This window comes from Somniosus microcephalus, chromosome 12, assembly GCF_052327205.1.
Source record: "Somniosus microcephalus isolate GS21.2 chromosome 12, FLI_Smic_1.0, whole genome shotgun sequence".
In the NCBI taxonomy this organism is placed as follows: Eukaryota; Metazoa; Chordata; class Chondrichthyes; order Squaliformes; family Somniosidae; genus Somniosus; species Somniosus microcephalus.
The window spans coordinates 75372698-75661055 of record NC_140998.1 but is presented as its reverse complement, the minus strand read 5'-3'; the positions used below and the strand labels follow the sequence as shown (position 1 = coordinate 75661055).

Sequence of the window (288358 nt, the reverse complement as noted above, 5' to 3'; positions counted from 1 at the left end):
CCTGGATTCCAAGGGTTAAATTACGAAGGGAGATTGCACAAACTAGGATTGTATTCCCTGGAATTTTAGAAGGGCAAGAGGTGATTTGGTTGAAGTTTTCAAGATATTCAGGGGTAGATAGAGAGAAAGTATTTCTGCTGGTTGGTGAGTCTAGGACTAGGGGGCATGGTCTAAAAGTTAGAGCCAGACCCTTCAAGAGTGAAATTAGGAAACACTCCTACACACAAAGGGTGGTAGACGTTTGGAACTCTCTTCCACAAACGGCAATTGATGCTAGATCAATTTTAAATTTTAAATCTGAAATTGATAGATTTTTGATAACCAAAGGTAATAAGAGATATGGGGCAATGGCTGGTATATGGAGTTAGGTTGCAGATTAGCCATGATCTCATTGAATGGTGGAACAGGTTGAATAGGGGCTAAGTGGCCTACTCTTGTTCCTATGTCTATGTGAAGCATTCCATGTCCTAATGTCCCTCTGTATGAACATGTTTCTTCTAACGTTCCCCTTCTAGTGATAATTTTCATTCTATACCTCTTTGTTTCCATTGGTTGGAAAATTGGTAACAATCTCTTTGTTTATCCGTCAAAACCATTCATAAATTTTAAAATGTCTATTCGGTCCCCCCTTAACCTCATCTGTTCCAGGAAGAAAAGCTCTAATTTTTCAAGCCTTCATAACTATAACCTCTCCTTCAAGCTATCAAACTAGTGAATCTTGGCTGTATCCTTTTCATCGCTCTAATATTTTTCCTATAATGGGAATATCCTTCCTATAATGGGGTGCTCAGAACTGCATGCAATACTCCAAGTGTGTCCGACTCGATGATCTATCTGCTCAATCTGTTAACTTGTCTATGTCCTCCTGCATTGTTCCTCACAGTTTACAATGCCCCCTAATTTGTGTGTCAGCTGTGGCTCAGTGGGTAGCACTCTTGCCTCTTGAGTCAGAAGGTTGAGGGTCCAAGGCCCACTCCAGAGACTTGAACACAAAAATCTAGGCTGACACTCCAGTGCTGTACTGTTGGAGGTGCCGTCTTTCGGACGAGACGTTAAACTGAGGCCCCGTCTGCTCTCTCAGGTGGACGTAAAAGATCCCATGTCTCTATTTTGAAGAAGAGCTGGGGAGTTATTCTCGGTGTCCTGGCCAATATTTATCCCTCAATCAACATAACAAAAACAGATTATCTGGTCGTTATCACATTGTTGTTTGTGGGAGCTTGCTGTGTGCAACTTGGCTGCCGCGTTTCCTACATTACAACAATGACTACACTTCAAAAGTATTTCATTGGTTGTAAAGTGCTTTGGGACGTCTGGTGGTCGTGAAAGGCGCTGTATAAATGCAAGTCTTTCTTTAATTTGTAATCATCAGCAAACTTTGATATAATTCATCTTGTGCCTGTGCCCAAATCTTTACTTTCTGTTCCCTAGCTAGATTTCTATCCATTTGGCCACATTCCCTTTGATATCAGGTTTCTTAGTTTTTGATGAGTCTTTGTTGTGGCAGTTTATAAAATACCTTCTCGAAATCTATGTATACAATCTCCACCGCATTTCCTTTATACACTCTTAACTTCTTCAAAAGATTCAATTCAGTTGGTCAAGCACAACTGTTGACAAAGCCATGCTGACTGTCCCTGATTAACCCATGCCTTTCTAAGTGTTCATGTATTACGGACTCTAAGGGGGAAAAATTCGGTATCGCCCCATTTGGGGCGCCATTATTGGCGGTGCACAAAGTTTAGCGCCTGGCGCTAATTATCGCCTCCGACAGCAAACTTGGCTTTTATCGCCCCTGGAGGTGATTGGAGCGCTAAATCAGGCGCTTCACACCTGTCTTAAGGTGCAAAGGCCAAGGAGCGAGGCGCTACTTCAGAGCGTTGGTGAAGCAAAGAAGGGCAAATCCAAATAAACCTGCAAAGTGCTGCTCAGTACTCAAAACTCCTTCACACAGCGTTGAACCTCTCTCTCTCTCTCTCTCTCTCTCTCTCAGAATGCGTGGTGCAAAAATGTCACCGACAAAAAAAGGCAGGAAGCAGTCGCCTTTAAATAGCGCTCCCCTATTTCCTTTCTGACAGCATAACGCTCCTCTCAACCTGTCGTTGCTAGCGGCAGGCGGTAAGGCAGGGGGCGCCACTCAATATCCGGTCCGGGGCGCTACCGGGGCGTTGCACACTCGACTGACATCCCAATCTGCCGGCGCAGGAGATCGTGGCGGTAGTGTTTAGCGCCGCCGCAAAATGTCTAGTTAATTTCGCGAGCGGCACAAACATCGCCACGCCCGGCCTCTACTTGCTTTGCGCCCCGCTTGGCACCCTCTTAAGGCGCTAATGGGAGGCGCAACCAACTGAATTTTTCCCCCTAGAAGTTTATCCACAACCAAAATTTTCTTTTTTATTCGTTTTTACGGGATATGGGCATTGCTGGCAAGGCCAACATTTATTGCCCATCCCTAATTGCCCTTGAGAAGGTGGTAGTGAGCCGCCTTCTTGAACCGCTGCAGTCCGTGTGATGAAGTTACTCCCACAGTGCTGTTAGGGAGGGAGTTCCAGGATTTTGACCCAGCGATGATGAAGGAACGGTGATATACTTCTAAGTCAGGATGGTGTGTGACTTGGAGGGGAACTTGGAGGTGGTGGCGTTCACATGCACCTGCTGCCCTTGTCCTTCTAGGTGGAAGAAGTCGCGGGTTTGGGAGGTGCTATCGAAGAAGCCTTGATGAGTTGCTGCAGTGCATCTTGTAGATGGTACACACTGCAGCCACGGTAGGCCGGTGGTGGTGGGAGTGAATGTTTAAGGTAGTGGATGGGGTGCCAAACAAGCGGGCTGCTTTGTCCTGGATGGTGTCGAGCTTCTTGAGTGTTGTTGGAGCTGCACTCATCCAGGCAAGTGGAGAGTATTCTATCATACTGCTTAATTGTGCCTTGTAGATGGTGGTGTCAGGAGGTGAGACACTCGCCGCAGAATACCTAACCTCTGACCTGCTCTTGTTGCCACAGTATTTATGTGGCAGGTTCAGTTTCTAGTCAATGGTGACCCCCCAGGATGTTGATGGTGGGGGATTCGGCGATGGTAATACCGTTGAATGTCAAGGGGAGGTGGTTAGACTCTCGCTTGTTGGAGATAGTCATTACCTGGCACTTCTGTGGCGAGAATGTTACCTGCCACTTATCAGCCCAAGCCTGAACGTCGTCCAGGTCTTGTTGCATGCGGGCATGGACTGCTTCATTATCTGAGGAGTTGCGAATGGCACTGAACACTGTGCAGTCATCAGCGAACATCCCCATTTCTGAACTTATGTTGGAGGGAAGGTCATTGATGAAGCAGCTGAAGATGGTTGGGCCTAGGACACTGCCCTGAGGAACTCCTGCAGCGATGTCCTGGGGCTGTGATGATTGACCTTCAACCACCACAACCATCTTCCTCTGTGCTAGGTATGACTCCAGCCAGTGGAGTGTTTTCCCCCCGATTCCCATTGACTTCAGTTTTACTAGGGCTCCTTGATGCCACACTTGGTCAAATGCTGCCTTGATGTCAAGGGTAGTCACTCTCACCTCACCTCTGGAATTCAGCTCCTTTTTCCATGTTTGGACCACGGCTGTAATGACTGGTCTTGGCGGAACCCAAACTGGGCATCAGTGAGCAGGTTATTGGTGAGTAAGTGCTGCTTGATAGCTCTTTCGATGACGCCTTCCATCACTTTGCTGATGATTGAGAGTAGACTGATGGGGCGGTAATTGGCCGGGTTGGATTTGTCCTGCTTTTTGTGGACAGGACATACCTGGGCAGTTTTCCACATTGTCGGATAGATGCCAGTGTTGTAGCTGTATTGGAACAGCTTGGCTAGAGGCGCGGCTAGTTCTGGAGCACAAGTCTTCAGCACGATAGCCAGGATGTTGTCGGGGCCCATAGGCTTCTGTGATGGTGAGGATCTCAGGAGTAGGCCGATATGGATCATCCACTCGGTACTTCTGGCTGAAGATGGTTGCAAACGCTTCAGCCTTGTCTTTTGCACTCACGCGCGGGCTCCACCATCATTGAGGGATGGGGATATCCATGGAGCCTCCTCCTCCCGTTAGCTGTTTAATGGTCCACCATCATTCACGACTGGATGTGGCAGGACTGCAGATCTTTGATCTGATCCGTTGATTGTGGGATCGCTTAGCCCAGTCTATAGCATGCTGCTTCCGCTTTTTAGCGTGCATGTAGTCCTATGTTGCAGCTTCCCCAGGTTGGCACCTCATTTTTAGGTACGCCTGGTGCTGCTCCTGGCATGCTCTTCAACACTCCTTATTGAACCAGGGTTGGTCCCCTGGCTTGGTGGTAGAGTGAGGGATATGCCGGGCCATGAGGTTACAGATTGTGGTGGAATACAATTCTGCTGCAGCTGATGGCCCACAGCGCCTCATGGATGCCCAGTTTTGAGCTGCTAGATCTGTTCTGAATCTATCCCATTTAGTACGGTGGTCGTGCCACACAACACGATGGAGAGTGTCCTCCATGTGAAGACGGGACTTTGTCTCCACAATGTGCGGTGGTCACTGCTACCAATACTGTCATGAACAGATGCATCTGTGACAGGTAGATTGGTGAGGATGAGGTCAAGGAGGTTTTTCCCTCGTGTTGGTTCTCTCACCACCTATCGCAGGCCCAGACTGGCAGTTATATCCTTCAGGACTTGGCCAGCTCGGTCATTAGTGGTGCTACTGAGCCACTCTTGGTGATGGACATTGAAGTCCCCCACCCAGAGAACATTCTGTGCCCTTGCTACTCTCGGTGCTTCTTCAAAGTGGTGTTCAACATGGAGGCATACTGATTCATCAGCTGAGGGAGGGCGGTAGGTGATAATCAGCAGGAGGTTTCCTTGCCCATGCTTGACCTGAAGCCATGAGACTTCATGGGGTCCGGAGTTAATATTGAGGACTCCGAGGGCCACTCCCTCCCGAATGTACACCACCGTGCCGCCACCTCTGGTGGGCCTGTCCTGCAGGTGGGACAGGACATACCCAGGGATGGTGATGGAGGAGTTTGAGACTTTGGCTGAAAGGTATGATTCTGTGAGTATGACTATGTCAGGCTGTTGCTTGACTAGTCTGTGGGACAGCTCTCCCAATTTTGGCACAAGTCCCCAGATGTTGGTGAGGAGGACTTTGCAGGGTTGACTGGGCTGGGTGTGCCGTTGCTGTGTCCGTAGCTGGTGCCGAGTTCAATGCCAGGTGGTCGGTCTGGTTTCATTCTCTTTATTGTTTCTTGTAGCGATTTGTTACAACTGAGTGGCTTGCTAGGCCATTTCAGAGGACAGTTAAGAGTCAACCACATTGCTGTGGGTCTAGAGCCACATATAGGCCAGACCGGGTAAGGACGGCAGATTTCCTTCCCAAATGGATAGGAGTGAACCAGATGGGTTTTTACGACAATCCGATAGTTTCATGGTTACCATTACTGACACTAGTAATTATTCCAGATTTATTTAAGTAACTGAATTTAAATTCCCCAGCTGCCGTGGTGATCATTAGTCCAGGCCTCTGGATTACTAGCCCAGTGACATTACCACTACGCTACCGTTCCTCAGAAATAAGACTAATTGGCCTATATTTCTTGGGTAATTCCTTTCCCTTTAACAGGAGTGCAGCATTTTCCACACTCCAGTCCTTTGACATTATTCCTGTTTCCAAAGATTTTTGGAAAATTATAGTTGTTGCCTCCACGATCTCCTTCCTAACTTTATCTCCTTCCTAACTTCCCTCTGTATTCCATGATATATACCAGCTGGGTGACTTTTCTAGTTTTAGTCCCATTCACTTTTGATAGTTTCCTTTTGAATATTTACTTTTACCTTCCACTGCAAATGCTAAGGACAAAAACTTGTTAACAATCTCCACAATTCCTGCACTTTCAAGTACATGATGGCCTTACAGTGTCTTATGTATATTTAAATATTTCCCATTGCTGCTTCATTGTTCAATCTTTTATAGAGTTTGGGGATAGTCTGAAGACTTATCAACCCAGAAATTATACTCCAACAAGTGAGAGTCTAACCACCGCCCTTTGACATTCAACGGCATTACCATCGCCGAATCCCCCACCATCAACATCCTGGGGGGTTTACCATTGACCAGAAACTTAACTGGACCAGCTACATAAATACTGTGGCAACAAAATGGAAACTGTTGGAAATACAGCAAATCTGTCAATATCTGTACAGGGAAAAGATTAACATTTTGCTAAAGGTTAACATTCTAGATGCAAGAACCTTTCTCAGAATTGAAAACTGTATGGTAATCAAGCTCCTTTGTAGGATGGAAGAGAGGATGTGGGGCGGGGGGGGAAAGAAAAAAAAAAGGAGAGGAAGATAATAAATACTCTAATCACAGAGAGGAAGCGAATGCATTGAATAACCTGCAAAACGCTTAATAGATCAGCAGAAACCTGTATGAAGATATGAAAGATCATCTACTGAGGCAATTAAAAGACATTAGAAGAATAAAAGTGTAAATAGCAAAGACGCTGAGAACATGGCGGAAGTCCATACAAGTAACAATCGCGCCACATAAGTGCCAGGCAATGACCATTTCCAACAAGAGAATGCCTAACCACCTCCCCTTGACATTCAATGGCATTACTATCGTCGAATCCCTCAGCATCAGCATCCGGGGGAGTCATGACAGACCAGAAACTTAACTGGACCAGCCACATAAATACTGTGGCAACAAGAGCAGGTCAGAGGCTAGGTATTCTGCGCCAAGTGTCTCACCTCCTGACTCCCCAAAGCCTTTCCACCATCTACAAGGCACAAGTAAGGAGTGTGATGGATGAGTGCAGCTCCAACAACACTCAAGAAGCTCGACACCATCCAAGACAAAGCAGCCCGCTTGATTGGCACTCCATCCACCACCTTAAACATTCACTCCTTCCACCACCGGCGTACAGTGGCTGCAGTGTGTACCATCTACAAGATGCACTGCAGCAACTCACCAAGGCTTCTTCAGCAGCACCTCCCAAACCTGCGACCTCTTCCACCTAGAAGGACACGGGCAAGAGGTGCATGGGAACACCACCACCTCCAAGTTCCCCTCCAAGTCACACACCATCCTGACTTGGAAGTATATCGCCGTTCCTTCATTGTCGCTGGGTCAAAATCCTGGAACTCCCTCCCTAACAGCACTGTGGGAGTACCTTCACCACACAGACTGCAGCGATTCAAGAAGCAGGCACACCACCACCTTCTCGAGGGTAATTAGGGATGGGCAATAAATGCTGGCCTTGCTAGCGACGCCCACATCCCATGAACGAATTTTTTAAAATTATACGCATTATTAGGCATGATAAATTCTGGCTTCTGACAAAGTCTTTGTGGCTGTGACAAAGGTAAACTATCTCTCCTCATCCTTCTTCACTTGTCTGCAGCCTTTGACACGGCTGACCACTCCATCCTTCTCCAACGCCTCTCCACCGTCGTCCAGCTGGGTGGGTCTGCACTCGACTGGTTCCATTCTTATCTATCTAATCATAACCAGAGAATCACCTGCAACAGCTTCTCTTCCCGCTCCCGCATCATTACCTCTGGTGTCCCCCAAGGATCTATCCTTGGCCCCCTCCTAGTTTTCATCTACATGTTGCCCCTTGGCGACATCATCCGAAAACACAGCGTCAGTTTCCACATGTACGCTGACGATACCCAGCTCTACCTCACTACCACTTCTCTCGACCCCTCCGCGGTCTCTAAATTGTCAGACTGCTTGTCCGACATCCAGTTCTGGATGAGCAAAAAGTTTCTCCAATTAAATTATCATCTTCTCAGGCAGTCCCTCGGAACCGAGGATGACTTGCTTCCACATTAAAAATTAGTTTTCAGGTGACTGATGAATCCAATGTGGGACCTACAGTCTCTGTCACAGGTGGGGCAGACGGTGGTTGAAGGGGCAAGCGGATGGGTCGGGTGCTTGGGTTGACGTGCGCTCCTTCCGCTGTTTGCGCTTGGCTTCTGCTTGCTTCCGGCGAAGAGACTCGAGGTGTTCAGCGCCTTCCCGGATGCTTCTCCTCCACTTTGTGCGATCTTGGACCAGGAATTCCCAGGTGTCGGTGGGGATGTTGCACTTTTTCAAGATGGCTTTGAGGATGCCCTTGAAGCGTTTCCTCTGCCCACCTGAGGCTCTCTTGCCGTGTCGGAGCTCCGAGTAGAGCGCTTCTTTTGGGAGTCTCGTATCAGGCACGTGGACGATGTGATCCATCCATCGGAGCTGATCGAGCATGGTCAAAGCTTCAATGCTGGGGATATTGGCCAGAGCGAGAACACTGACATTGGTGCGCCTATCCTGCCAATGGATTTGCAGGATCTTGTGGAGGCAGCGTTGGTGGTACCTCTCCAGTGCTTTGAGGTGCCTGCAATACATGGTCCATGTCTCTGAGGCATACAGGAGGGCGGGTATCACTACTGCTCTGTAGACCATGAGCTTGGTGCCGGGTTTGAGGTCCTGGCCTTCAAACACTCTTCCTCAGGCTACCAAAAGCTGCACTGGCACACTGAAGGCGGTGTTGGACTTCGTCATCGATGTCTGCCCTTGTTGACAGTAGGCCCCCGAGGTATGGACAGTGGTCCACGTTGTCCAAGGCCTCGTTGTGGATTTTGATAATCGGGGGGCAGTACTGTGTGGCAGCGGCAGGTTGGTAGAGGACCTTTGTCTTACGGATGTTTAGTGTAAGGCCCATGCTCTCGTAAGCTTCGGTGAAGGTGTTGACGATGGTTTGTACTTCGACCTCAGAGTGTGTGCAGACGCAAACGTCATCTGCATACTGTAATTCTACGACAGAGGATGGGACGACTTGGATCTGGACTGGAAGCGACGGAGGTTGAACAGTTTCCCATTTGTTCTGTAAATTAGCTCCACTCCAGCGGGGAGCTTGCTGAGGGTGAGATTGAGCATTGCAGCAAGGAAGATCGAGAAGAGCGATGAGACAGCCTTGCTTGACCCTGGTCCGTATGTGAATTGGGTCAGTGGTGGAACCGTTGGTCAGGATCACGGCTTGCAAGTCATCCTGAAGCAGGCGGAGGATGGTGACAAACTTTTGAGGGCAGCCGAATTTGAGGAGGACACTCCATAATCCCGCACAGTTGACCATGTCGAAAGCCTTTGTGAGGTCAAAGAAGGCCATGTACAGCGGTTGGTGCTGTTCCCTGCATCTCTCTTATAATTGACATGTGATGAAGATCATGGCAATGGGAAGACCGAAGGCATTGTTTTTGGTCCCTGCCACAAACTCCGTTCCCTAGCCACTGACTCCATCCCTCTCCCTAACATCTGTTTGAGGCTGAACCACACTGTTCGCAACCTTGGTGTCATATTTCACCCTGAAATTGCTCCCGACCACATTTCTGCGGCATAACAAAGACCGCCTACGTCCACCTCCATAACATCGCCCATCTCCGTCCTTGCCTCAGCTCATCCGCGGCTGAAACCCTCATCCATGTCTTTGTTACCTCTAGACTTGACTATCCCAACGCACTCCTGGCTGGCCTCCCATATTCCACTCTACATAAACTTGAGGTCATCCAAACCTCGGCTGCCTGTGTCCTCTCATACTGGGCAGAAGCATGGCAGATGCAATATAACGTGGATAAATGCGAGGTTATCCACTTTGGTGTCAAAAACAGGAAGGCAGATTATTATCTCAATGGCAATAGATTGGGAGAAGGGGAAGTGCAACGAGACCTGGGTGTCCTTGTGCACCAGTCACTGAAGGTAAGCATGCAGGTGCAGCAGGCGGTTAAGAAGGCAAATGATATGTTGGTCTTCGTAGCGAGAGGATTTGAGTACAGGAACAAGAATGTCTTGCTGCAGTTATACAGGGCCTTGGTGAGACCACCCACATCTTGAGTATTGTGTGCAGTTTTGGTCGCCTTATCTGAGGAAGGATGTTCTTGCCATGGAAGGAGTTCAGCGAAGATTCACCAGGCTGATACCTGGGATGGCAGGAATGACGCATGAGGAGAGATTGGGTCGATTGGGCTTATACTCGCTGGAGTTTAGAAGAATGAGAGGGGATCTCATTGAAACTTATAAAATTCTAGCAGGACTAGACAGACTAGATGCAGGAAGGATGTTCCCGATGGTCGGGGAGTCCAGAACCAGGGGTCACAGTCTAAGGATAAGGGGTAAGCCATTTAGGACAGAGATGAGGAGGAATTTCTTCACCCAGAGAGTGGTGAACCTGTGGAATTCTCGACCACAGAAGGCAGTAGAGGCCAATTCATTAAATATATTCAAGAAGGAGTTGGATATATTTCTTAAGGCTAAAGGGATCAAGGGATATGGAGAGAAGGCAGGAACGGGGTACTGAATTTGGATGATCAGCCACGATCTCGTTGAATGGCAGAGCAGGCTCGAGGGGCCGAATGGCCTACTCCTGCTCCTATCTTCTATGTTTCTGTGCCCTAACTTGCACCAAGTCCCGTTCGCCCATCACCCCTGTGTTCGCTGACCTACATTGGCTCCCGGTTAAGCAGCGCCTCGATTTCAAAATTCTCATCCTTGTTTTCAAATCTCTCTATGGCCTTGCCCCTCCCTATCTCTGTAATCTCCTCCAGCTCCACAACACCCCCCCCCTCCCCCGAGATATCTGCGCTCCTCTAATTCTGCCCTCTTGAACATCCCTGATTATAATCGCACAACCTTTGGTAGCCATGCCTTCTGTTGCCTAGGCCTTAAGCTCTGGACTTCCCTGCCTAAACCTCTCTGCCTCGCTACCTCTCTTTCCTCCTTTAAGATGCTCCTTAAAGCCTACCTGTTTGACCAAGATTTTGGTCACCTGCCCTAATTTATCCTTATGTGGATCGGTGTCAAATTTTTTGTCTTAAAATACTCCTGTGCAGCGCCTTGGGACGTTTTACTATGTTAAAGGCGCTATATAAATACACATCGTTGTTGTTATTGTAATGTAACAAACCAAAATTTACCTCAACATAAGTTGAACGATATTTATAGCAGGGGTGAGTGTGGGGCTGGAGAGAGATAATTTTGTGTCAAGGCTTGCATTATTCTTTGCAGCTGAGGTCTGTGTATGTCTATCTGTGTGATTTGTTTGTATTTCTCCTACTCTGGGCTCTCTGAGCAATTTACTAGATGAGGTAAGAAGATGCTCTGCTCCTTTAGACCCTGATAGAAGATGCACGAGTGTCCCCCAGGTGACTTGCTTTCCCTTCTCTTTTCCCCTGCCTTCCCAATAGCTTCAACTCAGCACTTTCCCCCATTGACATGACTGAGATCAATACCTCATCATTTTGGGGCACAACATGTTGCTTCTACCAAATACCATGATATTACTTCATTTAATATTTTAACATCTTGGTCTGCCTGCATGTCACTGTATAAAAATAAAACACTGATTTTAACCTCTTACTGACTGAATGCAATTCCTCTGTGCAGCAACAGCTTGCCTCAGGTGTGTTGCTAGGTGGTGCCTGGTAATTAAACAATAGCTTGTGGGAATAGTCATTAAAACATGTAACACATTTGTATTTGTAATCGCCAGTCCTAGGCTTTGTTGCCTTTCTTTTCCTGTGTATTTAATGTACATTAAAATATAACAAGCCAGATAATTTACTTTAGTTCCCAATAGTTACATGTTTGTTATACCTAACCCATTGGTCCAAGTGAGACTCACTAAATAATGTTAATGTATGAATGTACGCATTTGACGCCATGGCATACTCTGAAATTCTGCATACCAGTGTTCATGTACAGACATGGTGCAGCATATAAATTGTTAATTTTTCAGTAATGGTTTGGAGGTCGAATACAGTTGGAGTAGAATAGATCAGAACTGACTTTTGACCAGTTACCAAGGCACTCCAGTATAGTAAGAAGTTTGACTCTGTTCTGTGGTTCTATAAGTGTACTTTTATAAACTAGCATTTACTTCCTGAGAAGTAGCCATGGAAGCAAAGAGATTGTCCCATATATAAAATGAATACTAACTTAAAACATTCTTTATTCATTGTACTACACTAATCAGAAGTTGTAGTGAGTCTGACCACAATGGTTATGATTTATTGACCCCAGTAATTTTGTTTACAAAACACTTAGTTCATTGGCTATAATAAAGTTAATTAATCTGTAAGCTATGTTTTTAGGCTTTCATCAGATATTTCTCTTGTCAAGGAGCACTTCCATAGCGAGCCCTCCCTATGCACTGAAGTGTGACCTTGCACCACATTATCTGGTATTGTAGTATTGCCAAAAAGTTGGACCAAAGCTCTTGTTAATGTATTTAGCGCACTGCATATAATATGAGCCCTCTTGTAATCTCCTGGAATTTAGATAGGAGAAAAATAAATACTTTCAAACTGGTGTAGACCATAAATTACATAATCAGTTCATTCAAAGTAATGGATATGCAGTAATAATACAACAGCTTGCACTAATTTTACAAAACTGTACCTAACATAGAAGCATAGAAGATAGGAGCAGGAGTAGGCTATTCGGCCCCTCGAGCCTGCTCCACCATTCAATGAGATCATGGCTGATCATCCAAATTCAGTACCCTGTCCCTGCCTTCTCCCCATATCCCTTGATCCCTTTAGCCTTAAGAAATATATCTAACTCCTTCTTGAATATATTTAATGAATTGGCCTCAACTGCCTTCTGTGGTAGAGAATTCCACAGGTTCACCACTCTCTGGGTGAAGAAATTCCTCCTCATTTCAGTCCTAAATGGCTTACCCCTTATCCTTAGACTGTGACCCCTGGTTCTGGACTCCCCGACCGTCGGGAACATCCTTCCTGCATCTAGTCTGTCTAGTCCTGTTAGAATTTTATAAGTTTCAATGAGATCTCCTCTCATTCTTCTAAACTCCAGTGAGTATAAGCCCAATCTCTCCTCATGCATCATTCCTGCCATCCCAGGTATCAGTCTGGTGAATCTTCGCTGCACTCCCTCCATGGCAAGAACATCCTTCCTCCGATAAGGCGACCAAAACTGCACACAATACTCAAGGTGTGGTCTCACCAAGGCCCTGTACAACTGATGCAAGACACCCTTGTTCCTGTACTCAAACCCTCTCGCTACGAAGGCCAACATACCATTTGCCTTCTTAACCGCCTGCTGCACCTGCATGCTTACCTTCAGCGACTGGTGCACAAGGACACCCAGGTCTCGTCGCACTTCCCCTTCTCCCAATCTATTGCCATTCAGATAATAATCTGCCTTCCTGTTTTTGCCACCAAAGTGGATAACCTCGCATTTCTCCACATTATACTGCATCTGCCATGCATCTGCCCAATCACCCAACCTGTCCAAATCATACTGGAATTTCTCGGCATCCTCCTCACAGCACACACGCCCACCCAGCTTTGTGTTGTCTGCAAACTTGGAGATCTTGCATCTAGTTCCCTTGTCTAGATCATTAATATATATTGTAAATAGCTGGGGTCCTAGGACCGATCCCTGCGGTACCCCACTAGTCACTGCCTGCCACTCGGAAAAAGACCCGTTTATTCCAACTCTTTGTTTCCTGTCTGCCAACCAGTTCTCTATCCAAGTCAATACCTTGCCCCCAATCCCATGTGCTTTAACTTTGCACGCCAATCTCTTATGCGGGACCTTATCGAAAGCCTTCTGAAAGTCCAATACACCACATCCACTGGTTCTCCCTTATCTATTTTACCAGTTACATCCTCAAAATTCCAGTAGATTAGTTAAGCACGATTTACCTTTTGTAAATCCATGTTGACTTTGTCCGGTCCTGTCACTGTTTCCCAAGTGCTCTGCTATTACATCTTTTATAATGGACTCACTTTGGGTACAAAAACAAAAGATACAACACTTGCTAACTCTACTGATAATACTAAAGCTGGACCAGTGTCTATTCGTTAACTCTTATATGTGGAGTTTGTAAAGTTCACAGAGCTCCACAAGATCACACACGCTGCAATACAGTGTAACAAGAGAAAGTGATGAGTTAAGAGACATGACCCAAGATATCTCTCTGCCTGAGCACGGAGCTGTCATTCAACCCCCACCCTTTTTGCCCCAGCCATCCTTCTCTTGCCCTCTCCCCAGGATAACAATTCACAGGAATTTTAATCTTTTACACTTGTACAAGGTTGTCCAGTTTCCCTGGAACTTAAAACACAGGGCCACACACCTGTTAGTGTATCAGCAGATTCAAGTCATTAGTGCAGTTGCATTGTAGGATGGAGTAGATGGTTTAAGTGGGATTACTTGACTACCACCATCACATGACCAAGGTATGCAAACAACCTGATCACAGGAAATGAAGAGATCCATTTATTAGGTTTATTTTGGTTAAATATATGAAAGAGAATGTGAGTTGACCAAGGTTTGCTGTGGATATAGATGTCCTCTTGAGATACCCAAGGACAGACTTGTCTCATTCTCCTGAACAAAGAGAATATATGAGGTGATATTCAGGCTAATTTGCAAAATAAAATTATTGAAAAATGTTTTAAAGTAACACTCAGTACAAACAGAACCAACACATTTGTATCCTGTTTTCAAGATCACTAGGTGGTTATTCTCAGAATTACAATGAATCCTCTTAAACAGCATTCTTCTACATCACAAGATAGATATGGAGAAGGAAAACCATTTGGCCCATCTTAACCTATTCATCCAAAAAGACACTTTAGATCCCCCTACCCCTCTAATCGCAACATCTAACTGTTTCTTAAATTATTCAATAGTTTTGCTTTTGTTACCCTATCCGGAAATCTGTTCCATGTGTTGATCACTTTTTTATATGAAGAAGAACTGCCTGATATCAGTCCTAAACTTGCCTTTATCTAGTTGGAATCTGTGCCCCTTGTCACACTGTCATGGATTATCTTGAACTAGCGTTTTACCATTCCTACACTGTTTACTATCTTTCATACCTCTAAGTCACACCGTAGTTGCCTTCTCTCAAGGCTGTAAAGGCAGGTTTCTCCACTGCTCAAAACGCAGTCCTTTGATGTAACAGGTCAGTGTTTTGGTTCCTTTCTGAACCACCTCTAGGGCAATCACAGGAATACTTCGATAATTCAGCTTGAACCTGTTTTAGACCATAATGTCAGCCCCAAGCGAGGATGTTTCACCACAGATAAAGCTGGATCCTGCTAACGTGTCTCACTCAATATAAGTATGGAAATCATAGGAGAGAGTCCAAATTTCAGCTTGGAGCAAATTCTTTGATCATGCATTTATCCAGAATCCACTTTATTAATAGATACCTAATTAACTTTTAATAAAGAATATTGGAGGGTATAGAAACGATATTGGAGCCACGGATAAGGTGCAATGTAGATTTACTAGGATGACAGCAAGGCTGAGAAAATGTAATTAGGATGAGAGACTTGAAAAACTAGGGATGCATTCACTGGAGCAGTGGAATTTAAGAGAAGATCAAATGAAAATATTTGAAATTAAGAAGGGATTTGAGAGGGTAATGGTTATATTCACTGCCAAGGGGGCATACATTTAGCATTATTGCTAGAAGCATGAAGGGGGAGGTTAAAAATATTTATTTGCTGTCTTCATACATGAATGGCATTGTATGGGACAGCCTTGGAAGCAGTTCTGAAAATATTGCAGTACTCCTTTTCATTGATATTGTGTTACTGGCAGAATCAACTCAGGATCTAGTGTGCTCTTCGCAACATCTTGAACAATGGGATATGGTGATGGGTGGCTCCCAAGTACCATATTACAGTCTTGCATGGCTCAAGAGGGGTCCTTGTCGGTATTGAGTGGAAACTATAAGGGGTGCCTGACTCAGTTATAGATTCATGTCAGTAACTGGGGTCCAGGCGGATGCCAATTTCTGCATGAGCACAATCCTCCAGGATCGTACTGAGCAAAGGAGAAAGGTACTTTGGTCTTATCGTCTGTCTTCAATGACTCCAAAATCCCAATATAAGTAAAGGTTGTGGCATATACAACGCTTCCAAATAGTCCTTCTTTGTGGTTCAGAATTCCTAGGCATGTAACTGAAGAGTTCCTCCATCCCACGTGCAAGGTTCAGGAGCAAGCTGTTAGTTGGATTAGTGGCAAAAAGGGGAAGTGGCTGCAAGGAGAGAGGGCTCTGGCATACAGAAACCTGTCACTGAGTACTCTGCAGAGGAAATCATCCTCACAATGAATACTCCTCTTTGCTAAAGCCCCTTGCATGAGGATCTGGATTCATCAATTGGTATGGGGTAAGCCTGGTAGATGACATGGGACATGGATGTCTAGAATATCAAGGGGGCTGGCACAAATCAAGCTTCCCTGTGTAGCTCCTTCATGACATGGAAAGCAGATTCCTGTTATAATAATGAGGAAACTCTGAGATTTGGTACAACAGCTGCTGGAAAACATTACCTAGGGCCTGAAAATGAAACACATGCCCATATCCAGGGCTCGGTGACTATTATGGTTGGGTTCAAGAAAGACAAAATGCTGCTGGATCTCCAACTAGTGACAGATGGTCTATGCTGTAATCAGGAAGAATGAGGACAATGCTTAAGCTGAGTTGTTTTTTATTCATTCACGGGATGTGGGCATCGCTGGCAATGGCAGCATTTATTGCCCATGAGAAGGTGATGAGTCACTTTCTTGACAACTATGACAACTAATGCTAGGCCATTTCAGAGGGCAATTAAGAGTCACATATATAGTCTGGAGTCACATATAGGCCAGACCGGGTAAGGATGGCAGGTTTCCTTCTCTAAAGGACATTGGTGAACCAGATGGGTTTTTACAACAATCTGGTAGTTACATGGTCACTATTACTGATAACAAGCTTTTTATTCCAGATTTATCTAACTGAATTTAAATTCCACCGTGGTGGAATCCACCTGGATCATTAGTCCAGGCCTCTGGATTATTAATCCAGTAACATTACCACTATGCTACCGTTCCCCTGTGTTGCCCATCATGCTACTTGTAAGAAACTCTTGCTATCTGCTCTCTACCTAGTGAGGGCTCAAACCTGATCACCAACTAGTGACTATTAGCCTGGGAGAGGGAGAGAAAAGTGGGGTCTCTTTGAGGTTAAGATGATACCAAGATGACATCCCTGACAACAGAAGCTCAGAACCAAGTGAACCTTCATGGTAAATTTGGTCATATGAACCGGATAGTTCCTCTGTAATCTAGGGCACCATTATTGACTGACCAACTAGCCTAGCTGACTAATGGGATTTGAATGGACAGCTGTCACTGAGGGCTGGGAGTCTTCCCACTGGGCTCCAGATAAACCTGTGAGCAAATGTCACAAAGGTTAGGACAAGCAACGGGGAAGCTTATCAGTGCCTGTACTACTAAGCTGCATAGTATTAGCTGGTTAAACTCAAGTAGTACCCCTGTTTATGCCTGGGGACTCCAAAGCCTTCGCAATGCCAGCCTACACCTACGAGCGTCTAACCACTGCCCCTTGACATTCAACGGCATTACCATCGCCGCATCCCCCACCATCAATATCCTGGGCGTCACCATTGACCAGAAACTTAACAGGACCTGCCACATAAATACTGTGGCAACAAGAGCAGGTCAGAGGCTGGGTGTTCTGCGGTGAGTGTCTCACCTCCTGACTCCCCAAAGCCTTTCCACCATCTACAAGGCACAAGACAGGAGTGTGATGGAATACTCTCCACTTGCCTGGATGAGTGCAGCTCCAACAACACTCAAGAAGCTCGACACCATCCAGGACAAAGCAGCCCGCTTGATTGGCACTCCATCCATCACCTTAAACATTCACTCCCTCCACAACTGGCGTACCGTGGCTGCAGTATGTACCATCTACAAGATGCACTGCAGCAACTCGCCAAGGCTTCTTCGGCAGCACCTCCCAAACCCGCGACCTCTTCCACCTAGAAGCACAAGGGCAGTAGGCGCATAGGAACACCACCACATCCAAGTTCCCCTCCAAGTCGCACACCATCCTGACTTGGAAATATATCGCCGTTCCTTCATCGCCGCTGGGTCAAAATCCTGGAACTCCCTCCCTAACAGCACTGTGGGAGTGCCTTCACCACACGGACTGCAACGGTTCAAGAAGGCAACTCACCACCACCTTCTCGAGGGCAATTAGGGATGGGCAATAAATGTTGGCCTTGCGAGCGACGCCCAAATCCCGTGAACAAATATTTAAAAAAACACCTTAGCTCTCTGAATTGGGTAAGAGAGATGTGTCCTATGGGGAAGAGAGTGTAATCTCAAATTGGGCAATCAGACACCCCACAAATGGGTCTAAATTTCTTATTCGCTTGAATGGGAGACTCATAAATGTGGTGATGGGTTTCCACACTGACCTAAAAAAAACCGAGTCAATCATTACGTTTAGGGGAGAATTTGATAAATACTTGAAAAAAAATTCACGGCAATTAGGAAGGAGCAGGGAATTGAGATTATAATTTTGCTTGCCCAACAGTCTTAATGATCTGAGATGAAAATCATACTGATTGTTCTGAATGGAAACAAGATCTTTCATGTTAAACTTCATAACTACTTTTTAAATTGAAATATGTCACTTAGTTCAACAATGTTGTGTTGTCCCATTTGTTAACAGCGTCACAGAAATTCTCTTTATGCTGACTCATTTGGATAAAGCATAACAGTTATTGCATAAAGCATAACGATAACTAGATGACACTTACAAGTAGTCTATTTCTGCAATTCTTTATTATTCACAGTTTCTTACAAGGCTTCCTCTTTTCTAAGGAAGCTGTCTTTTTGTTTCTTGTCAGAAACCTTTGCAGTATATAAGATTATACTTTCTTGGTTTCTATTTGCAGCAATGTCTTTCATGCTACATGAAGGCCCAGGGCTCCTCTAATAAAGATCACAGTGTAGTATTATGAGACAGTTCATTGTTGTACCAATGCATTGTACAATGGAGCAGTGGAACGTGAGTTCCCTTCTGTTGCCACACACAGCATGTTCTTCAACTTAGCTTTTGTTCAGAATCAATCGCCAGACACCATAGCTGTGCTTTACCCGCAAAAATAATGAACAAACAAGACCAAGAGGTAAGTCACTCCAGAGCACTCTTACACACCATGAAGAGGCTGGTTGAAGAGTAGTTATCTCCAGAGGCTTGGGAGCAGGTCACTTGCTTGGGAATGGTCAGTGCATGTAAGTCTGGACTGGAGAGCACTGCACTTTAGGGACGGGGTGGAAATTACTATTTCATTCCACAATCAATTATTGCCTGTCTATTAGTTTTAAGTTACAACAACTTGCATTTATATTGCACCTGTAATGTAGGAAAACGTCCCATGCTGGAATTGGCTACGGCCACAGAAAACCCAGTGCATTCTTGGAGTGCTCCATCTTATTAACTTACTGGATATCGTAGAAATTTAATGCATTGCTTTGCACTCCAATGAAAGGATCAGCAAATATGAACATAATGACTTGGGCATCCAATGCCCAAGGTATTATTTATGAGGGAGATTTTAAGAAAAATACAATTCTTAAAAGTTTTGGAAAAGTCATGGAATGGAAAAATAAGTAATATATCTCTACACCAGCAGGAAAACGAGGATGTTGGGGAAGGAGAGATGGAGGACTATTGGACTACCTTTTAAGACAAGGCTAAAGGTTGTCATGACCTTCCCCAATGAAACCTTGAATTTATCCAATGGGTAGCTAAGCTATTAACACCGAAAAGGTTCCAGGTTACCTTATCTCATCCTGCAGCAGTCGGAACACTAAATTAGCCTCTGCGCCCCAGGCTGGGGAGGGGAAAATTGGCTAGGGTTCCTGCTACTGATCTCTATACTGTGTCACCTGTTGAAAGTCTGCAAGTGTGAATGTCTGGTAAGGAGAGGATCAGGTTCCGCTGTAATGGCACCATAATTGAATAGCCAGCTAATTGCATTCTGGCCACCTGGGCAATGCTCCAATGGGTGACCCAGCAAGGGGATAACTGCAAGTGAAATTGAATTCAATGTGCCGTATATTCCGATCCCTACGGGTGTGTCTGCGCTGTGTACACACCCATATTGACATTGGAAATGCCGGTTTTAGGCATGCCAAACGCATGCGCTGAAAACCAGCATTTCCGATCTGTCAAGATCTGCTTTCTGGAGAACCTCCGCCCGCAGAAAACCCGAAGAAATCTAACGCCTGGTAAAAGCAGGAGTAAGGCCTGCTTTTACCAGCATAAAAGTTGAAAAAAGTTTTTTTTTAAATTTCACTCATATATCATTTAAAAATACTTCAAAAAAATTAAGTTTATTTTTAGCCCTGTAAAAAACTTACATTTCTTTTCAAAAAATTAAATTTTTGTTTGAAATATTTAATTTATTGCAATTTCAACTCATTTTAAAAATGTGATTTAATGTTTTACAGTGTTTTTGGGGTGATCTCCATTCATATATTTGACAGGTCTATCTGTCAAGTGTATGAAGGGAGATTCCCTTCTCCTATTGGCTCCCCATGGCCCACGTGATCCCAGGGACGCTTGCGAATCGCATGCGCCTCTGGGATACGTGGGCCCTGCGCATTTCGAGTTGGAGAGGCCCAGGAACAGGAGTATACGCACCTCGGGACCCCTCAGATAAGCCCGTAGATTTTTTCCAGATCGAAGGCCTACGCACGCAGGAAGCCTCCAATCGGAAAATGCAGCCCAATAAATTTAGTGATTTGTGGGCTAGCATCAGAAAAATTACCATGAAACCTGCTGGATTGTTGTAAAAGAAAACATCTGGTTCACTGATGTCCTTCAGGGAGGGACCTACCAGGTCTGGCCTACAGCTGACTCCAGTCTGACACTATGGGGGGAATTGGGTTAAAATCTGAAAAATCTAAAACCTGACCACAACTCGCCACAAACATGCCTATTTCCGGTTTAACTGAGATGGGTCAGTAATATAAATATGTTAATGAGGCAGTTTGCTCCTGATTTTAACAGACTTTTACATTTAACAACTGCGGGCCGGGTTTCTCAGGACTCTGGAAACCCGGCAACTGAAGGGAGGTGAGAGCGGCATCCCCTACTTGGTTTTCTTCTTCCTCAAAAAAAGGAAGGAGGATTTCCTTGGAACGTCTAATGACACAATATTGTGGATAAGAGATGAGTTTCCAATATATATCAGCGTCATCGCTAAGACCACCTACTTCCATCTCCGTAACATTGCCCGACTCTGCCCCTGCCTCAGCTCATCTGCTGCTGAAACCCTCATCCATGCCTTTGTTACCTTTAGACTTGACTATTCCAACGTACTCCTGGCCGCCTCCCATCTTCCACCCTCCATAAACTTAAGCTCATCCAAAACTCTGCTGCCCATTTCCTAACTCGCACCAAGTCCCGTTCACCCATCACCCCTGGTGCTCCCTGACCTACATTGGCTCCCAGTTGAGCAACGCCTCAACTTTAAAATTCTCATCCTTGTTTTCAAATCCCTCCATGGCCTCGCCCCTCCCTATCTCTGTAACCTCCCCCAGCCCTACAACCTTCCAAGATATCTGTGCTCTTCCAATTCTGGCCTTTTGCGCAACCCGATTTTAATCGCTCCACCATTGGTGGCCGTGTCTTCAGCTGCCGAGGCCTTAAGCTCTGGAATTCCCTCTCTGAACCTCTCTGCCTAGCTACCTCTCTCTCCTCCTTTTAAGGTGCTCCTTAAAACCTACATCTTTGACCAAGCTTTTGGTCATCTGCCCTAATATCTCCTTACGTGGCTTGATGACAGATTTTGTTTTATAACGCTCCTGTGAAGCGCCTTGGGACGTTTTACTACGTTGAAGGTGCTATATAAGTGCAAGTTGTTGTTGTTCATATACCCCAAAAAAACACACGGTATCCTGCTGAACTAAGTAGAAAGCCTATCAGGCTGGTAGGCCAATAAAATGTGGAGAGAAGTCTTGAGTAATGGATAACTCTTGGCAATGATTCCATATTCATCACAGATTATTTCTTTTAAAAATTTACTGTAATACTCCAGTTATTAAATGGAGTTCCATCACAACCAGAGCTGGTTTCACTCCTCCCCCTTATTCCAAGCCATTAGAATTACAATCTGTCCTCACCCAAAGTTTACACGAGCACTTCCAGTAGGAGACACTCCATAGTGATCAGGAGTGACAACCCTGGCCAATTGTAGCATTCTTATGGTTGCACTGATTAGCATTAGCTAAATCAGCACAGACAGAAATTTGAACTTGGGACTCAGAAATTCACTGGATAAACTCGTTGAGCTATTGTGAAAGCCTCTGAAGCTAACTGTTATGTGACTTAAGATGATTAGGCTGATTACAATGTATTGTATGCCTGCAGATTCTACAGAGGTACAGCCAAAATATGTCAAAGATGGGAAACGATACGGGCGAAGAACAGCACCAGAATTTCAGGATTCGATGGAAGAATTTATGGAGGTCAAAGTCACAGAACCTATAGCTGATGGAACACAGCCTGAAGATGCTCCTTCTGGGGATAATATTGAGGTGGGCTGAAATTATTTGTTTATGTTGTTAATTAAGTTATTTTGGAGGCCAATTCCAATTAATTGAAGCTCTGTTTGTGGATGCGACCGAATTTCTAGGCCAAGATTTTTAATTGATTACTAGTCTATCGTCCATGGCACTGCACATGGGGAGTCAAGATCAAATGTGGTCTTCAAGTGGAGTTAGACGGCAGGAGATATTTGACCAGGAATGCACATTTAATTTAGTTCCAACTGTTAAAGCATACATTCTGTTGTTTATTTATGGGGGCAGGGGTAAAAGGCAGAAATCTGCCTCAGCTGTTTGGCAAAGGTTGGAAATGTGCCTCAGCTGAGGAGGGCAGCCAACCTGTGGCAATTTCAAATTTAAAAAACTCACTTTTTAAAATCTTAGTTTTAACCTTCTATTCACTTTAATTTCCTTTCTTATTTGCACTGTCACACTCTCTCACACGCTCTCTCTCAGAAAATTGAATGCCTCTGTCAAAATTTATGGTGTTAAAAATGATTCCAAACTTTGCAAACGGTTTATGAACAGTGATACTAACTGCCGACAACTTCTTTGGGAACAAAAGAATTTTCAACTAAATAAAAAGCAGAACTGTTCAGGCTTCAACATAGAACTGCCTCAGCAGATACACCTTCAATCAGGTCACATATGGCCACTGGGCCTGTGAGATTTCAGCAGGACACCTGAAAAGGGGCTAAAGTCATGGGTGGGCCTCGCCATCACAGCAGGAGAGCAAGGCGCTGTGAATAAATTTCAGTGAAAGAGATTTGCGTTGAATTGAAGCATCTGTAATATTTTATTAGGGGTAGCGGGATCTCTACCATAACGGCTGCCAAGGGAACCAGGGCCATGATTACAGCAAACACTAGGAGCAGCTGCATGAGTGGGGAGGAGTGAGGGGGGAAGATCTTGGCTGAACTGCGAGACAGCTGGGGGGCTGCGGGGGAGATGTTGTATATTTAATTTCATAGGGACCATGCCTAGAGCCCCAGGAGTGGGTAAAGAAGACATGAAAAGAGCAGAGGGCAGCACAATTTTTATTATTAATTTGTGAGTGAAATTCGGAGGCCGAATGACAGCAAGAGCCTCAAACGGGCAGAAAATAAAAATAAGGTTTAATTTTGGGAGAAGATGGGGGGGGGGACAAAAGGGTAAAATTTACAAGCTGGCAGACAACACGGAAACTTTCTCCAGAGCCACCCAATTGTGCAATAATTGTGACAAAGGCAAAATTCATTATAAAGGTGGACGCAGGAATTTATAATGGGGTTGGGGAAAGTTGTTTCATAATGTGACCAGTATGACAGTAGGAAGTGCATACAGATGTAGATTTGTAATAAAATCTAGATAGATACATGTGGAGTGTTTTACACTGGAAAATGGGCTTGAACCCAAAATTGCTTTATCCAAATGTATGTTTTAAGCAAACTTTTTTTGCAGAGACCAGAGACATGCTGTCTATAAGGTTTCACTGCTACAATATGTCTGTAATAAAGACCAATAACAGCTAGAAGGTCTACTTACTTGGATGAAATTTGCTAAGAGCGTTTGACTGTTGCAGAACTAGTTGTTTAAGCAATGAGCAACAGTAGCTGTTTAAACGATTAGCTGCTGTAATGTGCAGTGACAATACTGTATGCAGACTGTGTAGAGACTATTGTACACTATCTGTGTAGAGATTATTTGTTTCATGCAGTCTGATTATGTTCTGCCACTGGTCCAACTGGTTTAGCTATTCTTTTCCCAGGAGTTGTGCATCTCCAGATTTGCATCTAAGTTGCATAAGCAGCTGGCAGCAAATATGCTTACACAGTTATGCTGAAATATGAAATTCATTCTGTAGCCAAATAGCTCCCCATACACTACATGCACTCTGACGTTGGAGCGTATGCTGCATTTCTTTTGGTCTCATCCTGGACATGTTCCCATTTGTAAAGTTCTGCTGGGCTGCCTCTACAATGCACAATGCCCTTGGCTACATTTTAATTAGATAGTAGAGTCCTGGGAGATGAAGTGCTGAGTCTGTCTGACTGAGATTGAAGTAAAAAGATGAGGTGATATTCTTACAGTATAATTATGGCGAGCAAAATAATCTAAAGTATTATTGGAGTATAAGTTTTTCTTGGGCGGTGGCACAAAATGGCGATAGCAAATCGACAGTGAAGTCAATGGAAAAGGAAGTCGGGCGGAATGCCGATTCACTACAGCAACATTTCACAAACAGTAGTGGCATGAATGTCGGACCGTTTTTTCGTGATATTTTTTGAACGGAGGATATGTTGGCCAGAACTCCCTGCTCTTCTTTAAACAGTGCCATGGAATCTTTTGTACCCACCGAACACACAGGTGGGATGTTAGTTTAACATCTCATCCAAAGGGGAGCATCTCTGACAATGCAGTGCTCCTTGAGGACTGCGCTTAAGAGTTAGCCTTGAGAATTATCTGCTCAAGTCCTGGCTTTTTTCAGAAGTGAGAGAGCTACAAACTGAGCCAAGTTGACAATAGTCTGATCTATCGGGTTATGGCAGCTTTCTTCTCCTGGAAGGTTAACGTTTCTTTTTTGGCTTGATCTTGGCCTGTTATTTCATCTGTAAAATTTCCCTTTTCACAGTGTGAATATGGCCCTCGTGCCTGCTCCTACATTCCCCATCTTCCATGGAGGTTGCATTGATCCTTTCTATTTGTGTACTGTTGTACACTGAAATTTCCAGATCCTCCAGTAAATTGGAGCATTATTCTTCAGCACTAAAAATGATAATTATACTAATCTTGGGGCGTTTTCCTTCCCCCTTCCCCTCCCCCCTCATCTCATCTATCGCTCAGGTAAGATTCCTTATATGATAGCAAAATACTGCGGATGTTGGAAATCCGAAATTACAACAGAAAATGCTGGAAAAACTCAGCAAGTCAGGCAACATCCGTGGACAGAAATTTGAGTTGATGTTTCGGGTCGAACCCTTCTTCAAAACTGGAAAGAAAAGATGGATCGGAGGCAGGGCTGCGATCGGACAAAACTTAATAAAAGAAACAAAAGAAGTAAAAAAGAGACAATGAAAGGTGTTAGAAGCTAGACGAGATGGTAATAGGCTGAGATTGGGTGTAAAGCGTACTGGCAGGGCAAGGGATAGCACTCTGCAGCCTTCCGGACTCAATATCGAGTTCAACAATTTCAGATCATAACCTCGGCCCCTATTTCATTTTTTCTTGTAATTTTTCCACTCCTTTCCCCCCCACCCCTTTCCTTTTGTTTCGCTCTCACACCTGGCAGCTATCCCTTGCCCTGCCAGTACACTTTACACCCAATCTCAGCCTATTACCATCTCGTCTAGCTTCTAACACCTTTCATTGTCTCTTTTTTACTTCTTTTGTTTCTTTTATTAAGTTTTGTCCGATCGCAGCCCTGCCTCCGATCCATCTTTTCTTTCCAGTTTTGAAGAAGGGTTCGACCCGAAACGTTAACTCAAATTTCTGTCCACGGATGTTGCCTGACCTGCTGAGTTTTTCCAGCATTTTCTGTTGTAATTTAAGATTCCTTATATCTTCAATATGGAGTCATTCCTTTTAAGGCAACCTGTTATTTTAAGACTCCTTTCCACATTTTACGATTGGGCATCTCCATAACTTATGCAGGCAATCAGTCTGTACACCCTTCATCCGCACCTGCGATGTTGGTCTGTTTTATTTTTCCTGTTTTTGGGACTGGTGGACTTGCTGTGTGTTTCCAACTTTTCCTGTATTTATTTTGGACTTTGTACATCGTTTCTCTCTTTCTCCCTTAATCTCTGTTATGTTGCCTTTTTTCTTGTCTTTTTAAAAATTAATTCACGGGATGTGGGCGTCGCTGGCAAGGCCCGTATTTATTGCCCATCCCTAATTGCCCTTGATAAGGTGGTGGTTAGCCGCCTTCTTGAACCGTTGCTGTCCGTGTGGTGAAGGTACTCCCATAATGCTGTGAGGGAGTTCCAGGATTTTGATCCAGCGACGATGAAGGAATGGCGATATATTTCCAAGTCATGATGGTGTGTGACTTGGAGGAGAACCTGGAGGTGGTGGTGTTCCCATGTGCCTGCTGCCCTTGTCCTTCTAGGTGGTAGTGGTTGCGGGTTTGGAAGGTGCTGTCTAAGAAGCCTTAGCGAGTTGCTGCAGTGCATCTTGTAGATGGTACACACTGCAGACACGGTGCGCCGGTGGTGGAGGGAGTGAATGTTTAAGGTAGTGGATGGGGTGCCAGTTAACCGGGCTGCTTTGCCCTGGATGGTGTCGAGCTTCTTGAGTGTTGTTAGAGCTGCGCTCATCCAGGCAAGTGGAGAATATTCCATCACACTTTCGACTTGTGCCCTGTAGATGGTGGAAAGGCTTTGGGGAGTCAGGAGGTGAGACACTCTCTGCAGAATACCTAGCCTCTGACCTGCTCTTGTAGCCACAGTATTTATGTGGCTGGTCCAGTTCAGTTTCTGGTCTATGGTGACTCCCCAGGATGATGATGTTGATGGTGGGGGATTGGATGATGGTAATGCCGTTGAATATCGGGACATCGACAGGCTAAGTAAGTGGGCAGAGATTTGGCAGATGGAATACAATACTGGAAAGTGTGAGGTTATGCACTTTGGCAGGAAAAATCGTAGAGCAAGTTATTATCTTAATGGCAAGAAACTGGAAAGTACTGTAGTACAAAGGGATCTGGGGGTCCTGGTGCACGAAACTCAAAAGGTTTGTATGCAGGTGCAGCAAGTGATTAAGAAGGCCAATGGAATGTTGGCTTTCATTGCTAGGGGGATAGAATATAAAAATAGGGAGGTATTGCTTCAGTTGTACAAGGTATTGGTGAGACCGCACCTGGAATACTGCGTACAGTTTTGGTGTCCATACTTAAGAAAGGACATACTTGCTCTCGAGTCAGTACAAAGAAGGTTCACTCGGTTAATCCCGGGGATGAGGGGATGGACATATGAGGAGAGGTTGAGTAGATTGGGACTCTACTCATTGGAGTTCAGAAGAATGAGAGGCAATCTTATTGAAACATATAAGATTGTGAAGGGGTTAGATCGGGTGGATGCGGGGAAGATGTTCCCGATGATGGGTGAAACTAGAACTAGGGGGCATAGTCTTAGAATAAGGGGCTGCTCTTTCAAAACTGAGATGAGGAGGAATTACTTCACTCAGAGGGTGGTAGGTCCATGGAATATGCTGCCCCAAAAAGCTGTAGAAGCTACATCATTACATAAATTTAAAACAGAAATAGACAGTTTCCTAGAAGTAAAGGGAATTAAGGGTTACGGGGAGCGGGCAGGAATTTGGACATGAGTCTAGGTTCGGATCGGTCATGGCCCTGTGGGTAGCGGAGCGGGCCCAGGGGCCGTGTAGCCTGATCCTGCTCCTATTTCGTGTGTCTAATTCTGTTAGATTCAGGAGATGGTTCTGTGATAGTGGATTGGCGGTTAGGATCAGATCAGCCATGATCTTATTGAATGGCGGAGCAGGCTCGAGGGGCCGATTGGCCTACTCCTGCTCCTATTTCTTATGTTCTTATGTTCTTATGAATGTCATGGGAGGTGGTTAGACTTTCTCTTATTGGAAATGGTCATTGTCTGGCGCTTATGTGGCGCGATTGTTACTTGTATGGACTTCCACCATGTTTTCAGCATCTTAGCTATTTATACTTTTAGTCTTCTCATGTCTTTTAATTGCCTCAGTAGATGATCTTTCATATCTTCATACAGGTTTCTGCTGTCCTATTAAGTGTTTTGCAGGTTATTCAATGCATTCACTTCCTCTCTGTGATTAGAGTATTTATTATCTTCCTCTCTTTTTCTTTCCCCCACACCCCCCGCGCCCCCACCCCACAACATCCTCTCTTCCATCCTACAAAGGAGTTTGATTATCTTACAGTTTTCAATTCTGAGAAAGGTTCTTGCACCTAGAATGTTAACCTTTAGCAAAATGTTAATCTTTTCCCTGTACTGATATTGACAGATTTTCTGTATTTCCAGCAGTTTCCATTTTTACTTTGCTTGTGCCAGGTTGGTTGTAATGCAAAGAATCTCTGCAAAAGCTGAAATTTTAACAATAAAAATATTAGCAGCCTTGTAGTTGTTGCTAAAAAATGTTATTTTTGAAGAAGAGCAGAGTCCTGGCCAACAACCCTCCTTCAGCCAAAAAGCACCAAGAAAAGAATATAGGTTAATTTGTCATTCACCACGTCGTTGTTTGTGGGATCTTGCTGTGCACAAAATAGTTGCTACAGTTGCCCATGTAACAGTAATGCTTCAAAGTAATTCACTCTGTGTGAAGTGCTTTAATGCATTTCTAAGGACTTTGAGAGCTTCAGATTGAGAGGAAACATAAGGAAAGAACGAACTTGCATTTGTATAGCGCCTTTCACAACCTCAGGACACCCCAAAGCGCTTCACAGCCAATGAAGTACTTTTTTGAAGTGAAGTCATGGTTGCAATGACTTTCCAATTTGCACTACCAATTCAGCCAAGCTGAATGACCCAATTAGTTCTGTTCATATGCATACTCTGGCATGCTGCTAATCACAGGGAACATCTTCGGTGGTGGGGGGGGGGGGGGGGGGGGGGGTCATGTGTGATTAGTAGTATTCTATAGTACATTCAAGAGACTTGTAGCTAAGTGACTGCCATATTCCTTAGAGCCATACAGGGAATGAGGGTATTCTGTACAATGAAACAAGTGGAGCTGTGAGAGGAACCTACCACAAACAAGATGAAATATCTGTTGCAGTGCTTAGTTTGCAAAAGTACCTGGAGATTTGATAAATGAAATATTGATATTCACCACTGGGAAAGGCTTGAATATTTGCTCAATGTCTTGGAAGATATAAAGCTGCTTTGATTCTTTGGCCATCTTTCTACTTTATAATTTTATTGAATATTTGGAAGCAACTGTGAACTAATTGGAGTTCCTTCTCAACAATGATATTTAACTGAGCAAAAGCAAAGATGGGAACAAATCTGATTATTCAGCCATAAATTGTGTATAGGCACAAACTGAAACAGGAGAGTGCCAAGTGTACACAAAATTACTTCTGGTCGACGAGCTCATTCAGATTATGGTCATGTTGCACGCACTCCAAAATTACTTAAAGTAACTCAAAGGGAAACCTTTCAAATCTTTAGTGTTTACTCAGTGTGTGATTAACACAGCACTGGAAGCAACAGAGGTTCTTGATGGTGGAATTCCAGCTTCCTTGATGCTAACAAAGCTTGTTCTGTGACTACAGAGTGTAGAAATGTACTTCCATACTCTGAAGTATAATTTGAGTCAGTGCTGGACAAAGGGACGGTTTCTGGGTGTATTAATAAAAGTGACATAAACAGACATTGAACATGTATTAGCCTCAAACTGTATAGTTTTTCCCCCTATTTTTTTAACGCGTATGTGGCATCGACTAACAGTAGCACTCTTGTATAGCTGGTTTATAAATCACGCTGGTGTATAAGTCATATACTTAGATTGTTTGGAAGTGAACTTTAAAAAAAAAATACACTTGTTTTAGTGTGTTGCCCTTTTTTCTTGATTGAAGTAATTTATTTTAAAATTTGGACCTATTGAGCTTGAAAACTTACATTCAAATCTTTTGAAAAGTGGTCTCAGTCTGATGAGACTGTCGTATCCTCCTACACTTCACTCTGTTATCTTCTTGATGTATGGCATATGTCCCATCTGATGCTGCTTGTTTTTTTTCAGTTGTCTAGCTGTGTCACCTGTCCCTAAAATTGACCATCATTATCAAACTTGCTTAGACCGTTATATATTTCTATGGAGTAGCTCAGTTTTAATGCCGCACAGAATATTCCGTCTACACGTAAGCTTTGAATCAAATCTTCAGAAATCGGGATTACACTTTGCACCTTTTTACATTTCTTCAAAAATATATAATTTTCCTCCAGTGGTTTTCTGGTTCTTGTTTTTATTTTCTTCTCCTCACTCCTGTAGTGTTTCCAATTTGAATGGGACATAACCTCTAAGTTCCATTTCTTTTTCAGTACTCTTTGAGTGGACCAACACACTTTTTTTGCATGTTTTCTAATCAAAGCCTTTAAAAATATGAGTTTTATTTGATGCCAACTTTCAGCACAAATAATCCCCTGATTTCGCTGTTTTGTTTTGGCACTTCACATATTTATGTGCTGTTTAATAGTTTGTACCTTGTTTTAGAGAAGCAGTGTTTATGCAGAATTTGAACTAGATATAATAATACAATAAGCTCAAACCATTCTAACGATGGCACTTTATTAGTCCAGTGTGCTTTTATTCATTGTTATTAGGATTACAGGGTTAGTTGGTCTGAATAGTTCACTAGTAACAGTGAATTTCTGTAGGAAATTGGTTAGGCTTCCTGCTTCTGATCATTACTCAGTAAAGGGGCAAACATCGGGTGAGGGGTGAATCAAATTTAGCTGTGGTGTCCCTGTAGTAGAATAGTCTGCTGACATTCAGTTTCAAGGCTCACGTGAATAGTGGCAACTTGAGAGAAGTACAGGAGGGCGTCGCACAGCTGTTGAATAGTGCTCAACAAAGAGCCAATGTGTTCAAGAGAGAAAGAACAGAAGAAAATCGGTAAGGGAAACAGTCAGGGGGAAAAAAACTTGTACAATACAAAGGACCTAGGCCTTGTTACTGCAGAGGTAGGATTTCCACTGATCCTTTCATCCATACGGTAACATTCAAATTAAGAATTTTTGCTGGGAATTCATACTTTAACACGATGAGCTGAACAGTTCTGGATGTCGACAGTTCCATAGATACAGACCATGATTGTCTCTCTGGACTGCTATACACTAAATACGTTACTTTTAAAAGCATTCTAGCTTTATTACTGTCATTCCACAAGCACACACACAATCCACTGTATTCTGGAGAACATTGCAACAGGATAATTTGTCAAATTGGGTCAAAGCAAAGTATTCTGTGTATTAACTTAAACTCACCAAGTTCAGGTTTGGAATCTAATGTGGCATTATCCCTATGGTCGGTGCTGTTTGCCACCATTTTATATAATGCCATTGCTAAGATAATGGTATTGCTGTTGAAAGCAGTTAATATAATTGCCTGATCATCCTGTAGCATTGCCTGTAAGTATAATTTGCTTTAAGAATAAGACTATAACAGAAATTCATCCAGTATAATAACCATAAACTCTTGCCAGTGCAACTAAAGTCAGAAGAGCTTAAGACTTCATACATATAATTGAATCTTTTATCTAATGATGCCAAGAATATTAATTTATTGGTTTCCAAATGTTTGCAGTACATAGTTTTGATAGTCCTAGAATTACATGGCCCATTAAAGCTTACAGAATATTATGCAGTATTGGTCTGTAAGTTGGGAGATTGATTTAATGTTTTATGAAGTATGTTTTATATATGTGGTACTTGAAAGTTGAAACGTGAATCTGAATGCATTACCAGAAAGCAATAGCTCAACTTTCACATTCAGTTAATAGTTGTTGTAGTGATATCTGAATCCCACCACAAAGAAACAATTAGACTATAACCTGTCATTGTTTTTATTCTTTTGGTCAGCTGGGTGTGTGACACATCAGAAACCCATCACCATGTTTAAGAGTCTCTAATTCAAACTACTGACAAATGCAAACCCATCGGCAAGGTTTCTGTTTGCCCAATGTGGACTGCGCCTGGGGACATATCCCAAGCACCCAAGTCCAGAGAGCTTGAGCACTGGTTGGCAGAGCCAAGGCTTAGGGACTGCCATGTGTGCAAAGGGGTGCTGCTGGAGTGTAACCAGACAAACTCCACAGCATCCTCTGACCTACTATGAGCAATTCCACTCGTTGATTGTAGTTCTGAAGGAGTTGTCCTAATAATCCTAATAATGTCCTGATGTGAAGTGTAATATTTTTTATATACAAAACCAAAATCCTCTGAAAGAGAAGCAAATCATGGCCTGTTATCTTAGAACTGAGCCAACTTCTCCCCATGTCCCCTGAAAACATGTACTTACCAATTCTGCTTTTCTGGAAATAATTGTAGAAGAATGGCCGTCATAGACTCTCGAATAAATCTAACCTCATTCTTGACTCTGAAGGAATATAAATGGCAGCGAGACTAGCCCTCTTCTATAATAGAAAACAAAATGGAACTGCTCACAGGTCCCGCGGGTACCAATTAGAACTATTTTGAAATGCTGTTTAAAGATTCGGGCACATATCTAAGCATAGGATAGTTGTTTTCAAGGGTTTACTGTATACTTAGATTTCCATCTTTACCACCTGGGTGTAAAGCATCACCTGGGAGGAGCACGGAGAGGAAAATCAGGCAGAGATACCTGTAACAGAGCCCACCCTATTTTCCTTCTATTAATGTAGGAGGAAGGGAACTCATGCTGGCTCTAACGGATGTACGACCTCTGATCTCCAATGGATGCTTGTAGCCAAAGTGGTAAAGATGAAAATCTACTCCAGGTCAAACTGCAGAAGTGAATTAAATTAAGTCTGATATCACAACAGAACCATTCAACTGTCATACTCCTTTGCTTTCTAATATGAAAGTAAAAGTAAATAAGGAAAGGAACATTCTAAGTGTTACAGATGCTACTCTCCAAAAAAATAAGGATATAGCACTCTTGTACCTTTTACTCGAAAGGTGTTTTCCTAAAAAAAAAACTAAAATTCCAGTATAATGTTGCAGAAGGTAATTTTATTTCTAAAACTGCGGGCTCGATTTTACCAGGCCCGAGGAGGCGTGTGAGTTGTCAAAATCGCAAAAAATGGCAGCCGGACCCGATCCCGCCTCCAAGCAATTTTCCCACATTCGTGTTTTCAGACCCGTTTCCATCCCGCCTCCAAGAGGCGGGATAGGCTCTTAAGGCCCTTAACAACCACTTAATTGCCTCTATAATCCCATTTTGAGAGGCCTTTCTGATTTTTAGACATTTTTAGCCATCCTACATGCCTCCTCTGGAACACACCAGGTAATCCTAGTGGCCTCACAATTGGATTGCTTACTAACAGCTGCAGCTCCACTATTAAAAATGAGTTTTCACCAGTGATCACTTGCAGGTGGCAGAACTTTGTTGTCTCAGGTCTGGGGGAGCTTTTAGCAGGTATACTCATTGTTGTGGAAGTTTGGAACCTGACACCCATCTCCAGTGTGACCTGCTGGGAAACCCCTCTCCCCACCTTGACTGAGTGCTTCCTCAACTGAGGCATATACCAGAAGCATGGCGAATATTTATTTCCTTTCCTCCTGGACATCAGATTCGGACGAAGACCAGCCGCGGCAGCAGCAGACCCATAAGCAACAGCAACAACAGGCCCGAGGAGGCGGGTTTCGAGGCGTGTGAGTTGTCAAAATCGCAAAAACTGGCGGCCGGACCCAATCCCACCTCCGAGCCAAGCTGCTAATCACCCACCTGAAGCTGCACAGGCCAGACGGTGCCAGCGCGCGACTACATTGCTGCCTGGGATGCAAGGGGCGCATGCATCTTGGCCAGATTTGCTTAGCCTGAACAATCAAACACTTTTGCCTCGCACCTCCTTACCAGACCATCGACAATGGACAAGAACCTACGGAATCCTATCACTCTGACCACCATACTGACAATCGCAAGTTGCCCTAAGCCCTCCATGTGGAAGTCCCATTTGCGAAATGACACAGGCCACAACTTCAATAGTTTGCCATCAAATCTGTTTATGATACCATGACAAGGATGGCTGGTCAAAAAAAATATATCACAACACCCAACTGACTACCCTTGTGACTACTTGTGCTTTATCTTCCTCTTACATGTGCTCCTACGTGGTGCTTCCCCTGTGGCTTCAGCAGATGTGGTGGCCCCTTGCTCACTTTCTTGCTGCTCCTGTCTCGACACCTTTGGCGGGCGTCCTCTGGGGTTGCGAACCTGTGAGGGCTCGGCATCAGTCTGCTGCTCCTGTGGCTGTGCAGGGGCTGAGACGCCGATCTCAGTTGGGTGAGGACTCTGGTGGGGCTCTGACCGAGGGCTTTGCAGTGGCAAGGTCGTGTGAGCGCTTGGAGAGGAACCCCCACTCCCTTGTTGTCTGCCACCAACATCCCTCTCATGGGTCAGCCCCACTTCAGAGCTAGTAAGTGGCTTGATAGCACCTTGCTGCACTGCAGGGGGGCCAGGAGGACCCGTTTCTGCACTGGAAGTCCTACTCCAGAGGACTTCCATGAAGGTCTGGTTTGTATGCTCAATAGCTGACCATCGCTCCTCAAGAGATGTCATTCCATTCTGAACAATGACCATGTTTTCAATACCCTGGCGACTAAGCGCCTCCATGGCTGTAGCCATCCTCTCCTCTACGGTAGCCATTCTCTCCTCTACGGTAGCCAGCCTTACCACGGAGGTAGCCATCCTTTCCACGGAGGTTGCCATCTTTCCCGCGGTGATGCATTCATGCGCCAATGCCTCCACAAAGGCTCTGCTCATGTTCGCGATGGACTCCTCCATTCGCTCCACACTCGCAGCGACCCTGGAGACAAAACCTGCCAGAGACTCCTGCACCTGTTCCTGGAGTTCCAGCACCGCTCTCCTTCTGAATGTACCCAGAGGCACAGTGTCGACATGCAGCTGAGCCGAGCTGGCAGAGTCCTTCGCCCTCCGACGAGGACTCTCCACTGCTGTCCCTGTCTCCACCATCTGCTGATGCTCACTTGTGAGCTGTGATACACCAGGTGACAACACTACTCTATCTCGCAAAGGTCCCACCGATGTGTGAGTGTCTGCGCTGGTGATGGGTGCGCTGAATTCTACTGACGCTGCGCCCTCAGAGGTTGCAGCTTCCTCTGAGGAGTCTGGAGGCTCAGGCTGTTCCTCCTGGACAGTGGGAACAGGGGCTGTCGATGGTCCTGTGGGTGAGTAAAGGAAAGAGTCAGAGATGTGAGGTCAAGGTTACATGCACATTGAATAGTGCAGATGATCATAAGTCAATCCGTTAGAGCATCAGAATCATTATCAGTCACTCGTGCAATGTCAGTGAGAGAGATGCCAAACTATTCTGTCACCAGCTTGCTGTGATGCGCCCATCTGTCCATCCCCCACTTGGGAATCGTCCTCGATCCCGACGATTTCCAGAGCCGCCGCCTCCCAGGCGGTGAGCTGGGCTACTGAGGGTGGCTCTCCTCCTGTCATTGCTCTTTTCCTCTTATTGTGGGCTCTCTTTTCCTGCAATGAGGGACACAAGTGGAGTTTGAGTGAGAATGAAGGAGTGAGTGTAGAGAATCCATAGCATAGATGCTTAGAAGGAGACAAAGGGCCCTCCCTGTGTGTTGTAAGTTGTTGTTGTCATGGCATCACAGTGATAGGGAGTGTGAGGGCTGCATGGTCGAATAGTTAAGTGAATGTGACCATAGAGAGAGAGGGAATGGGTAAGGGTGCAGGGATGTAAGTGTCAAGTATGATGTGGAGGAAGAGGTTGGCAAAGCAGAGTGCTGGTGAGGAGAGGCAATGGGGATCAGATTGAGGGTGATGGGAAAGTCATACTCACTTTTCCTGTGCGGAGAAAGTCATGAAACCTCTTCCTGCATTGCAGCCAGGTTCTGCGGCTCATCGAGATGGAGTTGACCTCCTCGGCCACTTGCAGCCACACAGCTTTAGTCTGCTGGAGTGGCTTTTTTCTCCCTGAGGAAGGGAAGAGCACCTCCTTATTAGATCTTGCTCCCTCCACCAGAGCTTGGAGGGAGGGCTCATCGAAGCGTGGAGCACACTTTGGCCTACTGGTGGATACATTCGATCAATGAAGTGCTTACTACAATGGCCATAAAGTTTGCAGTCTCCAAAAGAAGCAAGGCTGCTTGGAGGCCTTAAATCCAGCAGCATTGATGACGTCATCGGAGGCGACTTTCTGGATGAAAAGACTCATTGGGCCAGGAGTTCCCACACGCTGGAAATCAATTGCCCAATTAGGAGAAAATCGCACTTTTTCCCCACTTCACTTCGGAATCGGGGTCCTGATGCAAATGCCACCTGACACGCCCCAGCCCACCCACAGTGGCAAAATCGAGCCCTACATCTTCGCCTACAAATGATATCGCAGCACTAGTAATACAATTATATTCCTATGAAATGATTGCTTGTGAAAATTTTGTTGTCTGTCACATCAAAACTTCTTGGTGAATCCAAATTAAAGTGAGTGACGTAAGAAAACTACTAGGCACTTGGTCAGAGTATTAAACAAGGCTTTAATCGACTGTTTCACAACATGGAAGTCTAGTTATCCTTCACTAGTTCCTGTTTACAAAATGTCCCTGAGCAAACTGGGCCCGTGCCCGAGTATTTATACTCTCCCTGGACAGCGCCCGAGTATTTATACTCTCCCTGGACAGCGCCACCAGCAGGCCGCCCAGTATATTTCATAAGTCATTTCTACATGAATGGCACGATTTATGACAGTGAGTTTGAGAGTTTTTTTCACTAAGGTGAATAGAGGACATTGCATCTTATGTTGGCAGTCAGAAGCTGCATTTCCCCTTTTAAATTTAAAAAGGGAAAAAAGATGCTTTGGAAGGGGTTGCCAGCTATGAATGTATTTGGTACTTAGTTGGCACCTGCTGCATGCCAGGCACAGCCAACGAGGCAACTTTTTATTGTTTTTTTTGGCTTTGGCTGAGGATGGCGGATAAGTCAGCAGAAACATTTTTTCACGTACACACCCAATAAATGTGGAAGAAAATGATTGTTAACTTTTACAATTTAAGGTAAGAAATTGTAAAATTGCGTTTTCTGGGTCTCACAGTGTTTATAAAGTTACCTAACGGGTAGCATAGCAACAGTGGTATAACGTGGTTTCCATGTATAGATGAAATAAATCAAGCCATAGTGTCACAGTCAAATTAGTAAAAATCATGTGATTGAATATCCGTTCTTTTTTCTAATTCTGTCAGCATCATACACTTATTGGAGGTAGGGGAGGAGGAGAGCAGCATCTTTATTGAGTGTCTGTTAGGCCATGCCTGTCCATTTTAAAGGTGCTGAGCATATTTTGATAGTGATTCAAACCTCCCCCAAAGAATAATTATGTTCCATATGACTAAGAAAATTATAAGTATTAGATCTAACACCATCTCTAATAGCAAGAATAAAATTCTGCTCCTGAAAATTGCTTTTGAAGCCATGGATTTAGGGTGCATCAAACGTGTCACAAATTGTGCCTTAAAGCATTCAGTTGTGGCCACTTAATTCCTCTATTTCAGGATAGTTTAGCGTAGTGGTGGTTCATTTCTACGCCAGACCCATAAACTTATTCTGCACCACTCAAATATTATAAAATGCCATTGTTTTCAATGAAACGGCAACTGTTTCTCTCTCAAAGTAATAGAAATTTCTCTAAATTCATACATTTATGGTGTACCTAACTATGATTTGATGTTCATACTTCCATTAGATGGAGAAATGCTCTTAAGCGCTGTACATTTGGGAATACTCTTTTTGACCTTTTGAGATGATCTCTTACCAACTAAATGCTAAAATGTTTACAATTTCCAGATAGGCTGACCTGAGATTGATGTGGTAACTTTCTAGTTCATGAAATAGCCACAGTGCGCCACTGGTCCGCTACAAATAAGCAGCAGCAAAACTGTACGATCAGCATGATATTCCCTTACATAGGAATCCAGAGAGGATCTTAACACTACAATCCTAAATTCATCGTAGATTCAAAAAGTGCAGGCCTGGATTTACATAAGAAAATACGAAGTTAATGGTTCCAAATATTTAGTTTATTTTCTTATCTCCAAACATCGATGTGATTATGCTGCATGCATTGATCTTTTTGCCTCTTTAGTGTTATGTTAATGAGATGCTGACAAAGGCTGGGTTTTTGTAACAATTATTTGGGTATCCTTAATTTATCAATAAGGGTCTGGTTCTATGAAACAGATGGTGAAGTGCAAAAGGTTGGTCGGTTTATGCATAAAGGGTGAAAGGGGCTATGACAAGTAAACAATAGCAAGTGTAGCGTGTGCTTTTTTTCAGTGCAAAGGATATGGTCTAGAATACTAAACTGTGCCATCTGTTCTTTGGTTCAGCTGTGCATGTATCCATCTGAATAATGTATTTGCAGTGCTCTGCCTTCCACACAGGCTTCAATAAATACTGACCTGTATCAAACCATGCTGTCCTCTTGATCATTCACAAAACATACTACATGACATTAAAATACATAGTTCCCACTGCCAGTAATAGTTCATTCCTGACGTTTCGAGGCCAGAGCCATTTTGTTCCATGCCCTGTGAATTTTTTAACCCACCATTATATCATTAAATAGTTGTGAGCTGTTCTTCAATGTGTTATTTAAGGTACAGGATACCTGAATGCTTCTTGCCAAATACCCAACAGCAATAGTGATCTTGAGTAGCATTGATATGTTATTTGAGTTCCTGCAAGTACAAAATTCTAGTTCAGTCACTGTGCAGCTATCGTTCTAGTTGTTTATTGAACAGACCTTTTTGAATGACGATAGTAAGCCAATTTAGGTCAATTATGAATTTTATAACTTTTTGGGGAGAAATTTCGCCAGCGGGCTTTTTAGAAAACCAATGGTCCCACCATTAAGATTTTAAGTTTACTGGCAAAAGAAATACTGAAAGCTTGTTTGATTTTTTTTTCACTCTTGGGGACAACTCCATTGTTCCTCCTCCTTTTAACATTTGGTGCAAGAAATCACAGGGGTGGGGGGGAATAAATAAATAACCACACCAACTAAGCAACTCTCGCGATCTCTCTGGGTGCAAAGTAACGGCTTTGGTTTCCTCTGCAGTGCTGTCTATATTTCAGTTCCCCACCACAACCCACCTTTAAAAGTAAAAATTAAAAGTGCAAATCAAGTTTCTGGCCTCATTCTTTCTGTCCTCTATTTCCCCCTAAATAAGATGAGATCCTGGCCCACTGAGGCTCAGACTATCTGATCTGACACCATTTGCATATCCCCTCTCTGCACCTGTCTGCAAGGTAGCTGTGTCCGAGGAAGCAAATAAAGGCAGTGTTTGTGCTTTTTTTTTAAAAGTGGAACTTGGACTGGATAAGAAGTATATAAGTGTGAGATCTGATGTCAAACAGAGTGAAGGTATTGAGTGGAGAACTGCATGATCTCAGTCCTTGTATCCCTGTTGTTTCTCTAGTTATATAAATGACCTGCATGCCAAAACTAATTGCAAGATTGTCAAATTTACAGAGGACGCTAAAACAGGAAGAGTGGTAGAAATAGACTATGCAGTTAACAATTTACAGAAAAATTTAAATCAGTTGTACATTCAGTGAGACAAATGGCAAATTAAATTTAATACAAACAAATTGCATATTAACATGCAACATGATGTACAATGAATGGAAAAGAAACAAGTTATGGTAGTGTAGGGTTATGACAATTGATTCGCAACACAAGGTCGTGAGTTCAAATCATGGCCACTTGTGGAATTGAATTCAATAAATCTGGTCATTTATGGTTAGTGCCAAAATTGTGTTTTTTTTCATGAAAGCTGCTGGTTTGTCATAAAATCCCACCTGCCACCTCTGTCCAACCTGCTCTGCAAGTGACTCCAGTCCCACTTTGAGCTCAATTTTAATGAAGGAGGCGGGTTGACGGCGGGCCCGCTGCTCAGCGTCTTCCAGACTCGCTCCCGGTTGCCGCCGCCCCGCAGATCGGATTTTAGGTTGATTGGCCTCGTTACGGCCGACGTGCGGGTCCCTCCAGGCAATTGCTTGCAGAGTGTCAGATTCTCGTCGCCGATGATGCGTTGTTTCAGTAAAGATTTAAAGGGGCCATGTCCCCTTTGCAGAAGCATTAGCTTTTTTCTGTTAAAGGTGCTGGCTGCTGCAGGAATGGCAACCCCAAAAACTAAGGCTCCACCCAGGTTCAATGAGGGCTCCCTCCATGCTCTTGTGGAGGGAGTTCTAGGACGTCAGTAGGTCCTCTTCCCTGGAAACGGAAGGAGGAGGCCTCCTCAGCAAAGCAAGGCAGCTTGGCTGCAAATTGCTGAGGTGGTGTGTTCGAGGTCTGTGTGCAGACACACATGGGTTCAGTGTCGAAAAAGGTTTAATAATCTGCTGAGATCATCTACTAAAGTGTGGCCTCTGTGTTCTGGGAAATGGAAGTTCAAGAGTGAGGGCTCAGGGCAAATTCCATTTAGAATGTTGGTGGTGACACTGAACGCAAACCACCGTTTATTGGACAGATGATGCCTGGGGTTTTGAAAATGTTGGACTTATATTCATCTCCATGTGCCAGCCACCTGTGGTTGAAGCGTAAGCTTACATGAATCTGGCATGGATGAGTGCATCGCTTGCCTGACGGCCAGCAATGTGGTCGCATGCTGCTGGATCGGCCCCGCAAGGCGTCGTTCCCCATCCTCCTCCTCGTCTTCTTCCGAGGAGGCCATGTGCTAAGCCACTTGTTCATCCGCCAGCACTAAGCCGCGCTGCTGTGCGATGTTGTGCAGGGCACAGCAGACCACAACGATTCTGGACACCCTGACCGGTGCATACTGCAAGGCTCCACCAGATCTGTCCAGGCATTGGAAGCGCATTTTGAGCAAGCCGATGTTTTGCTCGATGATATTTCTGGTGGAAATATGGCTGACATTGTACCGCTCCTCAGCTTCGTTTGATAGCCTCCTCATCGGTGTCATGAGCCACTTTTTCAGGGGATAGCCATCCGCAAAGTTGGGTTGGCAGATGGAAGAGCTGAGACACAGTAGACTGGCGCAGGATGAAGGAGTCATGACAACTGCCAGGGTACTTTGCGCAAACATACATGGTGATCTTCCTGTGGTTACATACTAGCTGGATGTTCAGGGAGTGGAATCCCTTGCGGTTGACAAATACAGCTGGTTTGTGATAGGGGGCCCTAATGGCTACATGTGTGCAGTCTATGACACCCTGCACCATTGGCAAGCCTGCAATATTGGCAAAGCCAACCGCACACGCGGTCACACTCTGGCCATCCGTGAAGAAGTGGATGTAATTGTGCGCCTTTGCAAAGAAGGCATCGGTGACCTGCGTGATGCAGGTGTGTGCGGCCGACTGGGAGATGCCGCTGATGCCTGCAGCTGATCCCCGGAAGGAGCCCGAAGCAAAGAAGTTAAGTGCGGTGGTGACTTTGACAGCCACTGGTAAGGGGTGTCCACACGCTCCTCTGGGCTCCAGGTGTTGGTGCAGCATTGCGCAGATGTCAGCGACTACGTCTCGCGAAAGTCTCCGCCTCCTTTGGCACTGCAGCTCAGTCATGCTGAGGAAGCTGATCCTCTACCTGTAAACCCTGTGTTGGGGGTAGCTCCTGCGGCGAGGTGCAGCCCTGAGCTGAGGCCCTCCGCCCTGTGCATCATCAGGTGGGTGAGGAGGAGGTTGGCACTCCTGTTGCTGGTGCTGCTGTTGTGGCTGGTTGTGGTGCTGCCACGGCTGCTCTTCCTCCAAATCTGACGACCAGGATGAGAGGATATAAATGGTTCCCATCCTGTTGCTATAGATTTCAGTTGAGGCAAGAAGCTTGCAAGTGCATATACAAAGTGGCCTGAAATTATTCCAATCAGGTCACACTGCAGATGGGTGTCAGCTTGAACAGACACATAAGATTTGCAAAATCTTATCCCAAACCTCCAACAACAAAGTTGTTGCATTTGAATGTCAGCCATGTTACAGGAGCGCTTTTAAAGTGCTGCACCAATGACAACAAGTCATGTCCTCGAGAAACTCGTCTCCTTGCAGCTGGCCTGTTTCTGACAAGACGGGAAACAGGAGCCAGAGGCACGAAAATGGGAAACCGCTATAAAAATAGGATTAGTAAGGTAGTTAACAGGCTGTTAACTGCCTTAACTACCAGTCCCACCGGTTCCCATCGGGTCAGTTTGGGAGCGGCTGACCCGACGCTCACGAAAATTGCGTGGGGGCGGGATGGAAGCGGGTTGGCAGTCTGAAGCCATTTTTTCCAATTTTCGCGGCTGACCCGCCTCCTCGGCTATTAAAATCGGACCCTATGTGGTTGACTTTAATGCCCACTGAAGTGGTCTATCAAGCAACTCAATTGTAATAACAGTCACTACGAATCAAGAAGACTTCTCAGGGCATCCAAGGATGGGCAGTAAATGTGGCCCAGCCAGCATTATCCACATAGAATCATAGAATAGTTATAGCACAGAAGGAGGCCATTCGGCCCATTGAGCCCAGGCCAGCTCTCTGCAGGAGCATTTCAGCGAGTCCCACTCCCTCATCCTTTCCCTGTAGCCCTGCAATTTGTTTTCCTTCAGGTACTTATCCAAGTCCGTTTTGAAAGCCACGATTGAGTCTGCCTCCACCACCCTTTCAGGCAGTGCATTCCAGATCCTAACCACTCGCTGCATAAAAAAGTTTTTCCTCATGTCGCCTTTGGTTCTTCTGCCAATCACCTTAAATCTGTGTCCTCTGGTTCTCGACCCGTCTCTAATGGGAACAATTTCTCTCTATCTACTCTGTGTAGACCCCTCGTGATTTTGAACACCTCCATCAATTCTCCTCTCAACCTTCTCCGCTCTAAGAACAACCCCAGCTTCTCCAACCTATCCACATAACTAAAGTCCCTCATCACTGGAACCATTCTCGTAAATATTTTCTGTACCCTCTCTAAGGCCTTCACATCCTTCCTAAAGTGTGGTGCCCAGAATTGGACACAATACTCCAGTTGAGGCTGAACCACTGTTTTATAAAGGTTCATCATAACTTCCTTGCTTTTGTACTCTGTGCTTCTGTTTATGAAGCCCAGGATCCCATATGCTTTTTTAGCCATTCTGATAAATAAAATAAACTATTTCATTCATTGTATACTAATCTTGCTAAACAAACTAGGTTCATGGTGCATTAGTAGCATGGCATATTCTGCGTGCCAGTTCTTGCATTTCTGCTGTGGTAGACTTGCATGTAACCATGGCACACAGTGCAAGGTCTGCAAGGGTACTTATGTTGAAATTTCAATACATGGGAGGTGAATTGTGTTGTACTGCTATCAAAACAATAGTGACATTTTTCTCGTGCATGGGATAAACTTCAAATTCCACTGCACCACATTAAATCCTCATCCCACAAAATAAAGGTTTATTGGGGAATGTGTTCTGTTCACCTAAGTAAAATATAACTTTTTTTGTTTTGGTAATTTTTAAATGATTATGCCAACAAAGACGTGCTAAAATACTGTATGATTTTATCATTTCAAAAATAATCTCATGTTTTGTTTATTGTTTCACTTACAAACCAAATGTGCAAAGCAGTTTTCTGAACAATATTTACTTGTGTCATGCTGTATACACAGGGAAGGTGTACCCTTTAACCAGTGTACTGAATAGTAGAAATAAACATTGTTCACAAAATAAGTTTTCTCATTGGATTATGATGTACATTTTTTTTTCCTAAAGCAAGTAATCATGATCTCAATCAGGGATCCATTAAATACTGTGTATGTCAGTGAAGGAAAGTACCACAGCACTCAGATTATTTTACGTTTTACACTGCTGACCCGGGTAATGCTCAGTAACAGGGTAATTGAAATATTCCACCAGCTGCTGCTTTTTTTTTTAAAGCCACCATGTTTAATCCTGTTTCTAGAGAAACCATGCAGATTACATTTTGCCTCTATTTTCAATTAGATAGGTGCCCATCTGCAGATGCCTTGTATTTATAGGTACTATTTCATAGACTGCAGTATTATACTAACTGCTGTTATGGATGCAATCTATCTGGTTTACTATCTGGCTGATGATGCTGATTTGATCAGACTGCCTAGATGTAGGGCATATTAAATTTAACTCTAGGACTTGTGTATATATTTGGATCAAAGCTGAATATATTCCAGTTGATCAGGTGACTCTACTGTGGTGTGAGCAGCAACCATAATGAAGAGGCTTGGCCGAGAAGCCACTTCTTTCCAATCAGCATCAGCTAGAGTCCCTTCTTTGTCTTTGGACATGTCCTTAGAATGTCATCAATAGGAAAAACCTTGAAATTCTGACTCTGAAATGCAGTTGTAACCCAATAAGTAAGTTCATAAAATGCTAAACAATTCTGCATATCAATAATGTCTGTGCTGGAATTTTTGCAGGTTCCACACAGTGACATGTCTCTGGTTTATTTAGTCATTTATTTCCTAACTGGATCCATTTAAAACTTTTTTTTAATAAAACCTTAAAATGAAAACTAATCTCAAGAAAATCAGTATTTTATGAACAGCATTAATGAATAAATAGTTGGCCTTGTAAGGGGCAATTCATAATCCATTTTATTTTGACAAGTACTTTCAGGGGAGGAAGGGAGGGTTATTACTCCATTAACCTTGCTATATCAAAAAAATGTTTAATGTTTTTGTAGTATGGTTTTGAGGAGGACTAAGCAAAAGCATCCCTTTAAACTTTTGTACATTGGTTCCTAATATGCTGCAGTTTTTTTTAAAGAGAAATAAGGTGAATTAATTGATGAAACAACATACAGATCTCCAGCTAAGGTTATGCATTGAATATTACTGTGCCTGGATCTGAAATTGAATCTAATTAGAATGAACCTGAAATGATGTAGCTGATAATTCTGTACCTACATCAGGTAAGCTGTTATCCGGATTCCAGAGAGAATCAAATGTATTTAAATACATCAACAATCTGGCTTACTGCCAATGCACATCTATTTGATAGAATCTCATTCTGCATTGTTGTAACTTATTTATGTTTAGGGAGTAATCTTAGGCAACTGCTTTCTCCCATTTACACTTCCTGCTTCTTGCAAACAGCACTTTTGCATATTCATCCATAGCTTTCTGCCAAACTGAGATTCACAATCAGCTGGTATGAGAGACTTGCTTGTCTTTTGCCTGCTGATAGTAAATGATTCTATTGGGCACTTGGCAGTTGAACCTCTGCAAGGATCACTAATGGAAGTGTATGCGTGGTGCCGCTCTTCACATACTTCAGGAAAAGCCCTATAAATTGGCTTATCCGTTAAGTATTTGTTTAAATGAAATACACTCTTGTAACTCATGCTTCTCTTTTTTACTTAAGGTGTCAGCCATGGCTCAGTGGTAGCACTCTTGCCTGTGGGTCAGACATTCTTGGGTTTAAGCCCCACTCCAGTGACTTGAGCACATAATCCAGGCTGACACTTCACTGCTGTACTGAGGGAGTGCTGCACTGTCGAAGGTGCCACAATTCAGATGAGACATTAAACCATGGCTTTGTCTGCTCTCTCAGGTGGATAGAAAAGATCCCATGACACAATATAGAAGGGCAGGGGAGTTCTCCCGGCGTCCTGGCCAACATTTATCCCTCAACCAACATCACTAAAACAGTTTAATTGGTCATTTATCTCATTGCTGTTTGTGGAACCTTGCTGTGCACAAATTGGCTGCCATATTTCCTACATTATAATAATAATTACACTTCAGAAAGGTACTTCATTGGCTGAAAAGCGCTTTGGAACATACTGAAGTTGTGAAAGGCACTATATAAATGCAATTTCTTTTTCAAAATATTACAAGACTAGAGATTTCCAGTTTTCTCAGGTCCTTACTATAAAAAGAGGGGTTGTCCCATTATCCCTTACTTCTTGACACTGGGTTCTGCGATGTTCACACATTTTAAAATGGTGTTTGTGATTAAGGCACAATATAAATTAAAGTTCAAATTGTTTGACTTAGTTCTATTTCTTTCTTTAGAAATGGAAGACTTCCACTGAAGGTGAAGAATATGAAGCTGAAGGTAAGAATGAGCTACAAGCTCAAAGAAAATATATTGCAAATACCGAAAAGCTTAGTTCTTTTTTTAAAGAATTATATTTGGGCATTATAAAAACTAGCTTCCCTGATAGTTCAGACCAGGAAGATCCCAAGTTTGATCTGTAATTGTTGAATTAGCTAGGCTCAGCTGAGATGAAAGTAGGGTACTAACAGGACCTCAGCACTCCTGGGCCAGGGATCTTACTCCTGATCACTGGGTGATGTGAGCACATGACATGGTGTGAGGACATAATTGGGCTCAGTTATGATGTCCCCTTGAGTGAGCTATAGCAGACCACCCACTACCCATTGGACCCCTAATCCAGCAAGGAATCAAAGGTTTCAGTGCAGAAAGAGGGGGAGGAGGGGGAATTCCCACCTGAAGGCATTGACACATGCTGTCAGAGGGTTCCACAGCATCAACTGTCCTTTGGTACCATACCTAGGTATCCATTCTTAATGTCTAACCCTAGACAGTAAAGGTTGGCAGGCCTTTTGTTCTTCCCTAGTCCCGGGGCACTGAGGTCAATTGTAGCAACCCTACCTCTGCTTTGGCTGATATCCGCTAACCCAGCACAAATGAGGATTGAAGCTGGTGACTCTTATGGTCTGTATAGCTCAATTGTGCACTGGCATCGCATCTAGTAGCCAAAGCAGTCTTTATGGACATATTTTATGCACATATTTTCAATGGAGGTTTAATTCCACAAATTATTTCCTACAGTAGACGGTAACCGACAATACTAATGATCTTTGACTTCATTGGTCAAAATCCATTTGGAATTTGCCATATAAAATGATGAATTTTATTTATGTTAATGACAATGGTCTTTTGGTAAGTCTGAAGGTGGGATTGCTATGTGCTGTTCAAACCTGGACATCCTAGATTGCAAATGACACATATTTAATGAACATTTTCTAAATGTTTCTCATTCGCTCCTACCAAATGTGTTTCTACATAGTTGTTTACTAAAGAACAGACACCTTGTTGGGGTGAGAGTGGATTCTATAGTGATGTTATGATGCTGTGATACATTAATATATGTTGAAGTTCAGTATTGTGAATACATGTACAACTCACAGAAATGCATAAAAAATGTTAATACAGAATTATTGGCCTCGATATTAACCCCCCACAACGGGCGGGGGGAAATTAAAAATTAAAAATCGGGAAACGCTTCCTGAACCTGCCACATACACACCTGCTGCCATTTTTATGGCGGCAGGCTGCGAGGCATGCGTGTGTCACTTCTTGGAGAGGCGGGACACTTCATTATCATATTTAAATCTGGGTGGCACAGTGCAGTTGGGAGCCTGATTTAAATTTAATACCTGCCGGCCAGGTTTCCCCGGCTGCGGCCTCCTGCCACTGGTTTTCCCACCCGGCAGCCTGTCAATCTGGCCAGCTGCCAGGCAAGAAATGAAAGAAGAAAATGTTAGTGAGGTCCTGCCATTAATATCAGCAGGATCTCCATGTCCCTGGGCTTTCCGGGTTTTAGACATGCTACCGCGCTCCCTACACCCTCCCTGCCTCCCTATAAATATTGGGGTCATTGTCTCCCAGGAATCTTGCAGGTATTTTGGCAAATACGTGCTGGTATGTCTTTTACTTTAAAGGATGGTTCATTTAAATGTAAATATACTAGGATTATAGGATGGTTGGTGCATTGTAAACAGTGTGTACAAAATTTTCTGTGTGTGTGGGGGAGCAGCCCTCTGCAAATATTGACACACTCCTAAGAACTCCCTGTCCTAAGTTATGAAAAACTGTATCAGATACCCAAGGAAAAGAGTACAGTCATTTCAGAGAGCAGCACTAGAAATAGCATGCTAGTAAATCAACAGATACAGAAATCTGATGAACTTCAGCTACTTCTAGCAGATAACCTAGGGTTTGGGGGCCCAAGTTTGAAAATCTATTCAGTGATATTCAGCATGGCTACCTTTGAATCTAATTGAAGAGTCTCCTTGTTTTGATTGGTGGGGGAGCGTAACTGAGTTTGACCAATAGGAAGCCTATTTCCTGGTGGAGACAAATAATCAGCATTGGTCGACAATTTGAATCCAAGAAACAAAGATAGCTGATGTGGTAAGTTCCTGATTTCTGCCAGATCACTGAGCAGAGATGGTGAGCCATGACCGGGAACTCAGAGGGAGGAACAGCAATAGAGAGAAAATTGAAGGAGACGTTACCTAACCTGGTAATTTTTGCCTCTTTTCAATTATTCGCAGTGTGATATTGTCAGGGGTCTCCTGTCTGTTCATTCACAGAATGACGGCGGGTGCCCTAAAGGAGTGAGAAAGTTTTTTTTCTCTTGCCATTGCCTTCTTTTCTGAAGGTGTTGATTCCTTGCTGAATCAACCTTGCAGTAATCCATCCTTCATGTGTGAAACCAGACAGTGAGTGCTGGCAGGCTAGTTGACCATTAGGGTGTCACAGCCGAGTTCAGTCTTGTCCTCGCCCAACATCCCTACACACACTTCTCAGCAGGAATTACTAGGCAGCAAACAGGAGTCAGACCTCTGGCTGAGTTCTCTCCTCCTTGTCCTAGGGCTGCTGAGCTCAGTTTTAGTGCCCACTGCCACCCTAGCTGACAACACCTAATTTGCCACAGATAGGGAGTCAAGGCTGTAACCTTCTCCTCTGTATGGATCAACGACATGCTTCATTTACTGATGGCGTATTCTGATGGTGTTCACAAAAATAATGGTGATGAATAATGCCAGAATATTGCACTAAAACTAACTGTTGCATTAAGAAATGTGAACACAGGTGATGAATGTGAAGATATGAATATTGAAATTGTAAGCCTAAATTTGGTTTCAAATTTCTCTCATCTTGTTCCGGCCTAACTGAGGTTTACTTCAGGAAATACTTGTGTCTCAACCAATTGCTTCACCTAATCCTGACAGATTCGGACTCCACATGTATGTACACTTGATAATGTAGACTTAAAACTGTAAGCTGTCACTACCTGCATATAGATTGGGTAGAGAAATTGGCTGAGATAGAAACATTTCTTGAAATAACCTGACATAAACCTCAGCCAGGCTGGAGCAAGGTGAGGGAAATCAAAAGCCAAATTTAGATTTACAATTCCCATATTCAGATCTCCATTTTTATCATCCAGTTTAACATTTCTTAATAGAGCAGCCAGTGTCAACAAGTCATGGCAGTCTACTAGAATGCTTAAGTCGAAAGTGATAGCACATTTTGTTGTTTAGACATTGTTTTGAAGCTTCTTCATATTGATATTCTATAGGCTTTCTAGAGTGTGAATCGTGTAGGAAGGAGTAATACAGTAAACTAACTAACTTACTTTCCCAAAGTTTGATTTTTCTGAAATTTCCCTTGCCTCATGGTAGTTATTGTGTTGTTGTGCAGTTGAAAACAGTAAATAGGATTGTCAAGTAAAAAATAAACATATATGCTGGAATGGAATATTAAACATATTTACAGGTGTATGGAAATGTGGTAGTTATCATACATACGTATAGATGCTCAAACCTGTGCCCTGAAGTGCATCCCTGTTAATGTCAGTTTGTTCTAAAAGCACCCTTTTGGTTGCTTATTAATGCATCTATACTCATTGATCCTTCCATTCTGTAATAAGGCATTATAAAAGTGATATATATGTTTTCCAGGTCAGTTGAGATTTTGGAACCCAGATGATTTGAACAGTTCCCAGAGTGTGTTTGGCGCTGACCCCAAGTGGATTGAAGAACGACTTCAAGCAGTTTCCGAAGAGCTTGGAGTCACCAAAGACAGTTACCTGAGCAGCAAAGAGCTGATTTCCATTTGTGATCAGTGTGGGCTTCAGAATGTAGATGCAGAGGTGAGGTTGTCTGAGTTGAAAGGACTTTTTTTAAGTTGTGTACTTCTCAGGATAATTTTGTTAATGTTTATCCAAGATATAAAGTTCTCTGTTTTAAATGGAAAATGAAACAATAATTTAAGTTTCATTTCCCGAAGGTGTGCTGTGCACCTTTTCCTCACCAAGCAGGTAATCAACTGATAAGTTATGGATCATTTCTGATTTCTCTGAATTTTTTTAAATATATTTTAATTTTCTCCCAAAGGTGTGTCCATTGCTTGGCACATCTCTGATGGTGTGACTGAGATAATATGTACTGCAGTGTGAGGCAACACTGACATTTTGATGTAGCACATTTAATGCATTTTCTTAATTTCAAATGTAATTGGTTACAAAACTGAGTTTAATTTATAATGTACTAGCTGGGGGAGCCCGGCTTTGCCAGGGCTGTTTTGGGCCGGGCGGTTTAAATCGAGTGCGAGGCTTTGGGGCCTCTCTGTGTCCCTCTGTGAATCTGCTGCCGGGCAACATTTTAAATCGAGTCCCAGGCTTTTGGGCCCTGTCTGTGTCCCTCTCTCAATCTGCTGCCGGGCAACATTTCTACCTTTTAATACCTTGAAAGATGAAAGTGAAAGTACTTATAAAACGTTTTTGGTAAATCTTATGTTATTTTTAAAAGAGATACTAACTTTTTCAAAGCTGGATGAGCAGAGTAGTTTGAGCTGGAAGCTGAAGTAATGGCAGTGAAACAATGGCTGCCAGATCCCTGAGATGAAAACGATTCGTCCCGCCCACACACACACACCGATTGGCCAACGATCAGGGGATTGTACTGTAGGATTGGTCAATCGTGACGGCACAGGATTGGTCGAACCTTGACGTCAGTCAATCAATGCTAAGTAGCAGATAATGAGTTTAATTTTGAAGGTTTTTTGCATAAGGCGCGAACAATTTTCGTCCGACCGAAAAGTAAATATGCTTACGACCGTCCCGGAAGCGTAAGCTTTCTTCGGAGGTAACGCGCGCGTAGGTACGCTCTATAACTTTCGAGCACATAGCCGGACAGACGCACACCCGAGGACAGACAGACAGATAGACAGACAGACAGAACGACTCGTTTATATATATATAGATAGAAGATAGATAGATTATAGATGTATGGTCATAAGTTAAAAAGATCATATAAAAGTTATAACTTTAGCTCCCCTTGATACATAAGTAAAATCTAAAAGGATACCAGCCCCTCACTGGAGAACAGGAAACCGTTAGATTTTAATATTTTACATTTCTACCAGTTGATTTTGAAAGACAAACTATATTTTTAATGTCTCATACCAACCAGCTTGAAGTCTTTAATTATTACAGATGCTGCATTGAAATCAAACAGCAGTAAAAACTGGTATATTTGTATCACACTTTATTGTGTTATTTGTGAAATTTATATTTTTTCTGTCATATTTTAAATCTCTCTGAAGTAAAATTGTACTCGGATTCAGTTGGATCTTGATAACTGTACAGCTAATTTACCAAGAAATACTGTGTGCTGATGAGGATCATGCTTGAATCAGGAGTTCTAATTCATTGTAATGATTCATTGAATTTCCGTGTGCTTGGATCAAATGTGGGTTTATCCTGATTCTGACGAATTGCAGAATGTCAGTTGACAATAAAAAAGGATTTCTTTGTAAAATGAACTGAGACCTAGCTTTAATGTAGCTTTAATAACCCATCATGCCAGAATATATCTGTGATCTGCCCGAGGTCTTTTTCTGTGTGCTGTAGCAATGCATTGCCTGAATTTAATATCCCTCCTGCTGTGTGTTTAGATGAGGAATTTTTCAGTGTATCTTCTAATTGTTTCCAGTGGAGCATTGTCAGTTGCAGTGATGCAAAAGCTGTAAGATTAAAGGGTAGATTTGGAGGTTTTAAATAAAACTTTGAATTCATTTTGCTTTTTTAGGTAGGATATACAGATTTGACACTTTGAAATTGCATGAGCAAGTGTGTCTTATTTGAAAACGTTCCAAGTTCAATCTTCAAAAGAAATTTGAAAAGTGATGCATCATATAATACGGTCAAATCTTTTCAGTCCTTTGTGTACCCTGTGCACAGAAACGCATTTTTGGAATGGGTTATGGAGCGATGTAACACATAGTTATCTTGCTTTAATTTAAGTATTTTTAATGTTGAAATGAGCCTTTGAAATTTGCCTTCAGTATCATTGAGATCAAAAGCAAACTTCAAGGTTCTTGATTAAGAAACCATCTGGGGCTGAGTGATGCCATCAAAATCTCAAAATTCAAAGCACGTGTCTGTTTTTTACTGTGTATATATATCACCCATAGAGTTGTAAATGAGAATGTACTGTACTAAATTGAATAGAACATGCTAATATGCTGTACTTTGACAATCAGCTTGGAAAATTGATCGAAAAGGCATTATAAAACCATGGGTAAATGTACCGGGCAATGTGAAACTGAGCTAAACAAACCTAGAATTTCCTGGGGTCGGTCAGCTGATCTCAGTGGGGGTGGTAGTTGTGATTTTTTTTTCTGTTTTTGGCCTCAACTTCCCCTGTGCTAAGAGGGAAAGAAAAAAAAGAAAAAAATAAGCAATTGCTATCCAGTAACCTGGCCGCAAGTTTGCATATTTAGATGTCAGCTGAGGATAAGATCGGGATTAGGTGAGATCCCTCCCTCTGATCGAATAGCTTGTTGACACTCTGGGACTGTACACAAAAAAGCATTGCAACCTTTGGATCACGGTACTCAGCAGTTGGAAAGCTCAGAATGTGATTGTAGTAAAACAGATTGCACAGTTTAAATGAGTTTAGCCATACAGATGTTGGTGGATCTACCGCCTTTATATGCTTAGAATTATGACTTCTTCTTAGGCAGTCCCTCGGAACCGAGGATGACTTGCTTCCACATTAAAAATTAGTTTGCAGGTGACTGATGAGTCCAATGCAGGACCTATAGTCTCTGTCACAGGTGGGGCAGACGGTGGTTGAAGGGGCGGGTGGGTGGGGTGCTTGGGTTGACGGGCGCTCCTTGCGCTGCCTGCGCTTGGCTTCCGCTTGCTCCCGGCGAAGAGACTCGAGGTGTTCGGCGCCTTCCCGGATGCTTCTCCTCCACTTTGTGTGGTCTTGGGCCAGGGATTCCCAGGTGTCGGTGGGGATGTTACACTTTTTCAAGGAGGCTTTGAGGGTGTCCTTGAAGCGTTTCCTCTGCCCACCTGGGGCTCTCTTGCCGTGCCAGAGCTCCGAGTAGAGCGCTTGTTTTGGGAGTCTCGTATCGGGCATGCGGACAATGTGACCCGTCCATCGGAGCTGATGGAGCGTGGCCAAAGCTTCGATGCTGGGGATGTTGGCCTGAGCAAGAACACTGACGTTGGTGCGCCTATCCTGCCAATGGATTTGCAGGATCTTGCGGAGGCAGCGTTGGTGGTACCTCTCCAGTGCTTTGAGGTGCCTGCTGTACATAGTCCATGTCTCTGAGGCATACAGCAGGGCGGGTATCACTTATGACTACTAAACCTGAGGATTACCTATATAATAACTTAGTCATATGGCAATCTTCATAGATTCAGAAAGGGAATATCCTGCCTGACCAACCTCCTTGAAGAAATAATGTCTGAAGTCTAAAGCCCTACAACTTGGTGTTCCTAAACTTATATAAAAAAAATTTGGCAAACTTCCTTACTAAAGGTTGCTTGTTAAGCTCAATAGATTAGAAATCGGGTGAAGGGTGGAAAGTAGCAGGTTCTTGTTCGAGGAGTTATGTTGGGGTGGTAACTGCTCAGTGGGATGCTGCAGGGATTGGTGTTAGGACTCCTACTGTTTCTAATTTATATTGACGACTCAGATTCAAAAACTGAATGTAAACTGGTAAAATTTGCAGATGATACTAAACTCGGAGGGGCAGTTGAATTCTGAGGTAACAGCTTGGGAACTACAATGAATTGAACAAAATATGTAAATGGATAGAACAATGGAAGGCGAAATTTAATACAGACAATATAAAATACCGCATAAGGGAAGAAACAGTGGGTGAAATAAGTGCTCTGTGAATGATGTCGAAAGAACTAGGCTGGAAGTTGAAACAGATCTAGATGTCTTAGTAGGCTTGACACACACCATGTCTGACAAATTAACAAAGCAAATAGAATGCTGAAATATATAGCAGAAACAGTAGAGTAGAGTACAAATCTGAGAAAGTTGTACTTAAACTGCATACTACTCAGGTTAGAACATACCTCGAGTACTAAATTCAATTCTTATCACCATGACACAAGGGAAACATTGAAGCCCATGGAGGCAGAGAAGATCTATAAGGCTGATCCCTAACTCCAGGGGACTGTGGAAAGATTGGAGAAACCTGGGCTTTTCAACCTTGAAAAAAGTTGACTGACAAGTGACCTTTATAGAAGTAAGTGATATGGAAAAGGTAGATCCAGAAAATTATGTCAAACTAATCTGTAAAAGATGGGTACGTAAGTTCAAATTAATAAAAGGTAAATTGAAGACTAATATCAGGAAGATCTTTACACCAGGAGGGATCAACACATACGAATGGACTTTCAGGAGGAGTAATGGATGCAACAACTCTGGAGTCACTTAAGAAACCATTAAATGCCACGATGGGAGGACTGAAGAGTCTGGATATATGGGCCACATAACCTTCCTCATTTGTATTTATCTGATGAATAAGAATGTTTGAGGGTATTCTATATGCATCACTTTACCTGTACAAGATAGATTTTTCTGCTTTGACAGTGATAAACACAAAGCATTGAATATGTGAGGGAGACATGCAGATTGTGCATGACCAGACTTGCCAATAACAGGTGCGAGAGGCAATGAGAATGCTTTGGTGGGACCTGGCCCAAAAATATTTCAGAACAACTTCACAAGGCCATCTTCAATTAGGTGAAATTTCCTATTCAATAATAGGCTCTTTTTTAAGGAAGATAGAGGACTGGAAAGTCTGGTTCTATTCCTTCCCTTTTGGCAAATAACATTGGGTAATGAAGTGCATTGTTGACTAGCTGGATCTTCCCCTTATTCACACTGTTGCAAATGTGTTGATTTGCTTATGTCAGTTTAAAATAAAGTCCACATGGCTGCTGCTTTGAATTACTGATGTGATTTGACATATACAGCACAGTTTATTGCATCCTGAATGAGTGACTGGTTTATCCATATGACTGTCTAGAAACCTGGGGGTTTAAGAAAACCTGGCATATATTCAAATTGTGATTGTGGTTTATTTTGAAATGTCATATCATTGAGCATCATCTGTTTGCCCAGAATTATCCATAGGTACTCAACGCAATCTCTTAATGCTAATTAAGATAATTAAGTTAGAATATTGTTTAAATCAAAGTCTAGGTCATAATTTCCACAGGCTTCCTACTTCCTATATTAATGATCCTTTACCTTTTTTTAAAAGGTATGAGTCATCATGGACTAATTTCTCGATGGAGTCCTTCAACCAGTGTTAGGCCCGTAATTTACATATTTAAGGAGCCTAACGTCTGTTTAAACATCTGTCTGGGGCACCAAAGAAAGTGCTGCATGAATTTAGTAGTTGGACCAGTGCCTGTGCAGATTGATATTGAGCGCACGCATCCCAGTTTCTGCCCCATTAACTGCTTTAGTCTGAAGAAATTCTAACTCCGTGTGATTGAAGGACCAGATTGTGCGGGATCGTGAGCTGCCAGGTTGTGTAATAATTGCTTATTCCAAGAGGGTGTGCTTGTAACATGAGACTACTTTTAACTCCGTACCCAGATTACTGCAAATAAGGTCATCCTCTGGTCATGCAATTGAAAAAGATACACGTTCCGAATTTAGGAGACGAGGTCAGTTTATGGGGATCACAGTGAAACTAGAATGTCTGAAATTGTAAAATGGAGCAAAGTAGACAGTATTGTACTACTACACATTCGTTTCCATTCAGAGGGTGCATAAAAGAGAATAAAAGGTTAAAAAATGTGGTCCTAGTATTCCATTAGAATCTTGGAGAAAGCGTGCCTCCTCAAAATCAACTTATTTTGGAGTCAGCATAACATATCGGCATATCGAATAGCTAAATTTCCAAAAAGTCGATAAAAGCAAATTATTGTTGAGACTTTTTAACACTCATTTGATTCCCAAACCTAATGCATTAGGTAGATTTCTCCTGAACAATTTCTTCACAACTTGTAGTTTAAATTGATTCACCTGTAAGATATTCAAACAGGGATAGTTAAACAAAGAATAGTGTCAACAGAGCCTGCACATTCACCAAACCAAGTGATGATTTAATTTAAAATGTTTGCATTTGTAATGTTCTTTTCATTGTAGAAATGTTGGCTCCCCCTAGTGGTTAATATGGAAACTAATCAGAAACATGCTCCACATTTTAGCTGCTTCTATTAACAAGTGGCCTCCTCTGAATATCATTGCACAATTATTTTGGAGCAGGCATGTATTGCAACATTATGTGACTATTTTGTTTCTTAAAGGACTCCTGCCTTTTCTATGGATTAGATTCCAACATAGATTCTACTTTTCATACTATTTTGTTTTGAAAAAATACAGTCCATGGGATTGGCCCTATATTTACTATTGCATGAGATTGATTCCAGCACATGTCTTCAGCACTAAATGTGATGCCTAGTTTCATTTTCATGTTACTTTTGTGCAAATGGAAGTAAAATGTTCAATGCTGCTTCAGCACATACGAGCGCAACAAAAATAATAAAACAGCGCATTTTGTCTTTAAGATAATTAAGTTAGAATATTGTTTAAATCAAAGTCTAGGTCATAATTTCCACAGGCTTCCTACTTCCTATATTAATGATCCTTTACCTTTTTTAAAAAAAAAACTCCCTCTCTTTTAAGACTCTTCAGCCCACAAATAATTCCCCAGGCAGAGATTAATGTTCAGATCTGCCAGTACTGCTCTTAAACCAGCTCCTGGTGGTACATCAGGCCTTTAAGGGATGACCCCCTCCCCTTACCCTTCTGTTGGGATTTTGCATAGACTCTATTCTGTGCCCCTGCTAATGGCACAGGCTAAGTAGCAATTCAGTGTTTGAGAGTTACTGGGATGAACCTTCATCTTGCTACTGCGACACAATGCCCTGAAGTCCGAACATGCTTCACCATTGTGCCAGCATTAAGAATATCTGACGTAATAAAACTCACTATGCACTTGGTTTGAGCATAAAGCAAGGCTTTAATCAACTTGTTTCAGAACATGGAGGTCTCGTTGTACTTCACTAGCTCCTTGTCTTACAAAATGTCCCTGGCAAGCTGGGCCCACGCCCGAGTATTTATACTCCTTGGATGGCGCCACCAGCTGGCCATCTAGCATTATTTCATGAGTAGTTTCTTGATGATGATGAGATTTATAACAATATCTACTCCCAAAATCGAATGCAAGGGCCCCAAAGATTAATGGACCCACCATAAGAACAGGCGAATAATCACATCAGAAAAGTTGGCTGTAATTGGTGAGAACTGCAAAGAATAAATGTACATAAACTGCTGAAATCATTCAGGGTGCGATCTTGCCAGCCCTGGGGAGGCGGGACTGCCGGGAAAATGGCAGAATCTGGGGGCAGGTGCACATCCCGCCTCCGTGCCATCTTCCCGGGAGGCGGGTAGCCGACCCGCGCTGGATCCCGTCTCCTGGAGGCGGGAAGGGGATTACAGCCACTTAACTACCTGTTAACACGTAGTTAGCAGGCAGATAAGACAATTATCCCCATTTTACCCACACAAGTGCGGGCTTCCCGAAGGCTGCGAACCCCGCCAGGGTCACCGAGGCGAGCAGTGGGTCTGTGGGTGTTGGAGGGGTGCAAAAGTGTGCTGTGAAGGTAAGTGATGGGTACAAGTGTGGAGAGGTAAGTATGTGAGGTGAGTGGAAAGTGATAGAAAATGTTTACTCACCTTTGTTTCTTCCTGCAGGCTTCAACAGTTGGGAATGCGGAGAGACCCGCATCTCACCGGCAGAGATGACAGATGGCTGCTGCATTCTCCAATGCAACAGCCATCTAATTTCTGCTCACAAGAGGTTTGATGAGTCTTGAATACAAGAACTCATCAAACAACATAGAATGTCAGTGTTTGACAGCTTCACAGAGCTGTCAAACGATGTTTTGACAGATGAAACGTCATACGCTGACATTCTCTGTAACCGGCTTTCCCTTAATTGGCCTGCTAAGCCCGCTGGGCGGGCTTAACGAGGTCAATCAAGGGAAAATAGCGTGGGTTAGCCAGAAGTCGATGGAGGCGGGACTGAAACCCGACAAGTGGGAGTCCCGTCTCCAAAAGCTCCCCGTTGGCAAAAATCCAGCCCTCAGATTCATGGTCATTTTGATGATCTGAGAAAATTCAGAATTTTATTGGGTTAAACTATAAAATGGGATCATATAATATCTGCAAACAGTACTCCTGGATATTGTGTATTTGTGACTTAACATAATAAATTAGAAATTAGACATAGGATATATGCTTTGAAAACTCTCCATAGTTTTCAAATACTTAACAGAAGTTTGTTAGCACTGTAGTACTAATGTCGACATTTTGTTGCATTGAGTTTCTGAACACTTGTTTCTATATTATAGATTCTGGATGACATATTTCAAAAACTAGATCAAGATGGATTAATGCGTCTTGAAGATTTCCTATACGGCATCTTTAAAAAATCAACACCTTCGTCCACTCCTTACAGGCAATTAAAGAGGCATCATTCCCAGCAGGTAATTGAGCCTCAAACAATTAGATGGTATTGCAGTGGTTTCACTAAATGTATTCTGTTGCAGGGACTTTCCAGCTGGTACATTTTTTTAAAACTTTGAAAATGCCAGAAGAAGATTCCCTTGTCATTCTACACTTTTTCAGTATTTGAGTTCATTGATAGTAATTTCAGGAATTTCTATAATTTATGGGGAATTTTGGTTGGCTTATTTTGACCTAAAGTGCAGGGAATGCTGAATGTTATGTATGACCAACTCTTCCCCTTTCACTTCAATTTTAATGTTACCAATGATTCTATATGAATCATTCAGAAGTTCAACAAATGGTGACTAAAAGTACAATTGTGCTTTTTTACACCACTTTTCTTCAGGGTCACTTGCAGCCTATTTGTACTTCATCCAAATGGCAGGTAATTTTCCTGTTGGGGATCATAGCCTAGTTGGTCCCGGTCCTCATCCAGAGTGCATTTTCCAACAGGGAGCAAGGCCGTTGATTTCCCACCCATCTTCCAGGCCCACAAATAACTGTTTCCATTGTTATTGTGCGTGACATTATTTAACTTGATAGAACCTGAGCATTTCTTGGTTTCTATTGCTGGGTACCACATCAGATGGTGTGTTTAATCATCGAGACATCAGGGGAGCTTCAGCCTCAGGTTTTGCTCTCCCTTCTCTTCATGGAAGCACCTTCACTCACTCTTCGCCTCCACTAGAGACACAGGGTAGATTCCAGGAGTTTAATCTGTGGGAATAGTGAGAGAGAAATCTCACATTCAACTTCAGTGTATGGACCTATTGATCACTGCACTAGCAATTTAATTCTTTTGCATTTTTTTTTTCTTTTCTCACTTTCTCAACCCGTTACATTTTTGGGTTTTCATTTTACCAATTTTTCCCGGGTTCAGCATCTCCGACTACTCCCGAAGGCAAGCCCCTTGCATCTTGTAGCTCAGAGTGTGAGTGCACCTGTACCTGCTCAAATATCTAGATCATTTGTAGTGAGCCCATGGATTGAACAGAGAAGTGGGGGATTAAGAAGGAGGAGGGTGGGGAGGGGAAGAGGGAGATGCGAGAAGGGAGATGGAGAGCAAGGGCAGGGAAACTATCTAAGCATGGAGAAGCATTGGGGGAAGGGGGCAGTGAACTATCCTTCCCTAAACCTTGGCCCCAACTTTTTTCTCATGGAGGGGGGAGATCAGGTGAGCTAAACCCTCCCTCTCCCAGGCCCTGATAATCTTTGTGGGGTTGGTGGGGAACGAGTGAGCTAACAGGAAATGACACTCGTGGATGAGTGAGAGGGTTTGATGGGCTAAACTTTGATTTTTCTCCCTCCTCTCCTCAGTGTGAGGATGGGGGTTATGGTGAGCTCAACCTTTCCTCCCCTGTCACTGAAATTCCTGTCAGTGGGAGGGGAAGAGAGGAATTATGGAGCTAAACATTTGCTTCATTCAGACATGAAAATTCTTAGCAGTGGATGGGATGAGCTTTATCATTTGCCCCCACTCCCCAGATCTGGAAATTTGTCTTACGTGGTGAGGGTGGTGGGCGGCAGTTGGGGGTCTACACCTTCACTTCCTTGCTTGTTTCTACAGTGATCTCCGTGGTAAGAGGGGCAGATGATGGGTCTTATATTTCTGCTCCTTTGTGGGGGTTCGGACTCAATGTAGGGGGTTTCCAGCACACTTTGGAATGCTGGAGCCCCCAGCATTCTTTGGCATACACGACAGGGCTGTAGCCTAGCAAAAATTTACTTCAGAGATGCCAGTGGATCAATGTAATTCAATATGTCCAAATCTAGGATTTAGTGAGGAATAATTAGCCTTGGTACTAGGAAAGCTAGGCAGATGTGCTTTGTCGCTAAATTCACAAGTTCAAATAAGAACGCAATGTCATTATATTTTTCTTCCTCTGTTCATATGTTAGCCATTTGATGAAAGTGGACGGCGCACTGCTACCCTATCTGCCATGACTAGTACTATTGGTCTTCGTCTGTTTTCATGTTTGGATGATGGGACAGGTTACACCTCATCAGATCAGATCTTGGATACCTGGCAAGATGAAGGAATTGAAAATGGCCTTGAAATTCTAAAGGTATGGCAACTGATTAAAGTCTTTGTGTGAAATATTTGCTTACATGTACTCACTCGCTTCCGTTTTATTTCAATCGCTGCAAACAAAGATCTCAAATGTGAGTGTGATGTGTCTTTTATTATGCTTGAACAATTCTACATGATGGTTAACATAAATGATTACTGCTTTCAGACCTTGGATTTTGGCCTGTATGGGAAGGTCAATCTGACAGAACTTACCCTGGCTTTGGAGAACGAGCTCCTGATAACAAAGAATGGAATCCACCAAGCTGTTCTGGCCAGCTTCAAAAATGAGATTAGACATTTAATGTAAGTCAATTGTTTCCTTTTTTTAGTTAAAATGAGAGAACTAAAGAATTCTTGCAGATTTCTTTCACATATGTCTGCACATTTCCTAGTTCATGTGCTGCTCGATGGATACTGATTGTATTGGTGTCATTGTGCTTTTAGCTGAGCCAGCGTCTAAAACTCACTAAAGGTGAGCACAATACATAATATTAATTCCTTTATTTTAATTTTCCATTCAGTGGAATTTCTTTTGAGGGAGCGATTTGTATCCAGTGGTAATGCGGTTTATAAGTTAGTATTTATGCAGTAGTTTGGAAATGGGGGAGAAAGAAGCCAGTCAGCTTAAGGTTAACAATGATATTTTGTGTTGCAATAGTTAGGGATATCAATTTATTTTTAAAAGTACTTTAAGATATCATTCTCAAAGTTAGAAAGTGAGTTTCCGTACCATTCTCTGTAATCTTTGGACATGGCCTTGTACGACAACACGATGTTTCCCTCCAGTGACATTGTAAATAGGAACAGTGGATGAGGGCAGCACTCCCCATTTGTGAAATCATTGGAGCAGAACTCCATAATGCAACATAAGGAGAAGTTCTAGACAAAATGTCTGCTTCCAGTCTCCCTATAAACAAGCAGTGCAACATGCTAACAAAGTGCAACAATACGTGTACAGATATATCCCTTTGTAACACTGAGGGATCACAGAACAACTCCGTAAAATCTACTTCCCTTTTAATTATAAAAAATGAAATAAACTACATACAGAAGACCCCATTAAATCCTTGAAATTATTACTAATTTCTGTAAAATTATTCTTGTATCAAACTTCTATAGTTTGAGTTTGAGTACATTGTGATAAACTGACTGCCATTAAAAGCAATCTCTTCTTTTAGGGAGCGAGTTGATCAGGTTTTAAGAGAAAAAGAAAAACTCCGAATGGACTTAGAAAAAGCAGAAAAGTTGAAAAATCTGATGGCCTCTGAAGTGGATGATCGCCATGCTGCGATAGAACATCTCAATGAATGCAATCTCCGGTACTTGACATCTTTTGTGACTGGCATGTGCACAAGGGTCTTGATAGATTTTTCCCCCTCAAAGATTTAGTGATAATTTTTTACATTTGTTATGAGTCAGTCAGAATTATGTTATTAGGGTGGCTGGGAACTTCCTTGCAAGTGGAGAGGGGAGACCACAGGGAGAGTCACTCCAGGTTACTGTCATTCACCTCTTTGTGCCTGACATAAGTAAAGTATGAGCAGAAGGTGTCCTTTTCCTCCATCTTGGTTAGCAATTAGACTGTAACTTTGAAGGGATAGGCTGGTTTAAAGACAGCAGTAGGATAATACATTGAGCATTACATGGTATAACAATCTTGTCCTTCTAACATAGCATATCATTCAACTTGCAATGCAACAGGTTTATGGTGTTATGTGAGCCCCATGGTTTGGAGTAATTACAGTTACTCCAAACGATTATGTATTAACTATTATAAATAAATATATCAGTTATGGTAGTCTGTAAAATCTAGTTTGTGTTTAAGATGAGCCAGTCTGAAGTATTCCTATAGCACAACAGAAGACTGTGTTAAATCCAGTAAAATGAATCCAAGATGACAGAACTCCGTAATGCAACGTAAGGGGAAGTTCTAGACAAAATGTCTGCTCTGTTAGTGTGTTTCTGCAAAGGCAGATTACAGAACAAAATCCTATTTCTGTGTTATAGAGGCCAAGTTCATTTAGAGAAACCACTGTTAGACCTTTGAATGAGAAGGCAGTTCTGTAAAAATCCCCAAAAATATAATACCTGCCCCCATTGGTTCGAACTGCGACTTATCAGATGAGTCACCAGGTGATGTTCTGCACTGCTACAGAATGATCCCTGTCTTTTTTTATATATCTGTGGGAGCGAGGAAACGAAAAATCTGATTGGAGCAGCACTTAACAGAATCTTGTTGAAAAGATTCTTATTGTGGCAATGATGGGAACCAGGGAGAAAACCACTAACTACAGAGATCATTGAAGTGGATAATGCAGTGGCAGGTGGTATTGTGGGGAGATGTAAAACATAAATATGGAGTAAGTCTGTTTTTAAAATGTGCCACTTTTGATTTGGTGCAAAGCTTCATGCCTAGCCAGTTAAAAAGTTTGGAATGAAAAGAAACTTAATTTTCTGATGAGTTTACCATATACTTGAAAATGTAATGGTAAATCTTAAAATCCCACTTTTTCCTCTTGTTAACTGACCAGTAAATATTAGTTCTCTGAGCTGTGTAACTCTGATCTATTTACAAGTTGCCTGAAAATGTTCTGCTGTTCTAAAGCACCTACACTAAAACTAACCCAGCAGATAAGCAGAGTGCCATTGTTCATACTGTTGTGTTCTTTGTTGTTCAGCAAGCTGGAGCAAGAATACAGGAACCGTCTTGCTGCGTTGAAGGCAGACCTAACCAAAGAAAAAGACCAGATTTTCCAACAGGCCAATAAACAAAGAACAGAACTTGAGAAAGAGATCGAGAAAGTGAAAGCAGAGGATGGATACCTCAGGGACCGACTTGCACTGTCTTTGAAGGTGAAAATTCCCTTTTTCATTTATAATTCCTATGTGGCTATTCACCAAGAAAGAGATACTGTTTAGAATGGCTAGATTCATATTTCAGAGCTTCAGGCCATATGCCAAAGAACTCCCTTTCAGCTGAAATAAATAGCTGAGCATTACTGTTTGAACTGGAATTATGATGAAATACTGAGAAACGTTGATTACACATGGTTTACTCTTTCTTCATATGCATACAATAGATTCCTTACTGCACATCTTTACTGCTTGTGAAACATGTGTGAACACTGCTGGCCTGGGGTGTGGTCTTCCTACACTCAGTTGATGTACAGCAAATAATGCAAAGCGCAGTTGTTGGCAGTAAATTTAGAATTGTACACACTTCGTCCAAATGCTATTCCTCACCCTCCTCTGTACTGGGGCCTGTGTGAATGTGAAGCCACCCACTCTCAATTCTGCTGGAGCTCTGCTTAAGGAAGGAAGAGCTGGTCATGATCCCTTGTAGTGGCAAATCAGCTGATTTGTCACTAGGAGTGGAAAAAGTGTAAATATTTGCATGTGCATGTCTAGGCCAGCGACACAATGATAAATATTTTGTATGCAAACATTTTAAAGCACCACACGTATCCGAACATCAACATGATTGGAATATGAAATGTCATAAATCTCATCATCGAGAAACTACCTATGATATAACACTGGACGGCCAGCTGGTGGCGCCGTCCAAGAAGTATAAATACTCGGGCGTTGGCCCCAGCTTGCCAGAACATTTTAAAGACAAGGGAGCTAGTGGATACAACTAGACTTCCATGTTCTGAAATAAGTTGATTAAAGCCTTGCTTTATGCTCAAACCAAGTGCATAGTGAGTTTTATTACGTCATGAAGTACCTCTGCTTTAAAGTTAATTTAATATTTCCTATGCACATAAATCAGAGATACAGTAGTTAACTCTCCAAAAGAAGAATCTCACTTTTGCCACCTTAACCTTGTTTCTACTTCACTTTTCAAAGTGCGAATGGGAATGCTGAATATCTTGCACAATGCTAATTCTGTCTCTTGTTTTATATTATTCCCAGTTTTACTAAGATGTCCTTTCCAAAATTGCACTTAAACCTCAACAAATTCTGCACTGTCTGAGATTGTTCAAACGTCTTTTCATGTCTTAAAGGAAAACAGTCGGCTGGAAAAAGAACTTTTAGAAAATTCAGAGAAGCTGTTTGAGTTTGAGAGCCTAGCAAAGAAGCTACAAAATAATTTGGACACTGTTTTGAAAGAGAAGGTAATGCATGTGATTTACCAGGGCTTGGCTCACGCTTACATATAGTGAGATACCAGAAGGTTGTGATTACTATAACCTTCATTTAAAATTTTGTTTTTTGGGAGGGGAAATATTTGTCTTTTGTGAATAAATAGGTTAACTTTTCTCTGGACAACATAATTAAATGGAACTTGCATTGAAGATTTTAATTTATAATAGTTGTGCGAATATATTCAACAAAAATGGAAATTTGTTGAGACTACGGTAATATAGAACATAAGAACATAAGACGTAGGAGCAAGAGTAGGTTATTTGGCCCCTCGAGCCTACTCCGCCATTCAATAAGATCATTGTCTCAACTCCACTTCCCTGCCGCTCCCTATAACCCTTGACTCCCTTACCATTCAAAAATCTGTCTCTCTCCACCTTAAATATATTCAGTGACCCAACCTCCACAGCTCCCTGGGGAAAGGAATTCCAAAGATTCACAACCCTCTGCGAGAAGAAATTCCTCTTCATTTCCATTTTAAATGGGTGCCCCCTTATTCTGAAACTATGCCCCCTAGTTCTAGATTCCCCCACGAGGGGAAACATCCTCCCTGCATCGACCCTGTCAAGCCCCTTCAGAATCTTATATGTTTCAATAAGATCCCCTCTCATTCTTCTAAACTCCAATGTGTATAGGCCCAACCTGCTCAACTTTTCTTCATAAGACAACCCCTTCATCTCCGGAATCAACCTCGTGAACCTTCTCTGAACTGCCTCCAATGCAAGTATATCCTTCCTTAAATAAGGAAACCAAAACTGTACGCAGTACTCCAGGTGTGGTCTCACCAATGCCCTGTACAGTTGTAACATGACTTCCCTACTTTTATACTCCATTCCCTTTGCAATAAAGGCCAACATTCCATTTGCCTTCCTAATTACTTGCTGTACCTGCATGCTAACTTTTTGTGATTCATGTACAAGGACCCCCAGATCCCTCTGTACCTCAGCATTTTGTAATCTCTCCCCATTTAAATAATAATTTGCTTTTTTATTTTTCTTATCAAAGTGGATAACCTCGCATTTTCCCACATTATACTCCATCTGCCAGATTTTTGCCCACTCACTTAGCCTATCTATATCCCTTTGGAGATTCTTTGCGTCCTCCACACAATTTGCTTTCCCACCTATCTTTGTATCATCAGCAAATTTGGTTACATTACACTCGGTCCCTTCATCCAAGTCATTAATATAGATTTTAAATAGTTGAGGCCCCAGCACTGATCCCTGTGGCACCCCACTAGTTACAGTTTGCCAACCTGAAAATGACCCATTTATCCCGACTCTCTGTTTTCTGTCCGTTTACCAATCCTCTATCCATGCTAATATATTACCCCAAACCCCGTGAGCTCTTATCTTGTGCAGTAACCTTTTATGTGGCCCCTTATCGAATGCCTTCTGGAAATCCAAATACACTACATCTACTGGTTCCTCTTTATCCACCCTGCTCATTACATCCTCAAAGAACTCCAGCAAATTTGTCAAACATGATTTCCCTTTCATAAAACCATACTGACTCTGCTTGACTATATTATGATTTTCTAAATGTCCTAATCATTCAGATCAATAGGAAAAATGTTTCGTTTTTGAAGTAGATTTGCTGGTCCTGTTGTGCTTACAGTTTTAATATTTTTTTAATAATGTATTATATAACACATGGGTCAATGAAAACTGCTGACTAGATCCACTGCACACACATATAAATGGATAGATTCAAAACAAAATTGTAAGTACTGGAAATAATTTATTCTCATCTATTGTCAACAGTTTGGAGACCTTGATCCAACCAGTGCTGAGTTCTTCTTGCACGAGGAAAAATTTACACAGATGAGAAAGGAATTCGAGCAGCAATGTAGGGTAAGTAAACTAGGGATCACACTTAATGTAATGTAGAAAGCAGGACTTGGGTACATTTTTAAGTAACAAACTCAGCCAAAATGATCTAAACAGATGGGTGGGCTGATTATGTGCCATAGACCAACCTCCACATCTGTGGATTTGTTCCATTGTTTCTTTACCATCACTTTTTAAGCTTAACTTTCTCACAATTTTGTGATTCAAATTGCTTTCAGTGATTTATTCTGGCAAAGATCAGTCACTTCAGCTCCAGTTAGAAATTATCAGTGATGGTCAGGGTGAATGCTTTCAAACCATGTACTGTACATGTTTCTGGAAAGAACATTTATTTTTATTTTTAAATTCTTTTGTACACCTTGCACTGACTAAACACTCACCATTGAGTATGATGAAACATTGAGGGGTCTAGACAGAGTAGATAGAAAAAAACTGTTCCCATTGGTGGAAGGGTCGAGAACCAGAGGACACAGATTTAAGGTGATTGGCAAAAGAACCAAAGGCGACATGAGGAAAAACTTTTTTATGCAACGAGTGATTAGGACCTGGAATGCGCTGCCTGAAAAGGTGGTGGAGGCAGACTCAATCGAGGCTTTCAAAGGGGAGTTAGATAAGTACCTGAAGGAAACAAATTTGCAGGGCTACAGGGAAAGGGCGGGGGAGTGGGACTAGCTGAAGTGCTCTTACAGAGAGCTGGCATGGGCTCAATGGGCTGAATGGCCTCCTGTGCTGTAACCATTCTATCATTCTATTATTTGCGGAAAATTACTTTGTCTGGGCAGTGAAGTTGTAACAATGAGGTTTTGCCGCAAAATGCAAAATAATTAACTTCTGGTTTTCAACAATAGAGAGCCCGTGGATTTTTCCAAATGACAGGATTTCCAAAAGTCCTGGGTGTTCTTAATGACATGCATCTGCCTTATGTGCTCCTGCAAACAGGGGGTGCCCCATACATCAACTACAAGGGCTTCTATTTCATCATTGTACAGTTTGTGTGTGACCATCTGCACTGGATGCTGCAGGTAAATGCCCCACTTCCCTGGCAATAGGCATAAAGCTTTCATGCTACGGTAGTTCACTGTGCATCCATTATTTGCTGATACCCACCCAGCAAGTTAAGGATTGGATCCTGTGACCTGTAGCTTTGGCTCATGACCTCTCTACAGAATACTCAGACAGCAGTGGAACACTGATACAAACATGTGCATGCCTCCATCAGATCAATTGAGGACATCATAGGCATATGAAAGCAGAGATTCCAGTGCCTCAACAGGCCATTGGGTGCCCTCCAGTACAACCAAGCCAAAGTATCCTGGATAATACTGGTCAGCCACATTCTCTATAACCTCACAATTCAAAGAGGCATCCACATGGAGCAGCTGGAGCGAGAACTTTCTGATGAGCAGCTAGAGGACATCTGATGAATGTGAGGAGCCAGAGGATGTAATTGTGCAAACACCTTAAGCAGCTGCAAGAGTCATTTTACAGACCCTGATATCACCCCATGCACTCGCCCCATTGTCATGTCAGCCTGCATCTCGCGTGTGCCATAGAGTAAATTACAACCCTCAACATTTGCGCTGCCGTCGTATTTATCTGCCAGGTTGACAACTCAGGCTAGACAGTTGGGAGTTTGAGTGCGGTTGCAAGTTATTTGGGATCGAGTTTTTCCAGATAGCCTTGTCAGTGATAGAAATCACTGGAGTAGAGGGGCCAAGGGAGATATCAAGGTCAATGGGGTGGCCATGAATATAGGTTGAAGAGTTTATTTGAATGGAGAGTTTTAGAGAGGACAGGAGACTGATGAGTTCAGAGGGCAGAGGACGAGGGAAGCTGAGTTGAAGATTGAAATGACCAAAGATGAAAATTTGCATAGTGCTGAGGCTGAGGGAAGGAATAAAGGAGAATATTTCTGGAAGGAACTCAGGGTGGGACTTGGGGGAGGGCTTTCTGAAGATGGTTAACAGTAGTGTTGGCATTAGGAGGACATCCTGCTTTGATGATTAGGGGTTTCCCTGCGATAGCCTTTCGGTCAACAAAATGGTGGGGTACTAAACAGCCTCATTGTGGAGTGTCAGGATGAAGGTTCCCAGCCAGATAAACCCACATAATTAGTCTCAATCTTAGATGGGTCATGGGTGGGTGAAGAAAATGAAATACTTGCATATATATAACTCCTTATTATTTCTCAGAAATGTCTCAAAGCACTTTGCATACATTGAATTACTTTGAATTGCAATGAATATTGTAATTTAAGCAAATACAGCAATTTGTTCACAATTTGTTCAACAAGATCATAAAAACAGCAATGAGATGAATGACTAGTTAATGTGTTTTTCTGGTGGTGGTTAAGGCAGGAAGATTTGCGGACTCTGGGAGAACTTCCTGCCTTTCTTCGAATAATGTCATGGGATCTTTCTACATCTAGCTGAACCACCGGAGCAGCATATTGGGCCTTGGTTTATCATCTCATCCAAAGGGCTATATCTCCAACGATGCAGCACTCCCTCAGTACTGCATTAAAGTATCAACCTAGATTATGTCCTGGAGTGGGCCTTGAACCCACAACCTACTGACTTGGAGACAACAGTGCTACCATTTGAGCCAAGCATCGGGGGTAGAAGAAGACAGATATGTGTCAGTTTCCTTCAAGAAGGGCAAATTAGTCCATATACTTCACTTAGCTTCTAGGAACTGGTTACAAATTGCTACTGGTGTAGTTTTGGGAAGTATCCTGCGTGACATGTTAGACAGCAACATTAAAGGGAGAGGAAACTAATAAAACGGAGGTGGAAGGAATAAAAATCTTTGATTTGTTGTAGGGCTAGAAAGTCAGAAAAGTTGATCATGTCTGTCTGGGCAGAGTTATTCATTTTTTTGAATTACTTGTCTAATATAGGAGCTCCAGGACCGGATTGATGAGCTCCAGTCTGAGTTACAAGCATATCAGACACAGGGGAAAAGTTTTAAACAATTGGTGAGAAATTCTTTGTCAGAGGAAATGGAGAGCAAGAGTGATGTCGTTGACTGTGATCAAGGTACTACAACAAGCTAAGACCAAGCTTTTGAAGTTGGTTTGGTTTCTTGTAATATTCAGCTACACATTAAAAGGCATGTTTATGATCTAAGGAAACCCTATTGTGACCCAAGTCTTCATGTAGATTTTATTACATTTAGGCAACATTTAAGGAGAAAGACAAATACTTTTAGTTCATTTAGCAATTCTTCTTTTCTTTGTCATTCTGGCATGATGCATAGCACTAATGTTGAAACAAATGTATTCTGTTATCACGTGGTCATGGTTTTCTTGCAGTTGAGTGGCTATGTTTCACATTAAATTAATTATTTTGTTTTAAGGGCAGAAGTATTAAAACGAATAATCATCACAAATTAATCTCTGTTGCCAAATTCTGACTCTTTTTGCCAAAATGCTACATCTTTTTCAGGTTTTGGTTCTGAAGAATGTAATCCACTAAACATGAGTTTGGAAGCAGAAATGGCGATAGAACAAATTAAAGAGCAACATCATCAGGCAGTTGATAGTTTGAAAGTTGAGTTTGAAGCTAAGGCAAGTAAACTAAAAACAAGATCATTGGTTATTGGGAAAAGATTGGCATAACATTTTCATCAAAACTAAAAATCTAATTTTGGTGTTCCTAAGCAGATTCCATCGTATAGTTTTATATATTTAGACATTTCTTTTAACAATTCTGTTTTGGTGAGAAAAGTTTGAGATCTGAGATTTTTCTGACAAAGTGTCGTCTTCTTCTTAGGCAGTCCCTCGGAACCGAGGATGACTTGCTTCCACATTAAAAATGAGTTCTCAGGTGACTGATGAGTCCAATGCAGGACCTACAGTCTCTGTCACAGGTGGGGCAGACGGTAGTTGAAGGGGCGGGTGGGTGGGGTGCATGGGTTGACGTGCACTGCCTGCGCTTGGCTTCCGCTTGCTCCCGGCGAAGAGACTTGAGGTGTTCGGCGCCTTCCCGGATGCTTCTCCTCCACTTTGTGCGGTCTTGGGCCAGGGATTCCCAGGTGTCAGTGGGGATGTTACACTTTTTCAAGGAGGCTTTGAGGGTGTCCTTGAAGCGTTTCCTCTGCCCACCTGGGGCTCTCTTGCCGTGTCGGAGTTCCGAGTAGAGCGCTTATTTTGAGAGTCTCGTATCGGGCATGCGGACAATGTGACCCGTCCATCGGAGCTGATTGAGCATGGTCAAAGCTTCGATGCTGGGGATGTTGACCTGAGTAAGATTCAAGATTCAAGATTATTTTATTGCCATATGTAACTGGTACAATGGAATGCTTACTCCCCACTCACTCCCACAATATAAGAACACTGACATTGGTGCGCCTATCCTGCCAATGGCTTTGCAGGATCTTGCGGAGGTAGTGTTGGTGGTACCTCTCCAGTGCTTTGAGGTGCCTGCTGTACATGGTCCATACAGGAGGGCGGGTATCACTGCTGCTCTATAGACCATGAGCTTAGTGCCGAGTTTGAGGTCCTGGTCTTCAAACACTCTCTTCCTCAGGCGACCGAAGGCTGCACTGGCACACTGAAGGCGGTGTTGGACTTTGTCGTCGACATCTGCCCTTGTTGACAGTAGGCTCCCGAGGTATGGAAAGTGACCCACGTTGTCCAAGGCCTTGTCATGGATTTTGATAATCGGGGGGCAGTACTGTGTGGCAGGGGCAGGTTGGTAGAGGACCTTTGTCTTACGGATGTTTAGTGTAAGGCCCATGCTCTCATACGCTTCGGTGAAGATGTTGACGATGGTTTGGAGTTCGACCTCCGAGTGAGCGCAGACGCAAGCGTCGTCTGCATACTGTAATTCGACGACAGAGGATGGGACGACCTTGGATCTGGACTGGAGGCGACAAAGTGTAGCAGACCACTGATCAGAATAAAATCTATTCAATTAGTAGTTGTACCTTGCAAGATATATTTGGAGACATTAGTTATCTGTGATTTTAATAACCATATTTATTTGAATAATAACTATATTTTACTAGTATGCGGTCATCTCTGATTCTTAAGTTTGATGGCATTTGGCATCCTTGGGTTGGGAAGAGTTGGGAAATGTGTGTGTATATATCAAACATATCTGTGTCAAAATTGCTAGCATGGTATATGACCATGATATATTTCCCTCCATACTTTTCCAGGTAAATTATTATGAGGAACAGATAGAAGAAACAAAAGTTAAATATGAAATGGAGAAAGAAGATGTTAACCAGCAGCACAACAATGAGATTGCAAAAATGAAAGAAGAGCTTAACGAGCTCAAAAGCCATATTTTAAAACTTCAAGGAGAGATCGAGACCCTTAAAATGTTACAACATACAACAGAATGTAAACACAAAGAAGAGAAAAATGAACTGCAGGACAGATTTAATGTAGATAAAGCACAACTAGAGGTGCAGTTGAAGCGTGAACATGAAGAAACACTCCTGAGCAAAATGGAAGAAGTAAGTCAATGTCTCCACAAAGAGAAAGAAGAATTGTTAGAAAGACTGAATGCCACTGAAGTGCAAATGGAAGTTCAAAGAAAAGAACTGAAGGAAACATTCCTAACAGAAAAAATGGAGCTGGAGCAGATCTACCACACACAAATTTCTGAGATCACAGAAAACCTTAAACAGGAGAAGGAGGAGTTGCAAAGGAATCTCCTACATAAAAAGCAAAATGAGCTCCTGCAGGAAAGGTGAGGGTATTGGTGAAGGTTGTTCTGGAAAATTCATGATCTATAAGTGGAAGCTAACCTAAATATTGAAGGCTATTCCAGGATCATCAGCAAGATCACAGGTGGTAGACTGAGACAGACTGAAATTAGTACTTTGCTTTAGATTGTTGGCACTTTCTGATCTTAAAATATAACTTAATTCTTGCAGTTTTACACTTTTTGGAGGAGCAGGTTTAATAGGCAACTTTTTCTTGAGAATTTATTGAATTTGCTGGTAATGGTATTGCTTAGATTTAAGTTTAATGAAGATAATGTTTGATATTTGTAACGAGATGAGTGAAAGTTAATTTGATCCCATCTTATTTCCTAAAGTCATACTGATTAAAGTCATTTAAATATTTGGAGCTCACTATTGTAGATCGCATGACTAGCCTTTGTCAAGGGAGCTTAGATGCTGCTTACTTCAGGAATATTCCCTTCAAGTATGTTCTTTATTTGGCAACCTTTTGCTTTCAGAAAAGATCGCTATTTTTTTCCATTTGTATAAGCAAATTGAGTTTTCTCATTCAAAGTGATTTTGTTTTGAGTTTAAACATCAAAATATTTGCATATGTACACAGATGAATCAACATTTTCTGTTAAATATTTTTCACAAGATGCTACCAATATCAGTTGTCAGGTTGTCATGAACTTCCATTTGTAATTTTTTTGCAGAACTATTTTCTTCCCTCCCCCCCTGTCTTCCCTTGTTGAGTTACAGTTCCATGGACATCGGATACCCTCTGGTACCCATTATTCATGTGATCCTGAGTGCTGGTTTACTATTTAACAGTGAGGGCCACCACATCTGAGCCTGAATCTGTCCTCACCCATTGTCTACAAAAGCACAGTTCCAATGGGTAAAAGTGGATAGTAATCAGAAATTGGCTGCTGGGTGATTGTTCTCTCCTCTACTCTATTATAGAGACACCAAGGCCAATTATAGTGCCCTCCTCAGCTGAGATTGATTTGTAATATCTCCAATTATTTTTCACATAGGAAAAGCATGGAAAATGAATTTAACCAGAAGATTTCTGAGATGGAAGCCCAGTTTGCTAAGGAGCATCAAACAATCATACTTAAACTCAAAGAAGAAACATGTGAACTTGAGGAAACATATCAACAAGAACTTCTGGAACTTGAAAAACAACTTTTTGAAGAGAAAGGGCAGTGGGAATTTGAAAAAGAAGAGCTTTTGCAGGAAAATGAAGAAGAAAAAGAAAAACTGAAGGAAATGCTGTTAAAAGAAAAGGTCCTACTTTCTCGGACACTAGCTGAAGAGAGAGACAGTTTAGAGAAATCTTGCAAAGATGAATTAAATAAATTAGCTTCTGAACATCAGCAGCTTCAGAAGGAACTAGAGGAATTAAAAGCTGCTACCTCAAAGAAAGAGAATATTTTGACAAATGAAATTATCAGCTTGAGGAAGGAATTGGAGATACAATTACAAAAGAAAGAAGAACAATTGGCTGAAGCTGGGGGCAAGGAGGAGCAGTCCAGAGTGTTGATAGAAAAGGTAGAGGCAGAATCTGAAAAGGAAAAAACTAGACTGAAGTTGGAAAAACTTAGATTGGAAGAAAAATACAAGATGGTTTCTGTTCAACTCCAGATATCACAAGAAGAATCTGAAAAAGAAAGGACAGAGCATTGTTCTGAAATCTCCAGACTGCGAGAGAAAATCAAAAATATGGAAGAGAACATGGTGGCCCTTGGTGAAAAGCAGAAGGCCAATAAAGAATTGGAGGGGGAAAATAAGGAGATGAAAAATAAGATCGCCCAGTCACAGGAGAAGATACCACAGCTGGAAGAAGAAACATTGCTTCTTGCAGAATCAAAGATAGTACATGAGGAAATTAAAAAAGACAATGCAGAGATGAGAACTGAACTATTGGGGCTAGAGGAAAGGACCAAGGAATTGAAAGATAAAGCACTAGACCACCCAAACCTACAGAAAGCCAATGAACTGTTTAAAAGAGAAAACGCAGAAATAATGAAAGTGAATTTTGAACTTCAAGAGAAGGTTGACCAACTACAAGGCAAAGTGATGGCTCTTACAAACTTGGAGAAGGTGTGCAAACTGTCTGAAAAAGAAATAAGATCAGAAAATGCGAGCCTGAAAGTGAGGGTTAAGGAACTAAAAGAAAAAACACTGGCTGTCTCAAACTTACAGAAAACAGTTGAGTTGTTTAAAAATGAAAAGGCAGAAATAAAGAAGAAGAAGCTAGAACTTCAAGAAAAAGTTGAACAGTTGCAAGAGAAAGTAGAAGTTCTCATAAAGGTACGTGAAGAGTCTCAGAAAGAATTAGCAGAGTTAAGATTACAGAATGTAAGCCTGAAAGATAGCACAAAGGAATTACAAGAAAAATCTCTGGAGCTCTCAAACTTACAAAAAACTATTGAGCTGTTTAAAAATGAAAAAATAGAAATGATGAAGGAGAGGTTAGAACTTCAAGAAAAAGCTAAGCAGTTACAAGACAAAGTAGTGGTTCTTTCAGACTTGGAGACTGCACATGAAGAGTCTGAGAACGAAGTATTAAAAGTAAGGGCTCAGAACATGAGTCTGCAAGAAAGGACCAAACAGTTGGAAGAGAAGGTTGTGTCCATTTCAGAACTCCGCAAGAGAAGTGCTCAAACTGAAAGAGAGAATGCTGAGTTAAAAGTTGTTGTCACTAAATTGCAAGAGCAATTTAATCAGCTGCAAGCCAGAATGAACAGGTAATGATTATGGCAGTTTAATGCAACTTCAGTAAATTCCCAGTCCTTTGTGATAAAAGGTCTTTTGGCTAAAATGTGAAATTAACATACTTTCATTTCCAATGCTTTTTTCCCAAAAAACATGGACAGCTGACTTCTGTGAAATGTGGTAAGCTGGAAACAGTAGTGGTTTAAGGTGGTGCATTTTTAGTTAAAATTAAACTAAAATGCATCTTGTTTATAGTATCTGCTAGACTTTGAGGGCTAGATTGTCCATCCATTGATTATGAATGGGTGGAATTCTTGTCCTCCTTAAAGGCATGTCTTGTCCTTCTTTGGAAGTGTTGTTCCTAAAGATTGCTGTTGAAACCATTGTGAATGCTAATTGTGCTTTGAATCACATCAGTTCCAAAATTTGTAACTGTACCATTGTTCAACAGATGATTACTGTACTTTAAATGAAATTGGCGCACTGTAAGAAACATGGATGTCTAGTCCGTGTAAAGATACAACAATTTCATGAAGTTTCTTGCAGTTTTTTCTGAAGTTGTTTGTTTTTTGTTTTAAACGGCTGCTATGACTATCTTGTTCAATGTCATTTTTAAATTGAAAGGTCCTTGTTGGATCTTGTAAACTGAACTTCAGTTGACAATTGGAGGAGGGAGGGAAGACTTCACAGAATCACAGAAACCCCACAGTGCAGATAGAGGCCATTTCGGCCCATCGAGCCTGCACCGACACATATTCCACCCGATCCCCGTAACCCCTACACCAACACATATCCCACCCTATCCCCGTAACCCCACGTATTTAATCCCCCTAACACTAAGGGTCAATTTATCACAGCCAATCAACCTAACCCGGAGGAAACCGGAGCACCCGGAGGAAACCCACGCAAACACGGAGAGAATGTGCAAACTCCACACAGACAGTCGCCCGAGGCCGGATTCGAACCCGGGTCCCTGGCGCTGTGAGGCAACAGTGCTAACCACTATGCCACCGTGCCGCCCTTGTTCAGTATGTTCTTCCTTTGCCTTTATTCATTACATTCCAGGAATATTTCAAGGGAAAAATGTGTTTGCAATTTGTAAAGAAACAGAATTGCAGGAAAAATTGGAATTGAGAATTAATACATTTTGACTCAATAATCAAGTACTTGTTTTATTTTACAAAGTTTGTTTAAAATGGGATTTTGTTGCTAGTTTTACATACACATTCAGCATTATGTTTACTGTTGCCACCCTGTTGCTTTCGTTGATGTGTCATAAGAGCAAACATTCCTAACTTAATCTATAGTGTATATTACTGTACAAATGTACTATAAAGAGTTGGATTATGTAAATTTATTATTCTAAATTAAATTCAGTACTAATGGGAAGAAGACATACTTTTTAATGGGTGAATCTAAATTATATCAGTCTTAACCAAGATGAGCAGATATTGACAAAAACTGCAAATACAGAAACAAAATGCAGGATTAACCTAAATGTTCATTCAAAGCATATTTCAGAATGGGAAATAGTTTTCCTTTGTTTAAAATAGCATCTTGGTGGTATACTGTGATATATAAAATGCACCACCTTGTGTGTTATTCATAAAGCATGACAGAATGGTGAGCGTTGATGTGTTAGCTTGTTGCACCATTGGGTGAAATGCACTACTGCATGTATGACCATCTCGTACAATGTCCTTTTACCCATTCACTCATTTGCATGTTTACCTTGTCCCAAAATAAAGATATACCCGTGACTGCACTTCATATATAGTTACATAGCTAAATGACAAAACATTTCAAATATGCCAATGTTTTATCAGCTTTTCTATTTCCTCCTGTGTTTGTGTCGGTATGTATGTGTCCACACTGGAAATGATATAAACCGTTACAAGTGCAATCTAAAACAGACCTTCTTGCAGGAGTGATCGTTATTACTTTGCAGTCAGCAAGACATGAAACACTGTTGTGTGTCCATATCTATCAGCCTTGGCTCAGTGGTACCACTCTCGCCTCCAAGTCAGAAGGTTGTTGGTTCAAGCCCCAATCCAGAAACTTGAGCACATAATCTAGGCTGACACATGAGGGAGTGCCACACTGTTGGAGGAGCTGTCTTTTGGATGAAATGATAAAGCAAAGGCCCCTCTGCCCTCTCTGGTGGACGTAAAAGATCCTCTTTCATAGAATCATACAGCACAGAAGGAGGCCATTCAGCCCATTGTGCCTGTTCCATAAGTTAGTCCCACTCCCCCATTCTTTCCCCATAGCCCTGCAAATTTTTCCTTTTCAAGTATGTATCAAATTCCCTTTTGAAATTTCCCTGCGTAAAGAAATTTCTCCTCATCTCCCCTCTGGTTCTTTTGCCAATTATCTTAAATCTGTGTCCTCTGGTTACCTACCTTCCTGCCCCTGCCAGTGGAAAGAGATTTTCCTTATTTACTCTATCAAAATCCTTCATAATTTTGAATACCTCTATTAAATCTTTCCTAACTTTCTCTGCTCCAAGGACAAAAAACATAACTTCTCTAGTCTCTCCACTTAACTGAAGTCCCTCATTCCTAGCATCATTGTAGTACATCTCCTCTGCACCCTCTCCTCGCCCTTGACATTCTTCCTAAAATATGGTGCCCAGAATTGGACACAGTACTCCAGCTGGGGCCTAACCAGTGATTTTATAACAGTTTAGCATAACTCTTCTTTCTTTCCTTTTGTTTTCTTTCCTTTCTTTTTTTTCTTAATTCAGTAGAGTTGAGCTCAAGCTATTGCAGCTTTTTTTATTTAATCTGCAGTGGTGAATCTGAAGAACTCGCTGATGAGAATGACATCTTAAAAGATCAAAAGACCACACTGAGGGAGGAAGAAGGAGTTTATCGTGAGAAAATCATAGAATTGAATGAAGCACAACAGGAATTAAAGTAAGTTACTATAAAAGCTCCTGGAGGTCCCCATTAATCTAAAGTAGTTCAAACAATGCCCATAAAAGTCAATCTACTGTATTTAGTAATATCCCAAATTACCATGATCATGATGTTTTAACCAGTCAGCTTGCCTGTTTTAGTGTAATTAAAATAATTTAAAAAGATAATTATTAACTAGCACTTACCTGACTGTTTTAGAATAGTTTTATCGATGTTTCGCAGTTGCACTTGAAATCTAATTGTTGCATTTTCTTGTTGCTACATGTTTCAGAAAGAAAATGTTGACTTTTTTTTACAGTTAGCTCATACGTAAATGCACAATATGATGTGTATGATTCTTCCATTTGATGATCGATATGCAGATGTACCTAACCTATAACAACAAATAAGAAATACCAACAACATGTCAATATAAGCCTAGAAATTACTGTTGGTTCTATACCTAATTTGACGGTGATGGAGTGTTATGAACCAGCACTATTGGAAATTAGATAGAAATTACAACAAGGAAACAAATTGTTCACCCAACCAGTTTGTGTTGGTGTGTATCCTTCACATGAGCAATAGTTCTAATATGCATGCCATATTCCACATCGCTTTATCCCCAACCACCCATCTAACTTAGTATTAAAACTTGTGGTCTCTGCTTCAATCAATAACCCCGGTAGTGGATTCTAAAGTCATTGCTGCAGGCTGAGAATTTGGGACAGTATTCTCCTCAGTGATCCCACCCAAAATCGTGTCCTTTCCCACTTACTGCTGTTTCCTCTGGCTGCTGTGTGGAAGTTGCCAGTAGGTCCAAGGAAGCAACATTAAAGGCTTTGAGGTCCTCCGATGGAGGAAAGGGTCTTGTAGTGTCCTCCTCTTCTTCCAATTCGAGCCAAACATTTACCTGCTGAAGGCCTTCATTGAGAGCCTTGCAACTATCTTCAGAGCTCACTGAAGCACCTTGGGAGTGTCCTCTTCACGCCAGCAGGCTCCTTCTTGGTGGGAGCCCACCGTGCATCGTAAATGACCTTCGACAGAAGTGGTTAATGTTTGGGGTGGATTTTGGGGGGCAGGCAAAATTCCTACCCCACCGCAACATTGCTCTGAACACCAGCCCTGGTGTCTTGAATTAAATGTAAGCTACATCAGCAAGATAGTTCAACACACAGGCGTCGTATCAGAATATAAAATGTAGGCAATCTCAATTTGGTCGACCATGCAAAGTCCTCCTCACTAACATCTGGCACTGGATCCCAAGATGGGAAAATTGTCCCAAGATTCGTCAAACAACAGCCTGACATAGTCATACACTCAAAATCATATGTATCTGCTAACATCTCAGACTCATCCATTAACATCCCTGGGTATGTCCTGTCCCACCTCCCAATGGCAGCTGAGAAGCATCATCTATTTGGCACTTTTGGCTGAAGATGCTTGCCTGCTGCTGGCCCACTGTTTGGGAGCTATAGCCCATATTTTGGTCATAGAGCACAAACCGCAAAATATTGTATAAAGCAGCAGGCTTTGTTGATAATATGATTGCTGCCTTTATCTCTATTTTTATTCTAACTGCCTGTCTGCTAAGTTAATGGGGCTAAATTTTGACAAGTACTGTATTGTGATTTACGGTAGACTATCAAACTTCAGAGTTCTAATATTTTACAGGCAACAAATGGAGATTTTGAAGGGTGACAATATGACTGCTCAGAGAATTATAGAAGTTCAGAATAAACAGGTATGTTTTTATTCCTTCCAAAAATATAAATTTGTGTAAAGCTCTTCATTAATTGTTTTGTATTAACTATATAAATCAGGGTACTACACCGGCTGTGGAACCCTGAATGTGAAATTCAGATACAAATGGGTGGAGCTGGTGCCACACATGCTCCACGTAGTTGTATCAGGCATTCAGTTGCTTAACCAGCAATCCATAAAGGGAACGCTGGAGGCCACTCAAAAAAAGGCCCAGTAAATTTTCAGTTATTAATTTTGTGGGCCCAGGATGAGCATTCCTGCTTCTGCTAGGCCCACAAAATTAAAACTGAAAACTTCCTCTGCCTTTTTTTGGCTGCAGCACACTTGAAGCAGCCCACACCCGCTCTTGGTTATCGCCACCCCAAACCCCTCCACCCTGCACCCGCCGGAACATGTGAATGAGGCCTAAAGCCAAATTTGGCTCAGGGTTCAGACCGGCGTACGGAGCATCTGATCCGTCGACTTGGCTCCTTTTTTGGGCGCAAGTCAAATTGCTTGGCCACGATGTGCGGGTTTTCTTTTTTTCCACATTTCTTGATCTAATCCAGACTATTAGGCGTGATGAACAACAAGAGCCCTTGTTGGTCAGTCTTACACATTATGCAGTTAATAATTTTCTCTCCTTGTGTCAATGATTTATCTGGTTTAAACTGACAGAGTGGAACTGGTGTAAGAACAAATATTGACAGCCTACATATACTTTTTGAGGCATCATTACACTTCTGTGAAAGGCTAATGGAATGTTAGCCTTTATCTCAAGGGGTTGGAATATAAAGGGGAGGAAGTTATGTTACAGCTGTACAGAGCTCTGGTTAGACCCCATCTGGAGCACTGCATTCAGTTTTGGGCACCGCATCTCAGGAAAGAGATATTGGCCTTGGAGGGGGTGCAATGCAGTTTCACCAGACTAAAAGGGGTAAATTATGATAGGTTGCGCAGATAAGACTTATATTCCCTTGAATATAGAAGATTAAGGGGTGATCTAATTGAGGTGTTTAAGATGATTAAAGAATTTGATGGGGTAGATAGAAACTATTTCCTCTGGTTGGGGAAGTCCAGAACAAGGGGGCATAACCTTAAAATTAGAGCTAGGTCATTCAGGGGTGATGTCAGAAAGCACTTCTTTACACACAGGGTAGTGGAAATCTGGAACTCTCTTCTCCCAAAAATGCTGTTTAGGCTAGGTCAGTTGAAAATTTTAAATCTGAGATTGATATTTTGTTAGACAAGGGTATTAAGGGTTACAGAACCAAGGCAGGTAGATGGCGTTAAGATACAGATCAGCCAGTATCTAACCAAATGGTGGAACAGGCTCAAGGAGTTCAGTGGCCTACTTCTGTTCCTATTCCTATGTTCCTGCTGGCTCTGTCCATGTGTCACTGTTTGTAAATAGTTTCAAATAAATTGTCACCCAGAAAGCATAGATAAGTCAAACTGGTTCGCCTTACTTCCACTAAAGAAAGAAAGAACTTGGATTTATATAGCGCCCTTCACGACCTCAGGATGTCCCAAAGCGCTTTACAGCCGATGAAGCACTTTTGAAGAGTAGTCACAGTTGTCGTGCAGAAAAATAGATAAGTAAGGATAAATTGGTCACTACAATAAATAATAAATTTTAATAAAACATTCAGTCATTTTGAAGTCCATGAGGTAATCTGCAGATTTAGATTTTATTTAAATAATGCACCACTGCAGCCGAGGGAGGGAAAAAGAAAATTCAGTGTCAACATATGTTTAACCAGCACTCAGCAAAGAAAAAATCTAGGCCATGGTGCCTATAATCTTAGAATTAAACTGAATGGGCAGGATTTTCATTGGGCCGTGGAGGCAGGATTGGAGGCGTGTGGGGGGTTAAAATCTTGAAATCGGGGGGGCGCGAACCCATCCCGCTCCCAACCCGCCTCCATGCCAGTTTCAAAGGAGGCGGATACCCGACCTGTGCTGGGAGCCGCCTCCCTGAGGCGGGAAGGGGATTAGTGCCAATTAACTGCCTGTTAACAGGCAGTTTTTAGCCTAATCCCTACTTTTATTCCTGAAGTGTGGGATTCCCGACTGCTCCGAACCACGCCAAGTTAGCGAGGCGGACCGTCGGGCTGAAGGGCTTGGAGGGTTTGAGATGTCCGGTGTTCAGGTGAGTGATGGGTGCATGAGTGCAGAGGTAAGTGTGTTTGGTGTGTGTAAAGTGTTTAAAGAAGTTTTACTTACCTTTTCTTACCTTTACAGCCTTCCTTCCTTCAGGTCTCGGGAGCCCCTCATCTCACCGGCACAGAAAGCAGAATGGCCACAAGCTGTCAAAAGTTGCAGCATTCAGCTTTCTGTTCTGGAGAGATCTCTAAATCAGCCTGAGAGGAAGGAATTAACTTGGAGTACAGATTGTCAGTGTTTGACAGCTTCAAAGAGCTGTCAAACACTGATATTTCATCTGTCAAAAGCTCTTGACAGATGAAATGTCAATCTGTGACGTCACCTGTTGCCGGGTGGCCCTTAATTGGCCTGCTGAGCCCACTGGACGGGCTCTACAAGGTCAATCAAGTGAAAATCGCGTGGGTTGGCCACAACTCGATGGAGGCAGGACTACAACCCCGAAAGTTGTAGTCCCGCCTCCTACACGCCTCCAGTATCAAAATCCAGCCCAATGTGTAAGAAGACAGTAACCTATTCATCTGTTGTCACTAATCCATACAGCATTGTGTTTGTCTGCAATTTGAGAATTGTTCTGAAGACTGTGACACTCCATTTGAAGACCATTTTAAAGCCTTTTTCAGTAATTATAAATTAGTTCCAAATATTGAAGCAGTGCTTTTGTTTGATGTGCAGCAGGTACACAGTTGCTGCTTTCTCTATCTGAGATCTGTTTGTACTAATAATTTGTGAAAGTGATTGTTCCTGGCATTCTGAAAACCTTTTTGTCCTGAATGGTATCACAAATCAGATGGCAGAGCTGAGATCCCAGAATCAGCAGCTAGATGCAGAGAACGAAGATCTTTGCCACAAAAACTCAAAGAATCAAGCTGATGTACTGGAACTGAAGCAGCGGTTAGCTGAGCTAATTCGTCAGAAGGAGAAAAAGGTGGTGAACTTGCAGAAAGAGTGGGAGCAAGAAAAAATTCATATCATGCAAGAAATTGAAAACAGCCAAGTAAGAGTAAATTAGTCACTGATAACTTTTGTATTGTCTGCTATTTCTTGTGATCATTAAATTGGCTCCGTTTCATAAAACCATGTAAATTTCAACATGGAAATAGGGCCTTCAACACATCATATTGTACAGGTGTTAGCTCCCCAGTCAGAGCTATCTACGGTAGTCCCAGTTTCCTGCTTTTTCCATGTAGCCTTTATTAATTTTCTTTAAGTGTTTATCTGATTTCTACTTAAATGGTATTATGGACTTGGCCTCAATAGATACTTGTGGCCCATATTCTGATAACCATTTTGCATTGGAAAAAATCTTCTAAACTTCCCTTTGTACAAATGGTACTAATCCTGAGTTTAAGCCCCCTTGTTACCAGTTTATTGACCAGTGGAAATAAACTTTTACTATTTTATTCTTTCAATATTTTGAATATTTCTGTCACATTTCCCCTTTAACTTTCTCTGCTCCAATGAATATAGCCATAATGTTTAAAATATTTTATCATAATTGTATCCTCTCATCCCTGGTATCATACTCGTGAATTAAAATCTCTATCTGCACCCACTAGATCTCTCTCCTCCACTTTTGAGAAATTTAACACTTGTATTTCCATTCTGTTTTTCCCAAAATGTGCTATTATATATTTGAATGTATTCAACACATTTGTTGCACATCTACCGCCTCCCTCAACATGTTATGTCCTCTTTCAGCCTCCTGCATTCTACCTCATAGTTTGCCAAGCACACAAATTTGGTATGGCCGGCAAATTTGCTGATGCTCACGTTGAAACCATTTATGTATGTGGCAAACAAGAAAAATCCTAGCATAGATCTCTGCGATACAGCACTAGCTACATCTGGTCAATCCAAGAAATGTCTCTTTACTCCTACTCTCTGCTTTCTTTCCTTCAGCCATGCCCTATCTAGGCTGCCACTTTACCTCTTAATACCAAGGACTCTTCTGTGTCAATTTGTCAAAAATATTTGAAGTTGAAATGTACCATATCCCTTTGTCTATGTGCCCTTTACAAATCTGTGTTGACTATCCCCAATTAGCCATAACTTGCAAAGTGATCACTACGGTTGTGATCTATTTTTACTTGGTTTAACCTTTATCCCTCTTTTTAACAGGATTGTAGCATTCGTCATGCTCCAATCCTTTGATGCAATTCCTGTTTTTAAAAACTTTTGGAAAATTATGGTTAGCACCTCAGCTATTTCCTCTCTAGTCTCCTTTGGTATTTGTTAGCTTGGTGACTTATCAATTTTCATTCCCATTAACTATTTTAATACAGCTTTGTTAATATATTAGCTGTTCCTCCACATTTTTGTCTGGTACACCTGCAGTCCTTTACCCTCCTTTGTAAATAGAGGCAAGCTACTTAAGTATCTCTCCCATTCTTTCATTCTCTAATATGAGATGATCTTCTTCATCCTTTAACTAACTTGATTGAGTTTTTTGATGAGGTAACAGAGAGGGTTGATGAGGGCAATGCGGTTGATGTGGTGTACATGGACTTCCAAAAGGTGTTTGATAAAGTGCCACATAATAGGCTTGCCAGCAAAGTTGAAGCCCATGGAATAAAAGGGACAGTGGCTGCATGGATACAAAATTGGCTAAGTGACAGGAAACAGAGAGCAGTGGTGAACAGTTGTTTTTCGGACTGGAGGAAGGTATACAGTGGTGTTCCACAGGAGTTGGTACTAGGACCACTGCTTTTCTTGATATATATTAATGAGTTAGATTTGGGTGTACAGGGCGCAATTTCAAAATTTGCAGATGACCCAAAACTTGGAAGTATAGTGAACAGTGAGGAGGATAGTGATAGACTTCAAGAAGACAGACAGGCTGGTGGAATGGGCGGACACGTGGCAGATGAAATTTAACGCAGAAAAGTGCGAAGTGATACATTTTGGTAGGAAGAACGAGGAGAGGCAATATAAACAAAAGGGTACAATTCTAAAGTGGGTGCATGAACAGAGAGACCTGGGGGTATATGTGCACAAACCATTGAAGGTGGCACGGCAGGTTGAGAAAGCGGTTAAAAATGCATACGGGATCCTGGGCTTCATAAATAGAGGCATAGAGTACAAAAGCAAGGAAGTTATGATGAACCTTTATAAAACATTGGTTCGGCCTCAACTGGAGTATTGGGTCCAATTCTGGGCACTGCACTTTAGGAAGGATGTGAAGGCCTTAGAGAGGGTGCAGAAAAGATTTACAAGAATAGTTCCAGGGGTGAGGGACTTCAGTTACGTGGATAGACTGGAGAAGTTGGGGGGGTTCTCCTTAGAGCCGAGAAGGTTGAGAGGAGATTTGATAGAGGTGTTCCAAATCATGAGGGGTCTAGACAGAGTAGATAGAGAGAAAGTGTTCCTATTGGCGGAAGGGTCGAGAACCAGAGGACACAGATTTAAGGTGATTGGCAGAAGAACCAAAGGCGACATGAGGAAAAACCTTTTTACGTAGAGAGTGGTTAGGATCTGGAATTCACTGCCTGAAAGGGTGGTGGAGGCATATTCAGTTGTGGCTTTCAAAAGGGAATTGGATAAGTACCTGAAGGAAAAAAATTGCAGGGCTACGGGGAAAAGGCGGGGGAGTGGGACTAGCTGAAATGCTCTTGCAGAGAGCTGGCACAGGCTCAACGGGCTGAATCGCCTCCTTCTGTGCTGTAACCATTCTATGATTCTATGATTAGTGGCCCCACCCCTTTTACTAACCACTTGGTTTTAATGCACTTATAAAATAGGACAATTCATAAGCTTTTATATTCTTTTTGCTTCTCTTCATGCATTCTTCTGTATTATTGGTCTTAATTTTAATGTAACTCCTTTTCAGATTTTACTTTGGGCCAAATCTTTTTCATGCATGGAATAGTCCCTTTATTTCTGATCAAGATGTTTTTAGTTTGTACCCTACCCATCTCGTACTTTAAATTACCAATGCTGCCGACTTTTCCATCAATTAATTTGTCTTTGGTTCCCTTTTTCATTCTAAATCTTGCTCTTGTCCAGTCCAACACACTTTTTGTTTTTTTCTTCATCAATTCCAACTGTAAACTTCATTATAATGATTGGCTACTAAATGTTCTAATGCCTTGAAGTTGCTTGCTTGTCTTAATTCATTACCCAGAGCCCATTACATGTTTCCATTGGAGTTGTAACTTATAGGAAGGAGCCCTGTCTGCATTCTGTAGTTAAAACAAGTATTTATTTATCAGCAGAAATAAGTGAGATGCTTTTGATTATTTGTAACTTGTTTTAAATACTGATGTATGGGTTTCATCATCACAAAGTACATATTCATAGTTATTGATGCTCATGTGACAAAAACCATGAATAGATTTGGATTTTGGAATTAGTCCACTTTGTAGAAAAAGCTCAATATCCATTTCTTGCAGCTTCAGTTGTCCAAATATAACAAACTGGAGGATGAAGCCACTGCTCTAAGGTGCACAATTGAAAATTTGATAAGGGAGAAAGAAACATTGAGTGATGAAGTGAACCGGTGCATTGACAAGGTATGAAGTATTTAACAGCAAAGTACTGCAGATGCTGGAAATCTGAAATAAAAACAGAAAATGCTGGAAATGCTCAGCAGGTCAGGCAGCACCTGTGGGGAGAAAAACAGAGTTAATGGGCTGGATTTTACCTGCCGAGACGAGTTGGGGGTGGGACTGCTGCCTTCTGGGTTCAAGTCCCGCCCCCAGCGATGTCCGACGCACAGACGTTATTTTCCCCTGATTGGCCTAGTTAAGCCCGCCCTGCAGGCTTGTTGGACAATTAAGGGAAAGCCGGTGTCAGATGACGTCAGTTGATGACGCTTCATCTGCCGGTTTTCTTAAAGGGACATGTAGCATTAATTTTGACAGATGATTTGTCAGTGTTTGACAGCATTGAGGTCAAATCCAGACTCTCCAATGACGCTCTCCTTAGGATAAAAGAGATGGCAGCTGCAGGTGAGGGTACAGAAGCAATCTGTCACTTCTCCCATTGAGGTGAGGCCACACAACACTTCAAAGCATGTCACCTGCTGAAAAATCTAAACACATTAAAAATGACTTTCCCAATATTTCCTTACCTCTGATACACACCAGTGTCCCATTGGATCCTTCACACCACTTCTGCAGCTGTCATCTATACACAAACATTACAACAGACCCACAGCACGCCTCACTTACCCTGGCGGGGTTCCCCGACGTCAGGAAGCCCGCAGCAGAAGTCTCAAAATGGGAAAAAGCCGCTTAACTGCCTGTTAACTACCTGTTAACAGGCAGTTAAGTGGCTATAATTCTCTTCCCGCTGCTAGGAGTCAGGTCCATGCGCAAATCGGGGACCTGACTCCCAGGGAGATTGTTTGGAGGCGGGTTTGGGACCCGCTCCCATTCTTTTTGATTTTGTCAGCAGTCCCGCCTCCTCAGGGCTGGTAAAATCCAGCCCAATGTTTCTGGTTGATGACCTGAATTTCCAGCATTTTCTGTTTTTATCATATGAAATATTTAAAGTCGAGTATTTAAATTAGATTCAGAGTGCCAGTTAGTGGCCACATATTGTCTTTTACCACAGGAACAGTTCTTTTAGAATGCACTTACAACTATACATCTATAAATACTTGCATTCAGATTGCCAAAATGAACATTATGGAGATGCAGGCAGAAAATTTGAGACAAGAACGGCAGACTTCGCTACAAGAAGTCCAAAGGTTGACTACCCAGCTGACCACATCACAAGAAAAGGTATTGCAGATGAATTAGGAGGGGATACAAGGAAAATGTAATTTTATTTGTATTGCGCCACCTCTTGTAATCCCTCACTTTGTGGGCTGTTCCACAACCAAAATAACAGGCAGGGGACTTGCTTTTCATTCATCTCCCTCAGCTGCTCTAGAGACAGCTACTATGTGCTGCATAAGAGTTGACTCATCTTTCTTTACAAAGCAATGGGGAAATATCTTGCTTCCATTCAGTACCTGCCCATTACAGTGTGGCAAAGGTTTGGGGGCACAGCTTTGAACCAGTTCGCAACATTGTGCAATTGGACCTGTGATGAAATATTTCCATTCATCACTGCCTGTGACTGAGATCGGTTTCAGTGTCATTTCCCTTCCCCCAGACCTCATTGTATTGTGTACTGGAATGTGCCGTATTGTATACTGGAATGTGCTGTGTGTAGGGCTCCGCCCATACCTGGCCCCGTTTGTAAGCTAGCTTCAGTCTAGCCACAGTCTCCAGAAGGACGACATCTCTCTCGCTTACGTGTTTCGTTCTAAGTTAATAAAAGCCTTGTTTTGTTCTGCTACCTTCGAGTCTCGGAATTATTGAGGCACATCAATTTTATTAACTTATTTTCAACACTATGGATCAACTCCTGAAACCCGAACGTTTGGATTTGGATCAACATGCTCCGGACGCATCAGCACGCTTCGGACACTGGTTTGAGTGTATGGAATTCTTCCTGGACAATTCCGCAGCCGTCAAAGACGCTACGGACGCTGCAAGGATGAGACTCGGAATTCTGCGGAATTGGGTAAGCCACCGGGTTTACCCCCTCATCCAAGACGCCGAGACGTACCTGGCCGCCTGCGACATCTTAAAGGCGCATTACCAGCAGCCTACGAATGAGGTGTATGCTAGGCACCTGCTCGCCACCCGCGCACAGCGACCTGGGGAATCGGTGGAGGAGTTCCTAAGCACCCTGAAAATGCTTGGCAAAGACTGCAAGTGCCGAGATGTAAAAGCCGCAGTGTACACTGACGAGCTTGTTCGCGATGCCTTCATCACAGGCCTCAGCTCCACTTACATCCGGCAAAGACTGCTGGAAAAAACGGGGTTGGACCTGAAACAGGCTGCGGACACCGCGCGATCCCTGGATGTGGCCCAGAGAAACTCGGACGCCTACTCTTCAGCCCGCGCCGTCCACGCCGCCACGTGTGCACCGAGGGCGCCGCCATCTTGGAAGGCATCTTCCCTGCCCGACAGCCCGACACCGGCTGGGCCCCGCTCTCCCCCCAGAAGCCCTACGACAGCTGCGACGCATCAGGGACCCAACTGCTACTTCTGCGGGCAGCCAAAGCACACCAGAAACCTGTGCCCGGCGAAAGGCACCACCTGCTTTAAGTGCGGTAAGAAGGGGCACTTCGGGAAGGTGTGCAGAGGGAACCCCGCCGGAAAACCAACCGCCGGAAAACCCGCCACCGCCGCGTGTGCGCCGTGGGAGCGGCCATCTTGGACGCCATCTTGCCCGACCTCGTGGGGTCCGCCATCTTGTGAGCAGACAGCGTGGACGCCATCTTGTATCGATCAGGGCCCTACAGTGGCATCGGTCACAGTGGACCAGACCAGGCCGCACCCGCTATCCAGATCAATGGTGGACATCGAGGTAAACGGGTGCCGGGTTAAATGCTTAATTGACAGTGGAAGCACGGAGAGCTTTATCCACCCAGAACTGGCACAACAACTCTCCCTAAAGGTGGTCCCTACTCAGGGTACCATCTCTATGGCTGACAAAACCCAGACATCGACCATTCTGGGTTACTGCACGGTACAATTGTGCGTTAACGGAACTGTATATGATAATTTTAAAGTATTAATCATGAAGAACCTATGTGCGAGCGTGATCTTGGGCCTGGATTTTCAGTGCCACCACCAAAGCAACACGCTCAATTTCGGTGGGACCCAGCCGCCCCTCACAGTGTGCGGTCTGGCTACCCTGAAGGTAAAGCCGCCTTCGCTATTCGCGAACCTTACCCCTAACTGCCGGCCAATAGCGACCAAAAGCAGGAGGTACAGCTGGGAGGACAGGCGGTTTATCGCGACTGAGGTAGACAGGCTCCTGAAAGAGCGCATTATTGAACGCAGCAACAGCCCGTGGCGCGCCCAAGTGGTAGTGGTAAGGGGTAGCGAGAAGAAACGGATGGTGATCGACTATAGTCAAACGATCAACAGGTACACCCTACTAGACGCCTACCCGCTACCCCGCATATCAGAAATGGTGAACCAAATCGCCCAATACCGGGTGTTCTCCACCATCGACCTCAAGTCAGCGTACCACCAGCTCCCTATCAGACCAGAGGACCGCCCATACACCGCCTTCGAGGCGAACGGACGCCTCTACCAATTCCTCAGAGTCCCCTTTGGGGTGACGAATGGGGTCTCGGTCTTCCAGAGGGAGATGGACCGCATGGTTGATGACCACCACTTGCAGGCAACCTTCCCCTACCTCGACAACGTCACCATCTGCGGTCACAACCAGCAGGATCACGACTCGAACCTCGAGAGGTTCCTGAAAACCGCACAAAAACTCAACCTCACCTACAACGAGGACAAGTGCGTTTACAACACCATGCGCCTCTGCATACTAGGCAGCGTGGTGGAGAATGGGGAAATCGGACCAGACCCCGACCGATTGCACCCCCTACGGGAGCTGCCCCTGCCCAACACTCCCAAAGCCCTGAAAAGGTGCCTGGGGTTATTTTCTTATTATTCCCAATGGGTCCCCAACTACTCCGACAAAGCCCGCCCCCTCTTGAAAGCATCCTCTTTCCCGCTCTCTGCTGAGGCCCACGCCGCCTTCAAAAGCATTAAGCAGGATATTGAGCGGGCCACGCTACAGGCAGTGGACGAGAACACTCCATTTCAAGTGGAAAGTGATGCCTCTGACTTCGCCTTGGCGGCCACCCTCAACCAGGCGGGGCGGCCCGTAGCTTTCTTCTCGAGGACCCTCCAAGGGCCCGAGATCAGACACTCCTCCGTGGAAAAGGAGGCCCAAGCCATCGTGGAGGCAGTGCGCCACTGGCGCCACTACCTAGCCGGCAAACGCTTCACCCTACTTACCGACCAGCGGTCGGTAGCGTTTATGTTCAATAATAAACAGAGGGGGAAGATTAAAAATGATAAGATTCTTAGGTGGCGGATCGAGCTCTCCACCTTCGAGTACGACATCATTTACCGGCCAGGGGCCCTTAACGAATCCCCTGACGCCCTCTCACAAGGGATGTGTGCCAGCGCCACCGGGGATCGGCTACAGACCCTCCACAACGACCTCTGCCACCCAGGGGTCACGCGGCTGTTCCACTTCATAAAGTCCCGTAACTTACCCTACTCGATTGAGGAAGTTCGGTCCCTGACCAGGAACTGCCGCACTTGCGCTGAGTGCAAGCCTCGGTTCTACCGCCCAGATAGAGCCCACTTAATCAAAGCTACACGGCCCTTTGAGCGGCTCAGCTTAGATTTCAAGGGCCCCCTCCCGTCCGTCGACCGCAATGTTTACTTCCTGAACATTGTGGACGAATACTCCCGGTTCCCATTCGCCTTCCCCTGCCCAGACATGACCAGCGCCACGGTCATTAAATGCCTCAACAGCCTGTTCTGCCTGTTCGGTATGCCGAGCTACATCCATACGGATAGGGGGGCGTCCTTCATGAGTGAAGAGCTACGCCAGTACATGCTGTCCAGGGGGATCGCCACGAGCCGTACCACCAGTTACAACCCCCGGGGTAACGGCCAAGTGGAGCGAGAGAACGGGACAGTATGGAAAGCAGTCACTCTAGCTCTAAGGACCAAGGGCCTCCCTATCTCCCGCTGGCAGGAAGTCCTCTCGGATGTGCTCCATTCGATACGGTCGCTATTGTGTACGGCCACTAATACCACGCCTCATGAACGAATGTTTGTCTTTCCCCGGAAATCCACCTCAGGCGTATCCATGCCGTCATGGCTCTCCACCCCAGGTCCGGTACTCGTGCGAAGGCATGTGAGGGGCCACAAGACGGACCCTCTCGTGGAGCCAGTACACCTACTCCACGCCAACCCCCAATACGCATATGTCCGGCACGCCGACGGAAGGGAGGACACCGTGTCCATAAAAGACGTCGCCCCAGCCGGCATCGACAACAACCACGGCAATAGCGGCAACGACGATCACAGCAACTCTTACCCACCCACTACTCTTTCATCACCCCCGGAAGAACACAAACCAACGGCACCCCCACCAACTACCCCTTCAACAACCCTGGCGGCACCCCCGGCAGAGACCCAGGAGGCTACCGGGGACACCCAGCCGACACCCGCGGCACCGCAACAGCCACGTCGGTCGCAGAGGACTATCAAACCCCCGAACAGACTAAATCTATAGAAGGGGTGAATGTGATGAAATATTTCCATTCATCACTGCCTGTGACTGAGATCGGTTTCAGTGTCATTTCCCTTCCCCCAGACCTCATTGTATTGTGTACTGGAATGTGCCGTATTGTATACTGGAATGTGCTGTGTGTAGGGCTCCGCCCATACCTGGCCCCGTTTGTAAGCTAGCTTCAGTCTAGCCACAGTCTCCAGAAGGACGACATCTCTCTCGCTTACGTGTTTCGTTCTAAGTTAATAAAAGCCTTGTTTTGTTCTGCTACCTTCGAGTCTCGGAATTATTGAGGCACATCAGGACCACCCATGGGAAATTGCACTTAAAGGAATTAGTTTTGTTGTATATTCATAAGAGCAAGATGAAAACTTCAAGTCAAGAAAACAAACGTAACATCAACTGTTAAGAAGCATGCCTTATATCGTTGATGCACAGACTGTGTTTAATTAACTGAATTTAAATTCTCCAGTTTTACAGTTTAAATTTTGTTACAGTGGATGTTTTATATTTTTAGATACAGTGTTTGGAGGAAAGCTTACAAAGTATCAACCTCCAGACAGCAAAATTGAAATCAGACTTCCGTGTAGCTCAACAGGAAAAGGAGGCATTGAAACAGGAAGTGATGTCGTTGCACAAACAGCTACAGACCACCAAAGACAAGGTATAACTCCATTTAAATGCTGGCTGAATTATTTCAGCCCGTAGCAGTTTTAAACCAAGTTTAAGATATATATATATATATATAATGAATGAATAATGTTGTGCGTGCGCGCGCATATGTGTGGTTAACATTAATGCATTGGACATTTTTGAAAAGAACTTCAATCCAAGGCCCACTGTAAATGTACAATGATGGCATTATTCAGTTATTTCTCCCCTGCCATGCCCCCACCACCTTCTCCCCATCCCCTACCTCCACTTCTCAACCCAAGTGCTTTCATGGTGCCAGGCGCCCTCTGATATTCAGCTAAATGTATCTTCTTTGTTACTGAACCTATACAATAAATGCCAGTGGGAGCATCACAGCCAAGCCCAATCCTATCCTCCCCCCAATGTCTACACAAGCTCACATTTCACCAAAGTCACTTCATGAACCCATTCTCCTCTCCACTTCTATTTCATGTTGCCTGATCTGCTGAGTATTTCCAGCATTTTCTGTTTTTATTTCAGATTTCCAGCATCCGCAGTAATTTGCTTTTGTATTAATAGATAATCCAAGGTTGAGGCACCTGAGGCTGCTATCATGTGCATTTCATCAACTGGTTATGGTGAAATATGGAAACAAGGAGGGGAAAGGAAAACAAAATTAGTTGCCCCTGCCTCTTTCAAAACAGTCAAAAAGAAAAGCGTTTCTGATGATTTACATAAGCCTGTGTCTCCTTTCTGTGACTTTCAGAATCAGGTGCTAGAGCTGACTTTGCATTCTGCAGATTTTCAGCACCAGCAGAAAAGGTTCTACCAGGATGACCTGGCTCGGCTGGTGGAAGAGGAACAGAAATTACTGCGGCAGGAAAATGAGAGGGTGCAGAAAGAGGGACAGCACACAAAAGGAGAGCTGCATCAGGCCAGGGAGAAGGTAACTGAGAAAATAACCCAACAGGCTTCTGAACCTTGATTGGCTTCATAGAGAAAATTCTGCTGGCTTTCAAGACGTGCTTCCTTTTGGCAATGCACAACTACGTTGAAGAGGGTTTTGGAGGTATCTGCAGCCCACATCATCCTGCTGCGTTGGGTGAAAGACACTGAAAACAGAAGTACAGCAGATAAGGAGAACTAATAAAGCTGTACACCAAAAATGTTTGATACATACATACATTACTGTACAATCCACCTCACCTTGTACTACTACTGTCAAAGTAGAGCAAGCTGGTTGATTTGGTACATTTATTCCATACCAATTTTCACCACTCGCCTCCTTTCCATCTTTCGGATGAGACGTTAAACCGAGGCCCTGTCTGCTCTCTCAGATGGACGTAAAGATCCCACGGTACTATTTCAAAGAAGAGCATGGGAGTTATCCCCAGTGTCCTGGCCAATATTTATCCCTCAACCAACATTACTAAAACAGATTATCTGGTCATTATCACATTGCTGTTTGTGGGAGCTTGCTGTGCACAAATTGGCTGCCACATTTCCTACAGTATAACAGTGACTACACTTCAAAAAGTACTTCATTGGCTGTAAAGTGCTTTGGGACGTCCGGTGGTCGTGGAAGGAGTTATATAAATGCAAGTCTTTTTTTCCTTCCTGAAAGCACAACTGGTTCCACAGGCACTGGTCACTCTTTGATGCCTTGCACGACCAGCCATCATACAGTTTGAACCTTGTCAGTGAGTGTTGGCAGGCTGCCTGACTGCAGAGGGCTAATGTACGTTGGCGTACTATCCCCTAACACATTGGCCTAGAAATTGGGTATAGCCCCGTTTGGGGCGCCAGCCTCGCTAGGGCGCTAAAAGTAGCACCCCGGAAGCAGTTGCGGCCGCCCGCCGGAAATTCAGTTGGCGCGCCCCAGAGGGAAGCATGGCGCTACTGGAGGCGCATCCCTCTTGGGGCGCTGCAACTGAATATCGCTGCGCGCTGCGGCACGTTGCGCTGCGGTACTGCAGGCCTTCCTCCCCTTCTTAAAGGGGAGGGGCCTTGTGCAGCACGATCTGGGGCCCAGCTGGGCCCCCGAAGATCGCGAGTGCCGGCAAAAGAGCCCAGCACCGAGGAGAAGTGCTGGGCTCTTGGAACGCAGTCGGCACTCCGCGGGGGGCGGTGGGGGGGGGCTTAGGAGGCCGGGGACGGCAGCGCGGAGAGGTGCTGGCAGGCGGCCAGCAACAAAAATGGCCGCCCCGCACCTCTCCTTTAATTAGCGCCTCTACCGTCGCAGGTACGCCACCCTGAACCGGTCGCACATAGCGTCCGGCGTCAAAGCAGGGGACGCATCTAAATATCGCGATCGGGGCGCTGCGCACACCGATGACGTCATCGGTAGCGGCGCAGCGCTAACGGCTAGCGCCGCCATTAGCGTCCCGCTGAATTTAGCGGGAGGCGTGGCCAGTGGCTTCCGCCCCACTTAGCGCCCTCTTAAGGCGCTAACGGGTGGCGCAGCCCACTGAATTTCTAGGCCCTTGAATTTAAAATCCTCCTTTCCATCCTCATCTTCACATTTCTCCATCACCGCACCTCCTCCTACCCTATCATTGCAATCTCGTCCAACCTTCTGTCACCTCCTACACTTTCCGATTCTCCAACTTTGGCCTTTTGTGCAACCACACTCTCTTTGCCTCACCATTGGTGGGAAGGCCTTCAGTAATCCTGGCCTTACTTTCTGAGATTCCCTGCATAAACCCTTCCTCCTTTCCAATTTACTTTCCACCTTTGAAAAACCTTAACTTTTTTTTTCAACCAAGCCTTTGGTCACCTTTCTCGACTCTCCTATCATGGCTCGGCGCTCATTTCTTTATCTCTTTTATCTATTTTAATGCCTCCCCTTCCCCATAGAGTGCCGAGGAGCATTTTCTATGTTGGAGGTCTTGTATATATTCAACATGTTGTTTTATTTTTCAACCCTACGGCTCCAACAGCTGCTTGATTGGAATCAGCTAAGTTAGCAAAAATTGGGAATCGGACCAAGTATGTACCTGGTCTATATGGCTCGCCTATTCAGTGGATAATCTCACTGAGCCATCCTGGAAGCTTCTACTTTGTGTTTTATCCAGTACCTATAATTAAAGATATTATGACAGTCATTTATTAAAAGAGAACTATGAAAAATTTGTTCCTGAATGTGAGCTCTACAGTGCTGTGAACCTAAGGCCATGTTTTGCCACTAGAAGGCTGTTAGCAGTTCATGCAATACCTCACCAATACCAGTTTTTAGCAATGGTTCGAATGCAACAAGAATACCCCCCCACTGCCATCATTTGTTACCAGCATGGGCTTGATGGGCCAAATGGCCTCCTTCTGTGCTGTTACCATTCTATGATCTATGTAAGAACAAATCAGTAACAAATTGGGCCTTGGTTGAAATTTGCATATGGTAAGATTGCATGTTTCTGGATCTGATTGCAATTTTTTTCTCTTTTTCACAGATCAAACACCTGGAATCTGCAATTTTAGCACTCAAACACCAGAAACACTACACCAAGTCTACCATGCTGAAAGCTGCAGAACAGGACAGACTCTGTCTGAAAAGGGAATATGATCAGATTCAGAAAGAGCTTAACAGGAAGGTAGGGTATAAGAATAATGCGAAAATCAAAATCACTCTTTTATGATTAGGTTAGAGTGGAGAACAACAGCTTAGACTTGTATACCATCTTTCATGTAACAAAGTGCTACAAGTCACTTTACAGAGGAGTGGGTGAGCACTGAGCAGGAAAGCGTGACCCAAGAGATAAACTTTGAGAAAACTCTCGAGGGAGGGGACAGCGATGGCAAGGCAAAGAGGATTTCAACATGGAGTGGCAATTAATGGTGGAGTAGGGGGAGGGAAAGACTTACGCTAGACCAGAATTGGAAAAGTGGAGTGGGTGCTGTGACATATTGCTGAAGGGTTTTTCAGAGGTCAGGTGGAATCTTAAGACTAAAACAAGGATTTTGAATTCAGTAATGCTGTAAGACTGGGGAGCCAGTGGAATTTGGTGAGTTACAGGGGTGGTGGGCATTTGGGACTTTGTTCAGGATAGGGTAGAGGCCACAGAGTTTTGGATGAGTTTGAGTTTATGCAATTGTAGATCTGTGTCGGCTATCAAGGAGACCATTGGAGAAATCCGAGCTTGAGGTGCCAGTGGTTCTGATGAGAGTTTTGGTGGCAGTGGTGGTGCAATAGGGTGATGGGCAAGTGATATTCCTGTACTGAAAGTAAGTGTTCTTGGTGATGGACCATGAATGTTAGATGTGAAGCTCGGGGTTGACCAGAACACCAAAGTTGTAAACTGTCGGGAGCGGAGATGAAATCAGCACTTGAGATGCAAAGTTTCTAGCAAATGCAAACATGATAGCTGAACAAAGCTCTGGTTTATCTGAAAATTCCTGTTGGATAAGCAGACAGACAACACAATGATAGTCATGGGTGGTGCCAAAGGAGTAGACTTGTTTGTTATTGGTATACTGACCCCATGTTTATAGATGTATTGTGAAGATCAGCATATTAATATGAAGTATGGGATGGCTAAGGATGGAACCTTGGAGTATACCAAAGGTGACTGTCCTGGGATTGCAACCATTGCAGGAAATGTACAGATTTCATTGGGGACAGGTAGGAATATAAACAACAGGAGGTAATGTCACAATGGACCACAGGAGAGGCAGTGGAGGGACATATAATAATTGATCCTATCAAAGGGTTCAAAGAGGTCCAAAGGAGATGGTGTGTTATCGTTGCAGTTGTATAGGGTGGAAATTATGTGCTTGAGAACTTGAGTGGAAAGGAGCTGAAAGAGTGAGCAAAACCTTGAAGATTATTTGTCTTTTTTAATTATTTCTGCATACAATCTAAAATTAAAGAAAAGATTCATAAAGTGCACTTCAAGAAAGGATAAAAAGGGATCTTCAGTAAAGCAGATGTTGTTACTTAAAATCCAGACACCCCTATGCATTCACAATCAGAAGCCAAGTCAGACTGTTGTCCCAAGATCAAATTATTACTTGTTGAGTTCTATGTAGAATGATGCTTATGCTGCCCTGACACAGGACTAATTCTCCTGACAGATTAATCTGATGGCCTCACTTGAACATGAACTGAAAGTCCTCAATGTGGAGAATGAAACGCTGCGAAAGAAACAGGCCAGCCTGGAGAGCCAGTTAATGGAGACTAGTGACAAGGTATGCTCGATGAAACTGAGAAAAATATATTGAAATGACTTTTCATCCTTTAACTCGGATGTGACTGATTCTAAATAAAACCACCTGAAACCTTGTGCTGATCCTCAGTAGTTTATAATTACATACATAGAAATACACAGAAATTACAACACGGAAACAGGCCACTTGGCCTAACCAGTCCGTGTCAGCATTTACCCTTCATGTAAGAAAATACAGGAAAATTTCTGGTATCCGGCACTGACGGGACCGAGTTGGTGCCATCCCATCAAAACTGCCGTATAAACCAGCGCTAATGTTAAAACATACAGAGCTTTTCAGCTCCGTGTGAATCAACAAACCCTGTTGCTTAGCAACAACTTCAAAACAGTCGGCCGCAGCTTAAAAGTGTCTCTTGAGCTAAGCAACAGCTTCAGCTAGACCTTGCAGAGCCTGACTGGGGAAAAAAAAGCAATGAGAAGTAAAAAAACTTATAGGAAACGGCTCCTGAATTTTGCCGGTAGATAGAGCTTTCCGGACTTTTAACCTCCGGTTAAACGAAAGTTTCCTGTAGTCCTATTCACATTTACCCACCCTGTCCCCATATCCCTTCATCCACCTATCCAATCTAATCTTGAATGTTGACGTAGTTTCTGCCTCAATCACTAACCCTGGAAGTGAATTCCACAGCTTCACAACTCTGTTTGTAAAGAAATTGCTCCTGCCCTCTGCTCTAAATCTCTTCCATTTAAGCTTGTATCTATGACCCCACATTCTAGATCCCTCAACTACTGAAACAGCTGCTTCTGTCTACCCTGTCCCATCTTTTCATGATTTAAATTTTTTTTGTCATATTGCCCCATAATCTGTTTTTTCTAATGAAAAAAGGCCTAATTTTCAAGTCCTCCTTCATATTTGTATTTTTTTCATACTAGATAGCATCCTAGTGAACCTCTGTTGTACCCTCTCTAAAGCCTCAATATCCTTCCTATAGCGTGGAGCCCAGTACTACAGTACTCTAACTAAGGTCTTATTAAGGTTTCATATAGGCTCATCATTACCTCTTGGCGCTTATATTATATACCTCTCCACATTCATTTGTTTGATTAAACTTTTCTAAAGCCCCATGGGATGTTTTTCTACATTAAAGTTGCTATAAAGTTGTTGTTGATGAGTGGGACTAAAGGAAAACTGGGCCCCAAAAATTTGGCAGTGGGACCAATGCCAGCACAGATTGGGCACAGGCTGCCTCATTGCTAAATTGTTATTCTTTGCACCCATTTTACACCCGAATACCAGCAGATACCAATTTCTACCTCAAAGTATCATAAGAACATAAGAACATAAGAAATAGGAGCAGGAGTAGGCCAATCGGCCCCTCGAGCCTGCTCCACCATTCAATAAGATCATGGCTGATCTGATCCTAACCTCAAATCTTCTATCACTCTGCATTCACCCGAACCCATGTGATCTCCCGGGAGAGGCAAAAAACCAGATAAAGACCCAATGGCCAATTTGGGAGAAAAAAATCTGGGAAATTCCTCTCCGACCCATCTAGGCGATCGAAATTCTTCCAGGAGATCACTCTGTCCCTATATTTTCTACAGTACTTACCTTCTGTAAAGGCGATCTCCACCCCAGCCAGGAACAGGAATAAAACCATCTCCTGAAATCTAACAGAATTAGAACACAGTAGGAGCAGAACAAGGCTACACGGCCCCTGGGCCCACTCCACTACCCACAGGGCCATGACCATTCCGAACCCAGACTCATGTCCAATTTCCTGCCCGCTCCCCGTAACCCTTAATTCCCTTTACTTCTAGGAAACTATCTATTTCTGTTTTAAATTTATTTAATGATGTAGCTTCCACAGCTTTCTGGGGCAGCAAATTCCACAAACCTACCACCCTCTGAGTGAAGAAGTTTCTCCTCATCTCAGTTTTGAATGAGCAGCCCCTTATTTTAAGATTATGCCCCCTAGTTCTAGTTTCACCCATCATTGGGAACATCCTCACCGCATCCACCCGATCAAGCCCCTTCACAATCTTATATGTTTCAATAAGATCGCCTCTCATTCTTCTGAACTCCAATGAGTAGAGTCCCAACCTACTCAACCTCTCCTCATATGACCACCCCCTCATCCCCGGGATTAACCGAGTGAACCTTCTTTGTACTGACTCGAGAGCAAGTATGTCTTTTCTTAAGTATGGACACCAAAACTGTATGCAGTATTCCAGGTGCGGCCTCACCAATACCTTGTACAACTGCAGTAATACCTCCCTGTTTTTATATTCCAACCCCCTAGCAATAAAAGCCAACATTCCATTGGCCTTCTTAATCACTTGCTGCACCTGCATACTAACTTTTTGAGTTTCGTGCACCAGGACCCCCAGATCCCTTTGTACTACAATACTTTCCAGTTTCTTGCCATTAAGATAATAACTTGCTCTATGATTTTTCCTGCCAAAGTGCATAACCTCACACTTTCCAGTATTGTATTCCATCTGCCAAATCTCTGCCCACTTACTTAGCCTGTCTATGTCCATTTGCAGGTTTTTTATGTCCTCCTCACTCACTACTTTCCGTCCCATCTTTGTATCATCTGCAAACTTTGATATGTTACACTCGGTCCCCTCCTCCAAATCGTTAATATAGATTGTAAAGAGTTGGGGACCCAGCACTGACCCCTGCGGAACACCACTAGTTACTGGTTGCCAATCTGAGAACGAACCATTTATCCCAACTCTCTGCTTTCTGTTAGAGAGCCAATCCTCCACCCACGCCAGAATATTACCCCCAATCCCGTGATTTTTTATCTTGAGCAATAATCTTTTGTGTGGCACCTTGTCAAATGCCTTTTGGAAGTCTAAATACACCACGTCCACTGGTTCCCCTTTATCCACCCTGTATGTTACTTCCTCAAAAAACTCAAGCAAATTTGTTAAACATGACTTCCCCTTCATGAAACCATGCTGAGTTTGCCCTATTAAATTATGTTTATCCAAATGTCCCGTTACTGTCTCCTTAATAATATCGTACTTGTACTTTAATTTTGGTGTACTGTAACTGAAAGGCACTACAGGTTTAAACATTAGAAGTAATTGTACAACAATTACAGAAAGTTGATTCAATTAATATTATGATAGTGTCCTCTTTAGTTAGTCTCACTTAGCTCTCGAGACCAATCACAAATTAATGATACCCCAGAATTTATTGTTTCCAGCTTCATCTTAAATGTTGAAGTATTTTAATTCTAAATTAGAAAGTTTACTCTGCAGAAGTCACCCATGACTATAGTAATGGCAGAGTAAAAAACACCAAAACATTCTCAGAGATGCGAGAATCTTAAGGTATGCTAAGCAATTTAGTTCATTGGTTATATTTATCATTTTGAGTCATTACATTAAAACTAGCAACAAACAAGTCCTTTTATTTTTATGACAACATTTTGACTGTTGTCTGTAGATGTTGCAGGGTTTTAACAGTATTCATGAAATGTTTTAGATAATTCTGTCAATGTTTAATTCAGAGCACAAGTCTAATATTGAGTGAGGTTTTGGCCTGGAGGTCAAAGCTTTTTACTTGCAAATCCATAACAAATGGGTCCATACAGTGTTCACTGAGATATAGGGGGGAAAATTCGGTTGATTTAAGAGGGCGCTAACGGGGCGCAAAGCAACTAGCACCCGGGCGCAACGCCACTTAGGCCTCCCGCGAAATTCAGCAGGAGATTAGCGGCGGCGGTAACCGTTAGCACCCCGTGGCGCTGTGCCGGTGGCGATGACATCATCACTGTGCACAGCACCTCGGCTGCGATCTTCGGTAGCGTCCCCTGGCTTACCGCCGGATGCTATGTCCGACAGGGTCAGGGGGGCCTACCTGCAGTTGGGGCGGCGCAAATTAAAGGGAAGGTGCTGGGCGGCCATTTTTGTTGCTGGCCGCCTGTCAGCACCTGCCCGCTATGCCGTCTCCGGCCTTCTGAGCAGCCCCCCCGCGAAGTGCCAGGCTCTTTTGCCAGCACTCCAATCCCTGGTAGCCCAGCTGGGCCCCAGGTCGCGCTGCACTAGGCCCCTCCCCTTTAATAAGTGGAGGAAGGCCTGCGGTACCGCAGCACGTAGCGCCACGATATTCACTCACAGTGCCCCGAGAGGGAGGCGGGGCGCTTCCAGTAGCGCCCCGCCTCCCTCTTGAGTCGCTACCGGTGAATTTTGGACGCGGGGGTGCTAACTTTTTCGGGGCACTAAAAGTAGTGCCCCGGCGAAGTTAGCACCCCAAAGGGGGCGCGACCCAATTTTTTCCCCATAATATTTGGAGTAAAACTTCTGATAATTGCTGCAAATAAAAGACATACCAACATAAAAGGAGCAAAAAGTACAGTCCTGGATTTTACAGTGTAAGTTTACTGATTGTGCCCTTTGCTGTACAAACAAAATTATATAATTTCTTCATACAAGATTTAATTCATTGTTTTTGTTTTCTTTTATATATTTCCTCCCAATTTCTTCCAGTTTGCTATCCCTTTTGCCTTTCTAACTCTGGCCGTGATCAGCTTACTCAGCACAGACCAGAAATCAATCCTGGAACTTTTCTAGCTTGTGTGCTACTACATTGGCTGTTGTAGATATCCACTGAATAATCATGAAGTAATTTTTAAAAATGTACACATTGTGAAAACCTGGAAGGTGTCTTGTTATGCTGTCAGCTGCTGTCTTTACACATCACTTATATGATCACACGCTACATGGCAGTGGTAACAGGGAAATTGTTCAGGGAAGAAAGTAATTAGTTTTTATTACAATGTTGTTTTATTGAGCGTACAAAGTCACAATTTGGCTTGTAGGGAGTGAGTACTCACTTACAGGAGTCGTCCTTGATATTGAGCACAAGTAGCATTTCTGGTTGAGCCCTAGAAATCGTAACACTGGCCTTCTCCAAAACTCAGAGCACCATTGAATGTGTGCAGGTATATGTGCATAGGAAGTAACATGCACAAATGTTCACTTCAATTTTCAATGGAAACGGAAGTATCTGATTGCAGTGCGAAAACCTTACTGGGACCAATAGCTGGAGGAACCTGAGAAAGGGTTCCCTGTTGTTTACCATGGCCACATTATGAATTTTAGCTAGAAATCAGAGGAAGTGAAAACATGTTCAAGGAAGCAGGAAGCTAGGACTCGTATACAAGAATAGTCTGAAACATGGATGCCAAAAATATCTATAAAGAGAGTTAAAAAAACACACGCAGGTCATATTGAAGCTTCAAAGAAATCACTGAAGAACTTAAAGAGCAATTTCATTTTGAAAATGTTCTTCTAGAAACAAAATACTATACAATTTACTAATGCATCGTATGAATAATCACAAGTTAACACTGGATCAGCTGTTGAAGTATGACTCAAAAATATTGGGCATTGACTTCACTACAAATACAAAATCTTCCATACCAAATAATCTTTAATGTGCAGCCTTTGATTTCTTGCCATTTCTAGGTGTGTTTTAACTTAAGGGTTCAATTGTCTTTTTAAAGTTTGGATTATGATCAAATCTGAATAATATGATGAAGTGATGCTTGAATCAAAGTGGCATTGTGCAGTTAGCCAAAAGAAAATACTTCAGACAAATCATGAATTTGCTTATTGCATTTTTCTACTTAGCTGCTACAGTCAAATTCAAGCCTGACATTTAGCCAGGCACAGAATCTTCGAGAGCTCCAACAACTGCGGGAGCAGGTCTGTACCATGGTGCCTAAAGAACAACTAGCGCAGCTTCAGCAACGGCTGAGCCTTGAGGAAGTTCAATGTCGTCAACTGCAAGAGCAACTGGACAAGAATGCCACTGAAAGCAATACACAGCAGGTAAATATCAAGCAATAATCTAGATCATACTCGCACTTCCTATCACTTCATATGTACATTTAGAAATAATCCAGGCAATCACAAAAAGTCTAATTTGCTGTGGTGATGTAATTGTAGTAAACATTGTTCTTTTCTGATAATTGGCTTAGAAGATTCTAAAGAGACAGTAGTCTTTTTGTTAATTTACAGTGAGAACAATATTAAAATTCTCATTTACTCTGGAAATTTGCGTAGGGATCCTAAATTCTCTTTAGAATTTGTGTTGAATTCTTGAAAGGAAATGATTTAATTTTGGTACCTTGAAATAATGGGATGGGTATGCAATATATTTACTAATGCCTTTTGAGGACTGCATTAGCAATATAGCACTAAACATTTTTATATTCAAACTTTAATGAAATGATTTTTGATTTAATCCTTGCAACACCAAAAAGGTGGTGTACCTAGTTTCCTTTGGTTCCAGCCTATTTACATCAGTAAAAGGAATGCTGTTGATTTAGCCGAGCGGTTGTGTGTGTTTTCTAAATATTTTTGCAGCTCGAGAAAGTTGCAGTGGTGGTAGGCCCAATTTTCTACCGCTTCCATTTGCACAGATTGTAGTATGCACTTGATATACATGATAAGTGGGATTTTGTGCCCCAAAATGATAGCTTTATTGGTGTATTGGAAAAGTTTGCTTCAGTACTGGTGCATAATCAAATCGTGCCTATTGTTCTTAAGTCACTCAATGCTTAAATGTTTTTGACCTTAACAGACAATATAAAAACCACTTCTTGAAACTTATATGGTGGAGCCTCAATTGTCAGGGCTTCTACAATTTGTCATCCTAATTGCATGAGAGGACATGAGCGCTAATTCTCAGCAACATTCACATTTGTTGGTCCTGCTGGCGAGAGCAGCTGGTGTTATTCGCTGATCTGCCAGCTCACTCATGCACCCACCCACAGACCCACAGCCTTTCCTCAGCTACAGAGGTGAGTGCTAAAAGCAGTATTCATTCACCTCTACTGATCCCATTGGCAGCCTTTAAAAGTGCTGCTGAAAAAGCCTAAGCTGGTGAGTGGGAAAATCAGAGCATGCAAAGTTCAGAGCAGTAATCAGCAGTGTAATTTGGTGACTCTTGATTATTCTCCAATTTATTTTATGCACTAAGAAAAGGGGTGTCTTCCATATGGCATGCCACCAATTCCCCACACTGCTGAGCTCTCATCTCAACTATGTTGATGTGAAGAAGTGATGAGTGAGGGCTGCTTCTTGATTGGGAAGGGGAAAATCATAATCATCTCTAAGCTGTGGTCATGTACGTACCACCAGTCAGAACACCATTGACAAGAGACACAAAAGAAGGTCGAACCCTGTTCCTCTTGGTTTGCAATTGGGACATGGCTCAAGGAAACCAGGGGGAAGAAAGAGAAGAAAATAACAGCAGAGGGAAGGTGTCCATAGCTTTCAAAAACCCCAAGCAAAAAATGAGTATGAAGAGAACTAGTTCTATTCTATGTGGGCTGACAGGGTAGGTGAATTCTAAGAACAAAGGATATTCTAGATGAATGCTTGCATCTGACTGCTGTGATGATTAGAATTACATTTGTGAGCTCCTGCAGTGACTCAGCTGATTAAGGCAGTGAATAACTGAGCTGTGCAGATCAGAAAGGTCCCATGTTTGACCTTCAATCTATCTGGTTAAACTACTCTCAGCCAGGGTGGTGGTAAAGTTAGCTTTGGTGCCCTGGTTTAGGGAGACAGAATTAGACAGAATTCCCCCCTCCTGACCCTTGTCCAATGACCCCTGCTGGAAATATGGACAATGTGTGGACATTGGGTATGGAAAAGATTGGGCCCTGGTGTGACTATCTCATTATACGCATCATCTATTCCAACATGTTTTTACCAAAATATAACTATGATGATTTTCTGGTTATCTTGTTCCTTTTGTTGCAGGTGGGTTTACTTTTTACAGGGAAGTGTTTTTTGACTTGCTTTGTTTGTAGTAGTTTTGTAGTGCCGATGTGTAGTTATGAGTAGTGTGGGATATTGAGTCAATTCTTATATAATACAGGGTGAAGTGTACCACTTACATTCTTTCTATAGGCCTTACTACCGGAGCAGCGAGCAGTGCATGCTGATACCTACAGGAGGATTGGGCACTTGTGAAGGCTTTCGTTGTAAACAGCTTTTTATCATAAGTAGACAATGTTCTCAGAATTGAAAGTCTATTTACACTTCCTTGCATTTTGTAGGAAAAAATATGGTGTTATAAATTATTTTTATTTATTAAGTATTTGATGTAGAAATGTGATTTTTAATAAGACCTATTATTGCAAAAGTGCCAAGTGTAACTTATGTCTTATGTGTTGAATTTTATTTATGATAATATTTAACTTTTCTAGTGTTGTAGATATCCAGCACAATTGTTAATTATGTATTTGAGTTTTAAACTTCCACATAAAACAAATTTGTTTTATTTCATGTCTTCCAAAATAAAGTTTCCTATTCTTAATTGCAGCCCAAAATTATGGGCCTTAAGTTATATTTGACAATTTCACTATAACCATCTTGCAACTTGAAGAATGGGTGAAATGTCCTGATTTTTGATTGCCTGTCTGAGAAAATTGATGCACAAATGTTAGCCTCTCGTTTTGTATTTTTTTCCTGTACCTACTCAGTTGATTTTATGCTTATTAGCAAGAATTTTGTTTCTGACACTTTTGCACACGCACTGCCTAAATGAAAAAAGACTTTTTCTATATAGTCATTTACAGTTTCCTGATTGACATGGATTCCTCCTTTTTGTTACATTTTTATTTTGACAATAAATCTGTGATTTTTAATTTGCGTGTGTGTGTGTGTGGTTTTTATATGATTGAATATCACTTTTTAAATGGTACAAAATATGAATTCTTAATGCAATGCAAGCAACTGACAATATTATGTTGTACGCAATTTGTCTTAAAGAGTTTAAAATTCCCCATGTCAAAATTGTCTTTGTCTCAACCGTAATAGACAGTTAACCACAGTAAATCAATTTCTGCTGCTGTGGTGATGCTACGTACCTGCATCATTATCCTCCTTACTGAATTAGAACAGTTTTAATGTGTTGATTCTTTTTTTTCATTGCTTTCATAAATCTTTATTATTTACACCTTAATTCTTTTGAACCCAGAACTTGCTTTCAGATGAATGTTTGAGCAATTCTAAAATGTTGTTGACCTGACTGGCAGACCTCCCATTTGTAACATGAGCTGACCAACTTTCCTCTTACTCCAAATATTACTAGTTCAATAATATCTTTGAGAGTTTTTCAGAAAAGTACACAGTCACTGTAGGCATATTGTTTTCTCTGTATTGTCTTGTTCTGGTGAGAGTTAAACCATTTTTTAAAATAATTGTTGTCTGATGAGAACTAACATTTTAAAGAGCTGTCTACTGAAAATCAGTAGGGTCCTTACTAATTTATATATCTAAAATGATATAAACCAGTTGTAGACTTTTGTTTTATCGATGAAATTCTACTTGATGAAATTCTACTTGATTAAATATTGTATCAAGTAGCTTTAGAACAATTTTTTCCACTCAAACGTTACCTATATTTGTGAGGATTTTGTCAAGTAATAGAATGATGCATTCAGGTTTCTTTTTTTAACAAACGGAAGTAAATCCATGGTTATCATTTTTGTCTAATTTTTTGACCGTAACCAATGTATTTAATATTTTTCTTCTAGGAGGCATATGAACAACTGCTAAAAAAGATGGAAGAAAGGATGCAAGATGTTGAAAATAAGTTAAGGAATATAAAGTTACTTCTTCAGGACAAAGTCGTCCAACTGAAAGAACAAGTAAGTTGCGCTTGATAATTAGGTCTATTGCTGTAATGAATGGTTGGATTGCTCATTTTTTCCAATTGCTGCTAAAAAAAAAGACAAAGTTGTATTAGATCTCTGCTCTATAAAAGAAAAAGAATGCATTATCCTTTTATTTGGACTTTTTTTTTTTAAAAGGAAGGAGCGTGTAGAGTGGGGAAATAATCAAATTATTCTAAAGTAGTCCAGATAACCGGTTTAATCAAATCAAGCAGAATGTCATAGATGAAACAAGAAAACTTTACTGATTTTCAATGCATGTCTCTTTAAAACAAACAACAAAGACAATGGAATGATTTTTATAACTACAGTTACTGTTGATTCCCAGTTGTTGAAGAGCGTTAAAGCAGATGAGGTAGTCAAGGACTTGTATGTTGAAAACGCTCAACTCCTCAAGGCCCTCGAAATGTCTGAAGAGCGACAGAAGACAACAGAGAAGAAAAACTACCTGCTTGAAGAAAGCATTGCAGGCCTTAATAAAATTCTCAAGGACCTATCAGCACCATCATTGTCTGCGGCCTCAACTCGTTATTCATCCTAATGCATTCTATAAATAAAATAACAAGAGATGCAGTGCAAAGAAGGACAACGCTTGAAACACTAATGCACTTTATAGATTGAATATTTATTTTAGCAAGTGCTTACTTTTTCCTGGACCCCAATATTTTGTGGATTACAGAAAGGAAAATAGAAAAAGCACTGAACACTTAAGTACATAATACTGCCCTAAAATTACTGTTGGCTTGAAAAGGTTGGTGTACTTCGCTCCTTGTTATTTAATTTCCAAAGGAAATTACACATTGAATAATCGGATGTGAACTGGTAGTTACTTTTAAGAGATCATGGGAATTTAAAAAAATATATAAAACTGCTGTTTATAAATGGGATATTTGGTTTGATTAGTTTTCAAATATTTTAGGCCAAAGAATAGTGTAACTAGGGAAAAAAGCCAATCAAAAGCAGCTGTTGTGCTGCTGTTGCGAAAAAATAAGTGTATCTGTAAATATAGCCAACTTTGGCTTTTGTACTATCCAAAGTGTTAATGTGATAATTTAAATGTAAAGAAAGATTGTGCTCTGTATAACTTGTACAGTTTGTATGCAAGAATATAAATGTGGAACAATGGAAAAAGTTGATGTGTTCTTGGGGGAGAAATGTAAATACTGTTATTTAAGATTATAATATGCAGAACAATCCAATGAAACCTGTGACAGTATTTGCGTTTCACACTTCTGGAAAACCTGTAAACATGCAGAATTTCAAGGAGTATCATGCTGCCTAATATTTAATTTTGTACGAAATAAATATTATTTGTATTGCATACAGAAAACAAACTTCTTACCTTCATACTGACCATAGCAATACAAGTAGCTTGTAAGTGGTGTTTGCAAGCTATAAATATAAATGTTCATCCATATAGCTCGTGTGTTGCTGAAGAATCCAGGACTCTGCAGGACTTGCTCCTGGATGATAAAAATCTCACCTGTTTAAAGCAGTGGTTATTCCCATAAAATTAATATTTGTTACAATTTATAGAAAAGCAAACATGTTTCAACTGCACTAAAACCAAACTTAAATAAAATAAACTCTTTATTTGTTTTCAGGAATATTGAATTTCAAAATGTAACTTTATAAAAAATTGTATGTGTGCAGCCGGTGTTTGAAAGCTCCAGATCTATTTGAACTTATAAAAGTGAAAGATGACAATGATGAAGAACAGACCATTTTCCTACTTTGCATAGCTGATAAGTGTTAAAAGCTCCCAAGTAAGGTGGGACCAGTGGGAACATTAGACAATCAGCCTGAATGAAGACAACACAAAGTTTTCATTTTCTGCATCTTCAACAGGTTTTTCCACAGACGTCGAACTGCAGTTTGGAATGAGCTCCATGTTACTTATTTTTTTCTCTTTCATTAGCTACCTTCCTCCCTTTGTAGTGCGCAGAGGAGCACATAGTCAGGAGGCCGCGAATGGGGAGCTTCAAGACTACCCCTTGTGTCTTATCAATGCAATTAAATATTTATTCACTATTTCAAATATCAGTGATATTATACCTTATGGAATTCAAAAGGATATTATGTGAATAAAAATGTTAGATTATGGGTACCTGATCAGAGCCAGAGCATCTCTACCAGTAGCTTCTCTTCCCATCTCCCCACTGTTACCATGGCAGTCTGCTATGGATCTATACTTGGCCCCTTGATCTTCCTCATCTACTTCATACCCCTGCTCACCCATCACCCCTGTCGCCGCTGAACTACAATTGGCCTCTGGTCCTCCAAAGCTTCAAATTTATTTCTCATCTGTGTTTAAATCCCTCCCTGGTCTCATCCCTCCCTATTTCTAACCTCCCACGGCCCTATACCATCCCACCACCACCCCCCCCCCCAAATCATCTTTCCTCTGACTCTGGCTTCTTCTACATTCCCCCCTTCACCCCACTATTGGCAGCCATGCCTTCAAATGCCTAGACCCCATGCTCTGGAAATCCTTCCCTAAACCCTACACCACTCTATCTCATTCCTTTTAAGACCCTCCTTTAAACTCACCTCTTTGACCAAGCTTTTGGCCTATTGCTCTGCACCCATTAATTTCCTTTTACTGTATGTTGCTGTGAAGCAACTTGGGACATTTTTTGTACATTAAAGGTGCTATATAAATGCAAATTGTTGATGTTGAAAAGTCATGGATGATTACCCTTTGGGATCTCTCACAATGAGCAAGGAAATTCTCAAGGGTTGGTCTTTGGACTCTGTTTCAAATTCAAATTGAAGCCAGAAGGCAGGGGTTCGGGCAACGATTTAACATAAGATATAGGAGCAAGAATCGGCCATTTGGTCCTTCGAGCTATTCAATAAGATCATGGCTGATCTTCATCCTCATCTCCACTTTCCTGCACTATCCCCATAGCCCTTGATTCCCTTAATATTCAAAAATCTATCGATCTCTGTCTTGAATATACTCAACGACTGAGCCTCCACAGCCCTCTGGGGTAGAGAATTCCAAAGATTCACCACCCTCTGAGTGAAGAAATTTCTCATCATCTCAGTCCTAAATGGCCGCACCCCTTATTCTGAGACTGTGACTCTGGTTCTAGACTCCACAGCCAGGGGAAACATCCTCCCTGTATCTACCCTGTCAAGTCCTGTAAGAATTTTGTATGTTTCAATTAGATCACCTCTCATTCTTCTAATCTCTAGAGAATATAGGCTTAGTCTACTCAATCTGTCCTCATAGGACAATCCCCCCATCCCAGGAACCAGTCTGGTGAACCTCCATTGCACTCTCTCTATGACAAGTATTTCCCAATCTCTCACCATTTAAAAAATACTCTACTTTTCTATTTTTCCTACCAAAGTGGATAACTTCACATTTCTCCACATTATATTCCATTTGCCATGTTTTTGCCCACTCACTTAGCCTGTGAATATCCCCTTGAAGCCTTCTTGCATCCTCCTCACAACTTACATTCCCACCCAGCTTTGTATCATCAGCAAACTTGGATATATTACATTTGGTCCCCTTATCCAAATCATTGATGTAGATTGTGAATAGCTGAGGCCCAAGCACTGATCCTTGCGGTACCCCACTAGTTACAGCCTGCCAACTCAAAAATGACCCGTTTATTCCTACACTCTGTTTTCTGTCTGTTAACCTGTTTATTTCTACTATCTTTTCTGTCTGTTAAATGATTTAGAAAGATTTATCACATGAACAGCTGGTGGGCAAGTGGCATTTAAATCATAAAGTCCTGTATGTTGATCATACCAGCCTTTTTTTCACTGCATAAGGTTCATCCCTAATAGTAACAACCAGATTGAAGATCTTACATAAGTGCTAGATTTTATAGATATGTGTATGTGTATTTCACAAAATATTTTTGTGAAAAATATGAAAATGACTACACAATCACCCCATTTATGTTACCTACCCATTCTGAAAATGATTTGGATAATTTTCTTTGAGTTCTGTTCCATGTATCCTACTAATGTTCATACTATGCTGTTAGGGTGGGAATTTTCTCCAGTGTAAGTGTGTTATTTCCTACTAACTTCATACTTAAGTGCAAGTGGAATCTCCCCGTGATATGTGTGTATATATGTAATATCTGAACTGTAATTTATTAAAAAATCTTACTTCCTGTCAATGTTTCCCCTTAGAAATGTTCACATTTATAATGGAAAGTGCCTATGTAAGCCTGTGATGCAGTAATTCCTTTCTTTTAAAATTGAAATATATAAAAATAACAGAATGTATGACTTCAAAATGGAGAATGAATTACATCTGCGCTCCCTGGTCCAATAATCCCCACACTTTAGCCCTGCTTCACTGGAGGACCACACTTGGTCTTGACTCCCTGTGTGCTATGCCACAGGAGATCAACTAGTATTATTACCAAAATTCTTATGTCTATGCACACTTCCTGTTAACTGCTCTGAAGGTGTGGTTATTTTCCCTCATTTCTGTTGCATTTTGTGCTCATCAAGGTGAACGATGTTAATGTTGGGGAATGGTAAGCTTTCAATTTCCAGTTTATCATCAAATACTCCCAAGGTCAGGCATAGTACAGCGATTCTGCCTCAACTTCAGAAAAGCATCCCTACTCATCCATTTTGACATTTTCCCATTTTCTTGTCTGAATGGTGGGTATGGTAGCAGAGTGGTTATGTGACTGGGCTAGTAATCTGGGTATGAGTTCAAATCCCACCACAGGCAGCTGGGGGATTTAAATTCAATTAATTAAATAAATCTGGAATTAAAAAAACTAAATCTGGAATTAAAAAAACTAGTATCAGTAATGTCAAAGGACTGGAGTGTGGAAAATGTTGCACTCTTGTTAAAGAAAAGGGAAAGGAATTACCCAAGAAATATAGGCCAATTAGTCTTATTTCTGAGGAACGGTAGCGTAGTGGTAATGTCACTGGGCTAGTAATCCAGAGGCCTGGACTAATGATCTCAGACGTGAGTTCAAATTCCACCACGGCAGCTGGGGAATTTCAATTCAGTTAATTAAATAAATCTGGAATAATTACTAGTATCAGTAATGGTAACCATGAAACTACCGGATTGTCGTAAAAACCCATCTGATTCATTAATGTCCTTTAGGGAAGGAAATCTGCTGTCCTTACCGTCTGGCCTATATATGACTCTAGACCCACAGTACAGGAAACTTTCTGGTATCCGGCACGGACGGGACCGACGTGGTGCCAGTTCAGCAACAATTCCGGATAACCGAACGCTATAGTGAAAGATACGGACCTCAGAGCTCCGTATGAAGCAATAAACCCTGTTGCTCAGAACGTCCACAAGTTGCAAGCGTCTCTGTAGCTTAGCAACAGCTGCAGCCAAACCCTTGCCTTCATCAATTTGTTGCTGTGCAAGTAATAAAAGTTAGCTGAAACCGACTCCTGCATTTTGCCGGTTAACCGACATTTCCAGTTATTTAGGGGCCGGTTAATCGAAAGTTTCCTGTAATGTGTTTGACTCTTAACCTTGGTTCAAGAAGGCGGCTCACCACCACCTTCTCAAGGGCAATTAGGGATGGGCAATAAATGCTGACCTTGCCAGCGACACCCACATCCCATGAACAAATAAAAAAATTACTATTTAGTGCTAGTTTTGTGCTGTAGGGACTTGCCCATTAGGCATTGCTCAAACTAATATAGGCAGATTTTTTGAAGCCAGCAGACAGGGAGAACCTTATTAGCTCCTTCAAACGAGTCCCAACTCGGAAGCTTTAGTAATTTGTGCCCAAACTTCCTCATCACAATGGGCCCCTTGACCTGGAGGCCTATAAATACTGCCAATTATCATTGAGGTCATTAGCTTGTTTCAGGTGAATTCAGAGAGAGCTTTAGCGGCAACAGACAGGGAGACTTTCGTCCCCTCGATTTGAGCTGGATCCCAGAGGTGAATGACAGTATCTAACCCACTGCAGCACCCAGGTGCTATATAAATACAAGTTGTTGTTGTTGTTGTCATTTAGAAATCTGTGAGGTTGCTGATTGAATAATTTGGAGGGCATATTCTGTGTTTAAGCTGCAAGTATGTGTTGTGCACTATAGATCCACTGTAACCTCATCGAAATGGGGAGCAGCCTTAGGTTTTTGCGCTGCCATACCTGCAGCAGCCAGCACTTCAGGGAACAAAACGGAAATGAATCAGTACAGGTACATGGCCCCTTTAAATAATCAGTCCAACGTCGCTTCATCAGACGCGAGTAACTGATCTGCACCCAGTAATTGCCTTGGAGAACCTGCACGTCGGCCTTAACGAGGCCAATCAATGGAAAATTTCAACTGCAGGGCAGCAGGAACCCGCCAAACAGCAGACCCGCCACCATCTCGCCTCCAGGCGCAAAATCGTGGCCTAAGTGGGGGTCTTTTGGGCATTTTTCTACAACTCATCCAACTGTTTATGCAGTTCACCCTATTGGTGGCCATTACGTTTATATTTTTTGTTAGGAGCCACCAGCCTAATGGAATTTACTGTGGAATTGGAAGGTTGATAATTGTATTTCATGCTTTGATGGGCTGTGAAGAAATTATTTGGCTTGTGAGCTGTACATTGTAAATATCAATGCTAGAGTAACAATAAAATTAAAAATACATTGAGAACAGGCAGAACTAGAGAAAGAGACAATGCAACGAAACAAATGAAAGGAAATCAAAAAAGGAAAAAACTATAAAAAGAGATGTACTGCGCAATGAAGTAGTAAAAATATGGATTTGTGTCCCATGGTTTAATTTCGGAACCATTTTGTGTTTTCTCAAATGGAGGAAGGGAAAAAGCAAGAGGCAAATCACTCTCATTCACCTGTTTATGTGAGATTGCACAAAACACGTCTCAAATTGGCTATTGGAGGATGTGCCAGGACCTTGCAAAGGCATAAGAAATGTGCAATACAAACAGGAAATGCTAGAAATACTCAGCAGGTCAGGCAGCATCTGTGGAGAGAGAAACCGAGTTAACGTTTCAGGTCGATGACTATTCGTCAGACTTGAAAAAAGTTAGAGTTGTACAGATTTTAAGCAAGTACAGAGGCAGGGAAGGGGGGGAGGGTAGGAAAGAACAAAAGGGAAGGTCTGTGATAGGCAGGAGAGATTAAAAGACAAAAGGGATGATGGTTCAAGGCAGAAGGAATGTGCCTTCTGTGACCAGTGGGCACCGCAGGGGCTGGAGAGCGTAATCGACACTGGAAATAATATTAAGATTTAATTTAAGTTTCCTTTCTTTTGTATAATTTGGGTATTGCAGGCCTTCCTCCCCTTCTAATGGGGAGGGGCCTTGCGCAGCACGACCCTGGGCCCCTAGGGATCAGGAGTGCCGGCAAAAGAGCCCAGCACATAGGAGAAGTGCCGGGCTCTTGGAGCGCAGCCAGCACTCCGCGGGGGGGGCGCGTTCAGGAGGCCGGGGATGGGAACGCTGGCAGGCGGCCAGCAACAAAAACGGCTGCCCCGCACCTCGCCTTTAAATAGCGCCTCCCCAGCCGCAGGTAGGCGCCCCTGACCCCGTCGGACATAGTGTCCGGCGGTAAGTCAGGGGACGCTCCCGAAGATCATGGCCCGGGCGCGAGCAGGGCGCTGCGCACAGCGATGATGTCATCGCCAGCAGCGCAGTGCTGCGGGGCGCTACTGGTTAGCGCCGCCGCTAACCTCCTGCTGAATTTTGTGGGAGGTTTGGGTGATGCCGCGCCCGGGCGCAAGTTTCTTTGCGCCCCATTAGCGCCCTCTTAGGTGCTAACTGGAGGTGCAAAGCAACCCAATTCCCCCCCCCCCTCTCCTTAGCTAAGGAAAGACATACTTGCCTTAGAGGGAGTGCAACGAAGGTTCACTAGACTGATTCCTGGAATGAGGGGATTGTCCTATGAGGAGAGATTGAGTAGGCTAGGCCTATATTCCCTAGAGTTTAGAAGAATGAGAGGTGATCTAATTGAAACATTTAAAATTCTTAAGGGGCTTGACAGGGTTAATGCTGAGAAAATGTTTCCCCTGGCTGGGGAATCTAGAACACGGGGTCACAGTCTCAGAATAAGAGGTCGGACATTTAGGACTGAGATGAGAAATTTCAAAGATTCAAAGGGTTGTGAATCTTTGGAATTCTCTACCCCAGAGAGCTGTGGATGCTCAGTCGTTGAGTATATTCAAGACAGAGGTCGATAAAATTTTTGGGAATTAAGGGATATGGGGATAGTGCGGGAAGGTGGAGTTGAGGTAAAAGATCAGGCATGATCTTGTTGAATGGCAGAGCAGGCTCGAAGTACCAAATGGCCTACTCCAGCTCTTATATCTTATGAGCAATACCATTAAAATATATTTTCAATTATTAAATTTAAACCACCAGAATACAAATCCATTTTTTAATATTTAAGGTTTACATAATAAAGAAACAAAATGCACCAAGATAAGAAGCCAAGATACAAAACTCTCAGGTATAAGTCACTCAAGTCTAATGATATAGTAAAATTGAAAGCTGCTAAGTATAAGATGTGGATTTGAATGATGTGGCACTCAGTTCATGGTCCTCTCTCCATCACTGGATACTGATATATTTTACGATTGAACCCACTTTTACTGTACATCGTTCAGCTTCATTATAATTTCATGTCCCCACTGCCTGCTTCCCACTAAAAAATCATTTTGGCCCTGTGACCCCCATCTAGCTTGAAGATAATTTTTTGTACACAAATTTGGAAACTGTAAACAATGAGCTTTTAAGTATTTTATGACTTGTTTCATTTATGGAAATGTGTGTTTATTAAAGACTATATAAATCAGCAAACACTAATAGTGCATTAAGGTAGGAACTGGCTGTCCATGGGGACTACAATGGGGTAATTACATAAGAATATAAGAAATAGGAGCAGGAGTAGGCCATTCTGCCCCTCGAGCTTGCTCCGCCATTCAATAAGATCATGGCTGATCCTCTACCTCAACTCCATTTTCTCAAGTGCTTAACTCCCCAAAACGAGCTACAAATGTGTTGGGGGAGGAACTTGACAGGAACAAACATGCTTGGTGGATGCTACTATGGGGCCAAAGGCAGATTAGGCCCCACTCACCTATGCCCTCCCCAACTGCAAGATGCTGGCACCCCCCCACCGCCCCCCCCCCCCCCGCCTGCTGCAAATATACTGCCAGAGCCTGATTCTCCCAGTGTGTCTGACCTTCCTCCCCAGTCCTTCTCTGCCCCCTCCCACTGCTCGCAAGCCCCTGGACAGCCTTGCTAGATCCCAGGACTTCTGTCCTAGTGAATCCCTCTTTTCAGTATTCCTGGACACTGCTACCTGACCTCTTCCCTGGTCTGCCTCCAATGCTAATAAATCATGATAAAATGACTTGCTATAATACTCCTGTTCTTATAAAACTCAAGAATCACCATGAAAAATGCCATTAGCTAGTATCATTGTAATAAGTCTTGTGCCTCAAATGTAGTATTTGTCCTTTAGTTGTACAGGTTGTTTTGTGTGTGGTTGGTTACGTGGAAGAGTAAGCAGCAGTGTGTTTCAGTGATTGGGTGTAACTGGGAGGATTGGTGGATTGATGCATATGGATAATGCATGGCTAGTTGTGTATATGGCAGGTAGGGTTGCAAACTCTGGCTGAATGTATTCCTGAAGGTTTCATCACATGATATCCTGCCTCCAACTGCCCCACTCCTGTTGTGTATGTACCTTTAAGAGAAGAACTGATTCTATACTGCAGTACCGGCAGTGACCACCCCTGTATATAAAGCCATAGCAGGCTTCTTCTGTACGTCAGTCTTGAATTACTCTCTGTTCAGTAAATACCTGTTTTATTGTTCTCCTGCAGTCTGAGTATAATTGATCCTCGGACACTACACTGGCGACGGGCAGGTTTGAACTCACCTGCAGTACTGCATCACCTCAGTGGGATCTTTTCCCTGAAGAGAAGCTTCTTGGAGGTCGAAGTCAGAATGGCGGGCGTCGACCGCGGGCAACCGCCCAGGGATCCATCGGAGAGTTGCAGGGGAGGCTGTGGAGAGCTGGGCCTGGCTCCCCAGTCGAGGTGTTCCAGCAAGTCATGCTGGTAGCAGGTAGTGCGCTGACCCTTCCGGACTGCGGCGGGCTCGGGCTCGATCGAGCGGCTCTGCAAAGGGGCCGTGCAGCGTCGTCGGGAGGAAGAGAGAGAGAGAGGGTGGAGCGCATGGGGCGCAGTCGGTGCTCAAGAACAGGGCAGCGTGGAGAGGATAGAATGCGGGGAAGGAAAAGTGAGATGCGCCGAAGCCGCGGGTCGCCGCCATTACCCTGTAGAACGCTAGGAGCAGCGTGGCAGCAAGGGGAAGAAGGAAAAGCGCGGGAGGTGCCATTTTATTCCATTGGGGAAGAAGGAAAAGCGCGGGAGGCACCATTTTATTACATTGGGGAAGAAGAAAAAGCGCGGGAGGCGCCATTTTAAATCACCCAAGATGCCGAAGAGTGGCAATATCACTGCTTTTGACAACGAGGTAGAAGACTGGACCACATATGTGGAAAGAATTGAAGTGTACTGCAATGCCAATGAGGTGGCCAATGGAAAGAAGACGTCGGTATTATTAAATTTGATGGGCGCGAGAACGTACGGCCTATTGCGGAATTTAATTACCCCAGCTAAACCAATGGAGAAAAGTTTTGAAGAGATTGTTAATATCTTACAGGAACACCTAAACCCTACACCGCTGCTGATAGCAGAAACATTCAAGTTCCATAAAAGAAACCAGCACAAAGATGAGAACAATGCTGACTATCTTACGGAACTACGCAAGTTATCGAAGCACTGCCAGTTCGGAGCAGGACTGGCAGACACCTTACGGGATAAGTTTGCGGGCTCCAGAGTGAAGGAACCCAGAAACGACTACTTTTCGAAAAGGACCTGACGCTAGAACAGGCTTTCAGCGTGGCAGTATCCTACGAAGCAGCAGCACGGGGAGCTGCGGAAATACAACAGAAACCACAAGAATACAGCGCTAACGAAATGGCGTATGGGGCAGAAAAGTGCTATCGCTGCGGCAGAACAACCCATGATCAGAAGGACTGCTGGTTTAAGGACAAAGTATGAAGGCAATGCGGGAAAATGGGACATATAGCAAGAGTCTGCAGGTCGGGAAAGAAAACCAACACTACAAGAACTACTAAGGAAAAGTACAAGAAAGTAAAAAAAATGACAGACAGTAGTTCAGAAGATCAGGAGAGTGATAATGACTCCGGGAGCAGGAGGCTAAGTTGTCTAAAGTTACACAACGTGATCGCAAAGGAGGATCACCGAACCATTTGGGTCACCCTCATGATAGCAGGGTCCCAAGCAAAGATGGAATTGGATACAGGATCAGCCCTAACTGTCATGAATCGACGAGACTATGAGCAGCTATTCTCACACATACCCTTGAAGGACACGTCCATTGTATTGAAGACATACATGGGGCAAAAAGTCTACCCCAGAGGAGAAATAAGGGTGCCAGTTGAATACAACGGCAAGGAAACACAGAAACTGTATCTATATATACTACCGGATGGAGGACCACCACTATTGGGACGTGAATGGATCTGAAAAATACAATTGGATTGGCATTCCATTCAGGCGCTAACTGTGACTGACAAAAAGATGATGACGTCACACCTGGATGACTGTCAAAAATTCTAACTGACGCAAAAGAGGTGTTCTAACAAGGACTTGGGACTCTAAAAGGAGTAACGGCAACGATAAAAATCGAAGATAACGCAAACCCAAAATTTTTTAAGGCCAAACCGGTACCTTCCATGATCCGCCCAGCTGTTGAAGCAGAGCTGGAGAGTCTGGAGCGTTTGGGTGTGCTGTCCAAGGTGGACTGGAGCGAGTGGGTCACACCCATCATTCCTGTAATGAAGAAATCATTCAGCAGCACGCCTGGGGAATCGAAGAAGGTTCGCATCCGTGGGGACTTCAAGGCAACTGTGAACCCAGTCCTGCACACAGTACAATATCCACTTCCACGGATAGAAGATATTTTCGCCTCACTATCTGGAGGGAAACGCTTTACAAAGATTGATCTGGCCCAAGCGTATCTACAAATGGAGGTGGAAGAAGCATCTAGGAAATACCTCACAATAAACACTCACAAAGGCCTTTACCAGTACAATCGACTGGTATTCAGGGTAGCATCAGCCCCGGCTATTTGGCAGAGGGCGATGGAACAAGTCCTGCAAGGGATCCCGGGGACCCAGTGTTATTTGGACGACATCCTGGTTACGGGCGAAAATGACAGTGAACACCTTGCCAACCTGGAGCAGGTGCTCACGAGATTACAGGAATATGGGCTACAAGCCAACCGCCCCAAATGCGGTTCTTCAGGAGACAAATCTCGTATTGTGGCCACATGATTGATGAGGAACGGTTGCATAAGTCGCTGGACAAGATTGAGGCTGTAGTCAAGGCTCCAGCACCGGAAAATGTGTCGCAACTGAGGTCGTTCCTCGGGTTGGTGAACTACTACCATAAGTTCTTGCCGAATTTATCTACAATTCTGCACCCACTGAACGCCCTACTGCAAACTGGAGTAACATGGAAATGGAGTGATGAGTGTAAGCGTGCCTTTCAGAAATGTAAATGCCTAATCACTTCAAAAGAAGTATTGGCCCACTACAATCCAACACTACCGGTTCGGTTAGCATGTGATGCGTCTCCCTACGGCATCGGAGTGGTGCTGTCACACAAATTCCTTGACGGTTCAGAGAAGCCAATAGCCTTTGCGTCGCGCTCGTTAACCTCAGCTGAGTGTAACTACGCCCAGATTGACAGGGAGGCCCTCAGCCTGGTGTGGGGGGTGAAGAAGTTCAATCACTATCTGCACGGGCAGAAATTCACCCTACTGACTGATCATCAGCCCCTGGTCTCCATTTTTAACCCAAAGAAGGGCGTTCCGGTGATGACGGCACAACGGCTGCAAAGATGGTCACTTTTTCTAGGGGCACATCAGTACGACATAGAGTACAAGGGTACGAAACAGCATGGAAACGCTGATGGGCTGTCGCGCTTACCGTTGCCTACGGTAGAGGAAGCACCTGCAGTGGACCCTGTTGAGATATTCCATGCGACCATAGTCGAATGTCTACCTGTTACAAACTCAAGTATAGAGAAGGAAACCCGAAATGACCCGACACTCTCTCGGGTCTATGATTTGACGGTGAAGGGATGGCCAGCACATGGCGACTCACTGTTGCCAGCATTCTCGCCAAGGAGAGAACAGCTGTCAGTGTGCCGGGGGACCTTGATGTGTGGATCCCGAGTGGTAATTCCACCCAAGTTGAGAGATAGAGTGCTCAATGAGCTTCATGAGGGTCATCTGGGAGGGGTAAAAATGAAGAGCCTAGCCAGGGCGTTTGTGTGGTGGCCGGGAATCGATAAAGAAATCGAGGATATGACCAAGAGATGCACAGGATGCCAGAAGGTCCAAAACGCTCCACCACAGGCCCCGCTACATCCATGGGAGTGTCCCTCATCTCCATGGCAACGGGTACACATTGATTTTGCTGGTCCATTTATGGACTCAATGTTCCTAATCGCTGTGGACACCCATTCAAAATGGCCAGAGGTCATCAAAATGTCCTCCACCACCACGGAGAAAACTATTGCAGTTCTACGGACCATCTTCGCCAGGAATGGCTTGCCAGAACAGATTTGCTCCAACAATGGGCCACAGTTTGTGTCCGAGGATTTCCGGAGGTTTCTGAGGAATAATGGGGTGAAACATTACACATCTGCCCCATATCATCCAGCCACAAATGGATTGGCTGAGAGGTTTGTTCAGACCTTTAAAAAGGCAATAAAGGCAATGCATAATGACGACATACCACTACAACACAAGGTGGATAATTTCTTGTTTGCTTACACATGCAGTCACCAACCAAACTCCAGCCATAATGTTCTTCAACCGAAGGCTAAGATGTCGCCTGGATTTGCTCAAACCAAATATAAGACGAGATGTTGAGGATAAGCAATTCCAGCACATAAATGAGAAGCCAACCAGGAGCTTCAAGATAGGGCAACCAGTCTTGGCCCGCGACTACCGAACAGAAAAATGGCAGCCAGGAACGATATGCACACAGCAGGGACCACTAATGTACACAGTGGACGTTGGAGAGAGCATCGTGAGATGCCATGCTGACCAGATTCTAGAGTCACAGGAACAAGCCAAACCCATACCACGAGCAGGTGCACCTGGTAATCAACCCGAAGTACAGATTGCGTCTACCTCAGAAGCAGTGGTATTGGAAGCTGACGAACCAACCAATGACAATGAGCCAGAATCAACTCCGCCGCAAGAACAGGATACTCGAGAAAGGCGCTATCCAGTCAGGATCAGGAAGCCTCCTCAAAGACTGAACTTAAAAATGATTATTTCAGTTGATATATATAGTACAGAGAAAATTGTAATTGTAATTAGTTATTATTTAGTTGTTAAATGAATGTTATGTACTGTTTATCTAAAAGGGGAGGAATTGTTGTGTATGTACCTTTAAGAGAAGAACTGATTCTATACTGCAGTACCGGCAGTGACCACCCCTGTATATAAAGCCATAGCAGGCTTCTGTACTTCAGTCTTGAATTACTCTCTGTTCAGTAAATACCTGTTTTATTGTTCTCCTGCAGTCTGAGTGTAATTGATCCTCAGACACTACAACTCCCACCACTGGTCACCCGACATGTCCATCCTCACGGTGCACCACCTTCCCACGCCGATTGTAAAGTGAAGACTCATAACCCAATTGGATGATTGACTGTAGGTCAATCAGCCTTCTTTCCCATCTCAATTTTTTTCATAACTATTGAACTTGTGTTCAAAGAAAATTAAAAAAAATACACTCAATTTTGTTTAAAGCCCTGATGACTTTTCTCCAGGATTGCTGGCAGCAATGTCCTGGAGATTAATCTTCAATTCCTGGTTAGTGCAGGCCAATCCCGGAGGATTGGCAACCCCAGATGTGCATGCATGGTCGGATGTGGATCAGCAGTTGGGAGATGTGTGTGACAGAGGAGTGTACAGGTGAATGCAGGTAAGAAATTGCATTAAAAATATATAAGCGCCTTTCACGATCTCAGGACGTCCCAAGCGCTTTGCAGCCAAAGGGGTACTTTTTGTTTGAAGTGTAGTCACTGTTGCAATGTACGAAAGGCGGTAGCCAAATTGCGCACAGCAAGCTGCCACCGAAAGCAATGTGATAATTTCAGCGGTGCATTGCTCGGAGCGGTGTGTCAATCAGAGCGCTGCGCTGGTCTGGGCTGGATTGCGCGTGCGTGCTCCGCTGACGGCGGCGAGTGGAGGGCGCGCCGCTGATTGGCTGCAACGTGTAAACATTGGCGAGCAGCGCGCATGTCCGCTGGCGGCCCCCCGTTCCCAGCATTCCGCGGGAGGGAGCGTTCCGTTGGCGTGTGGATCGGCCGAGCCGAGCTGGACCGGACCGGACCTGACCTGACCCGCCACTCAATCTGGGGCTGATCGGCAGGATGCGGGCGCCGCCATGTTAGTGGGGGCGGAGCGGAACGCCTCTTTAAAGCGATGTTATCGAGGAAGAAAAGTAAAAACGAAGCGTCCAAACCGCCCGAGGTGCAGGGGAAGTACGTCAAGAAGGAGACGTCTCCGCTCCTGAGGAGTGAGTGCGGGGCCGGGCAAGGCCGGGGTGCGGGGGGTGCAGCCGCTGGGGGCCGCCGCTGCCTTCAGCAGCCCCCAGGCGCTGGCTGGCTGGCTGGGTTTGAAGTTCCCTCATCAGGGGCAGCCCCCTTGGCGGGCGTCCAGTGACTAACATTTTGTTGCGTTTCAACTTCACGTTTAATTCTTTACAAATGTATCGGCGTTTGATGTTTTGGGGGAAAGTTGTAAACGAGCCTTGCGAGTTGCGGGCGGCAGTAAGTGAGGAGAGGTGTGTGGACATGGATTGGCGGGCGGGGCTTGTGATGGCTTTTAATGTTGTAGTTGAAGTCCAACATCTGTTTTACAAACCCAGTTTGTTTGTATGTTTTTGAATTAATTGCCATTAGTTCTTGTTTGTAGGGAAAAGAGAGAATAGGTTTACTGACCTTGTGCATTTGGTGTACTTTATTGAAAACGAATTCTTTCAGGGTGCAATACTTTACTAAATTACATTTTAATCTTTAATAGTTGCAGGCTTGCAGCAACATGTCAGGTTATTTTCAGCAGACGGTAGTTGGTTCCTAAACCTTTAACTATGTTGGTTGTGTCCGGTGTCTTCAGTCGTGTCTGGAAGCAACAAAAGAGTGGGTGAGGATTTCAGCAGCGGATAAGTTGAGGTAGGGATAGAGATGGGCTATGTTACGGTGATGGAAGTAAGCGGTCTGTGTGATGGACAGCATGTGGGCTCGGAAGCTCAGCTCGGGGTCGAAAGGATGCCAAGGTTGCGCACAGTCTTGATTCATCCTGAGAAGTGGCCAGGGAGGGGAATGGAATCGGTGGCGAGGGAATGGAGTTTGTGGCTGGATGTCAGATGAGCAGTCTGACAGTGCAGAGGCTGTGAAGTGGTCAAGAGTGGTGGGGTGAAGTAGAGCTGGCTGCCTTCAGCATGTGTGTGGAGGCTGACTGGATGAGGTTGGCAAGGAGCAGCATACATACATATCATGTAGATGAGAAATAGGATGGTGCTGCGGATAGATCCGGTGTGGTGAGGGGAGATTCAGGAAGTAACGGTGCGGGGATGTGAAGAGAAGCCATTACAGGAGATTCTCTGGTTGCGACTAGATAGGTAAGAGTGGGACCAGGTGAGGGTAGTCCCACTCAGCTGGACAGTGGAGGAGAGGCATTGGGGCAGGGTAGTATGGTCAACCGTGTCCAAGGCTGCAGAGGGCCTTGTGAAGGATGAGGAGGGATAGTGCATCACGGTCACGGAGGATGTTATTCGTGACTGATTAGGGCTGTTTCAGTGCTGTGGCAGTGGCAGAATCCTGATTTGGAGAGGTTCAAACATGAAGTTGTGGGAAAGGTAGGCATAGATTTGGGAGGCAACAACACATTACAGGGACTTTGGAGAAGAAAAGGAGGCTGGAGGTGGGGTGGCAGTTTGCAAGGACAGAAAGGTCAAGGGTGGGTTTTTTGAGGAGTGGATGGATGATGGCAGATTTGAAAATGAGGAGACTGAGGAGGGAACTGTTTACAATATCAACTAGCATGGGAGGGGGAGAGTAAGGGAAGTTGATTGGTAAGCAATTTAATGGGAATAGGTTTGAGAGCAGAAGGTAGATTTCACAGACAAGCTGAGCTCAGAGGGCATGAGAATAGAGGCCACAGGGAGAGTCTGCTGGGACGGTGGTGTGAGGAGTGAGCAGGACGGAAAGCAGGTTGACAAGATTAGTTCCCAGCGGGTGTGCTGGGTGGAAAGGTTGGCGAGAGAGGACGATGAGACAGTTGGGGTTGCTGCTCATAAGGAGGCAGGTATTAGTGCCTCTGGGCCTTCGGCGAATGCCGAGCAAAACACAGCGAAACTGTGGGCTTATCCAGCAGGGAGTCAAGCCTGGAATGGCAGCAGGAGAGTAGGAAGGTAGAAGAATAGTGAAGTTAGGTTTTGTTTCCTTTCTGCTGAATTAGCTGATCCCAAGCAGTTGAGACTTGAGAGGCTATGTTTGAAATCAGCACCCTGGCGACGGAGGAGAAAATCTGTATGTGTACTTTATGCTGTATTACTATCGAGGTCAAAAAAGATGCCAAAATTGTGAATGGTCTTGTTCAAATTGAGCAAGTAGCTAGGGAGGGGAATGGAGTGATAACTCAGTCTTCCCAGTGGATGTTGGGAAAACAACTTGACAGCACAGATGCAGTTCATAGAATTTACAGCACAGAAACAGGCCATTTTGCCCAACTGGTCTGTGCTGGTGTTTATGTGCCACACAAGCCTCCTCCCACCTTACTTCATCTTGCCCTATTAGCATATAATTCTATTCCTTTCTCTCTCATGTACTTATCTAGCTTCCCCTTAAATCCATCTATGCTATTCACTGCAACCACTCCAGGTGGTAGCGAGTTCCATGTTCTAACCACTCTCTGGGTAAAGAAGTTTCTCTTGAATTTCCTATTGGATTTATTAGTGACTATCTTGTATTTATGGGCCCTGGTTTTGGTCTTCCCCACAAGTGGAAACACCTTCTCTATGTCTACCCTATCAAACCCCCTTCATAATTTTAAAGACCTCTACAAGGTCACCCTTCAGTCTTCTCTTCACCATTCTCACCACTCTGGGTAAAGAAGGGTGGCTTTGTAAAACTGAATACCAATTGGCTATTGCTCAAGACTGATTCAGCGCGCCCCCCCCCCCCCCCCCCCCACACACACACACAATCTTAAAACAAAAAGGGTGCATACTGTGGCTGGATGGACCAGATGATCTCTTGCTCTATCAACTTCCTCCACCACCCTACCCAGATCATGCAATCATTTGGAAGAAGCAAAAACAAATTGGAGAAAAGACCTTAGTTTAGGGAAAAAAAAGAGAAACTTCCCTTCTTGCCCTCAAAGGAGATCGCGTTCCCGCCAGGTGGGTTAGATTAAAATGAAACCTCCCTGGTGACAGAATTCCACGTGTGTTGGACCTGCCTGGCCAACAGAAAAGTCACGCAAGATTTGGTCTTGGGCTGCTTTACCATCATCTTGTCCGGTCTTTGAAATAGAAGACGCTGCAAATACTCAGCGGGTTGGTTGGGAATCTGGGATGAAAGAAGGAAGGTGAATCAAGAAACGGCCCTTTTGTGAGAACTGGAAAAGCAAGGGCTGTCTAATGGGGGCGGGGGGAAAGGAAATGTTCAGGGTGCCTAATTCTTCCAACTTGTGCTCAGTGACTGATTTTCCCTATGAAGGTTTGTAGGGCTGCCTTTGCCTGTAGAATTGTACCTGAACAAGATTCGGTGCCTAGAAGAGGAGTAGACTTGGGAAAAGGGCAATACATCAAATGTACCAGAATGTTAATTATAAAAATACTAGGAACCATTATAGTCTGTTGAAACGTGTCGTTCCAGCAATTTAGTGGAAGCCTTTGATTTGAGCAATGGCTTGGTTCTTGTATTTGTGAGCAATGTCTGCCCAATGGAAATGTAGAAGTAGGTTTATTAGTAATATTACTAACATCCTATACTTGTATATTCTTTTGTTGGAAGCAGGTATCTTTAGATTTCCAAACTTTGTATGTATATTTTGAAAGTATTACTGAGCATTTGGCTATTAAATAGAGCATCTGTCAAGTGAAGTGGCTGCATTATTGGAAACTAAGCAGATTGGCTCCTAATGTCTCTTGGACTTTTTAAAGGAGGAAACAAAGAAATTGCATTCATTCATTTTATGTAGCATTTTATCTACCTTTTGACACAATACTTAGGCTGTTGCTCTGCACAACCACTCCCTCACATTCACCTTTGATGCCCTTGTCTCCACCAAACCCTTTACTCTCTCCCATCCTGCCCACTACTCCAGGATCATCCTGGAGAGCAAAGATAACTCCTAGCTTATTTTCCTCCACTACCAACTGTCTCCTTAACCCCCCCCTCCACTCTTGCCTCCAGCAAGTATGCGGAGCTCATGGACTATTTTTGTTACTAAGATTGAGACCATCCGTTCAGCTACCTCTGCTGCTTCTCCCTTCCTCTTGCATACTAAGCCAAACCTTCCTATCCCCACCCACCCCTAGTCCTCAACACACTTCAGTCTCTGTGTTTTGAAAATAATAAAATCTTGCATGAATGTTTGGTAATGATTTATAATTAGCTTAAGCGTGGAAAGATGATTAAAATAGGCTTTCTTGAACTTGATGTGTATTCTTGTGATGAGGCTTCAAGCTCTGCTCTGTTGGTTGTGTTCTTTATTGTGGTATCGTCAACTTCGACTATGATGCAAATTAGTCACATGGTGCATGGCCGTGTGTGAAGTAGCGGTACTGACGAAGATGCATTGAATGTGCACTGTCAATCTGCTATGTTGTACCCATTTACCCACCTTTTTAAATATTTCTGGAGAATAATTGTGTATTTTATCACAACTGTTCATGAATCTATAAAAGAAGGTACAGTGACTGCTGATTTCCTTAGCAATGCGGGCATTTGTGTTAACAGCAAAATTTGTGTATGAAACCTATTTTTATTACCCAATGTTGCTTTATGGGAAGGGATAGCCTGTTTTTAGCTCTGAATTCTCTTTTTTCTTGTGAAATATGGCTCCGGAATCTGAGATTATACTAAGTTTGTTCCAGAAGTTGCACTTGATTCTATAATTAGTTTTTTTGATGGTATAAACAAGAGCTTTTGTCTAACCTTTTTAAATCGGTATCTAGGGCTGTAGAGAGGGCTTTAAACTAATTAGTGGGGGGGCGGTTTTAAGAGAGCGAAAAATAAAAATGACAGCGGAGAAGGCAATAGAGCAAGGTAGCAGTGGGGGAATTAAAAACCAGAGCGTGTCAGGAAGGGACAGAATGTATAATGATAAAGGTAAAGTAGTAAAAGGGGTAAAAGCAGGAATAAATTGTCAGAAAACATATTTGAAAGTTCTTTATCTGAATGCACGCAGCATTCGTAACAAAATTGACGAGTTGACGGTGCAAATAACTACACATGGGTATGATCTGGTGGCCATTACGGAAACATGGCTGCAAGATAATCATGAATGGGAACTAAACATACAAGGGTATTTGACAATTAGGAAGGAAAGGGAGGTGGGGTTGCTATGTTAATCAAGGATGGAATCACTGCAATAGTCAGAAATGATATTGGGTCAAAGGATCAGGATAGTGAAACAGTTTGGGTGGAGATAAGGAATAATAAGGGGAAAAAGTCACTAGTGGGCATAGTCTATAGGCCTCCTAACAGTTGTACCTCTGGTCGGAGTATAAATCAGGAAATAGTTGGGGCTTGTAATAAGGGAACAGCTATAATCATGGGGGATTTTAACTTTCATATTGACTAATCAAATTGGGCATGGCAGCATTGAGGAAGAGTTCATAGAGTGTATTAGGGACGGGTTCCTTGAGCAGTATGTAACTGAACCAACCAGGGGGCAGGCAATCTTAGATCTGGTCCTGTGTAATGAGACAGGATTAATAAAAAATGTCCTAGTGAAGGATCCCCTTGGAATGAGTGACCATAATATGATTGAATTCCAAATTCAGTTTGAGGGTGAGAGTTGGATCTCCAACCAGCGTACTAAGCTTAAATAAAGGAGACTATGAAGGTATGAGAGTAGAATTGACTAAAGTGGACTGAGAAAACAGATTAAAGTGTAAGACGGTACAAGAGCAGTGGTCTACATTCAAGGAGATATTTCACATCTTTCAAGATAAATATATTCCACTGAGGAAAAAGGGGAGTAAAAGAAAAGACAGCCATCCGTGGCTTAGTAACGTAATAAAGGATAGTATTCGACTGAAAACAAGGGCATATAAATTAGCCAAATCTAGTGGGAGGATAGAAGATTGGGAAGCATTTAAAAGCCAGCAAACAATAACTAAAAGATTAATTAAGAAAGGGAAGATAGATTATGAAAGTAAACTAGCAAAAAATATAAAAACAGATAGCAAGAGTTTCTACAGCTATATAAAAAGAAAAAGGGTGGCTAAAGTGAACGTTGGTCCCTTAGAGGATGGGACTGGGAAACTAGTGGTGGGGAACATGGAGATGGCAAAGACGCTGAACAAATATTTTATATCAGTCTTTTACAGTAGAGGACACTAAAAATACCCCAACACTGGACAAACAGGGGGCATTGGGGGGGGGGGAGGAGCTAAACACAATTAAAATCACTAAGGAGATGGTACTCAGTAAAATAATGGGACTTAAGGCGGATAAATCCCCCGGACCTGATGGCCTACATCCTAGGGTCTTGAGAGAAGTGGCGGTAGGGATTGTGGATGCATTGGTGATCATTTTCCAGAACTCCCTGGACTCGGGAAAGGTCCCAGCAGATTGGAAAACTGCTAATGTAATACCCTTATTTAAGAAGGGAAGTAGACAAAAAGCTGGAAACTATAGACCAGCTAGCCTAACATCTGTGGTTGGCAAAATGTTGGAGTCCATTATTAAGGATACAGTAACAGAGCATTTGGATAAACATAATTTAATAGGACAGAGTCAGCATGGTTTTACGAAGGGGAAGTCATGTTTGACAAATTTGCTCGAATTCTTTGAGGATGTAACATACAGGGTGGATAAAGGGGAACCAGTGGATGTAGTGTATTTGGACTTCCAAAAGGCATTTGACATGGTTCCACACAAAAGATTACTGATCAAGATAAAAAATCACGGGATTGGGGGTAATATACTGGCATGGGTGGAAGATTGGCTATCTAACAGAAAACAAAGAGTTGGGATAAATGGTTCGTTCTCGGGCTAGCAATCAGTAACTAGTGGTGTTCCGCAGGGGTCAGTGCTGGGACCCCAACTCTTTACAATCTATATTAACGATTTGGAGGAAGGGACCAAGTGCAACATATCCAAGTTTGCCGACGATGCAAAGATGGGAGAGAAAGCAGTGAGTGAGGAGGGCATAAAAAACCTGCAAAAGGACATAGACAGGCTAAGTGAGTGGGCAGAGATTTGGCAGATGCAATATAATGTTGGAAAGTGTGAGGTTATGCACTTTGGCAGAAAAAATCAAAGAGCAAGTTATTATCTAAATGGAGAGAAACTGCAAAGTGCTACAGTACAAAGGGATCTGGGGGTCCTGGTGCATGAAACACAAAAAGTTAGTATGCAGGTGCAGCCAGTGATCAGGAAGGCCAATGGAATCTTGGCTTTTATTGCAAGGGGGATGGAGTATAAAAACAGGGAAGTCTTGCTGCAGTTATACAGGGTATTGGTGAGGCCACACCTGGAATACTGCGTGCAGTTTTGGTTTCCATATTTAAGAAAATATATACTTGCTCTCGAGGCGGTTCAGAGAAGGTTCACTCGGTTGATTCCGGAGATGAGGGGGTTGACGTATGAGGAAAGGTTGAGTAGGTTGGGACTCTACTCATTGGAGTTCAGAAGAATGAGAGGCGATCTTATCGAAACATATAAGATTGTGAGGGGGCTTGATTGGGTGGATGCGGTGAGGATGTTTCCACTGATGGGTGAGATTAGAACTAGGGGGCATAATCTTAGAATAAGGGGCTGCCCTTTCAAAACTGAGATGAGGAGAAACTTCTTCACTCAGAGGGTAGTAAATCTATGGAATTTGCCACCCCAGAGAGCTGTGGAAGCTGCAACATTAAATAAATTTAAAATGGAGATGGACATTTTCCTAGCAGATAAGGGAATTAGGGGTTACGGGGAGCGGGCAGGGAAGTGGACGTGAGTCTAGGTTCAGATCAGCCATGATCCTATTGAATGGCGGAGCAGGCCCGAGGGGCCGTATGGCCTACTTCTGCTCCTATTTCTTAAGTTTTTATGTTCTTATAACATTCATTTTTTTTGTAATTCTCTTGCTACTTACTTATCGCCTAATTATATATCAACTTAAAGGGTTAAAATGCTGGAAAGAAACCTCATCAGCACAAAATTTACTAAAGATGGCATCAACTATCATCCTTGCTTTTATTGGGGCACCCTTACCCCCCCCCCCCCCCCCCCCCCCCAAATGGTGATTTCACTATTCATGGATCCATTTGTTCACAAATTTCTGGTTTGTACATACAATATTCGCAATACACAATGTAAATATAGTGCAGAAAAGGGTCCATTTAGATGACGTGAAATTATTTCTGTATTAATTATAAAGTAGTTACTTGCAGCTCCAATAATTCTCTATGTGGAATGTGAGTTGCTGATTGGGGCAGGAGCGTGTTTTTGTGTCAAACCAGCAAATGATCTGATTCTAGATTGGAAGTTGTGTTTGCAGCTGCTGTTTATTTTTATATCCGTGCTGCTTGATGTTATCCGTTTATTATGAAGCTCCATATGGTTTGTGACTCTATTTAGAACAAAGTGTTACTAGTTAGTGTGTGCTGAAACTTTTAGATCCTAAGGCCTAGAAATTCAGTTGTTTGCGCCAGCCGCTAGTGCCTTAGGAGGAGGAGATGTGGGGCGCTAGGCGGCTAGCGGCCGGGCGCAGCGTGATCTGCGCCTCTCCCCAACTTCAGTAAAGATTTAGCGGCGGCGCAAAGCCTTTGCGCGCGCTCAGCTGCGCGCGCAGATCCTGACGTCATTTCATCGTGCAACGCCCTTTGTGCGCCCCGAACCGGAAATTCAGTGGCGCCGCCCTTCTTTGCGCCTGGCGCCCCCAGCGACTGGTAGAGGGGAGCGGTTCTCAGTCGCTGCGGGGCGCGGGGGGCGCTATTTAAAGGGGACTCCTCCTGCAGTATAAGTGGCAGCCATTTTGTGCCAATCCCTCTGTGTGAGAGACGGATATTTGGAGAGAGACAAAGGCAGAGAGCTTTCTGCTTTGACTCAGCGCTTGCACAGGTACTTGTGGCTTCAGGCCAGAGCTTTGCACTTGGATTTCACTTTCAGTGCCATAGCCTTGAGTCGCCACATATAATGGGGGCTGCAATGGGTGGAAACGTTGGCTTTCTGCATTGCATTCAAAGGGATCAGAGACGCCGTGAGAGAGTGCCAGTCATGGCCAGACGGAGATTGGCCAACAGGCGTCGGCACAGGAGGCCTTACCCACCCAGGGTATACCGCCAGCAGTTCTCATATCTGAACATGTCTGAGGAGCAGTGTGTTCGGAGGATACGATTCAGAAGGGAGGTGGTCACTGAGATCTGCCACCTGCTTCGCAGAGATCTGCAGCCACAGCTGAGGAGCAGGACGTCTCTGTCAGTGGCAGTGAAGGTGACGGTGGCTCTCAACTTCGATGCCACTGGCTCCTTCCAATCCGCTACTGGGGACATTGCCAACATCTCCCAGTTCGCGGTACATTGCTGCACCCGCCAGGTGAACAATGCCCTTTTCAGAAGGAGACGTCAGTACATCTTCCCCATGACCCTGGACAAGCAGCAAGAGCGTGCAATCGGCTTTGGAAGAATAGCGGGCTTCCCCATGGTTGAGGGCGTAGAACTGATGAACCAGCAATGGTCAGGCCTTGCTTCAGGGCTGCAGTGTGCAGGGCATGGCAGCCAAACAAGTCGACCCTTCCCCTTTAAGAGCTGACCGGCGCCAGCGTGTCTGCCTTCATTGAGCAACTCGCTGCACCCTCCTCGGTATTAGCGCCCTGGATCACCGGCTTAGCGCCTAATGATAGTCGTGCATCGCCTGCTTTAGCACAGCAGCAACCTCTTGGGGCGATGCCACTGAATATCGGCGAAGGTGGCGCGAAGTTGCGCCGGGCGCAAACTTTAGCGGCCGCCCGGCTGTAGCGCCCCAAACGTGGCTATACTGAATTTCTAGGCCTAAGTACCCAAAAGGAATGGCTTTTACGGTTTGAGGGTTTTAAAATGTTTTGTAGTCTCGAGCTCGATTTCTGCAGTAACTGAAGTAGACTCGTTTCTAAATTACTGTTTGCAAAATACTCTACTGTCTTTTCTGAAACTAGTCCTTTGCACTTTGATCTATGAATGTGCAGTTTACAAATAATGTTTGTATCTTCCATGTCACACAGTCACTACTGTTCATTACCAAGCCGCCTCTTCATTGTATTCATCATAGTCTAGTGAACCCCTATGTGTTTGTCTTGTGTTGATTTGTGGTGTACAATATAAGAGATAGTTTAGAATTAGTGGTGCCAGTCATTTGGCTTGGGAGCTTTTTGTGACTTCACTATTCTGCATAGAAGTTCTAACCCAAAATATGTGTAACTCGTTCCTCAACAACAACTTACAATATAAATATATATAGCACTTTTCATGTAGAGAAACAGCTCAAGACATTTTAATGGGGAGAATGAAAAGGAATGGATGCTGAGCCATGGTAGAAAATTTAGGAGCAGTGATTACAAGTTTATTGAAAGGTGCGTCTTAAGGTTTTTGAAAGAGAGAGGCGGCTTTTGAAGGAGTGAAGAGAGACAGGAGGATTAGAGGGGTGATTTCTAGAAAAAAGGGCTGAGGTGGCTGAAGGCTCTGCCTCTAATGGCCAGGCACAGTGTGTGGGGAATGCACAAATTCAAAACGTAGGGCTGAATGGTGTGGCAGGGACAGGAAGCCTGTTCCTTCTTGAAGATCCGACTTGGTTCATCAACCTCCTGTGCAATTTGGCACAATAGAGAACTCCCAGGAAGACTTGCCTCGGGTGGATTCAGAGTCTGGCATAATGAAAGAGATCTCCAGTGTAGCTCCTTCACGAGCTAGGTTATACCTGTCTACCAGTTAGAACACAAATTTCACCTTCCTACAGTGACCAATGCCGCTAACTTCAGAACCTTGTAATACTTGCAGATTTCAGCACGAGTTCTTCCCGTTCTCCCCCAAATTCTTCCTCCATTTCCCACAGTTTTCTGAAGACACAACTTGAATTTCTATATCGCCTTTAACGTAGTAAAAGGCCTCCACCCTGTGCACCGCCCTTCTTTCCATGACTAAAACCAGAACAGAAAACAGGAGCATTTTAACATGAGACCTATGCCATCTGTTAAGATTTGAAGAATGGTAAGTGGTATGAAGGCAGATCCTCAACACTAACTCCTGTGGCAAACTGCACAAAGGCAAATTCAAGATCCTGTACTGCACCCAGTGGCCCTGCATTTGGCAGCTCCTGGAGACTTAAAGAACCACGACCGGTTTTGCAATTCCAGCTTAGTTTCTGCTGGGCCTACCTACTGGAGAACTGGGGGGTGGGGGCATTGCAATATCCAGGTTGTGCTACTAATTGTAAAAATGATCTGCTTTGGGCTCTGCCTGGGAGATGTACCAAGCCATTTGGGGCCCATTCTTGGAGGTTCACTCAGCACAAATGGCCCTTCCCCCAGTACCGTGACCCAGTCACTAACCATAATGAGCTTCCTCTATCTCATTGATTGCCCCGCCCAACCTCAGAAGCCAGGACCAGGTAAGTCGCCTCAACCCTTTGATCGCATTACTTCTGGCACAAACAGTTATACCAAGAAACTCTGATGCATCAACTCCTTCACAAGCACCATGGAAGCAAAAACTATAGTCACTTCATAAAAAATGTCAACAGTTTTGAGAATTCAGTTTTTTTTTTAATGCTAACATTTAAATATACTTCAAATGAAAATAGAACAAAATAAATATGTAATCCTAAGACTCTGTCTAAGTTTGTAACTTCTGTAGGCTAAGGCTGTGGTGGGATCTGATGACTCCTGACTCTTCTATATGTAAGCCTGCCCATGGATTATTATAATACATAGATGTGCATCAGACAGTAGTTTTATCATGGTGTGCTTAAATTTTGTGTTGATCTATATATTGGCTTTGAAGCAACTAACATAAATTGTAAAGTAATTGTGGAAACTTAACCCAAAGACTATTTAATAAAGATTAAATGTTTTTGTCAAATGATTTGGAAGCTTTGTATTTTTAGAATTTCCCCGCTTTCAAACATTTATAATGAGATGTCATAATTTATCAACTTGTGAGGTTGATCCTTTGTCGCTTGAAATCTAAGCAGTCTTGCAGATTTTATTCTGTAAACTTTCTTACTCCCTTGCTTAAAGGGACCATTTCTTGCTGCAAGTACAGTTTTGTAGGCAGTGGTGACCTTCCAAGTATCTGCCCAAATTTGCATTCTACATCTACAAATTAAATTTGTTTTGGTAGACTAATTTGACTGCAGAGAGCGTCCTAGCTGAACCTATATTCCCACTCTCTCGACCTGATGTCTCTCACACTTGCTTTCCAAAAGTCATTGCCGGCTAACTTTGTCCTATGTAGTTTAGGGATGCTGAGGTCTATTGTATCCCAACTGCTACTCCTAACTAAGGTCTGCTATCTCACACCTGGGCTTACTGATGCGTAAGGTTAAGTGGCACAGCCTTGTATTTGTGTACAGCTTGGATGCATGTAGCCTCACAGATCACATGAAGTTTCAATTAGCACTTCATGAATTTTGTATGTTTCAAGCTACTGGTAACAAAAGTTCTTGATTTACAACTCCTCAATGGAGCAGCCGCACTAAAAACGACCCTTTTGAGTTTAATGCACTGGATTACCGCCCAGGCTGTGGTTTGGACACCCCCAGTTTAGTACTACATCATGCTGTGCTGTTATCCAGTGGACTATGGGGGAATGCTCTTGTGGATGTATTGCTGCTGATAATATCTTCCTATAAATTACTTGTGTTGTCATATCAATGGATGTCAAAGACATTTTTTCTATCATTTGATACAGGTATTAGAGATGTAAATATGGGTCACTGGGAAATTTAAGTTTGTTTTGTTAATTGGGGAAATTACTAGAGATGAACTTGGAGGCAAATTCTTTGTCTTGCCTTGCATAATTTTGATGGAGCATTTTGATAACCAGTTTTGAAGAAATAACTGGATAGAGTTCAACATGCCCGTGACAGTAATAGTCCATTTTAAACTCCATGTAAGCAGCTGAGTTATGTTGAATGTTGCACTGAAAACATTTTGTATTCTTGTATTTAATAAAAACTATAAACCAGCTCGTAATGCTCGCCTGTCTCTTCAATTACAGATTTAATGCCTTCATTTATTCGTCATGGGCCAACCATTCCGAGGCGGACCGATGTTTTAGTAGAGACAGGAACTTCTGTTTACCCCTCAGTTGATGTGGTTTCCCGAAATCAAAGCTTCCTGCGAGGTCCTGTCCCAAGGCCAGCACGTGAAATCATTAGACGTGAAAGCAGCAGACCTTCAGGACCTTCCTACGTCCCACGTAGTCTATCCGAAGTCCCTCGAGAATATGGTGTCTCCTCACAATCCTTTCTAGCTGAAATTAACTCTGAGAATGGTGATGCTGGCCAGCCTGCTGCCCGTTACTATTATCCTGAACCATATTATGAAGATGGACAAAGACGGCGGCACTTAGCCGAGCGTTTCCGGGATGACTATAGATATTATGATCACAGTCCTGATCCTTTTCCATGGTTACCACAGGGGCAAGGCAGACTTCCAGTAGGTAAGCTTTCTGTTCATGAGCACTCAACTGGTTGCAGGTATAGGTTTCCCCCCAAAAATGGAGAATTTAATTTACTGTCTATCATTTTGCTACTTTATCATTTTACATGTTTAAGTGCTAATGTATTGAGTACACCTCATTACTTTTACCAAAATACTTAATTTTTAGCTTCCTCTGATATAGTTTGAAAGATAACTGCAGGGTTTTCTATTATAAATGTGTTAGCCATAGCCAATCGTTATTTCACCGCAGGCCTAGGGGATTTCATACGAAATTCATTTGTATTCATATTACTGCAGTTAGTACCTTTTTTTTGGAAACTTTGCCCCTTTTTTTGACTGGTGCCATACTGATTTCATTGGTTTCAGAGCATCGTTCCAATAATTTGCACTGCGTCTTTGTAGCTTTAGGGACATGTATTAGAGGGCTCTTCCTGTTTTGAAGTAGTTCAGGGCCACAAATTTTGAAAATCAGACTTCTGATTAAGTTAGCTTTAGGGTTATTGGCTTAGATTGACGGTTCAGCTTTCAACATTTCGTCACTCGCTATGTGTCATTTTTAAATACAATAATTAAAATGAGCAACTATGACTTTTAGCCCTTTGTGGTTTAACTAGGAGTTGGATATATTTCCTGAGGCTAAAGGGATCAAGGGCTATGGGGAGAAGGCAGGGACAGGGTACTGAGTTTGGATGATCAGCCATGATCTCATTGAATGGCGGAGCAGGCTCGAGGGGCCGAATGGCCTACTCCTGCTCCTATCTTCTATGTTTCTATGTAACTAGTTTGCTCATCGGTGTGTAATGGAACATTTTTTTCCTTTTTGCGAACCAATGGCAATATCAACATTTTCCAGTTGAAGTATAGCACAGACGGGATAAGAGAGTAGTACTGTGCCAAAACCTCAAAAGAGGGCCCTGAGCTATGTTATCCATTTTTTAATTTGTTCAGGATGTGGGCGTCGCTGGCAAGGTCAGCATTTATTGCCCATCCCTAATTGCCCTTGAGAAGGTGGTGGGACGCATTCTTGAACCGCTGCAGTCCATGCAGTGAAGGTTTTTCCGAGCAGTTTGATACAACTGAGTGGCTTGCTAGACCATTTCAGAGGGCAATTAAGAGTCAACCACATTGCTGTGGGTCTGGAGTCACGTATAAGCCAAATCGGGTAAGATTTCCTTCCCTAAAGGACATTAGTGAACCAGATGGGGTTTTTATGGCAATCCGGTCATAGTCACCATTACTGATACTAGCTTTTTATTCCAGATTTATTAAACTGAATTTAAATTCCATAGGGATTTGAACTCATGTCTCTGGATCATTAGTCCAGGCCTCTGGATTACTAGTCCAGTGACATAACCATTATGCCACTGTTCCTATAGTTATATAACACCAGTTATATTTATGGCTTTTGTAACACCCATATTTTAAATATTTGGGCCTAGAAATTCGGTAGGCTTAGCGCCGCTTTTGAGGCGCTAGAGGGCCTAGCGCCGGAGTTATGGCCAGTTTGGAAATTGAGTGGGTCCCTAAATCGGCGTTAGGCCGTTAGCGCTGCGCCGGCACCGATGACGTCATCGGTGTGCGCAGCGTCCCGGTTGCCATGGTAACCTGCCCGAACTCCGAAATTGACTTGCGGCCGCCTCGCCCGTGGCAGCTGCAAGCAACGTTCTGGCAGAGGTGCCTTACTGGACTTTGCGCCGGCGCATTAAAGGCCCCGCGGCGGCCGGCCGCTTTCCCGCCGGCCGCCTGGCCGCAGCTCCCTCCCCGGACTTCTCTTTTCCCCCCCCCCCCCCCCCACCCCGGGACAGATGCAAGCCCGGCACTTGTCCGAGGTGCCGGGCTCATTTTTACAATGATTTTCGCGGGCCGCGGCCGGGTGCAGGCAGCTCCTCCTTAAGGGAAGGAGGAGGCCTGCACTTCCCGAACCTGCCGCACCGCAGCGGGCGCCGCAGCGCCGCAATTCAGCGCATAGCGCCAGTTTTCAGGTGCAAACAGCTTTCAGCAGCGCCGGCAGCCGTTTGGGCACAGAACTAGTGAATTTTTGGCCCGCCCAGCGCGACTTAGCTCCGGCACTAACTTCCGGCGCTAAAGCCGTCGCTGCGCCAAAACCCAATTTCTAGGCCTTGGTATCCTTCCTTTTCGAAATTCTGAAATCCAATAATACAAGCTCAGATTAAGTGTTCCAGGGCTGTCCCAAATTGCGTACTGACACTAAAGGGAAAACCTGTATGTGGTTGCTTCACTGATTTGCTTGATGCAGACCTGCCAATTGAAGTTTTTCTTGAAGGTTTCACTTGACATCGCAAAGTTTATCAGTGACTCAGGAGCTGCTTTATGCACACACAATCTTTTCTGTCTCTCATTCAGTGGCCTCCACACTTAAACTTGCACTTGCTAGCCAAATTTGTCTAATACACCCTCTATAGCCTTTTTCTGTGTGAATCAATCCAACTCTGTACTATTGCAATTGACCAGTTTCTGTTACGTCTGCTCTGTTACTCTCTGGAAATTGTTTATCAGTCAAAGGGTTTGTAAGATAACTAGGGGAACTAGAAAAACTTATCCATGTAGTTCCTGAATAAGACTGCATGCCAGTTTTGCTCAGTAGCATTCTTGCCTCTGAGCCAGAAGGTTAAAGGTTCAACCCTACTCCCAGTATTTTGAGTTCAATATACGCTGACACTCCAGTGCAGTATTCAAAGAATGTTGCATTCAGAAGTGCTAAACTTTGGATGAGATGTTAAACTGAGATACCCTCTGCCTATTCCAGTAGTTCAGGTGCACATTAAAGGTCCCATGACCCTATTTGAACAGAAAGAAGTTCTCCTAATGTCCTGGCTGGCATTCGTTCCTCACTTAAAACCAGGTTCGATGTAAGGCACTCCCTCAGAAGCTATCTTTCAAATAACTTTTTTGTAATGGTCTGCTGTAGCTTTAAATGTAGAAGTTCCCCATTAATCTATCACACAATTACACTTGTGTTTTTTTTGAAGCAGTATGTGAATTTAAATTTCTGTCTTGATCCTGTCATCCAATTTTTCACAGTACTGGGAAGGAGAACTTGAATTTTACTAAAGGAGTAAATTTATGTGGGGGGAGGAAAAAATGCTGAGTATGTTTGTAACCTGAAGAGTAAGTTGTTTGCAGTGCTCACAGCTTATAGAAGAGGGAGGAGGACATTTTACCACTTCCAAAAGGCATTTGACAAGGTGCCACACAAAAGATTATTGCTTAAGATAAAAAATCACGGGATTGGGGGTAATATTCTGGCATGGATAGAGGATTGGCTATCTAACAGAAGGCAGAGAGTTGGGATAAATGGTTCATATTCAGACTGGCAATCAGTAACCAGTGGTGTTCCGCAGGGGTCAGTGCTGGGTCCCCAACTCTTTACAATCTATATTAACGATTTGGAGGAGGGGACCGAGTGTAACAACCGTCAAAGTTTGCAGATGATACTAAGATGGGAGGGAAAGTAGTGAGTGAGAGGACATAAAAAACCTGCAAGGGGACATAGACAGGCTAAGTAAGTGGGCAGAGATTTGGCAGATGGAATACAATACTGGAAAGTGTGAGGTTATGCACTTTGGCAGGAAAAATCGTAGAGCAAGTTATTATCTTAATGGCAAGAAACTTGAAAGTACTGAAGTACAAAGGGATCTGGGGGTCTGGTGCACGAAACTCAAAAGGTTAGTATGCAGGTGCAGCAAGTGATTAAGAAGGCCAATGGAATGTTGGCTTTCATTGCTAGGGGGATAGAATATAAAAATAGGGAGGTATTGCTTCAGTTGTACAAGGTATTGGTGAGACCGCACCTGGAATACTGCATACAGTTTTGGTGTCCATACTTAAGAAAGGACATACTGGCTCTCGAGTCAGTACAAAGAATGTTCACTCGATTAATCCCGGGGATGAGGGGATGGACATATGAGGAGAGGTTGAGTAGATTGGGACTCTACTCATTGGAGTTCAGAAGAATGAGAGGCGATCTTATTGAAACATATAAGATTATGAAGGGGTTGGATCGGGTGGATGCAGGGAGGATGTTCCAGATGATGGGTGAAACTAGAACTAGGGGGCATAGTCTTAGAATAAGGGGCTGCTCTTTTCAAAACTGAGATGAGGAGGAACTACTTCACTCAGAGGGTGGTAGGTCCATGGAATATGCTGCCCCAAAAAGCTGTCGAAGCTACATCATTACATAAATTTAAAACAGAAATAGACAGTTTCCTAGTAGAAAAGGGAATTAAGGGTTACGGGGAGCGGGCAGGAATTTGGACATGAGTCTAGGTTCGGATAGGTCATGGCCCTGTGGGTAGCGGAGCGGGCCCAGGGGCCGTGTAGCCTGATCCTGCTCCTGTTTTCGTGTGTCTAATGCTGTTAGATTCAGGAGATAGTCCTGTCATAGTGGATTGGCGGTTAGGATCAGATCAGCCATGATCTTATTGAATGGCGGAGCAGGCTCGAGGGGCCAATTGGCCTACTCCTGCTCCTATTTCTTATGTTCTTAAATAAGCCATACATTTTTACAAATGTTCAGCTGATTCTAATGCAACCAGAAATGCACTATGCCACTTTCAATTGCACTGATTGGAGTCTTACACAGGTCCTCAAGTTTCTTGCCAGAGCTTCTCTGAATAAGGAGAACATTACCGTACTCCTAATGTTATCAAGCTTGAAGGAGGTTTGAGGCTGATTACAGGACTGGGGGGCATTTAATGTTGAGCATTTCCTTCATGCAGCTACCTTAACTTAAAAATGTACTGGGTTGCAATGAACTGACTATATGTAGTCAGTAGAACAGGCAGAGTGCTGTAGGAGCATATGCTGAATCCTCCAGCAATACATCATTCAATCAAGTACAACACCAAAGAGCCTTGTCAAAACTGAGGTCAATGTGGGGGGTGGCGGTGGTGGTATTCTCTAGGGGCTGGGACCATACTAGGCACCTAGGAAGATGATTATGGTTGTTGGAGGCCAATCATCACAGCCCCAAGACACGGCAGCATCCTTGGCTCAACTATCTTCAGTTTATCAAAGACCTTTCTCCTGTTGGAAAGTTATCAGATAGCCCCAGTGGTGACCTTCACAGTGTTCAGCTCCATGCACAACTCCTCCAATAAGGCCATGTTACAGCAGGACCTGGACAATGTCTAGGCTTGGACTGACATGTGGCTTGAAACTCTTGAGTTGGGAAAAAAATGAAATTGAAGAGGGTATATGGGGCCTATTGAAATGATAAATAATTAGAGAATAAAAATACGAGAAAATAAGGAAAGGTTGAGAGGGATAAAGAAAAGAAAGAGGGAGTAAGAGGAGAGTATCTTAAATATAAAAAAAAAAGTGAAGTGTTCTACAAATATATCAAGAAAGAAAGACTTGCATTTATATAGCGCCTTTCATGACCATCAGACATCTTGAAGCGCTTCACAGCCAATGGAGTACTTTTGAAGTGGCGTCACTGTTCTAATATCAGTAAATATTTGTTAAATGTGAGGAGGGATCCCCAAGAGGGGAGGATAGTGAATTAGAAAACAAACAGAGATTGGTGGGGAGACTTAAATACTTTGCATTAGTGTTTACAAAAGTGAAGGATATTGGGGAGAAGGCAAATCCTGAATATTTTAAAAGTAAGATGCTGAGCTTTTAAAACAAAAATTAATAGCAAAATGGGCCATAGATCCTAGGGTTGCTGACTGTTAAAATTGTATCTATATATATAAAGCGGCTCTTCTGTCTGTCTGTCTCTGTCTGTCTGTCCGTCCGCCTGGTCTCTATACGTTTGGAAGTTACAGAGCGTACCGACGCGCGCGTCGCCTCAAAAGAAAGCTTGCGATTCCGGACCGGTCATCGGCGTATTTACGTTTCGGCCGGACAAAAATCCCGCCCGCGGTATCCCGAAAACGTTCAGCGTTCCGCTCATTAGCATCTCATTAGCGACCGTGTGACGTCGAGGTCTTCCTACAGTTGAGTGTCGAGTGACTCGACGATTGACCAATCCTACGCTTCGGTGACCTGACCGGTCGACCAATCGGTGCGTGTGTGGGCGGGCCTTATCCTTCTGAACCGAGGTGAGTGGCCGCCATCTTGATTTTCCACGATTTTTTCCCCCACACTTTCTGTGTGTTAGGGAACTAAGGTAAACATTTCAATTATGTGTTAGGCAATTAATTAACAATTTATTTGAGTTTTATATTGTGTTTACCAACCCCCCCCCTCCTCCTCACCCTCGCGCAGGGGGGACTCGGGGCCTAAAGCTGAAAAAATTTCTCTCTCTCTCTCTCTCCTTCTCCTCTTCCCTCTCTCTCGTTCTCCTCTTCCCTCTCTCCTCTTCCCCCTCTCTCCTTCTCTTCCCTCTCTGTCTCTCTCTATTTCCCCCTCTCAGGTGTCGCGGACGGAGCGCGGGCGCGCCGCCCGAAGTTTCCCGCTCGCTAACGGCCTTGCCGGCTCCCGCGGGCCGCTCGCACTGACCGCGCATGCGCCGCCCGCACTCACCGCGCATGCGCCGCCCACACTCACCGCGCATGCGCCACCCGCCCGCCCGCAGCGGCCGTCCATCAGCCGCGCGATACGCGGGGGACCTCAGCAACGGCACCGGACCTCAGGCGCTAGGCAGGGGGAGGGGCCGGAGAGAGGGACAGAGGGGAGCGGGGGAGTGGAGGGGTGGGGAGAGGGAGGGAGGGGAGGGAGAGAGGGGAGGGAGAGAGGGGAGGGAGGGAGAGAGGGGAGGGAGAGAGGGGAGGGAGGGATAGGACAGGGAGAGGACATGACAGGGAGAGGGGGGGACACACAGGGGCAGGGAGACCAAACGCCCCAAAATTGCCCTCGCAACGCGGTGTTAGGGAACTAAGGTAAATATTTTAATGATGTGTTAGGGAATTAAATAACAATTTAATGGGGGGGGGGGGGAGAGAGCCTCGGGAAATCGCGGGGGGGGGGGAGAGCCTCGGGAAATCGCGGGGGGGGGGGAGGAGAGCCTCGGGGAAATCGCGGGGGGGGGGAGAGCCTCGGGAAATCGCGGGGGGTGGGTAGAGCCTCGGGAAATCGCGGGGGTGGGGGAGAGCTTCGGGAAATCGCCGGGGGGGGGGGGGGAAGAGCCTCGGGAAATCGGGCGGGGGGGGGGGGGGAGAGCCTCGGGAAATCGCGGGGGGGGGGGGGGGAGAGCCTCGGGAAATCGCGGGGGGAGGGAGAGCCTCGGGAAATCGCGGGGCGCTCGCGCCGGCCGCACTGACCGCGCATGCGCCGGCCGCACTGACCGCGCATGCGCCACCCGCGAGAGCCCGCTCCCGGCGCCGGCCGCCGCTCAGCATTCCCGCTCTGGCAACGGCACCGGACCTCAGGTAGGCAGGGGGAGGGGCTGGAGAGAGGGACAGAGGGGAGCGGGGGAGGGAGGGACACAGACAGGGTGGGGCTGGGCGAGGGGAGGGAGGGAGACGGGAGGGGAGGGAGGGAGAGGAGGGGAGCGGGAGGGGAGGGAGGGAGAGGAGGGGAGCGGGGGGGGAGGGGAGCGGGTGGGCGAGGGGAGGGAGGGAGGGAGGGAGACGGGAGGGAGGGAGGGATAGGACAGGGAGAGGACATGACAGGGAGAGCGGGGACACACGGGCAGGGAGACCAAGCGCCCCAAAATTGCCCTCGCGCCCCAAAATTGCCCTCGCAACGCGGGGCTCCCCAGCTAGTCTATATATATAAAGTGGCTCTTCTGTCTGTCCCGATGTCTGTCTGTCCGTTCTCTATACGTTTGAAAGTTACAGAGCGTACCGACGCGCGCGTCGCCTCAAAAGAAAGCTTGCGATTCCGGACCGGTTATAGGCGTATTTACGTTTCGGCCGGACAAAAATCCCGCCCGCGGTATCCCAAAAACGTTCAGCGTTCCGCTCATTAGCATCTCATTAGCGACCGTGTGACGTCGAGGTCGACCAATCGGACGGCGGGTTCCTTCCTACAGTTGAGTGTCGAGTGACTCGACGATTGACCAATCCTACGCTTCGGTGACCTGACCGGTCGACCAATCGGTGCGTGTGTGGGCGGGCCTTATCCTTCTGAACCGAGGTGAGTGGCCGCCATCTTGATTTTTCACAATTTTTTCCCCCACACTTTCTGTGTGTTAGGGAACTAAGGTAAATATTTTAATGATGTGTTAGGGAATTAAATATCAATTTAATAGGGGGGGGGGGGAGAGCCTCGGGAAATCGCGGGGGGGGGGGGGGGGGAGAGCCTCGGGAAATCGCGGGGGGGGGGAGAGCCTCGGGAAATCGCGGGGCGCTCGCGCCGCCCGCACTAACCGCGCATGTGCCGCCCGCCCGCCCACAGCGGCCGTCCATCAGCCGCGCGATACGCGGGGGACCTCGGCTCCGGACCTCAGGCGCTAGGCAGGGGGAGGGGCCGGAGAGAGGGAGGGAGAGGAGGGAGGGGGGGGGGGAGGGATAGGACAGGGAGAGGACATGACAGGGAGAGGGGGGACACACAGGGGCAGGGAGACCAAGCGCCCCAAAATTGCCCACTGACCGCGCATGCGCCGCCCGCCCGCCCACAGCGGCCGTCCATCAGCCGCGCCATACGCGGGGGACCTCCGCTCCGGACCTCAGGCGCTAGGCAGGGGGAGGGGCCGGAGAGAGGGACAGAGGGGGGTGGGGGTGGGCGAGGGGCGGGAGGGAGAGGAGGGGAGGGGAGGGAGGGATAGGACAGGGAGAGGACAGGACAGGACACACAGGGGCAGGGAGACCAAGTGCCCCAAAATTGCCCTCGCGCCCCAAAATTGCCCTCGCAACGCGGGGCTCCCCAGCTAGTATTTAATAAGTTAGCATCTTCAAAAGGAAAAAATTGAGAATCCTAAAATAGATGCATTTTTCTATACAGCCATGATCTATTTCATGGTGTGTCTATGAAATTGAGACGTCTGGTGGTTTTTGTTTTTCTTTTTCTTTTTTTACTTTTTTATATTTGTAGAACACTTCACTTTTTTAAATATTTAAAATACTCTCCTCTTACTCCCTCTTTGTTTTCTTTATCCCTCTCAAAGAGTGGTGTGGGAGGAAGGGATTTCAGTTCATGGAGCACTGGCTCATTTTTGGGTTGGCAGGCTGTAACTAGTGGGGTACCGCAAGGATCAGTGCTTGGGCCTCAGCTATTCACAATCTACATCAATGATTTGGATGAGGGGACCAAATGTAATATATCCAAGTTTGCTGATGATACAAAGCTTGGTGGGAATGTAAGTTGAGGAGGATATAAGGAGGCTTCAAGGGGATATAGAAAGGCTATGTGAGTGGGCAAGAACATGGCAAATGGAATATAATGTGGAGAAATGTGAGGTTATCCACTTTGGTCGGAAAAATAGAAAAGCAGAGTATATTTTAAATGGTGAGAGATTGGGAAATGTTGGTGTTCAGAGGGACCTGGGTGTCCTTGTACAAGAATCACTGAAAGTTAACATGCAGGTACAGCAAGCAATTAGGAAAGCAAATGGTATGTTGGCCTTTATTACAAGAGGATTTGAGTAAAAGAGTCTTACTGCAGTTATATAGGGCCCTGGTGAGACCACACCTGGAGTATTGTGTACAGTTTTGGTCTCCTTACCTAAGGAAGGATATACTTGCCATAGAGGGAGTGCAATGAAGGTTCACCAGACTGGTTCCTGGAATGGGGGGATTGTCCTAATGAGAAGAGATTGAGTAGACTAGGCCTATATTCTCTAGCGTTTAGAAGAATAAGAGGTGATCTCATTGAAACGTACACAATTCTTACAGGGTAGATGCAGGGAGGATGTTTCCCCTGGCTGGGGAGTCTAGAACCAGGGGTCACAGTTTCAGAGTAAGGGGTCGGTTATTTAGGACTGAGGTGAGGAGAAATTTCTTCACTCAGAGGGTGGTGAATCTTTGGAATTCTCTACCCCAGAGGGCTGTGGAGGCTCAGTCGTTCAATATATTCAAGACAGAGATCAATAGATTTTTGAATATTAAGGGAATCAAGGGATATGGGGATAGTGCAGGAAAGTGGAGATAAGGGAGAAGATCAGCCATGATCTTAGTGAATGGCGGAGCAGGCTCAAAGGGCCAGATGGCCTATTCCTGCTCCTATTTCTTATGTTCTTGGAAAGAAATGGAAAATGTAACTCTTGGTGTCTTCTCTTCTAAATGTAATGAAGCACTAAGGTGTAGTTTTTTAAAATTCATGTCTTTGAATAACTACTGTTTTGAAATCTGGACTTCAAGCCTAACTTCAGCAACCTTGGAGATCTGGCCTCTAAATATTGGCTTAACCCTGTCTCTTAATCTGTAATGCTCATGGTGACCCTCAATAAAGACTTCTCAACTATAGAAAAAGTCTGCAGTTTATTATATGTATGTATGTGTGTATATAAAATCATAATTTCCCCTCCCCTCAATGACTCAGTAGATTTGGACAGTGAGTAGCTAAATCATACAGACCAAGAAGTTCAAGTTTAATCCCTGTTTTTTATTGAGTTAGTTGGTCTTTGCCGGAGGGTGGTAAGGGAAGTATATTTGACCTTGGCATCCCTGGGTGAGGGAGAAGAAAATAGGACAAAGTTTCAGCTTCTCATTGGTATCGGATCTTAGAATTGAATGTGTGGGTGTCGGATGTAAAGAGCGCTCAGTTTTGATGTATACCATTGGCTCAACAGTCTGAGGCCCGCATGAATAATCATCATTTAGGAAGTATTGGAGGGCACCTGGTGACCATGGAACCATACCCCAACCAGGAGTCGAGAGTCAACATCTTCAAGGAGGGGAGAAAAATGAGTGCAAAAATGTATGTAGTTGTGCATTAGAGTACGCTATGAAATTTAAAACATCTACCTAAATACAGGAAACTCTTTTTTATCTGGGACCGGCGTGGTGCCGGTTTATCAAAAAGTCCGGATTACAGAGAGTTACAGTTAAAAGGTACGAGAGCTCTGTACACAGCAACAAATCCAGGCTTCCCTGTTGCTTAGCAACAGGTGCAAGAAGCCCGGCCACAGACCAAGCGTCCCTGTTGCTTAGCAACAAGTGCAGGAACCCCCGATCACACAGCCAAGAATCAAGAAACGGCCACTAATATGAAGGAAACTTAACTGAACCTACTCTTGAATTTTGCCAGTTAACCGAGATTTCCGGTGGTTTGGGTGCCGGTAAATCGAGAGTTTCCTGTAAGGCTTTTTTGTGATTTATGAAACAAAGCACAGGAGGTACTATTGGAGCTCCTGGCCTGATTCAAAGGTATCTAGCTATTTTAGTTTTCACGGATGTTTAACAGATTTGGATGAGCAATGGTTTTTGTTCCCTTGCTGAAAATAGTTAAATCATTGATCATACCTATAGTTGAACTTTTTAAAAATGGTTTATAATATGTAGGGCTAGGGTCTGCTCCAGATTCCAAATACTGCAGCAGGAAAACTTGTATTTTCTCAGTGGTACATTAAAGTATGATTTTTTTATTTTGTCGTTTCTTCAGTTTTTCATTATCCACCACTGTTTTTGTGCACTTATCAGCAAAGGATTGGGCAATGCATCAATTCAACTTGTGAGTTTTTTTTACTATTGAAAATAAGTAGGTCTGCGGTGGCTCCATGTGATTTGGTACTGAGCCACACAGACCAGGAGGATTTCCAATTCAATCCCTACGCTGAGTTAGGCAGTTTCAGCTTGAATGGTGGAGGTGCTGTAACTGGACTCGGTATCCCCAGTCTAGAGCAGGAAAGAATCGGCTATAATGTATGACATGTACCATAGATGAGGGTGGGTTGGAAAATGTCAGCAGAGCTCTGATTTAGGTATGAACTGCAGTGGGAAAATACCAGGAAGTGTGAGACTTGGGTTTGGTGGATTTACCGGGAACCAATTGGAAGAGGGTATCCATGATCCTTTCGAGCTCTGATTTAGAGTTTGGTGCAGACCAATCCCAAAATGTGGATATATTATTTTAAGCTGGCTATATAAGGTACTCTTGCCATTTAGATAACGTTACTGTAATGGTGAATTTTCAGCATCCCATTGCAAAAGTTGAAGTACGCTTTTTTTTTAAATGTCATTGTGGGAGAGTAGAATTCTCTGGAGCTGTAAAGGTTAAATAACCTTTTGAGACGAGTACAGTGGCAACACAACACTCGCATAATTAGCTTGAGTACAGGAAACTTTGGTTTATCCGGAGGTTAACTGTCTGGAATGCTCGAGCCACCGGCAAAATTCAGGAGTCGGTTCAGTAAGTTTTTTTTCTTTTCGTTGCTTTTTCACCAGTCAGGCTCTGCAAGGTCTAGCTAAAGCTGTTGCTTAGCTACAGAGACGCTTGCAAACTACGGCCGACTGTTTAGAAGCACAGGGCTTGTTGCTAGACACGGAGCTCAAAAGCTTCCGTATGTTTTAACATTAACGCTGGTTTGTCTGGCAGTTTTGATGGGACGGCAACAGCTCGGTCCCGTCGGTGCCGGATATCTCAAAGTTTCCTGTACTTGATCAACAAAAGCCTTTGTTCAAACAGGAGATGCTGTCCATTGGTTCCCAGTACTGGGGACTCTGCCATGGGTGTGTATCCAGTGCTGTTTGTGAATTACTTTTGTAAATGAGCTTTATTTGTCTACCCTATTGGCTGTGTCAGAAGCTGAACGGCAATTCCCCCAAAGACTCCTCCAACAATCTTTCATGCTCAGTAACAATTCTTTCAGAGACTGGGCCCCAGAGATTGCAATTGCTGGCCTCACCCAGCTGCAGATGAAGATAACCTCTCTCTCCCACATGGAGCATCCTGTTTCTCACCCCACCCTGTCCCTTTCTCCATCTCCACCTGTTCCTGCTTGAGTGTGCTTAATGCATCACGCAGTGAACTACCCTCAAACTGTCTAAATCCCCTGGCTGTGATGTATTTGTATCTTGCACTGAAGTACCAGCTCTGGGACCTGGTGCCTGCATTACAACAGTACCTGCCCTTCAGAATAAAAGTTCTTCATTGGGCATCCTGAGCTTGTGAAAGGCGCTATATAAATGCAAGTATTTATTTCTTTCTGTTGAGGTGGTTGGGACTATTCCTCTGTGCGACCTGCAAAAACAGAGGCAACAGTTGGGAGGGAGAACACTGCTGGACTTGAAACGCAGCTAACCGGGACAGGCAGCTGATCTGCTGCAGCAAATTGTTCTCTGCTTGTGTTGGTGGCTCCTGATTAGAGCTATGATCAATGACTGTCTGCTTTATGAAAGTTTACAGTAAACTCCTATGCTGTTTCAAACTAATAATCAAAAATAAATCTCTCTATCCAAATGAATTCCATAAATCTTTATCCTATCGCAAATCCATTTACTCGGTAGTAGACATAAAAATGCTGGTGATGGGGGTGGAAAAGATATTCACATCATCTCAAAATCCCAATGTATTGCTCTGAATGTATTTTGTGTAGCCATTGAGCATTTTCTACACCCGTTGCAATGGTTTTTAAGCTTGTGTCCTTGGATCCTAGGTGGCCATGAGGGGCGCTCAGGTCTACAAGGTCATCAGATTCCTGTTCATTTAAATCAACTTGCTCGAATGCTATTTTTGTTGCTGTACGCTAACAAAAATGCTTTCTCCAATAACTGAACTATTTCAGTCTTGTGCCTAGTTCCCCAGTATCTGAAACGTCTGAGAATTGGAGCATCCACCTTTTTTGAGGATGAAAGCATGAAAATATTGCTGTAGAAAATAAGCCAGAGAAAGGATGTCTTTTATCCCATGCTACAGTTCATTCCACCCGGTAGAATGAAGTGTCTAGATAAGAACAGAGCTAGTGTGTACAGTATAGTCTTTTTTAAACTCTTCCTACATGGGTCGCTGGGTCAAAATCTTGGAACTCCCTCCCTAACAGCACTGTAGGAGTAGCCTCACCACACAGACTGCAGCGGTTCAAGGGAAATTAGGGATGGGCAATAAATGCCGGCCTTGCAAGCAATGCCTACATCCCATGAATACCTGTTTGGTATTTTTGCCCCTCATCTTTTTAAAAATGTATTTTGCTTGCTACTGCACCCATAATATCAATCAAAAGGAAATCTTGTTCAGATACAAGTGTTGCTATCTGGGATTCTCTGTGGAGCCACCTGTGAAATGGTGAATGAAAGAGAAAAACACAAGTTTTTGTGGGGTGGGGGAAATCGCACAGAAGGTATGCAAACATGTGATCGTATCCCAGCCTCCTGTATACCTTGTTCTCGTTTCCTCATCTCCCACCATTAGCAACACTCCTTTCGGTGTTTCATTCATGTAAAAAATGGGGCTGATGAATGAGGCCCTTACTATTTGTGCCAACTCTTTCAATATTGTCAACAGAGCCTGAAACAATTACAGTCATCTGCAGTTGATACCTTTGGTATAGGTGCAGGTTCTTGTGTATCTGTGTAACTGACTGAGCTTTTCAAGTGTCTGAATAAAACAGCCGATAAAGACTGTAGAGAAGAAATATCTTCAGGAAACGAATGGGGGTGATGCCAGAAAAGTTAACCGTGCCTCAAGCCAGTTGGCTTTTTATAGTATCTTATCGTACTATGTGCCTGCTCACAAACTACTTGGGCAGGTTTCGTACTTGCATCAAAGGAGGTGTGTATAATTGGTTTATATAGAGCCAGGTAAACCAACCAGAGTTGATCTGCTTATAACTCCACTATCGTTTATTCTGCGCTTATGCATATAAAGTTCATAAGGCCAAGAACGTGCAGGATTTTATTCCTATTTTCATTCCTAAAAGGAGGAGTGGCTTGTATTGGATCCTTAACTTTTTTGAAGAAAAGTTCACGGTAGTAATATTGCAACACCGCTCTACATTTGTTATGAAAAAGGCTAGTGACCATCGATGTGACACATTAACAATAGAGAATGCTTACACCAGGTTGCTTGAGGATGCATCTCCAGATGGCTCAACAAATGTATCCAATGAGTAGCTGAGCCTCTGGGATGGCCCACGGTTCAGTTCCTAGCCTATGGCAAGCTAGTTGTTATTGGCTGAGGCGAGAGGAAGGGAGGAGTTGGCCTTTAGGAAAAAATGCAAAACAAATTGCCAAGAAAAGGGGAGGAGAGGAAATACTTGAGACTCGGTGTACCCAGGGTCGCTGCATGAATGGATGCTGTAGATGACCTGAATCTTCAGGTATAGGTATCCAGAAATAGACCTCTTGACAACCTTTCAGAACAAATATCAGCCAAGATTTTCCTGAACAGTGCCAGGACAGTGGAGCTTTTTCACTTGATGGTGTCAGTCTAGCTAGGAGGATCCTGTCATACCCAGAATTTTTCACAAGTTCCTAACAAAGGAAACCAGTGTACTTGAGTCCTAGTTGGCCTCACTTCAGCAACCGGAATATTTATGAAGTTGACACTCCTGATGCTGGCTCTTTCATGTCTATTCTAATCCATATGTAGAAACAGCAGATTTTGAAAATACACAGCAGGTAACATTTTGGGTGTAAGTTTCATCAAAACGGAAAAATGAAAGATAAGTATTTTAGTAGGATTCGGGGGAGGGCAAAGGAATAGATACAAAACACAAGTTAATGGGTTGAATGAATGACCTGCAGATTACTTAATAGAAAAGCAGGGAACTGTTGGGTGATATAATTGATCTTCGTCATAGTCATAGAGTTATACGGCACAGAAGGAGGCCATTCGGCCCATCGAGTCCGTGCCGGCCCTCTAGTGACTGTGGGGATTGTTTTATATCCGACAGGAGGATATTGGTGTAAGTGACTGTAAAGCAATCCAGTCAGTCCCGGTCCCATTCCACTGCCCTCTCCCTGTTGCCCTGCAAGTTTATTTCCCTCAAGTGCCTACCAGTCTCCCCTTGAAAACATTGAGTGTCTCCGCTTCCACCACTTCTGTCGGCAGCGAGTTCCAGGTCATCACCACTCGTTGTGTAAAAAGTTTTGGTGACGCAATGAAAAGACATTAAAAAAATATACAACTAGCGAAGATAGTGAAAAGGCATAGGAAAAGCTCACCGTCAAAAATACAAGAATGTAGGTTTGGGGGGGGGGGGTTGAAATTGGAAAGATTATTTCAAATCTATTTCTGAATTCTTTTGAAGTTTCAGGGGCAAGAGTTGAGAAATTCACTTGGAGACTATCCGGTAGTTGCAAGCTTCATAAAAACCTGCAAAATGTAACTGTGTTGCCAGTATTGATGTCCTAGGATTTCAGTCCTATTTGTACATGCTCATATCTGACCCATCCATTTAAATAGCTGGTCATTTAATTTTCTAAGACATTTGCATTGTATCCTCTCATTTTTGTTAAACATTTATGAGCTTTGTACTTTTGTGTTGTGATTTGGACAAGGTAATCTGTCCTATGACTTCATATGAAGTTCATGTATATAAAATTGTATGAGTTTAGTTTTAGTGTTCACCATTTATCTGTCCTGCATTGTGGGCCAATATGAAAGAAAGGTGACTTGGATATATGCTAAACAAAAGTGGACTGAATTTAATGACTTGCAATATATTCTTTTCACTCGATGAAATTTATATTACAGGTAGACTATCCTTTATCCGAACTTCCGAAAACCTCTAAAAACCGAAAGTTTTTTTGTTCAGCGTAAGTCGTGCGCACGACATGACCAGAGTGGCGCACGACTTATGCTGAGCAGGGCAGAGGGTCACAGAGTTCCCTCCTGGGTAGGAGATTGCAGGCCGAGCCGGGCAGTGTGAAGGAGGTACCGGGAGAGTGAACCCAACAATACAGTGGCCCGTCCGATATTCTTTTCTCCCCCCCCCCCCCCCCCCCCCCCCCCCCCGACCCGAACCGAACCACGGCCCGTCCAATATTCTTTTCACCCGAACCGCGGCCCGTCCGATATTCTTTTCACTCCCCCGACCACCGACTCCACCCCCCCCCCCCGACCTGAACCGCGGCCCGTCCGATATTCTTTTCTCCGCCCCCCCACCCGACCCCCGACCTGATTTGCGAGCCAGCTTAGTAGGAGTCAGCCGATATCCGGCTTTCCAGAGAAGCAGGAAGGGGAATGAGACACGGAACAGTCGCAAGAGGTAGCCTGAACTTTTACAATTTATATTAAATACAAATTTCCCAGTCTTATAATAATACCTTCTGAAATCCGAAAAATTCTGAAAACCGAAACTCAGCTGGTCCCAAGGCTTTCGGATAAGGGATAGTGTACCTGTACATCTATAAATACTTTGAACCATAAAGTTTGAAGGTCAGTTCTGAGACTAAATGTTCTGGACTCGTGATTGCAATTGATGAATAAGGCTATGAAAACCAATGGCTAACTTGTACATTTCTAAAATCGGTAACAAATTATAACAATTCCAGATTAAGCTATTGGTGGCACAGGCATTTTGATCTCTGTGCATTATATTATATATTTATATAAACGTCAGTTTATTTTGAGTAAGATTTTGAATTTTAATATTTGAATGTAATGTTGGCTTGCAAAGGGTTCCATTGGATCACTTGCAGGTGTTAATCTATAATTATTTTCTGTGGGAGAAACTTCAGGCTTGAGTTTTATTTTAGAAATGGATCCAGATCTGCTTTGTTTGCTTCAAAAGAAGAATATTTAATGTATTTTTTGTGCACGTTTAGGCATTGGAAGAGTTCCTTCAACGTCCTTGGGAAACCTAACAAATCACGGTACTGACGAATTACCTCTTCCTCTTGGTTGGACAGCGGACTGGACTATTCGAGGAAGAAAATACTATATAGACCACAATACTAACACAACTCATTGGAGCCATCCACTTGAAAGAGAAGGATTGCCACCTGGGTGGGAGCGAGTAGAATCACCTGAATTTGGTGTTTATTATGTGGATCACATCAACAAGCGAGCCCAGTATAGGCATCCCTGTGCTCCCAGGTGCAGTAAAGAGTTCTGTTTTATCATTTTTTCCCTCCAAAAGTTACATTTGAGAAATTTATGTAAACAATTCTGTATGTAGGTGCACCCAAAACTGATGCATCATTTTTAAAGTTGCTATATATAGTCAACGCTTGATCATTGTCATTTTACACTTTAAAAATAGGAATTATTCAGTAATGTCAGCAAAATAAATAACACTGCAAAGTGAAAATTTAATGCTTAAAAATGTGAACGATCAGATAATTTGAATTAAGGTTCGATTGTAACTCATATTAGCCACTGTATTCTGCAGTGAAGTACAGATAGGATGCTGACTGTCCATTCCACCATCTTCTCCTCTCAATTATTAGGCTGACTGCTCAATTATCAGGTGGCTGTAAAAGCAACATATGGTGTCAACATAAATGTTGTGTTTGGTTTATAATGTTTGTCCTGTATAGGTTTTTAAAAACTTCATTCTGCTGTGGGATGATAGATATGAATGTGTTGTCTGAAATTCCTCTCCTTTTATTTTGGCAGAGGCAGTGCGTTAACGCCTCTGCTGGAATAGCAGGAAATTCCAAGAAATGTGATGAGCATTCATACCCATTACCCTCTCGGCATAATTTCAAGGTGTTAAATTTTTAGGGATCCGGTCTCGCACCAATACCAGACTGTTCACTGCATTGAATGTCCCACAGGAATTTTCATTTGATGTCAAAAGTCCTCTGTTTTCTAGTAACTTCACTGTATTGTATTTTAGCTTGTGTTTTTGTAGGGTATGGTATTGCTGTTTTTGTTTTTGAGAAATGCACTGTTCTCTAGGACAATTTGTTGACATAGCAACAGGAAGTTAATCACTGGTTATGTTATCAGGCGTACTATACATTCCATTTTGTTAAAACTCCTCTGTACATGGAGAATATTTTATACTTCACTGTATTAAAATTTATTTTGGATGTTAAGGTTGCTATCAGTTTACTTGAAAAAATGTTAATTAATTTTTTAATGTGCTCTTTCATGCTGGTACAGTGACCCCTGATCTTCCATTTTGTATTCTCCTTGCATATCTTGCATAAGCTTTCCCTAAAGGGTACAAATAGTTGGGCATTTTCCAAGTAATGCATCTTTCCTGCTAACCTTTCTACTGAAATCACTTTTGAGGCCACCCAAGTGCTTCTGTGATTTGATTAGAGGCATTGTTATGCATAACCGGCGTTGTAATCCAACAGTCCTCAGCCTTGTAACTTGACCAAAGATGCCACATAATTTTTTTTTATATTGGGCTATGGTTGGTGTCATGTGTCTCTGTGCCAAGCACCTTTCGTGCCTAAGCAGCTGTTGAGCTAAATGTTGAAGGGAGTATGAACACTTCACCCTTTCTCTCAATCCCCACAATAAGAGGCCCTTTGCCACAGCAACTTAGCCTAGGTTGGCAACTTGGTGGGCTAGGAGATTACACCTGTGTCCACATGTAGATAATTGAAGAGCCACTTTTTTTTAATGAAACCAAATTCATGTCAAACAGCACCCATTCTCATCCATCCGCATAGTTTAACTTTTACTTATGAAATGTAATTAAAAGTACCTTTTGCTTTACTTGCTACTCGAAATATATTTGGATAAAATAAGGCTCAGCTAATGACACATGGACATGTATTGTTAATATTGGAACTTCAAAATCTTTTTACAGTGTTCCCCGGTACGACCAGCCTCCACCCCTCCTTCCTCCTGTCACATACCAACCACGACAAACTGATCGAAATCAGCTGGTTCCTGCAAACCCATACCACACAGCAGAAATTCCAGATTGGCTGAAGGTCTATGCCAGGGCTCCAGTAAAGTAAGCATTCATTAGAAATAATGAAGCAGAAGTAGCATTTATTAAATGTCATTCCTGTAGTGGCATGTCTCATTTAATTTTATTTTTAAGTATCTGAATAACATTGATGCGAAGAATGCTGGTTGCTGATCACTGTAGGTGTCTTTAGCATTAACCATACTGAAACTTTATTTTTCACAATAGAATGAATTGAAGACCATCTGATGCATCCTTGAATCAATAGTTTGCCCGATGTGCTTTTTTTATTTTGCAGACCAATTGGCATCATGTCCTTGAGCATACTGGAGTGAAGGGTGGTCTATATCTCAACTCCTCAACACCTGCTAGCCGTGTTGCTGCATGGTCAGTTAGTGGGAGGTATCAATGGAAGCAGGAAAAGTTCATTTCCAGCACCCATTCCCCAAAAAGGGACAGTTATGCTAATTGTATTTTTAATATATTCATTCCTTACCCTCACATCTTGGATGCTTCCTCTTCCAACCAATAGGGTAGCATAGGACAGTCTGGCTCAACAGGTTATGGTACCCATGCTTCTCAGTAATTAATGAATGTCCATCTAAACCCTGAGACTAATATATATGTGAGGTATGCTATGTTCTTTTATTAATATGCAGTGACATAACAGTATCATTGCAGATTATATGGCATAGTAATGCTCCTGTTCAATTCATCTGATTCAGACTTGAGCCTGGCATCAATCATCCACCATAATGGACACTGCTGGCAAAAAAAAACTTTACAAAGACATAGAAACATAGAAGATAGGAGCAGGAGTAGGCCATTCGGCCCCTCTAGCCTGCTCCACCATTCAGTGCGATCATGGCTGATCATCCAAGTTCAGTACCTGGTCCCTGCTTTCTCCCCATACCCCTTGATCCCTTTAGCCTTAAGAAATATATCTAACTCCTTCTTGAATATATTGAATGAATTGGCCTCTACTGCCTTCTGTGGTAGAGAATTCCACAGGTTCACCACTCTGGGTGAAGAAATTCCTCCTCATTTCTGTCCTAGAAGGCCTACCCCTTATCCTTAGATTGTGACCCCTGGTTCTGGATTCCCTGACCATCGGGAACATCCTCCCTGCATCTAGTCTGTCCAGTCCTGCCAGAATTTTATAAGTTTCAATGAGATCCCCTCTCGTTCTTCTAAACTCCAGTGAGTACAAGCCCAATCGTCCCAATCTCTCCTCTTCCAACCAATAGGATAGCATAGCATAAGACGATGTGTGCAAGTGGAGTTTGAACCAGAATCTTGTAGTTTGATTTTGCCAGTTTAAGTGTTGTATCCTTGAAGTGTATTCTAGCATGTGTCTTGTCCTAAATGTAATTCACTAACAATCTGTTCTATATGGAGGGGAATTCTTGATTTTTAGATTGTGTACAATGACACATAGTGTAATGTAAGGGTGGCAGAGTACCATATTATCTTAGATATTGAATGCCCCATATTTTTCCCCTTGTTGGATTTTTTGACACAGTGCAATTTGATTTCCTATTGCATTGCCCAGAAAGAGATTTTTAAAGACAACTTGTATGTGCAGAGCCTTAAAATTCAAACTCCATTAACGTTACCTAGCGGTTAATTTTAGCTTTACTGTTAAGTATAGTATAAATTGGTTATTTATAGTTTTTAAAGAAAAAATTAATCTGATAAAATCGATTATCTGGTCATTATCTCATTACTGTTTGTGAGAACTTGCTGAGTGGAAATCGGCTGCCACGTTTCCCTATGTTACAACAGTTACTACACCATTGGCTGTAAAACGCTTTGGGATGTCCTGAGGATGTGAAAGGCACTATATATAAATGCAAGTTCTTGGAGAAAAATACAGACAAGTTTTCCTTCTGCAATAATTTGCAATATATGCATTTTTCTAATCCACAAAATACTGGCATCTTTTGCAGAGAGTCTCGTACTGTTCATCAACTGCATATGGAGGCTTCTCTTGTTTCTGTGGTGTTCGAGGCATGCAGAAATTACATTTTATTTGACCCCTTGAAAAATTGAGCGCAGTTCCTCGGATTACTTATTGAACACATTAAAACATAATTTTGACTTTGTCTGCTTGAGTCTTCTCATAGGTGAACTGCTTATAAGACGGCTGCTACTCCTAAACTGGAGGGATGAGACTAGAAAGACTAGCTCACTCTGCTTGAGTCACCGCTGAAAACTTAGGCAGAGCAAAGAAGAGTTGCTAGCACATTAATTACTCCGCCATGTACAAAAGGCAGCCAGCCAAGAGAGGAGGCAATGAGGACTCTATATGCATGCACTTCGTAATATGCATTGCTAAAGTTGGAAGTCAGGTTGGCAGAAATGGCTGAGCTGTTTCCAGGAGGACGTACCTGAAGTTGGGGATGTTCATGAGACTCAATGGGGTGCATCAAGCTGTGTGTGGGAAAGTTGGAGCGAGAATGTGATCCATAAGTTGGTGCTTTTTTCAAAATTGTGGCACAATTTTGAGGGCTAAATTTATAAGTTCTAGGGGTATATGACAGGGTGGCTCATATGATGGCACCTGTTGGGAGAATTTTTTTTACTGCCGTGCAATAGAATTTTGGTGAAATGTGATGGGGCAATTTTAGGGGGTGAGAAAATTGGAAAGTTTGTGTCTGTCTAGTTCTCAAATAAATAATTGTACATAGTGAAACTTGTATTTTCACCACATCTGATATGATAATTGCAAAATAGGTGTAGGAATAATCCGTCTTTCTGAAAGTGTAAGTGATCAGTGTAAATTTGGCATTTGCAGGACACCATGTTAATGTTTTTTCGTGGAGGGGGGCGGTGGAGAAGTAACATTCTGATGTGATGTTGATCACAGTGGGATCCTTAATAATCAGACATTCTGAACTTTGTAAAAAGGAACTTCAACTCATCAGCTAAGTGAGTTTCCTACTCTGTCTTGATAGTATTCGGGTAGCTAGATGAATTTTATGGCTGCTTGTTGACCTTGTTTGCACGAGAGAGAAAAAGCTTTACTTGCTCCGTAGTATGAATAAGTGCATACAAAGTGCTTTAACTATGAATTTGGAGATTAAATGGAGAGAAATCATCTTGATTTACAAAGGCCTTTGGGTAGTTCGTTTGCATCATTGTTAATAGTAGAAATGTGACTAATCTGGTCTTGCTGCCGACTGACATTTCTGTTTTTACCTAATGTGATGAATAACTTCTTTCAACCTCCTTGGTTTCTTTCAAAAACTGGATGTGCTGGGAATTATCAGGAAGTCTGTCCATGCATCTATAGACGATCTGTCTCGATATCTACTTGTCACCCTGTGACAGAACATACTTCCACCTCAAATGTGTTCAGTGTACCAGACATGCTAAATGAAGTAAGGAAGCAAATCGTAATAATGTTGGGGAAGGGGAAATGTGTTTTTTTCTACTGCTATCTTTGATTGCTACTCTTTATACTAATATAAAAGAAACAATTTCTCAGTAAAAAATGAGTAGCTTTTATGCTAACCAGAAAGGTGCGAGGGGTTCCCCAGTACCAGAGTTTATGTAGTGTTTAGCTGAGCCATATGGACTGGGATATCCATCTGTACTCGGCCAAAGTGGCAGTCACCGTGCTCAGTTGGCTTCTATGGTCATGTTTGGAGAAGAAGAAACAATAAACCAAGGTTTTCATTCCTGATTGCTGCAAAGCAATTCCTGTCACAAGTGCAGACATGTGGATATCTGGCTGAGGATCAGATTTTGCTCTACCAGTGGAACAACTTGCTGGCGCTTGCTGTTCAGACTTCACAGTCACTAAGATGAGATATTGGATGGTGCCGTGTGTGTGTGTGTGTGTGTATTTTGGAATGTGGGCTTTACTACAAGCTGCATCTAATGATGGCTCAAGTGTGTTATTGTATTGTGTATTTCTTTTACCAATGCATTTCCACTCCCCCACTTGCCTATATTTGAATAACTTTAAATTGCAGTATGGTGTGTGTTAAGGTGAGGGATGTGCTCTTTTCTAAAAGTTAATGTTGCTGTTGGTCTTTATCACCATTGCAGATATGATCATATTCTGAAGTGGGAGCTCTTCCAACTAGCAGACTTGGACGCTTACCAAGGATTGCTGAAACTGCTCTTCATGAAGGAATTGGAAAGGATTGTGAAGTCATATGAGGCTTATAGACAAGCGCTTTTGACAGAACTTGAAAATCGCAAGCAAAGGCAGCAGTGGTATGCACAACATCATGGCAAGAATTTTCCAGCAAATGTCTGACAGCCTAAGTATGTGAACACTAGAAATTGTTTTACTTCATAAAACATCTTTTTCTAATGCAAACTTGCATTTTTGCTGCATTTCCAATGATGAAGGAAAGTTCAGCTTGGAAGAGGTAATCTTGCCTCAATTTCAACATTATGACCAATTAAACAGAACATTCTGCATATAATTTGTTTCTGTATACTGTACGTTGGTTTATCTCTTTTACCAAGTCTTTGTGCAGTATGTGCCTCAACGTAAGAGTACAAATATTGCTCCAGAAGCAGCAATTTTGTAACGGACATCAAGGTCTGCTTGTATAGCTTTAAGCGTGGATTGTTGACTATGTTTCATGAAATAAGCTAAAGCATCCAACACTAACTTGGTAAGAGAACTGTAATATGTTTGTGTTTACATATGAAGCCAAACTCCCAAGGGTTTTCTTGTGAACATTGGAAGCAATGTTTGATATAATGGCATGGTTATATGCCAACTTTTTTTTAATGATAGTCATGATGACAAGTTTAAAATCATAAATATAATCAGTTTGCTGTTCCACTGTGCTCCTTTTGTCCTTTTATTACTTTGGCTCCACATATTGCATTCATTGAAGACAGCATTGTTGCTTGGGTGCAATGTGGCTTTTTTTTTGGCTTGTTTAGCAAGCAGTTTATTTAAACTGACCAGACACAAGTTATTTCAGAATTCTCTTGCAAATAAATCAGGGATACAATAAGGCTTATTTGGACTCTTGTTATCTATGAACTGAAGCATTTTGTACAAACTGTAATAATGTTTTGTACAAATTATAAACTGATTAGCAGGAGTGTATTTTCATAGATGCCATGCTTTAAATAGAAGATTGAAATTTCACACTGTATGTGGTTTCAGCAATTCAGTAGTATACAGATTGCTATTTATTAATTCTTTTATTTAGTGCAATAATATGTATAAACCCCACATAAAAATTTCAATAAACTTTTTATAAGTGTCCCTTTTATTCCTCATTCTCCATAATCCGTTAGAAATTGCCATCTATTTTGGGGAGAGGGGTCCTATCATCGTCGGCTATATTAACTGTTGCCATATATACCCAAGGAGAAAATATAATTTAAAAAAACACACTTTTCTATTGTGCACTACAAATAATACTGTTTTGGAGTATACAGTTCTTATACTCCCACATTGCAACAATGACTACACTCCAAAAGTACTTCATTGGTTGTAAAGCACTTTGGGATGTTTGGTGGTTGTGAAAGGCGCTATAGAAATGCAAGTCTTTCTTTAGTCCTGTAAAATCTTTTGAAACTTCATTGTGTAGTATTAATGAAATTCCTGGTTCCAAAGTTTATATTTTTTTGGCCAATAAATGCTCTTAATTTCACACCTCAGTATTGGCCTATTTGAAGTTCATCGCTGTTGGATCAGTTTCAGATCTATCCATGTTTGGGTAAAGAGCACTCTGGAGTGTTTAAAGAATGATGCCCGGCCGAGCGACGTTCACAGCATCTCCAATAGTAGGAGATGGTGCAGAGAGGGTTCAGGTCCCATAGGATTTGTGCAGCTTCCTCCAGCATAAGTCACAAACCCGTTCAACCTCCCAAGTGCTCCAATACAGTCTCTGCAACCAACTGAATAAAGCAGTTAAATTTAAGTGCAGTGACATTATTACTACTGCCTTTGGTTGTTCATTCCTGTCACTACACAGTTAGCTGCAGCTTGTCAGCAATTCCCATTCTCCATGGCAGTATTGTGCAAGGGAAAGTGGCTACAGTGCACCACTTATTTACACTCAACAATTAGCAACTTCTTTCAGATTACATAGTGCATGCTATCTTCAACTGTCTCCGTGGATGGTGTGCTGGTGTATGGTGGACTTTATTAAGGTATATGGATGATAAACTGGTTTCAAAGAACGAAGACAACCATACTGATGGCAAGTAATCTTAATTTAATAAAATTGTTTGAAGTAATCCTACTTTTAACAAAAACTGCTCAAGATCTTTCTAGCTACCTATTTTCAGTCAGACCATGAAAACCAGTGAAAAAGGCCAGTGTTTTAATTCCAGGGTGCACTAGAACAGCTGCAGATTGAGTCCGAGCAATCAAGCTCAAAGTCCAGACAGCTCAGTCCTAGTTGCATTTTTATTTCTGATTTACTAGTTTTATTTAAATATTGTGGGCCTGGACATTTGGAAAGATGTTTTTAGTGTTGCCCCATCAATAGACAAATCCTAAATTAGAACATCAAGATTTGTTGGTATCAGCAACTTGAGAAATATGCAAATTAATGAGCATGGATTTAAACTTTATATGTAGCCATCAAGTTTCTGTGGTACAAAGGCAAAATACTGCAGATGCTGGAAATCTGAAATATAAACAAGATGCTGGAAATACTCAAAATAACAACAGAAAATGCTGGAAAAACTCAGCAAGTCAGGCAACATCCGTGGAGAGAAATTTGAGTTGACGTTTCGGGTTTGACCCGTTAGCAGAGAAACTTGACCTTTCATCAGTCTGATGAAAGGTCACTGACCTGAAACATTAACTCCTGTTTTTCTCGCTCTCTCTGCAGAAGTTGCTTGACTTGCTGAGTATTTCCAGCATTTTCTGTTTATATTTAAGGATCTGTGGTATGCTGCCTATGAAGACAAAAGTTTGAACACCCTCACTTTGAAGCTACTATAACTATTATCCACATTCCATCAGTTAAGGGTTATCCTGCACTGAATTCCTTTTAATTTCTCTTTTTTAAATAATTCAACCCTTGATTTCAGGTTTGGATATATGGGCTAGGTCGACGATCCTGCCTATCTGTCAGGGCTGATCTTTACTGATTTGGTCAAGGTTTATAAGATGATGGAAATAGATTGTGTTTGAGTTGACCGTTTGTTCCAATTAAATATGTTAGGGAGGATCATTGGTCGCAATTGTAAGGCCAGATCCAAGTTAAATATCGGGAGGTGGTTCTTTTCCCAGAGAACAGTGGACCTCTGGAACAGGCTCCCGGCTCGGCAGTGGACGCCGATTCACTAAATTACTTCAAGCAAGAGCTGGACTTGTTTTTGGCAAGGATCACTTCGTACAAAAGGTAGGTACTGAATAGAATTATCAGGGCCAGAGTGAACTCCTGGACTAATTTTGATCACCTAAGGATGTCGGAGGAATTTCTTTTTTTTCCCCCCCCCCCCCCAAATTTGCCTGGGTTTTTCTCCGCCTCCCAGGAAACCATCTGGTTTCGGGTGGGAGTGTATATATTGTGATGTACATGGTGTCACAATTGTATGGGACAGGCTGGATGGACCAGAGGGTCTTTTCCTGTCCGGCACTGTTAGAATCTTCGTTGACACTAGTGCAATGGAGCTTTGTACTTTTATCTGTGCATTTGTGTGATATTTGACCCTGAAACAATAGGTCAGACCTACTGTATGGATGGACCTTCAACAACTCAGTAGCCAAAACACTAGGGGTTGAAATTCCTGGGGTAGCGGTCTTATTTGGGTGCTTCTGTGGGCTGGGGCAAAGTTTAGGCTGGGCCCTGCATCTGCCAGGTTTCTGCTCTGAGTGGGCTGAGCACTGAAGACAAGTAAGTGGCCATGTTGCCAAAAGTAGAGGGGTCTTGTGTATTATTTTGTCTTCATCCTTCTCTGCTCTGCTGCTTCTGGAAAGAAAGAGGAACAAAAGTGATGGTGTTTAGTCACATTTCGGACTGTCAATAGAACATACGCTCTAGATTTTACTGTTGCAGAGCAGAAAAGCGATGCAGATTGTCACCAGTCATCAACGATGGGCACAGGAGCTCCAACCTCTTCCCGTCACCCACTCTGGCAAAGTGTCTCCAGAATTGACTACCTCTTCCCCTTGGGTTCAAATTCTGATGTCTATGGGAGTATCCCCGATAGACTGCTATTCCCTCTATGGGGTAGTCTTTTCCTGCAAAAAGAATGCATAGTGTTAATTGGCTGTAAGGCTCTGAATCTTGATGCTTGTATACTGTCAGCATTGAAAGAATGGAGGGCTATGATAGCAACTGGAAGAACACAAGGGCATGGGAGGAAAGACTTCAAATCGCAAGAATGCATGACGGACGAGGGAAGGTGAATTGTAAGTTATGTTTTAAGGTAGAAGCATGGAACTAAATGTGCACTTTGAAACCCCACATGGTAGAGACTGAACATTGAGAAGGCAGCAGGTGATGCTGTGCCTGAGGGTCTCGCAAAACAATAATGATACTTAGCTGCCAAGTCATTACATTTTTTACTTGTTCTCAGGATGCTGGCAAGGCTTTACCCATCCCTAGGTGCTGTACGTAGGGGGCGAGCCGCCTTGAACCGCTGCAGTCCTTGTGATGGTATTCGGGCATTCCAGGATAATGACACGGCAACGATGAAGGAATGGTGGTCTATGTTTCAATTCAGGATGATGCTGCTCTTGTCCTTCTTGGTGGTAGAGGTTGCATGGGAAGGAGGTACTATTGAAGTAACAGTGATCAGTTTCTGTCGCTCATACATAAAGCCACAATGCGCTGGTGATGAAGGGATGGATATTGAGGACATTGGCAGGGCACCAAACAAGCCAACTGCAATGTCCTGGATAGCGTCAACCTTCATGAGCGTTGTTGCAATGGCATCCATTCCAGACGAGTGCTGAATATTCTGTCACGCTCCTGATTTGAGACAAGTAGAGGATGGGATAGGTTTTGAGGGGTCAGAAAGTGAACCACTCATTGCAGATTACCCAGCCTTTACCATGGTCTTGTAACTGTGGTGCTGATATGGCTTGGTCTGATTCAGCCTCTGGTCAATGGTGACTTCCAAGATGTTGCTGGTGGGGGACTCTAATGGTGGTGCCATTGAAGATCAGTGCAGTCAACATGAATTGGTTAGCATATTTAAAATAGTTGACATGCAAACAGTGCAGGATTTGGCGTAGAAAGAGCAACATTTTTTCTATAGGTCACAGACGTATCGTAGGATTGAAAAGCCTTTTCTCATTACTTTCTTACGAACACTGCCCTCCAGCACCTCCCCAAGTGGCCATTATTCATGTGAAAGCCTTGATGGTAAATGATGTGGCAGGCTATTTTACTGGGGAAGGCATCATAGTTGCGTCCGAGCCTATCCTCATGCACTTCCAGCAGGGTTTAATGCATAGCAATTGAAACATAGAATCATAGAAACATAGAATATAGGAGCAGGAGTAGGCCATTCGGCCCCTCGAGCCTGCTCCGCCATTCAATGCGATCATGGCTGATCATCCAAATTCAGTACCCTGTCCCTGCTTTCTCCCCATATCCCTAGATTCCCCTGAGCCTTGAGAAATATATCTAACTCCTTCTTGAATATATTTAATGAATTGGCCTCAGCTGTCTTCTGGGGTAGAGAATTCCACTGGTTCACCACTCTCTGGGTGAAGAAATTCCTCCTCCTCTCAGTCCTAAATAGCTTATCCCTTATCCTTAGACTGTGACCCCTGGTTCTGGACTCCACCGCCATCGGGAACAGCCTTCCTGCATTTAGCCTGTCTAGTCCTGTTGGAATTTTATAAGTTTCAAGGAGATCCCCTCTCATTCTTCTAAACTCTAGCGAATATAAGCCTAATCGACCCAATCTCTCCTCATACGTCATTCCTGCCATCCCAGGTATCAGCCTGGTGAATCTTCGCTGCACTCCCTCCATGGCAAGAACATCCTTCCTCAATAAGGCAACCAAAACTGCACACAATAATCAAATCAACTTTTATTGTCATTGTTAGTGCACAAGTGCAGCACAACGAAATGTAGGCTTGCGGCTCCCGAGAGTACATTTAGATTAAGACATTTAAACATTCAACATACATTTGGCTTGTAGTATATTAACATAAACATAACCATAATAAAGTGCATTGGCAGATGTGCAGGCTTTAGAGTTTATTTGTGGAGTTCAGTAGGATGACAGCCCTGGGAAAGAAGCTGTTCCTAAATCTGGTCGTACGGGTGCGAATGCATCTGTAGCATCTCCCAGATGGCAGGAGGGCGAACAGACTGTGGCTGGGGTGAGTAGGGTCTTTGATGATGGACCGTGACCTCCGTAAACAGCGTTTCTGGTATATGTGCTCTATGGTCGGTAGCCGGGTGCCGGTAATGCGTTGGGCAGTTTTGACTAGCCGCTGCAGGGCTTTCCAGTCATAGTAGCTACAGCTGCCATACCATACTGTGATACAATTTGTCAGGATGCTCTCTATTGTGCAGCGGTAAAAGTTAGGATCGGGGTGACAGGTTACATCCCTTCAGCCTCTTTAGGAAATATAGGCGCTGCTGGGCCTTCTTCACCAGAGAGGAGGTATTGAGGGACCAGGAGAGGTCTTCCGTGATGTGGACTCCGAGGAACTTAAAGCTGTCCACCCTTTCCACCACAGCCCCATTGATGTGGATGGGGGTGTGACTTCCGCCTTTGGACTTCCTGAAGTCCACAATGATTTCTTTGGTTTTCTTGATGTTAAGGGCCAGGTTGTTAGCAGCGCACCACTTCACGAGATGCTGGACCTCCTCCCTGTAGGCTGACTCATCGTTGTTGGTGATCTGGCCTACTACCGTGGTATCATCCGCAAACTTGGTGTTGGAACCATGAACAGCCACACAGTTGTGGGTGAAGAGGGAGTAGAGGAGGGGGCTCAGCACACATCCTTGTGGGGCCCCCGTGTTCAGGGTCGGGGTTGGGGGGGTGGGGGGGGGGGAGGTGTGGTCACCTAATTTGACAGACTGGGGTCTGTTTGTTAGGAAGTCCAGGGTCCAGTTGCAGAGGGAAGTGTTCAGGCCAAGAGTTTGGAGTTTGGTGGCCAGCTTGTTGGGGACGATAGTGTTGAATGCTGAGCTGTACAACTGCAGCAAGACATCCTTGCTCCTGTACTTGAATCCTCTCGCTATGAAAGCCAGCATAGTATTTGCCGCCTTAACCGCCTGCTGCACCTGCATGCTTACCTTTAGCGACTGGTGCACAAGGACACCCAGGTCTCGTTGCACTTCCCCTTTTCCCAATCTATTGCCGTTCAGATAATAATCTGCCTTCCTGTTTTTACCACCAAAGTGGATAACCTCGCATTTATCCACATTATACTGCATCTGCCCAATCGCCCAACCTGTCCAAATTGTACTTGAGTTTCTCTGCATCCTCCTCACAGCACACACACCCACCCAGATTTGTCTCATCTGCAAACTTGGAGATATTACATCTAGTTCCCTCGTCTAGATCATTAATATATATTGTGAATAACTGGGGTCCTAGCACCGATCCCTGCGGTACCCCACTAGTCATTGCCTTCCACTCGGAAAAAGACCCGTTTATTCCAACTCTTTGCTTCCTGTCTGCCAACCAGTTCTCTATCCAAGTCAGTACCTTACCCCTAATCCCATGTGCTTTAACTTTGCACACTAGTCTCTTATGCGGGACCTTATCGAAAGCCTTCTGAAAGTCCAAATACACCGCATTCACTGGTTCTCCCTTATCTATTCTACCAGTTACATCCTCAAAAAATTCCAGTAGATTAGTCGAGCATGATTTACCTTTTGTAAATCCATGTTGACTTTGTCCGATCCTGTCACTGTTTTCCAAGTGCTCTGCTATTACATCTTTTATAATGGACTCTAGCACTTTCCCCACTACCGATGTCAGGCTTACCGGTCTATAGTTCTCTGTTTTTTCTCTACCACCTTTTTTAAATAACCAACTAGAGATCAGGCCATCTTAGACTGGGTATTATGTAATGAGAGGATTAATTGGTTCCTTGACATATTGGTCCAGGAAACCATCTCGTATACACTCTAGGAATTCCTCTTCCACAGTATTGTTACTAATTTGGTTAGACCAATCTATATGTAGATTAAAGTCACCCATGATAACTGCTGTACCCTTATTGCATGCATCTCTAATTTCCCGTTTAATGCCATTGCCAACCTCAGCATTACTGTTTGGGGGTGTGTATACAACTCCCACTAATGTTTTCTGCCCTTTGGTATTTCTCAGCTCTACTCGTACAGATTCCACATCATCAGAGCTAATATCCTTCCTTACTATTGTGTTAATCTCTTTTAACCAGCAATGCTACCCCACCGCCTTTTCCTTTTTGCCTGTCCTTCCTGAATATTGAATACCCCTGGATGTTGAATTCCCAGCCTTGGTCACCCTGGAGCCATGTCTCCGTAATCCCAATTATATCATATCCGTTTACATCTATTTGCGCAGCTAATTCATCCACCTTATTATGAATGCTCCTCACATTAAGACACAAAGCCTTCAGGCTTTTTTTTTAACACTCTTAGACCTTTTAGAATTATTGTTTACTGTGGCCATGTTTGATTTACACCCTTGATTTCTCTGCCTTCCGCTTTTGCTTTTCTCCTTCCTGTCTTTTGCTTCTATTCTTGCTTCCCTTTCCTCTGTCTCCCTGCACAGGTTCCCAACCCCCTGCCATTTTAGTTTAAACCCTCCCCAACAGCACTAGCAAACACTCCCCCCTCGGACATCGGTCCCGTTCCTGCTTGGGTGCAAACCGTCCAGTTTGTACTGATCCCACCTCCCCCAGAACTGGTTCCAATGTCCCAGGAATTTGAATCCCTCCCCCTTGCACCATCTTCTAGCCACGTATTCATCTGAAATATCCTTCTAGTTCTACTCTGACCAGCACATGGTGGAAGTGGGAGCTCTGGCAGCCAATTATATCAACCCTATCACTGGCACAGCATGAACTAAGGATCAAAGCTTGTCTGTAGGGCTCGGAGACACAAATACCTCTGAGCTATTAGAGAAATCGCCCTTCTTTCCCCCCTACCCTGCCAACTACAGCTCTATTTTTAAAAGAATCTATTATCCCTCATTCTCATCCTAATAAGTTAAAAGCATAAGGTTTGATGTGGAGGTTACTTGTTTTATTTATTCTTAAGGGTAACTATGGTTTTTTTGTCTGTATCTGGCATCAGAAAATGAATCGTGTTTGCAATCTGGCAGGATACTGGTATATTTTGTAAAAAAAAATTGCCCAACAATAGGAATGCTACAGTGCCAGCAGGTTTGCTCACTGACATTTTACCTCTGGGAGCTCGGTTTAAATCCAGCCAAGGGTCACTCAGAATGGCTATTGCCTCTTTGGTGGCTCAACGGGCTCTGATTGAAATAATCTTGGAAAATCTCAATCTAGTTCTTAATGAGGTCAAGTCCACAGAGCAAAACATTGCATAACTTTGCATCACCTGCTACCAAGACTTAGATTTTGTGAAATATTGGTTATTTTGTTATATAGGGCTTGAAGTGACATGAATAGTGTGATTTTTTGTTGTTGATAAATGTGGATTAACTAATTCAACTAGAGAAGCTGAAGTGTACTGGTCAGAGAGGGAGAGAATGGATAAATAGAATAACTAACTTTAATGTTTTCATAAAGAAATATACACATAGCTGAACCTATAAATTGAAAGTGTAATGTATTCATAGTAAGTTTTAAATCATTTGGCATACCAGTTATGATCACTATAGCACTAAGTATTTATTTATCAAATGATTTAAACAGTTACAAGGCAAGAATAAATTGCAGTTTTTTTTTGCAGTATCGTTACAATATTTGCTAGAATTTAACTGGATTTCAGCTTGCATATTTTAAAATGAATTTTTAAAAAGTGCAAAGAATGACATTACACTATAATACAAACCGCTAACAATCTGAAATGCCATTTAAACTGGACCTATTAAATTGGGTAGGAATACGGATAGAGCTCCAAATACAGTTTGTTTTTTTCTCCAGGAATGCCCGGGGATATATTTGTATTGACTTAAACTGATAAACAAACTCAAATTAGTGCAGTAGTAGTATTTCTGTTAAATCGTCGTCTTTGAAATTTATAATATAAATGTTCAGGGATGTGGTATTCTTCGGCCCCAAAGTCTCAAGGCTTTGAAGCCTTATGGCACATTTGCAATATTTGCAGCCATGTAGAGGCTATCCAGATTGTGATGTGATCTAAGAAAAAAATGGCACAATTTTCATAATCTTTGCAGAATGTTATCATTTTCTGCTAATTACATTTTGTCATAATAATGCAAACAGTTCATATAAGTCGTGCTTATAAATCTCTCTCTAGTATTTCCTATATCCTGAAAATGACATGGATATTCAGGCACAATTATTTCAAGTTTGATTATATTTTTTTTAAATACTAAAGGAGCTGGCATATGTTGTCCACAGAGACAGCTTAGATACCATAAAGTAATTTAACTTTTATCAGTGCTACTACTTTATAATTAAAACCTCAGTGCAATCATTTTAAAATTGGTATTAGGTGTGCTACTGAATGGTTTGATTCTACGAAACTGAGGCAAAGGTTCCATTTTAATTTGTAAATGAGTATTCTAAAATTAGTTCTTCATATAGAATACATTTTGTGAAAATAGTGTTATGTGACATGCTTTCAGCATTTCTGCTACTGTTAACTCTTTATATGATTAAGAACTGCTAAATTACTCATTCCCCACATCTACCTCTCGTGGAACCTTTCGTACAAAGCTGCTTCAGTTAGTGGTCCATGGATATGTTATTGCAACGATCAATAATAGTTTTATAAAACAGAATTGATGAAGTGGAGGAAGAATCCGATGTGAGTAAAAGAAGCAGTGAGTAAATAAAACAAACTCAGATGAGCAATAATGTAAACAGGGTATGTACAAAAAAATAAAGTAATTGGTAAGAATGAATAGTGAGCAACAGAAAGTAGTGAAAAAGTTTAAAAGAAACTGATGAGGGAAGAGAAGGTAGAACTGTTTAAAGTGTCTATCAAATTCTTTAAAATATATTTGGATGAAGAACACTCTTCAGACCAATCAATCTCATCCTTCCAGAATAGCAACCCTAACAACTTGCCCTTACTTGCTTTATTGTCTCCCTGAACAAGCAGCCACATTCTCAGTTTAACATCTCGTGAAGGAGGCACAGCACAAATAGAATGAGAAAGAAACTCTTAATCATGAACAGTTGATTTTATTGTAAAATTACTTTCTCATTATTTGTGCTTTAAGGTAAGTTGGGGGGGTGCTTCTGAGTTTTACCTAGTGAGAGATTAAGGATTATAATAATTACTGGTAAGTATAGAAATCACATATTTCATCGTGAATTTCAGCAAACGCCTCCCATGGAAATTGGCTGCATACGAGATTTCATAGATTTTAAAGTCTACAAAGATTTTTGGCAGCAATGAACAGGCCAGAAAATAAACCGCACCAGACTGCAGAACTCTTTACCTGGAGATTGGTCTTCAATTTTGATTTCCTGTAAACCTGGACATGTGTACTTTCATCACAAGAAGTTAAAATTGCTTTGGGGAGTGAGGGAGGTGAAATTTTAAGCACTTCCAACCAGGTGTTCTGCCCCATTTATCGCGCACATAAAATATCTTTATCTTAGACTCAGATGATTTGAGTTTTTATTTTGCATGAAGAGAAAACAACCTGCTCTCTCGAAATTCAGGGCTTCATTTATGCACAGGAGCCATAATCTACAGGATGAAAACAGGAACTTTTTTTTTAAAGAATTGAGCAGTTATGCGACTTAGATTTTATATATTGTGCGTTTGTGCTCTCACAAAAAGCAATACTAACTTATTGATCTGCTCTTGCTGGCTGCTATTTTTGGCCTTAAACTGAAGCAAATGTTGCATTTAAAACTGACTTGAATATTTTATATAAGGACACATCCAAAATGATTTGTTAAGGACAGCTGTCATAAAGTAATAAAACAAATTTATTTTACATGTGTGAAAACATTTGACTATCTATGAGCAAAACTGATGATTTTTAAAATATACTGTATTGCGATCTGTTAAGACAGTAAAGAAAACTTTGCATTTTAAAACATGTTTTAACCTTTAACATTCAATAAATAGTAAATGTTTTAAATGTGCAATACTTAAATTGAAAATTAAAGTTCTTATGGAAGACAAATGTTCTGTTGAATGAAAAAATACCAATTGCTCTTTAAAATGATTTAAAAAAAATTACATTGTACATTCTTGATGGAAGAACATTTGACTCTTATCAACAGTTAACAAAATCATGCAAACTAGCACATCTTTACAGTACAATTTGCAACATAACTAGAAGTGAAAGCCAGCACAGTGTTCAGTGTTGATACGTGATTTCATTCAGTTACAAGCTATCATTGGCTTTCCATTTATATAGCACTTTTGGATTAGTGGCATGGGAATGCACAATAATAATGAATGAAAATTTTCCCTTGTGAATGTGCAGCAGAGGAATCCAGTCGAATCATTTTTTCTTCCTGGTGTCTGCATTAGTTTCTGGTTGTGCTGCAGGGAAGGTGTGGTGATATATGTGTCTGTGGCTTGTAGCAGCATCATATAGCCTGAAAAGAGCCTATATGGACACACAAACAACTTTCATTATGCTTAGAGAAACCATGATAGTAGTACTACATCAAATGCATGTTAAATCAACACTATTTACAGAAGCATTAAGTCAGTTTAGAAACATTAAAACGAAATTAATGAGAGTTCAAATCATGATTCAATCACATTCTGTTTTAAACAGACACTTAGCGGGTGTGCTGTGTTGATATAGCTGCTCTACCTGAGTTCTACATGCACGCTGAATGATTATGCCATTTTCATTTGCTTGATATCCAGGTTTATAGGCATAGTGGAAATGGATGTCTTCATTTACAAACACTAAAACTTTAACTTATTGTAACTCCAAAGCAGAACAGATCTGACTTGCCAGGTTTCTTTAGGAAAATTAATTTTCCATGGAGTGTTGGGGCTTACAATTTTGTTTTTTGTTTTGCTAGGAGGGGAAGACATCTAGCCAATTTAAATGGTCCTGGATATAAATGTGTTTTTCTTCAAATCAAAGAGATACTGAATGTCTTAACCTCTGGTAAGATAGCATAGATGAGGACTATTACTGCTATTCATCATAAGATTGATACACTATTTTGTAGTATTTCTTTAAATCTATTTACTAGGCTGATGCAGTGGCACAGCACATTGGGTGGACCCCTGACTCTCTCTTCTTCATCTTCTTCACTGTGTGGCTGGAGAGGTGCTGGGCAGATGCTTTGCTAACAAATAGGAGGGGAGAATAAAATAATTGGGGCAAAAGTTTAAAAGAAAACAAATACTGGATGTTTATACAGGCCTACACCAAATGCCTTTGTTGAATCTATTATACTATCAACAGGGTATCTTCAGATAAAAATAACATCAAGATATCAGCTTCATGCTTTCTGTTACTCTGAAAGAAAATGCCAAATGAAAACCTGGAAAACCATCATTAGAGACACTAAATTGATGCTCGCTTGCTTGATATCTTTCTTTATTCATGCCTGTCCTGAATTAATGATTTCAGCACCCCCTGCTGGCCAACAATGGTCTACACATTCAAGGCAGGAAGTACCAGCTTCACCTCCAGCTGAAGTGAAGTAAGTAAAAGTGCTTAAGTACATAATTTATCCCTCCTTTATAGTCAGTCAAATAAGATGAACTAAATTTTCCATACTGTAAAGATTACATAAGACAAAACTCTCTTACTCCAAGTGCAATGAGTCTATACAAATGCTTTATTTTGTATTGTTTCTCATACATTTTTCTTTATGATATCAAAACTAAAGTAATTGACTTTAAATTTTTGAGTTCATACAGTTTGTGGCATTTGGCTTAAAATGGAGGTTCAGTAATGGGAGTTATTTCATATCGAGGTCCTCACTAAGCGAGCACTACTCTTAAATTTGAAATAAAACCTATGCTTAATGAATCCGGTAGTGGGAGGGGATAGTAAAAGATGGACAACGACAGTGACCCTAAGCTGCTGTTTATTCATTTTACAATAATATCTTTTCAGATTTGTTTCATAACAATTTAGGCCTAAAAATCTAATTTTTACATACTTTTATCAGCTTGAAATGTCCATGTATTATCCATTAATCGTACTGTTATATAATATATTTAAACACTTTACCAAGTGTGCCCTGACTATTGTTGCAGTTTTCAGCCTTAGGTGTTCAAAATAGGAAAAAATGCTACAATATGATCTCTCTCAACTGGGAATTCAGCTATCTGTGTCTCTAAACTGGATTGATTAAGGTGACTAACAGAACTGTTCTAAACCCAATTATCTGCAATCATAATGATTACAGAATTACTTCTAGCTTTTGGGTTATTTTGTTAATGTAAGAACACCTCTTTTGATATGTAGCCACTTTACAATAAGATTATTGCTGTGGCTACTAACTCATCTTTGTACACTGGTACTCTGGGAGGGAAGTACACTGTTGTTGACTGACTTGCTGTGTACTTACAACATTTTCTGTTTTTCCTTTGATTTCTAATGTTTGCAGTTTTTCTCTCTCAATACTGTTTGTTTGAACTCAGGATTACCAAAACACAAAATTTAGGATTTGGAATGCACTGCTTGATGGGGTGGTGAATACAGACGGGGTGGTGAATACAGACTCAAAAGGAAATTGGATAAATATTTGAAGGAGAAAAAATTGCAGGGATCTGGGGAAAGAGCAGAAGAGTGGGACTAACTGGAATGCTCTTCGAAAGAGCCGGCGCAGACTTGATGGGCCAAATGGCCTCCTCGAGTGCTGTACTATTCTTAAAAAAAAAAATAGATGCATGTAAAAATAGTGAATAGATTTCTATGCAGTAAAATAGTTTAATTTTGGTGATGTAATGGTGCTCCAGTGTGCTACACCACTGAAAGTTTAGTGCAAGTTTGACTCCATGATTGCTGATGTGGTGAGTTCCCAAATTTTGCCTGGACTGAGAAAGGCCAAGGAAAAGGCAGAAAGAGATGGCGAATCAAAGGGTGAGCCACCAGTCTCTTGCATCTCAGCAGTCAGTTGCAGAGCAGATCCAGGTTTAGAAAGTTGCATCATTGCCATCTTGGAATGATGACATTATGGAAGGGAAGTAGGAAAGAAATACATTTAGAAAGGGAGATTTTTAAAAATACATCCATAATTTTAAAATTTGCACTTTGATCAGGTGAGTTTTTAAATTCCATTCACTTAATCTAATGTCTAAGTGTGTTACCATTGAAATGCAATGGTGGTTTATAGAATAAATCATACTTCTGATTAACTCAATAGACTCCTATAGCTGAATAGTTCTGAAACTAAGAAACAAAATTTATATGAAATTTCTGTTATTCTGACATAAAATAGAAGGGAACCTAACTGTAGTAAAGGATATTAGAAAATACTCATTCTAGTAATCAAATTTGCAGAATATAAGTGTTCAATTTTCAGACATTGCACAGGATTCAAAAAATACCAACATGTTTTACAGAATTTGTAAAGTAAAAATGTTTATCTGCCAGTAGGCACCAGCTGAAGATGACAAAATAAAATCCCTGAAACAATACAGGCAAAAGGTTGATGCACGATGAAATTCTTTTGTTTTTATGGCTCCGCCTGTTGCAAGATGGCACATAAAATGAAGGCTTACCTCATTAGTATTTCCCTATGGAATTGCAGAAAGGAGAGAGAAAGTGTTGAAAGGAGAAAGCTAATCTAAGTACAGATTTTAAAAAGCAGCAAATACAAAAACAGACATCCTTAACTTGGTATATACTGCATTTACAAAAAGATATTTATGGTACGGGTTTAAGTAAACAAATTAGATTTTTTAAAGTGTAGTTTTACTCTATTTCCTTTGTCTCCTAGCTTTGTAAGATCTCTACTGTTCCGATTTCTCTCTCTATAGCAATCATACATAATTTTTTCATCAATACTATCTGCTCCTCTGAAGGTGCCCCGCTTGTTCCTTCTAAGCTTTTACAGGTTTTTCAGATCCAAACTTTAGCATTACTTAACCACTACTTCTTGATTTATCTTGTCGCCTTTTCTACTGTTTTCACCCTGGTAGTGACCTGCCTTAGCCCTTCACCTTGCTTCCCCAGTAATAAAATAAATGGCCCAAAATGAATTGGTAAAACCTTTCCAACAAGGCCAGTTGAGATTTGAAATTCACTCCAATCATATGGGTGGAAATCCAACACCACACCCACTGAAGTAAATGCAATATCTTCAATGTGTAAAAAAAAAATTATACAGTTAAGAAAATATTTCTACATTAACTATTTTAGAAAAATTAGTTAATATTTGTTGTCCATGTCAGCTGTGGCTCAGTTGGTAGCACCCTCGCCTCTGAGTCAGGAGGTTGTTGGTTCAAGTCCCACTCGAGACTTGAGCACAAAAATCTAGGTTGGCACTTCCGTGCAGTACTGAGGGAGTGCTGCCCTGTTGGAGGTGTCTCCTTTCGGATGAGATGTTAAACCAAGATTCAAAGTTTCTTAATGAGATAATTCAAATATAAACTCCCTCAGTACTGCACGGGCAGCACAGTGGCATAGTGGTTAGCACTGTTGCCTCACAGCGCCAGAGACCCGGGTTCGAATCCGGCCTCGGGCGACTGTCTGTGTGGAGTTTGCACATTCTCCCCGTGTTTGCGTGGGTTTCCTCCCACAGTCCAAAGATGTGCGGGTTAGGTTGATTGGCTATGATAAATTGACCCTTAGTGTTAGGGGGATTAAATACGTGGGGTTACAGGGATAGGGTGGGATATGTGTCGGTGCAGGCTCGATGGGCCGAAATGGCCTCTATCTGCACTGTGGGGTTTCTGTGATTCTGTGTGAAAAGGAAGGTTACATTGTTGCAGACTGTACAGAAACATTCTACATCTCTAGTTTAAAGCTGTTTGTGGTAATTCAGTGTCATGTAAACAGCAAAAGACTTATCACAGAAATATTTAATTGTACTAGAGTATAGAAAAAAATCAGCAACACACTTACCTGGTCCCATAAGGCTCCTGCTACTTGGTCTATGACGGCTCCAAGCTCTCTGTATTCTCCAGAGTATCTAATATATGCCCATGTGCACAGAGTGATCAGAGCCAGCCCCATTATCATGTTGCACAGACTGGCTATAATGTCCACTCCAATAAATCCTGTCACTCCAGCTATTACATACATAATAAATATCACCACAAACAGAGTGGCAGGTGTGCGAGCGGCATGGAATATGTTTTTACTATCGTTGTGTTTTATGTAGTTTATGTACAACTCGTCAATTTCATTCTCCAGTTGTTGTAAATAACGACGACTGAATTCCTCTCCTCCCATCTTCTTAACTCCACGGAATAATTTGACAGCTTCCTCTCGAAGCCCCAAGTGTTTGTTCTGGAGGTCATTGGGTGCAAGGAATGGTCTGTCTCCTCCACAAATCTACAGGATAAAACACATTTAAAACAAGTAGGAATAAAAATGTATACAACAATGGAATAAATACTGAAATCAGCGCTGTACTAAATTTGCAAGAATACTAATAACCTTGTGATTAAAGATATTATGACAGGCCTCCACCTCGTCCCAGTGCTGGACAGAAGCAGTGCGCCCAAAGTGTGCTGCTCTTGTGTGGGCCCAAGATGGCCGGGATTCCCTATTCCAGACCATTTACACAGCCTGGGGTACTGCCAGTGCAGGCTTCTCTCCTGGCAAGGCCTAGCACAGTAGAAGGCACAGCTGCAGGCCAGAGAGATTCTGAGATTGGGACCTTCGGGCTGTCGGTGGTTATATTAAAAAGGCCTACTTTGATGATATCAGCCTGCAGCTGGGAACTCTAAACTCATTTATAGTTGCTCTGTTGGGCCCTGCACCTTCCACCACTCCTGGAAATCCCAGGGTAATGCAAAAAGGGTGGGGATAGGGTTATCAGTCCTCCAGGATTGTCCTGGAGTCTCCGGGAATTAAGGGTTGATCTCCTTGACACTGGTGTGAGGAACCCAGGAGAAAAATCAAAGGAGCATTGGAAATTTTTTTTTCATTTTCTTTTGTTTATTAGTTATAAAAAATATTGGAGATAAGAAAAAATGCTGGTCGACTGTGCGGGTAGTTGGAGAAAGGAGGTCCTGTAATAAAACCTCCAGGACTATGTCCAATCAGAGTTAGCAACCCAGGGGGTTGACCTGGTTCGTCAGGTCTCCACCCTTTTTCTTGACTCTTGTGGCCATGGAACTGGGCATTCCCAGGGGAAGGGTAGAGAAAATCGACCCTGTTAACTCGGAGGAAAATAGTACAGGAAACTTTCGTTTAACCGGAGGTTAAATATCCGGAAAGCTCTATCTACCGGCAAAATTCAGGAGCCGTTTCCTATAAGTTTTTTTTACTTCTCGTTGCTTTTTTTTTCCAGTCAGGCTCTGCAAGGTCTAGCTGAAGCTGTTGCTTAGCTACAGAGACGCTTTTAAGCTGCGGCCGACTGTTTTGAAGCTGTTGCTAAGCAACAGGGTTTGTTGATTCACACGGAGCTCAAAAGCTCCGTATGTTTTAACATTGGCGCTGGTTTCTACGGCAGTTTTGATGGTAAGGCACCAGCTCGGTCCCGTCAGTGCCGGATACCAGAAAGTTTCCTGTATTCTGTAATAAAACAAAAATATAGTAAGATTCTCAATATGGTGAATTCTTAACTTTGGTTGTGCTGTCGGGTGGCAGGGATGAAGTGGAGGCTACTCAGTGGGGTTGGAAGAGAATCAATGACCAAATTAACCTGAACTGTTCCCATATAACCAGAACCAGTGGCAATGCAGAGGTTTGAATGAATCAACCTGCCATCTCAAATAGGGAAACCTGCATATTGAGAAAAATCATTAAAAATTGGGGTTATATATGAGGGTGAATTCTAGACATAAGCAGGTTGAGAAAGAAAAATGTGGAAAATAATCTGGTATTTGTTTGGAATTAATTCCAAAATTGGTCCAGTGGGTAAATGCATCACCCATGAGCCATACAGCAAGAGAGGTTCCACATTTGATTATGGACCTCACCAAGCTAACCTCCATCAAGGTAGAGATAGGCAATGCTAGAATTTGCCTCAGCACCCCTAGGCTAGAGAGGGCAAAAACAGCCAGCCTCCTGTTCCTTACCCTTGCTGAAAAATGCATATATTTGTACATTGGGTGAGGACAGGAGTTGGACTCAGCTGTGATTTCCCCTTCCCAATACTCTGTTAAGGTTCATACATGAACAACAGGGACTAGGGTGAGATACAAGAGGGTTGCAGCACATATGGAGCTGTAAAGCAGGATGACTAGGTGCCACCTTGAGAGAATGGGAGAGTGGCAAAAACAGGAAGGCAGATTATTATCTGAACGGCAATAGATTGGGAGAAGGGGAAGTGCAACGAGACCTGGGTGTCCTTGTGCACCAGTCGCTGAAGGTAAGCATGCAGGTGCAGCAGGCGGTTAAGAAGGCAAATGGTATGTTGGCCTTCGTAGCGAGAGGGTTCGAGTACAGGAACAAGGATGTCTTGCTGCAGTTGTACAGGGCCTTGGCGAGACCACGCCTTGAGTATTGTGTGCAGTTTTGGTCGCCTTATCTGAGGAAGGATGTTCTTGCCATGGAGGGAGTGCAGCGAAGATTCACCAGACTGATACCTGGGATGGCAGGAATGACGTATGAGGAGAGATTGGGTCGATTGGGCTTATACTCGCTGGAGTTTAGAAGAATGAGAGGGGATCTCATTGAAACTTATAAAATTCTGACAGGACTAGACAGACTAGATGCAGGAAGGATGTTCCCAATGGCCGGGGAGTCCAGAACCAGGGGTCACAGTCTAAGGATAAGGGGTAAGCCATTTAGGACAGAGATGAGGAGGAATTACTTCACCCAGAGAGTGGTGAACCTGTGGAATTCTCTACCACAGAAGGCAGTGGAGGCCAATTCATTAAATATATTCAAGAAGGAGTTAGATATATTTCTTAAGGCTAAAGGGATATGGGGAGAAGGCAGGGACAGGGTACTGAATTTGGATGATCTCATTGACTGGCGGAGCAGGTTCGAGGGGCCGAATGGCCTACTCCTGCTCCTATCTTCTATGTTTCTAAACAAAATGTATTATTTTTTGCTTCCCATTTGTTGAATCACAATTCTTGCTACTCATTGTTAATCCAGTGCTGCTCAGTTGAGATGATTGGACAGTGCGAGTGCCAAACTGGTGCTCTACAACCAACTGTCAAAGTGTTCTTCTGTGTCATATGACTGGTTCTATTTGCTTTCCTCCCCCCTGCCCCCTCCCCCCTGGCCAGAGATGAAGTCCTCCAAAGAGCTGAGGTGCAACAAACCACATTCAAAATGGAACTGAAATCAAAACAAAATTTCTGGAAGTAAGCAGCTAGTCTGACCGCTTCTCTAAAGAAAAAAGATTAACATTTTGTGCAGAGAAGGATTTGATGCACTTGCTGCATAGTTATAGATTTTCTTAATTGTCCATTTTTTTTTACACCAACGAAAAGGCATTGAGATAAGATTCAAATCCAGCACTTAAAGTGGAAGTCCATTACTCCTAAAATCTAAGCTAACAGGCCTGTGTTTTGTATAATTTTGACACTTTTTGGACAAAACATCCTTGAATCATTTGGCTAAATTTTATATTGTCATCTACAAGAATAAAATGTAAAACGAATACTTATTGCAACACAAGTTTGACGCAAGTTAATAAACATCTAGACTACTGCATGAGTGTTATTTTTCCCATTGCTTACAACAACCATCCTTGCAGCCTGTGGTAAACCACTGTTTGTATTCCACTGTGTACATGCCTGGACATGCCTCGGCTGACTCCTCCCACAAGTCCTAGTATAAAGGTGACTGCTCCCCAGCCCTTTGTATTTCTGGACCGGTCGACCACTCGAGGCAGACCTTCATTCTTTTGTTAATAAAAGCCTTTAGTTACTCTCTTAACTCAGTCTTTTATGAGTAATTGATAGCGCATCAATTTTATTAACAAAATTTTTATAATGGAGAAGATCCTCACACCAGCATGCCTGGACTTAGATCATCGGGAGGCGGACTCATCCACCAAGTTTACTCACTGGCTTAAGTGTTTCGAAAAATTCCTGACCGCCTCCGCAGCAATCAAATCGGACGAGGACAAACTGGATGTCCTGACCTCCAAAGTGAACCACCGAGTGTACTCAGTCATCCAAGACGCGACCTCGTACGCGGACGCTATCAAGCTCAAGGACCAGTACACGCGCCCAGTGAACGAAGTGTATGCCAGGCACCTTCTGGGGAGTCGTAAACAACAACCTGGGGAATCGACCGTGGAATACCTTCAGGCACTGTCTGTGCTTGGCCGGGCCTGTGGTTGTAAGGATGTAAAGGCCGCCGTGTACACAGAGGAACTTATCCGGGACGCTTTTGTAGCGGGCCACAGATCCAATTACACCCGACAGCGACTGTTGGAGCAGAGTGACCTCGACCTCAACAAGGCCTCTGAACTCGCACTATCATTGGATGCAGCCTACTGGGGCATGGATGCCTACTCCTCTGCACCGTGGACGCCACGGGGAATGACAGCCTGGGACACGGTAGGACCGCCTCATAGCGCCGTGCCACCACAGCAACGGCCCAACTACCGCAGCAGTGTCCCAAGGCCAGAAATGCTACTTCTGTGGCCAGGCAAAACACCCCAGAGCGCGCTGCACGGCGAAAAACGCGATCTGCTCGGGCTGCGGGAAGAAAGGACACTACGCTAACGTCTGCAGGGCCAAAGCCACCCCGAACCCCAGCAGCGCCGCGTGTGGGCCATGCGGGCCGCCATCTTGGGCCTCCCCGGCCATGTGCAAACCACCGGTACAGCAGCCATTTTGGACGCCTCCAGCCACATGGGGATCATGGACGCCGCCATCTTGGATGACAGCCGGAACGCAGCAGGCCCCCTACGCTGGCATCCGTTACACTGGACCAAGCGAGACCGCACCAGCTGGCCAGTTCCACAATGGACATTAAGGTAAATGGCCACGATACAATCTGCCTTTTTGACTCTGGGAGCACGGAGAGCTTCATCCACCCCGACACGGTGCGGCGTTGCTCTCTCCCAGTCCTGCCTGCGCACCAGCGGATTTCTATGGCCTCCGAGTCCCAGTCGGCGGACATCGGCGGCTACTGCGTAGTGACACTCGTAGTAGACGGGACCGTGTACGATCATTTTAAACTTCTGGTCCTGCCCGACCTCTGCGCTGCCGTCCTGCTGGGGTTAGATTTTCAGTGCCACCTTAAAAGTGTTACGATGGCGTACGGTGGACCCCTACCCCCACTCACAGTCCGCAGCCAGCTGCTCCCAAATTGCCCGCCGCGCATCAGGTGCAACCTCTCCACACTCAGAGTCACCCCCCCCACTGTTTGCTAACCTCACCCCCGACTGTAAGCCCATCGCCACAAAGAGCAGGCGATACAGTGCCGGGGACAGGGTTTTCATTAAAACCGAAGTGGAGCGGCTCCTGAAGGAAGGGATTATTGAGGGCAGCACCAGCCCCTGGCGAGCCCAGGTTGTGGTCGTTAAGACCGGCGAGAAGCAGTGCCTGGTCATCGACTACAGCCAGACAATAAATCGCTACACCCTGCTGGACGCCTACCCACTCCCCCGCATAGCTGATATGGTCAACCAGATCGCGCAGTACCGCGTCTTCTCGACCATTGACCTGAAATCAGCGTACCACCAGCTCCCTATCCGCCCTGAGGACCGCCAGTATACTGCCTTTGAGGCAAACGGCCGCCTCTACCACTTCCTTAGGGTTCCCTTTGGCGTCACCAACGGGGTTTCTCCGTCTTCCAAAGGGAGATGGACTGGATGGTAGATCAAAATGCGTTGCAGGCCACTTTCCCATATCTGGACAATGTGACCATCTGCAGCCGTGACTTGCAGGACCATGACGCAAACCTCGAAAAATTCCTCCGCACCGCCCAACTCCTGACATATAACAAGGAGAAGTGCATATTCCGCACAAACCGCCTCGCCATCCTTGGCTGTGTTGTGGAACACGGAGTCATCGGCCCCGGCCCCGACCGGATGTGTCCCCTTATGGAACTCCCACTGCCTCAAGGCCCTGAAGGGGTGCCTAGGGTTTTTCTCCTATTATGCCCAGTGGGTCCCCTACTATGCGGACAAGGCCCATCCGCTGATCAAGTCCACCTCTTTTCCCTTGGCGGCAGAGGCCCGCTTAGCCTTCCACCGTATCAAGGAAGACATTGCCAAAGCCACCATGCACGCAGTGGACGAATCCATCCCCTTCCAGGTGGAAAGCGACGCGTCCGACTTTGCCCTGGCCGCTACCCTCAATCAGGCGGGGAGACCCGTGGCCTTCTTTTCACGAACCCTCCAAGGCCCGGAGACCAGACACTCCGCTGTTGAGAAGGAGGCCCAGGCGATTGTGGAGGCTGTGCGTCATTGGAGGCACTACCTGGCCGGAAAACGATTTACCCTGCTCACTGACCAACGTTCAGTTGCTTTCATGTTTAACAACAAGCAGAGGGGCAAAATCAAAAATGACAAGATCTTGAGGTGGAGAATCGAACTTTCCACCTACAATTACGAGATCTTGTACCGGCCCGGGAAGCTCAATGAACCCCCGGATGCGCTATCACGTGGCACCTGCATCAGCGCGCAGATCGATAGACTGCGGGCCCTCCACAATGACCTCTGCCACCCGGGGGTCACCAGGTTCTTCCACTTCATCAAGGCCCGCAACCTGCCTTACTCTATTGAGGAGGTCAGGACCATGACCAGGAACTGCCAAGTCTGCGCTGAGTGCAAACCGCACTTTTATAGACCAGACAGGGCCCACCTGATAAAAGCCACTTGCCCCTTCGAGCGCCTGAGCGTTGATTTTAAAGGGCCTCTCCCCTCCTCCGACCGCAATGTGTACTTCCTCAATATTATTGATGAGTACTCCCGTTTCCCGTTCGCCATCCCCTGCCCGGACATGACCAGTGCCACGGTCATTAAATGTCTGAACGACCTCTTCACCCTGTTCGGTTTCCCCAGCTATATCCATAGCGACCGGGGCTCATCGTTTATGAGCGACGAACTCCATCAGTACCTGCTAACTAGGGGTATTGCCACAAGCAGGACCACCAGTTACAACCCCCGGGGGAACGGACAGGTGGAAAGAGAAAATGCGACAGTTTGGAAAGCCGCCCTGCTAGCCTTAAAGTCTAGGGGCCTTCCAACCTCCCGCTGGCAGGATGTGCTCCCCGATGCGCTCCACTCTATTCGGTCACTGCTCTGCACTGCCACTAACGCCACCCCTCATGAGAAAATGTTTGTCTTCCCAAGGAAGTCCACATCGGGGACATCGCTACCGCCATGGCTGACGTCCCCAGGGCCGGTCCTACTGAGAAGGCACGTGAGGACCCATAAAACGGACCCCCTGGTCGAGAGGGTCGACCTCCTCCACGCCAACCCCCAGTATGCTTACATTGCATACCCGGACGGGCGGGAGGACACAGTCTCCATAAGAGACCTTGCACCCTCGGGGGCCGCAGTAACCCACTACTCACTACCACCCCCCCCCACGATCCGATATCCAGCCCCAGCAGACGGCAGGCCTGGGCCCCGCGACCCGCTCGACATCTACGAGGACGACACACCTGTGCCACAGCCTACGCAGGACTCGACGCCGGAAGCTCCGCTACCCCTGCCGTCGCCACGCCGATCACAGCGGCAGACAAGACCTCCGGAGAGACTCCAATACACTAACTTTTAATACACTTCACCCCGCCGGACTCAATTTTAAACAAGGGGTGAATGTGGTAAACCACTGTTTGTATTCCACTGTGTACATGCCTCGGCTGACTCCTCCCACAAGTCCTAGTATAAAGGTGACTGCTCCCCAGCCCTTTGTATTTCTGGACCGGTCGACCACTCGAGGCAGACCTTCATTCTTTTGTTAATAAAAGCCTTTAGTTACTCTCTTAACTCTCAGTCTTTTATGAGTAATTGATAGCGCATCACAGCCTCTTACTCTGAGAGACATTGCCAATTAGTCCCAAATTAGGGATTGTTTTGTGTTCTAGGCCCATGCCCACTCGGAACTGGATTGAAGCTGACTCAAATCATTGCACATAAGATCCTTACCGCTAACGGTCAGAGTAGATGTTCATCCCAGAAGTGAAAGGCCAGTGTCTCTCACTGCACCACCCAGTTCCCAATTTTTTTCTGCTTGCATGGTTGTGCGGGGCTCTAGATCCAGCCAGTACACTTTGAATGATTTGAGGGTGTTGACGAGAGCATTGCTCTGTCAAAACAATAAAATAACTGCTTAGATTTATAGTGCCCAGGACAACCACATAGACCCCTAACCATTTCTTAAACCTGGCCTGATACTTTACTGGAATCACACTGAATACACTGTTGAGCCCAGGGGGTATGAGACTGGCTCACAAAGCCAGTCCCCTGCCTGCTGTGTTAGTCAGATTGGGACCTGACTCCAAAGTTTTCCTTCAATTTTGCATCGCTGCAAAGAATGCAGAGCATAGATAACACATTCACAAGATGAGATGGTGAATAGCAATTGAAGTACATGAGAATTGCTTGTAGTGACAGTGTAGATATAAACCTTAAATTCGAGTTGCCAAATCCAATTTCAGCTGTCTAAATAGTTGGTCAGTGCTGAGCCGAGTACCAGTTGCAGACTAAATCAATGGGATTAAATGAATTTGACTAAGAGAGGGAAAGCAGCTGATTAATTAGGAATTAAAAATGCCTGGCAGCATAACACAAGGAATTCAGCTACAGAATCACCCGATTATAATGGGAATTTGGGCTACTGGCCAAATTGATCAGTATAACTAGATACAAATATATTTTCAAATGGTATTCAAGCAATTCTCTCCCCAACTAGTGTCATAACTATGCACTCAACTTGGATTAAGTCTTCAGCCTTTGAAGGACATTGAAATGAGATGCTTTACTGTTCATGCGATGTAGCTTCCTTACCTCCTCCATTTTTTTACCGTATAGATCCTTGGCTGCTGCTACAGCTGCTAAATTGTTGGCTTCCGCTGTGGCCTAAATTAGATGAAGAGATAAAAAGATTGATCAGATCAAATTATAAATTAACTTCTGAGTGTGTATTGAACAATTGGTAGTTATCATGAATAAATAAGTTATATGAAATTGAGGTGTAGTAAGTCTATCAAATCCTCTTAAGTTAATTTCCTAAAATTACAAAAACAGATTTGGCCCATTTTAATATCTTGGGATATTATAGACCAGTACTGCATAAATTACACCCTGGCACAATCAACAATACAAACCTGGATATGGGATTTTTCTGTTTTATTGTCTTTCCTAGGAGATTGTGTAGGTGCCTGGTTGGGGGCTAGGGAGCGGATAATGATCATGGTATGCAGAAGTTGCACCATGATGGTGTGGTATAGGCTTGATGGACCGGCTGGTCGTTTCCTGTCTGTGTTTTCATATGCACAATGTGTTGTACCATGAGAATCCTCCTGTGAAGAGGTCTATTGGAAGGATCCCAGACAGGCCAGGCTGTACCAGAGCTATTCTCGGCCTAATTGCCATCATCCTCACACCTGCATCTACTGGGGTGCATACACCTCACTCTGTCAGAGGTTTCGTGCATGCAGAGGCTCCAATTCCCAAGGGAAGTTGTGACGGCAGACTAGATGACATGAATGCGACGGGTGAAGCCTGACCTCCTCCCACTTAAATAAGTGTCTGCATCTCTATCTTCCACCTGAATTGCAATTTTCTGGTTGCCCCTTTAGGTTACCTCTCCACAAGTCCAAAGCTGCACCTGGAGCTATGAATAATTACAGTAATCAGGTGACCACCAAAAAATGCATGCAATCGGCCCACTACATTTCCCATCAGTTTTGGACTCATTATTAGCAGAGGCACAGGAGTAGGCTTGGCTGATCTGTATCTCAACTCCATTTGCCTGCCTTTGCTCCAGATCCCTTGATAACCTTGCTTAACAAATATCTATTGATCACAGTCATGCAAATTTCAATTGACCCAGCAGCCACAGCCTTTTGGAGGCGAGTGTTGAAGAATTCTACTATCCTTTGTGTAAAAAAAAAAAAAGGTGCTTCCTGATTTCACTCCTGAATGGCCGAGCTCTAATTTTAACATTATGCCCTCTTGTTCTGGATTTAACCAACCAGAAGAAATAGTTTCTCTGTATATACCCTAGCAAATCCCTTTAACATTTTACACACCTCAATTAGATCATCCCTCACTTCTAAACTCAAGGGAATACAAGCCAGGTTTATGCAACCACTCTTCAATTTAACCCATTCAGCCCTGGTAGTATTCTGGTAAAGCTGTGCTGTGTCCCCTCCGAGGGCAATATATCCATTCAAGTACTGAACTTCACTTGGGTGAGAACCTGGAGTGTCTTGACCATTCTCTCTACTACACCAATATGACATTTCCCACGGTATGGAGGTTCTGGTATCCCAGTGGATATGGTACTGGACTAGTAACCCAGAGGATATGAGTTCATATCGCACAATGGTAAATTATGAAATTGAATAATTTGGTCATTTTTGGCACCAGATAAAATGACTATAAAAGTTTCTGTGAAGAGAGAAACAGAGTTAACGTTTCCGGTCGATGACCTTTCATCAGAACTGGAAAAAAGCAGGAAATGGAACAGATTTCTAAGCAAGTGTAGAAGCTGGGAAAGGGGGGAGGGGATGAAAGAACAAAAGGGAATGTCTGTGATAGGATAGAAGGCAGGAGAGGTTAAGAGACATTAAGAGATATTCAAGGCAAAAGGAAATGGTGATGGGACAGGTTAAGAAACAAAAGATGGCCCTAGATGAAGTGTAAATTGCGCTGGCAGAATGAAAGACAGCTGCCATGTGGGAGAGAAGAAACTGACAAAAGGTCATCAACCTGAAACGTTAACTCTGTTTCTCTCTTCACACATGCTGCCTGACCTGCTGAGTATCTCCAGCATTTTGTTATTATTTCAGATTTCCAGCATCTGCAGTATTTTCTTTTTGTATAAAAGTTTCTGGATTGTTATAAAAATCCTACTGGTTTACATAGGATATATGGCACAGAAACAGGCCATTTGGCCCAACCAGTCCATGCCAGCGTTTATGCTCCACTCGAGCCTCCTCCCGTCTTTGCTCATCAATGTGGAGCATCCGCGAGGCTGAGATCTTCGTGGATAGCATGTTTAACAAGGTGGTCACACCACAGGTAAAGAGTGCACAGGCAGCAAGGGAATGGGTGACCGCCAGACAGAATAAAAGAACTAGGAAGGTAGTGCAGGAGTCCCCTGGGTCCAGTTCCCTCTCCAACAGACTTTCCATTTTGGATACTGCTGGGGAGATGGTTTCTCAGGGGAATGCAGCAAGAGCCAAGTCTGTGTCACCACGAGTGGCTCAGCTGCACAGGAGGGGAGGAAAAAGAGTGGGAGAGCAATAGTGATAGGGGATTCTATCATAAGGGGAACAGATAGATGTTTCTGTGGCCGCAGACGTGACTCCAGGATGGTATGTTGCCTCCCTGGTGCCAGGGTCAAGAATGTCACTGAGCAGCTGCAGGGCATTCTGAAGGGGGAGGGTGAATAGCCAGAGGTCGTGGTCCATATCGGTACCAACGACATAGGTAGAAAGAGGGACAAGGTCCTGCAAGCAGAATATAGGGAGCTAGGAAATAAATTAAAAAGCAGGACCTCAAAGGTAGTAATCTCAGGATTACTCCCAGTGCCATGTGCTAGCGAGAGTAGAAATAGGAGAATAGACCAGATGAATGCGTGGCTGGAGAGGTGGTGTAGGAGGGAGGGATTTAAATTCCTGAGGCATTGAGACTGATTCTGGGGAAAGCGGGACCTGTACAAGCTGAACGGGTTACACCTCGGCAGAACCGGGACCAATATCCTCGCAGGGGGGGTTTGCTAGTGCTGTTGGGAAGTATTTAAACTAGTTTGTCAGGGGGCTGGGAACCTAAGTGTGGGCCCAGAACGGAGAGAGACAAAGCTGGAAGTGCAAGTTAGAAAATTAGTCAGCAAAACTAGTAGGGAGCAGAAACAAAGGCCAACAGTAAAGAGGGTCAAAGTGCAGAAAAATATTAAACAGGCAAAGTTGAAGGCACTTTATCTAAATGCACGTAGCATTCGCAACAAGGTGGATGAATTAATGGCACAAATAGAAGTAAATGGGTATGATGTAATTGCCATTACAGAGACATGGTTGCAGGGTAACCAAGCTGGGGACTGAATGTTCCAGGGTAATCAACATTTAGGAAGGACAGACAAAAAGGAAAAGGAGGTGGTGTAGCGCTGTTTATAAGGGATGAGATTGGTACGGTAGAGATAAAAGATCTTGGCTCGGCAGATTGTGATATAGAACTAGAATCTGTTTGGGTGCAGCTAAGAAATAGCAAAGGGTGGAAAAAATTGGTGGGAGTTGTGTATAGGCCACCAAACAGTAGTGGTAATGTAGGGTACAGTATCAATCAAGAAATTAGATGTGCATGTAACAAGGGCAATACGGTAATCATGTGTGACTTTAATCCACATATTGACTGGGCAAATCAAATTACCACTAATGGTGTGGAGGACAAATTCTTGGAATGCATGCGAGATGATTTCCTGGATCAGTATGTGGAGGAACCAACCAGGGAACAGGCTATTCTGGATCTGGTACTGTGTAATGAGAAAGGGCTAATCAATAATCTTGTGGTAAAGGGGCCTTTAGGGACAGGTGACCATAATATGATTGAATTTTACATTAAGTTTGAGAGTGATGTAATCCAATCTGAAACTAAGGTCTTCAATCTAAACAGAGGAAACTACAAGAGTATGAGGGACAAGTTCAAGATGGTAGATTGGGAGACTACACTAAAAGGTATGAAGGTGGACATACAATGGCTAACATTCAAGGAAATAATGCATAATTTGCAACAAACATATAGTCCTCTAGGGCATAAAAACCCAAAAGGAAAAGTGATCCAACCATGGCTAACAAAAGAAATTAAAGCCAGTATTAAGTCAAAGGAGGAAGCTTATAAAGTTGTCAGAAAAAGCGGTCAGCCTGAGGATTGGGATCCTTTTAGAAATCAGCAAAGGGGGACCAAGAAATTGATAAAGAAAGGGAAAATGGAATATGAGCACAAACTAGCAAAAAATATAAAAACGGATTGTAAAAGCTTCTATAGGTATGTGAAAAGGAAAAGAATGGTGAAGGTAATTTACAGTCAGAGATGGGTGAATTTATAATGGGGAATGAAGAAATGGCTGAGAAATTAAATAAATACTTTGTTTCCGTCTTCACGGAGGAAGACACAAAAAACCTCCCAGAAATACGAGAAAACCAAGGGTGTGGCGAGAATGAGGAACTTAAAGAAATTATTATTAGTAAAAAAATAGTACTAGCAAAATTAATGGGACTAAAAGTCCATAAATCCCAAGGACCAGATGACCGACATCCTAGGGTTTTGAAAGGTGGTCATTGGGATAGTGGACCCATTGGTTGTCATCTTCCAAAATTCTATAGATTCTGGAACGGTTCCTGCAGATTGGAGGATAGCAAATGTAACCCCGCTATTTAAGAAAGGAGGGAGAGAGAAAACGGGGAACTACAGACCTGTTAGCCTCACATCAGTAGTTGGGAAAATGCTGGAATCTATTATAAAGGATGCAATAACTGGGCACTTAGAAACGAATAGTAAGATTGGGCAGAGTCAACATGGATTTATGAAAGGAAAATCCTGTTTAACAAAGCTATTGAAGTTCTTTGTCTACTCCACTAGTTACATCCTCAAAGGGGAACTGGTAGATGTGGTGTATTTGGATTTTCAGAAGGCCTTCGATAAGGTCCCACACAAGAGGTTGGTGAACAAAATTAGGGCACATGGAATTGGGGGTAATATACTAGCATGGATTGAGAATTGGTTAACAGACAGAAAACAGTAGGGATAAACCGGTCTTTTTCAGGATGGCAGGCTGTGACTAGTGGGGTACCACAAGGATCGGTACTTGGGCCCCAGCTATTCACAATCTAATCAATTATTTGGATGAGGGGACTAAATGTAACATTTCCAAATTTGCTGATGATACAAAGCTAGGTGGCAGTGTCAGTTGTGAAGAGGATCTGAAGACGCTTCAAGGGGATCTCGACAGGCTCAGTGAGTGGGCGAGAACATGGCAGATGGAATATAATGTGGATAAATGTGAAGTTATCCACTTTGGTCGAAAAAACAGAAAGGCAGAGTATTTCCTAAATGGTGAAAGATTGGGGAATACAGATGCTCAAAGGGACCTGGGTGTCCTTGTACATGAGTCACTGAAAGTGAATTTGCAGGTGCAGCAAGCCATTAGGAAGGCAAATGGTATGCTGGCCTTCATTACAAGAGGATTTGAGTACAGGAGTAAAGAAGTCTTACTCCAATTATATAGGGCCTTGGTGAGACCACACCTGGAGTACTCTGTACAATTTTGGTCCCCTTACCTAAGGAAGGATATACTTGCCATAGAGGGATTGCAACAAAGGTTCACGAGATTGATTCCTGGGATGGCGGGACTGTTGTATAAGAGATTGAGTAAACTAGACCCGTATTCTCTTGAATTCAGAAGAATGAGAGGGAAGCATACAAAATTATTACAGGGCTTGATAGGGTGGATGCTGGGAGAATGTTTCCCTTGGCTGGGGCGTCTAGAATCAGGAGCCACGGCCTCAGGATAAAGGGTAGGCCATTCAGGACTGAGATGAGAAGAAATTTCTTCACACAGAGTGTGGTGAATCTTTGGAATTCTCTACCCCAGAGGGCTGTGGAGGCTCAGTCATTGGGTATATTCAAAACAGAAGTCGATAGATTTCTGACTACAGGAAACTCTTTGGTATCCGACACCTACGGGACCAGGATAGTGCCGGTTGATTAAAAATTCCGGATAACGGAGAGGTATACCTACCAAGTTACGAGAGCCCCGTTACACAGCCACAGGTGCAGGAGTCCCAGTTACACGGCCACAGGTACAGGAGTCCCGGTTACACGGCCACTTGTGCAGGAGTCCCGGTTACACGGCCACTTGTGCAGGAGTCCCGGTTACACGGCCACTTGTGCAGGAGTCCCGGTTACACGGCCACTTGTGCAGGAGTCCCGGTTACACGGCCACTTGTGCAGGAGTCCCGGTTACACGGCCACTTGTGCAGGAGTCCCTGTTACACGGCCACATGTGCAGGAGCCCCTGTTACACGGCCACAGGTCCAGGAGCCCCTGTTACACGGCCACAGGTACAGGAGCCCCTGTTACACGGCCACAGGTACAGGAGCCCCTGTTACACGGCCACAGGTACAGGAGCCCCTGTTACACGGCCACAGGTACAGGAGCCCCGTTACACGGCCACAGGTACAGGAGCCCCCTGTTACACGGCCACAGGTACAGGAGTCCCTGTTACACGGCCACAGGTACAGGAGTCCCTGTTACACGGCCACAGGTGCAGGAACCCCGGTTACACGGCCACAGATCCAGGAGTCCCTGTTACACGGCCACAGGTGCAGGAACCCCGGTTACATGGCCACTGATATACAGTAAAACGTACCTGAACCTACTCCTGAATTTTGCCAGTTAATAGAGAATTCCGGATATTTAGGTGCTGTTTAAACGAGAGTTTCCTGTAGTAAAGGCATCAAGGGATATGGCAATAGGGCCGGTGCATGGAGTTGAGGCAGAAGATCAGCCATGATCTCACTGAATGGCGGAGCAGTCTCGAAGGGCCAAATGGCCTACTCTTGCTCCTATTTCTTATGTTCTATCCGCATAACCCTCTATTCCCTTCTCCCTCATATGCTTGTCCAGCCTCCTCTTAAATGCATCTATACTACTCGCTTCAACCACTCCCTGTGGTAGCGAGTTCCACATTCTCACCACTCTATAGGTAAAGAAGTTTCTGCTGAATTCCCTATTTGATTTTGTGGTGACTATCTTATATTGATAGCCCCCTGGTTAATGCCTTCAAGGAAGGTATCAGATATCCCTATCTGGTCTGGTCTACCCACATTGCATGGTTGACTCTTAATGTCCTTGGGACAATATTTATGCCTTTGCCAGTGTTGCCTATATCCCAAGAACAAAAAAAAACATGAGCTCCCTTTATAGGCCTCTCTTAGTGAGACTGCCTGTTGTGCTGTGATGTGTGTAATACATTGCTATCATACTAAACATGCTCAACTGGCTTCTAGGTGGTCTCTCCTGACCAAAGTATGGGCCAATTTATTTGAATCTATTTTCTTTGCTCCCAGTTTTGTGTTGCCAGGCAGTGCTACCATAATGATCTAACTGGGTCCAAATATTGGACTGGAAGACAGCCCAGTCCAAGAGAATTATGTATATTTTGAGGCTGAACTCGGTATGCTTCTTAAACATCTAGACTCTTATCCTGAAATCGTTTTGAGAGTTGATCAGCACAACGTGAAAAGAACCTCCCAGATGTCCAACCAGATAGATCTATGTTCTTTCTTCACGAGCTAGCAATCCTCCAACATCAGTACTGTTTCTTTAATGACAACATACCTTAATTAAAGCCTGTATATTTTCTGCAAGCATTCAATTTAATTATGATTTATAAATTTCTTTATATATTGCATCTGTTTCATCTGTATCAAATATAACAGACAGGATTCATTATTGAAGAAACAAAGGTGTCCTAATTTAAAACTGATCTATTTAATAGGTCCTACTCGGGTCCCCTCCCTCACCTCTTTTTCCGGTACATTGATGACTGTATCGGTGCCGTTTCCTGCTCTCATCCTGAACTAGACAATTTCATTCACTTTGCCTCCAATTTCCACCCTTCCCTCACCTTCACATGGTCCATCTCCGACTCTTCCCTTCCTCGACTTCTCCGTCTCCACCTCTGGGGATAGGTTATTGACCAATATTCACTACAAGCCCACTGACTCCCACAGCTACCTGGACTACACTTCCTCCCACCCCGCCTCCTGTAAGGACTCTATTCCATTCTCCCAGTTTCTCCATCTCCGCCGCATCTGCTCCGACGATGCCACCTTCCACACCAGTGCTTCCGACATGTCTTCCTTTTTCCTCAACCGAGGATTCCCCTCTACCGTGGTTGACACAGCCCTCGACAGGGTCCGTTCTATCTCCCGCACGTCTGCCCTCACCCCTGCCCCTTCCTCCCGGAACCACGTTAGGTTCCCCTTGTCCTCACCTTTAACCCCACCAGCCTCCACATTCAACAGATCATCCTCCGCCATCTCCAACGTGATCCCACCACCAAACGCATCTTCCCCTCCCCTTTCAGCATTCTGTAGGGACCGCTCCCTCAGACACCCTAGTCCACTCCTCTATCACCCCCAGCACCCCTTCCCCTTCGCCCAGCACCTTCCCGTGCAAGCGCAGGAGATGCAACACCTGCCCATATACCTCCCCCCTTCCCACTGTCCAGGGCCCCAAACACCCCTTCCAGGTGAAACAGCGATTTACTTGTACTTCTTGCAATCTAGTATACTGTATTCGCTGCTCACGATGTGGTCTCCTCTACATTGGGGAGACCAAATGCAGATTGGGTGACCGCTTTGTGGAACACCTCCGTTCAGTCTGTAAGGGTGACCCCGAGCTTCCGGTCGCCTGTCATTTCAATTCACCGCTCCATTCCCACTCAGACCTCACCGTCTGCAGCCTTTTGCATTGTTCCACGGAAGCTCACCGTAAACTCGAGGAACAGCACCTCATCTTCCGATTAGGCACTTTACAGCCTTCCGGACTCAATATCGAGTTCAACAATTTCAGATCATTACCTCGGCCCCTATTATATTTTTAGATTTTTTATTCACACTTTTGGTTTGTGCCTTTTCCTTTTTTCTCTCTCTCTCCCCCACATGGCGGCTGTCTCTCACTCTGCCGGCGCATTTCACTCTTCATCTAGAGCCATTGTCTGTTTCTTTACCTGTCCTATTACTATCTCGTCTCACCTTGAATATCTCTTAATGTCTCTTCTTTCATCCCCTCCCCCATTTCCCAGCCCCCAAACTGCCTTTTAATCTTTTAATTTCCTGCCTTTTATTCTCAGTTCTGTAGAAGGGTTTCGACCCGAAACGTTGACTGTGTTTCTCTCTTCACGGATGTTGCCTGGCCTGCTGAGTTTTTCCAGCGTTTTCTGTTATTTCGGATTTCCAGCATCCGCAGTATTTTGCTATCCTATTTAATAGGTATTTGTTTTGGAACACTGTATCACTTAAAGGTTATACTTGACACCATAGCCACACTGTCCAGGTTTGGGATTTTTCTATGATGATCATTTTCTGTCATAGTAGAGCAACAGCACCAATCAGGCAGCTCCTGAATGTTGGAAGAGATACAGCAAGAAAGAAATATTGCTATAAATAATGAAAGGACACTTCACGACTCTACCTGTTCCGGGAAAAGGTAGTAACACAATTCTATTTATAGCTTTTGTCAGTTGTTCAGGCTAATCAAATGCCTCACCGATTATGTTAAACATCATCTATAAATGTCACCATAACCTTGACTGTGAGCTTTGTACTGAAATCACATTTATAAGAACATAAGAAAATAAGAGCAGGAGTAGGCCATACGGCCCCTCGAGCCTGCTCCGCCATTTAGTAAAATCATGGCTGATCATCGACCTCAACTCCACTTTCCCGCCCAATCTCTGTATCCCTTGATTATATGGCACACCATTCCCTTTTCCTTTTTTGTAAGGGTATAAACCCTCCTGTAGAGCACACTCTTCTTTCCACCCTTTTCCCACTTTGCTGGTTCCCCTGGGCCACCCACCTTATGCTAGAATAGGGTGGTGGGGCTCGCAGCTGATCCCTAGGGCACTCAATGACACCATTGGCTGCCTGACAGGATGCATACAAGAGCAGTATAGTGAAGACTTCCCATTCAATTTTCTTCGCTCTTCTCTGCCCCTGCCCTCTCCCGCTCTCCCAATTGAGAAATGCTTGACCTGTGCTGAGGACTTCTCTAGAGCATTGCAGCTGAGATCAGGAACTCAGTGGAGGGAGGATTGAACCTGCACTGCCTATTCCTTGGCAACACATACTATGCTACAACTTGCTGCATCTCCAAAAATAAAAAGTACATTTCAGCAAGGAACTCTTTATTTAAGGGCCAGAAAATTATTGCATTTTTAATCTGGCTTTGCGGGCAATTGCCATACAGCATTACTGAGTGAAACAGATGGACTAAGCATTTTATTTTGGCAAAGACAATTGCAAAAAATTGTGTGCATCATGTGCAGGGTTATAAAGTAATGAAAAAGCAAGGAACAGTGACTTGCAGAAGAAAAATATTAATAAAGAGCTACAGTACCTGCAACATGGACTTGGGATGGGGCAGTTCTTCCCCTTGATAGATCTTTATGTATGCCTATAGTACAATTTAAACAGAAAGTCTGGGTTCATTGTAAATAACCAATCACAATTAAACTGATTGTCAACATGAATTAACTAAATGTTATTAGCTGGACTCAAAGTTAATAACAGATTTAGGTATGCTGCTCTGATGGCTGTGACTTTATCCCACCAGTAACTCTGCCATACACACAAAGAAGGTCCCAGGGTTCAATTCCCACTCTGTGCTGCGATAGCAGGCCTTGGCACTGGTGGTAGTTGGGGTGCTACAATTGGCTTCAATATAAGTGAAATGAAAACTGGCCAGGATTCTCACCTTACACACTCGCCAGAGACCTCTGCTGGAAGTGCACGTGTGAATGTTGGTTGGTGACAGGACGGGGCTGCGCTTGGTTGCAATAGAAACATAGAAGATAGGAGCAGGAGTAGGCCATTCGGCCCCTCGAGCCTGCTCCGCCATTCAATGCGATCATGGCTGATCATCCAAATTCAGTACCCTGTCCCTGCTTTCTCCCCATATCCCTTGATTCCTTTAGCCTTAAGAAATATATCTAACTCCTTCTTGAATATATTTAATGAATTGGCCTCAACTGTCTTCTGTGGTAGAGAATTCCACAGGTTCACCACTCTCTGGGTGAAGAAATTCCTCCTCATCTCAGTCCTAAATGGCTTACCCCTTATCCTTAGACTGTGACCCCTGGTTCTGGACTCCCCGGCCATTGGGAACATCCTTCCTGCATCTAGTCCCTCCCTAAACCTCTCTGCCTCTCCACCTCTCTTTCCTCCTTTAAGACACTCCTTAAAACCTACCTCTTTGACCAAGCTTTTGGTCACCTGCTCTAATTTATCCTCATGTGGATCGGTATCAAATTTGTTGTCTTAAAATATTCCTCTGCAGCACCTTGGGATGTTTTACTACGTTAAAGGCGCTATATAAAGACAAGTTGTTGTTTTATCCAATAAGACTGCATTTTCTTACCTCCAAAATATTGCCTGACCTACTCCTCTCTCCATACATTGCTGAAACCCTAATCCACACCTTCATTACCCTCTAAAACTAATTTCTTCATTGGCTTCTCCTGCCCTCCTTTCACAAACTCCAATATACACCATTTTTCTGAGGTTTCCATGGCTTTTCTGCCATAGTTACGATGGACAAGCAGGAAAACCCTCACGGAAATTCACCCTCTATGTCCCTGCTCTTTGAAACTCTCTCCCTAAACCACTTAACATTGCTACCTCTTTCACCTGGAATGGTAGCATAATGTCACTGGGCTAGTGATCCAGAGGCCTGGACTAATGATCCAGAGACGCGAGTTCAAATCCCACCACGGCAGCTGGGGAATTTAAATTCATTTAATTAAATAAATCTGGAATTTAAAAAAAAGCTAGTATGAAACTATTGGATTGTCATCAAAACCCATCTGGTTCACTAATGTCCTTTAGGGAAGGAAACCTGCCGGCCTGTATGTGACAGCAATGTGGTTGACTCTTAACTGCCCTCTGAAATGACCTAGCAAGTCACTCAGTTGTAACTAACCAGACGGACCATCCGGCATCGACCTCGGCACCGGCTACGGACACGGCAACGGCACACCCTGCCCAGTCAACCCTGCAAAGTCCTCCTCACCAACATCTGGGGACTTGTGCCAAAATTGGGAGAGCTGTCCCAGACTATTGTCGGTGGTGAGTGAACCAACACGAGGGAAAAACCTACTTGACCTCGTCCTCACCAATCTACCTGTCACAGATGCATCTGTCCATGACAGCATTGGCAGCAGTGACCACCGCACAGTCAGTCATTGTGGAGATGAAGTCCCGTCTCCACACTGAGAACACCCTCCATCGTGTTGTGTGGCACTACCACCGTGCTAAATGGGATAGATTCAGAACAGATCTAGCAGCTCAAAACTGGGCATCCACGAGGTGCTGTGGGCCATCAGCAGCAGCAGAATTGTATTCCACCACAATCTGTAACCTCATGGCCCGGCATATCCCTCACTCTACCATTACCACCAAGTCAGGGGACCAACCCTGGTTCAACAACGAGTATAGAAGAGCATGCCAGGAGCAGCACCAGGCATAGCTAAAAATGAGGTGCCAACCTGGGGAAGCTGCAACACAGGGCTACATGCATGCTAAAAACCGGAAGCAGCCTGCTATAGACAGGGCTAAGCGATCCCACAATCAACGGATCAGATCAAAGCTCTGCAGTCCTGCCACATCCAGTCGTGAATGGTGCTGGTCCATTAAACAACTAACAGGAGGAGGAGGCTCCAAGGATATCCCCATCCTCAATGATGGTGGAGCCCAGCACGTGAGTGCAAAAGACAAGGCTGAAACGTTTGCAACCAACTTCAGCCAGAAGTGCTGAGTGGATGATCTGTATCGGCCTACTCCCGAGGTCCCCACCATCACAGAAGCCAGTCTTCAGCCAATTCGATTCACTCCACATGATATCATAGAAACATAGAAGACAGGAGCAGGAGTAGGCCATTCGGCCCTTCGAGCCTGCTCCGCCATTCAATGAGATCATGGCTGATCATCCAAATTCAGTACCCTGTCCTTGCCTTCTCCCCATATCCCTTGATCCCTTTAGCCTTAAGAAATATATCCAACTCTTTCTTGAATATATTTAATGAACTGGCCTCCACCGCCCTCTGTGGCAGAGAATTCCACAGGTTCACCACTCTCTGGGTGAAGAAATTCCTCCTCATTTCAGTCCTAAATGGCCTACCCCTTATCCTTAGACTATGACCCCTGGTTCTGGACTCCCCGGCCATCAGAAACATCCTTTCTGCATCTAGTCTGTCCAGGCCTGACAGAATTTTATAGGTTTCGATGAGAACCCCTCTCAATCTTCTAAACTCCAGTGAATATAAGCCCAATCGACACAATCTCTCCTCATACGTCATTCCTGCCATCCCAGGTATCAGCCTGGTGAATCTTCGCTGCACTCCTTCCATGGCAAGAACGTCCTTCCTCAGGTAAGGCGACCAAAACTGCACACAATACTCAAGGTGCGGTCTCACCAAGGCCCTGTACAACTGTAGCAAGACATCCTTGTTCCTGTACTCGAACCCTCTTGCTACGAAGGCCAACATACCATTTGCCTTCTTAACCGCCTGCTGCACCTGCATGCTTACCTTCAGCGACTGGTGCACAAGAACACCCAGGTCTCTTTGCACTTCCTCTTCTCCCAATCTATTGCCATTCAAATAATAATCTGCCTTCCTGTTTTTGCCACCAAAGTGGATAACCTCACATTTATCCACATTATAGTGCATTTGCCATGTTTCTGCCCAATCACCCAACCTGTCCAAATCGTACTGGAGTTTCACGACATCCTCCTCACAGCATACCCTCCCACCCAGCTTTGTGTCGTCTGCAAATTTGGAGATATTACATCCAATTCCCTCGTCCAGATCATTAATATATATCGTGAACAGCTGGGGTCCTAGGACCGATCCTTGCGGTACCCCACTAGTCACTGCCTGCCACTCGGAAAACAACCCGTTTATTCCAACTCTTTGCTTTCTGTCCGCCAACCAGTTCTCTATCCAAGTCAATACCTTGCCCCCCAATCCCATGTGCCTTAATTTTGCACACTAATCTCTTATGCGGGACCTTATCGAAAGCCTTCTGAAAGTCCAAATACACCACATCCACTGGTTCTCCCTTATCTATTTTACCAGTTACATCCCCAAAAAATTCCAGTAGATTAGTCAAGCATGATTTACCTTTTGTAAATCCATGTTGACTTTGTCCGATCCTGTCACTGCTTTCCAAGTGCTCTGCTATTACATCTTTTATAATGGACTCTAGCATTTTCCCCACTACCGATGTCAGGCTTACCGGTCTATAATTCCCCGCTTTTTCTCTACCACCTTTTTTGAATAGTGGGGTAACATTAGCTACCCTCCAATCCATGGGTACTGTTCCAGAGTCTATCGAGTTCTGGAAGATGACCAGCAATGCATCTACTATTTCTAGGGCCACTTCCTTAAGTACCCTGGGATGTAGATTATCAGGCCCTGGGGATTTATCGGCCTTCAGTCCCATCAATTTTCCTAACACCATTTCCCTACATATACTGATTTCTTTCAGTTCCACCCTTTCATCAGACCCTATGTTCCTTGGCATCTCTGGGAGGTTATTTGTGTCCTCCTTTGTGAAGACAGAACCAAAATATGTATTTAGTTGGTCTGCCATTTCTTTGTTCCCCATTATAAATTCCCCTGATTCTGACTGCAAGGGACCTACGCTTGACTTCACCAATCTTTTTCTCTTCACATATCTACAAAAGCTTTTACAGTCAGTTTTTATGTTCCCTGAAAGCTTACTCTCATATTCTATTTTCCCTTTCTTAATTAATCCCTTTGTCCTCCTTTGTTGAATCCTAAACTGCTCCCAATCCTCAGGATTATTGCTTTTTCTGGCCAATTTATATGTCCTCACCTTGGATCTTATGCTATCCCTAATATCCCTTGTTAGCCACGGTTGAGTCACCTTTTTTGTTTTATTTTTATGCCAAACTGGGATGAACAAATTCTGTAGCTCATCCATTCGGTCTTTGAATGTTTGCCATTGCCTATCCACCGTCAACCCTTTGAGTGACATTCCCCAATCAATCTTACCCAACTCGCTCCTCAGACCATCGTAGTTTCCTTTATTTAAATTGAGGACCCTAGTCTCTGAGTCAACTACTTCATTCTCCATCTTAATGAAGAATTCGATCATATTATGATCGCTCCGAACCAAGGGGCCTCGTACAACAAGATTGCTAATTAATCCTTTCTCGTTACATAATACCCAGTCTAAGATGGCCTGATCTCTGGTTGGTTCCTCGACATATTGGTCCAGGAAACCATCCCGTAAACACTCCAGGAATTCCTCCTCCACAGTATTGTTACTAATTTGGTTGGCCCAATCTATATGTAGATTAAAGTCACCCATGATGACTGCTGTGCCCTTATTGCACGCTTCTTTAATTTCCCTTTTAATGCCATCCCCAACCTCCGCCTCACTGTTTGGAGGTCTATATACCACCCCCACTAACGTTTTTTTCCCCTTAGTATTGCTCAATTCTACCCATACAGATTCCACATCATCAGAGCTAATATCCTTCATTACAATTGTGTTAATCCCTTCTTTAACCAGTAATGCTACCCCACCTCCCTTTCCTTTTAGCCTATCTTTCCTGAATATCGAATACCCCTGGATGTTGAGTTCCCAGTCTTGGCCATCCTTGAGCCACGTTTCCGTAATCCCAACCAAATCATATTCGTTTACCTCTATTTGCGCAGCCAATTCATCCACCTTATTACAAATGCTCCTCGCATTAAGACACAAAGCCTTCAGGCTTGTTTTTTTAACGCTCTTAGGCCTATTAGAATTATTATTTACTGTGGCCACGTTTGATTTAAACCATTGATTTCTCTGACTGCCACTTTTGTTTTTCTCCTTCCTATCTTTTGCTTTTATCCTTGTTTCCCTTTCCTCTGTCTCCCTGCTCAGGTTCCCAACCCCCTGCCATTTTAGTTTAAACCCTCCCCCACAGCACTAGCAAACACTCCCCCATGGACATCGGTTCCAGCCCTGCCCAGGTGCAAACCGTCCGGTTTGAACTGGTCCCACCTCCCCCAGAACCGGTTCCAATGTCCCAGGAACTTGAATCCCTCCCCCTGGCACCATTCCTTGAGCCACGTATTCATCTGAAGTATCCTTCTATTTCTACTCTGACCAGCACGTGGCACTGGTAGCAATTCTGAGATTACTACCTTTGAGGTCGTTTTTTAATTTATCTCCTAACTCCCTATATTCCGCTTTTAGGACCTCATCCCGCTTTTTACCTATATCGTTGGTGCCTATATGCACCACGACAACTGGCTGTTCATCCTCCCCTTCCAAGATGTTCTGCAGCCGCTCGGAGACATCCTTGACCCTTGCACCAGGGAGGCAACACACCATCCTGGAGTCTCGTTTGCGGCCGCAGAAACACCTATCTATTTCCCTTACAATAGAATCCCCTTTTACTATAGCTCTACCCCTCTTTTTCCTCCCGTGCTGTGCAGCAGAGCCACCCCTGGTGCCAGGAAGTTGGCTGCTGCTGCCTTCCTCTGATAAGCCATTCCCCCCAACAGTACTCAAAGTGGTGTATCTGTTGGAGAGGGGGATGGCCACAGGGGACCCCTGCACTACCTGCCTGCGCCTAGTACTCTGCCTGTTGGTTACCCGTTCCCTTTCTTCCTGTCCAACCTCTACCTGTGGTGTGTCCAACTCTCTAAATGTGCTATTCACGATGTCCTGAGCTGGATACAGCAAAGGCTATGGGCCCCGACAACATCCCGGCTATCGTGCTGAAGACTTGTGCTCCAGAACTAGCCGCGCCTCTAGCCAAGCTGTTCCCAGTACAGCTACAACACTGGCATCTATCCGACAATGTGGAAAACTGCCCAGGTATGTCCTGTCCACAAACAGCAGGACAAATCCAACCCGGCCAATTACCGCCCCATCAGTCTACTCTCAATCATCAGCAAAGTGATGGAAGGTGTCATCAACAGTGCTATCAAGCGGCACTTACTCATCAATAACCTGCTCTCTGATGCCCAGTTTTGGTCCCACCAAAACCACTCAGCTCCCGACCTCATTACAGCTGTGGTCCAAACATGGACAAAGGAACTGAATTCCAGAGGTGAGGTGAGAGTGACTGTCCTTGACATCAAGGCAGCATTTGACCGAGACTGGCATCAAGGAGCCCTAGTAAAACTGAAGTCAATGGGAATCGGGGAAAATGCTCCACTGGCTGGAGTCATACCTAGCACAAAGAAAGATGGTTGTGGTGGTTGAAGGTCAATCATCACAGCCCCAGGACATCGCTGCAGGAGTTCCTCAGGGCAGTGTCCTAGGCCCAACCATCTTCAGCTGCTTCATCAATGACCTTCCCTCCATCATAAGATCAGAAGTGGGGATGTTCGCTGATGACTGCACAGTGTTCAGTGTCATTCACAACTCCTCAGATAATGAAGCAGTCCCTGCCTGCATGCAACAAGACCTGGAGGACGTTCAGACTTGGGCTGATAAGTGGCAGGTAACATTCGCACCACAGAAGTGCCAGGCAATGATTATCTCCAACAAGTGAGAGTCTAATCACCTCCCCATGACATTCAATGGCATTACCAAACCCGAATCCCCCACTATCAACATCCTGGGGGGGGGTCACCATTAACCAGAAATTTAACTGGACCAGCCACATAAATACTGTGGCAACAAGAGCAGGTCAGAGGCGGGGTATTCTGTGGCGAGTGTCTCACCTCCTGACTCCCCAAAGCCTTTCCACCATCTACAAGGCACAAGTAAGGAGTGTGATACTCTCCACTTGCCTGGATGAGTGCAGCTCCAACAACACTCAAGAAGCTTGACACCATCCAGGACAAAGCAGCCCGCTTGATTGGCACCCCATCCACCACCTTAAATATTCACTCCCTCCACCACCGGCATACCGTGGCTGCAGTGTGTACAATCTACAAGATGCACTGCAGCAACTCGCCACGGCTTCTTTGGCAGCACCTCCCAAACCCGCGACCTCTTCCACCTAGAAGGACAAGGGCAGCAGACACATGGGAACACCAACTCCAAGTTCCCCTCCAAGTCACACACCATCCTGGCTTAGAGGTATATTGGCGATCCTTCATCGCCACTGGGTCAAAATCTTGGAACTCCCTACCTAACAGCACTGTGGGAGTACCAACACCACATGGACTGCAGCGGTTCAAGAAGGTGGCTTCTCAAGGGCAACTAGGGATGGGCAATAAATGCTGGCATCATCAGCGACGCCCTGATCCCATAAACAAATTTTAAAAAACCTGCAAGCTGTTCCTTCCAATGTGTTCAACAAAATACTGCACACCTTAAAGTAATTATGTGGAATAACTAAATGTTGGGGGAAATTAAGTTTAATTTTGTAACAGCGAGTTTTGGGTCTCGTTATTGTTGCAGAAACCTAATTACTGGTCAAGCCCTTCCTCCTCCTCACCGGGACCCTTTGATAGTTAAGGACTGTTCCTTGCTTTGAGAGCTCTTTTCTTGATACTGGTTTGTATTAACCATAAGACTGATGAATTACAATCCTCAACAAACTCTTTTGATGGTCAGAGCTCTGCTGGTTTTTACCCCCAATCCCTCTTTTCTAATTGATTTTTTTTACTTTTTTAGGTTCAGCCATTCCCTAATTGGTGAAATGTTCCATATACACCCCATGCTTGAGGCAGTCACTTGGAAAAAATAATTCACTGCTCTACTTCCCTTCATTCCCCCAGCTTCTACTCCTTGTCCATCCTTTTCCTCCTCCCAACCCCCAGATCAGAAACTACTAATATGGAGAACACAAGAATATTTTCTTGGTATGGCAAGGCAAAAGAGAACTCCTCTATTCTCTCCACAGATGCTGCCTGACCTGCTGAGTGTCTCCAGCATTTCCTGTTTGTTTCAGATTTCCAGATTCTGCAGGTTTTTTTTGTCCAAATATTTTAGATTCTGGTTTATTCAAGAACCGCTACTTTATCAAAGATCACCAAATACACTTGACCAGCTTCAATGTAGTATCATGCAGTAATCTTGGGTCACTTGTGCCATCTAAAAAGTCGGACTGCCTCCACCATGTCTGGCATCATTTTCTAATCTGCTCTGCCGCTTGCACATGCAGAGTTGTTAAGTGAAATGTCACTACAGCACCCAACGTCAGGCTCTGATCTTTGCACCTACACAGTACAACAAGGTAAGTTAGTTGTGCTTTGCTATAATTGCATTCCAAATATAATTTAAAATATTTCCTTGTAACTTTCTGCATGACATTTGCACTTCAGTATATCTTGAAAACTCTATGCATAACAAAAAAAAGGTTTCTCAGGCAGACATTCCTCCAAAAGGCCAAAAATGAACACAAGATCACAATATTTAGATAGAGGGGCATTTTAATACTGTTACCAATTTAAAATTAAAAACATCATTTGCAATGTTACCTTAAAATACTCCACAAGCCCTCGACCAGTTATTTTATTCCCATTGATTTCTTTCAACTCAAGGTTCTCAGGACAAAGAAGCCAGGAAACCAGGACCTTCAGATGTTTTACAAACTCCTCATCTATCTCTAAGCAAAATGAAATGAACACTTTTAAGGATTTGATTTAAAAATATACATCTTTATGCTTTAACAAATTACTTTTCCAAAAATGTACAATAAAAATTATTAGAAACCTTTAGATTTTAGATATTATACAAATGTCAGTGAAGTCATTTTTGAAATGGGTCTAAAGTAAGTGTGCAATACATTTAATATGCTAATGAATGCTGAATCAGTACCTTTTAGCCGTCCATCAAAGTTGGGATTGGTGGCCACTTTCAAACCAGGGTGTGGCATTAGGAAGCAGGAAATATTTGTAAAACAAGAATAAATGTGTTTCCTGACATTCTGTAGCTCCTCGTGCTGGTTTTCTGAAATCTGGAATAAGTTTGTATGGGGGAAAAAAAACAAATCAATTATCGAACATAAATAAAATTTGCCCCAGCATCCAGAAATAGCTCAAGGAAATTTTTAGGTCCTTGTTTTTAATTCAATGGACAGTAAAATGAAAGATGCAGTTTTAACAGGGAGAAAAAATACAAGCGCACACATGTACACAGGTGCGTGCACGAGAGGGGAAGTAGAATGACCATTTGCAGGTCATTCTATTGCTTCACTTATGTCTACTTTTCTCCCATTTCCTTTGTTCTTTTCCTTTTTGAATGCTGTTGCCATGTATTTTTTTCTGGTTGTAATGTTAATGTGTCTGTTCTCAGATGCTGATTGACCCGCTGAGCATTACAAGCATTTTCTGTTTTTGTTTCAAATTTCCAGTATCTGCAATTCTTTGCTTGAAGTAACAACAGTTTTTCATTCCAATGGTGTAAATTTGCTTCGAAAAACTCGCTATTATGAACCATTTTGCACAGGTTGGCTCCTTGGGGCTATGGGTGGTTACCCAATTGAAATGTTATTCTTTACACTGCTACACAGCTCTCAAACCCCTTGGCAAGGCGTTTACAGTAAAGCACATACAAGAGCCAGGAACCTTAGCATGCAGTCACCTGGCATACTAAAGTTATGGTTTTTGATATCTGGATAGTACCAGGGATGTGCTACAAAATGCTCTGCTGCAAAAACAGTAACAGGCCATGGTGTAGGAACAGAATGATTTACGAAAAGTTAGTAAAAGCAGTGCAATCACTATAGGAAGCAGCATTAGTTTGCCAGGCTATGACTGAGGAGTTCTTTCCATGAAGCCTGCCATTATGGTTTATGCAACTTGGTTTTCCCGAATCATAGAGTCATAGAGTTATACAGCACAGAAAGAGGCCCTTCGGCCCATCATGTCCATGCCGACCATCAAGCCCTGTCTATTCTAATCCCATTTTCCAGCACTTGGTCTGTAGCCTTGTATGCTATGGTGTTTCAAGTGCTCATCTAAATGCTTCTTGAATGTTGTGAGGGTTCCTGCCTCTACCACCCTTTCAGGCAGTGAATTCCAGATTCCAACCACCCTCTGGGTGAAAAAGTTTTTTCTCAAATCCCCTCTAAACCTCCTGCCTCTTACCTTGAAACTATGCCCCCCTGGTTATTGACCCCTCTACTAAGGGGAAAAGTTCCTTTCTATCTACCCTATCTATGCCCCTCATAATTTTGTACACCTAAATCGGGTCCCCCCCTCAGCCTTCTCTGCCCTAAGGAAAACAACCCCAGCCTGTCCAGTCTCTCTTCATAGCCGAAGCGCTCCAGCCCAGGTAACATCCTGGTGAATCGCCTCTGCACCCTCTCCAATGCAATCACATCCCTCCTATAGTGTGGCGACCAGAACTGCACACAGTATTCCAGCTGTGGCCTAACTAGCGTTTTGTACAGCTCCATCATAACCTCCCTGCTCTTATATTCTATGCCTCGGCTAATGAAGGCAAGTATCCCATATGCCTTTTTAACCACCTTATCTACCTGTCCTGCTGCCTTCAGGGATCTATGTACATGCACACCAAGATCCCTCTGATCCTCTGTCCTTCCTAGGGTCCTACCATTCATTGTGTATTCCCTTGCCTTGTTAGTCCTCCCAAAATGCATCACCTTACACTTTTCAGGGTTAAATTCCATTTGCCACTGTTCTGCCCATCTAACCATCCCGTCTATATCGTTCTGTAGCCTGAGGCTTCCCTCCTCCTTCTTTACCACTCCACCAATTTCCGTGTCATCTGCGAACTTACTGATCATACCTCCTACATTCATATCTAAATCATTAATGTACACTACAAACAGCAAAGGACCCAGCACCGAGCCCTGCGGTACACCACTGGACACAGGCTTCCAGTTACAGAAACAACCTTCGACCATCATGCTCTGCCTCCTGCCACCAAGCCAATTTTGGATCCAATGTGCCAAATTGCCCTGGATCCCATGGGCTCTTACCTTCTTGACCAGTCTCCCATGTGGGACTTTGTCAAAAGCCTTACTGAAGTCCATGTCGACTACATCAGCTGCACTACCCTCATCCACACACCTAGTCACCCCCTCAAAAAATTCAATCAAATTGGTCAGACATGGTCTCCCCCTGACAAAGCCATGCTGACCATCCCTGATTAATCCCTGCCTCTCCAAGTGGAGACTAATTCTGTCCCTCAGAATTTTTTCCAATAATTTCCCTACCACTGATGTTAGGCTCACTGGCCTGTAATTCCCTGGTTTATCCCTACTACCCTTCTTGAATAATGATACTACGTTAGCTGTTCTCCAGTCTTCTGGCACCTCCCCTGTGGGCAGAGAGGTTCTGAAAATTTGTGTTAGAGCCGCTGTAATCTCCTCCCTTGCCTCACACAGCAGCCTGGGATACATCCCATCAGGGCCTGGGGATTTATCCACTTTTAAGCCTGCTAAAACTGCTAGTACCTCCTCCCTCTCAATACTAATTTGTTCAAGTATATCACAATCCCCCTGCCTGATTTCTATGCCTACATTGTCCTTCTCCATTGTGAACACAGATGCAAAATATTCATTTAAAACCTCACCTATATCTTCTGGCTCTACACACAGATTGCCACTTTGGTCCCTAATGGGCCCTACTCTTTCCCTGGCTATCCTCTTGCCCTTAATATACTTATCAAAAAAATACCTTGGGATTTTCCTTTATTTTGCCCGCCAGTGTTTTTTCATGCCCCCTCTTCGCTCTCCTAATTTCTTTTTTAAGTACCCCCCTGCACTTTCTATACTCCTCTAGGGCTTCCACTGTTTTTAGTCCTTTGTATCTGCCAAAAGCCTCCCTTTTTTCCTAATTCATTCTTGTATATCCCTTGACATCCAGCGTTCCCTGGGTTTGTAGGTCCCACCCTTGACCTTTATGGGAACATGTTGGCGTTGTACTCTCTCTATTTCCTTTCTGAAAGACTCCCACTGCTTTGATGTGGATTTTCCTACAAGTAGCTGATCCCAGTCCACTTTGGCCAGATCCTGCCTTATCATATTAAAATCAGCCTTCCCCCAATTTAGAACCTTTATTTCCGGTCCATCTTTGTCCTTTTCCATGACTACCTTAAATCTCACCGAATTATGGTCACTGTCACCAAAATGCTCTCCTACTGACACTTCTACCACTTGCCCGGCTACATTCCCTAGAATTGGGTCCAGTACTGCCTCCTCTCTTGTAGGACTTTCTACATGCTGGCTCAAAAAGCTCTCCTGGATGCACTTTAAGAATTCCGCACCCTCTAAGCTTTTCACACTCTGACTATCCCAATGAATATTACCACTGTTGATTTGGAAAGCATAAATTTCAAATGAAAACAATGACTACACGGTTTAAGGTGATCTGTTGTGCCTTTATTGAAAATAATAGTGAAGGTGTACTACAACAACAACAACTTGTATTTACATACTATGAGTTAGTGTGATTTTCTTCAGTGCTTCCCGCTTGTGATACTTTTATTAGTGTACCATTGTCTTTCTAATACTCCTATATGATGGCCACTGGAAGGAATTGGTGTGCAGACTTTCTAATAGGTCTATGAGAATCCATGATTCAGCTAGCCTGGTGCTTTCTGTTGTACGTTTTTTTTCTGTAATGAGAAGGAAGGTATGTATTGACACCTAAAATGCTGCAGACCCTGATGGTGCTGCCTGTGTGCCAGAAATATCCTGTCCTATTTCAGCTTCCGTGGCCTGCTTGCCTTTGGGGACTTCTTAGACTTGTTCATTGATAAGGCACTGCAAGTCCCTTTGCTTGAACCTGAGAGTCACTTGCCTCTTCCTGTGCATCTATCCACATGCCCTTGTGGAAAGTCAAATTCTCATGTTGGCCAATGATCGGCTTGAGTGTTGACCCTTGCACTGTCATTAGGTCTCAGAATTCCTCACTGAGGAGTGGCAGGAATATCTCACTGAATGGAAACTAGCCACTGCCGCTTGGATTTTGGACCCCAATTCCTCCAACTTGCATGCCACCTGCACTGTGTACTGCCCCATTCAATGCTTTCCATTCTCACCCCCTCTAAGGGGCTGAGGTTTGGCTTGCTGAGACCCTCTGCCTGTTCATTACTCAGTGCTTTCTGTTGTATACTACATTTTCTGTAACAAGAACAATATGCACTAAATGAAGGGATATTTTCTACTGAGAGTTTCAGGTTGCAGCATGTTATGGCCTTGTGCATAGCTTCCTGTATCATAGAATCAAAGAAATCTACAGCACAGGAGGCCATTCAGCCCATCTTGTCCATGCCGGCCAACAAAGAGCTATCCACCCTAATCCCACTTTCCAGTACTTGGTCTGTCGCCTTGTAGGTTACGGCACTTCAAGTGCATATCCAAGTACTTTTTAAATGTGATGAGGGTCTCTGCCTCTAGCACCCTTTCAGGCAGTGAGTTCCAGACCCCCCCCCCCACCCTCTGGATGAAAACATTTCTCCTCAAATCCCCTCTAAACTTCCGACTTTAAATCTATGCCCCCTGGTTATTGACCCTTCTGCTAAGGGAATTAGATCCTTCCTATCCACTCTATCTAGGCCCCTTATAATTTTATACACCTCAATTAGGTCTCCCCTCAGCCTCCTCTGTTCCAAAGAAAACAACCCCAGCCTATCCAATCTTTCCTCATAGCTAAAATTCCCCAGCCCAGGCAACATCCTCGTAAATCTCCTCTGCACCCCCTCTAATGCAATCACATCTTTCCTGTAATGTGGTGACCAGAACTGCACGCCATATTCTAGCTGCAGCCTAACTAATATTTTATACAGTTCAAGCATAACCTCCCTGCTCTTATATTCTATATAAAGGCAAGTATCCCGTAAAGCAACTTGCCTACAAAATGTTTGAGTTGAGTAAGTGCATTGTGATTTCCAGCTGCATGTTCGAGTAATAGTTTTCAATCTTTCTCAGCTGTGTTTTCTAGCATAGGTGAGCACATTCGTGAGGGATGCTGCAAATGAGCTCACTGCCTTGTGTCTCAGATCGCCCCAGCAGCAAACCTTTGTTACATGGCAATCTAAGGAGAACTCTTGCTGCATGACATAGCCCAACTTTGCACCTACTGTCTGCATCATGCTCTGCAAGGTGAGTGACAGGTACACCTGTTCATACTTTTAATGTATTCTCTGTTTCATAACTGGCCCTATGAGATCTGAATCATAAAGTGACTCAACAGAGACATTGGTCATATTAGGTCTTCACTCAGCTCCCTCCGGCCTTTCTTCAGCTCCTACCTCCACAGCTATGTGAAGTATCTCAACCTGTACTTCTTTCTCCAAATCTCTGAAATCCTCCAGAATGTTTGCCTCTGGGCTGGTGCCTGTTTCAAGTGGTGACAAAGAAGAATGCATTCATCACTTCATACCTACAGAAAACACAAGTGTGCAGATAAGGTATGTGAATTCAATTGTAGAAGCCAAAACAAGTTATTTTCCTCCAACTTGCATGCCACCTGCATTGTGTACTGTCCCATCCAATGGTTTCCATGATTACTCCCTCTTTGGCCTGCTAAGACCCTCTGCCTGTTCATTACTCAGTGCTTTCTGTTGTATACTACCTTTTTCTGTAACAACAAATTCATTACTTCTCTGTGTAGCAACTACATCAGGTTACTGCATCAATTTAGTATATTATTCAAGCAAACTCAGCTGACAACTCTAACCTAGTTTGATTAGCATCAATGATTACCTACACGTACGGCAGTTACATTTTTTACAGTCATGTTCATTTCTCACCTTGACACTTTTCTTCAAGTCGGTCACCTTCTTCCTGATATCCTTCCCCATTCTGCAGGTATGTAAACTGCAATCATGGCCAGCGCAATGGTCTCCCAAGCCTGCTTCACTCTCTGATTATTAGTGGGCCATCCTTCCCGTTGTGTACAGAGTAGATCATTTTACCTTCATACCGATGACAATAACCTGCAGATTTTCACTGCCAAATCGTGGTTTCTGCTTTTTGCAGTGAATGCTGCTGCAGTGTGGTTGAGATTTTGGTAACCCTGTCACCTTCTAATAGAGAAAACTGTGATGGATTGCATCTCCTCAATCATCTGCTTAGAAAATAACTGCATGAACAGTTTGTGGACAAATGCTATTATCACTGTTTTTACAGACAGGAAGAGAAAGATCAGACAGCTGGATCAATCGGAGATGCTCTTGCTTATCTCCTAAGGGCAGTGTCAGCAGAGGCCCAAGAGCAGCCCCCTGCCCATCCTCCCAGCTACAGAACAAGGTATGGCAAAAATGGGGGCAGTGCAATGAACCATTTGGTAATTGTTATCTTGTAAAGAACTAGGTACTCTTATTTTCTAACGGTGAGATGGCTATGCACTTGAATTCAAAGATAGAGACAACATTATTACTACATCTGGCACCACAGCAGTGGACCATCCACACTCAGTGGAAACACTGCTGCAGTTACCTTCAAGTTATTTACAATTGACTAGATTGTTCCCCACAAACCTTAAGACGTTTTTCCAGGAACTTTATGCCTCCATCAAGACCGTAGTTGAATTCATATGGAAAACTCCAGTCACGGACTAGAAATATAAGTGACTGCACATTAAAAAAAGAAAATAATCTTTAGTCTGAGATTTGTTACACAGTCATATTATTGACACAAAATATATTTTCTCTTAAATTTAAGACATTTCCACCAGTTTAAAAGGCAACTACAATATTAGATAAGATCAATCCTACAACCAGATTTAATTTAGTTTATAATTTGTGCTCCTATACACCCATCATGAATAAGGAAGCAACAAACAAACCAGTGCACATATGATGCCATTTGTGCTTCAACAACATTTAATCTATTTCCTATTTTAAAATCAAGATATTAATAATTGGTTACATAGTGAAATCTTTTACAGTGTGGTAGGACCTGGGTTCATGCATCTCATTCCCCACAAAGCCATGAGGGAAAGTCCAAAGCAGAGGCCACATCCTTCCCAAAGGTATAAGAGGCAAAGCAGAGAGCACATTATTCAGCACCACTCTTGCACACATTCTAGTGGCTGGTTCAAAATTGATGTAAGGAGAATCCCTGCAGCAGGTTTCCAGGCTAGCTGCTCAGCGCTCAGGGAAAGGTGAGATGTGCAGAAAGTAAAACAAATTTTAAAAATAGCTCAATAATAAATTTCTTAAACAATTTTAAATGGTGATAGCATCAATATTTAATTTAGTAATTTGGCCTTCTGTAACTTTGCAGTGTAAAAACATTTACTATTCCTCACCTGAAATGGTTTTTGAAATGTTTCTTCCATAGCTAGTCGTCCATATTCAGTGAAGAGCTGAAGAAGATTAAACGGCGACACTGAGGTAAACAATTTACCCTCACAAAGATGATGCTGTTGTGTATATATTTTATTAGATGCCCAGTTACCTGTAGATGCTGAAGATCATCCTCTTGAATATTTTGTGACAAGTTATACACCTGGGCAAAGTGAAATAAGAGCTGTTACGTTTCTGAAAAGTAAGACACAGTAGTTGCTTTATTATAAGATATAATGAACTTTTATGATTTTATCATCATTTTTCAAGTATCATTGAGACACAATTAAATGATTGTTAGCTTAAGCAAGTCTACGCTATGTGAATTCTAATTATCTGGCTTTAATGAGAATCTAAAGTGAATGGTCCTGAAATTCCACCGGGGTCTATTCTTCCATTAATGTTTTGGCAAGGCTTGCCTGCCAGTCTATTGACTATTACAGCTGAAGCAGGCTAGAAAGAAGAATGAGAGGGAAAACCTTAGTAAGGTGCTACCGTATGCCAGAAATTGTCACTGTGGGGACACTGTATTACAGAGATTGTCTAAGTGACATACCAGTGTCAAGAGATACTATATATAGTAGAAATTGGCAGTGTGAGAGAAGAATGTATACCAGAGATTGTCACTGTATACCAAGGATTGACACTGAGAAACACTGTACATTAGAGATTGTTACTGTGAGGGGAAACTGTACATCAGTAATTGTCATTGTGAGTGGGCACTATGTATTAGAGATTGTCAGTATGAGGGGATACTCTGCACCACAGATTGTCCCAGTGAGGGGATACGTTATACCAGAGAATACTGTACATGAGAAAGTACTCGTGACAGACTGCAAATGTTAGGAATTAGGAACTGTATGCTTTCATTAATTTACTAAATGTTCCCTCCTCAGGGAACATTTATATTCTGTAACATTTTCCAATTCCATGAAGCACTATTCCATGGACCAAAAACACAATGCAAGTTAACTTAACCTGCAATTTTTTGGTCAATATATCAAAAAGGTTTCTTTTAGTTTACATTATTTCCAGTCTCCTCACCTTTATTGAAGCAATTCTTTAAAAACTTAGCTTGATCACAGTCTATATAATAGTAATTGTATTACTTGGCTATGTATAAACACATTTAAAGAACATTTAAACTGCATGCACACTTTATAATTAGTACATAACCGATTACTGGTAGATGAAAGTTTATTTAGTTTTACAATTACAAATTAGATTTAAAGTTTGATATTTCTGGGCTGGGATTAATCTGAATAATTATGGGCTGAACTAACTCTTGTTCTGAAATAACAGCTCATAAGTGATGAGCTAAACAAGAGGGAGAAAATGGAATTGGAGATTGTTTTTCATTTTAATTAAGTTCCAGTTTGGCAATAAGTCATGTAATTGAAATTTAGGATTCAGATGACAGATACAAAGTACTTGGAGTTTATGATGTCATATGAAGCCTTCAATAGTACTAAAACCTTGTAATAGACTCCTACCAATCCAATGTTCTATCCAAGCATTTTTCTACATAATATTGCACTCGTACCTATTATTTCATGTGTATTAATGCTGTGGGGTCAAACTTTCTTTTATACAATGTCACCTGAGAGACTTGTGCTTGTGTATAAATGGAAATATGCATTTTCTTTGTATACTGTGAGGTAAATGCATTTGTTGTAGTGTGAACCATTTTTGTTACTCTGGCCCCTCCATTAGCTGTAACATGTCTTTTGCAGTGCACCATGGAGGTGATGACAGAGACTGACTTCATGTGGTGCTGGATCCAAAACATAATTTTAAGGCCATGCATTTTCCATCACCAATGTGTTAGGTATCCAACACAATTATTTTCCTTTTTATTTTTTTAATTCCGAATATTTTTTCATCCTTGGGATGACTGTTCTGCGGAAAGCTAAGGTCATTTTCTCCTTGTTGTTTATTTCAGTTCTGGTGCGCTACATGAAAATGTATAGGAAGTTCATTTAATTAAAGGAATGAATATTTATTTTATGGAATATGGCAACAAATCCAATGAATAAAAGAAATTATGCTAAAAGGTGCTCACACAGTTGTGATAGTATTTTTTCAATATTTTAACACCATTTCAAAAAGTCAGAATCCCAAATTTCAGAACCAGATTCTCCTACCTGCATTGAACTTATCATGGTGCTAAGCGCAAATACTGTAGCAGAGTCTCTGAGAGTTGACTGGCTGTCAAATGTCCCTTGGGTGTCCATCAGCAGCACTGCAACCTGCAAATAAGACAGAACTGTTGGGGACCTTTAAAAGGCATGTAGATGATATTACCATCATTACCTACCTAACACTGCAAAAGAAAATGATAAAACTCTCTAGATGTACAAGCACAATTACAAAGATGATTCATCTAGTCCCTCTGATTAGAAAAAAGCTGAAAACACATAGTTCATTACAAGAAAATTATGTTAATTGTGACTGTATAATCTCAATGTTTCATTATATATCTGCTTACATAAAGGATTCATTAAATACTCTTTGCAACCCAATAATTGTAAAAATGCCAAAAATAACAATGCAATTCTGAATACTGTTCCGTATACTGACTGCTCTCAACACTTGAGAGTTGAAATAAAATCAGCAAATGCTGGAAAAGCACAGCTGGTTGGTCAGCATCTGAAAAAGAAAGCTGATGTTTAGGTAGGACTCCAAATGAGAGCGGTTCTGTCCCACCCAAAGCACGAACCTGTCTTTTACAGACCACGATTCGCTCGGCATTTCCAGCATTTTCTGGTTTTCTTTTATTTCAGATTTCCAGCATTCACCGCTCATATTCTTTATAAAGTTGAATCTTGATAATCTATAGACAAGCGGCTCTTGAATCGGGCTTCTTCACACCACAGAGAAAAAAATAACCTGTGTAAAGTTATGTACAATGGCCCCATTCATTCAACAAATGAACCTTTTAAAAAAAAAAGTGAAGCAATGCCAAAACTTTGTTGGATGAGGCACACCCCAAGGCAATTTGAGAATTACCACTCTACCTAAAGCCACCACGCTACCTAAACCTGCAGAGGGGTTTTAGGAGGCTTGTGTGAAGCATAATGCCAGCATTTAGAAGAATGAGAGGGGATCTCATTGAAACTTATAAAATTCTAACAGGACTAGACAGACTAGATGCAGGAAGGATGTTCCCGATGGTCGGGGAGTCCAGAACCAGGGGTCACAGTCTAAGGATAAGGGGTAAGCCATTTAGGACAGAGATGAGGAGGAATTTCTTCACCCAGAGAGTGGTGAACCTGTGGAATTCTCTACCACAAAAGGCAGCTGAGGCCAATTCATTAAATATATTCACAAAGGAGTTAGATATATTTCTTAAGGCTAAAGGGATCAAGGGATACGGGGAGAAAGCAGGGACAGGGTACTGAATTTGGATGATCAGCCATGATCTCATTAAATGGCGGAGTGGGCTCGAGGGGCCGAATGACCTTCTCCTGCTCCTATCTTCCATAGACCAGTTAGGCCGAATGGCCTGCTTCTGTGCTGTAGATTCTATGTAATTCTATGTAATTATTTATCTTCTTTATCTGTTCTCACCTTCTCTCCATCAGGTTTGTCCACCAGAAACACTTCACTCCATATCTGAATCCCAGTCGTCTCTCGCTCTGACCCTCCACGCCAGGAGAAACCAGTCAGAGGCTCGTCAAAGTGACCTAACCAGGCACTGGGATCCTAAATAAGGGAAATAAACAATTCAAAAAATTTTATATAAAAATTGCATTTATTTTATAACCAGTGAATCAGCGAATCCATCTCCATTATTCAGAAATCGTGAATATAGATTTTTTATAACATTTAACGTTGTTACATACAAATATAATGCAATATATTTTGGATTATTGCCACTGCAAATACTATACTAGTCAAAATGCAAATGATTGTTGAATTTGAGAGTATGTTCATTATTCAGCTAGAAGGGAGATACTCAACAGATTGAAAACCCTCCTGCCTCTGCAATTTTATGGAAGGTGGCTTGTAGTGGCATTCTCTTTCTCCAGTCACCATCACTTATTTGCTGATGTCTTGGTCTTAGCTGATGTCTTCAGCTGGGCAGTTGATCAAATCTTCTGGCCACGTTGCCTCTTTGAGGTCCCTTGCCGCCTCTTCTGGTGCTGCAGCAGCATCCCCGACGAGATTTTCTGCTCTTCAACTGGTGGGTTCCCTCTTGGCAGCGAGAATTGAGTCGGGAGCCCAACATGCCTAGCAACTAACGACCAACCCAGGGAAATGGGTTGAGTTTGAGTTTGAGGCAAATCCAGAGGGGTGGGTGGAAATCAAAAGATGCGGATAGAAGAGTAGAATCCCGGCCTTTGTGGCATAGTCTCATTAAGGTCCGATATGCAAAAATATTTTAATGAATACCAGGTGCAATTTTCCGATTTTTGCGCCAAAGTTGCACTTTCCCTCTACAAAGTCCATTTTGAATGGGTGCAAAGGAAGCTCGATGTGTAATGGATCTCGAAAGAGGAACAGCTGTGGACATTTTTGTTGCAGTGTTGACAGTACCATTTTTAATTTGAGATTTTTTTTTCACCATTTCTGCATTTTTTTACTAATGTATGAATTTGTGGAATTTTTTTTTGAGGGGATCATTTCTATTTACTCATTATGGTACGTTTGGTTTAAAACGTCACAAAAAAAGAGTCCATTATTGCCTGCTAAGTCTCCAGAAAACAGACCGTCAGTTAATTATTTACAGAACCTCCGCAGAAAAGAAACAGGAGAAAAAAAAGAGTACATGAAATGGAGTTCTAAAAATATCAGCTTTCATGTGAGCTCAGAGAGTCACAAGGCAACTAGACGCAAGATCAAAGTCCTGTGGCAGGCAGCAAGTGAAAGTAAATTTATGATGGGGTTTGGTTTTGATGCACCCCAAATACATTGGGGGGGGTGATTTTTTAACTGCCGGCTCTCTGAAAGACACATGACTGTCAATTGTAATTTGGTGCACACCTCCATGTACCATCCAAAGCCTGCCTAAGGCAATTTTCAGGTAAGCCTGTAAATCCACAGCCATGCTTAAATAGGCAAATTAGAGTCCTGCACCATTTGCAACTTTCAGGTACAAGTGGGCACAACGTGCACACACTGCCTATTTGTACCAGAACGTGAGCAGTCCATTGAAAGGAGTGCAGGATGTTGCTCAGAAAACTGCCACGGGAAGTTTTAATTTTAGTTTGGTTGGGCCAGGAGGAGCTGGCCAGTTAAAGTCCCACCAACACCCAACCCCTGCTATGACTACTTCCTCACCATCCCCAGAAGTGACCTGCTGGCCAGATCAGCATGAGAGCCAGCCAATTTCCCGCCCTCCCGCAACCAGCAAGCTGCAGTTGGGTGCCCTTTTGGCACCTCTGCTCGCCAGCGGCATTTAAATAAGGCCCGGGCCCTCAAATGGCTCAAGCCGTAAAGAATGGGCGTGCAGTGCAGCTGCACCACTGACTTGGGTGTCATCTTCGGCTCAGTGGTTGCACTCTCGCAATCTGAGTCAGAAGGTTGTAGATTCAAGCACCACTCCAGAGGCTTGAGCAGCTAATTTAGGCTGGCATTTCCGTGCAGTACTGAGGGAGTGCTGCACTGTCAGAGGTGCTGTCTTTTGGATGAGACGTTAAACCGAGACCCCGTCTGCCCCCTCAGGTGGATGTGAAAGATCCAGTAACAATATTTGACGAAGAGCAGGCAAGTTCTCCCTGGCCAATATAACTAACATTACTAAAATAAACCGGATTATCTGATCATGATCACATTGCTGTTCCTGGGAACTTGCTGTGCACAAATTAATTGCTGCATTCCTACATTACAACAGTGACTACACTTGGAAAAAGTACTTGATTGGCTGTAAAGCACTTTAAGACATCCTGAGGTCCAAGGATCTTCCACTGAAGTTATGGTGGATGATTGGAAGAACCTCCCACCACCCCCCTCCATATATTCAACCCCACGATTTCCTTATTATTGTCTAAATGGTGAGAAGCTAGGGGCTGTGGGTGAGCAGAGAGATTTAGGGGTCCATGTACAGAACTCACAAAGTTAGTGGACAGGTACAAAAAGTAATTAAAAAGGCTAATAGCCTTTATCTCAAGGGGGGCTGGAATACGAGGGGTGGAAGTTATGCTACAGTTGTTATAAAGCTCTGGTTAGACCACATTTGGCGTACTATGTTCAGTTCTGGGCACCGCCTCTCAGGAAGGATATGTTGGCCTTGTAGGGGGTGCACGCAGATTCCCCAGAATGATACCAGCACTAAAAGGATTAAATTATGAGGACAGGTTACATAGACTAGGCTTGTATTCCCTTGAGTATAGAAGATTAAGGGGGTGATTTAATTGAGGCGTTTAAGATAATTAAAGGATTCGATAGGGTAGATAGAGGGCAACTATTTCCTCTGGTTGGGGGAGTCCAGAACAAGTGGGCATAACCTTAAAATTAGAGCTAGGCCATCCAGGGGTGATGTCTGGAAGCACTTCTTCACACACAGGGTAGTGGAAATCTGGCACTCTCTTCCCCCAAAAAGCAGTTGAGGCTAAGTCAATTGAAAATTTCAAAACTGAGATTAATAGATTTTTGTTAGGTAAGAGTATTAAAGGATATGGTATTAAGGTGGGTAAATGGAGTTGAGTTATGGATCAGCCACGATCAAATTGAATGGTGGGGCTCGAGGGGCTGAATGGCCTATTCCTTTTTCTGTATGTTCCTGTCCCTCTCACCGGCAAGCTCCAAGCACCAGGCTCACCTCTTTATTAAAATTAGGTTGGCCCAGATGTCCCAGCAATATTGGCCCTCGTCCACAGTTGAGTGGATGCGAATCCTGCTGCCTCTGCCTCCGCAGATGGAGCTGAAAATCGTGTGTGCGTCGCTGCTGTGCCCATATGTACCTGAAAGTTGCAAATGGGGTCCTACAACCAGCGTAGGACCCTGATTTGCATATTTAAGTTGGTTGTGAATCAACAGCAGAAATGGTTTGCTGTCCAATTTACAGGCACTTTAATTCTCAGCATCACTTGGATACTTCAGGCTACAGGGGACCTGTACAGTGTACCCAAATGTGAGCAGAGATTGTGGGGAATGTGAACAAGGATGCAGCAGAGAAAATTCAGCCACAGAAATAGCTTGAGAGGTAAGGACCACCTGGCTGAGGTTTTCTTTGAGACCCAATTTTTTTTTTTTTTTTAAATACAAGGTTCACTATCTGAACATACAAAAACAGGATTTGTTTTATAATAGTGAATAGATAGAGCTCAGTGTAATGCAGTTCTTTGCTTTCAACAAATATATTCACTGAGCCAGCCAGAGACACAAACTAGAAAACATAGCAACTCAATGAGTTTTCTCTATGCTGTGGGGAGAATTATACTCTCCCATGTTTTGACATGTAAAACTGGATTAAACAGCAACATGAGGTGAGCAAATTTCAGCACCTGGGCTTTTAATTAGCTGGAAAATTGTTTTAGGGCTAATTAAAATACTGGTTTTTCAAAACTTTTCCCACTACTAAAGTGGGAGCCAAAAGGAAGAAGAAAACAGGCAAGTACAAGTTTGAACATTTTTTTGTCGAGAAACAAATCTAGCAAATAACATACAGGCTAAATTAGAAAAGTAAAGTTAAAGTTTAAAAAAGAACATAATGGCGATAATGCACGGTAATGACAGTAATGTATTTCCTCAAATAATTTTCCTCCAATTTTATGCTCTCCTCTCTTCAAATAGAAGTTTAGGATTAATATTACAGTTGTAAAGCTAATCCTGATGTTTGAACACTTAATTACTGTATTATTAGTTGTGGTAAACCACTGTTTGTATTCCACTGTGTACATGCCTGGACATGCCTCGGCTGACTCCTCCCACAAGTCCTAGTATAAAGGTGACTGCTCCCCAGCCCTTTGTATTTCTGGACCGGTCGACCACTCGAGGCAGACCTTCATTCTTTTGTTAATAAAAGCCTTTAGTTACTCTCTTAAATCTCAGTCTTTTATGAGTAATTGATAGCGCATCATTAGTAATGTTGGCATTACAGCACATGAGCTGGAAACTTATAAAATTGTTTGGGCCAGAGAAAAGGATTAAAATTTGTCCAAAAGCAAACCTTTGTTCTTTGAAATATGTTTTAATGAGTGAATAATACTTTATGTAACTTCTTTAATCACTTGTTCAAATGTTACTTGATGAAAAAATTCCCTTTTAATCAATTGTTTTATCAGCATTTTCTTTATATAGATGTGATATATCACGGTGTCTTTTTTTTCCCACTGAATCCAGAACATTAGGTGGAGTAATTAGTATGATGAACAACATGCCAAAGGGCTTGTCAGGCAGGCTGAGATCTGAGTGCAGCTTGCGGCATAAACAAGTTTGCTTAGTTTGCAGGTAACCAGGCGAGGGGTAAAAACCAGTCCGGGTTCCTGCTTCCAGTTCCAGCCTCCACAGTATTTTGCTTTTGTATTTCTGCTTCGGATTGCTGTCTAGAAAATGAACAGGTGAATGTTGGGTGAGGGCAGGGTCAGGCTCGACTGTGATGCTTCCTATTGCAGAACAGCCTGCAAGCAATCACTGTCTAGCCAAATGAAAGTTGGTCATTTGTAAATGGTACTGCACCACCCAATGTGTCAGTACTTTCAGGAGAAGAGGGGGAAAAAACTGGAGGATGGGAGAAATACAGAATGCTAGCTATCTCCTCCACACTACTCAGCTAACAAAATAGCTCAGTCTTGTTTTTTTAAAAATTATAACCCGACTGGAAATATTCTCCATTTATGACCAGGACTAGTGGAACTCCACTGTTCAGTTCATTTCATCCAAGTAACTTGTGTGCATGCATTCAGTTTCCTCTTCAAAGAATTCTGGTAAATTTTTGAGATATTTCTAAAAACATGATTACTCTTTAAATGTACATTAGCAGTGTTTCATTAAATGCTCTTGAACATTTCCTCCCACCATCGATGTTAGATTAATTAGTTCATAATTCCTGATTCATGTCTCACTTTTTTTTTGAATAACTGGCTTTCCTCTGGTACTCTAGGCCAGCTCCTGCATCTATGGCTTCAGCTAGTTCATGCTCTATTTTCACAGAAGAGATCCCCTCTAACAACAGATAACAAATCAGCGATACACAAATACTGGTGGAATACTGAGTTTTATAAGAGCACAGAGTTGTCAAGAAAGTTTTGGTTGTAATAATTGTCTGAATTACTGCTTCTGTGGGAATCTGTTCAATTCTAATTTTTCGTACAGCATGTACTTTGTGTGATCAATCATCTGGAATAAGCTCCATTAACTTTACAGAAACGTGGCCGTAAATGGGAGCAACAATTCCTAACATTACTGCAAAAACAAAAGGCTAGATTTTCTGACTGGGTACACACTCAACCAGAAGTCTGACAGTATAGGAAGAACATAGGAACAGGAATAGGCCATGCAGCTCCTCCAGCTCTCGCCTAACCTGAAATATGTTGATTCCAATGGTTATCCTTGAGTCAGCCTCATTAGCATAATGGGTCAGGTTCCCAGCATTGCAAACACCTGTGATTAGGAGCATGCCCACTGCAGGATGGGAAACCAGGTGTTGCTGCAAGATTTAAAGTTCTGTAGAGCCTAAAATGGCAGCCTGTGCTTTGACTTTTCACAGCAACAAGCTTTTTCTTTGGTAGTTCACAATATCTGAAAGGAGTTGAGAAGTGCAGAGAACATCCTGTTTTTTCCCCCCAGACGATTTGAAATAAATTCTGCTATAGGGAGTGAAGCTCAGAAGAGGTCTCTGTTTGGGGCAGAGTGGCACGGAACCACCAGGCAAGCTGCACAATGAGAATGGCAGGAAATGGCTACTAACAGACTTGGTAACTGTACTGTGCAACTGAAGGCAATGCTGGAAGAAGTTTAATGGCTTAACCAGATCAGCTAAGGTGGAAGAAACCGTTAGCATCTTCCATTAATTCAGTGTACTAAGCATAAACGGCACTTACAATTACCTCCTCCTCACAATGTCGTGAAATACTTTCAGGGCTGGCCATGAATACCCATTGTGCTACACTACTAGCTTAGAAACATAGAAAAATAGGAGCAGGAGTAGGCCATTCAGCCCTTCAAGCCTGCTCCACCATTCAATATGGTAATGGCTGATCCTCTATCTCAATACCATATTCCCACTCTCTCCCCATACTTCTGATTCTGGAATACTTCCTTTATTTGAATGATTCCGTCCCAAGGTAATTCTTCCAAGTACAGGAAACTTTCGATTAACCGGCCACTAAATAACCGGAAATGTCGGTTAACCGGCAAAATTCAGGAGTTGGGTCAGATAACTTTTTTTTACTTTTAGTTACTTTTTTTTACTCATTTCTGGCTGTGCAAGCGTCTAACTGAAGCTGTTGCTAAGCTACAGAGATGCTTGCAAGCTGTGCTGATTGTTTTGAAGCTGTTGCTAAGCAACAGAGTTTGTTGCTTTAGACGGAGCGCTGAGCTCCGTATCTTTTAACTATAGCGCTCAATTCTCCAGCATTGTTGATAGACTGGCACCAGCTCGGTCCCGTCCGTGCCAGATACCAGAAAGTTTCCTGTAATGTAGCTGCATGATGCATAAATGTGTCATAATACTGTGGGCTGCAAGCTGGCACTTGGGTAGCACTGTATATGATCACGACAGTTGAACTTCACTTCTACTCTGCTTGCCGAGGAAGACAGCCCATAAAAAAGGGAGGGAATATGCACAGGAGGAGAATCCATTGGCATTCACCCTGTAACCCTGAGTGACAAGGAAGCCTTGCAAATCCTAAGGAGAGGTATCACAGAACAGGCTGGAGATGAAGAAGTCGGAGGACTGGCTACAGTTAAGGGTTTGTAGTAACCTCTTTTTTTCTTCTTCTTCTTGTCCTATTTTTCATTCAATCTGCACAACATATATTGATGAACTTAACCATGTCAGTTTTTCTATTGAAAGCTCAATGTGAACGCGCCTTCGTAAGAACACCATTGTGGCCTCTGTTCATCATCTGTTTCTTTAGGTGTTGTACAGGAAGCTGAGCTAGCACACAAAACGTCATTCACTCTATCCCTCACAACCTCAAGCTCAGATGCATCCACTTCAGGGGATTGAGATAGTGAGTTAGAGAGGGGTGTACTGAGTGAGACACAAAGCATCAGTGAACAGCAGCTGATGGTGGTGGTGGCAGAGCCCTATTGTCCAGAGCCAGCTAGCATCCCACCTTGGCTGATGACCTTATCATCTAGACCTCATAGGCTATCTATTTAAAATAAGAATACTTTGAGCATTGACAGTTTGTGTTGTAACTGTAAACTCATGTGCAGGAGTCCACCAGCTACCTACACCATAAATCGCAGTGACGCAAGGGGACATCTACAATGGAAGCCCCCTTGTCAAAGGCCCCAAGAGCAGTCGGTGCTTCTCCCTTGTATTCTATGATGACTACTGCCACAGAGCTCTGGAATTCCAGAATGGAAGGGGCTATCTATTCTTCAATAGGTTTCATGATCACCTACAGAGCCCTTTACTGATCTCATTGTTATCATTAGATCTGCAATCATGCCAATCAGTAGCCATTGTGACAAATGCACAGGAGCATGGTTGCAATCGGTACAGATAATGGTCCTGTCAGTCAGGACAGCAACAAATGCAGATCCTCCTTCCAGCCACCTCCAATGCCTCAATCATATGGACCAGAAAGTGTGCAGGGCAGGCTACCAATGCAGTTATGCATGTGGCCCAGCTGGCCAATCACAAGAAGCTCTTACAGGCACACAGCAAGCAATCCTACCAAGCACTAGAATGGGTTTAAGAGAGCATACATTGCACACTGTTATAGGCACAATGCCCAAAATAGTGCCTTAAATTAGTCTTCAAAATGGAGTCAGACTGCACTATGGGATACTAAAGGGCTGAAAACCTTGGATACTCATAACAACAAGCCATTCTCACAGAGACTAGAAAAGCATAGACTATCAAAGCCACAGGCCCATATATATCTTATGTAGAATGGTTTCTCTGGGGTTTTTTTTAAGTGCATCTCAGACCATGCGATTAGAGGGATAAGAGGTTACAAATTGTACAGCTGTACTATCCAGAGCCAGCAGATATGTAGTCACTTCAATGTATAAGTTTCCCAGAGATCAAGGGTGGTGAGATTTAAGCCAGCTGGACTACATACAGTTACCAGCATGCAAGATGGTTTTACCCAGGAAAAGATCCAAGAGAAACAGATAGCACCTCTACAGATGTCCCAGGGGAAGATGAGACAACCAGCTCAACCCTGCAGCTCCTAAGGCCAAGGTCATAAGTTCTGGAAACACTGCCAGCAGCTAAGTGAAAAGAAGAAACAACACACAACGTGGAAATTCTCTTTCTAATCCTCAGGCAGAGCTCTTTAGAAGCACTTCTGTCAATAGCTGAGGCCCTGGCAATCCAAGATGCTCATTTTATATGGGTGGATTGATGAACTAGTGGTAACTCGATGGGAAACTGTAAAAAATGTCATTTGGGGCTCATTTATATATTGAAACTAGAAAAGTGGCACGCATCATGGACGTCAGAAGGAAATACTGGTGGAAAATATGCAGAGAAACTGCATGATGATTTCCAGTCAGACCAGCTCAAGTTATGCAGGCTTTTCAGGTAAAATTTCAGCCCTCTAATGGCTCAGCGAGGTTATCCAGTGCATAGCTGAGCCATACAGACCAGGAAGGTCCCAGCTTCAATCCCTGGTAAGTACTAGGTTGAGAACAAGAATATACAATTGGTACCCCTGGCTTAGAGGGGAAAACGACCTGTTCTAGAAGTGCATGTGTGCAGATATCAAGTGAGGATGGGATTGGGCTCAGCTGTAAATTCCCCACGACAGCTGAATAGGCGACTGACACTCGCTGTCAAATTGCACAAATAATGACCATTTGGGGTATCGAGTGTGCCTGGAAATTGTGGCATTGTACCCCAGCAAAGAGTTAATGCCTTCAGAGAAGAGACAAAATTGATGACAAAAATTAGTAAGACAGTTTGCATTTTGAATGTTCTTTTGTTGTCAGCTGAAAGGATTTCTGCTCATATGAATCTAGGTACGCCACACACCTGTTATTGCACAATGAAGTTGTTGCCAGTGGTATGTTTTCTCTCTAGTCTTATTTCAAAGTTAAACAAGGAGATGTTCCTCGTACAGGAAACTTTTTTTTATCCGGCACCGACGGGACCGACGTGGTGCCAGTTCATCAAAAATTCCGGATACGGAGAGCTGAGAGCTCTGTATAAAGCAACAAACCCTGTTGCTTAGCAACAGGTGCAGAACAATGGCCACAAGTTCCAAGCGTCTCTGTAGCTTAGCAACAGCTGCAGCCACACCCTTGCACAGCAACAAATCGAGGAAGGCAAGTACAATATGAAGTAAAACTTACCTGAACCTACTCCTGAATTTTGCCGGTTAACCGAGATTTCCGGTTATTTAGGTGCCGGTAAATCGAAAGTTTCCTGTATTATAAAAGCTGTTGCACAGCTATTGGAAGAAAGGAGGGAGAGGAGAGGATAGGATGCTGGTTATAAAATTAGGAGATAGGAGGCTTTTTGAATCATTCAGCAATAAAAGCTATGCATATGGTTACTGAATTCTGAAGGATCAACTAGTCAGAAAAAGATGTATTCTATATGAATTACATCAACTATACAGCACAGAAACTGGCCATTCGGCCCAACCAGTCCATGCAGGTGTTTATGCTCCACGCAAGCCTCCTCCCATCCTTCCTCATCTAACTCTTATCAGCGTAACCCTCTGTTCCTTTCTCCCTCATATGCTTGTCTAGACTCCCCTTAAATCCATCCATACTATTCGCCTCAACCACTCCCTGTGGAAGCGAGTTCCACATTCTCACCAGTCTCTGGATAAAGACGTTTCTTCTGAATTCCCTATTCGATTTCTTGTGACTATCTTGTATTGATAGCTTCTAGTTTTGCTCTTCCGCACAAGTGGAAACATTCTCTCTGTATCTACTCTATCAAAACCTTTCATAATTTTAGAGACCTCTAATAAGTCACCCCTCAGCTTTCTCTTTTCAAAAGAGACCCAGCCTGTTCATCCTTTCCTGATGGGTAAAACCTCACATTTCTGGTATCATCCTTGTAAATCTTCTCTGCACCCTCTCCAGTGCCTCTATATCCTTTTTATAATATGGCAACCAGAACTGTGTACAGTACTCAAAGTGTGTTCTAATTAAGGTTCGATACAAGTTTAGCATAACTTCTCTACTTTTCAATTCTATCTCTCTAGAAATAAACCCTAGTGCTCGGTTTGCTTTTTTTATGGCCTTATTAACCTGCGTCGCCTACTTTTAGTGATTTATGTATTTGTATTCCCAGATCCCTTTGCTCTTCTGTACCGTGCAGCATGGTGCTACCTGGAGGATCAATGAACACGGAGTAGTCAGTTGCTAGTGATCCGGGGGGTGGATTGCTATGTCCATGGGTGCAAATTGGAGTCTAGAATGTTTGCCTTCAGCTGCCTAGGTCCTAAGGTCTGGAATTCCCTCCCTAAACCTCTCCGCCTCTCTTTCCTCCTTTTAAGACGCTTCTTAAAACCTACCTCTTTGACCAAGCTTTTGGTCATCTGCCCTAATTTCACCTTATGTGGCTCGGCGTCAAATTTTGTTTTATAACACTCCTGTGAAGTACCTTGGGACGTTTTACTATGTTAAAGGCACTATACAAATACAAGTTGTTGTTGCCTCCATAGATCCATAGCAGTTTACAGCACAGAAGTCATTCATTCAAGCCTTTGTGCCTGTGGTGGCTCTTTGCTTGAGCATTCCAAAACTCATACCATTGCCTTACTCTCTCACATAGGCCTGCAACCTCCTCTGCTTCTAAGTCCTTACCTTAATTTAAATATTGAAATATAGTTGTCTGTCCCAGGTGGGAGCACTAGCCACCCATTTTGAGACCCGCTGAAAAATCAAGTCAATGGGGAGGACTTGTTTTTCAAATTTTCGTTTGCCTACCCCTGCATTCCGCTCCCCCCCACCCCCCCCGCCCCCCACACCACCAATTTTCCAGAGTTCCCAAAATGCATCCAAGATGGTTTGATTAATTCATAATTTGCATATCCAAAAAAGGGAGAATGAGTGCTGGAGCTGATTCAGGGTAAGAAAGGACAGGTTAATGACCTAAAGGTAGGAGAACACTTGGGAAATAGTGACCATAACCTAATTAGATAGAAAATAGATAAAGAATCAAGAACAAAGGTTTTGGAGTGGAGATTAGCTAATTACACTGCAACGAAAGGGGACCTAGCCTAGATTCAGTGCTTAAAAAAAAAGCAAGTTCTTTTTTTTAAATATGGCAGATTAAACTGCAGCCAATGATATTTAAATACAAGGTGGATAAGGTTCAGGCTAAATACATTTTAACTGGAGTAAAGGGGATGCATCAAAGGCTGGAGTTCCACGGATAAATGAAGAGATTAGAGTAAAGGTGAAATTTTAAAAAAGCATGTGATAAATAGAGGGAGGATTATACAACTGTAAGAAATAGTAAAAATATAGAAGGAAAGCATAAAGAAAACTGGAAAACCAAGAGGTGTAGTGTATGTGCCTTTAAGAGCCCCAGGTGTGCTGTAATGCCGGTAATTGCCACTCGGGCTATATAAGCCTGTATATTGTGTATATCCGTTAGAGCCCCCCCCCCCCAGACTTTGCTTAGTAAATACCTATGAACCAACTCCTGTCTTCAGTGTCTTTATCAACACACGGACACTACAGTGGCGACGAAGTGGAAACGGACTTAGCTGCAATTCGGCAGCACCTCAAGGACATCGATTCCTCGGGCGTCCAGAAGACTCAAGGAAGTCAGAGAAGCTGTGGTTTCACCAGCTGGCCAAGCTGGTGGCAGGTACTGCGCTAATCCTTCCTGGGCGTCAGGCTGGGGCTCCAGCGGCTGGCTCTACAGCCGAGACAGGCAGCGAAACCGGAGGCAAGCAATGACGGACTGGGAGGGAGCACTCGGGAGACGGCCGGCGCGGCTGCAAGCAGGTCAGCGTTCAGACCTACAGAGGGAGTCTGGCGGGAACGAGTCTCCAACTGTAAATAATTTTTTTTTAAAAGAACGGAAACCGCGGGAAACAGTGTGGTCATCGGCAGCAGCGGCGGGAAAGCGCGGGAAGCACCATATCTTTTCTACAGAAAAGAAAGAAAAGCGCGGGAAGCGCCATATCTTTTCTAAGGTGCCTAATTCTGGCAATATTGATGCTTTTGATAACGAGATAGAGGATTGGACCACATATGTGGAAAGAGTGGAGATATATTGCACCGCAAATGGAATAGAAGATGAAAAAAAAGCTTCAGTACTTCTGGATCTAATGGGCGCAAAGACATACAAGCTGTTACGAAACTTAATCACTTCAGCTGAGCCGATGGACAAGAATTTTAAGGAGATTGTTGATACCCTACACTGCCAATTCGAGGCAGGACTGGCAGATTCTCTGCGAGATAAATTCGTCTGCGATCCCCTAAGTGTAGAAACACAAAAAAGGCTATTTTCTGAGAAAGATTTAACACTGGACAAGGCTTTCAGTGCAATAGGAGCTGCAGAGATACAGCAAAGGCCACAGAACTTCGGCACCCATGAAATGACACGGGGTTTCGAGAGATGTTATCGCTGCGGCAGATCCACCCATGACCAGAGGGACTGCTGGTTCAAGGACAAAGCATGCAGGCAATGCGGAAAGATGGGACACATTCCACGTGTGTGCCGATCTGGAAACAAAAAATCCACTAAAAGAATCAATAAGGAAAAGCACAGAAAGGTACAAATGATGACGGACAGTAGCTCCAAAGACCAGAAGAGCGATAGCGACTCCGGAAACAAGAGACTAAGCTCTCTCAAATTACATAATGTAATTGCCAAAGAAGATTACCAGACCATTTGGGTTACCCTCACAATAGCAGGGTCCCCAGTTAAAATGGAGCTGGATACAGGATCAGCTCTGACCGTCATAAATCGACGGGATTACGAGCGGCTATTTCCGCATATACCTTTAAAAGACACATCCATTATCTTGAAAACATATATGGGGCAGAAAGTACACCCCAAAGGAAAAATAAGGGTGCCTGTTGTATACAACGGCAAGGAAATACCGAAGTTGTATTTATACGTTCTACAAGATGGTGGTCCGCCGCTGTTGGGACGTGAATGGATCAGAAAAATATGTTTAGACTGGCACTCCATTCAGGCACTGACGGTGACCAGTAAGGAAAAAAATGAGATGACGTCATACCTGAACGATTAAAAGACATCTTGGCCAACACCAAGGAAGTGTTTCAAGAGAAACTAGGAATCTTGAAAGGCATCACCGCCTCAATAAAAGTGGAAGATGCAGCAATTCCCAAGTTTTTTAAGGCAAGACCGGTGCCATACACAATTCGTCCAGCAGTCGAGGCAGAGCTGGAGAATTTGGAAAAGGCAGGCGTATTATCTAAAATAGATTGGAGCGAGTGGGCAACACCCATCGTCCCAGTCATGAAGAAAGCATTGAAGAATGATAAATCTGAAGAACAGAGAAAAATTTGCATCTGTGGAGACTTCAAGGTGACTGTAAACCCGGTCCTTCACACGGTACAGTATCCTCTTCCGAGGATAGAAGATATTTTTGCCTCACTATCCGGAGGGAAACGTTTCACCAAAATTGACTTGGCACAGGCATATCTACAGATGGAGGTTGAAGAGGCCTCTAAAAAATATCTCACGATAAATACACACAAAGGTCTGTACTAGTACAATCGACTGGTTTTCGGAGTAGCATCCGCTCCAGCTATCTGGCAAAGAGCTATGGAGCAAGTCCTCCAAGGGATTCCGGGACTCAATGCTACCTAGACGACATCCTTGTAACAGGAGAAAACGACAACGAGCACCTTGCCAATTTAGAGCAGGTGCTCACTAGGCTGAGAGAACGGGGCCTACAAGCAAATCGCCCCAAGTGCGAATTTTTCCGAAATCAAATATCATATTGTGGCCACATAATAAATAAGGAAGGGTTGCATAAGTCACCTGAAAAAATTGAAGCGGTCATAAAAGCCCCAGCACCTGAAAATGTTTCACAATTAAGGTCGTTCCTGGGATTAATAAATTACTATCATAAATTTTTACCGAACTTATCAACTCTTCTCCACCCTCTTAATGAACTGCTACAAACAGGAGTAATTTGGAAATGGAACGAAGACTGCAAACGTGCCTTCCATAAATGCAAAGACTTAATCACATCCAAAGAAGTTTTGGCTCATTACAACCCATCACTGCCAATCAGACTGGCGTGCGATGCATCCCCTTACTGCATAGGAGCAGTATTATCGCATAAATTCCCTGATGGCTCGGAACGGCCGATAGCTTTTGCGTCACGCTCATTGAACTCAGCTGAGCGTAACTATGCCCAAATCGACAGGGAAGCACTCAGCCTGGTATGGGGAGTAAAGAAATTCAACCATTACCTACACGGACAAAAATTTACCTTGTTGACTGACCATCAACCCCTCATCTCCATATTCAACCCTAAAAAGGGTGTTCCCATTATGACAGCGCAAAGGCTACAGAGGTGGTCCCTTTTTCTAGGGGCACACCAATACAACATAGAATACAAAGGATCAAAACAGCATGGGAATGCTGACGGTTTATCGCGCCTACCGTTGCCAACGGTAGAAGAGGCACCTACAGTAGACCCAATGGAGATGTTCCACTCTACCATAGTGGAATGTCTACCAGTAACAAATTCTGCCATTGAAAGGGAAACGAGAAATGACCCGACTCTTTCACGGGTCTACGATTTAACAGTGAAGGGATGGCCAGCACATGGCGAACCACTGTTGCCAGCATTCTCGCAAAGAAGAGAACAGCTGTCAGTGTGCCGAGGAACCTTGATGTGTGGATCCAGAGTGGTGATTCCACCCAAACTCCAGGATAAAGTGCTAAAGGAGCTTCACGAGGGGCATCTGGGTGGAGTGAAAATGAAGAACCTAGCCAGGGCGTTTGTATGGTGGCCAGGTATCGGTGGAGACATCGAAGAAATGACCAAGAGCTGCCTAGGATGCCAGAAGGTCCAAAACGCTCCTCCACAAGCCCCTCTACATCCATGGGAGTGGCCCTCATCTCCCTGGCAAAGGGTACACATCGACTTTGCTGGTCCATTTATGGACTCAATGTTCTTAATCGCGGTTGATGCACACTCCAAGTGGCCGGAGGTAATAAAGATGTCCTCCACCACCACGGAAAAAACCATCACAGTATTAAGGACCATATTTGCCAGGAATGGGCTGCCGGAACAGATCTGTTCTGATAATGGACCACAATTTGTGTCCGAAGAATTCAGAAAGTTCTTAAAAAACAATGGGGTTAAGCACTACACGTCCGCCCCATACCATCCCGCCACCAATGGATTGGCTGAAAGGTTTGTCCAGGCCTTCAAGAAGGCCATAAAGGCCATGGGTAATGAAGACATAAAACTTCAGCACAAGGTGGATAACTTCTTATTCGCATACAGGAATGCAACACATATGGTTACCAACCAAACTCCCGCCATGATGTTCTTCAATAGAAACCTAAGATGCCGGCTGGATTTGGTCAAGCCCAACATCAGAAGGGACGTGGAGAACCGGCAGTTTCAAGGCATGAATGAAAGGCCAACTAGAACCTTCCAGATAGGTCAACAAGTTTTGGCCCGGGACTACCGTACCGAGAAATGGCAGCCTGGAACTATCTGCACACGACTAGGACCACTGATGTATACCGTGGACATCGGAGAAAGCATAATAAGGTGCCATGCTGACCAAATCTATACATCTAACGATGAAGTAGAGATACCCATATCTACCTCCGATCCGGTGATACTGGAACCCGATGAACCCGACACTGGCATTCAAGCCGAATCAGCCTTGCCAGAAGAACCTACTACACCACCAGAAACTACTACACCCCCGAGGCGTTATCCGGACCGAGTCAGGAAGCCTCCTGAGAGACTGACTTATAATTAATTAACTACAGCAATGTATATTATTTTGCTTATAACATGTAATTAATAATTACTTAAAATATGATGTACTGGTTAGCAAAAAGGGGAGGAATTGTAGTGTATGTGCCTTTAAGAGTCCCAGGTGTGCTGTAATGCCGGTAATTGCCACTCGGGCTATATAAGCCTGTATATTGTGTATATCTGTTAGAACCCCCCCCCAGACTTTGCTTAGTAAATACCTATGAACCAACTCCTGTCTTCAGTGTCTTTATCAACACACGGACACTACAAGAGGCAACATGAAAAAGGAATGGTGGTCAACATGAAGGGAAATAGCTTTTTAAAGAAAAGGATAATAAAAAAAACTTAGAGATAAAGAGAGCCATCTTGTAATTGAGAATGAAGAGGTGTTTAACAAATAGTTTGCTTTGGTTTTTACACAGGAAGGTGAAAGTGGGACTGTAGGAATACCTGAAGAGGATATGGGAGAGCCACTATCGTAGATAAATATTCAAAAGAACATTGTAACAAAAAAGTTAGTAACCACTTCCATTTATAGAGCGCCTTTAATACAGAAAAATTGTTCCAAGGCACTTTGCAGAGGTGTAAGAGAAAAATGGTTGCCAAGCCAAAGAAGGAGATATTAGTAAGGCTGACAAAAAGCTTGATCAAAGAGATGTATATTAATAAAGGTCTTAAAGGAGGTGGAGGGGCTTAGAGAGGGAATTCCAAAGCATGATCCCTAGGCGGCTGACAGCATGACCACCAATGGGAGGGGGGAATGCACAAGAGGGAAAAGTCAGAGGAATGTAGAATTTGGGGAGGGGGAGGGTGTTATTGGGCTGGAGGAGGTTAGAGATTGGGAGGTAATGAGCCCATGGAGGGATTTAAACACACAGATGAGAATTTTAAATTGAGGTGTTGAGGGACTGGGAGCCTCATGTATGTCAGTGACAACAGGGGTGCTGGGTGAACAGGGTTTGCCGCAGGATACAAATGGGCAGCATAGTTTTAGATGAACTGAAGTTCGTGGAGGGTGGATGGTTGGCCAGGAGATCATTGGAATAGTTGTGTCTGGAGGTGACAAAGGCATAGATGAGGGCATAGTGTAAGGCAGGGGTGGGCAATGTTCTGGAGGTGGAAGTAAGCGATCTTTGTAATGGAGTGGATACGAGGTCAAATATTCATCTCCACACTGAATTGGGTGCCGAGATTGCGAACAGTCTGGTTCACCCTGAAGCAATGGTCAGGGAGGGAGACAGAATAAGTGGGAAGGGTACGGAATTTATTACCAATGTTTAGATGCAGCAAATTATGGCTCATCTAAGACTGGATCTCAGGCAAGTGTTCTGACAACATAGAAGCTGTAGAGGTAAGTGTCATCAGTGTACCCGACATTAAAATAAAATTACCTTTTAGCCTGGAGTTGCAATGTAAGTTCCAATTTACAAATTAATATAGCACATGGAAAGTGAACAATTCTAGTTCAAAGTAGAGTGGGGAATAGCAGTACATCTACCTGGGCTCCCTTTACAACCAGAGGCCAGATTTTCTTAGTATAGTAGCTAACAAATGCAAGGTTAATTGTGAGTTATTTCCCTAAGGTGTTTCTGATATTTTAAGAAACAGTATAATGAATATTAAGCCAATCATTGAATGGGCTGTGACCTAAAAGTAAAAAATGAAAAATAAACAAAAGTAAAAGTGGTTGATTCCCAACAGAGATTCTACTTGCAACACAACCTGTGATGGACAAAATTAGGACCCCATCCCCGCCCCTCCCCCCAACCCTTTACAGGAGACTCCACAAAAACAATGAATGGAAGGGGAACTGAACAGTTCAAGCTGAATAACTACAAAAAAATACAAATTTAAATAGTGAGTTGACACTGTACTGAATGCGTTGTCAACCAATCATGAAAGCTTAACCATAGGTTGTGGGTTGAAGTTCTTGAATACAAGTCATACGACCCACTTGTCTGTTTGGTCATCAGATGAGCTGCTAGATGGCTTTTCACAGGACAACTGGATTTTCTCACAAAGGTCGTGGGGGGAAAAAAAAAAAAATCGCAATATCCACTCATGCTGCCCAATCATAGTACAGCATAAGATAATTAGTTAAGCATCACCTCTGACAGTTCCAAAATGAGGCTTCATTTGTAAATGATAATATGAACCTGTCTAGCAGGAAAGACCCTAAAGTGAAGTCTCTCAATTTAATTTGCCATGTAAGTGGTGAAGGTGAAAAATACCCCCAATGTTACAATAATAGGTGACCTCAATCAACCCAATATAAACTGGGAATTCCTTAATAAAAGTGAGACAACAGAATCAGAACTAGTGAATGTGGGACAAGATTACTTTTTGATTATGCTTGCATCTAGGCATACAAGTAATCAGGATGACATCTGCAATCTAGTAGTGGAACCTAGGAACTAATGGCACAAAATAATGACATTTAAGATCATCTGTCAATTGTGACATTTAAGGACAAGGAAAAAAATGTGACATAGATTTTTGTCTGTACCATCTAGGCGTAAATTGCCTGAGCAGAACAGAGAATGGAAGATTGGGCAGGGAGGGTTACACACCTGTAAAGGATGGAAAATCAGAAAGGTTCCCTTGCAGGTGTGCAGTCCTCGCCACTCAATTTAATTGCATTTGTCACGCCCAGGCGATCCGATATGCCCAGGTGCTGAACAGGAAAATCTGCCCCATTGTGTCCAGTTTTGGCCATCTTAATTTATGAAAAGCCAAGCCCATGGAGAGGATACAGAGGAGGTTCACGGAGATGATACCAGGAATGGGAGGCTTTAGTTATGTTAAGATACTAGAGAAACTGGGGCACTTTTCATTAGAACAAAAAGATTAAGAAGGGATCGGATAGAGGTGTTCACAATTGAGTGGTTTTGTTACGGTAAACTGGTATGAACCTATTTCCGCTGGTCAGAGACTTCATAACCAGAGAGCATTAATTAAGATTATCACCAAAACAATGGAGAGGTTAGTGTAAAGTCTGTGGGTTGTGTCGTTAATAAATACACAGACTTCAGAAGTAACAAACAAACAGGTCTTTACTATTCGAAGGTCCGGGCGAATCTGCCCCAGCAATCCTGCTACAACACTTATATACTGGTGTGGTCACTATCGGTATTACAGTATACAGAAGCCAAACAAATAGTGCCACACCTAAAGTAGTTCCCTTAAAGGTGAACGGTTACATTCAATAGTTCCCTTAAAGATAGACGGGTACATACACTACAATCCTCCCCTTTTAGCTTATTACTTACAGAGTCCCCGTTAAACATACATATCTTCAACTTCCTATAAAACAAATTACAGATATAATCTCGGTGGAGTCAATGTCATATAAAACAATTTACAAATATAATCTCGGTGGAAACAGTTCACAGGTTCAGTCTCTGCGGAAACAGTTCATAGATTCAGTCTCTGATCTTGACTCGTTCCGAACAACATTTCTTTGGTGTAGCCGGTTCCCCTGGCTAGCGTGACTCCTCCATAGCCTTTTTCTTGACGTAACAGCTTGAACTTTCGTCCTGTTGAACCAGCAGTGCGGACTTTTACAACCAACTGGCTGTCTTGACATTTTCCAGTTTTTCAACTAATTTAGCTCCTTTCGTAATGTCCCGCCTGGAATGGTAGAAGTGCTAATATTTTAGACAGTTATTATCTTCTGCTTCTTCTTTTTCTTTTCTGCCTTTTTGAAACTCTCGGAGCTCCTTTCTCGGCTGCCAGCTGTAGCGCCACCAACTCTCTATGTTCCTTAGACCTTAAGTGCTTCATCCGGATTTCAGCACTTCGGGAGTTTTCATCACAAGCTGGGCAGACCACATCCTCGTAATATTCAGTGTCACTCAACAGGTCATGGTAATATTCAGGTTCGTCCTGAGTTAGGCCAGCGAGAGAGACTTCTTCTTCCTCCTCACCCGTCTGGACGTTAGCTGACGGTGGTTCCTTCCCTAAACATCTTTCTTGAAAAGCCTTCTTCATGCATTCATATTCATCCCGCTCTTCCTGGGTTATCTGCCATTCCTTCACGACGGACCTCATTTGTGAGTTCAATACCTTCCTTTCCATCGGTAATTGCTTTATCAGGCTATTTAACCCTTCTACTGAAGTAACGGTTTCCACATTCTTCTGTTCACCTTGACGTGATTCAACGTACTTTTGGCATCCTTGTAAAATTTGTGTTGCCACCTCAGCTATCTCCGTGACTTTTGAGAGCTCCGAACTCGTTCCCCCTGAAGATTGAAGCTCGTGTTCAGATTGTTCCCCTTGCAGAGTCTTGTCCTTCAGCATATGAAGGAGTTGGCCGACCGTTAACTCTTCCCTGGGAACACGGTGGATCAGAGTCTTCTCCATTTCATCCACCTCTTTCTCCAATACTTCCACCTTACGTTCCTCTTGAACTTTGGCTTTCAGCGCTCGGAAAAGTTGCGCCCTGATGCTCTCTAGTTCATGTTCAGGGACCATTCTTACAGTGTCCTGTTCTTCCACTGAAAGGATTCCCAGTTGAATCTGTTCTTCAAGTTGTTGAACCTCGGTCATTGCCGCCTCATATTTGTCTTGGGTGTCCTTCAATGTTTTTATAAGTTCTTGGACATCCTGTCTTTCATGCTCTGCCATGATTTTCACCTCTAATTGCTCATCTATGGATGGAGCTTCTATCGATGAGTCTGTCTTGGCCTTGAGCTCATCAAGAATTTCCTGCAGCCTTTGGACTTCTTGCTCATGTTCAACCTGTAGTTGTTCATATGCTTCTACTGAAACTAGCTTTTCGGAGGCTGCCGAGTTAACCCCCTCCAGAATTGTAGCCTGGGCCGGTTCATACTGTTCTTTCAACTTCTCACACTCTGCTTGTAAGGAGTCGTAGAGAAGAACTGGAATAAAATCCTGGCTCCCTGAAGATTCCTCTTCCTTTGGTTCATTCTGTAAATATTCTAGTTCCTGAACAGCATCAGGGGAATGTGATTGGTATTTGACCATGATGGCTCTATGGCCGCTCTCTGCTTGAGCTAGCTGTCTCTGTAGTCTTTCCAGGTTCCCCCATTCGGTGTCCCAGAACTTTTCCATATTTTTCATCTCCTGTACGAGACGGTCACTCAACTGTTCTAATTGTTGTCGTACTTTGACATAAGTTTGCGTCCGAGCTCGGTGTTCTTCCGTCATGGATGAATCCTTTGCTTGAACAGGCTCAGAATTCTCTGTCAACCTGGAGTTCTGCTCTGCAGCTTTATTCTTCTTGGTACCATAAGTCCTTCTGCCTGTCTTCGTTTTCTTTCCCATCGTCGGCAAGTCCCTTTTAGCCTTGTCTTCCATTTTCGACTTGGTCTTATCATCATCCATTTCAGAATCTGAGCTAATAGCTTGCACCGAGTCCTCCCTCATTATGGCTTTTAGGTAATGCCATTCCATGTCTATTTTCTTAATCCACTCCCATCCTAGAAGTGGTGGTCCTCCCTCAGGTAATACGTACAAGCTCATTCTTGGGTGTTCTTTACCCCTATCTCTCACCTTGACTCTTATTTTCCCCACGGGGTATACGTTATGCCCCGTGTATGTCTGTAATACGAACTTGGTATTTCTTAAAGGTATGTGAGAGAATAGCCGGTGGTAGTCCCTTCGGTTGATGACTGATAGAGCTGATCCAGTGTCCAGCTCCATTCTTACTTGGACTCCAGCTATTTTTAGTATGACCCAGATGGCCTGTAGATCCGTTTCTTTACCCACATTGTGGATTCTCAGACTACCCAGCTCCTGGTTGTTTGGGTCTGAGTCTGAATTCTGTTCGTCTGAACTCTTCTCAGCCACCTTGTGTACCTTGTTGTACTTTTCTGGTGGTGGCTTCCTTTGATTATTGGTCTTTTCCCGGACCGGCATACCTTCGCGATGTGACCCAGTTTGCCACATTTCCTACACTCTTGGTTCTTAAACCAGCATTGATTCTGGTCATGCGTTGTCTTCCCACAACGGTAGCATTTTGTTGTGCTTGAAGTAATTTGGTCCACCCCGAGTGCCGCCGCCTTTAGTTGCATTTCCGCCGTTCCTTTCGCTGCGGCTTCGTGCGATGCAGCTATAAGGACAGCCCTGTCCAGTGTGAGGTCGTTCTCTTCCAGTAGTCGCTTCTGCGTCCCTTCTTTGGACAATCCGCATACGAACTTGTCCCGCAGCGCTTCTGTCAGATTCCCTCCGAACTGGCAGTATTTCGCTAGCCTACGCAGTTCGACCAAGTATTCCGCATTGCTTTCGTCTTTCTTCTGCGTTCTTGCGTAGAATTTGAATCGTTCAGCCAGCATCAGCGGTGTGGGGTTCAAGTGGTCCTTCAGCACAGCCACAATCTCTTCGAAGGTCTGATCCGCTGGTTTATTTGGTGCTATTAGGTGCTTCAAGAGCCCGTATGTTTTTGCCCCCATCGAGTTTAGCAATGTTATCGCCTTGTCGTCTTCCTCTATTTTGTTGGCTTCGCAATAGATCTCTATGCATTCCACGTACGTGGCCCAGTCTTCTATTTCAGAATTAAAGTCGTTAATATTCCCTCGCTTAGGCATCTTTCTTCCCTTGGGAGCAGCACCAGTATTTCTTTAAGTATTCTTATTTATTTGTTTGTTTCTAAGATGGCGGTTTCCCGCTCTTTCCTTCTCTCCCCGCCCACTTCAATGGCGGTATGTCAATCAAGATGGCGGTTTTCCCGCGAAAATGGCGGTTCCCCGCTCTTCCTTTCTCGCCCCGCCCACTTCAATGGCGGTTTCCCGCTTCTGGCGTCTTCTCCGCCTAATGGCGGCTTCCCGCGTTTCTTCCCAGTGGAAGGGGTACGCTTCCCCCACAGCGGACAGGTTCAGCCGCTGGCTGGCTACCGCACAGCTCCCCTTACTCGGCTATGTCTTTTCCTCCCGCCCGCACGGCTCTACCGGCGCTGGGTACACCCCGTTAACGGAGGACAGTTCAGCCGCTGGACTGGCTCTCGCGCAGTCTCTCTCTCCGTACCCGGCTCTGTCGCTCTCTCACCCGCACGTTCGGTGCTACCGGCCCTGGGTACCCCGTTGGTGGAGAACAGCTCAGCCGCTGGACTGGCTCTCGCGCAGTCTCTCACCCCGTTTTCGGCTGTGTCTCTCACCCACTCCCGCACGTTCAGTTTTGCCGGCTCTGAGTACCCCGTTGGTGGAGAACAGCTCAGCCGCTGGACTGGCTCCTCGCAGTCTCTCTCTCCGCACCCGGCTCTCACCCGCACGGTTCCCGTTCGCCTCCCCAGCCCTCTCGCAGACCGGTGTTTCCCTCCCCGGCTGCGGCTGGGTTTCTCTTCCCACGCCTACTCGCAGGCTCAGCGCTTCGTGGCTGCGGTCGCTGTCTGGATTTTTTTTTCCACCGATCGCGGTCCGGCTGTCACCCGACGCCGTTGGACCCGACTTTTGGCCGGCACAGCTCCCCCTCGACCGAGGTCGAGTGCTCTGCCCTTATCCTCCGGATACTTCTACACCTTCCCCTACTCACAGTCTCTTCGGCCGCCTTGTTTCTTGCTGGTCGGCTCACTCCGCACCGTGGCAGAAGGGTAGTCAGTGCCTGTTGCTGATACAGCTTTTGTTGTTAGTCTTCCTGCTTTCTGTTGTTGCAGCCTCGTGTTTTCTTTTGGTAGCACGACGAGGGCGGTTGTCTCTCTTCGACGCTCTTCGTTCCTTTTGGTAATCTTGCCGCAGGGTACGATCGGACTCGTCGCCACTGTAAAGTCTGTGGGTTGTGCCGTTAATAAATACACAGACTTCAGAAGTAACAAACAAACAGGTCTTTACTATTCGAAGGTCCGGGCGAATCTGCCCCAGCAATCCTGCTACAACACTTATATACTGGTGTGGTCACTATCGGTATTACAGTATACAGAAGCCAAACAAATAGTGCCACACCTAAAGTAGTTCCCTTAAAGGTGAACGGTTACATTCAATAGTTCCCTTAAAGATAGACGGGTACATACACTACAGTTAGAAGAATTTTTTTTTTTTTTTTTTTTTAAACACAGAGGGTTGTTGTGGTATAGAAACAGTGGTGGATGCAGAATCCATTATAGTTTTTAAAAGGGAAGTGGATAAAAATGTAATAAATTTAAACAAAAAGCTATGGGCAAAGGGTAGGGGAATGAGAAGTTCTTTCAGTGAGCTGGCATGTTATGTACAGAATGCACTCCTTCTGTGCTATAATATTCTGTAATCCCATGATGTCACTACAGAAAAATTGAAAATGTGGGTAATAAGTACACAATGGCCCTGAATTCGCGGTTGGTATGACGGTGTACTCTAGTACGCCGTCATACCACCTTTGAAATTGACCGCAAGTTTGCTAAATCCCAAACCTGCGATGTCAAGTTCCAACTGCATGTTTCACCTCCTCATACAAATGAACACGCTGGCAAAAAGTTGGGCTAACTGCCCACCTACTGCAAATTAATTACCCTGAAAATTTTTACGTCTGGTGCAAACAGACGTAGGAAACCTGTTTCACAGTGTATGGGGAGGAGGGATGAGAAAATTGTAATCCTGTTCTAAACATTGCTGCTGTCACGCTAATAGGTCAATTTGTAATTAATCTCCCATTTTCTTCCATATAAAGGATATATCGTGGGAGCTCTTTCTGTCCATTAGATGATTTGTACTGATAGACACAGCAAATTTGTTTCCAGCAGATTAGGTTATTCATATTGAAAGAAAGGGATTGTCCATTATTGTGTTTTGCTTTAAGAAATAGTGGTAATCTTGATTATTGGGTAGAAAATAGCTTGAGAAAATTGAGTGGAACTAATATCACCACTATGTTTTATGAAGTGAGCCATGGCTGGGAGACAGAGTCAAAATTCCCCCTTTTTGGAAGTCCGATATGATCAGACTGGGCCGTCTTACCCGACCAGCGGTTGAAGGGTGCCCACTTGGGGAAACGAGTTGCTCCCGGCAAAAGCTCTCTATGCATTTATGGCAGGAATAGTCCAAGTAAATACTTATTCCTATTCCATTTGTACAATGAACTATACATTTCTGTAACTGAATGACATGCATGGTTTAATAGCCTTTTAAAATGAATTGTGGGCAAATCAGCAATCTCCTCTCTTTCCTGATTGGCTAAGAGTCAGGAAGTGAAAGGAGCACCGCCTCACGTGATCCCAGGTTCGTATACGCACAACGGTGGGTTCAGTGAGGCACTACGCTGCACACAACCCTGGAGCGTTTGAAAGCAAGTTTTCGAAGGGGGGTTTGCACAAGGTAAGTGCGGATTTCCTTCAGAAGTCAGCAGCGTACTCCTTACGCCACCGACCGCGAATTCAGAGCCACTGAATTGAGTAGAAAGGGACCTGGGAGTAATTGTAGAATAGTAACTTTCATTAGCCAATATAGTGAATCAATTCTGGTGAAAAAAGCTAATAGAATACACTGATATCCAACCAGAACAGTAAAATGGAAGTCTACAGAAGCTTTGCAATGCATTGGTCAGACCACACTTAACCATATCATATTCACTTTTAGTCATCCCACTACAAAAAAAAACAAGAATTGGAAAGGGTATGGAGAAGACAATAAGCCTGATTGTAGTAGGTGAGCTTTGAGGAAAGATTAAAGAAGCTTGAGCTTCATAGTCTGGAAAGAGGTTGGTTATGGGAGTACCTCATCAAGATTCATGAAACAATTAAATGGTATGGATAACACTCAGATTTTTACCTTACTGCAAGTCAGAAAAGAAGAATCAGAGGACATAAGTGGAAATTAATTAAAAAGTAGCTTATTTACTCGAAGACTGAAGGGTTTGGAGTAATTTGCTGGCTGGGTAATAAAGGCAAAAACATGGAGGTTGTTCTCAAAACAGAGTTGGAGCTTTGGTGGAAGAGTTAGGATATTAAAGGGAGAAGAAACTATTATTTCCCTTTCTTATCTATGGACTTTATTAATGTACATATGTTTTCAGAGATCTGGTATACCAATACGACTAAAAATTTGTATAAATCCAGACAGTTCATTAATGCTGCAACTTTAGATATTCATGTCACCAAGCATTAGTAGTTTATTCCACTCAAGTTATGTCCACTTCTAATTTGAAGTGTGTGAAAAATATGTAATTTTGACAAATTGTTTCCTTTCCTGTGTAATCCTAGTCTACGCTATGACTGCCTCCTACAGAAACAACCGCAGTCTATTGTGGGCTTGAGGAAGATCACACAACTCTTGCCTGTTTTCACAGTATAACACTCCTAAATTCTGCTTGCTCAGTAATTTCCTTCCTACAGCTAAATGATGAGCATAGGAACAGGAGAAGGCCATTGAGCCCCTCGAGCCTGTTCCACCATTCAATGAGATCATGGCTGACCTGTGACCTAACTCCATATACCTACCTTTTCCCCATATCCCTTAATACCTTCGGTTAACAAAAATCTATCAATCTCAGATTTAAAATTAACAACTGACCTAGCATCAATTACCATTTACGGAAGAGAGTTCCAAACTTATACCACTCTTTGCATGTAGAAATGTTTCCTAACCCTCCTGAAAGGCTTGGTTCTAATCTTTAGACTATGCCCCCTCGTCCTAGATTCCCCAACTAGAGGAAATAGTTTCTCTCTATCTACCCTATCCGTTCCCCTTAATATCTTGAAAATTTCAATCAAATCAACCCTTGACCTTCCAAATTCCAGGGAATGCAACCCTAGTTTGTGTAATCTCTCCTTGTAATTTAACCCTTGGAGTCCAAGTATCATTCTTGTAAATCTACACTGCACTCCCTCCAAGGTCAATATATCCTTCCTAAGGTGTGGTGCCCAGAACTGCTTGCAGTAACCCAGGTGTGGTCTAATCAGGGTTTTGTATAGCTGCAGCATAACTTCTACCCCCTTGTATTCTAGTCCTCTAGATGTAAAACCCAGCATTCCATTCACCTTTTTGATTATTTTCTATACCTGTCCATGACATTTTAATGATCTATGTATCTGGACCCCCAAGTCTCTTTGGACCTCCACTGTTTTTAGCTTTTCACCATTTAGAAAGTACCCTGTTCTATCCTTTTTAGATCCAAAGTGGATGACCTCACATTTGCTTACATTGAAATCCATTTGCCACAGTTTTGCCCATTCACTTAATCTATTAATATCTCTTTGCAATGTTATGCTTTCATCTACACTGCTTACAATGCCGCCTAGCTTTGCGTCATCGACAAACTTGGATATGTGGCTTTCTATCCCAACATCAAGTCATTAATAAATACGGTGCATAGTTGAGGCCCCAACACAGATCCTTGCAGGACACCACTAGTCACATCCTGCCAATTAGAGTACCTGCCCATTATCCCTACTCTGTCTCCTGCCGCTCAGCCAATTTCCTAACCAGGTCAATAATTTGCTTTCAATTCCATGAGCTTCAACTTTAGCTAACAGTCTCTTATGAGGGACTTTATCAAATGCCTTCTGGAAGTCCATATAAATAACATCCATAGACATTCCCCTGACCACTACTTTAGTCACCTCTTCAAAAAGTTCAATCAGGTTCGTTAGGCATGACCTACCCTTTACAAATCCATGCTGGCTCTCTCTGATCAGCAGAAAATTTTCAAGGTTCAGTCACTCTATCCTTAATTATAGACTCCAGTAATTTCCTGACCACAGATGTTAGGCTAACTGGTCTATAATTCCCTGGTTTCCCTCTCTCACATTTCTTAAATAGCGGAGTGACATGCGCAATTTTCCAATCTAAAGGACCAGTTCCCGAATTGAGAGAACTTTGGAAGATTATAGTAGGGGCATCTGCAATGATGATGAGTCTATCCTAATGGTGACAAGTCTATCCTAATGTATGTAGAGAATAAACTGTATTCAAAGAATGAAATACTGAGAATAGATAAACCTGCTTTTTCCCTTCTAGTCCTTCTGTTTTCTACACTTACATAATTTGCTTTGCATTCCCTCCCACAGTCTACTTGCCTTAAAGGAGCTGTGTATGTTGTATAATTCCATCATCAAGAGATAACGGTTATATAAAAATTCTTAAATGGCTTCGTGGATAGGTGCACCGCATGATGTAGTAGTGAGCGAGAAGGTCCCATTCTTGATTCCTGGTCTGTGTTGAGTTACGGTTTGGGTGCTATAATTGATCTCAGTGCCCCTGAACTGGATAGGGGAAAAATCAGGCAACATTCCTCCTGCTAAGTGCTATCCAGAGACTGCAAAGGGAAGTGCATACGTACAGATGTCAGCCTTGTCTGTGGTGCTCTCTGTAGCTGAATAGTCTGTTGACACTCATTGTGTAGACTCGAACATGAAGAATGGGTACTTGGGCAAGATACTGTAGGGCTGCCACTGGCTGTAAAACCAGATCAGTCAGGTAAAGGAGAATTGGGATTTTTTAACTAATTAGAACCAGAACAGCTCTCCTGCTAGCCCAAAGAGACTACAATTTTGTATGTATAAATTGTAACATTACTATGTAAAGGAATCAACACATGGAGGGAAAGAAACTTGCACAAAATTACGACAGAGATCTATCCAAACTACATATAAATGGGGATGATAGTCCAATGATTTATGCATATACTGGACCCAGGAATTTGTAGTATTTAATTCAGGGAAGTCAATTCTACTTAGTTATATTAGAAAAATAATATTCTGAGAATGTACAAGGAAACAGATTACAATTACTTAAAAAATTTATATGTATGTTTGCCACTACTGGAATTGATTACATTTTCACATATATGATGAGTGTAAATTGACACTCTGAATTGTAATCGGTGGTATAGAATAATTACAACTCCTGATAATTATATTGTGATTTGTATGCATTCCATATAGATTTCTGCTATAATTCTGGTTCCTGCTGATCATAAACTGAAAGCTAGGATGAAGAGTAAAATTCAGCACTGAATTTTTACAAACCTTGCAATTTCTGATGTAAATGTTTGCTGGAAAAATGGATTGCATTTTTTTCCATATTTAAGTTCTTTGTCTCGTATATAAACATTTAATAATTACGGTGCATTACATTTTTAATTTTATTCTTCTGCATTACAAATACCAGTTTTTTTTCTCCGGATATCTTTTAGTTTATTTTTTTCTTTTGATGAGATTTCTTGCACTGCCCATCATTCCACTGTCTGACCTCGTGTTTACATACCAAAATTTTCTTCCACATTTGGGGGTGCACCTCAAATCCTTAGCAGGAACCTTATCTGGCTCCCCAGGTGAGTTAAGAATTTGTTAATATAAAGAATCTGCACCTTCCCATCCCATGGTGCAACTTTAATATTAGAGCACTACTGGGGCGGTGGGGGGGTTCTTAATATCAACTTTTAAAGAAATGCCTCCCATGTTAAAAATGACAACAGTTAACATGAAGATATATCATTCTTACTTTACCTGGTTGTACATATATCTCAGCATGAAGTCCATAAGGAATGATTTTCCTTTTCTGAAGGCACCAGCAACAGATAAGGCTACCACTTCCCGATCTCTAACTTCTTCTGAGAGAAGGATTTTGTTCAGAGCCACTTCATCCAGTTCGAAAGTATGGTCATCATTGACGACAAGAATCTGAACTGGTCTAGCCCGCTGCACAGCTTCATCTTCGGATGTCCAGCTAAAGCTTCCCTCTGAAAATCCTCCTATAATCAAAGTTTTCAGAACATTAATAAAATAACATAGTTCACTTTATTTATTAAATATATGTAAAATATGAGAGTGCTGTATCTCCAACTGGGCTGATAAGTGGCAGGTAACATTCACGCCAAAGAAGTGGCAGGCAATGACTATCTCCAACAAACGAGAATCTAACCACTGCCCCTTGACATTGAATGGCATTAACATCGCCGAATCCCCCACCATCAACATCCTGGGGTTCACCATTGACCAGAAACTTAACTGAACCAGCCACATAAATACAGTGGCAACAAGAGCAGGTCAGAGGCTGGGTATTCTGCAGCAAGTGTCTCACCTCCTGACTCCCCAAAGCCTTTCCACCATCTACAAGGCACAAGTCAGGAGTGTGATGGAATACTCTCCACTTGCCTGGATGAGTGCAGCTCCAACAACACTCAAGAAGCTCGACACCATCCAGGACAAAGCAGCTGCTTGATTGGCACCCCATCCACCACCTTAAACATTCACTCTCTCCACCACCGTGGCTGCAGTGTGTACCATCTACAAGATGCACTGCAGCAACTCGCCAAGGCTTCTTCGGCAGCACCTCCCAAACCCGCGACCTCTTCCACCTAAAAGGACAACGGCTGCAGGCGCATGGGAACACCATCACCTCCAAATTCCCGCCAAGTCACACATCATCCTGACTTAGAAGTATATTGTCGATCCTTCACCATCGCTGGGTCAAAATCCTGGAGTTCCCTCCCTAACAGCACTGTGGGAGTACCTTCACCACACGGACTGCAGTGGTTCAAGGCGGCGGCTCACCACCACCTTCTTAAGGGCAATTAGGGATGGCCAATAAATGCTGGCCTTGCCAGCGGCACCCACATCCCATAAACAAATTTTAAAAAACTACCTACTATTAAGTTTGGAAAAGTATTTATGTCAAGTGTACACTTCAACAAGCCATTCACATACCTCATAATGGGACCAGCAGTTTTCATCCCAAATGCTATGATCTTATATGAATATTATTATTTTTAATTACTCAGTCAGTTTAACATTTAATTTATCTAATAAGTAAAGTGGTATTTCTCTGCATTAGTGGAAGCATAAATTGCAGATAGAAATATAATAATTTTGGACAAATCTTTGCACATACTTAAGATTTCAATATAAAAAATTTATTTAGTTGATCTGTAATTACAGTTCTGAGAAACACGAGTCCTTTTATACCTTTTTTTTGAAAAAATGTAGTGTTTGGTCAGAAATACCTTCAGATTGACAGTACATTTGCAATTTTCTGGCACAATAGCTGTAAAACAGGTGCCTAAAGATCCAATATGGCGAACAGCATATGCATGCTCATTCTGTGCAGCAAGTGTACTGCCGGCCATATTGCTTAGGGTTTCTCCATAGGTGTCCAGGGCATATGCCTGTAACTGGCATTGGATCCATTGCATATGCAAATCAGGGGACTAACAGCACTTCCCAAACCCACGACTTCTATCACCTAGAAGGACAACAGGAGCAAGCGCATGGGAACACTACTGCCTCCAAGTTTCCCTCCAAGTCACACAGCATACTGACTTGGAAATATATTGTTGTTCCTTCATCGTCGCTGGGTCAAGCTCCTGGAGCTACCTCCCTAACAGCACTGTGGGAGTTCCTTCACCACACGGACTGCAGCGGTTCAAGAAGGTGGCACACCACCACTTTCTCACTGGCAATTAGGGATAGGCAATAAATGCTGGCTTTGCCAGCAATGCCCACATCCCATGAACGAACAAAAAAAAAGCCCATCTGTTTCAGGCCCCTTCATGAAATTGGACTGCAAATGCCAATACTGGCCGCTGCTCGCCCCCTCCCAATTGCCTTCCCCCCCACAGACTGTTGAGGACCTTGGCCGGCATCTGAGCTGGCTCATTTTGCTTCCCCCCCCCCCCACCCCTGCGACCAGTGAGCTGCCTTTGGGGCCACGAATGGCGCCGACAGCTTGCCGGTACTGTCCTACTAAGGCAGGCGGATCAATCTGCCATGATAAGAAATAAGAGTAGGGCATACGGCCCCTCAAGCCTGATCCTACCGTCAACCTCGTTAGGCGCATGCAGTGTGTGCAGCACCCGGATCACACCCCTATTCAGGTGTGATCCTATTTCTAGGTTAAAACATTTTTTTCCTTTTTCTCTAGTTTTGTGCACATAATGGAAGGTAGTGGGTTCAAACTACTAATCCACTGAATTCCTGAGGATAGCAGTACCATTTAGCAGGTTGAGGAATGATGCATTGTCACCTCCTGACATACATTTTGGCCTGCAGATTGGGTACATATATGTGTCACTGTTCATGTCTCCCTTCAACTTACTGCTTCTTAAGAACACTTTTCTGCTAGTACAACAAATAGCACTTAATTCAAGTGGACAGAGCTGAAATGGAGAAAGGCTAACAAATCACAGGAGCATCACTCCTTTGGAGGAGGCTAACCTACTCATCCTGCTTTATTACAGCATGGTGGAAGTCGGGAAAGATGAAGCATCGGCTTGTCTGTTTCCAAGTTGCAATTTCTATGTAAGTTGCCCTCCATTTTTTTCTTTTTTTCTGCGAAAATATATTTAACCTCTGCTCATTGTCTCCTGCTGATAGCATGAATAACAGCAGTCCATATTATGCATCCCCTTACTTTTGGCACAGTATAGAAATTTATATATATATTTTAATGTTTTTACGTTAGCATCAACATTACTATTGCAGCTCAAAATTATAACTCAGGTGTCCAAACATTTTTTTGCACAAAGCATGGCTTTCAGTTGCAAGCTACTTAACAGCCCAAAGATGAACAATGTTGTGCCGGGTTATTGATTGTCTATATAATAGTTTATTATGTTTCAGTAATAACTTATTATATAACCTAAAGATACGGTAGATTGAAACCTTCCTGGGCTCAATAGAGAAGTGGGATCAACTGACCTATAAGTTTGCTTTTTTATAACTTATCTGCAGCTGTTCACTGAATTCTGATTTTAAACAATTTTTTTGAACCGTAATATAGAGCTTCACGAATGCAGCGGTATCTTCATCTTCACAGATTTCTGAAGCTAAACTATGTGCAAGTTTATATATATATATATGTCATAATAATGGGACTTATACAAATATGAAAGATTTAAATAATTCATAATATTATGAAAGGTGTGAATTACCAGGGTAGTTCAAAATAGTTTTAGCATATCATAGTACAACCAGTTCTAAAATATGGCATTAATTATTAAGGTTATATATGCACATCTGTATTCAGATCTTGACTCTAGTTCATTGTATTGAGCAAGTGAAAAGTATTTAATTAGAAATCTCAGCATGGCAAGAGTCTAATTTAATTGTGAGCTAAAAATCAAAACATTCCCTTTCTGATTGGAAAGTCGTATCAGATCATTTAATCATAAGTGTATGTCTGCCTTTTGAAGAAAAATGTGTTGTGTAACAAACAAGCAAATTAGTGTAAAGTATATATTAAACTATGTAAAACAATGATTAAGTCTCTGAAAGAGAAATATATTTGATGCAATTTTGACACTACAATCTACTTAGGCCTTCGTTTACAGTCTCATCCAAAGAAACAGCACCTTACAATACAGTACTGTGCTCAAGTGGCTTGAGCCCACAACCTTCTAAACTTTCAGTTATCACTGAGCCAAACTGACACTAACTCCCCATATAAAGAGCAAAATACTGGAAATCTGAAATAAAAGTATAAAATGTTGGAGATGCAGTGAGTCAGTCAGCATCTGTGAAGAAAATAGAGAAGTTAACCTTTCAGGTACAAGCCCTTTCTCTAAGCCAAAATGTTAACTTCTCTGTTTGTTCTGACCTGCATTTTCTGTTTTGTTCCCAGCTCCCTGTGTTGAACTGTCATAAATACAGCATTGATTCAATTACTTTTCATTTTACTGCTCCAAACCCACTGCTTAGTAGAGAAATATTTAATACAGCGTTGCATATCATTCCTGAACTGTAAGATACACTTAAAAATGAACATTTATAAGATTTTCTGGTTGATCCGTCTTGAGAAATACCTGCATTTATTATAGCATCTTATCACATTGTTGAAATGTCTCAAAGTACTTCAAACACTGAATTACTTTTGAAGTTGAGTGATTGTTATGCAGGCAAATATGACAACTATTCGGCACCAACAAAGTCCCAAAAATGTAATCTGTGATTTTTTTTTTGGTATTAATTGAAGGGAGGAATTTTGGCCTGGTTACCCAGGCAACTTTCTGCTCTTCGAATAATGCCATGGGATCTTTAACATCCACCTGAACAGTTAGACATGACCTGAGTTTCACATCTCATCTGAAAGATAGCACTTCCCACAATGCAACCTTCGCTCAGTACTGCAGTGGAGTGTTAGCCCAGATTATGTGATCATGTTCTGGTATGGGAATCGAACTCTGTTTTTCTGACCTAGAAGACAGAATGCTACCACTGACCCAAGGTGACGTCATTGATTTACTGGCACTTTTAACTTCAGTTTCCCCGCTACCTATTCTTTAGACTAATTCCATTTCTTACCATAGAATCATATTCAATTCTTAATAAAAATGAATCTGTCACCAGGAATTTACCGGTCTTGAGAGAACCAAAGTGGCTATTGAAGTGCTAGAAGTCTGATCAGGAGGGAGCTTCCATGTGAACCCTGAAACCATTCTCCCACTAATGTCCACTAAGCAATGGCTGGACCCTTGATCAAGGAGATATGGAATAGAGTCATCATGACTCAATGCTGCCTACTAGAGATACCTCATTTCATTCTCATCCTTTGCTTTAATTATGTCAGCTGTCCACTCCTTGCCTTGTTTAATAACATGTTGTTTCACGAGTGTAGAGTAGATGATGCCCCATCTGATGGGTGAATGCTAAAATAAGAGGTCATATGCTTGTTTTTGCCTGTGTGGGTGAGGTGAGTGGAGATACTAACTTTATAGATGCTCCTGTCTTTGCGTTCCATAAACAAAACAAAAAATCACCACCTTTAAACAGCTAATGAAAATATCATTGAGCGCTTCTGTGTTCCATCCCCTACCCACACATCCTCTGTGCACTTCCCTGCTTCCAATACATTTATCTTTTTAGAAAATGCTCTACTTCTCATGCCTTTTACATCTCCAGAGAATCTGCAAATTAGCCAATGATCTTGCCACTGCTTGTGTTTCCTGAGTCAATGTCATCATTCCTCCTGGCACGTGCTACCCACTGGTTCCATTACTGATGCTTTACAATTCCTAAGTTACTTGTTACCTCATTTACCAATACCTCCTTTCCACACGCTATGCTATCTGATTCAGCTTGGCCGGTTTCCTCCACAGCCTCCTTGCCTTCATGTTTGTAGATGATACTTCCACTAGCTCCACAGACACTGAGTTTTTAAACCAGCCTTCTGTTTCCTTCCTTCTTTCCTGCAAAGAAGGCTTCTTGCTCTTCAATCTATCCACGAGCTTACTGCAGGCTCTAATAAAAGAGGCAGCACTAATAATAGAGAGACGAGAAGAAATAAAATTGGGGGTTCTGTGGCGGCGAGGTGAGGGGGAGGCGAGTAACACAGGACGAGATAATGAGAGGGAAAGTCATGACCTGGAGAAAAAATTATAGAGTACGAGAAAAGGGGGAATACTCTAATTATTAGGTTTTTTGGGCCAATGGAGGAAGCGTTGGGCCCGTGTATGGGGTCCGGATCCAGTCAGGGGCCCTGAGCGGATCCCGTAAAAGGACACCTGCGTAATGGTAATAGCAGATCCCAGATCATTTTGTCAACTATTTTTATATTGCCTATTGCAAACGTGCCTTTTTAGGGATTGTAGGTGTGTGGATTTGACACCATATGAAGTAGGCAATATTTAGTATCATTGTCTAGTAAAATGTAGCTACCGCCCCACAAGACCAGCAATGAATGCTCCTGAGTCCCAATCATTACAATTTAGCATGCCCAATTATAAATTGGAAAAAATGTGAAATAAAATGACTTCAACGGTATTACCTGTGCTGACATAGAAAAACAAACGTCATTATGGGCGGTGGTATACATGTCTGGAAGTGTTTGCTTGGCATCGATTTTGTTTGTTCCCCAAGATGGTGCAGTTAGGTAATGCGAGAGATGGAGAGTGCGGTGAACAGCATCTGCCCTTGAGTAGCATGAGTATGGATGGAGGTGGGGGGCGCGGGTGGGGGAGTAAGGAGAGAAGAATCTCATTCTCACTGACCCCTTTAAAAGCCGAGCCACTTCGCCCCTTCCTAGGGCGGACCACTGCAGAAATAAGGACGTTCACAGCAGCACCGCCGTCAAATTCCTTCGCACCCAGGCATTTGTGCTTCTGAGATCCAGCCCGGGTGGCGCACAGTGTGCACATTCTTCCTTCTTGTTTTGTATTTATTTAGCAAACAGTCGAGGGCCTGTCTGAATAACCACAACCCCCGGAGCCAGCCGTCTTATTGCAAGGGCCGGCTTCCGTAACATTGCACGGCTCCTGCAAAAAAAAATAATGCACAAGACCAAATGCAACGATCATCTGAATATTCATAAAAGAGCAACGACGAGTTAATATTGGTGCTGTATTCGGCAGCAAACTCATCCTTTACCCGCCCTGTTCAGCCAGCACTGGGACTAAATGATCCCCACAAGCGGCAGCACCCTGGCTCCTGCCCTGAGTCCGTCCCCTGCCTCCTCGCTTGGCCGCCTTCAAGAAGGTGCAATATTTCTTCGAGCTTTAACGGAGAGGTTTTGCCGACCGCAGGCAGATGTCTGACTTACCCCAGCTATTTCTTTCTTTCCGATTCCTCGCCGTGTTTTTCTGTGCCATTTTGTTGGCGTGTGCACCGTGGAGCCGCGTTCGGAGGAGGATCCCTTTCGAAAGGGCGTCTCTCTCTCTCTGTGCGAGGATGACGAGCTGTGAGGATGGAGCCTTTCTCAGCTCGTTATTAAACAATGTACTGAAAAGCACCAGGGGATTGCAGTGTGCACACGTTATAGTTCAAGCAGGGAATAAAATATCATATTCACTGGTATTAATAACAAAAAGGATAGAGAGAGAACCGGCTTATTATCTGAATCATATACATGTAGATTCCACAGGGTTGGACTGGGTTATTTCTCAGAGTAATAAATTCATGTATTTTTTGGAGAGGAACACATGATCTGCTGCAGGTTCTTTTCATTTATTTAAACCACAAATCACAGCAAAACAAATAATGGAAACATTCGAAATATAAATATGGTAAAATACTGCCGTGTGGTACAGCAAAAGCAGAAGAACATTAAGCATTCAATGTGATGATTGTTCAATAATAATTATTTTCTGGTCTCAAAATTCTGAAAAATACTGTCAGATACAGAACCCGCAGTAGATTGAAGATGTGAATTCACAGCATCATAGATTAGACAAGAAATTATTATGATGTATACATGGTCAATTGGGGCCCTTGCTGCACACAGGGATGGAATAGCTGATGTGTGATCAGCTGTTCTGAGGAAGCTATGACTATCATCCTGGTGCTGGTGGTTTGCTAGGCTGTAATGCCTGCACCTATTTGGGTGCAGAACTGTGGCTGGGTCCAGTCGACAGGCCCCATAGTAGGTACATGCCAATTGTTGAATATGGTATCTGCACAAAATTCACAGAGAAGGCCATCTCTAACCTTTTCCTTATATCCTTCACCGCCCACATGAATGGATCATTGGATTACATAGGATATGCAGCACAGAAACAGGTTATTCAGCCCAACCAGTCCAAGCCGGCGTTTATGCTTCACTTGAGCCTCCTCCTGTCTTTCCTCATCTAATCCTATCATCAGCATAACCCTCTAGTCCCTTCGCCCGCCGCCTCTTAAATGCATCTATACTATTCACTTCAACCACTCCCTGTGATAGCGAGTTCCACATTCTCACCACTCTCTGGGTAAAGAAGTTTCTTCTGAATTCCCTATTTGATTTCTTCGTGACTATCTTATATTGATGGTCTCTAGTTATGCTCTTGCCCACAAGTGGAAACATTCTCTGTGTCTACTCTAGCAAAACCTTTCATAATTTTAAAGACCTCTGTTAGGTCACCCCTCAGCCTTCTCTTTTCAAGAGAAAAGAGACCCAGGCTATTTATCCTTTCCTGATATGTATACCCTCGCATTTCTGGTATCATCCTTGTAAATCTTCTCTGCACCCTCTCCAGTGCCTCTATATCCTTTTTATAATATGGCGACAGATCAAAGTAGTTGCCCCATCTGTTTCTGGTGGGCACCTGGACCTCCCATTTCAAGGCCCCCCACCAAAAAGGGCAGAGACCCAGACGTTGGCGGGAATGGGACAGTAAGTGCTGCACTGCCATTTTCCTTGTGTCAACACCCCATTCCTGTCCAGTGGAGGGATGAAAATTCACCCCATGGTCTCCACATTTTTCACAATGTTGTTTTTGTAAACAGTAATCTCCTTTCAGCATCAGTATTATTTTTACCAGCTGACATCTTTAGCTTGGCCTTCCTTTTCAGATCTTCATTAACTGCTTTTAAATGTATCATACTCATGTTCACTCAGAACTGTTTTTTGGGAGATGTTATTATTTGTCACACATTTGATTAGCCATTGAGGTTGTTGATATTTTTTTATGGCTCAAAGATTTTCTTTCTTCCTTTTTCTAAATTGTTGGTCCAAGATATGCAGTGCTTGCTTTCTCAGTTAATTCAGCTTTCATTCTAATAACTTTGGCTTTAGATTCTATTTTATACACGTCCCCATTTGTATGTTATAACAAAGGTCAAGGGCTCATTAATAGTTAAGATGGTAAATTAGTATATTTTCATCTAGTTTACCAGGGATCTAGACTTGACCCGCTCCTATGTCTTATCTATATGCTGCCCCTCGGCGACATCATCCGAAAACACAGCGTCAGTTTCCACATGTACGCTGATGACACCCAGCTCTACCTCACTACCACTTCTCTCAACCCCTCCACAGTCTCTAAATGGTCAGACTGCTTGTCTGACATCCAGCTCTGGATGAGCAGAAATTTTCTCCAATTAAATATTGGGAAGACTGAATCCATTGTCTTCAGTCTCCACCACAAACTCCGTTCCCTAGCCACTGACTCCATCCCTCTCCCTAGCATCTGTCTGAGGTTGAACCAGACTGTTCGCAACCTTGGTGTCATATTTGACCCTGAAATTAGCTTCTGACCACATATCCGCGCCATAACTAAGACCGCCTATTTCCACCTCGGTAACATTGCCCATCTCCGCCCCTGCCTCAGCTCATCTGCTGCTGAAACCCTCATCCAGGCCTTTGTTACCTCGAGACTTGACTGTTCCAACTCACTCCTGGCTGGCCTCCCACATTCTACCCTGCATAAACTTGAGGTCATCCAAAACTTAGCTGTCCATTTCCTAACTCACACGAAGTCCCATTCATCCCTCACCCCTGTGTTCGCTGACCTACATTGGCTCCCGGTTAAGCAACGCCTCGATTTTAAAATTCTCATCCTTGTTTTCAAATCCCTCCATGGCCTTGCCCCTCCCTATCTCTGTAAAATCTGTAAGAATAAAAATATGTTTTGTAAGTGTGATGGACTCGAGACTATTAATATAATACAGGAAACTCTTGTTTAAACGGCACCTAAATATCCAGAATTCTCTATTAACTGGCAAAATTCATACTCCGAAAACAACACCTCAATAACCGGAAATTTTGCCTTGTCCGAGTCTGAGTCTCCCACGGTGGTCGAGTTAGTCAGTGGGCATAGTTCTCCAAACTGCCACTACTGCTTCTTGGCGCAGTCGGAAGTCCAAACATCTCAATAACAGGAGTCTGACTCTCCCGCGCTGCCGGTAGTCTCTTCCGATCCGCCATTTTTTTGTTAATGTATAAGTTTTGTTTTACTGTTAAGTAATTAAAGAGTTATGGATTACCCTCAACTGGCAGTACTGTACTTAATCAAGCATCTTCCACCATCCATTTAACACAACATTCTGTAGCTGAGTACCCAATTACTATATACTGCACATTTCTTGATTTTTTTATTTTTGTTTGTTAAAAATAGCCTCGGTAGATAACCCTCTCCGTCATCCAGAATTTTTAATCAACTGGCACCATCCCGGTCCCGTCGGTGCAGGATACCAAAGAGTTTCCTGTATATAAAGATAAATTTGATGTGTATGAATCTCCCCTGGGTAAGGCAACGGCGCAAAACTTAACAAAGGAAACCTGCATAACAGGATAACACCCCACAGAGAGACCATCGAAACTCACCATCGAAACTCAAGAGCCACTAAAAGGTGTCAACAAACAATTAACTTAAGCAAGAAATGGCACCAGCCACTGCAGACAGACACATGTTCAAAGCAAAGCCAATCAAGAACTGCCAGAATCTAAGACCCAATCGTGGCGTCTTAAGAATTTAAACTAGAAGACAATGGACTTTAAAAAGATATAAAAACAAGGAATCAAAGGCTCTCTCTCTCTGGATGACCACGCGGAAGAACAAGAAGCCCTCCCTCTACAGACCAGACCAAGAAGCAAGGAAAAAGGCCGCGTGCATTGCTTAACTCAGGGAAGTACCAGTCTGTGTGAATCTAATCCATTACCTTACGAGTTGTAATTGAGTAGAGTCCATAAATACCAGAAGGCTATTATTTTGATGTGCATGAGTGTGTGTGTTTAATAAACTTGCATGAGTTTGTGTGTTTAATAAACTTATTCCAAATTGTTTCAAAAGAATTGGTCTTGCTGTCAACTTAATGCCAGTCAAAATAAAAAGCTTACAAAATTGGGGGCTCATCTGAGATCTGGCGAGACAGCTTTAGATCATTCTTTTAAACAATTGGAAATTTCGGGAATTGCGATTCTAACCTGTGGTGCGAAGTTTAAAAGTAAATTGAAAAGACAGGATGAAGTGATCGGGGGCATACAAAAAGCCAGCAAAAGACATAGCTGTAGCCTACTGTTATAAATCTCATCATTCATCAAGAAACTACTCATGAAATAACGCTAGATGGCCCGCTGGTGGCGCCGTCCAAGGAGTATAAATACTCGGGCGTGGGCCCAGCTAGCCAGGGACATTTTGTAAGACAAGGAACTAGTGGATACAACTAGACTGCCATGTTCTGAAACAAGTTGATTAAAGCCTTGCTTTATACTCAAACCAAGTGTGTAGTGAGTTTTATTACGTCAATTTAATCAACTTGATATCGACTCCACGCTTTGGGTGATTCGGGAACAGCCAGCTACGACTCGAACCGTAGAAGGGAACTCAGACAAGTAATCGATCCATCATGGAGAAACTACTCGGACCCGCCCATCTCGACCTGGACCCAAATTCACTTACAGCCGCTAAGGTATGGAAACACTGGTATCGTACCTTTAGCAACTTCCTTGAGGAGTGTGGTGAGACTGTTCCTAACAAATTACGAATGCTTGCTAATTACGTATCCCCTCATGTGTTTGATTATATCGAAGACTGTGTAGACTATGATGCCGCTATCCAAATACTACAGCAGCTATATGTCAAGTCCCCAAATGAAATTTTTGCTCGGCATCTACTGGCCACAACTCGACAACAACCCTGGGAATCACTTGACGAATTCCTTCAGAAAAGTAGCAGGCTCAGCAAAGATTGTAATCTTAAAGCTGTTACAGCTGAGCAATACCAGGAGGAGTTAATTCGTGATTCCTTTATTAATGGGATTGCGTCTCCCTTCATATGTCAGTGTCTGTTGGGGAATAAAACCCTCAAGTTACAGGCTGCCTATGACCAGGCATGTTCTCTGGACTTAGCAAAGATGAATGCAGACACCCATCTTTCACCACGAGCACGGGCTGCTATCACTTTTAGTGACTCTTTCGATAGGCCTCGGGCGGAAGCCCTCACGGATGACTCCTCCAACCCGGCTGATGACAACTCTACCCTAGAAACCTACACTGATGATGACCCCTCCCTAGCGGCATCTTGGCAATCTGGAAGGAAGTGTTTCTTCTGTGGAGGTGCGTTCCATTATAAGAAATTTTGTCCTGCTCGTAACGCGACCTGCAATCATTGCAGCAAGAAAGGTCGCTTTTCTAAGGTATGCCAGTCAAGAGCCGCTGTTAGTAAGAAAGGCCACTTTTCTAAGGTATACCGGTCGAGAGCTCCTGTTAGTTTTGCAGCTACTATCTATAAAACTGCTCCTCCCCCAAGAGCCACTACTAAGGTTACAGCTGCAATCTATAAAACTGCTCCTCCCCCAAGAACCACTACTAAGGTTACAGCTGTCAAGGGTAAAACTGCCCCTCCTCCCATCACAGCTGTTTTTCCCCAAAATCTGTCCCATGCAGCCACGAAGGTTTCGGTAAATGGATACATTGAGTGCACTGATTGACTCATGCAGCTCTGACAGCTTCATTAGTGAGCGGGCTGTCAGTAAGTTAAAATTGCGTATTTATCCCTCGGACAGGGGAATTGCAATGGCTCTGACGACACTGACCACAAACTCTTCCGGCTTTTGTCTTGTCGACCTTATTCTCAATGGCCGCACTTATTTCTCCACCCCGTTCGGGGTGCTCAAGAACCTATGCAGTGATGTGTTCCTGGGACAGGATTTCCAGAAACAACACAAAAGACTCACTTTCGAGTTTGGAGGGTCAAAGCCGGAGCTTACTATTTCCAAAGTACCGTTTTGTGCGCTTTCGCCGGCCTCGCTCGATGAGCCCTCCTTGTTTGCCAATCTTTTCCCCCGATGTAAGCCCATAGTCACTAAATCGCGATGTTTCAGCCAAGATGATCTATCCTTTATCAAGACAGAAATCTCTCGCCTTCGAGCTGATGGTATAATTGAGCCAAGTTCATCTTCCTGGCGGGCTCAAGTCGTCGTTGTCAAAAATCCTCTGAAGCAACACAAGAAATGTCTTTGCATTGATTACTCGCAAACTATTAACCAGTATACTGACCTGGATGCCTACCCCCTACCACGCATCGATGACATGGTCAATAACCTTGCTAACTACAAGGTATTTTCAACCTTGGAGTGGGAGGGGGAGGATCCAGTTGTCGTGGTCCATGTTGGTACCAACGACATAGATAGGACAAGGAAGGAGGTTCGGCTGAGGGAGTTTGAGCAGCTAGGGGCCAAATTAAAAAGCAGAACCACAAGGGTAATAATCTCTGGATTATTACCGGAGCCACGAGCGAATTTGGCTAGGACAAATAAAATTAGAGAGTTAAATGCGTGGCTCAAAGACTGGTGTGGGAGAAATGGGTTTTGCTTCCTGGGACACTGGCACCAGTACTGGGGCAGGAGGGAGCTGTTCCGTTGGGACGGGCTTCACTTGGCCAGTGCTGGGACTAGAGTCCTGGCGGATCATATAACTAGGGCTGTAGAGAGGGCTTTAAACTAACCAGTGGGGGGGGAGGTTCCTAGAGAGCAAATAATAAAAATGACAACAGAGAAGGTCATAGATTTAGGTAGCAGTGGGGAAATTAAAAACCAGAGCGTGTCAGGAAGGGGCAGAAGGTATGGAGTAAAAGGTAAAGTAATAAAAAGGGCAAAAGCAGGAACTAAGTGTCACAAAACATCTTTGAAAGTTCTCCATCTGAATGCACGTAGCATTCGTAACAAAATAGACGAGTTAATGGCACAAATAACTACATATGGGTATGATCTTGTGGCCATTACAGAAACATGGCTGCAGGGTGACAATGCCTGGGAATTAAACAAAGCAGGTTATTTAACGATCAGGAAGGACAGGCAGGAAGGAAGGGGAGGTGGGGTGGCTATGTTAATAAAGGAAGGAATCACTGTAATACAGAGAAATGATATTGGGTCAAAAGATCAGGATAATGAAACAGTTTGGGTGGAGGTAAGGAATAATAAGGGAAAAACACTACTAGTGGGCGTAGTCTATAGGCCTCCGAACAATGGCAACTCTGTTGGACGGAGTATCAATCAGGAAATAGTTGAGGCTTGTAATAAGGGAACATCTATAATTATGGGGGATTTTAACTATCATATTAATTGGACAAATCAAATTGGGCAGGGCTGCCTTGAGGATGAGTTCATTGAGTGTATTAGGGATGGGTTTCTTGAGCAGTATGTAACTGAACCGACCAGGGGGCAAGCAACCTTAGATCTGGTCCTGTGTAAGCGAGACAGGATTAATTAAAAATGTCCTAGTAAAGGATCCCCTTGGAATGAGTGACCATAACATGGTTGAATTCCATATTCAATTAAAGGGTGAGAAGGTTGGATCTCAAACAAGCGTGCTAAGCTTGAATAAAGGAGACTATGAAGGTATGAGAGCGGAATTGAGTAGAGTGGATTCGGAAAATAGATTAAAGGGTAAGACGATACATGATCAGTGGTGTACATTTAAGGAGTTATTATACAACTTCCAAAAAATATATATTCCACTGAGAAGAAAAGGGTGTAAAAGAAAAGACAGCCATCCGTGGCTAAGTAAAGAAATTAAGGATAGTATTCGACTAAAAACAAGGGCATATAAGGTAGCCAAATCTAGTGGGAGGATAGAGGATTGGGAAAACTTTAAAAGACAGCAAAAAATAACAAAAAGATTGATTAAGAAAGGGAAGATAGATTATGAAAGTAAATTAGCAAAAAATATAAAAACAGATAGTAAGAGTTTTTATAGTTATATAAAAAGAAAAAGGGTGGCTAAAGTAAATGTTGGTCCCTTAGAGGATGAGACCGGGAAATTAATGGTGGGAAATATGGAGATGGCAAAAACACTGAAGGAATATTTTATATCAGTCTTTACAGTAGAAGACACTAAGAATATCCCAACACTGGACAAACAGGGGGCTAAAGGGGGGGGGGGAGGAGCTAAACACGATCAAAATCACTAAGGAAGTGGTACTCGGTAAAATAATGGGACTCAAGGCGGATAAATCACCTGGACCTGATGGCTTACATCCTAGGGTCTTGAGGGAAGTGGCGGTAGGGATTGTGGATGCATTGGTAATAATTTTCCAAAACTCCCTGGACTCGGCAAAGGTCCCGGCCGACTGGAAAACTGCTAATGTAACACCCTTATTTAAAAAGGGCAGTAGACAGAAGGCTGGAAACTATAGACCGGTTAGCCTAACATCTGTGGTAGGTAAAATTTTGGAGTCCATTATTAAGGAGACAGTAACAGGACATTTGGATAATCATAATTTAATAGGACAAAGTCAGCATGGTTTTATGAAGGGGAAGTCATGTTTGACAAATTTGCTGGAGTTCTTTGAGGAAGTAACATATAGGGTGGATAAAGGGGAACCAGTGGACGTAGTGTATTTAGACTTCCAAAAGGCATTTGACAAGGTGCCACACAAAAGATTATTGCTTAAGATAAAACTCACGGGATTGGGGGTAATATTCTGGCATGGATAGAGAATTGGCTATCTAACAGAAGGCAGAGAGTTGGGATAAATGGTTCATTCTCAGACTGGCAATCAGTAACTAGTGGTGTTCCGCAGGGGTCAGTGCTGGGTCCCCAACTCTTTACAATCTATATTAACGATTTGGAGGAGGGGACCGAGTGTAACATATCAAAGTTTGCAGATGATACTAAGATGGGAGGGAAAGTAGTGAGTGAGGAGGACATTAAAAAACCTGCAAGGGGACATCGACAGGCTAAGTAAGTGGGCAGAGATTTGGCAGATGGAATACAATACTGGAAAGTGTGAGGTTATGCACTTTGGCAGGAAAAACGTAGAGCAAGTTATTATCTTAATGGCAAGAAACTGGAAAGTACTGAAGTACAAAGGGATCTGGGGGTCCTGGTGCACGAAACTCAAAAGGTTAGTATGCAGGTGCAGCAAGTGATTAAGGCGGCCAATGGAATGTTGGCATTCATTGCTAGGGGGATAGAATATAAAAATAGGGAGGTCTTGCTTCAGTTGTACAAGGTATTGGTGAGACCGCACCTGGAATACTGCATACAGTTTTGGTGTCCATACTTAAGAAAAGACATACTTGCTCTCGAGTCAGTACAAAGAAGGTTCACTCGGTTAATCCCGGGGATGAGGGGATGGACATATGAGGAGAGGTTGAATAGATTGGGACTCTACTCATTGTAATGATATCAGCAAATAGTGATGTTATTTGCCTGTTTGATTATGATGCCTTATCAGCATGTTTGCATGTATTGATTGCTTGTGCCTGACCAGCAGAGGGCATGTGACCGAGACAAGCAAAACAGTTTGTTTTAGCTTCAGTTTCGTTCTAGATGCATCACTAGCAGGGTGTCTCCTGAAATGCTGTATAAAGAGTTGAACAGACTTTAGATTAAAACTCATTCTCTTTCATAAATGTCTCGTCATTGAACCCACAAAGAAATCAATACATGGTGTCAGAAGTGGGATTGAAAGAGATGAAGAGAAAAAATCTGAAGTTAAATCAGCTCTCCACAAATTAGCAAGCCAAAAGAGAACATCGTTGCTTACCATTGGAGAATAGCTAACGAAGTGAAAAAATGGAAGGTTTACACCCACCGGCGACGCTTCAGTTGACAGGTAATGTGGCTGAAAATTGGAGGAGGTTCAAACAACGTTTGGGGTTGTATTTAGCAGAGAGCACACGCTAGCATTAATCGTGGTGCCAAAGGATGTGCAAGCCATACTAGGTTTAAAAGCCTGTGAGAGACTGAACCTGGTAAAGAGAGTCCTCGTTGTGGAAAGCGAAGGAGAGACAGTCTATGATGAACTGAATGTTGCGTACACACCGGGTAAGCTGATGTATACAGCAGACACGTTGTCCAGAGCTGTTGACCCAGGAGAGCCCGCAAACACAGTGAAAAGACTGATGTACAAGGCAAAAGACAGTGGAACTGACTTCTACCAGAGCATGCTTGTATACCGCACAACGCCGCTCGAGTGTGGTATGTCACCAGCCCAACTCCTTATGGGACGTATGCCAAGGTCAAACCTACCCATCCCGGAGAACCTCCTGAAAACAAAAGAGGGGGAGAAAGTGAGGAAGTTCAAAGAGCAACAGAAAGCAAAGCAAAAGTACTACTATGACAGAGGAACACAAAACCTACCTGAACTCCACACTGGTGACCAAGTAAGGTTCAAAGACAAAACAAACACATGGACTCAGAAGGGAACTGTCCTGAGTGAAGTTCAACCAAGATCATACACCATTCAGACAGATGAGGGTGCTGTTCTGAGAAGAAATCGTAGAGATCTTCTCATGGGACCAGCCACAGCAAGTCAGAAGACTGATACTGTTGAACAACCTGATCACACAGCTGAGAAACCATCATCTGAGGCAACAACTCAGATTCAAGGACAATCAATCAGAAAATCCTCAAGACACGTGAAGCCTCCTGAGAGACTCATTGAGCAAATTTAAGGACTATTGTTAGAGAAGGAAGTAATGTTATCTTATTCTTTCTTCAAGTTCTAGTGTATTTACATATTTCATGTGAACACACAAAGGTTAAAAAACCTTGATCATGATAATGATAATGTAAGTTCATTAAGTGTTACAGTTAAAATGCAGATTAATACAAAGAAAACATGTTAGTTAAAAGTAAAATACTTTTGTTTTAAGAAAGGGAGATGTAATGATATCAGCAAATAGTGATGTTATTTGCCTGTTTGATTATGATGCCTTATCAGCATGTTTGCATGTATTGATTGTTGTGCCTGACCAGCAGAGGGCATGTGACCGAGACAAGCAAAGCAGTTTGTTTTAGTTTCAGTTTCGTTCTAGATGCATCACTAGCAGGGTGTCTCCTGAAATGCTGTATAAAGAGTTGAACAGACTTTAGATTAAAACTCATTCTCTTTCATAAATGTCTCGTCATTGAACCCACAAAGAAATCAATACACTCATTGGAGTTCAGAAGAATGAGAGGCGATCTTATTGAAACATATAAGAATTGTGAAGGGGTTGGATCGGGTGGATGCGGGGAGGATGTTCCCAATGATGGGTGAAACTAGAACTAGGGGGCATAGTCTTAGAATAAGGGGCTGCTCTTTCAAAACTGAGATGAGGAGGAACTACTTCACTCAGAGGGTGGTAGGTCCATGGAATATGCTGCCCCAAAAAACTGTAGAAGCTACATCATTACATAAATTTAAAACAGAAATAGACAGTTTCCTAGAAGTAAAGGAAATTAAGGGTTACGGGGAGCGGGCAGGAATTTGGACATGAGTCTAGGTTCGGATCCGTCATGGCCCTGTGGGTAGAGGAGCGGGCCCAGGGGCCGTGTAGCCTGATCCTGCTCCTATTTTGTGTGTCTAATTCTGTTAGAGTCAGGAGATGGTTCTGTGATAGTGGATTGGTGGTTAGGATCAGATCAGCCATGATCTTATTGAATGGCGGAGCAGGCTCGAGGGGCCGATTGGCCTACTCCTGCTCCTATTTCTTATGTTCTTATGTAACCTTTGATTTAAAGAGCACATATCATCAAGTACCGTTAAAGGACTCTGACAAAAAGTATACGGCCTTTGAGGCCAATGGTCGGCTTTACCAGTTTTGTGTCGCCTTCCATTTGGGGTGGCCGTCTTTCAACGGGCAATGGATAGCCTAGTCAAACAGGAGAACTTAACGGACACTTTTCCATATCTGGATAATATCACCATTGCTGGTCATGACCAGAAGGAGCAGGATGCCAACCTCCAAAAATATTTTGATGTTCTCTGTCATCGCAACTTAACCTTAAATGAGTCCAAATCTGTGAAATCAGTACCATCAGTCAACATCTTTGGCTACTGGGTGGGCAACGATGTCATCAAACCGGATCCGGAGCGACTTCGTCAGCTTCAGGAGCTCCCTCCCCCTACGAATCTCGGCTCTCTTCGTCGGGCACTCGGCATGTTCACCTATTATGCGAAATGGATACCCCACTTCTCCGACAAGATCCAGCCCCTGCTTCACGCAAAGTCATTTCCATTGGAGGCAACGGCTATTTCAGCTTTCAACCTCAAGCGACAACTGGAAAAAGCCACGCTTCGTTCCATTGATGAAAATCTTCCTTTCGTGGTCAAGTGTGATGCATCAGATGTGGCGATCTCTGCTACCTTGAATCAAGATGGTTGACCCATTGCATTTCTGTCCAGAACTTTGCAGGATAGCGAGCTCCATTATCCTCCTGTCGAGAAGGAAGCTATGGCCATCATCGAAGCGGTACGTAAATGGAGTCATTTTCTCGCCTGTCGCCATTTCACACTTATAACCGATCAGCGCTCCATGGCCTTTATGCTGGATAACCGGAAACGCACTAAGATCAAGAATAACAAAATACAACTCTGGAGGATAGGATTGGCCGCCTTTGGATACACCATACATTATTGACCCGGCAAAGAGAATGTGGCCCCGGATACCCTCACACGGGCATTCTGCTCTTCTATGGCAACTTTGACTCTGGCGGATCTTCATACTGACTTATGCCATCCTGGCATTACCCGTATGTTGCACTTTGTGCGATCTAAAAATCTCCCATTTTCTACGGAAGATGTGAAAAGAACGTGCTCCTCCTGTAGAATTTGTGCGGAATTAAAACCGCAATTCTTCCGTCCATCGGATGGCTCGCTCATACACGCTATGCAGCGACTCAGCATTGACTTTAAAGGGCCATTGCCTTCCTCAACACGAAACACCTACTTACTGACTATGGTGGACGAATATTCACGCTTTCCCTTTGCTTTCCCCTGTCCCAATTGTAGTGTATGTACCTTTAAGGGGAGAACTACTTTTTACAGCTCCTGTATACTGTAGTACCGGCAGTGACCAGACCTGTATATAACCCTGAGTAGGGATCTGTACTGTTTCGTTTTAGAGCAACCCTCATCCAGTAAACACCTGTTGATTGTTCCTCTGCAGTCTCTGTCGATTATTTGAAGGACCACTACCTAAAGATTCACGGATTTAACATTGGCGACGAGTCATTTCGAACCTACCTGCAACTCTGAAGAAGGAGGCCGATTCCACCAGTGCGGGCGTCGACCATCCAGGGAGGACTTGAGCATCGCAGAGGAGGCTGTAGAGAGCTGGGCTTGGTTCTCCAGTCGCGACGATCCAGCACAGCGGGCTGGCAGCAGGTACGGCGCAGACCCTTCCCGGACAGCAGCGGCGGGAGCCAACCGATGGCACAGAAAAAGGCCGAGCAGCAGATGGGTAAGAGAGAGGGTAAAGCGCACAGGGCGCAGCCAGGGTTGAAGACCGAGCGGCGTCAACGAGAGAGGGTGAAGCGCGCAGGGCGCAGCTGGGGTTCAAGACCGAGCGGCATCAACGAGAGAAGCGCGCAGGAAAACGTGCAGAGCATGGCCGGTTTCAAGGGCTGAGCAGCGTCCGCGGGGGAAGAAAAGAAAGCGCGGGAGACGCCATTTGGGCCACAGCGAAGAAAGGGAAGCGCGGGAGACGCCATTTTGAGCCAGCGGAGAAGAAGGGAGAGCGCGGGAGACGCCATTTTTAGCCAGTCTAACCACACCCAGGGATGCAGAAGAGTGGCAGGGTCACAGCGTTCGACAATGAAGTCGAAGATTGGGCGACATATGTACAACGCATAGCAGTGTACTGCAAGGCGAATGAAGTGCCAGATGCCAGGAAAGCACTGGTATTGTTGAATTCCATGGGTGCAAAAACGTACGGCTTACTGCGAAACCTAGTAACCCCAGAGAAGCCAGTGGAAAAGGATTTTGAAAGCATAGTGGCAATCCTACAGGACCACTTAAACCCCACACCGCTGCTGATAGCAGAAAGATTTAAGTTTCACAAAAGGAACCAGCATAAAGATGAAAGTAATGCTGAGTATTTAACGGAACTGCGCAACCTATCGAAACACTGCCAGTTTGGAACGGGACCAGCAGATACTTTAAGGGACAAGTTTGTGTGTGGGCTTCAAAGTGAAGGAACCCAGAAACGGCTTCTATCAGAAAAGGATCTTACGCTGGACAAGGCTTTCAGCATGGCAGTATCACACGAAGCAGCCGCACGGGGCGCTGCAGAGATACAACGGAGACCGCTAGAATATGGCACAAATGAAATGTCATATGGAGCAGTGAAGTGTTATCGCTGCGGCAGAACAACACACGACTATAAGGATTGTTGGTTCAAGGACCAAGTGCGCAGACAGTGTGGAAAAGTAGGACACATAGCAAGTGTCTGCAGGTCGGGAAAGAAAACCAGCAGCAAGAAATCTCCACAGGAGAAGTATAAAAAGGTACATAAGGTGACAGAGAGTAGTTCAGACGAACAGAAAAGTGATACAGACTCCGGAAGCAAGGAGCTGGGTTGTCTGAAACTACATAATGTAATCAAAATGGAGGATCACCAAACTATCTGGGTCACGCTCAAGATAGACGGAGTCCAAGTGAAAATGGAATTGGACACAGGATCAGCCCTAACAGTCATAAACCGAAGGGACTACAAGCGGCTATTCTCACATATACCCTTGAGAGATACAGAGATTGTCTTGAAGACGTACACGGGGCAAAAAGTCTACCCCAAAGGAAAAATAAGGGTGAACGTGATATACAACGGCAAGGAAACACCAAAAATGGACATATATGTATTGCCAGATGGAGGACCACCACTACTAGGACGTGAATGGATCCGGAAGATAGTGTTAGATTGGCATGCCATACAAGCACTGACGGTAGATGCCAAAAAGGACGACAACGTCACACCTGGACGACTGTCAAAAATGCTAACTGACGCACAAGAAGTGTTCCAGGAGGGACTCGGAACACTAAAAGGCATAACAGCGACGATCAAAATAGAGGAAAATGCAAGCCCAAAGTTTTTTTTTTAAGGCCAGACCAGTGCATTATGCGATCCACCCAGCCGTCGAAGCAGAGCTGGAAGGTTTGGAACGTTCTGGAGTACTGTCCAAAGTGGACTGGAACGAGTGGGCTACACCCATCGTTCCTGTAATGAAGAGGTCGTTGAGTAATACGCCTGGGAAACCAAAGAAGATTCGCATCTGTGGGGACTTTAAGGTGACAGTGAACCCAGTCCTTCACACGGTACAATATCCGCTTCCGAGGATTGAAGATATTTTCGCCTCGCTATCTGGAGGAAAACGCTTCATTAAGATTGATCTGGCCCAGGCGTACCTGCAAATGGAGGTAGAAGAAGCCTCGAAACAGTACCTCACGATCAACACTCATAAAGGTCTCTACCAATACAACCGGCTGGTGTTCGGGGTAGCATCAGCTCCGGCTATTTGGCAAAGGGCAATGGATCAAGTCCTGCAAGGGATTCCAGGGACCCAGTGTTATTTGGACGACATCTTGGTCACGGGCGAAAATGACAGTGATCACCTCGCCAACCTGGAGCAGGTGCTCACTAGATTGAAGGAATATGGGCTCCGAGCAAATCGCCACAAATGCGAGTTTGTCCAGATGCAGATCTCGTATTGTGGCCACGTTATTGATGAAGAGGGGTTACATAAGTCCCCTGAAAAGATTGAGGCAGTAGTCAACGCTCCAGCACTGGAAAATGTGTCACAACTGAGGTCGTTCCTCGGGCTGGTGAACTACTACCATAAGTTCTTGCCGAATTTGTCTACAGTACTACACCCACTGAACACCCTACTGCAAACGGGGGTACCATGGAAGTGGAATAACGAATGTAAACAAGCTTTCCAGAAGTGCAAAGAATTGATCACATCGAAAGAGGTGTTGGCTCATTTCAATCCAGCACTACCAATTCGGTTGGCGTGTGATGCATCACCCTATGGTATTGGAGCGGTGCTGTTGCACAAATTCCCTGACGGCTTGGAGAGGCCAGTAGCCTTTGCGTCTCGGTCACTAACCTCAGCCGAGCGTAACTACGCCCAGATTGACAGGGAGGCCCTCAGCCTAGTGTGGGAAGTGAAAAAGTTCAACCACTATCTGCACGGGCAGAAGTTCACCTTGCTGACTGACCACCAACCACTTGTCTCCATCTTTAATCCAAAGAAGGGCGTTCCGGTGATGACTGCGCAATGGCTACAAAGATGGTCCCTTTTTCTAGGGGCGAACCAATATGAAATAGAGTATAAGGGCACGAAACAGCATGGAAACGCTGATGGGCTATCACGCCTGCCACTGCCTACTGCGGAGGAAGCACCAGCAGTGGACCCTGTCGAAATATTTTATTCGTCTATAATTGAACGCTTGCCAGTAGCTAACGCGGATTTAGAGAAGGAGACCCGATATGACCCGACACTGTCTCGGGTATATGACTTGACGGTGAAGGGATGACCAACACATGGCGAGTCACTGTTGCCAGCATTCTCATCCAGAAGAGAACAGCTGTCAGTATGCCAGGGGAGCTTGATGTGTGGATCCCGAGTGGTAATTCCACCCAAGTTAAGGGAGAGAGTGCTCAATGAGCTTCACGAAGGCCATCTGGGAGGGGTGAAAATGAAAAGCCTTGCTAGGGCTTATGTGTGGTGGCCGGGGATCGATCAGCAAATCGAGGACCTGACAAAGAGCTGCTCAGGATGCCAGAAGGTCCAAAATGCACCACCACATGCCCCGCTACACCCATGGGAGTGGCCCTCATCTCCATGGCAACGGGTGCATATTGATTTTGCTGGTCCATTCATGGACTCAATGTTTTCAATAGCCGTGGATGCACACTCGAAATGGCCTGAGGTGATCAAAATGTCCTCCACCACCACGGAGAAAACGATTGCAGTCCTACGGACCATATTTGCCAGGAACGGCTTGCCAGAGCAGATTTGCTCTGATAACGGACCACAGTTTGTGTCCGAAGAGTTTCGGAAATTTATGAAAAGGAATGGGGTAAGGCATTACACATCCGCCCCGTATCATCCAGCCACAAATGGATTGGCTGAGAGGTTCGTACAAACCTTTAAAAAGGCAGTAAGGGCCATGTGCGATGATGACATTCCACTGCAGCATAAGGTGGACAATTTCCTGTTAGCCTACAGAAATGCAATACATGCAGTTACCAACCAGACCCCGGCCATGATGTTCTTTAACCGAAGGTTGAGATCTCATCTGGATTTGCTCAGACCAAATGTACGAAGAAATGTTGAGAATAAGCAATTCCAGCACATCAATGAGAAGCCGACAAGGAGCTTCAATGTAGGGCAACCAGTCTTGGCCCGCGACTACCGAACAGAGAAATGGCAACCAGGAACGATATGCACACGGCAGAGGCCACTAATGTACACAGTGGATGTTGGGGAGAACATTGAGAGACGCCATGTTGACCAGATCCTAGCGTCACAGGAACGAGTCAACCCCATGTCTCGCGTACCTGGTAATGAACCCGACATACAGGTAGCATCTACCCCAGAAACAGTAGTATCGGAAGCTGATGAACCAACCGACGACAGGGGGCCAGAATCGCTCCGCACCAAGAGCAAGACACTCAGGAAAGGCGCTATCCAGAAAGGATCAGGAAGCCGCCCCAAAGACTGAATTTATAAATGGACTATTTTCAGTTAATGTTGCATGTTAAAAGTGTTAATTGTTAAATGAATGTTATGGTACTGTTAATCTAAAAGGGGAGGAATTGTAGTGTATGTACCTTTAAGGGGAGAACTACTTTTTACAGCTCCTGTATACTGTAGTACCGGCAGTGACCACACCTGTATATAACCCTGAGTAGGGATCTGTACTGTTTAGTTTTAGAGCAACCCTCATCCAGTAAACACCTGTTGATTGTTCCTCTGCAGTCTCTGTCGATTATTTGAAGGACCACTACCTAAAGATTCACGGCTTTAACACCAATATGCTTACTTCCACAGTGATCAAATGCCTTGATCAAGTCTTTTCCCTTTGCGGTACGGCCAATTTCATCCACTCTGATCGGGGTCCCTCCTTCATGTCAAGCGAACTCAAAAGTTATCTCTCCCACTGGGGAATCGCCACAAGTAAAACGACACCGTACCATCCCATCGGTAACGGACAGGTTGAGAGATACAACGCTATCATTTGGAACGCTGTTTGTTTTGCACTGAGGTCACGTAACCTACCAGACCAGCAGTGGGAAACTATGCTCCCTGATGTGTTGCATTCCATCAGGTCTCTCCTTTCTACGTCTACCAATGTCACACCTCACGAGCGATTCTTCAGCTTCCAGTGTCGCTCCACCCATGGGATGTCCCTACCGTCATGGTTGGCAGCTCCCGGTCCCGTGCTGCTCCGAAGATTCATCCGGTCTTCTAAAAATGATCCCCTTGTCAACGAGGTAGAACTCACGGACACCTCACGTACGCGCACGTGCGGTACCCCGATGGCCGGGAGTCCACCATTTCGCTCCGGGACCTGGCTCCCTGTCCGGCCGGTTCCACGGACCCAACTGATAGAGGGACCCATGGGGATGATGCCGACACTCTGCGCTCCCCCGAAGATGACGCCCTACCTGGGACATCGAGAGATCTGCCAGCTGCCCCACCGGATCCACTCGGGGAGCCGAGCGCTCCCCTTGGGTTGGCCACCTGAGGCCAGTCAATCCCCGTCTATCCAACAGGATGAAGCCAGCTCTGCGCTTGTGGGGACCCGCACCCGGAGTCACCATCTCCCCAGCCTCCCTCGGGTTGATCAAACACTGGCCCTGTCGATCCACTGGTACGAATCAAGCGGCCCAGGGACCAAGACACGGTCCGGGGAGACGTGCCTTCTAGCCATAAACAAAAATCTAAAAGACTACGGCTATTCGTGGTCCACCTAATCCGTTAAGAGGAAGCCGTCGGACTTCCAAATCTTTTAGGCAGGAAGAATGTTATAAATCTCATCATTCATCAAGAAACTACTCATGAAATAACGCTGGACGGCCAGCTGGTGGCACCATCCAAGGAGTATAAATACTCGGGCGTGGGACCTGCTTACCAGGGACATTTTGTAAGACAAGGAACTAGTGAAGTACAACTAGACCTCCATGTTCTGAAACAAGTTGATTAAAGCCTTGCTTTATGCTCAAACCAAGTGCGTAGTGAGTTTTATTACGTCACCTACCATGAAAAAATGTACGAAAAGGTGTCCATAAGGGACTTACAAGAGTTACGGGCATGATGCATCTGTAAGGGCCAACATGCGTCCTTTGGGGAGCTCGTGGCATTTATCCAGGAGAGGGTAGATGAGGGAAAACTAAGGCCCAAACAGGCAAACGGTCTCTTGGCATTCGGGGCACATTACTGTGCTCGGAGAGATGAGAAATTAATGAGGCAGGATGCAAAAGAGATTCGAGATTTAAAGGGAGAGATACAAGATTTAAAAGAACTAAAAACCAAAGAGATTCAACTAAAAGAAAAAGAGATTCAAAGTATGAAAGAACAGAAAGAAGAAGGCATCCAGCTCATTAGGCAGTTAAAGGAGGGAGAAATCCAGCATTTGAGACATGAAATTGATCGATTAGGCCACAGTATCAGGCAACTAGAAAGAAGAGCCGAGCAGGCCGCTTCATTGCTACAGCAACAATGCCTCTCAAATTTAAATGTAGGAGCAGCAGTCGCAGCAGTAAATGAAACGAGGTTAGAGCTCAAGCAACATAAATTAGAAAACCTGGGGCTCCGACAGGAAGTAGAAGACGTTAAGGGGGCATTAAGGGAAGCAATTAAAAAGCCACATAGGGAGGCAAACCATGCCCGGTACCACCTAGAAATAGTGCGGCTAAAGAGTAAATTAGGGCAGCAACAGGCTCTAGTATCCGCAGTAACACAGGGAGCCATAACAGAGACAACAGAAGGGGATGGGGGGGGAGACAGATTGGGAAGAGGAAGGCAGTCAGTATAATCCCCAGGAGGGCGGTGAAGGATGGGATACCTTGGAGACACTAGGGCCAACCGTAGCAGTAGTGACCACCTCTTTACGGCGTAATGTGCATGGTCACATCACTAGTAACCATACCGACTCACGACCCATATCTGGTGCTGTTGCCACGGCATGTAGCCACGAGTTGGGGCCCATTAATGTTGGGAACGACCCACTGGTAGTTAATAGGAGGTGGGCAGATTTCAGGAGGGGTCACCCAGAGTTAGAAGAGGGAGACTTAACACAAGTCCTCCTCTTGGCCTGTTCCACTTCTTTAAAGAATAATCTGCCAGACGCGATCCTCCAGTGTGGCACAGCGACCAATGCAGTCATGACCGAGATCCTAAACCATTTAGGGATCCAAAACTTTAACTTAGTGGCTATGCTTAATCAGACCAAACAGCGCCCAGATGAGGCCCCTAGAGCCTTCAGTAATCTGTACGATATCTATGAACGTACCCAGAACCAGGCACCTGCAAATGCTGCAGCAGGAAAGAACCAAGAACAATTCAAAACAATGTTCCTGACCCAACTCCACTCTTTAGTTAAAACCACCCTGGGCATAGCCGTGAGGCCCATCGATCAGTAGACAGATATAGAGAATAACGTTCAAAGAACCTGGGAGATGGTAAAAGACCAGTTAAAGATGACGTTACCACCCACCACAAAGAAACCAGTGCCAGCGGTGGAGGGATCTAGGTACTATCCCTTTAGGGGACAGTGCTTTAAATGTAAGAAGGAAGGTCACCTAGCAAAACACTGTAGGAGACCCAGACAGTGAAAGGATAATTACTAGTCATAGCCCCTTTAGGGCTACCCCGGATCAGGCGTATTCCACAGACGTTCACTTTCAACTAAAGTTTGAGGTAGCCAAATCCTAAAGACGCTTACTTGGGTCTAAAGGTCCAGATTATCTCTCCCTAAAGGAAAGGAACAACCTGAAAATGTTACTGTCCTCCAGATAGCACTTTTAATAAGTATAGCTAGACTGTAATGTTCCGGATATTATGAGGGTCCGGAAAACTCCCCCAGAATTCTGCAACTCCTCACCAAAGAGTGTACAGAGATTGAGTTCGCGAGTTTGATACAGAAGTATTATGTGAGACAATTCTAAAAATATATAGATTTATTAAAGAACCGCCATATAATTTACAGTTGGTGAGTCAATTGCAACATTGACAGTTCCAAAAAGAGAAAGCTTTACAATTCTATTAGCAGAGAAGCTACTTTCAAATCTTAACTTCGCTAGTTTTTACAGGATATCCACCAAAATCAAATACAGTACCTTGATCCCTGAGGTACAAAGAATTGAAGACTTACAGAACTGGTTCTGAAGCTGAGAATCGCTTTGCCCCTTTAAGCGAGTCTATTATCCCATTTGAGAGTTCAATATTTATACCCTTTTCCAGTGGTATTGACTTTGAAGTTTTCTGCTGATGTAAGCTAATTATCTCTAGTCATTTCTCTGCTGACCCTTGCAGTTCTTACAGTCACCTCAGCTGGTAGTACTACAGAACTATGTCTCTTTAGGTGTTCTAAGTTTACCATAAAAAACGATGTAACTGCAGGTGTGTTTTACTTGATATCATTTTCATGAAGGCAGATGTTTGTTACTTTTATGTGCTCCTTTACGAGGTGTAAATTAAAACACCTTGTACCGGGTAACTATTGTCTTGCTCCCAAAGGTTTAGACTTCCAGGAGCCTCTAACCTTCTGTTTCAGCAAGGCCACTGATTCAGTGTCAACAACTCATCTTATCTCAACAGCCAGAATGCTATCACAGCTTTTTTATCGTTAGGTTTCTAGATTTCCAGACCCAGTTTGTCATGTTTTAATAAGGCCAGAATTCTTTCATAGAATGGTGTCTTTTTCTAAATAGGTTATATTGCTTATTCTTTCACAACAGGCACCGGACCACGATGCAACACATAGATACCTCCCGAGAGATGAAACCAAACCCTCTGGGATGGAACAACAATTGGCGCAGCTAGTTACCCTTCTAAAAAAGGACAAATCCAAGTCCTCTGGGACGGATCAACGATTGGACCAGTTGATAATCCTCATGAAAGCCCAAATTGTCACAGGGGAGATGCAAAATCATTGCACGCAATCGCCAATGCACACCCATTGGGAATGCAAAATCCTATCGTCAATGCAGACCCATTGGAGGGACCCCTCCAAGGAACCACCCTATGACAGGGTTTGGCCCCCAAAGATTGGTCGGAAGTGGGGTTCTGACGTGATGGTAGCGGGAGACCAGTAGTCCTTGTTGTCTTAAAAGGGGGCCAGCAGCAGATTATGCTTATAGGCACTGGCTCAGCCTTTACCATCATCCACACCCCATACCCTGAACGCCATGCAGTGGCGGGCAAAGGTTGTATGGTCCTTAAAGGGTTTAATGGGGATACAACCAGCACGTATTCAGGAAGGACTCTGAACTTCAGTTGGGAGGCCTCACCTGTAAGGTCCCAGCGCCGATGCTGATGACCACCCCCGACGGGAGGGGAATTTTAGGGACTGATGTGTTGGATCAGTATGGTGGGGTAGTAGATTACAATCAGGACTGTGTTTGGATGGGATTGAGAAATAATGCAAAAGTGGTAGAAATTTCAGATGCTCACTCTCTTTTTGCTATTAAAAAGCCATCTGCGTATAATCCTCTGAGGAGCGAAAATGAAGCTGTGGCAAAACGAATTCAGGAACACCTAGCAGTGTTTGCCTCGTGCAAGCATGATTGTGGAAAAATGGCAGGCAAAGAGTCTATTGAGGCACCCCCCCACTCATTCACTAAACAGTACCCCATCCCAAGAGAGAGTCACTCTTACATCCGAGACACCATAAAATCCCTAGTCGAGCAGGGTGTTGTTAGGACAGACACTTTCACAACCAATTCACCCACATGGCCGGTTAAAAAGCCTGATAGCAGCTGACTATTGATTACAGAAAGTTAAATTCTGTAACGCCAGCCTGCTCACCAGTAGTAAGAGAAGCTCCAACCATATTACCTCAAATTCCTGCTGGTTCCAAGTACTTCTCAACCCTCGACATCGCCAAGGGATTCTGGAGTATCCCTGTTAAAAGGGAGGACCAGTACAAATTCGCGTTCACATTTGAGGACCAGAGCTACACCTGGACATGCCTGCCTCAGGGGTTCCACAATGCCCCCATAATCTTCCACAAAAGAATGGCTGCAGTTTTAAAAGACTTTTCCCGCCCTACCTGCTTGCTACAGTACGTAGACGATCTACTGCTGGCAACTGCATGAACTGTTGACATTGTTGGCTCAGGCAGGACTAAAGGTGAATCCCCGTAAGGCTCAGTTGGTAAAAGAACTGGTCACCTTTCTGGGAGTGTCCATTTCTCCAGAGGAATCATCCCCTGACTCCCACAAGGTGGAGATTGTAGTGTATGTACCTTGAAGAAGGAACTATATTCTGCAGCCCCTGTATACTGCAGTACCAGTAGTGACCACCCCTGTATATAAGCCTGTATAATAACTTTGTATAGTAGTTCCAGTTTTGTCTCCATTCAGTAAACACCTGTTATAACCAACTTCTGCAGTCCGTGTCTCAATTACACACGGACGTTACACTGGCGACGAACAGATCCAAACTTACCTACAGTTCTGCACCACCTCACGGGGATCCATCCCTGAAGCGAAGTTGTTAGAGGTCGAGGCCAGAAGGAAGAAATCCAAAAAGAAAAAAAAACCAGAAGAAACGGGCATCGACCGTGGGCAACCGCCCTCTGATTCATCGTATTCGAAGATTTGCACGAGAGGCTGTCGAGAGCTCGGCTTGGTTATCCAGTCTATGGTGTTCCAGCTAATCGGGCTGGTGGCATGTAGTACACTGATCCTTCCTGGGCTGCGGCGGGCTAGAGCTCGATCGGGTGGCTTTTCAACGGGGCCGAGCAGCGTTGTCGGGAAGAGGAGAGAGAGAGAGCGAGAGAGAGCGAGAGAGAGCGAGAGAGAGCGAGAGAGAGAGGAGCACACAGGGCGCGGCCGGTGCTATGAAGCCGGGCAGCGTACAGACCCGAGAAGAGGGAGGAAAGTGTCCCATAGGGTCTGCTCTGACGACGGGAACAGTAATTAAAATTAAAGAAATTAGAAGCGCAGAAAGCCACGAGGAGCTGCAGTTTGCCACGGGGACCGCGGAGAGCGGCGTTGGCAGCAGCGCGGGGAGGAAGTGCGCGAAGACCATAGGGCGTCGCCATCAAGGCATAAAAATGGCAGCAACAGCGCTAGCAGCAGCGGAAAAGACAGAAAGCGCGGGAGGCGCCATCTTAATCCAGTGGGGAAGAAGGCAAAGTGCGGGAGGTGCCATTTTGTTCAATCGGGGAAGAAGGCAAAGCACGGGAGGCGCCATCTTAGATCTCCAAGATGCCGAAGACTGGCAATATCACTGCCTTCGATAATGCAACAGAAGACTGGACCACGTATGTGGAAAGAGTCGAAGTATATTGCAAGGCAAATGAAGTAGCCGATGAGAAAAAGGCATCGGTACGACTAAATTTAATGGGCGCAAGAACGTATGGCCTATTGCGGAACCTGATCACTCCAGTCAAACCGATGGCGAAGAGTTTTAATGAAATTGTTGATATCCTACAGGAACACCTAAATCCTACACCGCTGCGGATAGCAGAAAGATTTAAATTCCACAAGAGAAATCAGCATAAAGATGAGAGCAATGCTGATTACCTTACGGAACTACGCAAGCTATCAAAGCACTGCCAGTTCGGAGCAGGACTGGCAGATACCCTACGGGACAAATTTGTCTGTGGACACCTGAGTGAAGGAACCCAGAAGAGGTTACTCTCAGAGAAAGAGCTGACGCTAGATAAGGCTTTCAGCGTGGCAGTATCGTACGAAGCAGCAGCAAGGGGAGCTGCAGAAATACAGCAAAAGCCACAGGAATACGGCACCCATGAAATGACACGGGGATTTGAAAAATGTTATCGCTGCGGCAGAACAACCCATGACCAGAAGGACTGCTGGTCCAAGGGACAAAACATGCAGGCAATGCGGAAAGATGGGACACATTGCACGAGTTTGCAGGTCCGGGAAGAAGACTAACGACAACAAAAAGACTACTAAGGAAAAGTACAGGAAAATACAAAAGATGATGGACAGTAGTTCCGAAGACCAGAAGAGCGATAGTGAATCCGGGAACAAGAGACTAAGCTGTCTCAAACTACACAACATAATCACAAAAGAGGATCACCGAACCATTTGGGTCACCCTCACGATAGCAGGGTCCCAAGTCAAAATGGAATTGGATACAGGATCAGCCCTGACTGTCATGAATCGACGAGACTACGAGCGGCTATTCTCACACATACCCTTGAAAGACATCCATTGTCTTGAAGACATATACGGGGCAGAAAGTATACCCCAAGAGGGAAAATAAGGGTGCCTGTCGAATACAACGGCAAGGAAATACAGAAATTGTATCTGTACATACTGCAAGATGGTGGACCACTGTTATTGGGACGTGAATGGATCAGAAAGATAAGTTTAGACTGGCACTCCATTCAGGCACTGACGGTGGCTGGTAAAAAGGATGACGACGTCACACCTGGACGATTGTCAAAAAATCTTGGCTAACGCTAAAGAGGTATTTCAACAAGAACTGGGAACTCTTAAAGGCGTAACCCCCTCGATAAAAATAGAAGAGAATGCAATTCCCAAGTTTTTCCAAAGCAAGACCGGTACCGTATGCAATTCACCCAGCCATCGAGGCAGAGCTGGAGAATCTGGAGAATGCAGGCGTGCTAACTAAGGTAGACTGGAGTGAGTGGGCGACACCCATCGTTCCTGTCATGAAGAAAACGTTAAACAATAAGTCTGAGGAGCCAAGGAAGGTTCGCATCTGTGGGGACTTCAAGGTGACTGTGAACCCAGTCCTTCACACAGTACAGTATCCTCTTCCGAGGATAGAAGATATTTTCGCCTCACTATCTGGAGGGAAACATTTTACAAAAATTGACCTAGCGCAAGCATATTTGCAGATGGAGGTTGAAGAATCCTCTAGGAAATATCTCACGATAAACACTCACAAAGGTCTTTACCAGTATAAATCGACTGGTATTCGGAGTTGCATCAGCTCCGGCTATATGGCAAAGAGCGATGGAACAAGTCCTGCAAGGGATTCCGGGGACTCAGTGTTACTTGGACGACATCCTAGTGACGGGTGAAAATGACAGTGAACACCTTGCCAACCTAGAGCAGGTGCTCACTAGACTAAGAGAACATGGGCTACGAGACAATCGCCCCAAGTGCGAGTTTTGTAAGAAACAAATATTGTATTTTGGCCACGTGATTGAAGAAGAGGGGTTACATAAGTCCCCTGACAAAATTGAAGCGGTAGTTAAGGCTCCAGCGCCTGAAAATGTGTCGCAACTGAGGTAATTCCTCGGATTGGTGAATTACTACCATAAGTTTATGCCGAATTTGTCCACAATTCTGCACCCACTGAACGCCCTGCTACAAACTGGAGTAGCATGGAAATGGAGCGATGAATGTAAGCGGGTCTTTCAGAAGTGTAAAGGCCTGATCACTTCAAGAGAAGTATTGGCTCACTACAACCCATCACTACCGATAAGACTGGCGTGTGATGCGTCTCCTACGGCATTGGAGCGGTACTGTCACATAAATCCCTTGACGGTTCAGAGAGGCTGATAGCTTTTGCGTCACGCTCGTTAACTGCAGCCGAGCGTAACTACGCCCAGATTGACAGAGAGGCCCTCAGCCTGGTGTGGGGGGTGAAGAAGTTCAATCACTACCTGCACGGACAGAAATTTACTCTACTAACTGATCATCAACCTCTTGTCTCCATTTTCAACCCTAAGAAGGGCGTCCCGATAATGACAGCACAATGGCTACAGAGGTGGTCCCTTTTCCTAGGGGCACACCAATATGACATCGAGTACAAAGGAACTAAACAGCATGGGAATGCTAATGGATTGTCGCGCCTACCGTTGCCGACGGTGGAAGAAGCACCTGCAGTGGATCCTGTGGAGATATTCCACTCGACCATAGTCGAATGTCTACCTGTGATGAATGCAAACATAGAAAAGTAAACACGAAATGACCCGACACTCTCCAGGGTCTATGATTTAACGGTGAAGGGATGGCCAGCACATGGCGAACCACTGTTGCCAGCATTCTCGCCGAGAAGAGAACAGCTGTCAGTGTGCCGAGGAACCTTGATGTGTGGATCCAGAGTAGTAATTCCACCCAAATTGAAGGATAGAGTGCTTAATGAGCTTCATGAGGGTCATCTGGGAGGGGTAAAAATGAAGAACTTAGCCAGAGCGTTTGTGTGGTGGCCGGGAATCGATAGAGAAATTGAAGAGATGACCAAGAGCTGTACAGGATGCCAGAAGGTCCAAAACGCCCCACCACAAGCCCCTCTACATCCATGGGAGTGGCCCTCATCTCCATGGCAAAGGGTACACATTTATTTTGAGGGTCCATTTATGGACTCGATGTTTTTAATTGCGGTGGATGCACATTCAAAGTGGCCGGAGGTAATAAAAATGTCCTCAACCACCACAGAAAAAACTAACTATCACAGTCTTACGAACCATATTCGGCAGAAATGGGCTGCCTGAACAGATTTGCTCCGACAATGGACCACAGTTTGTGTCTGAAGAGTTCCGGAGGTTCTTAAAGAACAATGGTGTTAAGCATTACACATCCACCCCATATCATCCAGCCACCAATGGATTGGCTGAGAGGTACGTTCAAACATTCAAGAAGGCTATCAAAGCAATGTGTAATGAAGACATACCCCTACAACACAAGGTGGGTAACTTCTTGTTTGCCTACCGGAATGCGACACATGCGGTTACCAACCAAACTCCAGCCATGATGTTCTTCAATCGAAGACTAAGATGCCGCTTGGATTTGGTTAAGCCAAACATCAGAAGAGATGTGGAGAACAGGCAGTTTCAGAATATGAATGAAAGGCCAACCAGGAGTTTTAAGATAGGTCAACCAGTTTTGGCCCAGGACTACCGCACAGAGAAATGGCAGCCAGGAACGATCTGCACACGGCAAGGACCTCTAATGTATACCATGGACGTTGGAGAGAGCATTGTAAGATGCCATGCTGACCAGATTCTAGAGTCACTGGAAAACATCAAATCTACACCACGATCCTATACACCTGGTGATGAAACCGAAGTACCAATTGCATCTACCTCAGAATTGGTGATATTGGAAGCAGACGAACCAAACAACGACGTTGATCCCGAATCAACTTTGCCAGAAGAACCTGATACCCCAAAGAGGCGTTATCCAGACAGAATCAGGAAGCCTCCTCAAAGACTGAATTTATAATTGATTAACTTCAGCTAATGTATATAGCAACTGTAATTGTAAATGTTATTTAATTATTAATCGAATGTTATGTACTGTTTAGCTAAAAGGGGAGGAATTGTAGTGTATGTACCTTGAAGGAGGAACTATATTCTGCAGCCCCTGTATACTGCAGTACCAGTAGTGACCACCCCTGTATATAAGCCTGTGTAGTAACTTTGTATAGTAGTTCCAGTTTTGTCTCCATTCAGTAAACACCTGTTATAACCAACTTCTGCAGTCCGTGTCTCAATTACACACAGACGTTACAGAGATAATACAGCGACTACCATTACCCACTTCCAAAACAGCCCTACGATCATTCTTGGGTTTGTTGGGGTACCAAAGGAAATTTATCCCAGGCTTTGCAGAGTGCGCAAAGCCCCTGTATGATTTGATAAAACTGCAGGGTGGTGACATACGCCCAGCATGGACTGATGCTCATACCCAGTCCGTGGCCAAATAAAAAACTGCAGTGATACAGGCCGCATGTCTGATTCCTCCGGATCCCACGCAGCACCTTCCATTTGGAGGTCGGGGCCACAGAACAAAGCCTCACCGCAGTTCTGTGCCAAACGCGAGCTGATCGATTACAGCCCATTGCATATGCGTCTCGAATCCTGCAGGGGGCAGAAAAGACATATACCGCGTGAGAGTGCCACCTACTGGCCGTCTTCTGGGCGGTACATCATTTTACCTTTATTTCTGGGCTACAAGCGACCATCCTTCACAGCACTCACAAGCCTCTGAACTTACTGATGAAACCTGGAGATTCGCTAGTTTCCTCGCAGCGCCTCAGCAAATGGACATTGGAATTTATGGAAAGAGACATTGGTATCATTTCCAAACCCACCACATTGCTGCCACAATTTCTGGTTTATGAGGGGTAACCGCATGAATGTCCGCTACCCCTGATTAACTTTGAGACCCATCCTGTGCAGAAAGAGCCCATACAGGGAGCCCCAGATGTCTACATCGATGGGTCCTCATATCACATCGAGGGATCCCCCCACACCGGGTATGTTGTGGTATTGCCAGAGAGAACCATCCAGCGACGATGCAACCGACAGTCCTCACAATATGCAGAAATCGACACACTTCTAACCGCCGTGAAAGAAACCTCAGATAGACCCGTGAATATTTGGTCCAATAGTGCCTATGCTATAAACACTATGCTCTCCTTGCCCCTATACCACAAAAATGACTACCGTACAATAGACGGTAAGGCCCTGGTCCATGGGCCCTGGTTATGCCCGCTCTGGTCATACCTTAAACAGCGATCCCAGCCCTGCTTCATAGGAAAGATAGCAGCCCATAGAAAAGGGGGTCCACATAGTGAGGGAAATTCCAGAGCAGACAGAGCAGCCAAGGACGCTGCGATTGATGGGGAGATAGAGGATATAGTTGTTGTGCCCTGTAATGCTGTTAGCAAGAGCTCCCCAACAGATCACCTAGATTTTAAATCCCTGCAGCAGCAATACTGGCCAAATGCCGTTGTAAGCACCTGGCACGAAGAAGGCAGATCCCTTCCTCAACCGACAGCCTGGACCCCCAGTACCATACAAACCACTGCCTCTGACAGACCCCTTCCCCAACCGACAGCCTGGGCCCCCAATACAATACTAGGCACTGCCCCTGACAGGCCCCTTCCTCAACCGACAGCCTGGGCCCCCAATACAATACTAGGCACTGCCCCTGACAGGCCCCTTCCTCAACCGACAGCCTGGGCCCCCAATACAATACTAGGCACTGCCCCTGACAGGCCCCTTCCTCAGCCGACAGCCTGGGCTCCCAATACCACACTAGCCACTGCCCCGACTCAGCGGAACAGTTGCTGATGTTCAAAAGAAAGCCATACGCCTGCCCGGTGGGGCGTGTTCCACCAGAATGGGTCAGAAACTGCTCTCCCTCTTTCACTCCCACCCCACGGCAGGGCACTATTCGGCCCTGGTGACCTTCTAAAAGGTAGCATCCACAGTTTGGTGGCCTTCCATGAGGGAAACAATCAACCTATATGTGGCACGATACTTACCGTGCCTGCAGCACAATCCTCCCACGTGCACTAACTGAGCCTTGCTTCAAAGCGCGCCCCCACCTCAAGGGTCATGGACTTACCTCCAGATAGACTTCATTGGGCCACTTCCACAGGCACAAGGCAATTTTCGGCATGCCCTAGTCGTGGTGGATCAATTCACTAAATGGATCGAAGCATTCCCCTGCTGCTCCAACACTGCAATCACGGCAGCCAAAACACTATTAAATCATGTGTTTTGTAGGTGGGGAGTACCGGTACAAGTGGAGTGATCAAGGTTCGCACTTTTAAGATTTTTACCCACCTACAGGAAATGTTGGGGATAAAACACAAAGTACATATTGCTCACCACCCCCAGTCATCCGGAGGGTCAAAAATGGGAACAAGACCCTCAAGTTAATGTTAAAAAAATTGTGTGTGGGCCACCCCACTCAATGGGCTAACATGCTGTCAATGTACTTAATGGCAATGAGGTCCACACCTCATAAAACAACAGGAGTCTCCCCATATCAGGCCTTGATGGGGAGACTCATGAGAACGCCAGGCCAGCTAACACTAACGGGGATGAGCCCCTTTACAATGGAACCATGTAGTTCCAAGTGGCTGGAACAAGTGGTAGATCACACTGATCAGATGAATCGATTTGTGGCCACGAAATTGGGGAAGTCAAAAAGACAAATCTTTGACAAGAAAGTATGTCCCTTAGAGTATCAGGTGGGGGAACACCATAATGATTCCAAATTATGGGAAAATGAAGTGTGCCTTTGAGCCCAGGTGGTGGGGACCACATACGATTAGACTGATTGAACCCCGCGGTTTATTTAATTCAGTTACCCAGGAAAAAGGGCGTTACGTACAAGAAATTGTATCATATTTGTAGTGTATGTACCAGTTTACCTTTAAGGGAACTATAGAATGTAACCGTTCGCCTTTAAGAGCACTACTTTAGGTGTGGCACTATTTGTTGGCTCATGTATACTGTAATACCGATAGTGACCACACCAGTATATAAGGGTTGTGATACGTTAACTAGGGCAGAATCGCCTGAACCTCTGAATAGTAAAGACCTGTTTTGTTGTTAATCTTGGAGTCTGTGTATTATTTACAATACAAACCACAGACTTTACAATGGCGACGAGGCCGATCGTACCCTGCGGCAACAGTAGTTCCTAAGCAACTAAGGAGCGTCGAAGTGAGGCACCCGCCCTCGTCGTTCTGCTGGGTGAAAACTCGAGGCTGCAGCGATAGCAAAGAGGAAGATTTTGGCAGTGAAAACTTCCATCTGCAACAGGCACTGACGGTCCCTTCTGCCACAGTGAGGAGCGAGCCGATCGACAAGAGAGGCAAGGCTGCCACGGACTGTGAGTAAGGGAACAGTAAAAGAAAATAAGGAAGGAGTAAAACCAGAGGATAAGGGCGGTACACTCGACCACGGTCGAGGGGGAAAGGAGCCAGACAAAGTCGGGTCCAGAGGCGCTGAGACCGGGAGCAGGCCGGGTGAGACAGAGCCGAGAAATCGGGAATTGGCCGAGAGCCAGTTCAGAGGCTGTAACTGTCCGCCGTCATCGGGGGTACCCGGAGCCGGTTGCCTGCCGCGGGAAGGAGAGCGCTGAAGCCGACGCGCGGGCTGGGGATCTGAAAGCCAGCGGAGAGCGCTGAAGCCGACGCGCGGGCTGGGGATCTGAAAACCAGCGGAGAGCGCTGAAGCCGACGCGCGGGCTGGGGGTCTGAAAGCCAGCGGAGAGCGCTGAAGCCGACGCACAGGCTGGGGACCGGTAGCCAGCGGCCGTCGCCCGCGGGGGGAAAGTGTACCCCTCCCGCCAGGGGAAGAAGCGGGAAACCGCCATTGCCGTGGGCGGGGAGAAAAGAGCGCGGGGAAAACCGCCATTAAAGTGGGCGGGGAGAGCCGAGAAGCGCGGGAAAGCCGCCATTTTTCGCGGGAAAACCGCCGGGGAAGAAGACAGAAGCGGGAAACCACCATCTTAGAAAAACAATAATAAGTAAAGAAATACTTGTGTTGTTCTCGAGAAGAGAAGAAGATGCCTAAGCGAGGAAATATTAATGATTTTGATGTTGAGATAGAGGACTGGGCCACGTATGTGGAACGCATAGAAATATATTGCAAAGCCAACGAAATTGAGGATGACGACAAGGCAATAACTTTGTTAAATTCGATGGGAGCAAAAACATATGGGCTCTTGAAACATCTAATAGCACCAGTTAAACCAGTGGACCAGACCTTCGAAGAGATCGTAGCAGTGCTGAAGGATCACTTGAACCCCACACCGTTGATGCTGGCTGAACGATTTAAATTTTACGCAAGAACCGAGAGGAAAGATGAAAGCAATGCGGAATACTTAGTCGAACTGCGTAAGCTAGCGAAATACCGCCAGTTTGGAGGGAATTTGACAGAGGCGCTGCGGGACAAGTTCGTATGCGGCTTGGCCAAAGAAGGAACGCAGAAGCGACTTCTGGAAGAAAACGACCTCACACTGGACAGGGCTGTCCTCATAGCTTCATCGCACGAAGCTGCAGCGAAAGGAACGGCGGAAATGCAGCTAAAGGCGGCAGCACTCGGGGTGGACCAAATTACTGCCAGCACTTCCAAATGCTACCGTTGTGGAAAGACAACGCACGACCAGAATCAGTGCTTTAGAACCAAGAGTGCAGGAAATGTGGCAAACTGGGTCACATCGCGAAGGTATGCAGGTCCGGAAAGAAGACCAACAAGCAAAGGAAGCCACCACCACAAGAAAAGTACAACAAGGTGCATCTGGTGGCTGAAAAGAGTTCAGACGAACAAAATTCAGACTCAGACCCAAACAGCCAGGAGCTGGATAGTCTGAGAATCCACAATGTGGGTAAAGTAACTGATCTACAGACGATCTGGGTCACACTAAAAATAGCTGGAGTCCAAGTACGAATGGAGCTGGACACGGGATCAGCTGTATCAGTCATCAACCAAAAGGACTACCACCGGCTATTCTCTCACATACCCTTAAGAAATACCAAATTCGTATTACAGACATACACGGGGCATCATGTATACCCCCTAGGAAAAATACGAGTCAAAGTGAGAGATAGGGGCAAAGAACACCCACGAATGAATCTGTACGTATTACCTGAGGGAGGACCACCACTCCTAGGGCGGGAGTGGATGCAGAAAATAAACATAGAATGGCACTACCTAAAAGCCATAGGGAAGGAGGACTCGGTGCAAGCTATCAGCTCAGATTCTGAAATGGATGACGTGACGACCAATGTAAACATGGAAGACAAGGCAAAAAGGGAATTGCTGATGAGGGGAAAGGAAACGAAGGCAGGCAGGCAGGCCCATGTTACCAAGCAAAATCAAGCTGTAGAGCAGAACCCCAGGTTGACAGAGAATTCTGAGCCTGCTCAAGCTAAGGATTCATCCACGACGGAAGAACACCGAGCTCGGTCCCAAACTTATGTCAAAGTACAACGACAATTAGAACAGTTGAGTGCCCGTCTCGTACAAGAGATGGAAAAGATGAAAAAGTTCTGGGACACCGAATGGGAGACCCTGGAAAGACAAGAGAGACAGCTAGCTCAAGCAGAGAGCGACCATAGAGCCATCGTGGCCAAGTACCAATCACATCTCCCTGAGGCTGTTCAGGAACTAGAATATGCACAGAACGATCCAAAGGAAGAGGAATCTTCAGGAAGTCAGGATGGTATTCCAGTTCATCTCTACGACTTGTTGCAAGCAGAGTGTAACGAGTTGAAAGAACAGTATGAACAGGCTCAGACTACGATCCTGGAAGGGGTTAACTTGGCAACCTCCGAAAAGCTAGTTTTACTGGAAGCATATGAACAACAAAAGTCTGAACAGGAGCAAGAATTACAAAGACTGCAGGAGATGTTTGATGAGCTCCAGGCCAAGGCTGACTCATCGTTAGGGATTCAATCCAGAGGAAAAATTAGTGGTGGAAGACATAACAGAACAGGGAATACAGGATGTCCAAGAACTCGTTAAATTATTAAAGGAAACACAAAATAAATATGAAGCGGCAATGGCCGAGGTCCAACGACTTGAAGAACAGATTCAACTGGGAATCTTTTCAGTGGAAGAAAAGGGAACTGTAAGAAACACAGAGATCGTAAGAATGGGCCCTGAACATGAGCT

General features: G+C 43.7%; 3 protein-coding genes and 1 pseudogene across 10 annotated transcripts in view; 3 read left to right on the top strand and 1 right to left on the bottom strand.

The window, feature by feature from the left end:
- nin (ninein (GSK3B interacting protein)) overlaps nt 1-108958 on the top strand; it is a 138087-nt gene extending 29129 nt beyond the window's left edge. The window contains exons 4-29 of one of the 4 annotated variants that reach the window (XM_086003158.1): nt 22255-22421; nt 46093-46135; nt 49798-49988; nt 58584-58718; nt 60639-60806; nt 60978-61114; nt 61990-62130; nt 63490-63664; nt 64819-64929; nt 66721-66810; nt 69707-69845; nt 70254-70375; nt 71971-72509; nt 73527-75242; nt 78003-78128; nt 79785-79854; nt 82807-83013; nt 86408-86527; nt 87629-87742; nt 92650-92796; nt 93532-93711; nt 96212-96352; nt 97833-97946; nt 103577-103777; nt 107500-107613; nt 107966-108958. In XM_086003158.1, coding sequence (XP_085859284.1) covers nt 22255-22421; nt 46093-46135; nt 49798-49988; nt 58584-58718; nt 60639-60806; nt 60978-61114; nt 61990-62130; nt 63490-63664; nt 64819-64929; nt 66721-66810; nt 69707-69845; nt 70254-70375; nt 71971-72509; nt 73527-75242; nt 78003-78128; nt 79785-79854; nt 82807-83013; nt 86408-86527; nt 87629-87742; nt 92650-92796; nt 93532-93711; nt 96212-96352; nt 97833-97946; nt 103577-103777; nt 107500-107613; nt 107966-108178 — 5621 coding nt within the window. In that variant the 3' untranslated portion in view covers nt 108179-108958. Of the gene's footprint in view, nt 1-22254; nt 22422-46092; nt 46136-49797; nt 49989-58583; nt 58719-60638; nt 60807-60977; nt 61115-61989; nt 62131-63489; nt 63665-64818; nt 64930-66720; nt 66811-69706; nt 69846-70253; nt 70376-71970; nt 72510-73526; nt 75243-78002; nt 78129-79784; nt 79855-82806; nt 83014-86407; nt 86528-87628; nt 87743-92649; nt 92797-93531; nt 93712-96211; nt 96353-97832; nt 97947-103576; nt 103778-105868; nt 106609-107499; nt 107614-107948 lie in introns of those variants that run through there. The other 3 variants (XM_086003160.1, XM_086003159.1, XM_086003161.1) reach the window with 3 other exon arrangements.
- Nucleotides 108959-122959: 14001 nt separating this feature from the next.
- On the top strand, nt 122960-161460 carry sav1 (salvador family WW domain containing protein 1). Of its 3 annotated transcripts, XR_015080236.1 has the most exons (6): nt 122960-123228; nt 136164-136607; nt 154165-154435; nt 156111-156260; nt 159488-159598; nt 160272-160362. XR_015080236.1 is itself a non-coding variant. In XM_086003156.1 (5 exons), exons 1-5 carry the CDS (start codon nt 123132-123134, stop codon nt 160483-160485), a joined length of 1176 nt encoding a protein of 391 aa, XP_085859282.1. In that variant the 5' UTR covers nt 122962-123131; the 3' UTR covers nt 160486-161460. The 3 variants fall into 3 exon arrangements, 2 of the variants coding, with proteins under 2 accessions (XP_085859282.1, XP_085859283.1); XM_086003156.1 differs by lacking the exon at nt 159488-159598 and having other exon boundaries at nt 122962-123228; nt 160272-161460; XM_086003157.1 differs by lacking the exon at nt 159488-159598 and having other exon boundaries at nt 122965-123263; nt 160272-161460.
- A 10749-nt stretch (nt 161461-172209) lies between these two features.
- On the bottom strand, nt 172210-254020 carry atl1 (atlastin GTPase 1). 3 transcript variants are annotated; one of them, XM_086003153.1, is made up of 14 exons: nt 253891-254019; nt 246867-247111; nt 217041-217175; nt 215615-215719; nt 213583-213633; nt 213434-213490; nt 212661-212753; nt 206025-206163; nt 205685-205812; nt 196624-196680; nt 186280-186351; nt 177300-177731; nt 175955-175969; nt 172210-172859 (listed from the first exon to the last, which is right to left on the bottom strand). In XM_086003153.1, exons 1-14 carry the CDS (start codon nt 253937-253939, stop codon nt 172752-172754), a joined length of 1686 nt encoding a protein of 561 aa, XP_085859279.1. In that variant the 5' UTR covers nt 253940-254019; the 3' UTR covers nt 172210-172751. The 3 variants fall into 3 exon arrangements, with proteins under 3 accessions (XP_085859279.1, XP_085859281.1, XP_085859280.1); XM_086003155.1 differs by lacking the exon at nt 196624-196680 and having other exon boundaries at nt 253891-254020; XM_086003154.1 differs by lacking the exon at nt 175955-175969 and having other exon boundaries at nt 253891-254018.
- A 29213-nt stretch (nt 254021-283233) lies between these two features.
- Nucleotides 283234-284608, top strand: LOC147109320 (uncharacterized; annotated as a pseudogene).
- The last annotated feature ends 3750 nt before the right edge of the window (nt 284609-288358 follow it).

What these genes read in the sequence shown, in the direction of transcription:
- sav1 (XM_086003156.1), top strand. Translation starts at nt 123,132, where the DNA reads ATGTTAGTGGGGGCGGAGCGGAACGCCTCTTTAAAGCGATGTTATCGA. An exon ending in CCGCCCGAGGTGCAGGGGAA is followed by an intron (nt 123,229 to 136,163) that starts GTACGTCAAGAA and finishes CTTCAATTACAG; the next exon opens with ATTTAATGCCTTCATTTATT. An exon ending in AGGCATCCCTGTGCTCCCAG is followed by an intron (nt 154,436 to 156,110) that starts GTGCAGTAAAGA and finishes ATCTTTTTACAG; the next exon opens with TGTTCCCCGGTACGACCAGC.
- atl1 (XM_086003153.1), bottom strand. Translation starts at nt 253,939, where the DNA reads ATGGCACAGAAAAACACGGCGAGGAATCGGAAAGAAAGAAATAGCTGG. An exon ending in TGAGATATATGTACAACCAG is followed by an intron (nt 217,176 to 246,866) that starts GTAAAGTAAGAA and finishes TCCCTTATTTAG; the next exon opens with GATCCCAGTGCCTGGTTAGG. An exon ending in TCCTGGAAAAACGTCTTAAG is followed by an intron (nt 206,164 to 212,660) that starts GTTTGTGGGGAA and finishes AACTTATTCCAG; the next exon opens with ATTTCAGAAAACCAGCACGA.